This window comes from Moschus berezovskii, chromosome 17 (genome assembly GCF_049115385.1).
Source record: "Moschus berezovskii isolate FMDL1 chromosome 17, NW_MosBer_1.0, whole genome shotgun sequence".
NCBI classification, from domain to species: domain Eukaryota; kingdom Metazoa; phylum Chordata; class Mammalia; order Artiodactyla; family Moschidae; genus Moschus; species Moschus berezovskii.
This window is the reverse complement of record NC_142476.1, coordinates 34820312-35108669: the sequence shown is the minus strand read 5'-3', so window position 1 is coordinate 35108669 and position 288358 is coordinate 34820312. Positions and strand designations below refer to the sequence as shown.

Genomic DNA, 288358 nt, shown 5'->3' with positions numbered 1-288358 from the left:
AATTTAAAAGATTAGAGTGAGACAAAGAATTCATAAGCTGTAGTCACATTAGAAGACAAATTGTTTCCATTAATCTCTGAAGAAGGGAGGGAAAGTGAGAAATGAGAAAATGTACATGAGCGGGAGAAAGGCAGGGGAAGAAAGCAGAGTTGGGGGGGGACAATGAGCCTTCTTTTCTCCCTGTCTCTGGCAGCACTCTCCTAACCCCCCCAAAACAGGCTGAGGCTCTGCTCCAGAGGAGGCTGATTTGCATTGCAGATTTGTTTCAGCTGCTTTTTCCTTCTGTTGCCAACCAGAGATGGTTTAAATAACATGTATTGTTCTGCGTGATTCCTTATGCAAATGTTTCTGGCCTGTTTGTTATTCCTGAATAATTTCCAATGCCTGCTGTCTGGGCAGAAGAAGCAGCTCACTCTCCCAGCTGTGCTAGGAGTCACCTGCTGGCGGCAGGGTTTTAATGGCCCCAGCCCCATTCCAGAAGTCCAGCAATGGTGTTCCAGGGAGCCCAGTAGGCAAGTCCCAGCCCTGGCTTGGAGAATGTCATAGCTGGGAGAACTGCCAAGAATCTGGTCTAACCACAGGATTTTATGAAGAGGACACCGAGGTCCAGAGGAGGGAAGTCACCTCTGTGACTGGACCCACCCTGTCTCTCTCTGAGGAGGAGGCTTGCTGAGTGTTGGTGACATGGAGTTGTCCGCAAACACAGGCTATGAAGATGAGGACCAGCCTCCCATGAACAAGCCAGTGAATAAAATGAATGGCCTTCGGTTCAATGAATGAATTGGGTACCTATTTTTTTTTTCTAAGAATGGAGTTTAGAAAAATAAGAATGTTACTGAATCAATCCTGGGTCCCCTCACCCGATGTGCAGCAAAGCCTTCACATGGGTTGTAGTGAAGCACAGTCCAGGGCACCATGCAAGGAGAATGGGCCACTCATCCTCAAACAACCAGAAATCATCAGTGGCTTTCAGTGCTGAGTTTTCTAGTGTAAGGGAGAGGATTGTAGGGTATAGATCAGCTAGAGCACAATTCTCAGATTGGTTGGTGGAGAGTCCCTTGGACTGCAAGGAAATCGAACCAGTCCATCCTATAGGAAATTAGTCCTGAATACTCATTGGAAGGACTGATGCTGAAGCTGAAGTTCCAATGCTTTGGCCACCTGATGCGAAGAACTGACTCATCGGAAAAGCCCCTGATGCTGGGAAAAATTGAAGGCAGGAGAAGGGGACGACAGAAGATGAGATGGTTGGATGGCATCACCGACTCAATGGACATGAATTTGAGCAGGCTCCAGAAGTTGATGATGGACAGAGAAGCCTGGTGTGCTGCAGTCCATGGATTCACAAAGAGTCAGACACGACTGAGTGACTGAACTGACTGACTGAAGGTAGCAGCTTCACTGATGGCTCAGATGGTCAAGAATCCACCTGCAATGCAGTAGACCTGGGTTCGATTCCTGGGTTGAGAAGATCCCCTGGAGAAGGGCATGGCAATCCACTCCAGTATTCTTGCCTGGAGAATCCCATGGACAGAAGAGCCTGGCAGGCTACTGTCCATGGGATTGTAAAGAGTTGGATACAACTGAGTTAACACTCAAGGTAACATAGTGATATTTGAGAAATCTCAATCATCAACCTCAGTTCCAACCAGCCTAGGTCTACGTGCTGGTGGTCAGCATGCAGTTAACGTCTTTCACCTGGTGAGGGTTTTAGTATCTGTAAAACAACTCAAGGATGTGGCTCCGGATATGATCTAGAACCCCTGAGGAAGAACTGAAGGTCCTTGACTTTGTGTTACGGCTGCTCATTATTATTATTTTCTCTTGCTTGCCTGTTTTCCTTTGTTTCTTCAATTTCTCATTTCTCTGAAAACATTTTCTTTGGAACTAGGGAAGACCTCTACAGAAAAGAGGCAGGGGACATGGGGGCTATCCCTAGAAAGGTCCCATGAGATCTTGTTCAGTTTCAAAAATACAAAGAGATCCTCTCTCAAGAAGCTCCAGGGCCCAGGCTAGAGTTGGTACATGAAGTGACAACACCTTCAAGGTTTATCTCCTTCTTGCTTCTACTGGATCACACTTTCCCAAGGTGGTCCTGGGCTTGTTTGGGAAAGAGAAGACATGGAGGGTCTCAGAATTCTCTTCCAGAACCTGGAGGCTGCGCAGGGACCCAGTCCAGAGGCCAGGTGTCAGTACCAGACACCAGAGATATTTTTCTACTCAAAGAGAGGAAAAATGTTAAAATGCTTAGGGCTGCCTCATCAAGGAACAGGCAGCCCTGAGGGGTAAGGAATCAAGCAGAGTATGGAAGGCTGGACTCTGCAGGATGATGGAGAAGGACTTCCAGAGCTGGCTGGGAAAGTGGACATTGCTCTGCAAAGTTCATTGACCTTATAGTTCCAGAATGTGTAGCACACACAACTTAGAGAAAGAGAAAGGGAGAAAGGAGGAATTTTCCAGGAGAAGGGGCTTCAGACAGGCCCTTGAAGATAGTGGAGTGTGGTCCTCAGAAAGGACAGATTATAGAACATTCTCACCAGGGAAGCTGAAGGACCAATTCCCTTTCTCATGGGTGGTCCTTCCATCCTGGCCTCCTGCTCCTGACTTCCCAGAAGCACCAAGACAGCACATAGAGGTCAGGCACTCAAAACCTCAAGAGGAGCTCCCAGGCCTGGAGAGGGGCAGGCCTCCAGCCACCCACAGTAGCAGCCCTGGCCACTCAGCTGCATATTCAGACTCCAAGGAGTCCGATGTCCCCCCAGGCCTGAGCTGGAGGGCATCATGTGCTTGGGATGGGGACGAGTGGACTGTAGCTCGGTTGAGTGGGGGTCACCTTAACCATCCAATCTCATTACCCACTATTTAGGTGATGCTGTCAGGCAGGAACCGGTCGATCAGGAAGCAGTGAAAACCGGCTCTGCTGGATGTGACTACCGTGCCCACATGCTATTGGAGCCAGGAAATCAATGGATCCTAACTGGGGCAGATGGTCCACAGGTGGGCATCCCGGCTGGGCTTCTTACCATTTGTGGGGACACTGAGCAAGTGACCTCACCTCTCCAAGCCCTAACTTCTTCATCTACCTCCAAAGAGAAAGCAGTATGTCACAGGGCTGCCAGAAGGACCGCAGCAGGTGGAGCAATATGCTTTCTCATGGGACAGAGATGGTGTCCAGCACACAGGGCAAGGAAAGTGGAAGTGTTAGTAACTCAGTCGTGTCCGACCCTTTGCGACCCCGTGGGCTGCAGGTGCCCCTGGTTCCTCTGTCCACGGGATTCTCCAGGCAAGAACACTGGAGTGGGTTGACATTCCCTTCTCCAGGGGATCTTCCCAATACAGGAATCGAACCCCATTCTCCCTCATTGCAGGCAGATTCTTTATCATCTGAGCCACCAGGGAAGTGGGTGCTCAACAAATATCTATCCATTTGTTTTATATCCTCATTTTTCTCAATGATGATGGATGTGGGCTTTTCATATGATACCTGAAAGCGCCCCATCTGGAATAAGAGGAGGATCTGTCACCCCTAGAAGCTGTGCTCCACCAGGCTTAGTTTGTCCCCACTTCAGGACAAAAGATGAGAGAGAAGAGCAGTCACACAACACAGCCTTGAAGCCCACTAGCTTTGGGGATGAGGATTCCGAGAGCACATCTGAAACATGTGGACAAGTGACACTGTGTTCTCCTCCCTTCCTCCCCAGGGCCCTAGGCTGAGTGGGGCGACAGCGTCTTAACTCCACCAATTCAGAGCAATTTCAAGCAGTCCTTAGTCTGAGCCTTAGTTTCTCAATTTGTAAAATGAGTGTCAGAACACCTACTCCACAGAGATGGTGCAACGATCAGATGTCACTGTGCATGCAACACCCAGCACAGTGCTCACAAATGACAACAAAAAATGTGATTTGCTCTCCCCTTTCATCTCCTACTGCTGATTTTAGCCCTGGGCTAGCACCACCATCCTAAGCAAGGCACTCACACCTATCAACACTCAGACTCCCTGACAGCAGACCATCATCGCTGAACGAGACGAGTGGCAGGACCAAACCGAGGGGCAGGGGGAGAAAGGAGAAGCAGCGCTGAGAAAAGTGGTCAGCATTTATTAGAAGATTCTTGGTGGATTTACAAGGAATTAGTGTACCTTGCCTCATACCAGATGCCACACAGCTCTATCTTTAGAAACCTCAGGGCGAGGGAAGGTTCCAGGCCTGTGAGCATCCTGGCTCTCCAAGATTGGGTCTATAAATACCCACTCAGCTGGACTCAACAGCTCTGTTCTCCGATCCGGTAACAGCTCCTCCTCGCAGCAGCCCTGGAAACCAGCAGCCCAGAGTCCAGAGCAGCCCTGGACACGGAGCTTGGCCACCAGGCACCCACCTCCCGCTGTGTCCCCAAGGGCCATGCCACAACCCACAAGCTTTCTCTGGTGCCCAGTGGCCAGGCAGGAAGAAGGTAAAGACAGAAGATAAGACTGCTGACCCTGAGGTTGGGGCAAGAAGGCGAGGGGCACACAGCAGGGAGGGCGGAGGATGCCAAGCGAGGGCTCAAGTTCCTTCTCCCTGAAGCATGTTCTGAGCTTCTGCTCCATCAGGGCAGGGCACCAGGCCAGGAGAAAGGCGGAGAGGACAGACTCAGGCCTCCCTCAGGGAGCTCAGAGTCCACTAAGGGCACAGAACAGGAAGCCAGCCATCACTCAGAACCCTCTGCTTGAGTGAAGAATAGAAACCGAATACTTGAAAGGCTTGGGGAAATGAAGCCTAAGAAGAGAAGGGACTCTACTTAATACTCTGTGAAGGCCGATATGGGAAAAGAATCTAAACAAGAGTGGAGGGATGTCCTTGGTGGTCCAGTGGCCAAGACTCCAAATGCTCCCAATGCGGGGGTCCCAAGGTCAGTCCCTGATCAGAGAACTAGATCCAGTACGCTATAGCTAAGACCCAGTGCAGCCGGATAAATAAAAGTACATAAAAAAATAAAAAGGAGTGGATATATGTATAACTGACTCACTTTGCTATACACCTGAAACTAACACAAGATTGTAAATCAAGTGTATATATATATATTTATATATATATGATATATTAGTCACTCAGTCACATCTGACTCTGCGACCCCATGGACTGTAGTCCGCCAGTCTCCTTTATCCGTGGGATTTCCCAGACAACAAGAATCCTGGAGTGGGTAGCCATCCCCTTCTCCATTGGATCTGGGAAGCAGATTTCTTGCATTGCAGGCAAATTCTTTACCATCTGAGCCATCAGGGAAGCCCCATCAACTATACTCCAATAAAAATTAAAAACTAAAAAAAAAAATTTTTTAAAGAGAGAAGTGGGGAAGAATCCACAGAAAAGCAAAGAAACCAATGTAGTTCCTCAGCTGTCTCCTCCTATAGGTGCCTCCCCCAGTACCTTTGCACACGTGTATATAGATGGAATGTCCATCATTAGAGTGAAGTGGATTATTGAAGTATAGTTGATTTACAATATTAATTTCAGGTGTACAGCAAGGTGATTCAGGTTTTTTTGCAGATCCTTTTCCATTGTAAATTATTAGAAGATACTGAATATAGTTTTCCGTGTTATGCAATAAATCCTTGTTTCTCTTTATATATAGTAGTTTGCATCTGTTACTTCCATTCTCCTAATTTATCCTTCCTCTTCTTCCCCTTTGGTAATCATAAGTTTGTTTTCTAGGTCTGTGAGTTTCTGTTTTGCATATACATCCATTTGTATTGTTTTTGAGATTCCACATAGAAGTAATATCATACAGTATTTGTCTTTGTCTGGCTTATTTAACTAAGCATAAGGTTCTCTAAGTCCATCCATGTTGCCGCAAATGGCAGAATTTCCTTCTTTTTTAAGACTGAGTAATATTCCACTGTGTATATATACATCGTATCTTCTTGATCTAATCGCCTGAGTCTTGTTTTAAATGCACTGGTGGCTCCATATTTAAGGTCACCCACAAGAACTGTGATGGAGCTAACTGAGCCCCCTGGACACACATGCACACAAACGCACTCATAGAGGCATCACACTTTGCCTGCTTCATCAGCCTGAAAGATTCTCGTTGAGTTTCTAGAAGTTGGTCTCCCCAAGCTTGGATGTCTTTGAAAAGGGAACCCCTCTCCTCAGCACATCCCAGGTGACTTCTGCCCCCCGTGTGCTGGCCACGGAGGTGGGTCTTCACACCGTTCTAACTGCTGTCAGGCAGGGGCTGGAGGGGGCAGCAGCCAGGGATGCAGAGGAGACAAGGGGGAAAGGAGAGCGGAGGGGAGAGGGGGTCTGAGACGAGGAGACAAGAATTGGGACCCAAGGGAGGTGGAAGGGGAAGGAGGGGGGTCAGTGGTCCTCACTTCGCTCCCCTTCCATCTGCTTCCTCAGTCCCCTCTCCTCTCTTCCTGCTCTTTACCCCAGAGCCCCACCTCTCTCTCTCTCTCTCTCTCTCACACACACACACACACACACACTCTACTCTCCATCCCCACATCCCAGAACCTGAGCTCCCCAACACAGATGTAAAAACAAAAATTGGGTCATTTGTAGAGATGCGGATGGAGCTAGAGAGTGTCATACAGTGTGAAGTCAAAAAGAGAAAGACAAATATCATATATTAACGCATGTATGGGGAATCTAGAAAAATGGTACAGATGATCCATGTTGCAGAGCAGGAATAGAGCCTCAATGCAGAGAACAGATGTACGGACACGGAGTCAGGGGGGATGAATTGGGAGACTGGGATTGACGTACGTGACTTGCTGTTGTTTAGTCGCTAAAGTCATGTCTGACTCTTTGCGACCCGAGGGACTGTAGCCCGCCAGGCTCCTCTGTCCATGGGATTTCCCAGGCAAGGATACTGGGGTGGGTTGCCATTCCCTTCTACCTGGGATCTTTCCAACCCAGGGATCGATTCCGTGTCTCCTACACTGCAGGCAGATTCTTTACCACTGAGCCACCAGGGAAGCCCTTCATATATACACTACCATGTATAAAACAGAGAGCAAGTGGGAAGCTGCTGTACAGCTCAGGGAGCTCAGCTCAGTGCTCTGTGATGACCTAGAGGGGTGGGATTGGAGAAGGGAGATCTAAGAGGGAGGGGGAATACGTATAAGTACAGCTGATCCACTTTGTTGTACAGCAGAAACTAGCACAATATTGTAAAAGCAACTATACCTTAATTTTTAAAAAAAGTAAAACCAAAAATATAAAAGCACATGGACCAGGCTCTCCAGTGGTCACAGGTGGGGTCTTATATCTCCAGTGAACTAACTCCTAGGACTGGAGTCACAGGTGGATGGAGAACGATGTGCCTTCAGCCTCAGCCTGCCTTTACCTCAGTGTTGGCCTTGTTAGTGGGGCCCACAAGACAGCTCCAGACCACTGTGAGCCTCGGGATTATGCTCTGATGGTACAGGGCGACCGTTTAATAAAGGATGCTAAGCAATTGCACAGAATAACCTTGGAGACACCCTGGGTTTCATTTGCGCCTGGAAACTGGCATGGGGACACAGCTTCCATCACAGACTCATCTTCCCAGGAAAGGCCTTCCAAGTGCCAAGTGCCAGACTGACATGGCCATTATGAAGGTGATTCCTGTAGGGGCTGGGTCGCCCACACACCCATGGCTGATGGCCTTCCTTCTCTAACTGGGTTTATTTTTTGACTGGCACCAGCAGACCTGAGCCACTCTTCGGCAAGGTAGATGGTTTGTTTTGAAACTCCTGTGTCATGCTGAAGCAGTTGCAAGCTTGTTCCTGAGCCATTGCAAGTAGAATTCAATTGTCAGCAAGACTGCAGGGTTAAAAGTCAGGAAAGCAATTTTTTAAAAATCCAACCTCAACTCATTCTGTAATATTTCCTATTTACATTGAAGAAATGTCAATTCTTGGCTGTAGGCCTCACAAGAGACCAAGGATTTAAAAATACCTATGAGACAGATATAAATCTTTGATAAGACAATAACCGCAGAGAGAGATATGCCTGGAAATGTTAAGTGGGTTGGATTCGGTCACTGCTCTTTCCAGGTTCCTCGACTTGACTTACACACATCTGGTGCTCCACTTACTCCTGTTTACTTATCTAGTACAGAGAGTGCGTGTGTAACTCAGACACTTGGTGCCTAGGCCTGTTGTTCACGGAGGGGAGAGCAATTAGAAATGTGCTAATTATCCTTTTATTTGGACTGTGGTCCCCAAAACTTAAATGTACAGCTTGCATCTATCTCGGCCTGATGCAGCTGTGATGGTTCCTGGGTGGGGGTGGGGGGGCCGGTTGTCTACAGCTCCCCTGCCAAGAAGGCCAAGTGCAAAGCAGAACAGGTCACCTGGCAAGCATCTGGGTGGAGTCTAGGAGTCAGGGCAAGAGCCTGGAGCAGGAGCTGGACATCGGGAAGGATTCTGAAGCCCTAACAGGACTCTGTTTCTTTCTTTTTTTAAAAAATATGTCTTAAATAGTGTAAAAGTCACCTAATACAAAACATACTATTTTAACCATATTTAACTGTACAGCTCAGTGGCACTGAGGACATTCACAGGGTTGTGCAACTCACCATCATCCATCTGCCGAATTTTTCACCTTCCGAAACTGAAACTCTGTCCCCATGAAACACGAGCTCCCCATCTGCCCTTCTCATTCCACCCCAACCCCCTGGCCCCTGGCATCCACCAATGTACTTTCTGACTCTAGGAATTTGACTAGTCTAGATATCTCACAGCGGAGAAGGCAATGGCAAGCCACTCCAGTACTCTTGCCTAGAAAATCCCATGGATGGAGGAGCCTGGTAGGCTGCAGTCCGTGGGGTCGCTAAGGGTCGGACACGACTGAGCGACTTCACTTTCACTTTTCACTTTCACACATTGGAGAAGGAAATGGCAGCCCACTCCAGTGTTCTTGCCTGGAGAATCCCAGGGACGGGGGAGCCTGGTGGGCTTCCGTCTATGGGGTCACGCAGAGTCGGACACGACTGAGGTGACTCAGCCGCAGCAGCAGCAGATATCTCACAGAAGTGGAATCAAACAATGTTTGCTGGACTCTTTGTTTCTTGAACCACATGTCAAGTTTCAAGAAATAGCGTGCCCAATATCCCAGAACTGTGATGGGCCGGGCAGGGTGGGAGCCCAGGCTGACCTGCTCCTAAGGGTCATGCTTCCACTTGACTTGACGACCCGGAGGCCTGCCCCGGGCTAGCCTCCTCCACAGCAGCCTGTAACCCTGTGCCTCCCCAGCTCCCTGCCCAGTCTGGCCGCCTCTCCCATACGCAGTTCAGCTGGCGGTCTTGTGAAGGTTGTGCCACTTCATGTTTCGGCTGGATTCCCTTTCATTCTCCACCCAGAAGCCGCTGGGCTTGTCCATCTGGCTTTCCTGGCTCCTGCAGCAGCCACACGCTCACCCCTGAGGTGTTTGGCAGTCCCCGCATCGTCTGTCACCAGGGGCCCCTCCTGCGGCTGCCCCTGACCTCTCAGCCAGGCAGGCAGTGTTGACAGACGCTTGGGAGGTCATCCCGTCCATGGCCCAGCCTCCCACTGGCACAGCACACACATGATTGTAGTCCCTGGCAGGCACCTGGCTAAGGTGAGCCTGAAGGGAGACTGCGATTCATCTCGTTGATGCCACCTGGAAGCCCCCGTCTTCCTCAGGGAGCAGAGACTCCCACACTCACTGTCCAACCCAAGGCTTTCCTGCAAAGGAGGAACCTGGCCATTTTAAAATTCAGCCTGTGAGTCCTTCATTCACAGCGACCTAAGCAGAGGTTCCTCGGGGACATCAGAGCCACTGGGTGTTTTCTCATCCAGGAGCACTGCCTGCAGGCCATGTGGCCCACCTTGCAGAGACCCTACCCGCCCAGAGCAGGCATGAGGCACCTGCTGTCTGACCAAACAATGTACAGGTCCACTCCCTCCTTCTGCCCCAACTCCCAGGAACAAGATGCTCCAAGAACCCTGGGCTCAGCCAGATAAAGGGGAGTCTCCTTCAGTCTCTTTGACTCCAGCTACTAAGGGATAAGAATGAATGGGAGACACCACCAGGGGCTGTAAACAAAGGCCCACAGGAGAAGCCCTTGCAGGGTCAATCATTCCTTCTGCTTCACTGCGGATTAGGAATGACGGGGTCAAGGCTTTCCTCCCTCGGAAGGTCTGGAGGTCATGGCCTGGTGGGTGGGTGGGATGGGGCCTAAGAGGATTCCCTGGCTCAGCCTGAGGTGATCCTGTGTTTGGGAAACAGGAGGATGGGGGGGTGTCAGGAGAAGCTGGGGACCTCTTCTCAGCTGTGCTGTAAAAGCCATCAGGAACCACCACCCACTTCAGTAAAGCAGAGTGGCAGCCAGAATCCTGGGACTTAGCTTGTATCCACCCCTTTGAAAATCTCCTAAACACTAGGGACCATTTGCACAAATGTTTGCCTGCAGTTTTCTGTGATTATGATTTCAGTGTGTCTGCCCTCTGATGCCCCCTCGCAAAACCTACCATCTTATTTGGGTTTCTCTTACCTTGGTTGTGGAAAATCTCTTCACATGTGATGGACAGGGAGGCCTGGCGTGCTGTGATTCATGGGGTCGCAAAGAGTCGGACACGACTGAGCGACTGAACTGAACTGAACTGAACTTGCCTGCAGTTTGGGGGATGTGGTGGAACTTCTGGGCCCCATGGACCTAGATCTGCCTGGTGGGCCTCCCCAGTTCCCTCTGGCTTTGTCACCTTCTCTCTGGATGCACAGTGCAGCCTGGGTGGGCACGGGTCCCCTCCCTCCTTCTGCCCCAACTCCCAGGAACAAGTCGCTCCAAGAACCCTGGGCTCAGCCAGACAAAGGGGAGTTTCCTTCGGTCTCTCTGACTCCGCTACTAAGGGAGAAGAATGGGTGGGAGACATTACTTTTGCGGTTGTTGTTTTCTAGCTTACTGAAAAATCTGCTCTTTTGTGCTGCTGTAGAAGAAAAACAGCGCTGTGACTGGTGCTTCCAGGATTTGCGGCTGAAGTCGTGCACTTTGCAGGTCATGTTTCTCAGAACTGCGCACTCATTCCTTCTCAGCAGGTTGTGGGTGGAGGGGCCCAGCCCTCCCCAGTGTCCAGCTAAATCTCTTGGGGGAGCTCTTGGAGTCTTGCCCAGGAGAGAGAATACAGGATGGGGGCCCCCTCTGGGAAGGCCGGAGGGACCCCGATAATCGATAGCACAGCCCTCATCCATCTCAGATCCTCATCGGTCTGTGGCCTATTAAATGCTCCCAGTCTGTCGATAACCCAGTATTATTGCTCTCTCGCTGAGCCCGCCAAGGCCAGCTTCCACTTGGCCAGAGAAAAATAATGATTGTTTGTTTATTAGTTGGGAAAAAACGTCCAGCCACAAACATGCCTTTGGGCCAAAGCCAGATTCCATCAAGCCCTCCCTGGGCCCAGGCTTTTCCTCTAGGTCTCCTGTGTGGGTGGATCTATGGGCTGGGGTCGTCTGTCATGTGTGGGTGGCCTAGGGACCGCAGGGTTCCCTGTGGAAGTCTCCACACAGCCAAGAATACTAGAGGACCTTGGCTCATTCTTGGCTGCTGCATGGGAAGTGGGGGCCTGGCCGGGGAAGACTCTGATCAAGCCACACAGGCTAATGTGACTCAGGAGTCCAGGCTGCTCCAGCCATGGGTTTGAGCCCCTCCAGGTGAGGGGTCGCACAGAGTCGGACACGACTGAAGTGACTTAGCAGCAGCAGCAGCAGCAGGTGAGCTCTAGGGTTTCTCAGCTGGAGGCTGCTGGCTGAAAGCTCAGACAACCGTTCTGAGCTGGGGCTACCAGGCCCTATGGGGCCTGGGCAGCAGGAACCGTTTCCTCCCGTTCTATCTCTCATCTCACCCTCCTTTAACCACCTTTCTTCAGCAGGATCTTCAGATCATAGTGACCTGGTTTCAAACTCCAGCTCTGCCACTCATGAACTCTGAGATCCTAGCGAATTATTTAACTTCCCTGAGCCTCAAATGACTCCTGTAATTATTGGGAATCTTCTGACTATGTGAAATGAAATACAGTAAGTGGGTGATCCAAGGCCTCTGGGTTCCAGGCCCTCAACACCAGCTCACTGAGATGCTCCTTTCCTCCTGGAGAGCCCACACCTTAGATGCACTTGGTGGCTGGAGCTGGTTGCTTATCCCCCTAATCTGTCTCCCCAGAATTTCCCTTTCCCAGTGGACTGGGGGACCCCAATACCCAGCTCCCACCTTCCTTGTCCTTCAAATCAAATGACTTGCCCTTTTCTTTGGGAAGAATCCGCCTGAAATACAGGAGACCTGGGTTCAATCCCTGGATTGGGAGGATGCCCTGGAGAAGGAAATGGCAACCCACTCCAGTATTCTTGCCTGGAGAATTCGATGGACAGAGAAGACTGGCGGGCTATAGTCCATGGGATCGCAAAGAGTCAGAAACGACTGAGTGACTAATACTTACTGATTCCTTTCTTTGGAAAAGTTTCGCTGTTAATCACTAAAGGGAAACCAGAAAGATGCAACCAGAACGAGACTGATCAGACTCCAGCCCGAGTCCCAGCTCCGATAGCCACTCACACAGTGTGACCTGGGACAAGCCATCCAGCCCCCTAGGTCCTCAGTCTTCTCACCTGTCAAACGAGAACAGTCCTAAACAATCTAAGGTCCCCCCTACCTTAAAAATACTGTTTCCTCTTAGAAACAAGAGAAGTATCTTACAACATCCTCACAAGTGCTTTCTCTTATCTATTTCCTGTGTTTGCTGACCTTACGCCCTCCTACTATATTGCTCCACTGATCCTGGGATGCGGGCATCCCTTCCCACCCTCAGTGCTCTCTGTCTGTCTGTCCCACAGTCTTTGGACACCCTGTTCTGGAAGATCAGTAGGAGTTCAGGTGACGCAATGAGCCATTTACATCCCAGAGGAAGTCCTAGGCACTTCCCTTCCCTCCACGGCTCCCGAGTTTTCTCAAGCAACGTCAGAGCCAGTCAGCCCCCAAGTCATTGCCTCGCCTTCCTCCTCCTCCTCTCCTCATGTAATCATTGCGTTTGAGCCAAGTCCAGCAAAGGTGACAAATGGCCCCAGATCTCAGTGGCTCAAGCTCTTTCCTGTGTACACTCATGTTCCTGGTGGGTCTGCAGAGCTTGGCTCCACACCCGCTCCCTGCCAGGACCAGGGCTGATGCAGAGCAGCCCCACTGGGCTGAAGAAGAAGCACTGATGCCACGCGCAATGGCTCTCCAGGCTTCTGCTTTGACCTGGTCACCGTGACTTCCATGAATATTTCATGGGCTTACAGATGGCTAACAAACACATGAAAAGATGCTCAACACTGCTCGTTATGAGAGAACTGAAAATCAAAGCTACAATGAGATATCGCCTCACGCTGGTCAGAATGGCCATCATCAAATAGTCTTTTATTTATTTATTACATAAATAAATTTATTATTTTATTTATTTATTACAAACAGGAAATTCTGGAGAGGGTGTGGAGAAAAGGGAACCCTCTTGCACTTGGTGGGAATGTAAACTGTCACTGTGGAAGTCCATATAGAGATTTCTTTAAAAATTAGGAATAAAACCACTATACGACCCAGCAATCCCACTCCTAGGCAAATACTCTGAGGAAACCGAAACTGAAAAAGACACATGTACCCCAATGTTCATTGCAGCACTATTTACAATAGCCAGAACATGGAAGCAACCCAGATGTCCACTGACAGATGAATGGATAAGAAGCTGTGGTGCATACACACAATGGAATGCTACTCAGCCATAAAAAGGAACGCATTTGAGTCAGTTCTGATGAGCCTGTTATACAGTGTGAAGTGAGTCAGAAAGAGAAATACCAATATCATATACTGATGCATATATATGGAATCTAGAAAGATGGCACCAATGGACGTATCTGCAGGGCGACAATGGAGAAAAAGAGAGGACAGACTTACGGACACAGGAGAGAGGGGAGGAGAGGGCAAGGTGGATGGAGGGAGTGACACGGAGACTGACAGTGCATACGTAAAACAGAGAGTCACCGGGAATTCTCCGTGTGACTCAGAGAGCTCAGATAGCGGCTGTGTAACAACCTAGAGGGTGGGTTGGGGAGGGAGATGGGAAGGAGGGGACAAGGGTTTCCCTATGGCTGATTCATGTTAATGCTTAACAGAAAACAACAAAATTCTGTAATGAAATTATCCTTCAATTTAAAAATATAATAATAATAAATATATATATATTTCATGGGTTAAAGCAAGTCACATGGTCAAGCCTGCCTCAGCAGGGGAGGAGGTCAGACGGTGAGTGTCATGACAATAGCACAATCCTCATTGTACAGCCTTTCGGGGTCCTCTAGTCCACTCCCCTCATTTTACAGGTGTGGAGAGGAAAGCTCAGAGACATGAGGTGATATACCTGAGGACACACAGCAGGCAGTGGATGAGGACGGGTTAGAGTCCAGCTGTGTTGATGACTTTTCAGTTCAGATGTGGGAGACAGCTTTGAATCAAATCCCACCTCCATATGCCTGGACAAGGTATTTCAGCTCTGAGCCTTGGCTTGCCTCTGTGGACTATGGGGAAAGGCTGTCAGTCTCCGTACAGGGAGGTTGGGAACTCGGGTGAGGTTTAATAAAGCATCACGCTCGGTGTTTGACCCAACGGAGTCTCTAAACACACGTTTGTTCTGGTCCCGTTGTTTCCTGTCATCAGCCCCAAAACTCCTTCATCTCGTTCCGCTCCACTCTTTTTCTTTAATATTTATTTGTTTACTTGGCTGCGTTGGGTATCAGCTGAGGCACATCGGATCTTGTTGCGTCATATGGGATATTGCATTGCAGCGAACACTCTATAGCTGTGGCGCGAGGGCTTAGTTGCCCTGCAGCATGTGGGACCTTTCTTCCCTGAACAGGGATCGAACCTGCATCCCCTGAATTGCAAGGCGGATTCTTAACCGTTGGACCACCAATAAAGTCCCTCATTCCCCTCCACTCTTTTTCCTTACCTGCCTCCAAGCCTTTTTTTTTTTTTGTCAAGGAGTTGAGCCAGAAAAGCCTCTGATTGCAAAACCTCCTGGTGTTGCCTCCAAGTTGAAGAAGCAAAAGATCCTCACAGCAAAGTCCTTCTCAAGGATCTGACAACTCACGGCCCCTTTACACCCACTATTTCTCAAAGCCTCATCTTAGCCTTGGGCATTATTCCCATTACACAGATGAGAAGACTGAGGCCCAAGGAGGTTAGGGAAGAGCTCGCCTGCCCTGCAGGAACCAGGACTTTCAGTCACTGCTCTACATGTCTACACCATTCTACAGCACCTGACATTGGACCCGTCCCCACAATTGCCTCCCCCTCCTCCTCCCCCTCACCCCTAGTAATGAGAAGAATGCCTTTGAGCTTCCAGAAGAGCCATGGTGGCTTTGGGCATGAGAGAAATGTGACTGGTGTTTAAAAAAAAAGAATCTTCAAGAACAATTGTCACCCATTCTGTTTGGCTTTGCCTTATAAAAATTCTGTTTTCAACAGTCATGAAATGAAGGTCCAGGGAAGTCTGTTCAAGCAGAGCCGTTTCCTGAGAGCTCTGACAGTTAACATTTCGGGGATGTGTGTATGTATGTGTATATATATATATATATATTTCCAACATCCCTCCCAAAGATAGCTCTGGAGCCTGTTTGGAGTATGTTTTTATGGTTAGATGAGGGGGGTGTGTGTGTGTGTGTGTGTGTGTAGGTTGTTTGCTGCTGTGTTTGTGTTTCTCTCTCTCCTCTCTCTAAAGAGCTGTTTCCTTTGTTCTGGGAATCTGGCTTTTCTCAGAATGTCTAACAACGGCACAGATGGTCCCAATTTATTGCCACCTAACCTGTCTGGGGAGACATCATGCCCTGTCCCGCCTCCCCACACCTGTCTCCCTGAGCATCCCAGGAGGCCCCTTTTGCAGCCAGCCTCAGCTTCCTCCCCCAGGACACCCTCTCAAGAGCCCTCCCACTCAGACCTGGAGGCTCAGGCCGCCGCTACCCTGGCAGGGGGGATGCCCCTACCCTGGGGCACAGACATCTCCGCTCTGGGCTCCAACTGAACTAGGAAAACCCCATGGTCTCCCAAATCTCCAGCCTCCACCAAGTGTGCAGAGCTGCCCAGTCTGGAGAGAGGCCTGCCTGGCAGGGTTTGCCCAAAGCAACAGGGCTCTTACAGAGAGCAAGACAGAGAGGCTGTTTCACTGATGTCGAACTGACTGTGCTGGAAGGGGGGGATGAGATGGAAGGCTCAGGGATTCAGAAGTAGCAGGCTGGGTCTTCCCTGCAGCAGGCGCCTCCCTCCCAGTGTTGCAGGGCACACTCACCGCCCCCTCACACACACACACTCACACCACCCCCTCGCACACTCACACACACCACACCACCCCCTCCCTGGCCCGGCTGGGGTGGGGGAGGGGCTCAGTCACTCATTCATCCAGCATTTTCGGAGAGCCTACCACATCCAGACACTGTTCTAAAAATCAGGGATATGGCCGGGGGTAAAAAAAAGAAATTCTTAACCAATGTGGGGTGGGGGGAGGAGTTGGATGGACAGGAAAAAACGAAGTTATATAAGGTATGGGAAGTGTCCAGTGTTCTGAGGAAAAGTAAAACAGACGGGGAGGATAGGGAGTCCTGGGACTGGAGTTTGTGTGAAAGTCTAAGTATGACCTGAAGGAGGCAAAAAATCAAGTGGTGCAGGTATCTGGGGACAGAGCAATGCAGAAAGAGTGACCATCAACGTGAAGCCAGAAGTGGGGTGTTTCGGGAGTAGTGGCGAAGAGAGAGTGTCTGAGGGAGGCAGGGCAAGGGGCAGGAGGTGGGGCGGGGAGGTGCTGGGGGTCTGGACTGTAGCCGAGGGCCTGGCCATTATCTGAGTGCAATGGGGGCCATGCGGTCATTCGAGGAGGTTCAGGATCTGACATGTTCTGAACACCCTGACTATGGATGCAAGGAGGCGCGGATAGGAGCCGAGAGCTGAACTGGGAAACTACACCAGGATCCTAGGGAGGACTGCCCAGGCAGCTCAGGCCACGGTGGCGGCAGTGGTTGCTTCTGAGTGTATTTTGAAGGTAGGGGCCGGTAGAATTTGTTAGTGGGTCAGCAAGGGGGTGAGAATTCCGGGGACTTGGCTTCGGCAACTAGAAAGTGGAACAGGTTTGGAGGCGACCCTCGGGGTTTAATTTTGGGTACATTATGTTAAGTTTCATATGCCTGGGACTTCCCTGGTGGTGCAGTGGCTAAAAGTTCATACTGCCAATGCAGGGGACCCGGGTTCAAACCCTGGCCAAGGGAACTAGATCTCACGTGCTGCAATTAAGAGTTTGCATGCCGCAACTAAGATCTGGCACAGCCAAATAAATAAATAAAAATAAATATGTGTTTAAAAGATGCCTGTTAGATATCAAGGCCAGAGAAACACATTTGGGAGTAGACAGTCTGTTCCCATTCACCACGTCCTCTGGTCTTCACCAAAGACTGTAGAGTTGGGGGGACCCAAAGTACAGTCCAGCAAGTTTCCTGAGCTCAAACAGCCAGTCAGAAGGGCTAGAAAAGAACTCATCTTCTTGGAGGTCTTGACTCTTGACCCTGGGCATGTTACTCCCCGAATCCTCAGTGTTCCTCTCCCATGACTGATCAGTCACCACACATCAAGCAATAATATCCGCCATCATTGTCCTCTCAGGATCATAAGAGGCAAGGGGCTCTAAAGAGATGACTCTCCTTTTCTCTCCAGACTCCACTTCCTGGCTTTCTCCAGCACCTGCTTTCCAGTTAAGATGCTTCCTAATCACCCAGGGCCCCCGGGCTGTGTGTTTATTTTGATGACTTTCTTACAGAGACTCATTTAAGATGCTTCAACATCACCCTGACTCTAAGAAACAAGTGGCTGGATTTTTCTCATCTCTTTAACTCATTAACTTCTGGACCAGTGCTTTAGATTTTGTAGATGGCAACCAGACGGACTGGAGAACCAGGAGTGGTTTTTTTTGGACCTGTTTTCCTTGCTTCCTCCCATCCTCCCACTCATTTTTCTCTCCCTATAGGTCAAGGCCAGGCTCCATGCAGTCCTTTAATTCCTGTGCCCTTGCTCAGGGGGCGGAGAGATGGGATAACATCTATAACAGCACACCTTCCCCTCAGCCAGTCAACCCCCCAGGGTCCACAGGGTCTGAGCAGCAGTGTCCAACAAAAATATCCTGTGAGCCACTTACTCACTTTCTAGTAAAAAGATAAATAATGAAAAAAAGTGAAAGCAATTTTAACAATGTATTTTATTTAGCTCTATATAAGCCAGGTGGTGCTAATGGTAAAGAACTTGTCTGCTAATCCAGGAGACGTAGAGACATGGTTCAATCCCTGGGTAAGGGAGATCCCTTGGAGAAAGAAATGGCAACTCACTCCAATATTCTTGTCTGGAGAATCCCGTGGCTACAGGAGTCTGGAGAGCTACAGTCTATAGGGTCGCAAAGAGTCAGACATGACTACAGTGACTTAGTACAGCGCCACAACTTAAATATAATTCATTGCTACATATAATATAAAAGTAATAATGAAATATGGTTCTTTGTTTCATACCAAATCTTTGAAATCTGGTATATATTTTACACTTAAAACATATAATCAATTCTAAAAGCCACATTCCAAGGACTGAGTTAGCTAGAAGCTACATGTAACCACAGGCTACTATGCTGGATCCTGAAGGTGTTGGGGTCTGGTATCTTTCCTAGCTCATCAGCTGTTTCCAGGTCTTAGCTGGTCCTGAGTCCCTGGGCATCTCCCTTGGCCATCCATCTCCTGGGGCAGGAGGGGAGCTCCTCCAGGGCCCCTCCTTCTCCTTTCAAGTCCTCTCCTTCTTTTTAACCCCTTCTTTTCCTCTTCAAGTTCCCATCTGCCCCTGTCCAGCCCCTGGCACATCGTTGCACTTCCTGTCTGCCAGCCTGGTTAGGCTGCACTTGGGGAAGGGAAAACAGGGCATTTCCAATCCTGGGTACCATGGAGGGCAGAGGGGGAAGGAGGTGACACGCTGGTCTGCGTGCTGTGAGGGTGTCTGAAAAGGCCGTAGGTGACCTTCTTACCCATGCAACTCCCATACCTGATCAGGCTACAAAGAATGAGAATGCCCTTCCTGCCGCGAATACTGTGACAGTGGCCCTCCCAGGCCTTGTCTGTAGGAGGATCTGGGATTCAAAAGGGATACGTGTGGAAAAAACCGTCTCTGGCCACCTGTCTCTCATTTCACTCTCCCTGGAACATTGTGACCCAGCTTCAGATTGCCCCTCTCATCCCTGGTCAAGCTTATCTCAAACAAATGCATTGATTTTGGAGTTTGATGAAGCCTGGGACATTCCCCACTGTCCCCCTTTACTACACATACCAGACCTGAAACCTGGAAACTTCTAAGGAGCATTCAGACATCACCCCTCACCCAGTCCCTGATCCCATCCACTGCTCCTTCCAAATATCTCTTCCCTGCCAACAGCCAGACACCCACAGGCACAGAAACACATCCTGCACCGTTATTCCTGCTAGGCCTTCCCTGTGTTCCCCAGAGCACCCCTGCTATGCTCCCTCTGCCCCCTCAACACTGGATGTCTTGTGTAAAATGGAAATAATAACAGAATCCACTTCATAAGCGTTTCCGTGAAGATGAAAGGGGTTGTGTTGGTAAGGCTCTTAGAATACACAGAGCGCTAGTGGGTTTGTTTCAGGATTCCCAAAACAAGAGCATGAGAAAGGCATTTTCAGACCATCACGGAGATGAAGAAACTGAGGCGGAGAGAAGCGAAGTACACCCCCAGGCTTCCAGACAGGAGTGGCCGCACCCGGACCCCAGTCTGGGACTCTTTTCCCCACTTTCAGAGTCCATCACATCACGTTTCACAGTCTCGGTGAGAAGAAAATGAATGGCGCCTGCCCAGAGGAGACGTAACGCAGTCAAGGAGACTGCACGGAAAATTCCTGAGACCGTTTCACAACAGAAAATCCGGAGGGGAGGAGACTGAGGGGCGCAAGGGGCTGTCTAGCTCTCTCAGAAGCTGCTGTCAGGAGTGTCCTGACTCTGTGCCCCCATCGCCCTCTCAGTGAGGATCCCAGCTCATCCCCTCCCACCCCCGCCCCTCAGTGTGGGCCTCCAGCGTCTCCTCCTGCTTTGATTGACTGCCGGGAAATAAACAACCAAAGAGCCCGACTAGATTAGCAAGGCAGCATATGCGCTCATGGGAACTTAAACAATTGCGCTTCTAAATAACAGCTCAACACGGGATAGAAGAGATGTTGCAAGGCAGGATATGATTAATTGCCAAATGAATTATTGAAATTATAATTGCAGAGGAGTTCAGAGGAGCTTGTGATTGCTGTGGGTGGGATGGGTCAGGAGAGGACGGGGCAGAAGGCTGTGTGAGCTGGGCCTGCAGGGGGGTCTGTGATGGGTGGGGCACAGCCCGAGCAGAGGGCATTCCTGACACAGGGCAGGGAGGGGACAGTCTGACTCTGGTGCCCGGAGCTGAACTGCAGACGGGCCTGCCCACCGTGGGCATCCTCTCCCCAGTGACCCCACGCTCACCTTGACCTTCTGCCTGCTCTCTGGGCCTGTGGGGTCTGAGTGCTGGTCTTCAACTCCTCTCTGGTCTATCAGCCTCCTGTGTCCATGCCTCAGCACTTCCATCTGTACAGTGGGTTGAGAGGCATGTCTTTCATACACCGTAAGAGGAAAAACACACTCCTCTAAGCCTGGAAGGGAGAGGTACAAAGTCAGCAAGATCTGCTGCAGCTCTGTTATACTGAGGTTCATTTTCACAAGTGCTCAAATATCCAGTGAGCCAGATCATGTCTCCTGGAACATACTCTGTAGAACAGTGGCAGTGGCATAAACTTAGAAGAAATCGGACCTGCATTTCAAGCCCCACTCTGTTTTGTAATGGCTGTGTGATCTTAGATAACCTTTCTGAGCCCAAATTTTCTCATCTGTAAAGTAGAGCTATGTGTGGCTATCTCATGGTTGTCTTGAGAATTGCCTGCAATAACGTAAACCAGGTGCCCAGCCCCTGGCTGACTCGTGGTAGCCTTGCTCCATGAGCAATGGTGGTTATTGGCAAAGGTAACATAAACAGCTGTTCTTGGGGTTCCCCACGGACAGTGTCATAAAGGCTGTGACACCCTATCGCTGCCCCAAGAGGCAGGGATGAAGTATGGTTAAGAGCACAGGTGCCAGAAGATAGAAGAAGGGACGAGATATAAGGGTCAGTCACATGGAGATGTGATCAGGGAATAAGATAGGAGCGGTGGCCTGCAGGCACCTGCAGCAGGCTGGCTAAGGCGGGGATTTGAACTCAGGCTAAAAGATGCTGATGCTAAAGCTGAAGCTCCAATACTTTGGCCACCTCATGCGAAGAGCTGACTCACTGGAAAAGACTCTGATGCTGGGAGGGATTGGGGGCAGGAGGAGAAGGGGACGACAGAGAATGAGATGGCTGGATGGCATCACCGACTCGATGAACATGAGTCTGAGTGAACTCCAGGAGTTGGTGATGGACAGGGAGGCCTGGCGTGCTGTGATTCATGGGGTCGCAAAGAGTCAGACACGACTGAGCGACTGAACTGAACTGACTGAAAAGATGTTGTGCTGTGTGGTCATTGTAATGATAAATAGGAAGACTCTGCAGAGATGTAAGAAAATGGTACTTTATGAAAACGGCAGAATCATAAAACAGTACACACACAGTGGTTTCAATTAATAAAATATTAAGGTAAAAAAAAGCAATTGTGGAATTACCGAGAGTGAGAGTGAGGCCAGGACTGTTCCGAGTTCATGCAGCAGATGCTGTGTTTGCCTCCTTTAAGCCGTTTTTCAACCTTTTTTTTTTTTTAGGCTTCACTAAAGGTTGATACCAAAGAATTGATGCTTTTGAACTGTGGTGCTGGAGAAGACTCTTGAGAGTCCCTTGGACTGCAGGGAGATCCAACCAGTCCATTCTAAAGGAGATCGATCCTGGGTGTTTATTGGAAGGACTGATGCTAAAACTGAAGCTCTAATACTTTGGCCACCTCATGCGACGAGTTGACTCACTGGAAAAGAGTCTGATGCTGGGAGAGATTGGGGGCGGGAGGAAACGGGGACGACAGAGAATGAGTTGGCTGGATGGCATCACCGACTCAATGGACATGAGTTTGAGTGAACTCCAGGAGTTGGTGATGGACAGGGAGGCCTGGCGTGCTGTGATTCATGGGGTCGCGGAGAGTCGGACACGACTGAGCGTCTGAACTGAACTGAACTGAAAGGTTGATACGTGCTATCGTATGGGGCAATCTTAAGTCAGCAGGATCATTTCCCAGACTTCCATGGTTCTGTTGACATCTTAGGCAACTGATACAGCAGTTGTGATCAATAGGACATTTCATCTAGAAAAAAAGTTTTATTAGCTTTTCAACATAAAAGGGCCTCATCGGAAGGGTGATGTCTATACAGGGATCGCTGCTGCTTCTCTTGACCAGACCCTTTGGAGGGTAAGGCTCCCGTTTGGCTGCAGGTGTATTTTACAGGGATGGAAGGAAATGTGTCCAGTGAACAGACTCCCCCAAGTGGTAGTGTGGGAGTGCCTGAGGGAGGCAGTGACCCGCATTGGTCCTCCCAGGTGATGAGTTGTCTGGGGAAGAGGTGCTACAAGGCTGTGCAGCCTGGCCCACAAAAGTTGGGATCAGGGCTGGGCAAGACATGTGGGGTGTCTAAAGGAGGCCAAGAAGGAACTTTTGAGCATTCAGAACTTCCCATGAAGCAATGGATGGATGACCTGCAGTCAGAGGGCTGGGACTGGGGAGGACTGGAAGGAGCTGGCAGGAGGTAGGCCTGGATCTCTGGCTCATCAGAATCAATAAGGAGTGAGGTTGGAAAACATAGATTCCTGGAGCTCTTCCCCAGGCCCAGTGATTGAGAATCTCCCTCCAGCCTTGTATCAGAATCTGTATGTTCTAAAAAATCCCCTTGGGATTCTCAGGCAGGAAGCGAGGCCAGCCCTGGGAACCGTAGGCTGACATCGCCCCTAGTGGCCTTGAAGACACGGTGCTCAGAGCCCTTCCGGGGAGAAGCAGCATTAGGCCCTGGACTCTGCAGGGTATGTGTTGTAGGCTAAGTTCTGTCTGACCCTACGTGAGCCCATGGACTATAGCCCCCCAGGCTCATCTATCCATGGGATTTTCCAGGCAGGAAAAAACTGGAGTGGGTTGTCATTTCCTCCTCCAGGGGATCTTCCTGACCCAGGGATTGAACCCGTGTCTTCTGTGTCTCCTGCACTGGCTGGTGGATTCTTTACAACTAGAGCCACCTGGGTGCTTGCCTGTGAGCAGCTGCTCCCCTCCCCCTACACCAGCACCACCCCCTTCTCCCCCTTTTCCCACTCAGGATGCTCTGATGGAGAAACCCTCCCAGCAACCCTCTCTGGGGAGGGTGGAAGAAGCAGTCCTGAGGCTCCAGAATTCTCCCTCCTAGCACCTGCCGCACCAGATCAGGCCCAGACCAAGCGGAGTCGAAACCACATATTCGTGACGAATGTACCAAAAGAGTTGGAATTTCAGCTGATGAACAGAATACCACTTTTTTTTTCTTTTCTTAAATAGAGTGACGTTCAAGTCTCCATTTCCTCCAGCTTGAATAAATTTACCCTCAGTCACCATAATAGCTGTTCATCTTGCCCAGGATCATGTACAAGCTGAGGCTTCAAAAAAGACCAAAAAAGCAGAAGAAGCTGCTGTGAGGAGATGGTGAATTAACATCTGTAAGGCACGGAAAACTGGGCCAGGCATAGGGCAGTCAGTAACCATGGCTGTTGTTGCTGAGCTGTCTGTGCTGTTTACTACTGAAACACCCATGTTCCTGCCCTCATGCTCCCTCCAGGCCCACATCACTCTTAGGGCCCAGGAACCTTCAGGAAGAAGCCACAAAGCCCCTCTAAGCTCTTGTTATGTTCCCAGTTTTCTTTAACCAAATAGTCCCCAGCTCCTCATGCTGCCCTGGGCCATTCGAGGGGAACCCCTATCCCTCCCCTCCCCCGGTGCCCTGCATGTATTTTGCATAAGCTCGTGTTTAGTCTTGAATCGGGCGTGCAGCAACTTTGGAGGCTGCCAGGCTGAAATGGGAAACGGGAAGAGAGAGGAAGAGTTAACAGTGAGTGGAGCTGGAGTTTACATCCACAAGGCTGGAGAGTCTGGACTCAAATCTCTGACCCAGAGCCCTGAAAGCCCCTTGGCTAACTACACCCCACAAGGCTCACAGAGCCTGCCAGCGTGGTGCTGGCTGATTGTGGCTTGGTAGGCGTGTGCAGGGCCGCCCTTCAGGGCTGCTCCACTTTGAAGGAGGCTCCTAGAGACAGAAAACTCAGAAGACTGGTCCTCTGGTACAAAGTCTGAAGATCTCCAGGGAAATGTGAGCTGGAAAAGTTGGGGAATACAGCTTTCCATCCTAAGTCACTTCAGTCGAGTCTGACTCTTTGCGACCTATGGCCATAGCCCACCAGGCTCCTCCGTCCATGGAGTTCTCTAGGTAAGAATATTGGAGTGGGTTGCCACTTCCTCCTCCAAGGGATCTTCCCTGGGATTGAAGATCAAAGATTGAAGACCCAGGGGTCAAACCTCCATCTCTTATGCCTCCTGCATTAGCAGGCAGGTTCTTTACCACTAGCACCACCAGGGAAGAGCCTTCCAAGGCCCCCCAAATCACACCCACAAGCCTCAGCCCGCTGCATTGTTTGTTGGTCAGTCAAGGAATCCGTCAGAGCACTGGAGGACACAATGAAGCATCCTGGCCAAGGCCTGAAGCTGTGAGAGGCCATCCTTAGAGACTCCGGGATGGGCCATCAGGTTTTACACTCCTGTCTCTTCCTCCACTTGGGCGTCACCACAGGCCATCAGGTTTAGAGGGCAAGGTCCTGAGAAAACCCTGCCCTCAGTGTTGCTTTTCTAGTACAAATATATCCTGAATATTGCATGGGACAGATGTGTACTAAAAAATTAGTTGCCACTTATCTGAAATTAAAATCTAACTATGTACCCTGCATGTTTACTTGCTCCATCTGGCAGCCCTACCTCCCAGGGGCACCCCTCTCTAATCCACGGCCCCCAGGAAACCACCAGGTTGCACTTTTCAAATCCTGTAAGGAGTGTTCACACATGTGCAGAGAGAATCACAAATGCCCCACATCACAGAGTGGAAAAAGCACAGTCACAGCCAACACTTGCCGCTTTCTAGGTCTTTCTATGGGCTGGGCACTGTTGTCAGTGCAGACCTGTATTAATTACCCCTATTAATTCATTTCATGCTCACACCGAGCTGATATGGGAAATGCTATCGTTACGCGTCCTTCTACAGGTGATGGGGGCCCGAGGCTCAGAGAATTAAGATGACACAGCTAGGAAGAGCAAAGCCAGGCTGATCTGGAGCGTGAAGGTAGCTCTGCAGCCTGTCACACGGACTTTATTTTGGATAAAAAGGGTGCGGAGAAGAAGCTAGCACGAATGCATTTGCTGATGCTGGAGCTGCCAGATGGGCTGAGCCATCAGGCAGGTCCCTTCTCGGGTGTCACATAGAAGTGTCGAGTCGTGTATTTATCATACAAACACAGCTCCATCTACATTCAGAATACTGACGGAGCGTTAACCAGCTACTGGCGCTGTCTGTCCCGGGGAACGTTTGGTGCAGTGCCACCAACTGGCGGCTTCGCAGACACGTGGGGCCGTCACTGCGGGAGCAGGAGCAGGCTGGGCTGCTGCACCGGGACTGCTCCCCTGCCCTCCCCAGGTCTGTGTGAGATCCGCACCACTTGGGCCATTCTACACTTATTCATAATGGCGTGTGTACCGCTTGTCTCTTCCAATAAAAGGCAAGCCCCTAAAGCAGACAGCGGGCCTTCTACTAATCCCTGTACTGAATGCTTTTTGAGCACTTACTGAATGCCAGGAGCAGGGCTAGGGACTGAGATACCAGTCCCAGCGGTGGCAGGGCTGGGTGGACGGAGCAATGACAGAAACTAGTATCACAGACTATGATGTATTCTAGGGGCCGTGCTGGGTACAGGGAGGAGGCCCTGGGGGGTGGGTGGGGGAGGGCAGACAGCTGAGCCAAGTCAGGAAGAGCTTTCCAGAAGGTCAGAGGCTGGGGAGGCAAGCCTGCTAGGGACCTGGTGGATGTGACCACATTGTTCCGCTGTCCATGCTGCCTGTGGCCAGGTTTGCGGGGGGTGGGAGTGTCACACAGGGGACAGGCGACATTTCCTCTGTTCTCTTTTCCCGTGAGGGGAAGGGAACTAGAACAGAGGCTACAAGTGTGTTGATTCTGTTGTTGCTTTGCTTTTCTGAGTGAGAGATATTTAAGGAGAATTAAATACAGAGGGAAAGGATGTTGTGCAGGCGGTAAGGTGGAGGACGGAGGAGGGAAAGTGACCAGGATGGGGGGGGGGGTGCTGCAGGCATAGGGGGAGGGAAGGGGAGGCTCACCCTCACTACTCCGAGGGAATGAGGGATGTGACCCGATGCAGCTAGAGGGTATCAGCCATCCACTTCTGTCTTCCCTGGGATTGAGACAGTAATGTCCCCCCATGAGTGATGACTCAGGCAGAAACTGAGGGCAGAGAGGTTCACGGCCCTGCTTCTAGCTGAGATAATAGTCCAAGATTGGTGCCCGAAAATGTTTGCTGACCTTGACTGCACTGACTCCAGGACCCCTCCCGCCCTCGCCTCCCCAACAGGATTCCCACCGCCTTAGCCCAGGTCTCACTATGGTCTGCAAGGAGCTGCCCACACCCCTCATCTGCAAGGCTTCCCCTGCTCCCAGGCCCGCCGGGGCCCTCTCTCTGTCCCTCCTGCCCTCCCCTGCTGGGGGAAAGCCATCTTATCTGCCCATCATCCGGCTCTGTGCAGTAGCTCCTGCAGGCTCATTCCTGCCCTGGCAAAGCCCTTTCCTCTGCCTGGAAAGCTCTTCCCCTAGGTCTCCCCAAGCCCACTCTTCTTCTCTTTCAGCTCTGGTTCCTCCAGGCATCACTCTCAGAAAAGCCTGGCCTCTTAAGTAGCTGGAGCTTCCCATGCCTATCTACCCAAACATCACCCATGACTGCCTCATAGCACGTATGCCTGAGGGTATTGGCATCTGTCGTTTATTTAGTGTTTCCTCTCTGGAGTTTATGACCTCTATGAGGGTCTAAACCAGTCTGCCTTGCCCCCTGTCTGGCTCCTCGAAAGTACCTAGTGACTGTGGGATGAATGAATGAACCCACAGACCCTACCCCAAGCACTGCGGACCTCAGTTGTCACAGAGAGAGCAGCTGAGGCTCCCAGGAGCCCCTTGGTCCCCCCTCCCTGTCTGTTAATTTCCTACTAAATTGTCTTCTGGGAATTGTGACGAGCTGGGTTAGATAGCATAATCAAGATAAACTGGTTGTTTAAACAAGGCCCCCGTGGATCACCCTATGGCTTTTCTGAAACGCTTTTTCATCAGGCATTTTCTCTTCAAGGGATTAGGGCTTGTGCGGCAGGCCTTTAAAATGTGTTTTGTTTTTTCAAAGCGATTTCCTATCCCTGGCCTGTCAGATGCACACAGCCCACTTTATCCATATTGAGTAGACCACTTCTCAGTCCTGTGGCTCATGGAGATTGTAGAAGGCCCAGCATCTTTCCTCCTCTCCGGAGAAGCTGCTGGGGACCCGTGAGCCCCAGCCCTCAGGCAGAGCGGGGAGGACAACATCCGCTGATAATCCCTGGACCTGGGGCACTGAGAGAGGTTGGCTGAGTGCCCGACACTGCTCTCCACGCATCTCCATGTCACATGGCTCAGGAATGCCACCAGATAGGCATGTCTCGACTTGATAGTGATGATGATGATGATGGCTGAAGCGCAGAGACACTAAGGAACTTGCCCTAAAGTCCACACAGTGAGCGGAGGGGCTAGGACTTGGCTCCAAGGAGTCCAGCACCAAGGCCAGCACCATACCGCCTCTTTCACTTTTCCCAGCCTGTCCTAAGAAGAACTGTGGATAGGATGAACAAGGGAGTGCAGGCGCGGCCCTCTCTACCCCTCCCTCCCTCCCTCCCTCCCAGGCCAACAAACAGGCTGGTGCCCTGCAGAGGGCGGGCGAGCCTGCTGGGAACCAGGAGCCAGCACGATGTGGAGCAGCCCAGTTGTTGGCAGCTGACAACCCGGTCGGATCCCAGCTCCATCTTCTTCTCAATGCTCTCCGTTTCTGGGGATAAACGCCTTGTGCTTCACAAAGATACATTCCGTGTATGGCTTTGGGATTCCTTGGAGATGCTAAAAAGCCAAAAGAGATCAAGTTGGCACACACCCCCATGAAGTAAATCCAGACACTGAAACATCAGAAAGGGCCCTCAGACAGGAGCCAGGCTAAACGCCAGGTTTTAGGGGTAGGAGATAGAGGCCCGCAGTGGGGAGCAGGCTCAGGATGTCAGTGGAGAAGCAGAGCCCACTCCCTCCTCCCCGTCTCTTTTCTCAGCTCCCCTTCCTCTTGGATCTAAGTGGAGGTGTGCTCCGAGCCACACGGAGTATTTCTCTTCCTCTCTCGGAGAAAGGCCAGCCCTGCCTGGCAGCTGGGCCACAGAGAAGAGGGACCTATGGGGGCAGAGATGACAGCCACACTCAGGGGTCACTGTTCCCCTGCCCCTTGAGAGATGAGGGCATGAGAATATGAACCACAATGTGAGGGAATCAGTTATGAGAGGAAAGGAAGGTCTTTCAGAATTTTTGCTGTGGTCTACCTATCTCCCTTCAAGACAGTCAAGAAAAGTTTCAAGTGACACACCGGTTGTTAAATAGGGTGATACTTGGTTCATAAATGGTATGTCTTTGAGCATCAGCTATATTTCAGGACTCAGAATACCAAGGTGTCCTGGAAACCATGACTCAAAGTAGGGATCTGAGTTACTCAGGATCCTGTCCCTTATCCAAGAGGCCTGAAGCTAGAAACTACTCTGGGAATGGCTATTTTCATTCCCTGTAGAATCATGGCTATGGCAGTGGTCCCCCTCCTGCTTTCCAGTGTCTCTGTATATTTGTCAAAGAGCTTTGGCTGAAAATCATGGAAAACACAAGGTAGAGACTGAAATAGGGATTTATTCTTCTCACTTTACAAGAAGTCTGGAGGTAGATAATTGCTGCTGGTGCTAATTAGATGGCTCCATTCAGTCAGGTTTAATGTCTCTAAGGTTCTTTTGATCATTCCCTCATGATTGCAATATGGCTGCTGAAGCACCAACCATCAAATTCTCATTCATAACAGGAAGAATGGAGAAAGGATCAAGAACCTCACAGTAGAGTTCTATCTATGTCTTATTAGCTAGAATTGTGCCTCATGGCTACACCATAGGAAAGGACACTGGTAGGAAATAGGTTGGGAATGGGGTTTGGGTCAGGCAACTTGTGTTATCTGTCATACTCTTCTAGGCTACTTTTATTTCTGCCAAACTCAACAAGAAGTTAGTGTTATATAAAGTGTAAGTTGACAAGAGCTTAACAGCCTGACCGTTTAGGAGGAGACTTCAGTGGTCTAGAACCTTCAAGACACAACGATACAAAGCCACAATAGTATGAAAGCAGGTTGGTGGACAAAGACATTGAATCCAGTCCTGCCTCAAACTGTGCTCAGTGGGACTTCCCTTGTGGTCCAGTGGTTAAGACTCCACGCTTCCACTGCAGGAGGTGTGGGTTTGATTGCTGGTCTGGGAACTAAGATCCTGCATGCCACACGGCACAGCCAAGAAAAAAGAAATTGTGCTCGTGGGTGAGCCCAGCTGTGTGATCCCTTGATGAGGTGTCCAGCAAATGTGCCAGTGAGCGGTGAGTTATAGATGAGAGCATGTCTGCAACTGCCCATTCTCTCAGGTCCCCTCAGTACTTCCAGAGATGAGAAAAATGGAAATCAGATGGGAAAGGGGCTTCTCAGACCATTTTTCCTCCAGTATCAATATAATCACCCAGGAACAGTTAGTTCAGCTCTACTCACAGAGATGTAGGAAGCACATGGTACATGCCAGGTCCTGGGCAAAGACACCTGGGATATTGTCACCCCGTCTTGCCCTTGGGAAGCCCACAGTCTAGATCAGCACTGGATTAATCCACAAAGAAGACAAGACGTGTATCTAGGAAAGCCAGAGCTCCAATCCAGGAAGCTATTTGATTTTTAGCATAGAAATATGTTTCTAATGTTTGTTGTTTTCAGATGTAGCATCATTTAACTTGAATTGTCTATTATGGGAGGTAGGAGATACCTCTCACTACACATCCCCTCAGTGGGGCACTCCCCAAGGGCAGCCACTGTATTTATTCTCTTTTAGTCACTAGCATCTAGCATGTGAGTGTTAGGGCTCAAACATCTTTTTTTTAAAAAACAGATATTTATTAGTTTGTTTAGAAACTACCTAAAGATGGCTGGGGGCTTCCCAGGTACTAGTAGTAAAGAACCCACCTGCCAGTGCAAGAGACGTAAGAGATGCAGGTTCAGTCCCTGGGTCAGGGAGATCCCCTGGAGGAGGGCATGGCAACCCACTCCAGTACTCTTGCCTGCAGAATCTCCTCTGAGCCTGGTGGGCTACAGTCCCTAGGGTCGCAGAGTCGGACATGACTAAAGTGACCTAGCACGCATGCACGTATAGATAGCTGAAGGAATACAGGAAGGAAGGCTATCTTAAAGGCTCAGAGAGTTTTTATTTTTTGTAGTTACACCTCATAACCCGTACCCACTGTAGTGAAAGCACAGATTCTTAACCACTGAACTGACAGGGAAGTCCCAAGGGCTCAAACATCTTAATGCAGCCCTGCAACATCTTGTCTGTCCTCCGGGCACAGAAATCCTTTACATATCTTTCTCAACCAAGTTGTGAGGTGTCAGGTTTGCCTATTGTGTCACAAATGAGCAGCTATGAAAAACGGTTTCAGAACCTATGTTAGCAATGAGGTTTTTAAAATGATGAATTAGTTCAGACATACACATATTGAGACATTAGAGCCCACTCGGGCTGGTCTGTATAATAAGATCACATCCACCCCTCTTGCTCTGATACATTTTTGAGGCCAGACAGAGGGAAGGAGCTCCAGGGCATGTGGGGAGAGGCTGTAAGCTACAGGCTTTGTCCAGGTAAGAGTCTGAGTTCCCTGTGATGCGAGACCATGGACATATGGGGAGGGGTGGATCAAAAGGGTGGTGATTAGAAGTGCTGGGATTACAAGCAGAGGGGCTCCAGGTGAGTCCCCAGGAGCCTGCTCAGGGCTCTGGTTAAAGGTGGGAAGTGGGCAGCTGGGAGCCTTGAGATACAGACAGAAGTGGACCTCTCCCAGCCTGGCTTCTGTGCTCCTATCAAGATCCAGAAACACCAATGGTTCGTCAAGGCAGTCATGCATTCCTGGATGTAATGGCCCTAACGATGGGTCTGTGTCCAAGGCATGTAAATTATGCTGCTCCCAGACACCCTGGGAACTGCAAATTTAGCAAAACCTAAATGAACATTAATCGTCTGAGCCAGGAGTGGTTTGTGCTTTGTTTTGCTTTCAGATGCCTCTTTCTCTGCTTTGACATCCCGAATTCAAGCTCTACTTGCAGAGACCCTGGCCAGGCAGGTGCTCCGAGCCTCTCTCCCTTATTTCTAGGGCAGGAAGGAGGTGGGAGCAGACATGGTAAGGAGTGGGCCTAGGACCCAGAGGGCATGGGCAGGTCTGGGCTGGAATCTGCCTTGTGCCTTTTCTGCAGGAAGAAGGAAAGGAAAGCAAACCAGTCCCCATGGAACAGGTTGCTGGGCAATCATGGCCACTGATGGCTCATCTCCATTCTCATCCTCGCCCCCAACCACAGGTGACTGAAGCGGGGTGGGCAGTTGGCTCAGAGGAGAATCAAACCACAGCTTGGTTGGTGGCCTGAACAAGGACATAGGGTTAGTTTTTAATCAGGTCAGTAATTCTCCCACTTCAAACTTGAACAGAAATTCTCTCTCTACCCACTTTAAAAAAATGCATGCGTGCATGCTCACTTGTTTCAGTTGTGTCTGACTGTACGACCCCATGGACTGTAGCCTGCCGGGCTTCTCTGTCCACGGGATTTCCCAGGCGAGAATATTGGAGGGGTAGCCATTTCCTTCCCTTCTCCAGGGGATCTTCCCAACCCAGGGATCGAACCCATATCTTCTGCATCTCCTGCACTGCAGGTGGATTCTTTACCACTGAGCCACCGGGGAAGCCCAGTGAGCAGGGTAAGATGCAGCCAAAAGGACTGGCTACTGAGAGTGTGGCCAGCTGGGCCCTGAGCACGCTGTCCAACCTCCTTTCTCCCCACCGTCACCATCGCGGAAGTCCTGAGACCTCTAGGTAGATGGAGGGCTGAGGATTGGGAAGAGAGGAGGCCACAGGCTTCTCGCTTCATCCTGCTGGGCTGCCTGAGGAACTGCCCTCAGCAGACGTGAACTACTCCACAGCTCTCTTTCCAGGAAGCTGAGATAGGCCAACGAGGAGTTTCAGGGTGCGGAGGAAGGAGACCCTCCTGGCAGGCAGGTTTTCAACTTCTCCCTCCTCTGCAGCAGCCAGCTGTCATCTGGAGGCAAATGCACATTAACCTGCCCTGGTTTTATCTGCAAAATGGACTAGCTGATCTTGAAGATCTTATTTGACCATCTCAATAAGTGAAAGGTGTTCTGAGAGAATAACTAGGAGAAAAGAGTGTGTGCCTGTGTGTATGTGTTGGGGGGTAAGCGGTTCCTTTGGTGGCTGGTTGAGGGGACCCTCCTGAGAATGCCACATTCGTGCTGCAAACGGGTGAGAGAGGAGAGAGTGGTGAGTCTTTGGGGCTCCATCCGTCTGGCAGGAACACATCTTTCGATGTGTGGATATGAGGAGACTTAGCTTCCAGTCGCAAAGTTATCTTGTGTGCCAAGGACCGCAGTAGGTGCTGGGGCGGAAAACAAAACAAAACTATAAACCCAGTGGCTGCCTGTAGGGGGCGCTCTGCTGACAGTGTGAAATAACGGCAGGAAATCTGGGGGTGTTTCTCAGAGCGGGGGCCTCCCGAACTGTGGTGGAATCAGGCACTGACACCTTCCATCTTTCTCTTTATGGAAACGGGCAGCGCCCCTGACTTCCCAAGGAGGATATGACATAAAGAGGATGATGCTGACAGACCAGGTGGGGACAGCCCCAAACTTAGTTGCATCGCGCGGGCCCCGGTGAGAACAGGACAGGAAAAACCTATCTTGGAAGCATCTATTTCTTCAGCACATTTTACGGAACACTTGCTATTGCTTTGGTCCTGTTCTGAATCCAGAAGGGCTGGGACGTGGTGCCTGGCCAGGTGAGGTGACGTGTCCCCGCGCCCCCCAGATGAACCTCGGGCTCTGCAGAGCCCCCGCAGCCTCATAAGCATCTCAGGTGCCCGAGGCTCAGAGCCAGCGAGCTCGGCACCACCGGGGGAGCTTCTCCACAGCCTCCCTGCTTGTCTGGGACCCTGAAGGGAGGGCTGCCTGGCTGGCTGCCTTGCACCGTGTGGCTCAAGGGAGGGAAGCGTCAGGCTCCTCTGGTCTATAAGCAAGCCCAGCCCGTCAACACATGTGCCTCGGGGCTGTGACGCTGTCATCCCTCATTTCCTTCCGTCTGAAGAATAGCTGCGGCAGGGCCAGAGGAGAGAGGGGTGCGGGGAGGAGATGCCGTGGGACTCTGCTTGTTCCTCTCCTGCAGAGAGCGCAGATTCCGCACTTCAGGGCAAACACGCCCCCATCGCCGGCTACGCACAGGCAGACGAAGAGTTAAGAGGAAATCAGCGGCAGGTGGAGCCCTTGTGACGCTCCCCGTGTGGAGGGGACACGTGTGCCTACCTAAATCACAGATCAGGCCAGCAACACCTCACTCGTGTCACCCATCACAGAGCACTGGGGATGCACGTGGCAGAGGCTGGTTTGCTCGGTGGATGGGATGGGGATGGGGGGTGGCGGGGGCAGGGAGAGGGAGAGGGGACTGGGAAGTCATGGAAGGTTTCCACAGGGAAAGGGCATTCCCGGCAGAGGGCTTAGCTTGTGAGCAGGCGAGTAATGGGAGATTCGAGGGTGGTAAATATGGAGGCTGCTGCTGCTGCTGCTAAGTCACTTCAGTCGTGTCCGACTCTGTGTGACCCCATAGACGGCAGCCCACCAGGCTCCCCCGTCCCTGGGATTCTCCAGGCAAGAACACTGGAGTGGGTTGCCATTTCCTTCTCCAATGTGTGAAAGTGAAGTCGCTCAGTCGTGTCCGACCCTTAGCGACCCCACGGACTGCAGCGTACCAGGCTCCTCCATCCATGGGATTTTCCAGGCAAGAGTACTGGAGTGGGGTGCCATTGCCTTCTCCGAATATGGAGGCTAGCAACCCTTTATTTATTCAACAAATATCTGCATGCCCCTTATGTGTCACTGCTGGGTGCTAGAAGCTTAAATGTCAGGACCAGGGGAGGAAGTTGAATCAGGCAGAAAGGTAGGACTGGCTCATTTTATGAGGACTTTGAAAATCAAGCTGAAAAAGCCAGTAGGAAGTTCCCTGGTGGTCCCGTGGTTAAGACTTCACGCTTTCACTGCTAGGAACACAGGTTCAATCCCTGGTTGGGGAATTAAGATCCTGTGTGCAGTGCAGCCAAAAGGAAAAAAACAAAAACAAAAAACACACCTAAGAAAGCAAGTATCTTTGAAAAAACTGGGAAAGATAGGGCAAAGATCATCAGCGAGGGATGACTAAGGTCATGACCCTTTCTTTCCTGCAGAGCCCTTACCCTGATCCTTTGAAGAAAAGCCCCTAAATGAGGAAAGGAAGTGGACACCCACATACAGAGTTTCACTGCAGTTGGAGCTGTTACAGCTCTATGAAAACCCAACTTAGCGGAAGGCAAAGGACGCTGGGGCTGCGGCAGTGCTCAGAGGAGGCAGAGGGAGCCTGCTGCCTGTCAAGTCTTTGGGGATCTGGTCCTGCTGCAGGAAAGATACATGCCTCACACTTAAGGCTGGTGGGAGGAGCTGGACAAGTCTCTTCTTGTCCAGCTTAACAGAATCTGAACATACAGAGGGAGAAAGAGAATAATGGCAACAGCCCAGCACTCCCTTGCTTTAAAGTCACCTGAAGGCTGGGAGGTGGTGGGGTTGGTGGTTGTTAAAGCCACACCACCATAGGGCTGTTTGGAGTGGAATTCATGCCTTTTCTGCAAGAAAATGTAAGAATATAGTGATACCACCAGTAACGTTTGGTGATGCTTTTGGCGAGTGTTGGAGGAATAGAATTATAACACAATGTAGTGTAATTAAAAACAAGATGCCCTGGATTTCCCTGGTGGTGCAGTGGATAAGAATCCATCTGCCAATGCAGGGGACATGGGTTTGATCCTTAGACTGAGAAGATCCCACCTGCCATGGAGCAACTAAGTCTGTGCTCCACAATTGCTGAGATTGTGTGCCTCAGCTACTGAAGCCCTTGCCTGGAGCCTGTGCTCGGCAATGAGAGCCCACCGCCATGAGAAACCCAAGCACTGCAATGAAGAGTAGCCCCCTCTTGTGGCAACTAGAGAAAGCCTGGGGACGGCAACAGAGACCCAGTGCAACAGGGAAAAAAACCCAAAAAACAGTATGCGTCAACTCAGATATCCTTTCCACAAAGGGAGTAGAGAAAGAAACCTCTGTGATGACTGAACGAGCATGAAGCCAGAATATGGTGTGCATCACAGGCAACCCACTAACAGATTGCAGAGACAGAAAGGAATCTCCCCCTTATCTAGCCAGGCAGACAGAGGCCATTACATGCATGTTCCCAAGTCACTAGTCTTCAAGGGAGAGGGAGAGGACTTGACAACACCTCTATCACACGTGGTTTCTCCTAACTTTATCTTGGTAACTAGGGAGACCCCTTGTGTTGACTTGATCCGGAGGCGAAAGAAACTTCTCATATCATTAGAACAAAAGGTAGTTTTGCAAACTGGAGCATGGTGCCCATGAAAGGCTATTACCCTCCGACACGAAGTGGGAGATGGAGGAGCTGGCTCCCTGGATGTTTGTGTTTCAAAAAATGTCTTCTAGGAAGTCCCAGGTCCAGGAGAAAACATTTCTTAATTGGACACTAGCAAGAGGCTTATTTAGCCATTGCTGCTGCTGCTGCTGCTAAGTCACTTCAGTCGTGTCTGACTCTGTGCGACCCCATAGACGGCAGCCCACCAGGCTCCCCCGTCCCTGGGATTCTCCAGGCAAGAACACTGGAGTGGGTTGCCGTTTTCCTCTCCAATGTGTGAAAGTGAAAAGTGAAGTGAAGTCGCTCAGTCGTGTCCGACTCCTAGCGACCCCATGGACTGCACCCTACCAGAAGATTTAAACACATTTGAAAAGAACAGAAAAGAAGTTCGGAAAGAAAAAGGGAGCTGTCTTTTCCCTTAATTTCAACATGAAGACTTAGGTCTCATTTTAATTTCTGTTTGTCTTTACAATCTCCTCCCTGTGTTACTACAACATAATGACCTTATAATCTAGTTATTTCCTTTGTGGTGTCTACCTTTCTCTGGGCAGCTTACAGTTGTCTAAATATCCAGTAAGTTCATAGTAAAATAGGAACAAAGCAACTACCAGAATTACAATTTAACATAAGGATGAATCTAAATAATCAGTATGACATATACAGAATTACCCAGTGTTAACCTGGTGACATCAGACCAGTCTTTCTGTTTGTCTATTAATTAGATGCTCCTCTTTTCCACATTATCTTTATAAACAAAGCAGTTAGCATTTTTTTGTGTCAAATTTAGAACTTGAGCACCTGGGTACATACTACTCATTTTCACTTTGTTATCATCAAAACCTCTAGTGAAGATGGTCCTAATTGTATTCTGCTAAACTCCAATACTTTGGCCACCTCATGTGAAGAGTTGACTCACTGGAAAAGACTCTGATGCTGGGAGGGATTGGGGGCGGGAGAAGTGGACGACAGAGGATGAGATGGCTGCATGGCATCACCGACTCGATGGATATGAGTTTGAGTGAACTCCGGGAGTTGGTGATGGACAGGGAGGCCTGGCATGCTGTGATTCATGGGGTCACGAAGAGTCGGACACGACTGAGCAACTGAACTGAACCAATGTGTAAAATAACTAATGTATTCAGTTCAGTTCAGTCGCTCAGTCGTGTCTGACTCTTCGCGACCCCATGAATCATAGCACGCCAGGCCTCCCTGTCCATCACCAACTCCCGGAGTTCACTCAAACTCATGTCCACAGAGTCGGTGATGCCATCCAGCCATCTCATCCTCTGTCGTCCCCGTCTTCTCCCACCCCCAATCCTTCCAGCATCAGAGTCTTTTCCAGTGAGTCAACTCGTCACATGAGGTGGCCAAAGTATTGGAGTTTCAGCTTTAGCATCAGTCCTTCCAATGAACACCCAGGATTGATCTCCTTTAGAATGGATTGGATCTCCTTGCAGTCCAAGGGACTCTCAAGAGTCTTCTCCAGCACCACAGTTCAAAAGCATCAATTCTTCGGCGATCAGCTTTCTTCACAGTCTAACTCTCACATCCATACGTGACCACTGGAAAAACCATAGCCTTGACTAGATGGACGTTTTTTGGCAAAGATGGCTCTGCTTTTTAATATACTATCTAGGTTGGTCATAACTTTCCTTCCAAGGAGTAAGCGTCTTTTAAGTTCATGGCTGCAATCAGCATCAGCAGTGATTTTGGAGCCCAAAAAAATTGCACTCATCTCACATGCCAGTAACGTCATGCTCAAAGTTCTCCAAGCCAGGCTTCAGCAATATGTGAACCGTGAATTTCCAGATGTTCAAGCAGGTTTTAGAAAACGTAGAGGAACCAGAGATCAAATTGGCAACATCCGCTGGATCATGGAGAAAGCAAGAGAGTTCCAGAAAAACATCTATTTCTGCTTCATTGACTATGCCAAAGCCTTTGACTGTGTGGATCACAATCAACTGTGGAAAACTCTTCAAGAGATGGGAATCCCAGACCACCTGACCTGCCTCTTGAGAAACCTGATATACATTAGGTGCAGATAAATAATGTTTGATTCTACTCACATGAGGTACTGAGAACAGTCAGAGTCAGAAAATACATTGGTAGTTGCCAGAGGCCCTGGGGCCAGGGCGGGGGGCTTGGTAGGGAGGGGTAATGGAGAGTGAGTATTTAGTGGGGACAGAGTTTCTGTTCAGGAAGGTGAAAGATTTGGGAGACGGATGATGGTGAGAATTGCACAACGATGTGAATGTCCTTAGTGGCACTGAACTGTACAGTTCTGTTCCGTTCAGTTGCTCAGTCGTGTCCGACTCTTTGCGACCCCGTGGACTGTAGCCTACCAGGCTTCTCCGTCCATGGGATTCTCCAGGCAAGAATACTGGAGTGGGTTACCATTTCCTTCTCCAGGGGATCTTCCCGATCCAGAGATCGAACCCGGGTCTCCCGCATTGGAGGCAGACACTTTAACCTCTGAGCCACCAGGGAAGATGAACTGTACAGTTCAGTTCAGTTCAGTTCAGTCGCTCAGTCATGTCTGACTCTCTGCGACCCCATGAATCACAGCACGCCAGGCCTCCCTGTCCATCACCAACTCCCGGAGTTCACCCAAACTCATGTCCATACAGTCGGTGATGCCATCCAGCCATCTCATTCTCTGTCGTCCCCTTCTCCTCCCGCCCCCAACCTTTCACTGGAGGGACTGATGCTAAAGCTGAAACTGTACAGTTAGATATGGTTAAATAGTATGTTTTATATTATGTGACTTTTACCACAATAAAAAGTTTTTTTAAAAAATGAACAAACATTTCTTGTTGTCTTGAAAGTGGAGCTCTGCCATGTTTTGACAGCAGCTTTTGCAGTTCTGTCAGCAAAATGAATTGCTGATATGTGAGCTGGCAGTCGTAAGGCGCTTAACAGATCAGCTTTCAGTTTGACACGAGATTTTTTTCATTCTCATTGAAGTCAACAGTCCTCTATTTTTAAAAAATTTTGCATGACAGACACCAAACACATATTTACTGCAAATATATATTTTTCATTGTAAGTCCAGAACCAAAATTGCAGCTCTAGTAACCATTAACTCTGCAGCTTGTGCCAATTTAATTTTAGATAGAACATAAGCCTCCAAGATTTTATGAGAAGTAATGACAGCATGAAAGTGAAAGTGAAGTCGCTCAGTCGTGTCCGACTCTTTGTGACCCTGTGGACTATAGCCTACCAGGCTCCTCCATCCATGGAATTCTCCAGGCAAGAGTACTAGAGTGGTTGCCATTTCCTTCTCCAAATGACAGCATAGGAAACCTTAAAGTCGGTCATTCTTACTCTGGGTACACGACCCATCAGCAAACATTATCAGATCTGCTTTTTGATCTGAGACATCTGATAAATCACATCAAGGCCTAGTATCTTCTTTTATTACTATTGTATAATAACAATCATCTACTTGATCAGGATCTTAGAAGAGGGTAGCAGTTTAGGAGACCGTACCTCCCAAGCACAGTATTCAGACTGGATACCAATGCCTGCTCATAGTTGGCTTGAAGGCACGCTGACACATGCTGGGCTTATGCACTTGTAAGATTGTTGTCATAGCAGATGGGCATGCACATAAGTCAGATGACCCAAGGTAAGAGACGGGGCCTTTTCAATAACAGTGGCTGTGGCCCCTGCCCCTGCTCTGAGGCACCCAGGCATTATCAGTACTCCAAGATCCAGAAAATCTGAGAAATAAGCTATTGGTCTACGGCCAAGTCCCAGTTTGTGGTTAATACTTTCCTCAGTAGTAGTTCATCATCAAACAAGTGGGAAGGTTGTTTTTTTTTTTTTTTTTTTCAAAATCTGGACTCCCCAAAGCTGAGGGAGAGGCTACAGCCAATTTCAGTACTGCAAAACCTCTTAGAGTCTAAGGAGCAGACGAGGAGGTCTGGAGAGTTACGGAATTGCTGGCAGAGCTTATGCACATTTGGCAAAAGCTGGGGTCCATTACTGATAGCACCTAGTCCCCCGTACTGTCTATGATTTTTCGTAGCAGGCTGCTTTACATGCAAATTTGGCTGACTCTCAGGCTGTGACACTTTTTGGCCTTGGCTAACAGACAACCTTGTGGTTGTTGTTTAGTCACTACGTCGTGCCTGACTTGATCTTGAGTTAAATGAATTCCTTCGGCCCAAAGCGATGCCTCAATTTGTTCTGGGGCGCGTTTCCAGCATGGTGTGAGATTGCCACTCTGCCATCCCCCTTTTCTTCCAGAGGGCACATAGCAAACAATTCAAGTGTTTTTTTTTTTCTATTTTCGGGAGCTCCATGAACACTCCATCCAGGGTACAGAATATAGTGGCCTTCAATTGGTACAGCAGGTCTGTACCAAATAGGTTTACAGGAGAATTAGGGGAAAGTAAAGCACACGTGTGCCTGCCTGCATGGGAATCACAGAGGAAAAGGAACAAGAGGGCTGACCCAGAATACCAACAGCTTGTACTACCTTTTGTCACATGGAAATTAAGAAATTTCTGAGGAAATTGTATGATAAAGTGGCACCCCTCTCTACCAGAAAAGGCAAGAATAAATTAACCTGAATAAAATTTATCAACATATTTGGTTCCCCACATTCCACCTCTGAGAGTCCCTCAATCTGTTTATTCTGAGCCATTTGCCAAATATTTCCTAGCAAAGGTCTTTTTCCTGCTAGACCTTCCTGATTCGCCTGCCTCTGCAACCTCCTCATGTTGCAAGCTCCTCATCTCAACCTCCTCATCTCTCTTCACAGTCCTTCCATGGCTTGGTGTTTTGCAGTGATGATGTATAGTTTTCTCCTCTTCCTTTGCTCTCTTCATAGGTTGGCCAGAGTTGGGATTATTCCCTTTAGTGAAGAGTTCTAAGTAGGCAACACAGCAGTCTTAAATCTCTCCTTTTCTTTGTCCTCTGGATTATCCCCAAACTGAGTAGCAGCTGCTAAGGTTTGAACACTAGTCTGTGCTTGCCATCCTGCCACCTTCTCCTTAACCTGGGTTTGGAGAATTGGCAAGAGAGCCGAGAGAAAGGTTTCTAGGACTGGAGTGTGGATTTGATCTGCCCCTGAGTCCATTCCCATAACGTTAGAGAAAGCCTCAACAAACTGAGCACAGAAATCAACAGTGAACTCCCTGCCTACCGCATACACTGCCCACTTCTCCCAACTCACCTTTATTGGAAAGGCGTCCAGTCCTGCCATCAACAATCCTTCTCCGTCGGTCTTTAAGGCCATCAATTCTTCTGTGGCTGTAGGGAGTGAGGGAGTATCGCCCTCTCTCAGCACAATATCCTCCTGTAGGTGATCATTCTCTGGTCCACAGTGACCTTGCTCCATTAAATACTGGAAATCTGCTGGTCCCCAAAGCAGCATCTAGTGCACACTGGGGGCTGGAAACTGAAAATATGCTGAGAAGCATTGCTGCCAACTTCTGTGGATCTTCCCGAAGTGTGTATGTGTGTTCAGGGGAAGCCTTTAGATGAATGACACTCGCAGGGGAGAAGGGCATGGTCAACTCAGTATTTCCTTTATGCCTGAGGGGCTTGGGTGGCTTTTCAGCTGCACCAGCTTTGCTAGAGATCCGAATAGGAGGGCTGGTTTTCCTCATATTGAAATAGGAAACAGCATTATATGGCACATTGGTTTCTTTTCCTATATTTATATTTATCAGTGTAACTCCTTTCTCGTTCATCTTTCCAAGCATCTAGTCTAAATACTGTCCACCCTGTAGCTTTCATATAAGGACTCAGTTCTCAGTTACCCCAGGATCCTGATGATTTCTCACGTCTGTCTTTCTAGCTATGTGGTGTGTGTATGCAAAGGGACTCTAGGAGGTGGAGTCTGGTCTAGGACATGCAGACGATTCAGGGCTAGTCCAGCAGGCACACGATTCTGCATCCTCCATCAGCAGGTAACGCATTCAGTTCAGTTCAGTTCAGTTGCTCAGTCGTGTCCGACTCTTTGCGACCCCATGAATCACAGCACGCCAGGCCTCCCTGTCAATCACCAACTCCCAGAGTTCACTCAAACTCATGTCCATAGAGTCAGTGATGCCATCCAGCCATCTCATTCTCTGTCGTCCCCGTCTCCCACCCCCAATCCCTCCTAGCATCAGACTTTTCCAGTGAGTGAACTCGTCGCATGAGGTGGCCAAAGTACTGGAGTTTCAGCTTTAGCTTCAGTCCTTCCAATGAACACCCAGGATTGATCTCCTTTAGAATGGACTGGTTGGATCTCCTTGCAGTCCAAGGGACTCTCAAGAGTCTTCTCCAGCACCACAGTTCAAAAGCATCAATTCTTCGGAGATCAGCTTTCTTCATAGTCCAACTCTCACCAGGTAGCAAAGTCTTATCTTTCTCAGGGAAACCCCCTCCTGGAGGGAATCACCGTCTACAGCGACATCATCTACGCATCCCCAGGAGTCAGCGTAAGACAGGCCCGGGAAAGTGAGACAGCAGGAGCAGAGGGGGCGAGATAGCAGGCGAGGGTGGGGCAGAAAGAGAAGGCACCTCTGACTCCCACATTCCTGAGTTGTGAGACTGGGGATTTCCCTGGTGGTCCAATGGTGAAGAATCTGCCTTCTGGTCACTGAGCCCAAGCGCTCTGGAGCCTGCTTACGACTACTAGAGATGACTTTCTGCCGTGATGAAGGCTAAGCACAGCCAAAACAATCAAACAAAAACAAAACAAAAAAGATCACTTCCCTGAGCTGTGAGGCTGGTAAGAGGTTTCTTTAGCCATGATGATTTATTTGTATGTATTTGAAAAGGAAAGAAGTTCTGAAAGAAAAAGGAGAGGAAGTCTTTCCCCCTAACTTCAACAGGAAGAATTAAGCCTCTTCTTTTTAATTCGTAATTGCCCCTGCAGTAGGCAGACAAGTATTCCACCCTGCTTTCCTCGCCCTCTGCGTCAATGAATTAGGATCATATTTTCAGATTTGAAACAGGTCTGAAAGGATGATTCCAAAGGATGATTCCAGACTTCTGCCTTCTGGCTGCTTAATGTCTGAATCATTTAGGACCAATAGTTTTGATCACCTCTGATGACCTCCCAGGATGGATAGGTCACCCACTAATGTTGCTAGAGGCTTTCGGTGTTTGAGCAATCTGATAGGTACAGAGTTTTATTTTGCCTATTTGAAGTCCTTTCTGCTACACATTAGTGATCAGATAAACATCACTAGATGATTAACTTATCATCAAACTAGAAGACTCCTGGCTATCTTGACAGTCGTGTGTACCTGTTCTCATCTTCGAAGATAACTCTCACCCATGTCATTTGGCACCTCTTTGGTCAGCAGAAGTAAACTGGACATAAGACCCAATATTTTTAGAATGTCACTGAAATCCTATATCCTCTATGGTTGGTTTAGTCCCTAAGTCGTATCCGACTCTGTGACCCCATGGACTGTAGCCCACCAGGCTCCTCTGTCCAAAGGATTTTCCAGGCAAGAATACTGGAGTGGGCTGCCATTTCCTTCTCCAGGGGATCTTCCTAACCTGGGGATAGAACCTGGGTCTTCTGCACTGCTGGAAGATTCTTTCCAACTGAGCTACCAGGGAAGCTATATCCTCTATACAACCCATTTTAACACTCTAATCTGCCCTTTTAACCATCTTCCCACTATAATATATGCAGTAAACAATTTAACCCTTCTGAATATGCTTTAAAAATAATGCCGACTTCGCAGGATGACTGTTACATAGAAATTAATTTCACATGTGTGTATCTTATCTGCCGAGGGCTCCACGAAGGGATCATGCCCTGTACTACTGGGTATCTTCCAGCATGTCTGGCAGTAAGATCGAGGCCTAGTGGGGTGGGTAAGGGGTATTCCACTGAGATAGGATTCAGCTCAATCTAGGAAAAAACCCACCTAGCAATTAGAACCATCCAGGCAGGATGTTTCAGGAAACAGCGAGCTCTCTCAAGTGCTAGATGTACTTCAGAAAACACTGTTCCGTTCCGTCGCTCAGTCATGTCCGACTCTTTGCGACCCCATGGACTGTAGCCTACCAGGCTTCTCTGTCCATGGGATTCTCCAGGCAAGAATACTGGAGTGGGTTACCGTTTCCTTCTCCAGGGGATCTTCCCGACCCAGGGATCGAACCCGGGTCTCCCGCATTGGAGGCAGATGCTTTAACCTCTGAGCCACCAGGGAAGCCACACTACAAGACTACTAATCACGGTGCCCTATGAAGAATTCCGACGCTGAGTAGGCTGTTCAGTTCACTGGTTGCTTTGGAGAAAGGACTGGCTTTTTGACCCTGAAAGCAAAAAAGAAGGGATTACTTAATGAAATGTACTGAGATTATACGGTCAGAAGAGCTGGATTTCTGCTCAAATGGGCTTCCCTCCCCATCCCTCAGCTCAGAAAGGTGAAAACTAATGTCAAGGTTCTCTGCAGATTCCCAGATAATGTAGAAACAAGAATAAATAGTTAAAAACACTTGGCATCACTAGACTGCTTACCCTCATACACCAGGGAGAGGGGAGGAGAGGGTGAGACAGAGACATTCCTCTCCCGTTCTAAGATCTGTTATGACCAGAAGGGGTGGGAAGATGCTAGAAAGTAAGAACACGTCCCAGGGAAAGAAACCTTGGGACACATCTTTGGCCTCCACTTCTGGCCTGCGATGCCACGCTTTCCCACGATAACCAATCTCTTCTCTTGCCTATGGTCATAATTCCCCCTCCCTCCTTCCCTCTGGTTGCCTGTGCTGAGCAGCAAGACCCCAGCAAAGGTGTTCTAGGATTGTAGCCTGTAGTCACCCAAATCCTACTCTAAATCTTCTCTAAGGAGAGAATGCACTAGGCAGGTAGTAGGAAAAGGGACATTTCAGAAATTTCACTGTGGGCATTTTCCTAACTTTTCATGGCAGCTATGATGGTGGACTTTTGGCAGGTCATCTCAGTAGATGTCATGTTCAGAGTACAGGGATAAAACCATTATATGGACATACTGAACTGAACTGAATGTATATCAGAATGCATTTTTAAGGTTAACTTAATATATGTCCCGTAAGCAGATTATACCTTCTTTTCTTCCCCTGTGCTATTGGAAGGACTGATGCTAAAGCTGAAACTCCAATACTTTGGCCACCTCATGCGACGAGTTGACTCACTGGAAAAGACTCTGTTGCTGGGAAGGATTGGGGGCGGGAGAAGGGGACGACAGAGAATGAGATGGCTGGATGGCATCACCGACTTGATGGACATGAGTTTGAGTGAACTCCGGGAGTTGGTGATGGACAGGGAGGCCTGGCGTGCTGTGATTCATGGGGTTGCAAAGAGTCGGACACGACTGAGCGACTGAACTGAACGGAACTGAATACATTAGTTATTTATTTTACACATCAGTTCAGTTCAGTCACTCAGTCGTGTCCGACTCTAAACTTTTGCTATTCCATTCTTCTGTGTCTGATGGCAATTTTTATAATTTATACTTCATTATTCTTCATAATGGAAACTGAAAAGTACAACTTTAATATGCGTATGCTAATACTACCCTGTATTCAAGGAATGCTTCTTAATTTCCAAAAGTGCCAGAGGCCTTTCCAGAGAAGATATGTTATTGAAACTGCAAAGCTTTGCAATTCAGAAACATAGGAATACCACATTCCAGTTCTAAGAATATCAGGGTGCCCTTCCCAAGAGAACCACAGAGCTCATGAGAAGTTTCTCCTGGGACTGGTCAAAGAGAATTTGAAAAGAGGAAATGAGGACTCTTTCTTATAGTACAACAGTGGCCAGAGTTTGATTTTTTAAACATGAAAAATATTGAAAAAGTATAAAGTGCTTGCTAACTGGGCTGGCATTTAACAGTGGTTAATTTGCTTAATTTAGGAAAAAAAGTCATTTTGTTGCATTTTTCAAAATTTAACCTTTGAAACTGAATGCTTCTAAGAGACTCAGTCATTCCAAGAAAATATCTGTCAGGTTCCAATTCTCCATGAAAGTGCTATGAGCTGGAAAAGCTTCTTTTATATTCAGGAAAGAAATTTCAATAGCACAGGAATGAAAGCCTCACAAAGGAAAGGAAAGGGGCGGGGGAGCCAGCTTTGCAAAATACCCTTGGCTTTCACACAGAAAACAGGCTGCCTTCTGCAAAAATCTTTCAGAGTATTCAGTGAAAATAATCTCAGCCCAAGGCCTCTCAGCCCTCTCTGTTCAAGGCATAGAGATCTTCATATTCCATTGTAACAGTAAATGTCTAAAGCGTCTGTTTATTGAGCTTTGACAGAAAAGTGTCCCTTGGTTCTGTGCAAATGCAATACCAAGGTGCATCCACACTGCTTGTGTGCACTCCTGTGGAACTGCCATCAATACAGCAACAAAAAAACTTTAGTCATGTTATGTGCCCTCCAAAACGGCGTTCCGGGTTCCTGTGCTAGAGACACACCATTATGGCAAGAGAACCCCATTACTGTAGAAATACTTTTATCCTCTTGAATGCAAGCTCCAGATTGATTGGATTTTTCATGGTTTTCCTTTTTCTCTGTCACTGCTGTTTGGTGAGCACTTTAGAACACAGGTCATCAAATCTGGGCCTGAAAGCCAAACTTAGTTGGTGGAATTTTGGATGGCTCATGAACAACACATGGTTCAGTTCAGTCGCTCAGTCGTGTCCGACCCTTTGTGACCCCATGAATCACAGCACGCCAGGCCTCCCTGTCCATCACCAACTCCCGGAGTTCACTCAAACTCATGTCCATCGAGTCGGTGATGCCATCCAGCCATCTCATTCTCTGTCGTCCCCGTCTCCTCCCGCCCCCAATCACTCTCGGCAACAGTCTTTTCCAGTGAGTCAACTCGTCACATGAGGTGGCCAAAGTATTGGAGTTTCAGCTTTAGCACCAGTCCTTCCAATGAACACCCAGGATTGATCTCCTTTAGCACATGGTTACTACATTTCAAAATGCTTGGAAAATAATTTTGAAAAATATTGTTGATACTTGATGTGAAGTCGCTCAGTCGTGTCCGACTCTTTGTGACCCCATGGACTGCAGCCTACCAGGCTCCTCCCTCCATGGGATTCTCCAGGCAAGAGTACTGGAGTGGGGTGCCATTTCCTTCTCCAGGGGATCTTCCCGACCCAGGGGTCGAACCCGGGTCTCCCGCACTGCAGGCAGACGCTTTACCCTCTGAGACACCAGGGATACTTGATAATTTAATGAAATTCAGGGACTTCCCTGGTGGTCCAATAGCTAAGAGTCCATGCTCCCAATGCAGGGGGCCTGGGTTCGATCCTTGGTCAAAGAACTAGATCCCACATGCCGCAACTAAGTGTATGCACGCTGCAATTAAAGATCCCGCGTGCTGCATCGAAGACATCATGTTCCTCGAGGAAGACAGATCCTGGATGCCACAAACAATACCTACCTGGTGCAGCCAAACAGTCACATCTCAGTGTCCATGCAAGAAGTTTCATTAGAACCCAGGCACACTCATTTGTTTACACTTTGTCTAAGGCTGCCTTCACATGCTACAATGGCAGTGAAGTCATGACAGAGACAATATGGCCCATAAAGCCTAACATATTTATAATCTGACCCTTTACAGAAAAAAATTCTGCTCACCCCTAGCATGGAAGAGACTATCTCATAAAAGCGACTTCAATTTTTGTTGAATGAATAGAGGCACCATATGTAAGTGGCCCTCGGACCTTACTCATCTCTTTTGAGCAATAGTCCATATCCATTATGGGCCACTAGCTGAGGATATCCAACATGGGAGTAAACTGAGTTACTGCATATGTGCTCAGTCTTGTCCGACTCTTTTGTGACTCCAGAGACTTTAAGCTCTCTTTTCATGGAATCTTCCAGGCAAGAATACTGGAGTGGGTTGCCATTTCCTCTTTCAGAGGATTTTGCCCACCCAGGGATTGAACCCATGTTTTCTGCATTGCAGATGGATTCTTTACCACTCAGCCACAAGGGAAGTCCGAACTGAGTTGCTATTAGGTTGTGATTTCACTGAAGCTCACTTACAAAAAGATTCTGGAATAGAATAGATTCTTTCAGGTGTATAAAACTAAAGTTAAATCTTTATACAAGTAATTACTTGTGTTTGCCTTGGTTCCTCCTCTGGAAAATCCTGAAGACTATTTTTGTATGTTTTTCTCCAAAAGGCTCCTAAATCTCTGGTCACAGATTAGTACTGACAGTAGGGCAAAAGCAGTACAGGTAGGAAAATCCATAAAATCACTTTCAGAGAGATTGCAAAATATACTATACAATAATCGATTAACCCAGACTACTACGATCTTCTGGAATTTTAACGTAGAATTCATGAGCATCCATACCCAGTTCCAATGCAAGATCTTCTTCAGAACTTGGGCACTAGGGAGTTTGATTTGAAAACTGGTCAAGGACAAATGACTCACAGAGAAACAGGAAGACATTAAAACCACAAACAAATGGGAAGATTTCTTCATTCTCATATTGAGAAGCTGCAGTGATCTCAGATGAACAGAAGAAACAAATGATTGTAGGCACTCAGATATCTTAGTGACTAAGTCACAAGAATGACAATGGACTTTCTATAGTATAATCTAATTTATTATCAGAGATGAGCATATTACTCTCAGTAAGTAGAATCTAGATAAATATGGAATGTAGAGGTTTACTTTTGCAAAACTCTAGTTTCTTAGTGATGAAGTTGAGACTTCACTTAAATCTCCTCTAAACTCCGTTTGCCACCATTTTTGTTTTCATTAAAGTGGTAGCTGTGACAGATTACGGTGGTTTATCATGTACTCCTCCAGCTTTAAATCACACAACTGTCTTGCACTTCATTTTGAAACTATCCTCATACCTTTTGTTTTTGACAAACTTACCTTTGAACTTTTAGATTTACAGAAAAATTGTGAAGAGTTCTTCATATAGCCTGTATCAATTTCCTTATTATTAACATCTTGTATTAGCATGATACTTTTTTTTACAATTAATGAATTAATATCAACTAAAGTCCATACTTTGTTTAGATTTCCTTAGCTTTTATGTAACATCCTTTTCTGTTTCAGGATCCTGTTTAGGACATCACATTACATTCAGCCACGTCTCCTTAGGCTGTGAGCTTCTCATTTTCCTTGTTTAGGTGACCTTGACAGTTTTGAGGAATACTGATAGTTTAGCAGAATGTCATTGAATAGGGACTCATATATTTTTATCATTCAGACTGGATTTATGAATTTGGAGGAAGATCACAGAGTTAAAGTGTCATTTTTATTATATCATATCCAGGATACATAGTATCAACAAGACATAACTTTTGATGTTGACCAGGATCACTTGGCTAAGGTAGTTATTTGTCAGGTTTCTCCTCTGTAATCTTTTTCTCTCTTTCCACATCGGACTCTTTGGAAGGAAATCACTACACACAGCCCATACTTAAGGAGTAGGGAATTATGTTCCATCTCCTTGAGGGTTGAACAGCTATATAATGTGGAATTCTGCATGGGAAACTTTTCATTTATGCAATTATTTATATAAGCATGAACTCAAAGATACTTAAATTTTGAGTTATAATCTATATTCCAACACTAATTTATTTTGTTGCTCAAATTGTTCCAGCTTTGGCTACTAGAAGCTACTCAAGCCGTTTCCTTCGCTTCCCTTGGTCTTGAATGTTTAGTCTTCAGCTGAGATGAAAAATATTCCTGATATAACCCCTACCTTGATCCTTAATCCCTAAATGTATCTTCCAGTACATCTAAAATTTACAGCTACTAGGGTACTTAGATAGTTTTACTTATCTGTTTCTCCCAGTGGATGACAAACTTTTTGAGGTAGAGATTACATTTTTTTAAAAATTTTACTTACGTATTTATAGCTGTGCTGGGGCTTTGTTGCTGCCCAAAGGCTTTTCTCTAGTTGTGGTGAGTGGGGCCTACTCTCTAGTAGCGGTGCTCTGCCTTCTCACTTTGGTGGCTTCCCCTGTTATGGAGCACAAGCTCGAGAGTGTGCAGGTTTCAGCTGTTGTGGCACACGGGCTCAGTCAGTCCTCAGCATGGGACCAAGGAGAGAACCCATGTCCCCTGCACTAGCAGGTGGGCTCTTTTTCTCGGATTTGTGGCTTCGCGGCTGTGTACAGATCTTCTCCAGTTGTGGTGAGCAGGGGCTACTCCCCATTGAGGGCTGCTCCTTGTGGTGGCTTCTCATGCTTGGGAGCACAGGCTGTAAAGAGGCTGGGCTTCAGTAGTTATGGCACACGGCATAGCTGCTCTGCAGTAAGTGGGATCTTCCTGGACCAGGGACTGAACCGATGCCCCTTGCATTCCAAGGGGGACTCTTAACCACTGGACCAGGGAAGTCTCAGGGATTATATCTTATTTATTTTACACATCTAGTATACAGTATCAATACATAATGCCTCGTTCGTACAAAGAAGGAACTCAACAAATATTTCTAGAATGATCACTATGGTTTTCTCTTTACTCCAAGAATCCAGGGTGCCTAATATGTTAACCAGAAGCCATACAGGAGTTGGTTCTGGTAGGAGCTACAAAGTACTACTATCACAAGTGTCAAAGTCAGTCATGTAACACAATAAGCTCGGGATCTAAGTTAGCACTTCCTCATGTCTCATTTCTAAGTAAGCAGACTTTTCCTGACTATTAATTTCAGTTATACGTGCACAATTATGTTAAGGGTAATGACCAATTACCTTTCTATTTAGAACCAAAGCTAGGCAGCTTCTAGTTCTGCTTAGCTTAGACAAGTGATGTTCCCAAAACAGGACACAGGAATTTCAGTCATGAGGTTCCCAAGAGACTGACTGCTGGTTGAGGACTGCATATGCACTGAAGGGAAAAAATGTGCTGAGCTGCACTTGCTGTCAATACTTATGATAAAATGACTTTAAAATTAATCAAGAATCTTCCAAGATATAGGAATAGATGAACTCTTAAAAGATGAAACAGATTTTTAGGTTGGATCATGCTACCACCCTAGTCCAAGCCACCATTAACTCTTGACTGATCACCTTTCCTAAATTCAGTCTTGTCTCCATCTATCCATTTACCATAAATGAGATCATGTCATTCCATTCAACACAACCACTTAACTGCTTTTATAACAAAATTCAAAATTTTACTCATGCCCTGGAAGGTTCCATACTTTTCGGGCTCCTTTATCTCTTCAAAGACATTCCACACTCACCTCTTCCTTAACTAGCAATGTTCTAGCCACGCTTATCTTTCTAAGGTCATGGTACGGTCCCGTAATTTTTTTATGTCTAGTAGCTCAAGTTCCGGAGAAGGCAATGGCAAGCCACTCCAGTACTCTTGCCTAGAAAATCCCATGGACGGAGGAGCCTGGTAGGCTGCAGTCCGTGGGGTCGCTACGAGTCAGACATGACTGCGCGACTTCACTTTCACACATTGGAGAAGGAAATGGCAGCCCACTCCAGTGTTCTTGCCTGGAGAATCCCAGGGACGGGGGATCCTGGTGGGCTGCCGTCTATGGGGTCACACAGAGTCGGACACGACTGAAGTGACTTAGCAGCAGCAGCAGCAGCTCAAGTTCTTCTTATAAGAACTTTTCAACTTTTTCAATTCTTAATGTTTCTTGTGCATGGGTTGTGTACCTAAGAACAAAGGCAACTTGTCTAAGAAACCCTCACAAACACACTGAAATAAAGACTAGATTAAAACATAAAAACTCATATTCTTCTTGAGTTAAAAGCTTTTCTGGTGTTAAAAATGTACATCATCTGAGCTTTAATTAACTGATGGTATTTTTCTGAGAAATAGTAATATTTGTTTGATTTTGACATCCTGCAGAGACTAATTCAAATTTTAAAATGTTTGCTATTTACAAGAAAGAGTTAAACACAGATTTAAAGAAAACACCACCTTCTTAATAAGTTATTAAAAAATTGAGTCCCTTTGATAACTAACAGTATCCTATTGCAATTTTCCAAATATATGGAAATTAACATAATCTTATAATGCTGACAGCTTGAGATAAAACAACAAAAAATAGACCAAACAAAAATCTTAATAACCTGCTTCTATTTAAATGTATTCAAAGAGGCATTAACTCTCGACTTCCTATGATGATGACTTTCTGGACATATGTACCTATATAAAGTTCTTTAAGTGAAGAATCTACATGTGAATATTCTTTCTCTAATTTTGCAAAAGGTCATTTGTTAATCTCAGAAAAGAATCCCAACCGACATTGTTCTGGTTGATAACAGGTGTAACTTTTGAATGATAAGTGATCCTTCCTCTCAGAATTGCGTCTAAAAATTTATCAGGTTCTTAACTCCCAGATGTTATTAGTTAAGATAAAACTGTCTTGAAGCTTTAAAAACTGAAAAATTTCACTTAGGTTTCAGGCTTACTCATTTGGCAGTAAAAACTGACCTGAACTGATCAAGACTATTTTTAGTCTTTATTAATCTCACATAGAGATCCAACCAGTCCATTCTAAAGGAGATCAATCCTGGGAGTTCACTGGAAGGACTGATGCTAAAGCTGAAACTCCAATACTTTGGCCACCTCATGCAAAGAGTTGACTCACTGGAAAAGACTCTGATGCTGGGAGGGATTGGGGGCAGGAGGAGAAGGGGATGACAGAGAATGAGATGGCTGGATGGCATCACCGACTTGATGGACATGAGTTTGAGTGAACTCCGGGAGTTGGTGATGGACAGGGAGGCCTGGCGTGCTGTGATTCATGGGGTCGCAAAGAGTTAGACACAACTGAGCGACTGAACTGAACTGAACATGAACATTGATACATTTTGCTGCAGAAATATTTATGTGTTTAAAAACCTCCAGACTCTGTCAGAGGGTGTTATACAATACATAGTATATGTACTCTAGGGTTTCTCTAGTGGCTCAGCAGTAATGAATCCACCTAGATGCAGGAGACTCAAGTTCAATCCCTGGGTCAGGAAGATCCTCAGGAGACGGAAATGGCAACCCACTCCAGGATTCTTGCCTAGAGAATTCTGTGGACAGAGGAGCCTGGTGGGCTGCTGTCCATGGGATCGCACAGAGTCGGACATGACTGAAGCGACTTAGCTTAGCTAGCTAGTGACCAAACCACCACCACCATTCTATTGCTTTCCTAAAAGTCAAAAAGTTCTAAATTCCAAAATGCATTTGGCCCAAAGGTTTCAGATAATAAAATGTGGACCTGTAGTAGGTTTCAATAATTTTAAATAGAGGGATACATGGGATAGTCTGATCACCTTTATCAATTATATACTTATTCATACTAAACTTTTCCAGGTGTCTATTTCTACAAAATACATGTGGTATATAATTCTGATTATCTTTATCTAAAACGTGTTCAGACTTCAGTTCAGTTCAGTTCAGTCGCTCAGTCGTGTCCGACTCTCCGTGACCCCATGAATCACAGCACGCCAGGCCTCCCTGTCCATCACCAAATCCCGGAGTTCACTCAAACTCATGTCCACAGAGTTGGTGATGCCATCCAGCCATCTCATTCTCTGTCGTCCCCTTCTCCTCCCGCCCCCAACCTTTCCCAGCATCAGAGTCTTTTCCAGTGAGTCAACTCGTCACATGAGGTGGCCAAAGTATTGGAGCTTCAGCTTTAGCCTCAGTCCTTCAAAGTAGCTCAAATAGAAAGTTTCTGTTTTTTTTTTTACTTTTGCTTAACCTGCTACTCTGGAGAAGGCAATGGCAACCCATTCCAGTGTTCTTGCCTGGAGAATCCCAGGGATGGGGGAGCCTGGTGGGCTGCCGTCTATGGGGTCGCAGAGTCAGACATGACTGAAGCGACTCAGCAGCAGCAGCAGCAACCTGCTACTCTAAATTCTTTCCTTTTGCAAACTGAAATCAATGTGCAAAATTAACCAGACAGTCTAAGAGATTATACGGCTTGAACATTTGGGAAACAGGGCTTCAATTTCTTTTCTTCTAAGTGAGAGGCTGGCAAATGATGGTCTGTGGGCTTCCGCCTATTTCACAGCTATGCCCACTTATTTATATATGATCTGTGGCTGCTTTTCAGCCACAGTGGCAGAGCTGTGTAGCTGGGGCAGAGACCATATGACCTACAAAGCCTAAAATATTTACTGTGTGGCCCTTTATTGAAAAAGGTTTGCTGAGCTTTGATCCAAGTCAATCACCCCCACAAGGGTACTAATACCTATGACTACATTATAGCCATGACTTTATAAAATAAGTTGGTTTGTCTACATTTAGGGCTTATTTAGGGCTTCCTTGGTAGCTCAGCTGGTAAAGAATCTGCCTGCAATGTGGGAGATCCTGGTTCATTTGATTCTTGGGTTGGGAAGATCCGCTGGAGAAGGAATAGGCTCTGGTATTCTTGGGCTTCCCTGGTGGCTCAGCTTGTAAAGAACCTGCCTGCAATGTTGGAGACCTGGGTTCGATCCCTGAGTTGAGAAGATCCGCTGGACAAGGGAACGGCTACCCACTCCAGTATTCTGGCCTGGAGAATTCCATGGACTATTCAGTCCATGGGGTTGCAGAGTCAGACATGACTGAGTGACTTTCACTTTCACTTTAAGGCCTTACGGGTGACATTTCAAAGGCAAAGACAGAGACAGCTGTCACAGACTGATATTCCCTTTCTGTCTGAATGTGGTCTCAACAGTTCAACATGTTATTAGACCCTTGGCCAGATCCAGAGAGACTGAGGAATATACACTTGCTGATGATATAACTCTGGTCAGAGGATGAAGACAGAACTACATAAGGTGAAATTAATAATGTTCCCATAAACATTAAATTCACTGAAAAGAATCCATATGCTTTACATTTATGTTGATATGCGTAATTCCAAAGAGGTAGGGAAATATGGATCTTACAAATTATTCATCAGTATATTGTAATTCAGGTGTGCTATGCTTCTTGAAAAGACAAAATTATCTTTTGCCACATTTGACAAAAAGTTCCCCAGCTCAGCTGTGGCTCAATAAACTTTTATTATTTTTTTGTTATTTATTTTTATTCAAAAGAATTTGTTTCCCTATCACAAAAATTAGATAAGCATACCACCAACAGCAGCAAAGTCCGTAGAGTTACATTGATGGTGGAGAGTTCATTGGGTATTCCCAATGTCCCGAAGGTCAAAAGGAGGAAAAACAGGGAAAGAAAAAAATACTCAAAACAAATCCAAAACCCATGGTGACTTTGGGGAGAGACATTGCAGGATCTGTCTTCTCTTATTGTCGGCTGCAGATATATTTCAGCAGGATCTAGTACAATTTAACTTGAGCAAACCCTTCATACCAGCTCTAGCACCTAATAGGGAGAAAAAACAATCAGTATAATAAAACAGTTTTACAATACAGAAAAAGTTTAATCAGTCTTTATTACATTGTAAATAAAGAACCAAACCAAGTAATCGTTTCACGATTGCTAAAATGCCAAAGAATTTGAAGGGTTTAGACATTAATCCATTCTTACTTTCAATTTGAAAGCTGCATGAACTCTTTCAGGTTAGTTATCTCTACAGTTAGCTAGGGTGCCTTCGATATAAACTACATAAAAAATAAAGATAAATGACTGGTGCACAGCGTGAATATGATGTTTTCGGAATATTATGTTGGTATCTTTCCACAATCATAAGAAAAATTTTAACTATTACTGTTTAGAATTTTAATCTATTTCTTGCATTGACAAGCATCTCATAGTGATCAAGGTATTCAGGACCTAAAACCTAATCTTTCCCTATTGCTTCTTTTATTTTCTAGTCAACTGTCTGGGTGTCAAGATATTTTGTTAGCTATTTGAGGAGTACCTTATCATACCAAAAAAATTGTGATATTGCTAATACTAAAACTAAGAAAAAGCAATGATCAGTTATAAAAAGACTAGAAGAAACGGCTGAGAAAGGACACTGAATGTGAGGACCATTATGAGTACTGTCAAAAAGGATTATGTCAGATGGAGACTGTAATTCTAGGTGGCTAAGAATTAAAGGAGCAACTTACAACCTGCTGTGCTAAGGCTTCAGTTATACCTGTGCTTCCCTAACGCTTTTTGTCTTTACATTTGGCAAGCACGTTACTTTACATAAGAGGCAGGGCTGCTGAACAAAAATCTTAGATTTATCACTGAGATTCTATAAGTATGTATGTAGCTTTGAGCTTTCTGTAGATACATTAGCAATCCCAATTGCCTCAAAGGCCAAACATGTAGAAGAATAAAGTACAGCTTTTTTAATACAGCCTTGTCATGAGAATAAAGAGAAACTGGGAGACTATAGAATCACTTAAAATGGAGAGTCTAAGATCTTCTACCATCTTGTATGAGGCTTCCATAACATAGCACTGGCTTTTGTCCATGACTCTCTAATAATTAGGTTTCCCAAATAAAAGAAACCAGATATATAAAAAGAAGTATACCATGTAAATTAATTTGACCAGCTAATAGTGCTGTTCTGCTTTGCATTTGCTCCCTTCATCTCTGTAGGACAGTGTGTGAGGCTTGGATTTGCTCTCTTGATTACTGGGTCATTCTCCACTCAGGATGAGTGGAAGGAAGCCATGGCAAAATTAATGTTAAGTGGCAGGGAGATGGATACATCTTATTAAAAAAAGTACATTCTGATACTTCTATATCAGCAGAGAATATGTGGAAAGAACTGGTACCCACAGACTAAGTGCTAATCAAACCCATGTAGTAAAAACCCTTCTCCAAGATGATGTTTTGTTTAAAAGCTCACTGCTTAGCTCAGGATTTATTTATCCAATGTACTGTGCCTAAGTGCTGAGCATCCAATGGTGTAACTAGATAAATTTTTTTTATTTCCTTGAACCCCTAACTACCAAGAAAAGTATGTGGAATACTATATCTGAATTTGGGAATGAGACTGTGAGTGAAGAGACTAAATCAAGATTTTCAGATTATACCAATGGCATGATCACATGACCAATCAACTTTCAACAGAAAAGTAGAACTCCTTTTCTTCTCTTAGCAACTGAGGAAAAATCTACTTGTCAAGATAGAAAAGGAGAAAAACACAATACAATACAATAAGAGTTAAACACATTTTAAAATTTGCTAAGTGTCTAAGCATCTGTTGCTGTATCTTGGATCCTGTCCCCTAATAACCCAGCTGGATAGCTGCACTGGCGCAACAGAAGCTGAACAGTGAATGGGCCATGCTGAGTGCCTCACAGTCTTCATCTGGCTGTCATTCTGACCACCTTTCAGAACCTTCAGCATTTGTACAACCTCTAACGAGTACTATCATCTCCTCCAAAGTTGCAAGCTACCTATTCTTTTCCCCTTCAATCAAAGCCATTTCCAAGAAGAGAGAGACTCATGATTTGGCATGCTCTCTAAGGCTTAGTACAACTCTATATTTCCATGTTATAGTTATAGTCTGCTATAGCCTAAAAATGGAGATGTATAAAATAGCTTACCTTAATTGTACCCTGACTGTTAGCAGCAATCAGCACATTGGACTCCTAGAAAAGAACAAGAACTTTTAGAGTACAGAGAAGGATTTCCTGCAGGGCAGCCCAGGAGAATAATTTCCTCTTCATCCTTCTTTCTTTCACTTTACCCTAAGACACCAATACAATCTAAACTGGAGAACCAACTTTACATGTTTTTAACTATGAATTATAAATTCAAAATCTCATATTTTGAGGATTAGATTTAATTTAAAAAGTACAGTTGGAAGCAGCGTAGGAAACTTTCAAATGTAAAGAAAAATAAAAGAGAAACAGACTGCCACTGGGAGGAAAGCCAAGAGAAACAAAGACTGATACAAAGCACAAATAATAACTTGAGAAAAACAAAGTATGATTCTTTCCACAGACAACTTCCCCTTCATTCATTTCACCCCTGAAGAAACCAGTAATTGGCATACATCTCTATGTATAGCTATTTGGTATTAGGAAAACAAAATAAAACAGAAGGTGAATATTCATCTGGAGACAGATGGCTATCTTTCTTTTCAACTATTCTATCACTCGCTGTATGTATTTTAAAAACCTTGGTGATTACTTCAAATAGAATGCATGTGGCAACATATTGTTTAAATATTCTAAGCCTTAAGAAAAAAACTATTTCTCTGGAAAGCAGAAAGGATGGAAAAGGAAATAGACAAGACTGAGTTTACCAGAGAGAATCTCACTGAGGAGGAAGAGCTGGGACATGCCTTCTGTTGTAAAGAGTCTAATAGGCTTTGAGCTTTGGAGTGTATACAGGTCTTTTTGTTTTTCAGAGCAGGCAGTCAGAAGGAAGTAACCAGATTCAAAACTGCCATAGAGGCCATTTGACTGATGTGACGTCCAAGTCCAAATAATAGTTCTCAGAAACAGATAAAGTGGTCAAACTTCAATGAAGGATGGGATCTGCCTGAATATCCCACAGGTTTCATCAGAAAGTGACAAAAAGAAAGTTACTGCAACCAATCTTGAGTTAAACCTTAGTTTCTTTGATGCAAAGCATCTGTGCTCTACAAACATCTATATTTCTATCATTTAACTTTCTCTTGGATTGCAAGTAAAGTTACCTTTGAAAACTGTTCACCTTGTTGCTACTGGTGTAGAAGGAAAAAAATAATCTCTTCCCCTAATCCCAAATTTGGGGGATCAGACTATTTCTTGGATGCAGTCAGTGGTGACAGCATTAATGGTCAGTAGTATCAAGAAGGAATAAAGAGGACTTCCCTTGGATAGGAATCTGCCTGCCAATGCAGGGGATGTGGGTTCAATGCCCAGTCCAGGGAGATTTCACATATCTCGGAGCAACTAAGCCCATGAGCCACAACTACCGAGCCCACATGCTGCAACTACTGAACCCGGTGCACCGAGAGCCTGTGTTCCACAACAAGAGAAGCCACAGCAACGAGAAGCCAATACACGACAACTAGAGAGTAGCCCACTTGCCACAACTAGGGAAAGCCCGAGCAGCAGTGAAGACCCAGCTCAGCCACAAATAAAAAAATAAGACACAGAAAGGAAGGACTAAAGACATGCCTTTTCTGGAAGTGGGCATGGGAATTGCTGATGATAGGGTTTGGAACACAGAACCCCCAAACATGGCACATTGGCATATTGGATATTTCAAGCTAAAGGATTTCAAGAAAATGGCAGAAGCAGGAAGGTTACTCTGCCCTTCCACACCTTCTTCCCTTCTCCCCTAAAACAAAATTCCATGTGGGAAGTGTCCTCCCTATACCAAGTAAAGGAACATCCTTATCTCTAGCAATAAAGTAATGCTAAGAACAATCCGAGTTTCCTGAGGCTTACTACTCCTGAGTACAATTACCTCATACTCCCTAACCTATCACATTGCTTCCTGACCACCCACTCTTCAAAACACAGCAGAGAATACACAGGTCTACTTCCTTGGGTCTTCATTTCCTTATGGAGGCTTTCATGTCATGTAAAACATATTAAATAAATCTATATGCTTTCCTCCTGTTAACTTGTCTGTCAGAATTTACAGACCCAGTCAAGGACCCTAAGAGAGTAATGAAAAACTTTTTCCTTCCCTGTTGTTCTGTTGCTAACTTGTGTCTGACTCTTTATGACCCCATGGACTGCAGCACGCCAGGTTTCCCTGTCCTTCATTATCTCCTGGAGTTTGCTCAAATTCATGTCCATTGAGTCGGTGATGCTATCTAACCATCTCATCCTCTGTCACCCCCTTCTCCTCCTGCCCTCAATCTTTCTTAGCATCAGGGTCTTTTCCAATGAATTGGCTCTTCACATCAAAGGCCAAAGGACTGGAGCTTCAGCTTATTTCCTAGCTGAGCTTTTCCCTTAAATCAGCACACGAGAGTTGTACCATAAAGAAAGCTGAGTGCTGAAGAATTGATGCTTTTGAACTGCGGTGTTGGAGAAGACTCTTGAGAGTCCCTTGGACTGCAAGGAGATCCAACCAGTCAATCCTAAAGGAGATCAGTCCTGGGTGTTCATTGGAAGGACTGATGCTGAAGGTCAAACTCCAATACTTTGGCCACCTGATGCAAGAACTGACTCATTGGAAAAGACCCTGAGGCTGGGAAAGATTGAAGGCAGGAAGAGAAGAGAACAACAGAGGATGAGGTGGTTGCATGGCATCACCAAATTGATGGACATGAGTTTGAGCAAGCTCCAGGAGTTGGTGATGGACAGGGAAGCCTGGAGTGCCGCAGTCCATGGGGTGGCAAAGAGTCAGACATGACTGAGTGACTAAACTGAACAGCACGTATATTCTTAAAAACAGTAACATAGGAAAATAGCATTCACTATCAGAATTAGTTTCAATATCCACTTTGGGGAATTATGGGCTATCACTGGGACTGAATGTGCATAGAGTTAATATATCCATATGGGGGGTGGTTGCGATAGGGGGTATTCCCAAATCCCTCTTATTTATCTACTCTCTTAGTAAACTAAGTTTAGAAATTGGTTGGAGTGAGTTTTAGGCATCTTTAGGGAATACAATAAGTCAGTGTGAGCTTCTCAAGAGGCGGAATTTCTGTATGTGCAGCAGAAAACAACAAAAAAAGGCACTGTAGAATAATATGATTTCTTTCTAGCAAGAACTTTAAACAAGCTGTTTAAAGCTAGATGTGGCAGTCACCAAGAATTGCTCCCTCTGCTATGGGAATACATAACGTCAGGATAATGAAAAATTTATGACCCAAAGTTACCTCTCTTTCTGCCATTTTGGTTCGAGTCATCTTTCAGTACAGAAGAAAGTAGAAAAACCTGGTGGAGATGAAGACTCTTCCTGAGTGGAATCCATCTCCGCCAATTACAGAGATTATTAATTACACAACATAAATTTGTAATCCTTCAAAGGTTGGAAGAACCTCTGAAAAAACATGGTATATTACCATACAGTATGAAATTGTATGCTCAATATAAGAAAGTTAACTTGAAACACTTTGCCCTGTGGAGACAGATGAAATATCTTATTTACAAATAACCTAACACAGAGAGTGATTGCCCAGTTGGAACTGTCTTTCAGGACTAATATATAGGTAACTGAGTCCTAAGAACTTTTAGAAACACTCAAAACTATTAAACATGACAAAAAATAAAAGAAAAATAATAGGTTCACTTCTCAGTATGCCCCTCCCTCCAAAGCAAACCAACGTATTAAAAAGGGATTCAGGATTAAACTGTTTTTCAGAAAGGCAGATATTAGCTTACGATAAATGAATTTTTACATTCAAAAGAAAAATAAAACCAGGTATTTTACTTCAGCATAGAGGTACAGAGGTGATAAGTACAAGGTTATTACTATAGCTTTTGAGTAATTCTTGTTTGCATTTTGAATGACTAGTAATTCTTGGCTGTGCCTGCCAGAGCGCTAATGTAAATAAATAAGTTCTAGCTCAATGTGTTGTTTTTACTCACTAAATAAAATAAAATGCCAGTCAGTAGTTCTCATTATTTTCTTCCTCTTTCTTAGAAACTGGCAGTTTTCCTACAAAGACTTCCTCAAGGTTAAGACAATAATGTTCCTACTATTTTCTTCTTAAGATAAAGAGATTTAAAAAGACAATGGAAAAATCAGTAGCAAGTATTTTACAAAAGTAGAAGACAAATACATAAGCATATATACCAACTTACTGAGAAAGCTGGAGACAGATACCACTGAAACTTATGCTGAAACAAAACTAGCGTCCACTGAAACTGTTTCTTCTTTGCCAGCTTGCCTATAAAAGAGCTACCATAGCTACTGCATTAAAATCCTGAGCAAGTTGAGAATTGACAATTCATTTAGCTTGAAACTGGAGGATAAAGTCCTAGAGATAGTCATAACTGATTTTTACTGTGAAGTTGCTTCACTAGATATATAAATATGTGATTAAGAAACTTCTATTTCTGGCTGGTAACAGAATAAATGGAATGGATTTGCCCTCCTACCTTAAACAGGTAGAAAACTGAACAAAACATAAAAGACAGCACTGGACAACAGGCAGTACAGGACTGTGATTACAAGAGGAGAAACAAAAAAGGTCATCCTACAGTCACCTCAGCTTTCTGCCTGGAGGCCATTTCTGGACCACAGAGCAAGGGAGGGGAATCCAAAGAGAACAGAGAGGAATCTGAGAAGACCATAGCAGAATAAGATGAGGAGACAGAGGTGGAAGCACGGGGTATCTGTGGAACTGCTGGAATTTGTAGGGCCCAGCACCACAGACGAGAAAGCTACTTAAAAGTACAGTTCCAGGAATCTGGATTGGGGTGCCCTTGATTGTACATCAGAATAACACACTGTGTGCTCACATGGTGAAACTACACAAAGCCAGAAAAATAACAATGAAAAGGGAAAGTACAATACTGAGAATATGAAACATCATCAAATGCTAGAATTCACACAGGGTTAGCAGATGTCGGAGTTTAGACAAACTAGAGTGAAGACAACATTCAATGCCCCCATTTAATAGAGTCCTCAGAAGGTCAGGCCTGACCAGTAGGCCTAATCGAGCCTTAAAACAAATGTTCCTCTAGACCAGGGATTAGCAAACTGATCCTATGGACTACATCCAGCCCAAACTACCTGTATTTTAAGCTTCCTTTTAGTAGAACCCAGCCATAGTCATCAGTTTACAGCTGACTCTGGTTCCACATCTGTGGATTTAACCAACAGTGGATCAAAAATATTTTGGGGAAAAAAATCTAGATAGTTCCAAAATGCTAAACCGAATTTGCTATTTGCGGTAACATTTGATTGACAACTATTTACAAAGCATTTACATTGTATTAGATATTATAAATAATACAGAGATGACAAACTATACAGGAGAATGTGCTAGATTACACGTAAATACTATGCCATTTTATACAAAGACTTGAGTGTCTATGGATTTTGGTATCTGCTGGAGGTCATGGAAGCAGTCCCCTGTGAATACCAAGGACTGTAGGTAAATACTGTCTATAGCTGTTCCTGCACTGCTGCTGCTGCTGCTGCTAAGTCACTTCAGTCGTGTCCGACTCTGTGTGACCCCATAGACGACAGCCCACCAGGCTCCCATACCCCTGGGATTCTCCAGGCAAGAACACTAGAGTGGGTTGCCGTTTCCTTCTCCAATGAATGAAAGTGAAAAGTGAAAGTGAAGTCGCTCAGTCGTGTCCGACTCTTCGAGACCCCATGGACTGCAGCCCACCAGGCTCCTCCGTCCATGGGATTCTCCAGGCAAGAGCACTGGTGTGGGGCGCCATCGCCTTCTCCGCACTGCAGCAGCAGAACTGAGGAACTGCAACAGAGACCACATGGCCTGTGAAGGCCAGAACATTTGCGATGCGGCCCTTTAAGAAAGAGTTTTGTAACTGCTACTTTAGTTATCCTTCAGTTCAGTTCAGTCCAGTTCAGTCGCTCAGTCGTGTCCGACTCTCCGCGACCCCATGAACTACAGCACGCCAGGCCTCCCTGTCCATCACCAACTCCCGGAGTACACTCAAACTCATGTCCACAGAGTCGGTGATGCCATCCAGCCATCTCATTCTCTGTCGTCCCCTTCTCCTCCCGCCCCCAACCTTTCCCAGCATCAGAGTCTTTTCCAGTGAGTCATCCTAATCAAGTTTAAAAACCAAGTGTCAAAAGAATCAACTTTGTCTCCAAAAACTCAACTTTCTGTCAAAACAAACTTTAATACTCTTAAAAGAATTAAACAAAATCTAGACATTCAACAATAAAGCATTCACAATGTATAGCATTTCAGAGGCAAAAATAATCAGGAAAAAATTTCAATGAGTAGAACCAGATGTAGAGATGAAAATATAATAGAAGTAACAAATGAAGACTTTAAAGAAAGTAAAATTATATTCAAATATTTAAAGGAAACAATGGTCTTAATGAGAAAAGAAATGGAAGATATAATATAAAAATCAAATGGAATTTCTTCACTTGAAAAGCAATCTAATAAATGTGTAATTGGAATTTCAAACAAAGGAGAAGGGACAGAAAAGTTATATGAAGATATGAAACTAAAATTTTTCCAAATTTGAAAACCCATAATCTAAGAAGCTTAATATTCAAGTAGAAAAAGGTACAACACTAATATATTAAGATACATCATAAACTACTAAAAATGAGTAAGAAAGAGAAAATCTTGAAAACTGCCAGAGGAAAAAAAGGACACGCTGTGTAAAATAAACAGAGTAGAGAGATCAGAAGGGGGAGCATCCACATCCTATCAAGATTCACACAGATCCCTTGGAGCCTCTTCCCCAAATTAAAATGACAACAGCATTCTGACTGGTGTGAGGTGTGATATCTCATTGTAGTTTTGATTTCCTTTTCTCTAATAATGAGCAATGTTAATTAAGCATCTTCTCATGTGTTTGCTAGCTATCTGTATGTCTTCTTTGGAGAAATGTCTGTTTAGGTCTTTTTCCCACTTTTTGATTGGACTGTTTGTTTTTCTGGCATAGAGTTGTATGAGCTGCTTGTATAGTTTGGAAATTAATCCTTTGTCAGTTGTTTCATTTACTATTATTTTCTCCCATTCTGAGGGTTGTCTTTTCACCTTGCTTATAATTTCCTTTGCTGTGTAAAAGCATTTAAGTTTAATCAGGTCAGGTCCCACTTGTTTACTTTGTTTTCTGTTTTTCTAGGAGGTGGGTCATAGAGGATCTTGCTTTGATTTAAGTCATCAAGTGTTCTGGCTATGTTTTCCTCTAAGAGTTTTATAGTTTCTGGTCTTACATTTAGGTCTTAAATCCATTTTGAGTTTATCTTTGTGTATGGTGTTAGGAAGTGTTCTAATTTCATTCTTTTACATGTAGCTGTCCAGTTTTCCCAGCACCATTTACTGAAGAGGCTATCTTTGCTCCATTGTATATTCTTGCCTCCTTTATCAAAAATAAGGTACTCTTAGGTACATGAGTTTATTTCTGGGCTTTCTATCTTGTTCCACTGGTCTATATTTCTGTTTTTGTGCCAGTAACATAATGTCTTGATGACTGTAGCTTTGTAGCAAAATCTGAAGTAGGAAGGTTGATTCTTCCAGCTCCATTCTTCTTTTTCAAGACTGCTTTGGCTATTCAGGGTCTCTTGTGTTTCCATATGAATGGACACTGGTCAGAATGGCCATTAACAAAAAGTTTACAAACAATAAATGCTGGAGACGGTGTGGAGAAAAGGGAACACTCTTGCACTGATGGTAGGAATGTAAATTGATACAGCCACTACGGAAGATGGTATGGCAATTCCTTAAAAAACTAGGAATAAAACCACCGTAAGACCCAGCAATCCTACTCCTAGGCATATACCCTGAGGAAACCAAAATTGAAAAAGACACATGTATCCCACTGTTCACTGCAGCACTATTTACAATAGCTAGAGCATGGAAGCAACCTAGATGTCCATTGACAGATGAATGGATAAAGAAGTTGTGGTACATATACACAATGGAATATTACTTAGCCATAAACAGGAACACATTTGAGTCAGTTCTGATGAGGTGGATGAACCTAGAACCTATTATACTGAGTGAAGTGAGGCAAAGTGAGAAAGGTAAATATTGTATTCTAATGCATATATACAGACTCTAGAAAAATGGTACTGGATAATTTATTTACAGGAGAGCAATGGAGAAACAGACATAGAGAATAAACTTATGGACAAAGAATAGACTTATGGACATTGGGACGGGGGAAAGGGTGGGATATGAAAAGAGTAACATGGAAACTCACATTACCATATGTAAAATAGATAGCCAATGGGAATTTGCTGTATGGCTCAGGAAACTCAAACAGGGGCTCTGTATCAATCCAGAGGGGTGGGATGGGGTGGGAGATGGGAGGGAGGTTCAAAAGGAGTGGACATATGTATACGTATGGCTGATTCATGTTGATGTTTGGTAGAAAACAACAAAATTCTGTAAAGCAATTATCCTTCAGTAAAAAAAAATAAATTAAAAAAAAAAAGATGACAGCAAAGCCACAGGAAGGCACCCTTTTCTTGCCTGGCAAGAGCTCAGCCAATGAGAGACAGGTACAACTCAGCTAAGAAAAAGTCATGGACTCTTTGTCTACTGTAGCTCTCCCAACTTCCTTTCCCCCTCTACAAGAGTTCTCCTCTCCATTTTGCTAGAGACTTGCACATGACTCAACATAGCTGCAGACTCTGAACTGCAATTCTTTGATGATCCTGAAAATCTCATTTTCGCTGCAGAAATGGCTGTTTTATGTTAATAATTACATATAGAAGAACACGGTCACCAACTGTCATCAGAGGTAATTCAAACCAGTAAGACAGCTTTTATAAGAGGATGAAGAAAAAAACCTATCAACCTAGAAATATTATGTAAAAAGAAAGATATTTTGACAACAACTAAAGTCTAAGACAGCAGCATAGATGCACTGTAAGAACTATTTCAGGAAGTTCTTATAAAACATGAAAACTTAAATCTAAACAAAATGATGGAGAGTGTTGGAAATGACCAATATGTGGGTAAACATAAAAAATGTTTGCTTTCTTGTTTTTTAATTTTCTTAACAGATAATCACCAATTAAGGCATAAATAATAACAATATATTCTGCTATTGAAACAGAAGCAACATATATGTCAGCAAAAGTATACAGGATAAAAGGGGTAAAAAATAGAAGTACATTGGAATGGTCTTCCATAATATAAGTGGTATATCTGATGACAGACTGTGATAAGTTAAACATGAATATCGCAAACCTTATAGAAACCACTAGAAAAGGAAAATAGTACAGCTAATAAACTACTAAAGGAGATAAAATGAATTATAAAATATTCAATTAAAAAATGAGAAATATAGGCACAAAGAACAGATGGGCCAAACAGACAACAAATAGCAAGATGGGAGACAATACCTAACTAGACTGACAAGTAAATGTAGATGGTTTAAATACTACAATTAAAAGGCAGAGATGATAAGACTTGATAAAAGAGCAAGTTTAATGTTGCCCACAAGAAACACACTTTAAAGAAAAACAGATATTTCTAAAAAGAGAAAAAAATATACCATGCAAACATTAATCATAAGAAACCTGGAATGGTTCCACTAATATCAGAAGAAGTAGACTTCTGGGAATTTCCTGGTGGTTCAGTGGTTAGAATTCAGTGTTCTCATTGCCACAGCCCAGGTTCAACCCCTGGTCACGGGGTTGAACTAAGATCCTGCAAGTCACAATGCACAGCCAAAAGGAGAAAAAAAAAAAGAAACAAGCAAAAAACCCATAGAAAGTAGACTTCAGGACAACGAATATGACCAGGAATTAGTGAAACATTTTATAATCAAATAAGGGTCCATTAAAAAAAAAATCTTAATGTGAATATATAAATAAAATAGAGCTTCAAGATACATGAAGCAAAAACTGATAGAACTGAATTGAAACAGGTAGCTCCACACTTGAGTGTGCAGATTTCAACACTCATCTGTCAATAATTCAAAGAATAAGTAGATGGAAAATAAAAAAAGATATATAAAAGACTTGAATAATACTATCAGAAACAAATTGAACAAATTAATATTTACATAAAATCTTAAATGGTAAAAATACACATTCTTAAGCTACCTAAAAAGTATATACCAAGACAGACCATGTGCCCAGACTATTAAACATATCTCAGTTCATTTAAAAGAATGAAACCACATAAGTGTGGACTCTGACCAAACAGACCTAAAGTAAAGATCAGTAACAAGAGACACCTAGAATATTTGGAGGTTTTAAACACTCTTATATGACATAGGGCTCAAAAAAGAAATCACAAGGAAATAAGAAGCAATATATTGAAAGATACTGAAAAAATATATATTAAAATTTGTGTAATACACCTAAGGGCTTCCCTGGTGGCCCGGTGGTAAAGAACCTGCCTGCAGTGTAGGAAACAGGTTCAATCCCTGGATCAGGAAGATCCTCTGGAGAAGGAAATAGCAACTTGCTCCAGTATTCTCGGCTTAGCGACCAAACAACAACAAATACACCTAAAACAGTGCTTAGACAGAATTATATCTCTTAATACTTATATTGGTAAAGCAAAAAGTTTAATATAAATGATGTAATAGCTTTCAGCTTAAGAAGCTATGAAAAAAGCAAATTACATACAACAGAAGTATAAATATGGTAATAATAAAAAGCAGAAACCAAATAAAATAAAAGACAAAACTGGGCAAAAATTACTAAAAACAAAAGCTAGTTTTGTAAATAAAACTGAAAAATCTCTACAAAAGGAGAGACAGGGTAAGGTAATAATAACCGGAATGAGGGGAATCACTGGGCATCCCACAGATATTTAAAGAAGAAGACAGTATGAGTAGAAAAAACTTTATGCCAATAAAGTTGACACACAATGAAACAAATGAATGATATGCAAGACAATTCAATTCCAAAATGTGACAGAAGACCAAGTCAGAAAACAGAGGAGGAAGGGACACTTCCAAATTCAGTTTGAGTCAAACAAAGCAAAAGATATTATTAAAAAATTACAGACCAATTATCTTTATAAACAGATGCAAAAACTCTTAAAAAATTCCAGTAAAGAGAATTCAGCCATGTATAAAAAGAATAATAGATCATGCCCAAGTGGTTCTAATCCAGATAGTCTAGTAGGTTTAACTGTTTTTTTTAAGACAATGAATGTAATTAACATTTTTAACAGAAGAGAAAAATCATATAATTACAATAGACATGGAAAATGCATTCAATAGAATTCAATACATATTCATAATAAAAACTCTCAGAAAACTAATAGAAAAGAATTCCTCAAGGTGATAAGAAATACCTATGAAAATCTTCCAGCTAATGTCATACTTAATAGTGAAATGTTGAACTCATTCTCAGACTGGGAGCAAGTGCAGGATGCTTGCTATCACCACTTGTATCTAACCCTGTATCAGAGGTCCTACCCAATGGGCAATAGTCAAAGAAAAGAAAGGAAAAGCATACAGATCAGAAATAAAGAAGTAAAGCTGTCTTTATTTGTAAATGACATGGCTGCCTATGTAGAAAGTCTTTAAAATTCTTTAAAACAGCTGCTAGAACTAATATTTTGACCTAGTAGGGCTATCAGATCCAATGTCGTTATATTAAAATTTATTTCTATAAACCAGCAATGAATACTTAGCAAAGAGATTTTTCTAAAAATATCACTTATAATAACTGCTTAGAGAAAACCAAAATACATGTAAGATCTACATGTTGAAAATTATAAACTAACAGTGAGAGATATTAAGGAACACCTAAGTAAATTGATAGAGATACCATGTTCATGGAGAGATACTCCCATAAAATAAGGATGGATTTATGTGAAAGTCTTGGTACACCGGATGACAAACAATTTCTTTTTAACTCAAAGACATAGGTCCCTATTAAACAAAATCAGAATATATTCCTTTCCTTATTTAGTCTCCAAATGTTAAGCATGTTAAACTGATTTCTCCTTCTCTCAGAATAATAATTTTGCAGAAAAAATAGAAATAGAAGATTTTATATTAACAAATCAAATATTTAAACCAAGTGGAAAAGTTCCTATTAAAACCTGACCAAGAAGAAATAGAAAACATGAATCATCCTGTAATGTAAAACAGGCATTACATTAAAAAAAAAACAAACTGAATGAACTGTCAAAAATTTTTTCTACCTCAGGCCCATATGATTTCACCTACAAGTTCAATCAAATATTCAAGAAAGGAGCAATTCCAATTTTACACAATTCTTCCACAGGAAAGGAACACTCCTTAACTTGTATTCAGTTCAGTTCAGTCGCTCAGTCGTGTCCGACTCTTTGCGACCCCTTGGACTGCAGCACACCAGGCCTCCCTGTCCATCACCAATTCCCAGAGTTCACTCAAACTCACGTCCATCGAGTCGGTGATGCCATCCAGCCATCTCATTCTCTGTTGTTCCCTTCTTCTCCCGCCCACCCCCAATCCTTCCCAGCATTAGAGTCTTTTCCAGGGAATTATGAAGCTAATGTAACTATGAAATCAAAATCTGATAAGGATGATGCAAAAAAGAAAAATTATAAGCCTATGTTATTCATAAAAATAGATGGAAAAATGCTAAACAAAACAGCAGAAGTCAATTTTAACAATATATTGATATAAGGATACTGTATCTTGAACAAGTTGGGCTTATTCCAACAACAAAAGATTGGTTTAACAGTAGGAAAAAAAAATGTTACCTGTTACATCAATATTTCAAAAAGAAATATTACATCAATAGGTACAAAAGAAAGCAATAATATACTTTAGCACTCATTAACGACAAGAAAACTTGACAACTGAAAATGAAACTTCTTAATAAGGGTATCTACAAAAATCCTAAAGTAGAAATCATATATAATAGTGACATAATCAAGTTTTCTCTCAGGCAAGTAACAGGATAAGGATGCCAGATATCAAAACCTCTATTTAATACTCTACTAAAGTACCTGGCCATTGGAATAAGTCTAAATGAACAAAATATACCAAGGTACCAAAATTGGGAAGGTAGATTAAACTCTTTACTTGTGTGGAGCATATTGTTGTATACATAAAAAAATCTGTAACATGCAGAAGTGCATAAATAAAATTGATAAGAGAGTCTAGCAAGTCTGCTGGATTGAGAAATGGGGACAATAATGTGCTATTTAGGCACCGTTCTTTCTCTCTTAAAATAAGAAATTTGTTTACTTGAATAGGTAGAATGTGTGGTAAGAATCCAAACAGTATAGAAGAACAGAGGAAAAGTGAGTGTCTCCCAATTCTCTGTTCTGAGTTCCTGGAGCAATTACTATGATTAGAAATGATTAGATGTGAAATTTTTCCAGATAAATTAGCACCATTACTGTGAAGTTCCATTGTATGGCAAAGTTTTCTCAAGATGTAAGAACATGTGAGTTTTCTATCAGCTCATTCTTTTCTTGTTTGATTTCAGGATATCAAACAACTCTACCCCCAGCTTGGGATCTCACGTTTGTAAACGTGACAAACGGTATTTTATACTCAATTCTAAGTCCCCTGACCACCTCAGAGAGGTCTTTCAGCTTCTCTTACAAAATAAAGCACCTCCACAGAATTCACTTCTGAGTTCTGGGACATGTTAGTAATTGGCCTTCTGAGTGAAATGGACCTAAATCTCTATCTCTAAAATCAAATTAACAAAATATGCAGGCAAATTATGCTATATAGAGTGAAAGTGGCAGAGTGGAATAAACATGGTCATTGTGGTTGGAAACACTTGAATTCAAAGCTCTAACATTTTCAAACTATGTCATCCTGGACAAGTTACCAAATCTCTCTGACTCTCAGTCTCCTCAAATATCAAATAAAACTAAGCTAATGAAAACTGAGCTCACAGAGCTAATGGAAGGAAAAAGCGAAGGGGAGGGGTGGGGTGAGAAGAAAACTGAGTTAAGTGAGTTGTTTTCACGACCAAATGAGACACTTAATGTATCTGGCATATAGTATACATCCTATAAGGAACTGTTTCTAAGTGAGCGAGGTTTTTTTTTCCCAAAAAGAAAAGATAGTCAGAAGTGTCCAAAATCATGAGAAAATGAAGAAATTGTTTAATAATAATATGTTACTAGATTTGCGCATTAGATGGTGTTAGTGAATTCTTGCTTCCCAGGTGGCTCAGTGGTAACGAATCCGCCTGCCAAAGCAGAAGACTTGGGTTTGATCTCTGGGTCAGGAAGATTCTGTGGAGGAGGAAATGGCAACCTACTCCAGTATTCTTGCATGGAAAATCCCATGGACAGGGGAGCCTGGTGGGCTACAGTCCATGGGGCCCAAAGACTGGGAAAGGAGTACAACAAGGCTGTATATTATTACCCTGCTTATTTAACTTATATGCAGAGCACATCATACAAAATGCCATAGTGGATGAATCACAAGCTGGAATCAAGATGGCTGGGAGAAATACCAACAACCTCAGATATGCAGATGATATCACTCTAAAGGCAGAGAGTGAAGAGGAACTAACAGCCTCTTGATGAGGGTGAAAGAGCAGAGTGAAAAAGCTGGCTTGAAGCTTAATATTCAGAAAACTAAGATCATGGCATCAGGTCTCATCATTTCATGGCAAACAGAAATGGAAAAGTGCAAGCAGTAAAAGATTTTATTTTCCTGGGCTTCAAAAATCACTGCAGATGGTGACTGCAGTCATGAAATAAAAAGACACTTGCTCCTTGGAAAGAAAGCTATGACAAACCTAGACAGTGCATTTAAAAGCAGAGACATCCCTTTGCCCACAAAGGTCTGTATAACCAAAGCTATGGTTTTATCAGTTGTCATGTATGGATGCAAGAATTGGACTGCAAAAAAGGCACCAAAGAATTGATGCTTTCAAACTGTGGTGCTGGAGAAGACTCTTGAGAGTCCCTTGGGCTTGAAAGGAGATCAAACCAGTCAATCCTAAAGAAAATCAATCCTGAATATTCACTGGAAGGACTGTTGCTGAAGTTCCAATACTTTGACCACTTGATGTGAAGAGCCGATTCATTGAAACAGGCCCTGAGGCTGGGGAACTCTGAAGGCAAAAGGAGAAGAGGGTAGCAGAGGATGAGATGGTCAGATAGCATCACCCACTTAATGGACACGAAAATGAGCAAATTCACGTCTGTTGAGGTGGTGAGGCCATGCAACCATCTCATCCTTTGTCGCCCCCTTTTCCTCCTGTCCTGGGGTTACACAGAGTTGGACACAACTTAGCTAAGACTGAATAACAACAACGGTACTGGTGACCTCAGAAGCAGCTCTACCTAATGTTCAAAACCTTTGCAAAACTCCCTGGAGCTAACTCAGCTTCTAGAACTTTGTTTTGACAGAAGCTTCTGGAAAAAGTTTTCCCTCATCTCCTAGGTGACAGGGGAACTCACCAAATTGCTTCCACAGAGAGAATAAATGTCCATTATCCCACTTTCAGAATATGATAGTGGCTTCACCATAAAGTTTATTATTTTCATGCCATTTACAGTCATCTATCACTATCCATTTATCATCATTAGGTGGGAGATAATAACTGTATCTTCAAAACAGCTCAAAAGATTTTTTTTGAAGTGAATTATATTGAAATACCTTTAAATAAACAAGCTTATAATATGTGAGGGCAACTTTATCATTTTTAAAAGGAAATTAAATATAGGGAAATACTGATTAAATTATTTATTAACCTAATTGAACTCTCTACCTCTAATCTCCTCTCATTACAATGCATTCTATACACTGCTACAAAAATATTCTCATGGGATAAGCTCATCTTCTGGTACACTGGGCTTTAGGAGCTTATTAAGACGTTGAAGGCAATGGCAACCCAGTCTTGCCTGGAAAATCCCATGGATGGAGGAGCCTGGTGGGCTGCAGTCCATGGGGTCGCTAAGAGTCAGGTACGACTGAGCGACTTCACTTTCATGCATTGGAGAAGGAAATGGCAACCCATTCCAGTATTCTTGCCTGCAGAATCCCAGGGACAGAGGAGCCTGGTGGGCTGCAGTCTATGGGGTCTCACAGAGTTGGACACGACTGAAGCGACTTAGCAACAGCAGCAGCAGCAATCCCTATAGAAGAGAGCCCTAACTTCTTTTCCTATGTGTTATTCTAGACTGTATACTCTGGTACCTCTCTGGCCTCATTCCCCAATAGAGTTTCTAATCCCATAGACAGAGGAGACTGAAGGGGTACATCCATGGAGTCGCAAGAGTCAGGTAAGATTTAGAGACTAAACCACAACCACCACCCCACCTTTTTACGTGTACTACTCTATTAAAAGTAGTACCAATCTATCAAAAGTGTTCCACACTTGAAGTACAGTTTCCCTCATCAACATCTTAGTTCAAACTTTCCTCTAACTACGTGGACGGCAGTGTAGCAGAAAGAATGTGCATTTTGGAGTCAGGTAGACCTGGGTTCAATTTCCAACTCTATAACTCCTTCTTTGGTTGTGTTGTCTTGGGTAAATCAGTTAACCTCTCTGAACCTCAATTTCACTTTAAACAGACATCAGAAAGACCTCAAAGTGTGTAACTTAAAAAGATTTCTAGTGATGATTTTGAATTCAGATAAAACTTATTGTATAATTGCCTGGTTGGTAGTAACCAGATGCTGGTTTACAGTCTTCTGTCCAGGTATGGTCTGTCCATTGTCTTAAGCTTTCTGAAACTCTTTTTAGTATTTATGAAGACCAGCACAGAAGCCAATATCTTAATAAAGTCTTTTAAAATTCTCCCTATTAGAAGTAATCTCTCCCCTCCAGGGCCAGTATTTTCTGGGATAATTCTTTTTTAAGGATTTCTTTCATTCAAGCTTATATCACAGTTATTGATAAATATTTTGTGTTTACTAGGTTAAAAATCACTAAAACGCAGATAATGTTTTGCATGTTGCAAAATTAATATCTGATCAATGAAAAACAAGTAGTTGTCTAGCTATGTCAATTAATGTATACAATATTGAAGATGATAGAATATTTATTATTTATTAACAATTTACCTTGAGTTTCCCACCTATCTCAATACTTTCTATGTATTTTCTAATTTTATGCCTAAATATTATGTAAAAGGTACCACATTCTGTTTTCATAGAAGAAGAAACTGAGGCATAAAAAAATTAGTACCCTCCTCTCCCGCAAAACTTTGGGGCTTCCTTCACAGCTAAAGAATATGGTAAAGAATATGCCTACAATGCAGGAGACCCTGGTTCAATTCCTGGGTTGGGAAGATCCCCTGGAGAAGGAAATGGCAACTCACTCCAGTATTCTTGCCTAGAGAATCCCATGGACAGAGGAGCCTGGCAGACAGTCTATGAGGTCACAAGAGTTGGACACAACTTAGTGACTAAATCAACCAACCAACAAATCTTTGGAGCTAATATTTACAGTCTCAAGGAAGGAAACAAAGCAACCTGATTCCAGTAATCTTAATCACAACACTACTCTAAGACAGAAGTTAGAAATGACACACAATGCCACCCACCCTTTAGATGTTTAAATGAAGAGCACAACCCTGCCAAATTAAGGATCTCAAAAATTTCACATTTTCTCCCCACAAACAACTTTATGGTCTGTGTTGTAAAACTAAGGAAGGAAAGTTCCTCAAAGATCTTTTCTAGGGACAAAAAATGCCCCAGACATAGGATCTTTAAAATTGAGTCTCGATAGAACACTATTAGTGACAGAGCAAATGTGAAGTACAAAACAAGAGCTGCCATTGAGATCACTAGCAAAAATTAATGGAAGTGGTCTGTCTTCAACAGTTTGTCCTACAAGCACTGAATTTTCTTACTGAAGTGTTCACTAAGTTAAAACTGAACATTCATTTAAGTCCTTTAGATAAGCACCTGACATAATGACAAAGATAAATCACTATGTACAACATACAGTACCTGCAAATACAATTCCCTAGGGGACACAGAACAGTGGGGATGATGGCTGAATTTAATAGTCTACCTTAAAGATATATGTATACAAATATATATCTTTTAAGGACAAATATTAAATATACATACGAAAAAATTATATAAAAATTTGAGATAGCTAGGCTTTAAACAGTAACAACTACAAAACAATAAAAATAATCTGTTACATTATAATCTTCATTGTATCTGTCAATTCCTTAATATTCTTTCCACAGAGGCTCCTGTCTTATTTGGTGCTTTCTTTTTTATAAAAAGATATATCTTTTTTCAGTTCAGTTTAGTCACTCAGTCGTGTCTGACTCTTTGCAGCCCCTTGGACTGCAGCACACCAGGCTTCCCTGTCCATCACCAACTCCCAGAGCTTACTCAAACTCATGTCCATCAAGTCAGTGATGCCATCCAACCATCTCATTCTCTGTCATCCCCTTCTCCTGCTGCCTTCAGTCTTTCCCAGCATCAGGGTATTTTCCAATGAGTCAGTTCTTCACATCAGGTGGCCAAAGTACTGGAGCTTCAGCATCAGTCCTTCCAATGAACACCCAGGTCTGATCTCCCTTAGGATGGACTGGTTGGATCTCCTTGCTGTTCAAGGGACTCTCAAGAATTTTCTCCAACACCACAGTTAAAAAGCATCAATTCTCTGGTGCTCAGCTTTCGTTATAGTCCAACTCTTATCCGTGGATGTAAGAGTTGTGGAAAAACCATAGCTTTGACAAGGCGGACCTTTGTTGGCAAAGTAATGTTTTTGCTTTTTATCCTGTTTGCTTGTTGCTCAAAGAGTGTTAACTTCGAGTATGACTGCAGTGTCATGGCAAATAAAAGACCACTCACATTTCAGGCTCTTTTCATACCAAGCTTATAAACACAGAAATAAAAGTTAGGGGCTTTTGCCTCATTTTTTTTCTTTCTTTGACGTGGGGTGAGAGGGTGGTTAACATCTGTATTCAAAATGCATCTTGAAAATTAAAATGGCTTTCCCTGGTCAGGGAACTGAGAACTCACATGCTGTAGGTGCAGCCAAAAAAAAAAAATTAAAATGGCTTTTCTCCTCATGTAGGAGTTCATGAACTCTGTGTGTAGCTGAATTTGATTTTCATTCAGGGTTCTATAGTCCATGTGCAGTATTGATGAATATCTCATGTTAAGGTAAATGATCACTCTGGGCAAAGTGCGAGACTCTTGATGAATCAGATCCAAACAAAAGTGAAATGGATATAACTCTGAGATCCAAAAACAACAGAAACTTGATAAAAGAGAACCTCTATAAGTGGGTTTAATAGAAAAACACTTTCAAATGAACTTGCCCTTTCAGTTTTTCTGTCTAAGCATGACCCAGAGTTGCCTTATGAACACCCCCTTCCTTTCCTGTGAGATGAAATGCAAATAGGATGATATGCAGAGATTCTGAGGAGGCTCTCTTCCATCAATGTTCTGTTAAGTGGCATTATTCAATTCTCCAATTTTTGCACTCTTTTATATTTCCTTCACATCATCCCAAGGCAGTTATATACTTTGCTATGGTAGTCTCTGATTTATATACAAAGAGAGAAAATACTCAAAGTGCTAACATTTCATTGCTTCGTCTTATTGAGCTGTAGTGGATTTCCTGACAGGCACAATCATTCTTCCATTAAAACCCGCTTACAGAGGTTCTCTTTTATCAAGTTTCTATTGTTTTTGGATTTTGGAGTTATACCCATTTCACTTTTATTTGAATCTGATTCATCAAGAGAGTCTCCCAATTTGCCCAGCGTGATCACTTACCTTAATATAGACATTTGTCTATGCTGCATGTGGGTAGCATGTGAGAGTCCACACAAATATCGGCAAACACTGGCTCCAAGATGATCTCCAGTGGTTTTTAAATAAGTGCCATTGGTAAACCAAACAGTTTCTTTTGACCCTGACCTTTCTTTCAGCATGTGGTTTTTCAGAAATGACTTAGTAAAAAATATGTAAATATGTCTAAGAGAGAATGAATACAAAAACACAATCTATCAATAAGAGGTCCTGCTCTTTAAATGAAAATGTTAGCAGTCAGCCTTCCCTGCATTCTATAAAGGATCTAAAATTGACTGTGTTTTCAAGACAGACAATTCATAAAATTTGTTTTCTTAGACTCTAAGGTTATCATTTTACAACTGTCTCACTATCTCATTTTACTATCTTATAGATATTAATAACCTCAGATATGCAGATAACACTACCCTTATGGCGGAAAGTGAAGAGGAACTCAAAAGCCTCTTGATGAAAGTGAAAGAGGAGAGTGAAAAGGTTGGCTTGAAGCTCAACATTCAGAAAACAAAGATCATGGCATCTGGTCCCATCACTTCATGGGAAATAGATGGAAAAACAGTGGAAACAGTGTCAGACTTTATTTTTTTTGGGCTCCAAAATCACTGCAGATGCTGATTGCAGCCATGAAATTAAAAGACGCTTACTCCTTGGAAGGAAAGTTATGACCAACCTTGATAGTGTATTAAAAAGCAGAGACATTACTTTGCCAACAAAGGTCCATCTAGTCAAGGCTGTGGTTTTTCCCGTGGTCGTGTATGGATGTGAGAGTTGGACTGTGAAGAAAGCTGATCGCCGAAGAATTGATGCTTTTGAACTGTGGTGTTGGAGAAGACTCTTGAGAGTCCCTTGGACTGCAAGGAGATCCAACCAGTCCATTCTAAAGGAGATCAATCCTGGGTGTTCATTGGAAGGACTGATGCTAAAGCTGAAACTCCAATACTTTGACCACCTCATGCGATGAGCTGACTCACTGGAAAAGACTCTGATGCTGGGAAAGGTTGGGGGCGGGAGGAGAAGGGGACGACCAAGAATGAGATGGCTGGATGGCATCACCGACTCTGTGGACATGAGTTTGAGTGAACTCCGGGAGTTGGTGATGGACAGGGAGGCCTGGCGTGCTGTGATTCATGGGGTCGCGGAGAGTCGGACACGACTGAGTGACTGAACTGAACTGAGAGACAATGAAAAAAAAATTCTATCATCATCATATAACTAATTGTTGAGAACTACAGGCCAGTTACTGTGTTAAGGACTATGTATTTCACTTAATCCACATACCAATCCACAGAGGAATATAAGAGATAATACTTTTATCCTCAATTTAAAAAGAATAAAACATGGTCTTAAAGACAGTTAATAACTTGTTCAAAGCCATACACACAATTATGAAAAAGCGAAGCCATGAATCAATATGTGGAGACTGATAAAATATGCTAATTTTTGGTTTTAGGCATATTGGTTTGTTAAGTTTATCACATGACTGGCTGTGACTTGAATCTCCTAACTTAGGAGTAGAAAAGGGTCTTAGGTGAGCATTTGATATGTATGGGAGAACCTCAGCTCTCAGACATTATAAAAGGATATTATACCTCAAATCTCATATGCCTAGATTCCTAAAGTGTATAATAATTTTATATATTATTATATATTTATATATATTTTAATAATATACAAAATTTCACGTAAAATACCATGAGAGAAGGACTTGACCACAGAAATAAGGTAGAAGGAAGTATACCATAGTCAGTACATGCAGTGGCTGTGCCAGGCTAATAGCCACCCCGCCAACCCAATTTAAGATCTTGGAGATTAGAGTTTATCTATCATAAAGGAATGCTTTCAAGACTACTAAGTTAAACACAAATCCTCTCTTTCCTCCCCATTGGTATCCTTGTGTAGGATGATACTGGGTCCCTTTTTAACACCAAACTATAAGGACTATTATGAACAGAAAAATATAGTCATAATGTATGATTAACAGAATAAAGGGTTATTGTTTTAATAAAATACATTACCTTTAACACACTTTAACTTTTTTTGATTCATTCAAACAAATACCTACTCTTACAACTAATTTACCTAATAGGAGGAAATGAATTACACTGCTAATTGAAAGAACTTCTACATTGGTTGGCTTATTACATTTTCAAATCTAAAATTCTTAAGCTTTATAAATGAGTTTCCTAAATAAATAATGAAAATATCCATTAATGTTGAAAATTCTTTACTATCTATCATTCTAAGATAAGGTGTACCAGATATTTTTACAGCAAAGAGATGGTATTCTAGGTGCTAGATATCTCCTATATTTCATGATTAGATTTAAGAAAAAGTAGCATTAATCACAGTGAGAGTAGCATCAGACATAAGTGTGTATGAAATTCAAATTTTATCTAACAATAAAAGAGGTGATCATGAATATAAATACAAAATAGTAGCTCACTAAATTTTTACCACTGGAATCTGTCTCTACCAAACAAATATGAAAATTAGCATTCTTTAAACATAATTTGGTATAACCTGCTTCTCTCTCTGGGAATATGGCCATGCACGCATATGTGTATTGGTCTAGTAGTATAATTTCTTTGTAGGACTTCTTTTAAGATGTTTTGCCATTTTGAAAGTCTGACTTAATACAATAAGAAATTATTCAAATTTCAAAGCAGTAAAAAGTCATGTCTCATGCCTGTTTGGAAAAATATGTATGAATAGACAGAAACACACACACACATATACACACCAGGAAGGAATCACCTACCTACCTATACCAGAGTCACCAGATTATCATATTTCCTCCCTACCTTCAACTTACTTGCTTTCTGTTAAGACCTAATCTTTATATTATACAACTCAACACTGAAAAATATACCAAACAACCTGATTAAGAAATGGGCAGCATCTTGAATTTACATTTTTCCAAAGATGGCATAAAAATGGCAAACAGACACATAAAAAGATACAAACACTAGTCATCATGAAACTAAAAAATCACAGTGAAATATCACCTCATACCTATCAGAATAGCTATTATTAAAAAGAAAGCAAATAACAGGACTTCCCTGGTGGTCCAATGGCTAAGACTCTGCTCTTCCAATACAGGGGACTCATGTTCAATCCTGGTCAGGGAACTAGATCCCACATGCCACAAGTAAGACCCAGTGGAGAACAAATAACAATTGTTGGCAAGGATGTGAAGAAATGGGAACCCTCCTACACAGTTGATGGGAGTGTAAATTGGTCCAGCTACTATGGAAAACAGTACAGAGGTTCCTCAAAAAAAAAAAAAATTAACAATTTAATTACCATATGACTTAGCAATTCTAAGTATATTCCTGAAGGACAAAAAAAAACCACATATGAACCCCTCCATGTTCACTGCAGCATTATTTACAACAGTCAAGATATGGAAGCACCCTAAGTGTCCATCAAGGGATGAATGAATAAAGAAGACGTGACATACACACACACACTCACACACATACACAACGGCCTTGGTTGAGATATCCTAGAAAGTAAACAAAGAGTGGTGGGGATACCTCTCAAACATATGTGTAAACACATGTTTAGACAGGTTCAGTCATAAGGCATTCTTTTCCCTTTTGAATTAGATCTGAATAATACTTGTGTTCATGATTCTTGGTTACAGATTATTTTAGTGAAGGGTCTTGAATCTAGATTTGAATTGACCATGCAAAGAAACAGAGCAAAAATAAGTGAGTAAAAAATCATGAAATGGTTCGTTAAACTGTAGACTAAGGGCTTCTAAAGAGCCTAGAAAAATAAGACTACTTATTCAATAACGGTCTGATACAAGAATCAGTCAGAATAACAGATTTGGGATTTCAGAACCACAAACAAGGATTCTCACACAATTAGTTACAAATAAACCCAGCAGTGGCTTGCATAACCTGGTGCTATATATCACACCTCAATGTATTAGAAACACCACCACAGTTCTTTCCCCTGTTCCCATACCCCTCCCCACAACTTACTGTGGAACACACAAAATGAAAAATTTAGTACTAAAAATTGAGATTTCAAATTTAGTACTAAGCTAATACTCAGTAGCAAGCTTTTCCATGAAACAGTCATTCCTGAAATTTAGTTATAGACTTACAAGATTACATAAACTGTATTTTGGAAAAATCACTTTCTTAATGACAAATCAATTCTTAATGATTCTTGGAAGCTAACTCTGAACAGCTTCTTCATATCCAAAATATTGACTGACCTTTACTGATAACCTTGGATTAGTTAAGTGAATGTGGTCCCTCAGAAAAATCACATTTCTGTGTTCACTCTATTTCCTGGTTGTAATTTCCTTAATCAAACAAAAAAGAATCTATTTTAAAAAACTGTAATATATCTCAATCACTGGTTAAGATGGATGCAGAAGTAATCTCACCTGGTAGTCTATTAATAATCTAGTACACTTAATCAGCAGAGATAGTGAACAAAATGGCAAGGAAAGCAGTACTTAGAAGTGCTGGTTTTAAAGGCTGTATGGAGGGGAACGATCAGACTTAGCCAGCTGTCCTAAGCCAGACAGAGACCTCCATGTTAATGTAGGATCACTGCAATTTGCAGACAAAAGGCATTTTTTCATTTGTCCACATGGCTGGTTGCTGCAGGTTCCATTTTTATTGCATTTCATTATTAAGAAGCCTTTTGTTATCCAGTCTTTTCTATACCAACTTCCAACTGCATCAAATCCTCATTTAAATACACTTCAGTACATTCAAATGAGTTATAGAACAACAAACACAACCATGATTCAGAGAACAGAAAAAGAACAATTAAGAAGGTACACTTGGCACACAAGCTCAAAATGACCCTTACTCAGCAAGAAAAGGTTATAAAAAAACATATACAAGGGAGAGACAATTGAGATACACAAAAATATCACATCATTTTCACCACCCTTCCTTCATTCCAAATGATTTCCAAAGTCTTCTCCCTTCTCGCCAAGCAGCTCTTATCAACTTAATTTTCCTTGCCACACTAGACAACTTCTCTCACGTATCAATACCTCTTGACAGCTCTTCTGAATAAAGTCTGAGAACAATGTGCTTACAGTGGCATATCTGACAGGGAAAAATGACTCTTTATTGCTGATTAATATAAAGGAGGGCTTCTGAGCATGGAACTGTTCATTTCTAAGGGTGCTATTGCATAAATTCCTCCAGGGTACTCTGGCAAAGCTGTTCCAAGACTTCTGTATTATTTTAGGGATACCATGTAATGAAGTAGAAACAGCAGTTAATTTAAGACAAGGAGAACTAGAGCTGCATTTTGGTTCTGCCATAGTACTGGTCAATCCTCCTAAAAACTCAATTTCTTCAACTATAAAACAGATAATCTTAAGAATTTCAGATAATTTTTATGACAATTCAAAGAAAACACAGCAACATACGTAACCAAAAAAGAACTTGCATATTTCAGGCACCAAAAGAATAAGTGGTAGTTATTCTCATTGAAACACTATAACTGGGACTTCTCAGGTGGTCCAGTGGTTAAGACTCTGAACTTCAAATGTACAGGCCAAGGGTTCAATCCCTGGTCAGGGAACTAAGATCCCATATGTTGTGTGCAGTATGGCCAAGAAAATAGAAAAAGACACTGTAACCTAAATTTCTTTACAATTAATGGGCAGTTTTCTCAAATATGAGTATACTACTGTATTATTTTCAGCATTAGATTTATGCTCTTATAAAACTGATTAAAAACATAATGTAAGCTTTTCAGATTAAGACTAAATTTTACCTTAACTATAACTTCCCTAGAAAACGAAGTAGCTTTTATCATGGCAGTTGCTGGTGTTGATACATTTTGCTCTCAAACTAGAAGCAAGAAATATAACTAAGGCAACACTAACGAAATACAACCTTGGAGAAAAATATACTTGAAAGGCGGCTGGTACAGTGACACCACCATTATGGCAGAAAGTGAAGAACTAAAGAGCCTCTTGATGAAAGTGAAAGAGGAGAGTGTAAAAGTTGGCTTAAAGCTCAACATTCAGAAAACGAAGATCATGGTATCTGGTCCCATCACTTCATGGCAAATAGATGGGGAAACAGTGGAAACAATGGCTGACTTTATTTTTCTGGGCTCCAAAATCACTGCAGATGGTGACTGCAGCCATGAAATTAAAAGACGCTTACTCCTTTGAAGGAAAGTTATGACCAACCTCGATAGCACATTAAAAAGCAGAGACATTACTTTACCAACAAAGGTCCATCTAGTCAAGGCTATGGTTTTTCCAGTGGTCATGTATGGATGTGAGAGTTGGACTATAAAGAAAGCTGAGTGCTGAAGAATTGATGCTTTTGAACTGTGGTGCTGGAGAAGACTCTTCAGAGTCCCTTGGCCTGCAAGGAGATCCAATCAGTCCATCCTAAAGGAGATCAGTCCTGGGTGTTCATTGGAAGGACTGAAGTTGAAGCTGAAGCTCCAATACTTTGGCCACCTGATGCAAAGGGCTGACTCATTTGAAAAGACCCTGAATCTGGGAAAGATTGAGGGCAGGAGGAGAAGGGGACAACAGAGGATGAGATGGTTGGATGGCATTACCGACTCGATGGACATGGGTTTGGGTAGACTCTGGAAGTTGGTGATGGACAGGGATGCCTGGTGTGCTGCGGTTCATGGGGTCGCAAAGAGTCGGACATGACTGAGCAACTGAACTGAACTGAACAGTGCATTCAATATGGACCATCACAGAAACCAGAAACCAGGGAAATGAAATGGGTAGGAGAGGGATAGAAAAACAGGGGCTGGAGCTGGGCAGGATGAAAGGATTTAGATAAATGGCATAGGCAATATAGAAGACAAGGCAATATAGACACATAAGGAACAACATCAGCACAAGTCTAGAGATAAAAACGGGAATAGTCTGGGACAATGAAGAAACCTTCCCAATAGATGCTTTGTGCAAAAAAAATAAACAAACGAAAACAACAACAGAAATAAGGCTGGACAAACAGAATTATTCTAGATTCTTGAAAACCTTGAACACAAGTAACAGTTTAGATAGGGGGCCTAAGATCAAACACTTGAGGAAACAGGAATTATTGAAGGAGCAGAAAGAGGACTAACAATTAAAAATCATGTCTCCCATTCCTCTGTACTATTTTAAAGGCTGACTTCCTAACTAATTACTACTAAATCTGGATTTGAGCTACCTTTGAATCAGTTCCTCTACTATATTTTTTCTATAATTAGAATCAGATTTTTTTAAAGATCATATTTAATAGTGAGGGTAAAATATAATCTTTAAATTAGATAAAGATATTTGAAGTGAAAAAGATAAAATAATGGACAAGTTCAGATAGTATATTTAACAAAGTTTCCTCTAATTTTTAATGATGGCCAAATATACAAGCTGGAGTTACACACTAATACTGAGTTTGAAAAAAGCTTTTCTGGGTTAATTAAAGGTAACAAGCAATGTTTAACTCCGTCTGGATTCCTCTGTGAAATGATTATAAAGATATAACGGGGTCAGAAGTAAGCTACGGTGGTGGGGGTGGAGGGAGTGAGAAGAAACAGGAATGAGGAGACTATGCATAAATGAATGAGACAAATATATGACTCCGAAAGACAGCTTTCCTTTGATGAATAATTGGAACAAAATGATTAGATACAATTTAATTTGTGAAATTCAACAAATACTTACAAGGAAAATAAACAAAGAGAAAAAAAGCTCAAAACTTGGTATCTCACAGCACTTAGATGCTTGCCCAGAGAGGGTATGGAGGAAGCCCCTTGCCTTGCCACCCCGACCTATACCTTTCCCTATGTCTTTTTCCCATTTGGCTGTTTCTGAGTTGTACCCTTCATAATAAATTGGTAAACACTGAGTCAAACCAGGTTGATTAAACATAAGGATGCCTTTGGGAGTCAGGTCTTTGACTCCTGCTTTAAGACCCTTATTTAACACAAGCAATACAAAAATGTTCTAGCCTTTATTTTTGCAGTGAGATCAACTAGAATCTCAATACCCAATGTTTCCCTCAGAGTTGGTCTTTATAGCTTCTGAAGTAACCAACATCCAAAGGAACCTCAGAAGGCCTCCTAATGTGGCTCTTGGAAGGGTGTGAGATTTACCTACTTACTCCTGGGAGATGAAGAGGTCTCTGGTGGCCATTGTCAGAAACAGTTTAAAAATACTTTTTCCCCGTTTCCCAGATGAGAACACTGTTGGAGCTCTATAAATTTCCACATGTGAGAGCAAGACTGATTAAAAGAGGGAATGAAAAATCTTTCTCCCTATAATTCTAGGTTTTTTAATAAAATGAAAGAGAATTATGCATCCCATAAGAAAAAACAACAACAAGTAATGGAGGTTCCTGGGTCTCTCCCTCAAATTCTGGCTAAGTCTGGGGTTTAGAAATTTGCATGTCAAATACATATACCAGGTTATTAGTAATTCTGAAGTAGATGATCAGTAGACCATACCTTGAAAAACACTAGTACAGATACTGGAAACTGTCTATAAATGTTGAACTCAAGAGAAAGGAAAAATCTGCATCTTTCTACTTTTGGTCAGGGGGCTGGGGAGAGGGAAGTAGAGAGGAAAGATTTACTTGTTTGTTTGTTTTCATTTACAGAGTGCACGGCCAATGTAATATCAAGATAAACAGGACAAGATTTTTTTAACCTATGAAAGCTTTTGAATTCAATAAGAATGATTATACATGTAAAGGTTATTGGTAATATTTTCACCCACATTCTACAAATTTGGTTAAAAGATATTATATTCCATACTGGTATTTGAATTACACTAGTGGCTCACAGAAATTTAGTTAGTTCTAAGTTAACTTCACAAGTGGAAATCTATAAGAATTTAAAATAAGTAAAATGTAATGGGAAACTGAATATGTAAAACACTAGTGTAGTTTACATATACTAGTAATCGCCTTATTCTTCTTTTTTCTTTCAGTCTCCTATTCCCATATTTTAAACTAGTTCATGAAAATGTAAGTAGTACATGAAATCAGCAGTTTTGAACTGTCTACATATTCAAGTAACATTATACCCCCACAGGATTCAAGTAAATTGGAAGTAAAGAGCAAGTTAACACAAAGAAAATTAATACAGAAAATGTTGATCTTTGCTGTAAACAGAGCCACAAGTTCTTGATCATTACACATTTAGAGATATTTACTGTTTATGAGGTGATGGAGAAAAAAAGAGCTGTTCTTTTACCAAGTTTTACCAAAGTCAACTTGGTAAGATTTTGAATTAAGGAAAAATATAATAGACTTCCTTATGAATCACAAGCTCCCTGTCATCAAGTGTTCAAAAAGCCTGAAGGATATTAAATATGACATAAATCATTTCACCAATGGGCAAAACATAAGGCTACGCAGTTATCAATCAAATGGCTGTTATCCACTCAATGAACACTCTACTACTTTTGTGGTTACAAAACCAAGCACTTTAGTGAAAGGACCTCCAGTCTAATGACATTACAATATGGAATAAAAAGAGGTATATGAAAGAATAACTGGGCTCAGTGAACTGCAAGGTCAAAGGCACAAAGGTTAAATGCAGAGAAACAAATGTAAAAACTCATCAGAAGTGTTGGAGGATTTATAAGCAATTCAATGTTGCTGAAGTATAAAATATGCCTATGCAAGTGCTAAGTGACCATACTGGAAAGGTAAGTGGGAAGTCTGAAGAAGAAGGGTGTCACATCAAGCTTAGATTTTATTTTATAACCACTGGGACACTACTGAAGGATTTTAAGCAGCACAGGTACTGCTGAGTAGTAATTGCAGGCAATGATGAAAACCTGAACTAGAGATAAGTGGAAGAGTAGTAGGAGATTAAGATGATGGATTAAGACACATTAAAAAGAAAATGAGATCACATCTGTGCTGAGATTACATACCAAAACTTGATTTTACACTTGTAAGACTCCAGTTTTAATGGTTAAAACTTTGTATGTGAATAAATTTGATTTTAAATTTACAAAATGCCAAAGAATAGAACTGTGCTTAATAAAACTTAAAAAATTAATCCAACCTTTTCTATGATATAGTAAATCATAGCAATAGCCTAAATTATTGGAATTTCTACAGCAATTCATAAGTAGAATGACACATTGGCATGTCTTCATACCTGTCAGCTACATATAAGAAATCTGGCAAAATTTTAGAAAAACTCAATATTTGAGACTAAATAATTAGAAAGTCCCTAAATATTAAGATTAGGTCACGTCACAATTTCTGGATAGCCTAAATAATTTACTCACACATTTATTTTTTTTTTAATTTATTTTATTGGAGGCAAATTACCTTACATTAATATATTGGTTGGTTTTGCCATACATTGACACGAATCCACCCCGGGTGTACATGTGTTCCCTTTCTTGAACCCCCCCTCCCACCTCCCTCTTCCCCATATCCTCCCTCCAGGTCATCCCCGTGTACCAGCCCCAAGCACTCACACTTTTAAATTCTTGCCCTTGGAAAAATTTATGTTGAGACTTTCGTTAGAAAACTAATTTCAAATAGATGATTCCATTGCCACTACCGATTCAGATACTAAATTATCTTTTTTAATTGAGATACTAAAAGTCAGATTGACTTTCTATACAAAATCTAGCCCTAAAGCTTCCTACTTTCACTAGAGTCAAAGATCTTGAAGACAAATACAAACATAACTAACTACCTATTTAACTCTCAACAACATGTACATACTCTGTCATTAAAAACAAATGATTTAGACTTCTTTTCTGCCTCGTCTTCATTTTTGGCTTGGCTATCACAGTTCAAACAAAAAAATATATTTTCATCGAAGCTAATCTTCTTATATACAGTTAAAAAAAAGACTAATATAAACAGGCACAAAATTACATGCCTTCTTTACAGCAATTATAATGAATGACTTTTCTACATAATCAAATTATTCCTATGTTCAGCAGTTAATAATTTTTCTACCATCCTGGGACTAGCCAATGTCAACTTCTAATAGCTTTACTTGGAAGAAATGCTGCATAAAATGGGATTTAAGATATAACAGAGTAAGAGATATGGAAGGCACAAACCTCCACAAGGATCACATCAGTATAGAAGACTGTCATAAGAACAATAGAAATTAATGTGGGACTATGGAAGTAAGATACAAAATCACATTTCTTTTCCTTGGATAGACTGCAGGAAACACTTCTCTCAAACAGTTGCCGTCTTTGGTTAACTCTGCTTTAAGTAAATGCTATATATATTTTTATTCAGTCAGAAAAGAATCATCGTTTTTTTTATATACTGTCTACACTTCAGCATATGAAACCAATTCAAGCAGTATTTGTTAAAAATGTTTAAGTCAAGGAAATGATATCCAACATTCACTCTCTTTCCTTCTACTAGTGTTATAGAAATTTACAGGAAATATCAAGATAAACATTCAGAAACCAGTTAAACTTTTTCCCATCTCAAAATATTTTGAACACTTTAAAAGATGGTGTGGTAATAATGAAAATTATTAACAGGTTAATGGCATCATTAAGAATGCACTCTCAAATTAACATCAATAAATTTCTTTTAAAAAAGCAAAACAAAACCCATAATCAAGTCGCTTAAAAATTTGTGTGATTGTACTCTTCAAAACTAGCGTTATTTTAGAAGGAAAAACACAATTTTTAAAGAAGCATTTACTGAGAAAAAGAAATTATAAGAACCATTCTAATATAGGTCAAATTCCATTACTACATACAAAAAAAAAAATAAAATATTTAAAATGTCACCATACGGACCAACCAAATTATTTTATTGATTTCATTACATTTTCACCATGAAATATCTAACGCAAAAAATGTTTTCATAGAAACTGTCCATACAGTAGTGGACATTAAGGTTAAGGGATATTCACACTTACTGTGATTTAGAGAAGAAATAAACTACAGGTTTGCTCCCGTTTTCCACAACCTTCTGGCCTCCTCTATTTTCTACTTCCCCACCCAAATCTACTCTGGACACTAAGGGATGAGTGGGGCACTTAGGAGAGATGGAAGCCACAGTCTTCCTGGAAGGCAGGGTCCATGCTCAGAATCTCCCTTCCTTTCATGCCCAAGACAGACAAGAGATCATTCAGACTGGCCCTCTTCCAGTCAGGAAAATTTTTTAAAGTGTTATAAACCATCCGGCTACAGGGAAGAAGAAAGGAGAGATAAACGGGAAGAAACAGAAATGAAGAAAGAAAAGAAGAAAGAAAAAAAAAGATCCCAAGTTGTCTTCTCGTAGCAGCATAAGAAGTAGCAAAATCTAACAGACATTCAGTTCAGTCGCTCAGTCGTGTCCGACTCTCTGCGACCCCATGAATCACAGCACGCCAGGCCTCCTTGTCCATCACCAACTCCTGGAGTTCACTCAAACTCATGTCCATCGAGTCAGTGATGCCATCCAGCCATCTCATTCTCTGTTGTCCCCTTCTCCTCCCACTCCCAACCTTTCCCAGCATCAGAGTCTTTTCCAGTGAGTCAACTCGTCGCATGAGGTGGCCAAAGTATTGCAGTTTCAGCTTTAGCATCTATTCCTAATTACAATTATTCCCTCTTTAACAGATGCTTGAGAACCATTAATGCCTTCTGGTTACTATGCATACAAATCTCCAGTAGTAACAAACATCGTCTGTTTCCAAACCTGATTGTTCATATAATTTTCTATAAAGACCTGGGGAACTTTTCAAAATACAAACCTTTACTCTCTTTTGGGGTCTAAGAAGTGAGCTGTTCTGTTATATACATTTTTTGAAAAGATTCCAAGGTGAGTCTGATGATCAGTCAGGTCTGAGAATCACTGTGATAAATTTTATCATAGATGCCTTTTGCATTTTAATGGACGTAGACTGGCTTTTCATACCTGCTTTAGTTTCCCAACTTTAGTGGAATTTGATGCTCTAAACACAGTGTTTACTAAATCAGAGGGGGAATGCCTATCTCTTGGATAAAAACATATATAAACTGAAAATAGATATATTATGTAAGGCTTTTTTAGAGAAGACTGAACTGGGAAACACTACAAATGCAGCCGGCTCCGAACGCGCAGACGCGACGCCGGCTCCGAGCGCGCAGACGCGACTGACCACGTGTAGAAGCGAGGCGGAGAGGAACTACCCCATGTCCGAGGCCAGGGGCAGCGGCCGAGAGGAGCTACCCCTCGCCTGAGGCCAGGGGCGGCGGCCGAGTGGAGCTACCCCATGCCAGAGGTCAGGGCTGGCAGCAGAGAGGAGCAACCCCACGTCCAAGTGGCGCCGGCTGTGCGGGCGTAGGAGGGCCAAGAGAAGCTACTCCACGTTCAAGGTCAGGAGGGACAGCCTTGAGGAGATGCCCCTCATCCAAGGTAAGGTGCAGCGGCTGCGCTCTCCTGGAGCAGTCCTGAGGATACCCCACAACCAAGGTAAGAGAAACCCAAATAGGACGGTAGGTATTGAGAGAGGGCATCATAGGGCAGACAAACTGAAATCATAATCACAGAAAATTAGTCGATCTGATCACTTTGACCACAGCCTTGTCTAACTCAATAAAACCAAGCCATGCTGTGTGGGGCCACCCAAGAGGGGAGGGTCATGGTGGAGCGGTCTGACAAAATGTGGTCCACTGGAGAAGGGAATGGCAAATCATTTCAGTATACTTGCCTTGAGAACCCCATGAACAGTATGCAAAGGCAAAATGATAGGATACTGAATGAAGAATTCCCAGGGTTGATAGGTGCCCAGCACGTCTGCGCGCTCAGAGCTACTGGAGATCAGTGGAGAAAAAACTCCAGGAAGAATGAAGGGATGTGGATGTGACTGGTGATAGAAGCAAGGTCCAATGCTGTAAAGAGCAATATTGCATAGGAACCTGGAATGTTAGGTCCATGAATCAAGGCAAATTGGAGGTGGTCAAACAGGAGATGACAAGAGTGAACTAAAATGGACTGGAATGGGTGAATTTAACTCAGATGACCATTATATCTACTACTGTGGGCAGGAATCCCTTAGAAGAAATGGAGTAGGAATCATGGTCAACAAAAGAGTCTGAAACGCAGTACTTGGACGCAATCTCAAAAACGACAGAATGATCTCTGTTCGTTTCCAAGGCAAACCATTCAATACTATAGTAATCCAAGCCTACGCCCCAATCAGTAATGCTGAAGAAGCCGAAGTTGAACGGTTCTATGAATACCTACAAGACCTTTTAGAACTAACACCCAAAAAAGAGGTCCTTTTCATTATGGGGGACTGGAATGTAAAAGTAGGAAGTCAAGAAACACCTGGAGTAACATGACGAGCTGACTCACTGGAAAAGATCTGATGCTGGGAAGGATTGGGGGCGGGAGGAGAAGGGGACGACAGAGAATGAGATGGCTGCATGGCATCACCAACTCAATGGACATGAGTGAACTCCAGGAGTGAAGTCCGGGAGTTGGTGATGGACAGGGAGGCCTGGCATGCTGTGATTCATGGGGTCACAAAGAGTCAGACATGACTGAGTGACTGAACTGAACTGAACAGGCAAATTTGGCCTTGGAGCACGGAATGAAGCAGGGCAAAGGCTAATAGAGTTTGCCAAGAGAACACACTTGTAATAGCAAACACGCTCTTTCAACACACTCTCTTTCAACAACACAAGAGAAGACTCTACACATGGACATCACCAGATGGTCAACACCAAAATCAGATTGATTATATTCTTTGCAGCCAAAGATGGAGAAGCTTTATACAGTTAGCAAAAACAAGACGGGGAGCTGACTGTGGCTCAGATCATGAACTCCTTATTGCCAAATTCAGACTGAAATTGAAGAAAGTAGGGAAAACCACTAGACCATTCAGATGACCTAAATCAAATCCCTTAAGATTATACAGAGGGAGTGAGAAATAGATTTAAGGGACTAGATTTGATAGAGTGCCTGATGAACTCTGGACGGAGGTTCGTGACATTGTACAGGAGACAGGGACCAAGACCATCCCCATGGAAAAGAAATGCAAAAAAGCAAAATGGCTGTCTGGGGAGGCGTTACAAATAGCTGTGAAGAGAAGCGAAAAGCAAAGGAGAAAAGGAAAGATATAAGCATCTGAATGCAGAGTTCCAAAGAATAGCAAGGAGAGATAAAAAAGCCTTCCTCTGTGATCAATGCAAAGAAATAGAGGAAAACAACAGAATAGGAAACAAGAGATCTCTTCAAGAAAATTAGACATACCAAGGGAACATTTCATGCAAAGATGGGCTCAATAAAGGCTAGAAATGGTATGGACCTAACAGAAGCAGACGATATTAAGAAGAGGAGGCAAGAATACACAGAAGAACTGTACAAAAACGATCTTCATGAACCAAGATAATCACGATGGTGTGATCACTGACCTACAGCCAGACATCTTGCAATGTGAAGTCAAGTGAGCCTTAGAAAGCATCACTACGAACACAGCTAGTGGAGGTGATGGAATTAAAGTTGAGTTATTTCAAATCCTGAAAGATTATGCTGTGAAAGTGCTGCACTCAATATGCCAGCAAATTTGGGAAACTCAGCAGTGGCAACAAGACTGGAAAAGGTCAGTTTTCATTCCAGTCCCAAAGAAAGGCAATGCCAAAAATGCTGAAACTACTGCACAATTGCACTCATCTCACACGCTACTAAACTCTTGCTCAAAATTCTCCAAGCCAGGCTTCAGCAATACGTGAACCGTGAAATTCCAGATGTTCAAGCTGGTTTTAGAAAAGGCAGAGGAACCAAATTGCCAACATCCGCTGGATCATGGAAAAAGCAAGAGAGTTCCAGAAAAACATCTATTTCTGCTTCATTGACTATGCCAAAGCCTTTGACTGTGTGGATCACAATAAACTGTGGAACATTCTGAAAGAGATGAGAATACCAGACCACCTGACCTGCCTCTTAAGAAACCTATATGCAGGTCAGGAAGCAACAGTTAGAACTGGACATGGAACAACAGACTGGTTCCAAATAGGAAAAGTAGTATGTCAAGGTTGTATATTGTCACCCTGCTTATTTAACTTATATGCAGAGTACATCATGAGGAACACTGGGCTGGAAGAAGCACAAGCTGGAATCAAGATTGCTGGGAGAAATATCAATAACCTCAGATATGCAGATGACACCACCCTTATGGCAGAAAGTGAAGAGGAATTCAAAAGCCTCTTGATGAAAGTGAAAGAGGAGAGTGAAAAGGTTGGCTTGAAGCTCAACATTCAGAAAACAAAGATCATGGCATCTGGTCCCATCACTTCATGGGAAATAGATGGGGAAACAGTGTCAGACTTTATTTTTTTGGGCTCCAAAATCACTGCGGATACAGATTGCAGCCATGAAATTAAAAGACACTTACTCCTTGGAAGGAAAGTTATGACCAACCTAGATAGCGTATTAAAAAGCAGAGACATTACTTTGCCAACCATGGTCCATCTAGTCAAGGCTATGGTTTTTCCACTGGTCATGTATGGATGTGAGAGTTGGACTGTGAAGAAGGCTGAGGGCTGAAGAATTGATGCTTTTGAACTGTGGTGTTGGAGAAGACTCTTGAGAGTCCCTTGGACTGCAAGGAGATCCAGCCAGTCCATTCTAAAGGAGATCAATCCTGGGTGTTCATTGGAAGGACTAATGCTAAAGCTGAAACTCCAATACTTTGGCCACCTCATGTGATGAGTTGACTCACTGGAAAAGACTCTGATGCTGGGAAAGGTTGGGGGCGGGAGGAGAAGGGGACGACAGAGAATGAGATGGCTGGATGGCATCACCAACTCGATGGAGGTGAGTTTGAGTGAACTCCAGGAGTTGGTGATGGACAGGGAGGCCTGGCGTGCTGTGACTCATGGGGTCACAAAGAGTTGGACAGGACTGAGTGACTGAACTGACTGACTGACTGACAAATGCAGTGGAGAAAGGAAAGGACAAATAATAAATACCAATTCCTCTATAGCTGCATGTACTCTAATGTTTTTGAAAATGTGCAAAAGCCTGGAGATTATATCCCAAGGACAAAATGGTAACTGCAAAATACTTATATAGGTATCCAAAATGTTAATGTTGAGAAAACTACTTTTTTTAAATTGATATATTCTTCATACTACCATTCAGTTTTAAGTATTAGAAATTCTCTCCCCTTAATTCCAGTATGTCCTTGGTTTCAAAAAACAGTATTTAATTATGCAACAAACAAGTGAAAGGACAAGGCTGAAGAACTGTATCATTCATTACAAAAATTATATATTAATTATACATTATGTGCCACCATCTGTTCAGTGCTAGTGGTTTAAAAAAATATATTTTAATTGGAGGATAGCTGCTTTACAAGGTTGTGTTGGTTTCTGGTATACATCAACATGAATCAGCCATAAGTATACATATATCCTCTTCCTCTTAAGCCTCCCTCTCACTCTGCCCCGCATCCCATCCCTCCCCTCTGGTTATCACAGAACACTCTCAAGCTGAGCTTCGTGTGCTATAGAGCAACTTTCTACTAGCTAGCTATTTCACACATGGTAGTGAATATATGTCAGTGCTACTGTCTCAGTTGGTTCCACCCTTTCCCTCCCCTCCTATGTCCACAAGTCCATTCTCTATTGCAGCCCTATAAATAGGTTAATCAGTACCATTTTTCTAGACTCCATATATGTGGAGTCACTTTTCTGACTCACTTCACTTTGTACAACAGGCTCTAGATTCATCCACCTCACTAGAACTGAATCAGATAAATTCCTTTTTATGGCTAAGTAATATATGACTCTGATGCTGGGAAAGGTTGGGGGCGGGAGGAGAAGGGGACAACCAAGAATGAGATGGCTGGATGGCATCACCGACTCTGTGGACATGAGTTTGAGTGAACTCCGGGAGTTGGTGATGGACAGGGAGGCCTGGCGTGCTGTGATTCATGGGATCGCGGAGAGTCGGACACGACTGAGAGACTGAACTGAACTGACTGAATATTCCATTGTACATATGTACAACAACTTCATCCATTCATTGGTCAATGGACATGCTAGTGATATTTTAGAAAATGAAAGTTTCTACCAAAACACACACATATAATTTGCACTATTTAAATCCTTTATATACATTAACTTATTTTAAATTATAATAACCCTAGTTCAGATAATAACCCTAGTTCAGTCGCTCAGTCATATGCAAATCTTTGCGATCTCATCAACTGCAGCATGCCAGGCCTCCCTGTCCATCACCAACTCCCAGAGTTTACCCAAATTCAAGTCCATTGAGTCGGTGATACCATCCAACCATTTCATCCTCTGTTGCCCCTTCTCCTCCTGCCCTCAATCTTTCCCAGCATCAGGGATTTTTCAAGAGTCTGCTCTTCTCATGAGGTGGCCAGAATATTGGAGTTTCAGCTTTAGCATCAGTCCTTCCAATGAACACCCAGGACTGATCTCCTTTAGAATGGACTGGTTGGATCTCCTTGCAGGCAAAGGGACTCTCAAGAGTCTTCTCCAACACCACAGTTCAAAAGCATCAATTCTTTGGCGCTCAGCTTTCCTCACAGTCCAACTCTCACATCCATACATGACCACTGGTAAAACCATAGCCTTGACTAGATGGACCTTGGTTGGCAAAGTAATGTCTCTGCTTTTTAATATGCTATGTAGGTTGGTCATAACTTTTCTTCCAAGGAGTGTCTTTTAATTTCATGGCTGCAATCACCATCTGCAGTGATTTAGGAGCCCCCCAAAATAAAGTCTGACACTGTTTCCACTGTTTCCCCATCTTTCCCATGAAGTGATGGGACCAGAAGCCATGATCTTAGTTTTCTGAACGTTGAGGTTTAAGACAACTTTTTCACTCTCCTCTTTTACTGTCATCAAGAGGGTTTTTCCCTCTTCACTTTCTGCCATAAGGGTGGTATCATTTGCATATCTGAGGTTATTGATATTTCTCCCGGCAATCTTGATTCCAGCTTGTGCTTCTTCCAGCCCAGTGTTCCTCATGATGTTCCTCATGATGATGCATATAAGTTAAATAAGCAGGTTGACAATATACAACCTTGACATACTCCTTTTCCTATTTGTTGTTCAATGTCCAGTTCTAACTGTTGCTTCCTGACCTGCATATAGGTTTCTCAAGAGGCAGGTCAGGTGGTCTGGTATTCCCAACTCTTTCAGAATTTTCCACAGTTTATTGTGATCCACACAGTGAAAGGCTTTGGCATAGTCAATAAAGCAGAAATAGATGTTTTTCTAGAACTCTCTTGCTTTTTCCATGATCCAGCAGATGTTGGCAATTTGATCTCTGGTTCCTCTGCCTTTTCTAAAACCAGCTTGAACATCTGGAAGTTCATGGTTCACGTATTGGTGAAGCCTGGCTTGGAGAATTTTGAGCATGACTTTACTAGTGTGTGAGATGAGTGCAATTGTGTGGTAGTTTCAGCATTCTTTGGCATTGCCTTTCTTTGGGATTGGAATGAAAACTGACCTTTTCCAGTCCTGTGGCCACTGCTGAGTTTTCCAAATTTGCTGGCATATTGAGTGCAGCACTTTCAGAGCATCATCTTTTAGGATTTGAAATAGCTCGACCAGAATCCTATCACCTCCATTAGCTTTGTTTGTAGTGATGTTTCTTAAGGCCCACTTGACTTCACATTCCAGGATGTCTGGCTTTAGATGAGTGATCATATCATTGTGATTATCTTGGTCATGAAGATCTTTTTTTTGTACAGTTCTTCTGTGTATTCTTGCCACCTCTTCTTAACATCTTCTGCTTCTGTTAGGTCCTTAGCATTTCTGGCCTTTATCGAGCCCATCTTTGCATGAAACGTTCCCTTGGTATCTCTAATTTTCTTGAAGAGATCTTTGGTCTTTCCCATTCTGTTGTTTTCCTCTATTTCTTTGCATTGATCACTGAGGAAGGCTTTCTTATCTCTCCCTTGCTATTCTTTGGAATTATGCATTCAAAATGGGTATATCCTTCCTTTTCTCCTTTGCTTTTGGATTCTCTTCTTTTTACAGCTATTTGTAAGGCCTCCTCAGACAGCCATTTTGCCTTTTTGCATATCTTTTTCTAGGGAATGGTATTGATCCCTGTCTCCCGTACAATGTCATGAACCTCCGTCCATAGTTCATCAGGCACTCTATCAGATCTAGTCCCTTAAATCTATTTCTCATTTCCACTATCTAATCATAAGGGATTTGATGTAGGTCATACCTGAATGGTCTAGTGGTTTTCCCCACTTTCTTCAATTTATGTCTAAAGGTCATTTTTATCATTAGCACTTTAAAGATGAAGAAACTGAAGTACAGTGAAGTTAAGGCACTTGAGCAAGGTCAACGATCTAGTAAGTGGAAAATCTGATTTGAACCTTAGTGGTCTGACTCCATAGTCTTTGCCCTTTGCTATCTATACACTGTGATGTTTGTTTCCAAGGAGATTACAGAGTAGCAGGGGACAGGAGACATGAACACAAATAACAGTATAAAGCAGTGTATTTATTCATTGAGGAAATATTTTTAATTGATAGGAATTATGAGAGACTTAGGTAAAGAAAAGATTTCCATAAGAACACAAATTTTTGGTTAAAAACATTTTATAATAAATGTTTCATTATATAAAGTTTTATTTTTAAAAATATATTTTATTATATGACCAAAAAAAGATGCCCCTGCCTAATACAGTTATAATTTTGCACAGTATGGGTGATTAACAGTGTTAACAAATTTCCATGCCAAGTCTTGCTGGACTTGGTTTCAAGGAAGGAAAATTAGGGATATCATAGTGACATCCTTTACTAATGAGTTATAAAAACTTTCAATATGACTCCTGATGTTTCAAGCCACAAGAGGAAAATCCACCCTTAATAACCTTTACATAACTAACGGAGAAGGCAATGGCACCCCACTCCAGTACTCTTGCCTGGAAAATTCCATGGATGGAGGAGCCTGATGGGCTGCAGTCCATTGGGTCGCTAAGAGTCGGACATGACTAAGCGACTTCACTTTCACTTTTCACTTTCATGCATTGGAGAAGGAAATGGCAACCCACTCCAGTGTCCTTGCCTGGAGAATCCCAGGGATGGGGGAGCCTGGTGGGCTGACGTCTATGGGGTCGCACAGAGTCGGACATGGCTGAAGTGACTTAGCAACAGCATCAACTAACTAAAGCTTTTTCTGAGGATATAGTATATATATATATTTGTCACTTTTTAAGACCCATGAGAGTCTTTAAGTATCCTTTACAAGCTTTGTCTTTCATTAGTAGATATCTATTTATAATTGGTGACTCAAGACTAGATAATTATGTACAACGTACAGCCTCAGCAGGAGTCACCATGGACTCAAGGTCTGCCTTGAGTCAAGGTCTGCCTTGAGTCAAGGTCTGCCAAGGTCAACAAAAAATATAGTGTCCCTTTACACAGATACGATTATTTAACAGAAAATAATTTGCATTCTGTTAAATTACATTCAATATAAATTTGAAACAGTTTATATTTTATACCAGTAGTTTCAGATAAGAGATATGCCACAGAATTGATCCACAGATAAAGAACATACATAGTCTCCTTTTCCTAACTTTGAGTGTCTGAATAAAGCAGTGATGATAAAAAAAGATACAACAGAAATAATAAAAATATCATTCCAAATTTACTTCACTCTGTAGTATTACTTTTAAGGTAGATGTGGGATGTAGAGGATAATGGAATAGATATAAATTACTAACATCAAATTGCCAAAGGAATATAATTATAAAATATCAGTTGCATTGAATTTTCTGTTTAAGCAAGAATTTAAGGAAAAAAAAAAAACTTTTCAGTACATAAACATATGATTTGTAAAAAATCAAAAGTTAATGTTTTAGAAAACTGTTGATGGAAACAACTAATAAAGATTCTTTTACTAACAAGATTATTTTCTGACTGGCAAAGATACTGGCATTACAGTCCATGTTTTATGGGCATGGTGAAACTGAAACACCTGGACTTTCTCTGTGCAAGACCAAATGGAAATAGACAGTACTATAAGGCAATCTACCAATTTTAATCAAAAGCCTGAAAGCTATTCATTTCCTTCAAATGAATAAATCTCTAAAGTTCTCTCGTAAAGAATTAATTAGAAATTTAAAGATTTACTAAAAAATATTCAAGAAGCATTATTCATAGTAGTAAAAAGTAAAGTATCTTTAGCAAAACAATAGTATACCAGTTATGGTAAATCCTTAGACTAGAATAATATGGAACCACTGAAAACTCTCTTTTCAAAATATATTTAGATCTGGGAAATGTTCATGACAAAGGCAAAAGGTAAAGAATACATGATAATATACAAAATATTCACTGCTGTTGGGGGGAAAAGTTCCTATGAATGGGAAAAAAATTACTTGTTAATTATATTAAAATTAGTTATTTCTGGAAAAAGTGATAATAGATATTTTGTTTTTTCTCTTTTTGTTATTCTAAATTCTCTAAAGTATACATGTATTCATGACTAATGGTTTCTTTCAATAATAAGCTTCTATAACTATTTGGGGAAGAAAACAAAAATCAAAACCTATGCAATGTTTCAAGATGATGACAATATTCTCCACAGATGTGCTTGCCAAGGAAATTCACTCCGACTCCACACTCTCCTAATGTACAGCTGCAAAAGAATTTTCTTTGGAACCAACTCTAAATTAGTTTAAGGATAATTACTTAAACTAGTCATATCACTACTGCCTTTTAGGAGGAAGGAAGGGAACGAAGAAATAAATTTTATGTTAGTCCATATGAATACTTACTAGAAATTGTGAGTAAATAGAATATTTTAGAAGAAAGGCTGAAACTACAACTAACATGAACAGATCCAAGTAATGGCTTGTTCAATAAGTATCAGACAGAAAACATGACTACACAGGGACACAGGAGGTTAAAATAAATTACGCGGTACTTTTCAAAGAAGAAGAGTCACAAAATGAATTGAAATTATAGTCCACTAGCCCACCATTGTCTATAATCAAAAGTACATAGCTGACTGCTATACATGGAAATAAAGCAAATCACACTATTTCATAGACTGTGTAATTATTCAAATGGAATGTATTTGGATATTCAATCATAGTATGGATATACTACATTCAAGTACACAGTTTTAGACTTTACAACTGCTTTCTCAAATAAATGGATAGTAATTTTTTTTTATTAGAGCAAGTTAAATATAAGATCAAGCTCACTTCATTTATATTTAAAAACCAACCAATGGGGAAATTACATTTCAAAGTCTAAATAAAAGTAGGGTGGTTAAGTGGTATTCCAAGCAGTTATTTCATACAAATTCCCCCCTTTTTAAAAAAAATCATGACATTAATACCAAAATAGGTAATACAAATAAGATTAACTCTTGGGGGTTAAAATCCTAAGAATCTGGCAATAACAGAATATTCATATGTCAATAATTCTAAATTACTAAAGTTTAATTAAAACATCTTCAAATGAATTAAAATAATAAAGTAAAACCAAAATATAAAATGAAGACTTCTGCTTTCTTCATTAGTACAGAATAAATATTACCATTTCTAAGTATCCTAGAGAGGATCTATGTTGTACAATAAAAAATTCTCCTTCTAAAAAAAAAGAAAAAAGTATTTTTGATACAGTTCAAACTTATCTTAAAACTCTTGAAAATTAAATGTGGTACAAGAGGTTGTAGCACTTTAACAGTAGAAATGCTAAAGCCACTAACAGAAGAACAAAGGACAGAAGATTCCGATGTGCCTTTAGACATAGGGAAGGTATTAGGAAGAAAGAAAAAGAGAAAGGACAAGTACTGTCCCCCAGATTAAAACAAACAATTTTAGACATATTCTGACTTTAAATGGAAGGAATTAAAAGCAAATATTATAAGCCTAGAAGAAAAAGTAGACTTTAATTTAAATGGAAGGAATTAAAAGCAAATATTATAAGCCTAGAAGAAAAAGTAGACTTTAAGAACCTACTTTGGAGGTTATCCTATGAACTATAATATGCACCCTTTCTAATATTAATTAGTTCTTTTGGCCACCGTCCCTGACAAGGCAAGGGCTTGAGACACTTTAATCACATTTATTCTTCCAACTTATTATTGTCAAATACTTAATTCTATGTGTGTATTATGTCCAACAGACATCATTGCTTTATACAGTCAACATGCATTTTGATTTACTGCATATTTACCAATTCTATTGCTTTCCATTCCTTTCTGCAACTCTGACCTTCCATCTTCTGCATTTTTTTTCCTTCTGCCTTAAGAATATCCTTTAAGATTTTCTTTAGTGTAGAAAATTTTCTGCTGGTGGCAAATGCTTCACTCTTATTTATCTAAAAAAGTCTTCATTTACTGGATATGGAATGCTAGATTGGCAGGTATTTTTCCTTCACACACTGAAGATCTGGCTCCACTATCTTTTGATTTCTATTGTTTCATTGAGAAGTTGTCAATCCAATCAATTACCCATTCTTTGAAGACAGTTTTTCTCTGCTTTCTTTTAAGAATCTCCCATTGTATTTTTTTCAGCAGTTTTAATAAGATGTGTCCCACCACCAGCAAGGGTCACAGGATCAGACACAGTAAGTTTTAAATCTAGCACTTCATTAGCTTTATAGAAGGATATAAGATAGGATATTCAGTGTGCACAGCATCTTCAAAACCATGCATAGCTTCTTGGATCTCTCCCCAAACCACAGAAAGTGAGCACAGCTGCCAAGGACAGCTGAGATGCAGCTGGTTCACTTCAACACAGAGAGGTACCTTGGTTTCCTGCCAGTCTTATATTGTTCACACTGCACAGATGTAAGGCCAGTATGTCAACTCACAGTTCTCTCAGTTCAGAAGCAATGTGACAGGTGAGGTTTCACAGTAAAATTAAGAGAAAACTAGCTCCTAACACATAGCATTCCCCATTTGTCTCAATACAGTTTATTTCCACAGCAAAGTGCTATGAGAATGTGGACCCAAGGTCAGATTTTCACGCAGGTCTATGTATGCTCAGGGTCCAGATCTGATATTAAATCTCTACTCACAATGTAGGTTTCAAGTCATTTATTCTCTGGGGTATGAAAGTTTACCGAATCTCTGCCTTAATGTCTTTCATCAATGATGTCAAGCTTTATCAACAATAATCCTTTCTAATATCTGCTTTGGGGCTTCCCACATAGCACAGTGGTGAATAATCCACCTGTCAATGTAGGAGATGCAAGAGATGTGGGTTTGAATCCTGGGTGGGGAAGATCCCTTGGAGGAGGAAATGGCAAGCCACTCCAGTATTCTTGTCTGGAAAGTTCCATGGGCAGGAGCCTAGCGGGCTGCAGTCAACGAGGTCACAGAGTCCGACATGACAGTGTCAACTTTCTTACTTCAACTTCTACCTCCTTTTTTTTCCATCATTTTTTGTCTCTCCATGCTTACTTTTGTATATTTTCTTCTAACTATACTACAAGTTCATTACTTCTCTTTTCAACTGTGTCTCATCTTCCACTCAACCCATCCACTAAGTTCCTAATTTTGGTAATTATATTTCCTTAGTTCTAGAATTTTCATTTTAAAAATACTTTTTATTTCCCAATTGAAATTTTCAACCTTGTCTTTCATTTTGTCAGTATGGTTATTTTCAGGCTATGTCTGATAATACCCAAAGTTGCTGTGATTTTGTTTCTATTGTCTAATACTTACACTAAATTTATTCATGTCATGTTGCCTTTCCTATGTCTGTTTACTTTTTTGGTGCCTAGTTATTATATTTGCAATTTTGAAAAAAATATTCTTAGGTGATCTTCTTTTGAAGGCCTTCTTGTAGAGAGGATTTAATTTTACATCCTGTGAACCCCAGCAATCCATGATAACCTCAATTTATTCAGGATTGATGTGACCTGAAACTGAATTTCAAAATCAGTGGGGGGTTATCTTTGACTAGTTTACTGTAGACTAGAGCCCTTTGGGTACCAAGACCAAAGTGAGTTCACCCATATGGTGGTGAGCACTAGACTGCATTCCCTGTGATCCCATGAAGCTACCATAAGTATTCTCAAACATTCCACCAAAACTGGCAAATGCTCCCAGCGGAGAAAGAATATTCAAAACCCAGGCTCACATTCCTAAACTGCTAATTCTTTTCTGTCTTGTCTATTTTCTAATGACTTAAAACAGGTTTTGGCTTTAAAATACATACATTTGGTCTAACTTTTCTAGTTTTACTTAGAAGAAGGGTTGGTCCAAATCATCTTGTCTGCCACTACCAATACTGATAGCTTGAATACATCTATTTAAACTGTACAAGAAGTCAGAAGTCTTAAAGTACCTATCAAGTAGAATTCTTGTGTCAAAAATAAAACTAAGTAAATACCTAAAAAGTTATTAAAAAAAAGAGACATTAACAGATGACTAACATTTACAAAATCAAGACAATAAAAACAATACTTCTTCATATAACTTAGGAGAAAGCTTGTACTTTAAAATGCATAACTGAATGATAGGTTTGAGGAAACTTTTTTGGACAACCTGGAAATTCAACTTTCTTGTTAAGAAATCAAATGTTTAAATATTCTCATATAAATGTATTTTATACAAGAAATTCTGCCCTGAAATAGTACTTAACTAGTATGCATATAGGTCACTCTCCTTTATCTACATCAGACTTTTTCGTCCTAATACAATACCAGGTTCAGCTGAATGTTTATTTAGCCTATACTGCAAGTGATTAAAAAGGGAAATGAGACACAGTATGTTTCCTGGATAAATTTCCAGTCCTGTAGGAGAGATACAGAGATAATCTGATAATGATATAACAGAGGTATGCATATGATGCTATGGGTACACAGGAGATACATCATGTCAGTATGATGTAACATTTCAATTACTGTCCTTTAGTGACAATTCAGTTACTACTTTCTAAAATGTCTGTTTCCTTTGGTGATGTAATACTAAGCAAAAAAGAAAATATATGCAACAATTTATATTTTAAACTTAAAAGGCTCACCTGTGAATATATAAACACGATGCATCATATGAGACACCAAGGTGGAAAAACTGATACAAAAACTCACCCCATCTGGAAGCGCCCTCCAGCACACAGCACTAACAAATTCATTTGTGTCATCTTCTTTTCGGTCTTTGTCCAGAACACTTTTGACTGTGTCAAACTTAAAAGTTAGCAAAGTCTTAGAAAGTCCTTTATAGTACAGGTAAAGAGAGTTGTTCTCGCTTCCTAAAAAAAAAGAGTTAATAATTATTTTAAAATATCTTTTTTTGTTTAGAATGGGAGAACTTAGTATTAGGACTTCACATTCATAAGTTAACTATTACTCAACATTTAAATTCAGAGACTAATAATCTTTTATGGTAAAATATGAAAGACCAGAGCACAGGACTTCTTGGGAATCATGTGAAAAAAGGATTCCTAGGAAAAAACGTATATTTTCCTAACCTAAAGACATTATCATTGTCAAATGATTTAACAATATTGATATAAAAATCATTTTTAGCAGAGGTCTAGAGAAGAACCAGAAATTTGTTATTACAGTATAATCTTAAAGTGCATTTAAAAAGATTTCTGTCTAGAGGGGGGAAAAAAGTTGCAGGACTTATAAAGGGAGATTTTAATAATCTGCAAAACTTATTTCCCATTTCCTAACAAAAGATGAGTGTTCTACAAACCTTTAGTTTGAACAATCTGTCAAAGTAAGAGATTTGTTTTGACAAGGTTCAGGTTCATATACATGTATAGTATTCTTGCCTGGAGAATCCCAGGGACAGAGGAGCCTGGGATCCTCTGCGATCTATGGGGTCGCACAGAGTCGGACACGACTGAAGCGACTTAGCAGCAGCAGTAGCAGAGATAGTTAATTTTACTGAATAAAGGCCAAGTCATTTAAAAGTACTGATGGAAGTTCATATACTCAGGAATCAAATGTATTAAAGCATTTCAACAGTACCAAATTTGATTTTCATATTTCTAATTTAAATTTGTACAAATTATCAACAATGAGAGTCCCAGAATAACAGATCGAGACTACCCAAACAGACTGCTTATTGAAGGGAACATTACATAGGGGGAAATGAACATCAGACTTAAGAACACAACTGTCTCCAAAATTAAGATATCAGCAGAAATGTCTTCTCATAATACAGTTAACAACCTTACGCTGTTTCACATGGTTGGGGCTTGTGCTCAGTGAAGGAGAGAAGGACTAATGCTTTTTCTAATCCAAACAAAATTCAGCATGCTACCTTCTGAATGTACAGGTCATTTCCTGAGTTGGTATGTCGTCTATTCCACTGAATGCAATTTTGGTGACATACCTATTTAAAAGTTCCAGAGAAAGTAGTTTCACTTACCACAAGCTATATAATCTCCATTGGAAGCAAGGCCTACAAAGTTTTTTTCATTGATATGACCCTTGAAGGAGCGTAGGCAGTATGGTTTCCCTACATTCCACAGCTTTAGCTGGCTGTCTGTTGAACTGAGAGAAACACGAAAAGTTAGAACACCTCTAAGATTTCATGACATGAAACTCATCACTACTGCTAATCAGAGGCAATCCAGTTTGGTGGTAGGGAAAGCAGACTCTGGAGCCAGACTGTCTGAGTCAGAATGCTCAGTATGCTATTATTTGCTTTTGACCTTAGGAAAGTTAATATAAACTCTTTGGCCTCAATTTTTTTCATCAGTTAAATATGAAATATAATGATTCCTATTTTACATGATTAGACAAATCCTAGAAGAGACTGAAAAAAAATTAATTTATTTAAATGTTTTCAACAGTCCCTGGGCACATAGCAAGTATAACCATTAGCCATCAATACCACCATACAACCACCATCAAACAATAAGAAAGCTCTGTTGGGAGTTGTGTTCCCAATTTCAGTTGATTAATTTTTTCAACTGTTCTATTATATTAGTATATTAAATATACACTATTTTCACAGGTGAGTTGCGCATACAGGCAAGGAATACTATGAATGTTTGGTCTATACAGTTTACCTTACTAATATGCAAATGCAGCTGTTATTCAAAAAATAATTGAATACAAAAATCAGTGCTAATCCTATCATGCAAAGACAGTCTGAGGATTTGAATAAAATACTCAATACTTCTGACTTTTTATTATAAAAATTGAATCATACAGCACATTATTTTGCCAAGTGCCTCTTCCTTATCCAACAATTTGTTTCACATTTTATGTGAAATAAACATATTTCTCTATTAATGACTATACAGTAAATCATCTTTTCTCTAACAGTTACAGAATAGGGCACCATGCTAAATGTTTGACATACAATATTTTATTCAAAGATTCACAACGTATAAGTAGTATTCTCAGTTCCATTTCAGAGGTGAGGAAACAAATATCGAAGGTTAAGAATATTTTAAGGTACCACTGCTAGTAAATAGTAGAGCCAAGACTGAAACTCTTATTTCACAGGCCACATTCCAAACTTCCAAAACTCTACTGCTTCTCATTATTTTTCAACATAGCATTTATTCTCAGACATTTATGTTGTTTTTTGGTTTTGGGGTTTTTTTGGCCATGCCACGAGGCTTGCGATAATCTTAGTTCCCCGACCAGTGATCGAACCTGGGCCCTGGCAGTGGAAGCGCAGAGCTATAACCACTGGAGCACCAGGGAATTTCTGACATTTATGTTGTTTAAAAATTTTTTTTTTCTGCTCAACAATGTTACATTGATAATTCCTTTATGTGTGTGTGTGTGTGTGTGTGTATGTGTGCATACAGTCAAAGAATTCAGAGGTTGCAGCAACATGTATGCATAGGATTGTTTTAATATTACTTTTGTCATATTTCCAAATATACTTGTGGGTAAACTCGTCTCACATACTTCTAAACACCAAATATGTTCAAGAGGAAAATCATCATGATTTATAAACACCATAAAGGAGAAAAGACTGGTGAATATATATACCACAAGTCTACATTAAAAAAGGTCGACTAAGATTTCGAATTTATACAGTTAAGCATACATACACTTCAACTTCCTGGCTTCCCTGGTGGCTCAGACAGTAAAGAATCTGCCAATCTGCCTGCAATGCGGAGACCTGGGTTCAATCCCAGGGTAGGGAAGATCCCTTGGAGAAGGAAATGGCTACCCACTCCAGTATTCTCTCTTGCCTGGAAAATCCGATGGACAGAGGAGCCTGGTGGGCTATAGTTCATCGGGTCGCAAAGAGTTGCACATGACTGAGCAACTAACACTTCACTTCTTACTTCAACTAGTTGAAAACAAACTAACTGATTCAACACTTATAAGTCTGAAATTTAAGAAAAAATATTTTTGCCATATAATATATCGTCCATATTTGAACCTGAATAAAGTTTTCATTATTTACTGCCCATTATTACTCCTAAAGAAGAGAGACTTTTCGACTGGTCAACACTTTTAATATACATTTGTGAACTAATTTTCTATGTTAACTCCCCTTAGAAATTCAGCTCTCATTTTCTCTTTTCCCTTTTATCTTTTTTTAAAATAGCAATCAAATTACCTTGTTAAATCAACTCAAATTATCAAGTTCTTATCTAGAGCAACCAGTATGGAGACATGTGGTGGGAGATCCCAAGTATAAGGCCCTGGTGTTAATAATCTCCCAGGATATATTAGAAACTATGCGAAAGAAAGAAAACAGTGTATGATTAAGCTTGAGAAGAAATAATATATATGAAAAGAGGAGACCGAGAATTGGCTTTTACTAGGGTAATACAAAGTAAAGAGAACGATAAAATGCTTAATAGAAAGAAGGGACTGTCCCTGTTAGTAAAAAAGCTTAATCAGCGGTATTTTAGCAACTGGGATGTATTTTTCTGGTTGACACCTTTTTTACCTTCAACAAAATAAAAGATAACTAAAATGCTGTGATTCATGGGGTCACAAAGAGTCGGACACGACTGAGCGACTGAACTGAACTGACCTGATGGCTCTCTAGTTCAGAAGGCTTCTTAAAGAATATTTGTCAGGTATAAGCAGTCATATTTACAAAGTTCTCTTCAAAATATATTTAAAACTCACCATGAAATCATAGGGAGATCAAGGAACAGGGAATCATAAAAGTCAATCAAATATTGCTTTAAACCCAAAATTATACTACTGTATCACAATACAGGTAATATATAAAAACATATTAGTGCTCTTCAGTAAATGAAACACTTCTCATTATTATATTGTATCAGCTGTTGTTTCTCTTTAAGGAGCAGCAGCTGAAATTCAGTCTGAAGTTCAACTGTTTAAGGGGGCAACTTTAAAAAATATAGCATCATCTGGATTTTCTTCACAAATAACATATAAAAGAGAGCAATACAGACTAAAATACCACATGTATTTTAAGTAAACAAGTTATAAAATTCTACTATTTTAAGAAAAAGTGCATATACCACAGTGTTGCTCTTCACAAAACCCATGGTGACATTACAACCAGTAAATGATGACATGTTAAACTCAATTTCTGAAAAGAGTAATACTTACGCAGAGACAATTTCCTCACCACTCACAAACTTTGCATAAGAGACGGCTTTTCGGTGTCCTTTGAATACCATGATTGGCTGTTTAGTGTTACGAAGATCATAGTAGTGAACACAGTGATCTACAAGAAAAACAAACAGAAAAGGAAAAAAAATGCAGTAAACGAAGAAATGGAAAGCAAAGCTAATTTTAACTGGTTTGAGGGTTTTTCATCAAATGTTTCAGAAACAATATCCAACCTATAATACTCAGAAAACTAAGGGTAATGACTCATTTTCAAAGATAAGCAAATACAGGAAGTTTTGTTTTGCAGCTAGGAGAATATGGTTAGCACAAAACAGTGTATACACATATGCCAATGTGAGTCTGAAAGGGAGATCCACTGGTATTTCTTGAGATCCTGGCCCCAGAAATAGTATTGAGAGTTACAAAACACTGGAAAAAATTTAATGTATCCTTATATTCTGATGGCTTTAGAAAAGTAATTAAACATTTTGGGCTTCAAGTTAAACAAAATGCAATACAATTTTGCTTCTCACATTTGCTTTTTAAAATATACTTTCTTGAGACACATTTTCCATATGGTAAAAATATACTCACTGCAAGTATATGATTCAATGATTTTTACTAACTTTACCCAGCGGTGCAAGCATCATCATAAATCAGTTTTAGAACATTTTCTTCATTCCAATAAGACCCCTCACGCATATTTACCACCCACTACCCTAGACAACTGCTATATTTTACCTCTATAAATTTGCCTTTTCTGAAAACTTTTATACAAATGGAATCATACTATATGTAACTTTTATGTATGGATGGTTTCTTTACCTAATGTTTCTACAGTCCATCCACATGTTTAAATGTGTTAGCAGTTCATTCTTTTCTGTTGCTAAATAGTATCCACTGTGTGACTATATCTGGAGAAGGAAATGGCAACCCACTCCAGTGTTCTTGCCTGGAGAATCCCAGGGACGGGGGAGCCTGGTGGGCTTCCGTCTATGGGGTCGCACAGAGTCGGACACGACTGAAGTGACTTAGCAGCAGCAGTGTGACTATATCACAGCTTGTCCACCCACTCACCAGTTTATGGATATCTGTTTCAAATTTTTGGTTATTGTGAATAATGTTGCTATTAAATACTCACATTCACATCTTTGTATGGACATTTATTTAGGTCTTAGGCAAATACCTGAAAAGTGCAAATACTGTATCATGTTACAATCTTGTGTTTAACTCTGAGAAACTGACAAACAGTGCGGGATGTCATTTCACACTCTCACCAACAGTACATGATGGTTCCAATCCCATTATCGAGTTCTTTGAAACTTTTGGATACCCATCAGAAATGTGTTTTGCAAATATTTTCAACAATTCTGTTGTTTATCTTTTTAGATAAGTACAGAAGTTTTTGTACTTTGATAAGTTTTTAACTTTATAAGGTCCAGTTTATCTTTTTTTATAGAACACTCAGTATTCTAAATATAAAAACTGACTAATCCAAGTTCTTAAAGATTTTTCTGTTTTTTTTTCTAAGTTTTATTGTTTAGGTTCTTACATTTAAATCTGTGATCAATTTTAAGTTAATTTCTGTGTATGGTGTGAAGTAAAGGCCTTAGTAAATCTTTTTGCATGTGGATGGATATGAATCCAGTTGTCCCAGTATCATTTGAGACAGACTACTTTTCCCCCAATGAATTGCTTGGCACCTTTACTGAAAATGAATGGACTATAAATAAGGATTTATTTCTGGATTCTTAATGCTTAATCAATTGATCCATACATATCTACTCTTCTGCTAGTACAACAATGTCTTAATAACTAGAGATTTATAATTCTGAAATAGGGAAGAAAAATTCCTCAAACCTTATTCCTTCTCAAAATTGTTTTGGTAGTTTCTGGTCTTTTCCATTTTGAGGTTATCTTACTTTGAGTTCATTGAGCTTCCTGGATGTGTAAAGTGATGTTTATTAAGCAATTGGGAAAGATCTAGGCTATTCTTCCCTAAAATTTTTCCTGGCTCTTTCTCTCACCTTATATTCTGTGAGTCTGCACTGTATGTATTGGTATGCTTGATAGTGTCTCACAGGTTTCTGAAGCTTCATTCATTTTTCTCCCTATTTCTTAGACTGAATAATCACTACTGTTCTGCATCTTGAGTTCACTGATTCTTTTGCCAGCTCAAATTTGCTCATGAGTCCCTCCAGTTATTTTTTCTTTTCAGTTACTACACTTTTCAACTACAGAGTTCTGATTTGCTTTTTATTTCTATTTTTAATACTATTTGAAAAGATATATTTGTCATATTTCCCCTTAACTCCTTAATTATGGTTTAATTCATTGAATATTATCTATAAAAGCTGACTAGTCTCTATCTAGTAAGCCCAACATATGGGATAGTTTTTATTGACTGAATATTTCCTGCTTTTTGGTGTATATCATAAACTTTTTGGTTAAAAACTAGACATTTCAGAGAAATGGATAAAGAAGATGTGGTACAAATATACAATGGAATATTACTCAAGCCATTAAAAAGAATGAAATAACGCCAGGTGCAGCAACATGGATGGACCTAGAGACTGTCATACTGCGTGAAGTCCAAGTCAGACGGAGGAGAGAAATTGTATGACATCCTTTAGATGTGGAATCTAAAAAGAAATGATACAAATGAACTTACTTATAAAACAGACCCACAGACTTTGAGACTTATGATTGCTGGGGGGAATAATGGGGAGATGGGATAGTTAGGGAGTTTGGGATGGACATGTATACACTGCTATATTTAAAATGGGCAATAAGGACCTCCTGAATTGCACAGGGAACTCTGCTCAATGTTATGTGGCAGCCTGGATGGGAGGGGACCTGGGGGGACTATGGCTTCACCGTGAATGATGACTGCAGCCATGAAATTAAAAGGCACTTGCTCATTGGAAGGAAAGCTATGACAAAACTAGACAGTATATTAAAAAGTAGAGACATCACTTTGCCGACAGAGGTCCGCATAGTCAAAGCTATGGTTTTTCCAGTAGTCAGATATGGATGTGAGAGTTAGACCATAAAGAAGGTTGAGCACCAAAGAACTGATGTTTTCTAACTGTGGTGCTGGAGAACACTCTTGAGAAAACCTTCGACTGCAAGGAGATCAAATCAATCAATACTAATGGAAACCAGCCCGGAATATTCATTGGAAGGACTGATGCTGAAGCTCCAATACGTTGGCCACCTGATGTGAAGAGCTGACTCACTGGAAAAGAATCTGAAGCTGGGAAGGACTGAAGGCAAAAGGAGAAGGGTGAGGCAGAGGATGAGATGGTTAGGTAGCGTCACTGACTCAATGGATACGAATTTGAGCAAACTCCAGGAGATAGTGAAGGACAGAGAAGCCTGACGTGCTGTAGTCCATGGGGTCACAAAGAGTTGGACATGACTTAGCAATTGAACAACAACAATGTTGTTGGCTGAGTCCCTTCACTGTTCACTTGACACTATCACAACATTGTTAATCAGCTATACCTCAATACAAAATTAAAAACTAAAAAAACAAAAAAACCCTGGACATTTCAGATAGCAAAATGTGACAATTCCAGAATCAGTTCCTGCTGTCCCTCTCCCAGGGTTATTGTGGCTGGGCTTTTGTGGATGGTGTTATTTATCTGTTCAGTGACTTTTCCAGAACTAAATTGTAGAGAGTCTGTAATTCCTGCTGTATAGAACCACTGAAGTCTCTGATCAGTTCTGCTGTCTTTTTTTTAAACCTAGCAGAGTAAAGGCTGCTACTGGGTCACTTAGAGAAGTCACAAGATTTCCTTGAATGGTTTGGGTCAGTGTCTTCTGCCCTTTGCCTAGGGGATCTCTGTGTGTAGTACGACATGCTTTCAAATCTCAGGCAACTTACATATGTGTCTTACCCTTGACTTCTAGCTTATATAGAGCCTTACGGTCAGCCAGAGGTAAGAGACCAGATCTCTCTGCAGTTTTTCTGAGAGAGGACGCTGGCCTGGACATGCAAAATGCATTCTCATCCCAGGAACATGTGAGAGAGTTTTCAGAGAGTTGTGGCCCTTTGCCCAGATCTTCCTTTCAAATCTTTGACAGGGCTCTTGTTTGTCCCACCTGGTGTCACAGCCTGCAGTGGTTGTGGGACAGTATCTGATTGTTTTCAACAACACCCTGGAGTCCAGGCCTTTTCCCATGGAGACTCTGAATCAGGTCACACAGAAACAACATCTTGCCAATGGAGCTTTCTCTAGTGAGTTTACGTCAGGCCAAATAGTGACAATGACCTGGAAATGAGGATTTTTGAGAAGTTCCAAAACTAGTTTTGGCCCCAGTGTTGACAACAATGTTGCTGGTTTTCAAAGCTTTCATAACCATAATGTTCATTTTTAAAAATTTTCCAGTATTTCTGTTGCTTATATGGAAGAGTATCTCCACATACCACTTTATGTTTATCATTGTAATTAAGTGATCACCTCAAATGACAGCATTCAGCTTATACTATGGAAGTACAAATGTATAGCTGTAGTTTGTTTGGCATGTGCTACAGTAAAAATAGAAGAAAAAAAATTCTGGCTTCATTTGCTGTGTTTATGTTATATTTATTGGTAAAAAAGATTAAACTTTTCTTTTGCAGTAAATAATTCAAAACCGAAAAACATTTTAGTAAAATAAGTCTTTAATATCTTGTTATTTTGAAAAAAAGATACTATAAAACAGCATACTACAGTATAGTGAAATAATACTTCATTCTCAAGCTAATAGGCAAAACAGGGTGTAATATGTAAAGGACATTGGGGTGTAAGTAAAGGTTATGTCATTGTGTACTGCAAAAAGATTTTTCAGTAGTGGGAATGAGAAAAGTAGTGTGGTGACTTGAGTATAAAATGGCAGATGTTTCTGTAGACATGGCAGCCTCAAAAGAAACCCTACACAGTGTGGACAAGTCTGAGAATTAAAAATTCCAGAAGGATACAGTCACAGGAGTTCTCCATAATTTTGTCAGAAGCTCCATCAGGTTGTTCCAGGTAGAGCACAAAGGATTTTTAGAGTAGAGAAGATCCTCAGCACGATACTATCATGATGAAAGGCATGCAAGCATGCCAAGTCACTTCAGTAGTGTCCAACTCTCTGTGACCCCATGGATTATAGCCCACCAGGCTCCCTCGTCCACTGGATCTTCTAGGCAAGAATACTGGAGTGAGTGTCATGTCCTCCTCCAGGGGACCTTCCAGACCAACCCAGGGATTGAACCTATGTCTCATTTAATGTCTCCTGTGCTGGCAGGTGGGTTCTTTAGCACTAGGGCCACCCGAGAAGCCCATTATGATGAATGTATTTGTCCAAATCCATAGAATATTAACACCACAAGTGAACTCGTGATTATGATGCGTCGATATATGTTCATCAGTTGTAACAGACACACCATTCTGGAGAGAGATGTTGATACTGGGAGACTCTACATGAGTAGGGACAGAAGGCACAGGGGAATTCTCTTTATCTCCCTCTCAATATTGCTGTGAACCTAAAACTATACACACACCAAAAAAAGTCTAAAAAGACCCAGAAATCTCAGCATCTGTTATGTGTACTTTCCCAAATTAAAAACAAAAATCTCAGTTAAGAAAAGGTAGCAGAAACATTTATCATAAAGTCTTCCCCAAGCTAACTTGCTTAGAACCCCAGAATATAAAACAGATTGAATTAAGAGCTGCTTTGGCTAGAGCCCAAGGAGGAGCAGGGAGCCCTTTTCCCAACCTCTTCTCTCCCTACATTTGGCTTTCTTCCTACCTGCCAACTCTTGAGAAATCTAAAGGATAGAATTTGAAAAATATCAACTGTATTACTGATTACTGTGAATAAAGTCAGTTATTTTTTTCTAAATTTATCTCTTTCTATGCTAGGGAGAGAGTATATTAATGAATTTTATATGTTAATTCCAAAATTTATGGGCAAATAAAAACTTTTACAAATCATTACTATGACTGAGACTTGGGCCTCAAAATCATTGTGGACGGTGACCGTAACCATGAAATTAAAAGATGCTTGCTCCTTGGAAGGAAAGCTATGACAAACCTAGACAGTGTATTAAAAAAAGAGACATCACTTTGCTGACAAAGGTCTGTATAGTCAAAACTTCAGTTTTTCCAGTACTCATGTACAGATGTGAGAGCTGGACCATAAAGAAGGCTGAGAACCAAAGAATTGATGCTTTCAAATTGTGGTGCTGGGGAAGACTCTTGAGAGTCCCTTGACTGCAAAGAGATACAACCAGTTAATCCTAAAGGAAATCAACCCTGAATATTCATTGGAAGGACTGGTACTGAAGCTGAGGCTCCCAATATTTTGGCCACCTGATGTGAAGAGCTAACTCACTGGAAAAGACCCCAATGCTGGGAAACACTGAGGGCAGGAGAAGTGGGTGACTGAGGAAGAGATGGTTGTATGGCATCACTGACTCAATGGATGTGAGTCTGAGCAAACTCCAGGAGATAGTGAAGGGCAGGACCCTGGCACCCTGGAGTCCATGGGGCTGCAAAGAGTCGGACAGGACTGAGCAACTGAACAGCAACATGATTTGTTGGTTTTAACTGCCTCTGGTGGAAGAAAATGTGTTTTCCCTAAATTCTTTCCCCTGAAAGTGTTTCTCAGACCGGCAACAGGGAAAATAGTGTTTAAATCTTCATACTCACTAATAGGACCCAGTACAATGCTCTATGCATAGATATTAGTGGCTAAATAATGGAAAACAAAAATATTTATATCAGATACAGAAAAGTTTTAAAATTCGTTTCTGTTATTTGAATTCATTTGAAAGTATACAAAACAAATTACTTGTGGAATATAGTTTTATTATTATACTACTATAATAGGGCACAGCACACAATCTAGAATATTCAGTGGCTTATAAGATACTAAATAAACACAAAATGCTAGCAAACTTCCTGCTTTCACAGTTTCCCTGCTTTGGAATCAGTTTCTGTGCAATAAACTGTTAAACTTTTATAAAATTATTCAAACATCATAAATCTAAATTCAGAGACAATGCCCTGCAAATCTTAATGGCTTTAGAAACACAAAATCAGCATTGCCACAACAGAAATAAATGGAGTAGTAATCTATTTCCTAGAGTGCTAAGTTTGCACACAGCCAAATAAACACTTGCAAAAATATGTGTTTAATCTTTGAGAATGAATTTGCTTCAGTCTTCACTGATCTGCTTTACTTCAATCTCTTTTCAAACACTTTTGCTTTAAGGAATCAATGTAAACAAAGCTTAAGTAATAACTAATAAACACTGGGAATAATTCAAACTATTTTCATTACTAGAAAGGCAGTAAAGCCAAAGTAAAAATAAACCATGTGGACATGTAAAAATTGTAAATAAATCTACTGATTTATTTCAAATATCTAGAAAATAGTTGTCTAAATTAGTGATAGTAGGAAAGAACAAAAAAAGCCTAGACGGGGTTCTTATACAGCATTTAGCTGATAATTTTTAAATTTTTAATAAAATAACCCAATCAGGGGATTTGGTTTTTCAAATGGTAAATTCAATCTGTTTCAATTTACAGATTAGTGATCAGATTAGTGATCTGATTAGTCAAATTTTTGGATTAACTCACATCATTATTTAGTTTTTTACTTTTTTTATCCTCGCTTTTTCTGTGGTTCATTTCCTGCCTTGTAGAGTTCTTCTTAATACAAACTGAGTTTTCTCTCATTGTAGGTTTGAAAGTAGAGTTTCTACTTGTATTCTTTAATGATTTAAAATTTGAGAATACAGGCATGTCTTTAAGGACAAAGGTAATTAATATTGTTACACAGATTATATAAAAACCTTACATTGTTTCCATTTCATGAATATGCCTCCAAAACCTGGGTTACATTTTTATTGTCCAAATTTTTATTTCCACCTTTTTAAAACCCCCAAACTAGTCTTGTTTTTCTATTATTGTTGCTGTTGTTTTATATACTCAATACTAGCTAAGACTTACCCACATTTATGAATATCTTTGCTCACAAGATTTCATTCCTTACATTTTATTCAATTCTTCATTTAATTCTCTTTTTTTATTACTCTGTGGTGGGGTAGGAAGACACATGCCATACCATGAAGGCAGTGGTTAGAATTCTCGGGGAGTCAATTCCTCTCCACCACTCAGAGCCCAGGCTAAGACAAAGTTTCTAGAACTGTCACCGTGCAAATAGGCACACTCCAGGTACACACTTCCCAGGTCCACACCATCTGTTCCCTCCCCACTAACTCCTCAATATCCAGGCCAGCGACTTCCCATCACCAGCAGGGACAGAACTTCAGCTCTCATGTTTACTTCTCTAGTTTTTATATTCTGCTTTGTTTGTGACCCTTCACTATTTCAATCCTCTGTAAGCTATGTATCTAAAAGAGTATTTTATATATTTTACCTAAAGTAGTGTTTAAAATATAAATGTTCATTGACAGAGGATTTCAGTTTATCTAGTCTATCACACTGTTAGAAATGAAGCAGGTTTCAAAATAAAAGACTGAGTGTGTAAGGGCTCAGCTCTGTCCTACTCTGTGCCACCCTTTGGACTGTAGTTCCTCTGCCATGTGATTTATTAGGCAAGAATACTGTAGCAGAGCCTTTTCCTCTGCCAGGTGATCTTCCTGACCCACGGACTGAATTCCTGTCTCCTGCCCTGCAGGAGGATTCTTTACCACTGAGCCATTAGAAAGCCCCAAAATGTTATGCATGTCAGGTAACTACTTTTATAGTGTATTTCACATTGTCCCTCCACTTCCAGAGGCACTTTCATCCAACCCAGAGTATTTTTATTAATATAAAGTATATTTCTGTATTAAGTGTCTTTATATATTAGTAATATGGTAAATTCCATGCAAGAAAAAGATGGAAAAATGAATCCAAAATTGAGAATTTAACTACAAAAGATAATGTAGATTTGGAGTTCAATCTATTTAATGACCTTTATGGGGTCGCACAGAGTCGGACACGACTGAAGCGACTTAGCAGCAGCATGCTGTTTTTAAAAAGTCATAATGAATCATATTATCTCAATAATAATAGTTCATAAGAAATAATAACAGTTCATAAGAAAAAACAATTTGGTTTTTCTCTTTTACTAGACAGATTTGGTCCTTACGTTTTGCTAAATGCTGTTAAAACAGAGACAATATTTTAATACAGTGAGGTTGATCGCCGAAGAATCGATGCTTTTGAACTGTGGTGTTGGAGGAGACTCTTGAGAGTCCCTTATACTGCAAGGAGATCCAACCAGTCCATTCTAAAGGAGATCAGTCCTGGATGTTCATTGGAGGGAATGATGCTAAAGCTGAAACTGCAATACTTTGGTCACCTCATGCGACGGGTTAACTCACTGGAAAAGACTCTGATGCTGGGAAGGGTTGGGGGCGGGAAGAAAAGGGGACGACCGAGAATGGGATGGCTGGATGGCATCACCGACTCTGTGGACATGGGTTTGAGTGTACTCCGGGAGTTGGTGATGGACAGGGAGGCCTGGCGTGCTGTGGTTCATGGGGTCGCAGAGAGTCGGACACGACTGAGCGACTGAACTGAACTGAACTGAACTGAGGTTCATCCAACAAAGCTTTCTTACTATGACATATAAAAGGTCTTCATTATTTAGCCTTTATCTGCATTTCCATATTCTTGCTTCACCAGTTCAGGAACCGGTAAATATTTTTAGCAAGAATAGTTATTCCTGTCCCAGGAGAAGTCAGAGGGGTACACATGAAAATGATCTGAGGAGCAGTTTTGAAATGCAAATGCTTGCTCTCCTCTCTTCAGAGTCTAATTCAGGAGGTCTATAATAGGGCCCAGACATGAATAATGCTTCAGCTTCTTAAAAAAGACTGATACATTTCAGATCTTAAAAACACTATTTTAATACTATTTTTTACAACATATTATATGACTTATTTGCTTGTCTACCTGTGATTTCCTGAATTTTAGGATTATTTTTTACTTTAATTTTTTATTTTATAGATGATAACAAAGTTATTTTAAAAAATAAGTGTTCCCCTGCCTTGTGACCTCAGCTCTTTGAGGGGATCAGGAAAAGTTACAATTTTGTTTCCCATACAGTGTTATTTGCTTTTAAGATGAAGGTAACATTTTCCGGTAGCTTTCTATACTCTAAGCCAGAGTGCTATGTTTTGACAATATTTCCTCATCACATCTATAGAGCACACATTCTTGCATACTTGTAAGAAAACTACACTGACTTGGCCTGGTGTAGTGTTCCTTCTCATTCACACCAACCTACCAGAGTAATAGCTCAGTCTTTCCTTATTCACTTTGCAGTAGCATCTATTAAGTATCTTGGCTAGAAAATTTTAATATGTAGAAAAATCTAATATATTGGCAATCTTGGTCTCACAATCGGTTGTCTCTGTGATGTCAATATCACTATATACCCAGTTAGGAATAAAGTCTGATAAAATGACTCATAAAAAGAATAAATATAGGGAAGTCAATTCTAAGCTGATAGAAGACAAATAATTTATTATTATGGCAGAAGAACTGATAACAAGAATTGAAGAATGAACTGGTGGTGATAAAAAGAAATCAGGAAAAGTATATGTAGAACTGTGGGGAAGAGACTCAAGCATGGGCTTGAGAGCCACGGGTAAAGGCAGCCTAACACACAGGGCTAGAGGAAAACAGGAGAAGGAGGAGGAACAGGACGCAGGGAGAAGGAGAAGCGCACTGACGAAGAAAGGAAGTAGGCTGGGAAGGGAGGAGAGAGGAAAGGAGAAACACAAGAGTGAAAGATCAGGGAGGAAGGGCAGGGCAGAAAAGGGAAAGATGGAGGGGCAGAAGAAAGAGGAAGGAGGAAGGAGATAAAAGAGAGGGAGAGAAAAGGAAGGAAAAGAAGGAAGGGGAGCTGAGCGGGAGCACTAGAGAACATGAACACGCAAGAGGCAACACGTTCACAGGCAAGGAAAAATTTTCTCCGATTCTGAACTACAACCACAGACAGTTCTGTAATGGCAGAGTGTTCTTTTCACACTCGTGTGAACTTATGAAGAAATTCACACCTTACTAAAACTCCTTCATTTATATCATAAAAATACATATTTCTTAACAACTACAAATGCTTTTTTTATTTAACGTTGTGTGATAACTCATTTAAAGACTAACTGAACAATTAGCTTCCCTGGTGGCTCAGAGAGGAAAGAATCTGCCTGCAATGCAGGAGACCTGGGTTTGATCCCTGGGTTGGGAAGATCCTTGCCAGGAGAATTCCATGGAGTGAGGAGCCTGGTGGATTACAGTGCACGGGGTTGCAAAGAGTTGGACACAACTGAGTGACTTTCATGTCACTTTTCAATCTAACAATTCTAAAGCATTTAGCACTTGTTTTTAGACAGGTAATAGACTGAAGCGACTTAGCAGCAGCAGCAGCAATGAGTTAATAGCTACTCATAGCTGACTACAACTATCTACGTACATCTGTCCTAAAATTAACTAACCAAGTAGACTTCTGTTTCCTAAATGAATACTGAAAAACTATAGCCTCATAAATTTTAAAATCAATGTCTAAAATTTTTCATCATAAATTTTCAAGAGCTGCCATTTACAACATATTCAAATAACATTTTAAAATATGAATTAAGTATATATAATGAAATCTAAACATCACAATAGCTTGATGTTGGACATCATCCATTAAAAATATACATAAACAAATTATTAATAATGGAAAACTTTATGTAACCTTTTCCTTGAATTTTGTTTCATTTCCCTTGCAAAATAAAATGTATCCAATTGATTTTATACTGTCTTTTTAGACTGTCTTAGCATTCTCTCCTTTGACAAAGAAAAATGTACACAGTACAATACAAACATTAATTTTCTGTGACCAAAATGCTCTAATTGTAAGACATTTTTTCCACTTGAGTTACTATTAAAGTTATCAGTAAACAATTGATAAAAAACAATAAATTTTGATAATTACTAAACAAAAGCAGTATTTTACTAGGGCTTCCCAGGTGGCACAGTGGTAAGAAACCACCTGCTAATGCAGGGAATGCAAGACATGTGGGTTTGATCCCTGGTTTGGAAAGATCCCCAGGAGTAGGAAATGGCAACCTGCTCCTGCTTTCTTTCCTGGAAAATTCCATGGACAGAGAAGCCTCGTGGGCTACAGGCCACGGGTTCACCAAAGAGCTGCACACGACTGAGTGAGTGAGCACACAGCATACAACACTTTATTAGAAACGCATGTCTTCTGTAGCACAGCCTCTCCCTCTTTTTTGTCCTGATAACTACAAATGAGTTTACTTACTCTTAGAATTCCATTCTTATTGTTGGTATTAATTTTATTCCTATAGTTTCATTTATATATTTATACAGATACAGTCATAAAAAATGGAAAATGTCATACATAGTAATGTCATTCAGTTTTTTAAATCCCACGTCTGTGCCCCAAGTCACACAGTCATCTATTATTAAAAATATTTTGAATGATTTGACATCTTGATTGGACTGTGCCTTAAATTTTTATTTAACACAAGGAACTAGAATCCTCTATCATGTTACCTAGTAATTGAGAGTATTTTACAAATCACAGTTTTTGCAAAGTAATAAAATGGTTTTAACAACATCAAACCAATGTACAGAAACACAATACCTTATCCCAAGCACTTGGGACAGATAAGCTTCATAATTCTAAACTTTTCACTTTTTGAAAGGAAATATGAAACACTCCAAATAAGGGTTTTGTCTGCACTCTAATCAAATACATTCATATTTCTACTGGAAAACTTGTGAACAATTACATGTAAAAGATAAGCAGATATCTAATCAAGCCATCAAATGAAATGAGTTTTTGGTATTCAGAACTTTCAAGACTTTCAAATTGCAGATAATGGACCATTGACCAGTATTAATTATATCTGTTTATTATCCAACTGAAGTTAGAAGATCTACATCAATATTTGGTGCTCATGGCTTCTTTGATTTGCTCCCAGAACTTGAAAATAAGGAACAATGTATACACTTTTTGACAAAATTCAAGAAAGAAGTCCTTTAAAGAAAAAATAAAAAAAAACTTCACACACTTTCACTCACACACTTCACACACTCAAGAAATATCTAAATTAAAAGAATTAAAACAAAATACAAAATTACTTTTTCTAACACAATGTTTCACTCTTAACAAATATTTTTAAGACAAAGGATGACAGCAAGTTACTCACTAACAACATTTAGAAGAAAGAGTCCTTTGTTAGATAATCCTGAGGTTTTTACAACCTGGCAAAATGTATCAGCTTAAGACTCATAATAATGAGTATGCCTTTCTTTTGTAAAACAGAAAAAAGCTATTATAAAAGTTGGAGAAGATAAGGAGGCCCTGGCACAGTATATCAGGCTTCACTGCCAGGCATATCAGCTTATATATGAACTTTGAGGATCTACATACATCCTGAATACCTTCTACATAAACCCTGAATACTTCCAGTGTCCCATCGGGGTTTTCTTACTTCAGTTTGCAGACCTTTGCTTCAGATTGCATGTCACATACTTAAGTATGCATTTTTACATGTGAAGATTATAAAGCATACGCACAAAGCTAGTAGAGTATTTTTATGTAAAATTTTCCCTGTGATTTCACACAAGGGGAAGCCAGTGAAGGTATTATAATTAGCTAACGTACATTGACACTCAATAAATAACAATTCTTTCATAAACAGAAGATGATTAGAGTCTTGATAATTATGTAGCCTTTATTCACTCAGTATCATAAAATTTCTGAGAACAGGGCATTAATTAGTCATTACCACAAAACTGCGGTGTAACAAAGTATTCTAAAATTTAGTAGCTTAGAGCCATCATTTATTTTCACAGATCTGAGAGACAGCTTAGTGTTGGCTGATAATTTCAGTAGCACTTCCTTATGCGGCTGCAGGTTAAATGATTTGGCTGGGGCAAATCAGTGCCACTCCAAGTGGCTTTCCTCCTCTCACTGGGACCAGCAGCTGGCTTGATCATGTTCTCTTCCTGGTGATGGCAAAGGGGCAAAAGTAAGCAAGCCCACCTGGGAAAGTGCATTTCAAACTCTTGGTCAATTTTATATCTAACGTAACTGGAGCCAAAGCAAGTCTCATGGCCGAGTTCAAGGTCAGGGTGGGGTTGTTTCTGACAGTGGGAAAAACTGTTTCATATCAAAGCACATAAGTACACAGAGGAGTAAAGAACTAAAACCAATAATGCAATTTAATATAAATATTAAAATCTGAAACAAATCTTCCAGCATTAACAATAGCTTAATATTTAAAGAGGCCAATTAAACTGGCTCTGTTGTTACAGTAAAATTTGTAGAATTTAAAACACAGTTTATACAGCTTAAGAGTAATTCAGAACCACTAGAGGAAGAAATAACACTTGAAATGTTAAGAGGTACAAGCACTACACATTCATATGTTGAATGGTCACAGAAAGATGAAATAATAATCACTAAACAGAAAGCTAGCTTAGTGAAACTTTTGAGCTCATGGCTTGTAATACTGACATGGCAATCTATATATTCTGTTTTAAACTAACATCCCTAGGGGAGAAAAAAAAAATCACATTTTATGTAATTCAATTATGCCCTTTAAGATAATATGTTAACCATGGTCTCTGTCTAATGATACCTGTAACTCAGATACTAGTAACTAAATTTTAGATTTTCTAGAGCAGTCTTTTATAATACAGCCTCTTCTCCAATACTCATCCAAATTTTCCCACTAAAGAAATAATATGTAAATTACACGATTCATCACTCTTGTATTTAGTATATCTAAAAAAACTAACCTTACAAACAAAATGCAAAAACACCAAATGTTCAAATTCAGAAAAATGATTTCAATTTTTAACATAAATATTTCAAAAATATTTAAAGTATTTCATTTGACAGATTTACAATAATCTGCAACAGTAAGCCCTATTCAGAAATAACTTAAAAAAAAAAAAAAGCTTCAGGAAAACACACTTTCTGGAACCCATTAAGTAAATCACAAATAACAGGATGTAAAAATCTTTTCTAATTGAATATTTGAATAAACAATGATACTCATATTTAATCTGGAATTGTTGCTGTTTAGTCACTAAGTTGTGTCTGACCCTTTACAACCCCATGAACTGTAGCCCACCAGGCTCCTTTGTGCATGGGATTTCCCAGGCAAGATTGCTGAAGTGAGTTGCTACTTCCTTCTCCAGGGGATCTGCCCAACCCAGGGATGAAACCTGTGTCTCCTTCTTGGCAGACAGATTGTTTACCATTGAGCCACCTGGGAAGCCCCATTCTTGCATTAAGCTTATTCTAACAATTCCCTTAAACATAAATGATCATGTCTTTGATGGCGGTTTATTCACTAAGTCATGTCTGACTCTTGTGACTCCATGGTTCCTCTATCCATGGGATTCTCCAGGTAAGAATACTGGAGTGGGCTGTCATTCCCTTCTCCAGGGGATTTTTCTGACCCAAGGATTGAACCAGGTCTTTCTAGTCAAGAGATACCTGAAGTAACAGGTAAATTTGGCCTTGAAGTACAAAATGAAGCAGGTCAAAGGCTAACAGAGTTTTACTAAGAGAACGCACTGGTCATAGCAAACATCCTCTTCCAACAACACAAGAGAAGACTCTACACATGGACATCACCAGATGGTCAATACTGAGATCAGTGGAGAAGCTCTATACAGTTAGCAAAAACAAGACCGGGAGCTGACTGTGGCTCAGATCATGAACTCCTTATTGCCAAATTCAGACTTAAATTGAAGAAAGTAGGGAAAATCACTAGACCATTCAGGTATGACCTAAATCCCTTACAATTATAAAGTGGAAGTGACAAATATATTCAAGGCATTAGATCTAATAGAGCGCCTGAAGAACTATAGATGGAGGTTTGTGACACTGTACAGGAGGCAGAGATAAAGACAATTCCCAAGAAAAAGAAATGCAAAAAGGCAAAATGATTATCTCACAAGGCCTTACAAATAGCTGAGAAAAGAGAAGCTAAAGGCAAAGGAGAGAAGGAAAGATACACCTATTTGAATGCAGAGTTCCAAAGAATAGCAAGGAGAGATAAGAACGCCTTCCTACACGATCAATGCAAAGAAATAGATGAAAACAATAGAACACAAAAGACTAGAGAAGAAAATCAGAGATACTAAGGGAACGTTTCATGCAAAGATGGGCACAATTAAGGATAGAAATGGTATGGACCTAACAGAAGCAGAAGATATTAAGAGGTGGCAAGAATACACAGGAGAACCATACAAAAAAGATCTTCATGACCAGGATAATCACAATGGTGTGTGATCACTCACCTAGAGCCAGATATCTCGGAATGTGAAGTCAAGTGGGCCTTACGGAAGCATCACTACCAACAAAGCTAGTGGAGGTGATGTAATTCCAGTTGAGCTATTTCAAATCCTGAAAGATGATGCTGTGAAAGTGCTGCACTCAATATGCCAGCAAATTTGGAAAACTCAACAGTGGCCACAGGACTGGAAAAGGTCAGTTTTCATTCCAATCCCAAAGAATGGCAATGCCAAAGAATGTTTAAGCTAGTGCACTCATCTCACAGGCTAGCAAAGTAATGCTCAAAATTCTCCAAGCCAGGTTTCAACAGTACCTGAACCGTGAACTTCCAGATGTTCAAGCTGGGTTTAGAAAAGGCAGAGGAACCAGAGATCAAATTGCCAACATATCTGGATTTTGGAAAAAGCAAGAGAGTTCCAGAAAAACATCTATTTCTGCTTCATTGACTACGCCAAAGCCTTTGACTGTGTGGATCACAACAAACTATGGAAAATTCTTCAAGAGATGGGAATACCAGACCACCTTACCTGCCTCCTGAGAAATGTGTATGCCAGTCAAGAAGCAACAGTTAGAACCAGACATGGAACAATAAACTGGTTCCAAATCGGGAAAGGAGTATGTCAAGGCTGTATACTGTCACCCTGTTTTATTTAACTTCTATGCAGAGTACTTCCATGGGAAATGCCAGGCTGGATGAAGCACAAGCTGGAATCAAGATTGCTGGGAGAAATATCAATAACCTCAGATATGCAGATGATACCACCCTTATGGCAGAATTAAAGAACCTCTTAATGAAAGTGAAAGAGAAGAGTGAAGAAGTTAGCTTAAAACTCAACATTCAGAAAACTTAAGATCATGACATCTGGTCCCATCACTTCATAGATGGAGAAATAATGGAAACAGAAACTATTTCGGGGGGCTCCAAAATCACTGCAGATGGTGTCTGCAGCCATGAAATTAAAGAGACCCTTGCTCCTTGGAAGAAAAGCTATGACAAACTTAGACAGCATATTAAAAAGCAGAACCATTACTTTGCCAAAAAAAGTCCGTCTAGTCAAAGCTATGGTTTTTCCAGTAGTCATGGATGGATGTGAGAGTTGAATTGTAAAGAAAGCTGAGCGCTGAAGAACTGATGCTTTTCAACTGTGTTGTTGGAGAAGACTCTTGAGAGTCCCTTGGACAGCAAAGAGATCCAACCAATCCATCCTAAAGGAAGTCAGTCCTGAATATTCATTGGAAGGACTGATGCTGAAACTCCAATACTTTGGCCACCTGATGTGAAGAACAGACTCATTTGAAAAGACCCTGATGCTGGGAAAATTTGAAGGCAGGAGGAAAACGGGATAACAGAGGATTTGATGGTTGGAATGGCATCACCGATTCAATGCACGTGAGTTTGAGTAAGCTCTGGGAGTTGATGATGAGCAGGGAAGCCTGGAGTACTGCAGTCCATGGGGTTGCAAAGAGTTGGACACGACTGAGCGACTGAACTGAATCCCCTTTTTTAATGGTCTGCTCACATATTCCTATGGTCAGTGTACATGTTCCTAAACAGTGTAGTCTGTTTTGCATGCTCATAAATAGAATTGCACTGTGTTTTTCTGACACTCTTTCATTCAGCATTTATGCTTGTTATTCATCCACATCATTTCATGGAGATGCAGTTCCTTCATTCTCATGCTGAAAATGTTCGACAGTGTGAATATGCAAACAATACAACTATGTACATTACTTAAATACATGTTTCCCTAGGGTGAGGTTTCTCAAACTTCAGAGTGCGTAGCAATTATATGGGGAGCCTGTTAAAAAAACTGGTTCCTGGGGTCCACCTCCGGAAACTCTGATTCAGTAGGCATTGGTCAGGGTGTTAGAATCTGCATTTCTTTCAAGCTCCTACGTGATGCTAATGTTTATGCTTTGAGGAGCAAAGCTGTTACTATTTCCTTATTTATTTGAAAGAGTTTTTCATGTAATATAGACATGAAGATTTTATCACTTATATGTGTTCTAAATATCTTCTCCCAATTAATAACTTTTTAAGAAATTATGTTTTACGTATTATTTGGTAAACAGAAGTTTTTAATTTTGCTGCAGCCAAATTTATCCACCAAGCATTTCATACTTCTCAGTGTTTGCAGTGATTGCTCAGTTTCAAAAAATGAATGATCATGTGTATTATTAGTAACAGCTGAATAATAATACCTGACTTTTAAATATTTCTGCATTTAATGTGAATATAAAATTTCTTGTGAAGTCTATTTTAAATAAAACCTAGCTAAATGCCACTTACAGGCTGGAAGGCAAGACAAATATAAATAGGTGAAAGGTTTACTAGGTGCCTCAAAGTTGCTCTTAAATTCTAGACTATCAAAGGTAGATTTTATGACAAAATAACAGTTTGTTTCTTGAATATTGGTGTTAATGCATGCCACTTCCATTTGCATTCACAGAAATTACTTAGAAATTTGAAAACAAAATGTCCTTGACATAGTATAAATAACTGAAACACATGTTTACAAATGCTGTGATGCTAATTAAGATTCCTTAAGTAAACATTCAGACAATTTATTTAAATGTGAAGGAAAAGACATTCCCCCTGGCAACTACTGTATAAAATAAAACACAAACTCTTAGTCTTCAAAAGCAAAAAATAATCTTTTTGTTATTTTGTCCAAATCACAAAAATTAGAAAATACTGAAAATGGGGAAACAAACGGTTCATGTTTATATGTATGAAGTGTTTAGTTTGCCGACAGTAACAAATTGTTTATAGCAACCAAAACTGAAAAGTCCGTTGAAAACAGTTTAACTAGAATATTTCAGAATTCCTCCTGTTTGTTCGAGAAACATTACTCCTTCCCAGTGAATATGAGTATAAATATCACTCTTGAATCAGAATAATATGAATTTTACCTCTGACTTACATTAATACCAGTAATTTCTTGGGGTGGGGGACAATACAACTTTAAAGAGTATTACTCAGAAGTACCCAAATTTCCTACCTGTTACCATAATTACAGCTTTAAAATTTGCAAAAAGCTTCAAGTTAGTAGTAAGCAAGCAAGTCTACCACTCTGTTAAAACCAGACTGTTAGGAGTTCTATTTACTTTAGTGTAACAGTGCTCTCTCAAACTGGCTTTAGAGAGAATGAATTGGAGAAAAAATAGTTTTCCTTTTTCTACTCAATAAGAAAACACCATGTAGTAATCTAGTAAAAAGACAACTAATAAATGCCTTTACCCTTATGTCAAAAATTTTTTTCTCTCCTCTGGCAAATGCTTCAGAAAATCTCAGGGCTTAAGAACAGATTTTAAATGGTTTAAAATAAAATCTAAAGCCTTTTTCTCAATATTTAATACAAAAAATATAGTTTAAAACTCTGTAGTCTACTTTTTTCAAGGGGACCATGACCTAGGATTTGATATTTTAAAACAAGTACTTGCAAACATTTAGTCCACCTTGAGAAATTTTTCATGCTTTAAGTTCCAGTTAAAAAAAAAAAAAAGAAAGAAAAAAAATCTAATCAACCAATCAATGCCCCCCCAAACCCATCTTTTTATATTATGTTAAAAGGTGAAAGAGCAAAATAATGAGCACAAAGAGAGAGATGAACTCATTATATCAAATGGAAATATAAGATCTAAAAAGCTTAGAATCAGCATTAGGCATCATTACCCAAGTAGGATCCACAGTGCCCTTTCAACCAAGAGTCAATCCAAAATTGGTGGGGAGTTCACATACTAATTATGTATTATCATAACTCCAAAAGCAATGTTTAAAAATGTACAGCCCATTCCCAACGTCGAATTCATCATCACAAATGATGTTTAATAAGCAACCTCATGGTTATGATTCTGTAACTCTCTCAGTGGCAAAATAAACGGTACAGCTAAAGAGAGACTGATGTTTTATAGTTTAAGGAGCAACATCTAGATAATAGCCTACATTCTAAGAAATATTTCAATTCTAAATGAAGATGATTCAATACCAGTCACTGTCTTCCAGTAATAAAGTTTTTTTTTTTTTTACTATGATTAAAGGCATTGATTCTAACCCCTATTTCAAAGCCAGGAAAAATAAGTGCTTAATTCACATCAACTATTCAGCATTGTGAAGAATAGGGCAGATGACGTTTTGTATCCGTTCCCAGCACCTTATAGAATTTACAGCCAATGGAAGATGTAAAACTATATTGTCCAGGTTTTCATGTGGCTATGCTCTAGATGTGAATCAGATTTCACAATGGGATGCACTTATGTATGATTTGAAAGGTTGGAATTTTGTGGTCATTCTGCGTTGGAAATATCTGTTGCGAGCATCACGTAAAGACGTGGACGGTCTCTGGAACAGATGCAGTACTGTTCCATTGTCCAGTCTGCAGCTCTGTGGCAATTACAGCGAACCTCTGATCCTTTGATTACAGCCATAGCATCACATTCTTGATCTCAACAAATATTGATCACAAAGTTCCAAAGGCCGAGAAAGAAATAACAGCTCTCCTGGCTTACCTATACTGAGAGTGAGTTAAGAGTCATTCCAGAAGGTTCAGTTTACATATCTCCAACTCTTCTAATAATCAAATTTGCATAAGAACAGCGGGAATGTGTGATGTTCTGGCCACAGAAGCACCACCCACCACACACACCCCAACATAAATACACACACATACATGCACTTTGAAGAAGGTGACAAACATTTAGCTAGAACAATGAAGGAAAAAGACAGAAGACAAATGACCAATCAAGAATGAAAGAAGGAATATTACAACTGAAACTACAGAACACTAGGGGAAGAGGAAATTAAAGGAATTAAATCACAAGAGAATGTTATGAAAACTTTATGCCCACTAATTAGAAAAATTAAATTTACAAATTCCTAGAAAGACAATGACTACCAAAAAAGAACTTCAAGAAGAAAATAGGAAATCTGAATAGACTTATAAAAAGTAAAGAAACTGAATTAGGTAATATAAAATTTTTCCACAAAGAAAAGTCCAAGTCCAGATGGTTTCACTGATACACTCTGCCAAATATTTAAAGAAGAAATAATAATAATCCTTTACAAACTCATTCAGTAAGCAAATGAGGAAACAATTCCCAAGCCATTCTATGAGGCCAAAAGTACTTGAGCAAACTAAATCCAGCAACAAGTAAAAAGAATTTCACAACGTGGTCAAGACGGATTTTTCCCAAGAATGGAAAGTTGCTTTAACATTAGAACAATCCCGCCCCCCATGAAACACCTCATATTATTATAATAAATAACATAAATCACAAGATAATATAGGTAGAAAAACTTTAGACAAAATCTAATAATATAATAATACATAGAAAGAAATTTAACCTGATAAAGAGTATCTACAAAACCTCACTGCTAACATCACACTTCATTGTGAATGAATGAATGCTTTCCCCCTAAGATAAGGAAATCCCTTCTGCCAATTTCATTATTATATAAAGCTTTTAATTCATGCAATAAAGCAAAAAAGCATTAACACAGTAAAAGAAATTCACCTTAAAACTATGAGAAAAAAACATGAGTACCAAGATTACAGGATGCAAAATCAATATGCAAAAAATTGATTGTATTTCTGAAGCCTAGCAACAAACAATCCAAAAATAAAATTAAGACAATTCCATTCAGTAATAAAACACTTAGGAATCAATTTAACAAAAGAAGTTCAAGACTTGCATACTGAAAGTTATACAATACAGATGTTAAAAATGGTTAAAAAGGAGACAGAGGATTATAGACCAATTTATGTTTACAGATATTAAAAATATAAGCCAAAAAGTCTAGCAATTTATCAAAAGAATTCCACATTAATGCTAAACCTAAATTCTAGGTTTACTCTAGAAACACAAGTATAGTATCAGAAAATGTATAAGCATATCTCAACAAATTAAACCATATGATTATATAAACTGATGCTGAAAAGGCACCTGATAAAATACTGAATTTGCTCTTAACTAAGAAACAATTAAATAAATGATTTGAATTTAATGAATGCTATTCTTCAGGGAATTCCCTGGCAGTCCAGTGGTTAGGACTCTGCACTTCTACTGTCAAAGGCCTGGGTTCAATTCCTGCTCAGGGAGGTAAGATCCTCCAACGCATGTAGCAAGGCCAAAAAGTTTTTTAAAACCCACAAAACTATTTTTCAAAAGGGGATATCATGAACAGCAAACCACTAAAGCTGATTCAACTAAAGGGAATACATGGGAAAAGTAACTATAATTAGTGTCATAGAACATGCCTTTTAACAAAAGAGAATGTAAAAAATCATTAGAAAAGAAAAAAATACAACCATCACTTCTGGCTACTATCAAATATAAACAGATAGCCCAAAGGACGCTAATAAAAAGTTACCAGATTTAATAAGAATAATGCCTAGATATAATACAAATATTCAAATATCAACAGTTTTTTTTTTTACTCAGCAAACAGTAGTTAAAGAAATGGAAAAAAATAATAACAAAATTATAGCAAACATAGAAATTAACCAGAAAGACCTAAAACCTAAGTGAAAAAAACTAAAACTAAAAATCTCTTTGAAAGATAGAAAATAATCCAAACAAACAAAAAGATACCCCATGTAACTGTAGTAAGATACCCCATGTAACTGTAGTAAGATGAACTATCTCAATATCACTGGTTCCAAAATTAACTAATAAATATACGGTAATTCAGATGAGAATCCCAAAAGAATTTTTCTAGAACTGGAAAAATATAAATCTTAAAGCTTACATGGAAACACAAAAATTAACTAAGAAATCCATGAAAATTTAACACAGTGAGGATAAAACTGCCTGCCAGATAGTTTAGGCATTTTTAAAGTAGTTTTCGCCTTTCTAGGAAGGAGAAATTTTAAAGATGCTCACGTCTGGCATTTGTACCTATTTCATATTGATTATAAATATGATCATCATTTTTCTGTTAAAAATGATGACTAATAGTAAGTGTATTTATAACAAAAAACTCAAACTACTTTATCTAAATGACTGATAACAATTAATGAAAATACCTTAGCAATTAAGTATTAATTAATGAAAATAACTTAGCAATTATTAAGCATCATATTCTAAGAGTTTTATACATAGCATCTTCCTTTCATAATCCTCATAAGAGCCCCAAAAGATGTATCTCTATTTTAAGGATAAGGAACTTGGGGAGAGAATTTAATCAACTTGCCCAAAGTAATATTTCTAGTCAGTGACAAAAAAGGATTTAAATAAGAGAATACTAGCTCCCAATGGAAAAGAGCAGCATACGGGGGGGAAAATGTATCTGCTAATGAAAAGGAATTCTACCCACATATACATGTTCTCTTGGAATTTAACTACGAAAGTATGTTAGAAAATTAAGATTTATCTTTTAAAAAAAGCAATTATTGTGTTCATGATAATGTGCTAGATTATCTTTATTTTTTTAACCGAGATTATCAATAAAAAAAAATGAATCAAGAATCAAGGAGATTTAGCAATGCAAAAGTTAAAATACAAGTGTTTACTGAAGCAGTAAACACTCACGGTAGGAAATCAGATATAGAAGATAAAGGAATTAAGAGTAGAGTGATCACATAATTAACCTTTCAACCCAGAACACTTTTGAGAATGAAAGAAGGGCCTAACAGTTATTATAATGGTAAGACAAATATAAACTAGGACTGCCCTAGGCAAACGCAGACATTCAGTCACCCTAGTTCAGAAAAATAACAAAAAATTCTTTGGTATGACTTTTTTTTAAGTACTTACTATGTTAGCATGTACTCCACAATATAAGATTTAATCTATCTTATTCACTGTCCCTAGATGGTTGCTTTGTACACAGTAGGCACTTGATAACTGTTTACTGCTGCTGCTAAGTCACTTCAGTCGTGTCCGACTCTGTGTGACCCCATAGACGGAAGCCCACCAGGCTCCCCTGTCCCTGGGATTCTCCAGGCAAGAACACTGGAGTGGGTTGCCATTTCCTTCTCCAATGTGTGAAAGTGAAAGTGAAGTTGCTCAGTCGTGTCCGACCCTTAGCGACCCCGCGGACTGCAGCCTACCAGGCTCCTCCATCCATGGGATTTTCTAGGCAATAGTACTGGCGTGGCTTGCCACTGCCTTCTCCGCAATGGTTTAGGTTTCCTTTAATTTAAAAACAAAAGGTTTCCTGTGTCTATACGATACTTAAGCATCATTATGACCTAAATTTGTAAACAAGCATAAATCTATGTATGCAAAGACTTAGAGGAAAAAAAACAAATATAATCAACAAACACATCTTTATGTTTTAAACCTGGAAGATGGAATGCTAAAATTAAAGCACAGCAATTAATGAGTAAAAATGGCAAACTGCATACTCTAATTTAGAGTGCAATAATGAAAACAAAGTTTAAACCAACAAAGAAAGTTATTCTTTTTAAAATGTTTTTTTTACCTTAGTCATGAAAACTGACATCAAAAGAAGACAAATCTTTCATTTCTTACCTGCACAGCCGAAAGCCAAATGGTATCTAGAAGAGGGGCTGAATTTAACACAGCACACATTAGCCTTCGCCTCAATGCTTGCCACTGAATTGTCCAGGTTGGTAGACCATAGCTTGACTAAGAATAAGTAACAATAAAAACGAAAATAATACATTAGCCAATACTTCTACAAACTAGGAAGTCTGCTTCTTGCTACAGCTGTCTTTTCCTGCTAATCTAAGTATTTTGATTTAGTAGGATCAAAAATATTTAAACTGAATGAATGAATAATGTTCAACAGAACAGTATATTTAAATCAACAGAGCTTAGTTTCAAAGTCAAAAACAACATAATCAATATATAATGAGAGAAAATATGATCTCTTAACTAAGGCATACAAGACAGGTTAAAAAAAAAAGCAGTCAGGAAACACATGTGTATTTGTTTTCAGTTCAGTTCAGTTCAGTCGCTCAGTTGTGTCTGACTCTCCGCGACCCCATGAATCACAGCACACCAGACCTCCCTGTCCATCACCAACTCCCGGAGTTCACTCAAACTCATGTCCACAGAGTTGGTGATGCCATCCAGCCATCTCACTCTCTGTTGTCCCCTTCTCCTCCTGCCCCCAACCTTTCCCAGCATCAGAGTCTTTTCCAGTGAGTCAACTCGTCACATGAGGTGGCCAAAGTATTGCAGTTTCAGCTTTAGCATCAGTCCTTCCAATGAACACCCAGGATTCTTTAAATTGTGTTATGTGTATGAGCAGAGAAACTACATGGTTTATCTTCCAACCTATTAAACTTTTGAGAACTTCACATACACACACATTTTCACATGTATGATTTATATATATATATACACACACACAAACGTCACTTAAAGTACCTGGAAGCAGTTCTTATTTTATCTTTCACTTAAGAATTCCGTGATTTTAAAATTTTATGTGGGAAACAGAAAGAGACTCACATACTTACAGAATGAACTTATGGTTGCTCAGAGGAAGGGAAACTTAAGGCGTTTGGGATGGACAAGTACATACTGCTGTATTTGAAATGGATAACCAATAAGGGCCTACAGTATAGCATATGGAACTCTGCTCAATGTTATGTGACAGCCTGAATAGAGAGGAGTTTGGGGAAGAATGGATACATGTACATATGACTGAGTCCCTTTGCTGTCCACCTGAAACTATCACAACATTGTTAACTGGTTATGTATGTGTGCTCAGTTGCTCAGTCATGTCTGACTCTCTACAATCTCATGGACTGTAGCCTGTCAGTCTCCTCTGTCCATGGGATTTTCCAGGCAAGAATACTGGAGTGGGTTGCCATTTCCTCTTCCAGGGAATCTTCCCAACCCAGGGATGGAACCTGTGTCTCCTGCACTGTCTGGTGGATTCTTTACCACTGAGCCATCTGAGAAGCTTTTAAAGTCAATACTATCTCAATCAAAATCCCAGCAGAGTTTTCGATACTAGTAACTTGATCCTAAAATGTTTGTGGAAAAACAGAGAAACTGAGAGCTAAAATAATTCTCAAGAATAAAGATGAAGGGCTCACACTAAATGATTCCAAGACTTAAGCTACAAAGCAAGACAATGTGGTACAGTAAAAGAAGAAATACATAGATCAATGTAGAATCAAAAAAGTGTCACCCCCCGTATCAGAAATGGACAGATCCAGCAAGCAGAAAATCAGTAAGAATGTAGTTGAACTCAATAATAAATCAAACTGGATATAACTGATATCTGCATATTACTTTATCTAACAACAGTAGGATACACATTTTCCCCAAACACACATGGATCATTCATTAAGACAGATCACACTCTCGTTCATAAAAGACCTTAACAAATTTAAAAAAAAAAAGAAAGAAACCATACAATGTATTGCTCAGACTACAACGGATTATATTTGGGGATCAAACAACATACTTCTAAGCAATACATAAGTCAAATAAGAAACCTAAAGCAAAAATTAACAATATTTTGCGCTAAATGAGAATGAAAATATAATTTAAAAAAGGAATCTGTGGGATGCATCACTCAAGAGGAAAATTTATGGCACAGAATGCATATATTAGAAAGAAAGAAGATATAAAATCAATAATCCAAGCTTCCAATTTAGGAAACTAGAAAGAGAAGAGCAAATTAAATCCAAAGTAAGCAGAAGAGAAGTAATAAAAATCTGAAGAAAAATCAGTAAGTTAAAATCAGGAAGTCAGTAGAGAAAATCAATGAAACCAAAAGCTCAAAAGACCAAAAGCTTTAAAAAGACTAAATTGACAAGCCTCAAGGCAATCCTTAACAAAATCTCAATGAAGTTTTTTGCAGAAATAGAATAAAACACATTTTAAAATTTATAAGGAATCTCAGTAGGCCTAAAATAGCCAAAACAATCTTGAAAAAGAAGAAAAAATAATGGAAGACTCACTTCCCAACTTCAACACAAAGCTACAGTAATCAAAACAGTGTGGCAGTGGCATAAAGACAACAATCGAAAAGAAGAGACCAATGAAAAAGGTGCTAAGATCTTTCAGTGGGGAAAGGATAATCTTTTCAACAAGTGGTGTTGGGAAGACTGGATATTCACATGTAAAAAATGAAGTCAGACCATTACTTTACACCTTATACAAAAGTTAACCCAAAATGGATCAAAGCCACAAATGTCAGCGCTAAAACTATAAAACCGTTAGAAGAAAAAGCTTTATTACATTGGATTCAGCAGTGCCTTTTTGAACATGATGTGAAAAGCATAGGCAATAAAAGAAAAAATGGGCAATCTGCATTTCATCAATATGAAAAAGCCGTGTGCATCAAAGCACACTATCAATAATATATCTGATAAGGAATTAATATCTAGGATACAGAGAGTATGCCTGAAACTCAATAGCAGCAAGAAAAAAAATACAATAAAAATGGGCACAGGGCTTCAATAAACTTTTCTCCTCAGAAGATCTACAAATAGCCAATAAGCACATGAAAAAATGTTTGCCATCACTATCATTGAAGAAATGAAAACAAAGCAAAACCACAATAAAATACCACTTCATACCCATTAAAATCATTATTTTAAATAAAAGGGGGGAAGAACAGGTATTGGCAAGGAAAGGAGAAGCATCCAGAAATAGTTGGATGCTATTGGTGGGAATATAAAAGGGTGTAGCCATTTTGGGAAATAGAATGGCAGTTTCTAAAAAAATTAAGTATATATCATATGACCCAGTAATTTCATTTCTGAATATATGCCCAGAAGAACTTAATACAGGGATATGAAGAGATGTTTTGCCATTCATGTTCAGACCGACGTTATTTATAATACCCCCAAAATGGAAGCAACCCAAGATCCATCCACCAATCAACAAATGAAACAAAATATGATATATCTATACAGTAGGTTTATTTTTCAGTCTTATTAAACACGGAAATTCTAACATAAGTTACAACATGGAAAAATCTAGGAGACATTATGCTGAGTGAAATACAGCAGTCACAAAGGACGAATACTCATCTGTGACACTGAGGAGTGCGAGCAAATTTCAGAGGCAGAAAGGAGAAGGGAGGCTGCCAGGGTCTGGTGAAGGGGGACTGAGGAGTTACTGTTTCAATAAAATGTAAAGAGTTTCAGGTTTGCAATATGAAAAAAGTTCTATAGATTGACAATGATGAAGACAAACTGAAGGTAATTAATGCCACTGAATAGTACACTTAAAATGGTTAATTATATGTGTATTTTAAAACAATTTAAAATCAATAAGTAATTTTAAAAAATCTCTTACTAATTAAAATTGTTCTACTTAAATTACCTATATTTTCCTGAGGAAACTAGCCAGTCACCACCTTTGAACAAATGTTAATCTTCAGTACAAAAACACAAGTACTCTCAATAAAGGCTACCCCACTACATTATTTTTAAAAAGTATTTAACATTGATTAGTGAAGCTCTGTATTACAATATTTTTAAAAACCAATTATAACACAATGCTCTATTTTAGAAATTCAAAGATAATTTCTTACAGCAATCATGAAGGAAAATATTACAATCCATATATACTGTGGATAAACAACTTGCTACTTATCTTTGATCCAAAAGTTTTTGCAGAGCAATCCAGTCACGTCATTTCTCTTTTACAGAACAGGACAGCTCTATCATTCAAACTACTGCACAATTGCACTCATTTCACATGCTAGCAAAAGTAATGCTCAAAATTCTCCATGCTAGGCTTCAATAGTACCTGAACTGAGAACTCCTCAATGTTCAAGGTGGATTTAAAAAAGCCAGAGGAACCAGATATCAAATTGCCAGCACCCGTTGGATCATAGAAAAAGCAAGAGAATTGCAGAAAAACATCTACTTCTGCTTCACTGACTATGCTAAAGCCTTTGACTGTAGATCAGAACAAACTGTGGAAAATTCTTAAAGAGATGGGAATACCAGACCGTCTCATCTGCCTTCTGAGAAACCTGTATGCAGGTCAAGAAGCAACAGTTAAAACCGGACATAGAACAAAGGACTGGTTTCAAACTGGGAAAGGAGTACGTCAAGGCTGTATACTGTGACCCTGCTTATTTAACTTACGTGCAGAGTACATCATGAAATGCTGGGTTTGATGAAGCACAAGCTGGAATCAAGATTGCGGGGAGAAATACCAATAACCTCAGATATGCAGATGACACCATCCTTATGGCAGAAAGTGAAGCGGAACTAAAGAGTCTCTTAATGAAGGTGAAACAAAACAGTGAAAAAGCTGACTTAAAACTCAACATTCCTAAAACAAACATCATGGCATCCAGTCAAAGATGGGTAAACAATGGAAACAGTGACAGACTTTTATTTTCTTGGGCCCCAAAATCACTGCAGATGGTGACTGCAGCCATGAAATTAAAAGACCCTTGCTCCCTAGGAGAAAAGCTATGACAAAACTAGACAGCATATTAAAAAGCAGAGATATTACTTTGCCAATAAAGGTCCGTCTAGTCAAAGCTATGGTTTTTCCAGTAGTCATGGATGGATGTGAGAGTTGAACCATAAAGAAAGCAGAGCCAAAGAATTGATGCTTTTGAACTGTGGTGTTGGAGAAGACTCCTGAGAGTCTCTTGGGCTTCAAGAAGATCAAACCAGTCAATCCTAAAGGAAATCAGTCCTGAATAGTCAATGAAGGACTCATGCTGAAGCTCCAATACTTGGGCCACATGATGTGAAGAGCCGATTCATGATATAAGATTCTGATACTGGGAAAGATTGAAGGCAGGAGGAGAAGGGGACAACAGAAAATGAGATGGTTGGATGGCATCACCGAGCCAATGGACATGAGTTTGGGCAAGCTCCAGGAGATGGTGAAGGACAGGGAGGCCTGGCGTGCTGCAGTCCAAGAGGTCACAAAGAGTCGGACACGACTGAGAGACTGAACAACAACAACAATCATTGTGAAATAAAGTTTTCAACGCTAGAGCTACCCTTGCCTGTCTATTCACTAGTCTTCAAGTTACATATTGAAAAGAAGGAAAGGGCCAAGACAAAAGAAATCTGTTAACAGGGCTTTATAAATCTAATCTTGAGAAGAAACAGGCCAAAACAAGACAATAACAGAAAAGAATGAATAGTAAAGACAGATACACACACACATACATACACAAAAATAGATCAATTAAATTGGCAGAAAGAAATATAGAATTTCTGCCTTGAAACATAATAGACTTCATTAAAAGATTTTGGTATACACTCAGAATTTAATACAATTCAGAATATGGCGATGTCTAAACATTTCAACAAAAAAAGTTCATTTCACAGTATATATAAAGGAACTGATTATAAATGCATCACAGTGTGGCATGAATTCAGAAAATAATTATCATAATGAAGATGCAGAATATTCATTTTTTTATCACCCCAAGAAATACAGATTTTTGTGCTTATTAGACTATTTTTAAGAATAATTAGTAATCGCAAAGGATCGCTATGGGTTTCAACAAATATCTGTATTTCTGTTAGGTTTTAAAAGGAATTAAATCAGGGGAGGAGACCCAAATAGTACCTTTTGCATCATCAGAACCTGAAGCCAAGAGTTTAGGATCCATCAAATTAAAGTCAACACTCCAACATCTCTTCTCATGCTCCTAGATGTAGAAGGAAGACAAAGTAGTCTTAGAATATAGATCTTAAATAAAGCAAAACAAATAAAGTTGATACCAATTTATCACTATGGTAGGAGGGAGAAAGAACTGGCTATGAAAATAAATGAGATGCAAAGTAGCTCATAAACTTTTTAAATATACATTTATAAAATTACCACTTTTGGAAATTCATTTGATATAGCCTACAAATGCAAAGAGTCTGAAGAGATGCGTCAGAAAAGCATTACTGGAATTACATAGGTAGATGGCTGGATGGCATCCCTGACTCAATGGACATGAGTTTGAGTAAGCTCTGGGAGTTGGTGATGGACAAGGAAGCCTGGCGTGCTGCAGTCCATGGGGTCGCATAGCATCAGATACGACTGAGCAACTGGACTGAGAAAATGCCAAATAATGATTTTAAATTTGTAATTATAAAACGCATGAAGCTCTATAATTATTAAAAAGTACGAATGTGATTCTTGCAACAAGCGTCAATATTTTGGCCACCTGATGCAAAGAGCCGACTCACTGGAAAAGACCCTGATGCTGGGAAAGATTGAGGGCAAAAGGAGAATGGGATGTCAAAGGATGAGATTGTTGCACGGCATCATCGACTCAATGGACATGAGTTTGAACAAACTCTGGAGATAGTGATGGACAGGGAACCTGGTGTGCTGCAGTCCATGGGATCACAAAGAACTGGACACAACTGAGTGAACAGTAACAACAGGTAACTAGTATTCTTATTCACCTGATAGACCTTTGACCTCTGTCCTGTGAATCCATCCCATAGGATGACGGTGCCTTCATAATCACTGCTGGCTAATAGGTTCTTATGATAACTACTCCAACTGATACAGCTGAAAGAAAGGGATATTAAGTTAAGCCTTATTTTACATAAAAAGAAACAGCAATGGATACAAAGAATTTGGATGTTTCAGAAAGATTAGAACCCTTTCAAAATAGTTTACATGAGTTCACAATAATTATTCTGCCCACAATCCATCAAGGAAGAAGGCATCAAATAATTCCCAGATTTTTCAATTGAAACTACCAAGTTACAAATCGTAACCACTCTTCACTCTCATCACCAGCTAGAAGACAGATATGGTGTGCCTAAAGTTGCTACTGGCCATCCTTGACACATGAGGAAAACATGTCTGTAGGTGGAGATAACAGAGGCCAGGGGGGCACACATATGTCATGGCAGAGTGGCAAAGACCAAATCAGACCCTTCAGGCCCCTCTATCCACTTGTGTCAGATCATATAAACCAGTAAACTAGTCTGAATTGAGTCTCTGTGTTTACAGGCAAATGTTGACTAACATAAGTGTATGACTCAAATTTCAATAAAATGCATTTAACAGAATTAAACTTCTAACGTTTACAGTTTTGGCTATTCTCAAATGTTCCAATATTTAGAATGCAACATCTAAAAATATATGCCTTTGGTTAAACATATATGTGCATCACACATACAGTAAAGCTAATGTATATTAAAGAAAAAAGTCACTTAGAAAGCAAAGCGGTTGACCTAGGTGATTTCCAAGCATTTGAATACAAAGCCTTTATGCTGTCTTCTGGCTGTACTCGTGCTACATTTTAGGGGTTGAAGAGTTTATTTGCAACTTTAGATGTACTTATTAGAATTTCTGGGAGAAATTACATGGAACAGTCAAGAACTTTGGATTCAGTCAGACCTGAGCTTAAATTCCAGATCTGCAACTTACTAGCTGTGGCTCTGGGTAATTCAGTTCACTTTCACAACTGGTGAGCTCCAAATGGGTTTCAGGGAAGCTTACATATTGACCCTTTCAGCCCCAAGTCCATTGTTTCCAGATTTGAACAGTTTCCTTCTCTTTAATCCAAGGTGCATAAAATACTACCATATTGCTTTATATCTGTCAAGACAGACAAGGTAAACCCTCTAATCCATATTTTCATTATGGTAACATTTACTATGAATTCTTGATATGGGTCAAGTATTGTGCTGAGTGAATCATGTGGATTTATTTAAAGTATAATCCTATGAAATAGTTATTACTTTTAGAGCCTCTATTTTACAAATTAGTAGCATGAAATGGTTAAGAGCAAGATTCTGTCTGAATCTTGGCTACTCCAGAGACTAGCTGTACAACCATCAACAAGTTAATGAACCCTTTCTGTGCTTCAGTTTCCTTGTGTATAAAACAGGGTAATGATGGTCTGCTTAAGACACAGAACTTATGATAATGCCTGCCACTGAAGAATTCAATAAAATTATGTCTCACTCATGCTGCATTCTTTTCACTTAGGAATAAAGTATATAAACTAAGTAGATAACCATTACACATTCTCAATGATGAGCACCAGTTAGATCAGTCTACCATTTTTATATGAATTAGGAAACAGAAAAGAAAGTTATACAAATAAAGACTACAGTACTTGCTATATTATTAACATTATTAAAGTGACCACATATATGTGTCATTCATCCAAATAAAAAAGGGATAAGAATGACTGGAAAATGTTCAAAATTTTAAACAAATTTACTATTAGTTTCTTGCTATCACGCCCTTTGAAGCCAGTGCCTATGAAAATAGCTTAGGAAGCTTGTTTTAAACATGAAGATTCTAGCAGTCCTTTTAGATTTTGTGGGGGCAGATCCGAAGCTGGGTCTAGTTTCTGCAGTTTTAACAGTATTCCAGGTTTAAAAAGCACTCATTATAAACTCTAACCCTTAATACATGAAACTTAAACACTATGCCCTCACAAAAAGACACATACCATTCTTGTGAATTCTTAAAATTATAAACAATTTTAATAGAGATATGTGCACGCTAGAGGAAAAATTCCAGACTCTGAGATACTATTCACTGGGCTACAGTAATCCTTAATTTTATACCCCATGAAAGGTCATCTACAATAAAGACATTTATTTGATTAAATGAAAGAAGATTTTCATTTGGCAAATAGAAAAACACTGTTAACCCCTACAGGGAAAAAGCAATCAATATCTATAAAAAAAGATATTCTGATATATCTTCTATGTATAATTAATAACGTTCATCAGGAACAAGTAAGGTGTCACATGACAAGGTAAAACTAACAAACATAATAATCACAGATACTGTTACACACACACTACATTATGCCCAGTAAATAATGTAAATACCTGATTTTGGAATTGCAGGTCATTTCATTTTCAGGGTAATGAATATCCACTGCATCCTGAATGACTGTGCCATATTCATAGACTTTAATCTTCTTTGTAACCCCAGCAATTGCAAAGTAGTCACAATCCCGGTCAAATTCAATACTGAGGAACGAAGTACGTACTTGGGTCAGTAAGACTATTACCTATCCGTGTGATGTTATGACGACAACATTTCAGAATTTGGTTTTTTTCCTCCCCTATTTCTAAAGTGATTCTGTCTACAATGATAATAGATCTACTTGAAATGCCTTCAAATTGTATTAGGCCTTATGGAGACTGTCATTATCAAGACATGTACAATTAAGAGTGGTGGAGAACTGCATAGCTATACAATTCTGAACCACAGATGGTTTTTTGGTTCCTAGAAACTTGACATGATTTTCAATTCATCTTTAGTAACCATATTACAACATACCAAACTGTCAAGGCTAACAAGTTACACTGTAAAAGTTGTGAGGGAAAATTTAATGGTTTGATATATTAAAAATACATCAAAAGAGAATAGTCAGTAAGCCTTTTCCTTAATTTTAGCTTTTTCTCTACCTACCATTCTGTGTAGATGATAGAATTTCACAATATTTAACGTTATTTTAATAAATTAATGAGTACACAAGCTGAATTATGACACAACTAAGGAAGGTATTACAATAAAAGGATAAAATATACATATGAATGGAATCATTAAATTCATTACATTTCCTCCAATTATTTCTCACCTCCCAATCTAATATGATCTCTCTGATTTATGAACCACAAACAAACAGAGGAAAAACTAAGTAAAAATTTTTCCTTCTTTTCAGGTTACTTAAGAGAATTCACCTCTCTCTTACTGATTTTTTATACAAGTTTCAAAATAAGTAACTCCAAAGCACAACACAAGGTTTTATTCACCTTTAAGGACCATAACTTGGAGTCCTAAAAAAGTTGTTACATAATCAACAAGAATGTTAAGTAACCTAATGGAATTAAGAGTAAAATGAATTATCACACACATTATTTCTCCATGAGTTAAATATCCTTTCTAGAAGCTCAGTCATAAAGTTAGAGAATACATAAGAGTTATTGATCTTTAACTAATTACATAATAATACCAATAATAGATAATATTCATTGATCACTCACTCATAACACAAACTAACTCATTAAATTCTTATAATAACCCTATGAGATAGGTATTAATCTATCCACTTTTTATATATGAGAAAACTAAGGACTGGAGTTGAGTAACTTGCCCAAAGCATCTTATAAGTGGTTAAAATGATATGGTAGTGCTCTGCATATTTTAAGCATTCACCAAGTGCATACAAATAACTACATGACATATTTTTCTTAATAGATTAACTGTGACATCTTTTTACCAAAAAGTATATGGTTAATTAATAATACAGTAAGAAGCTTTGCTAAGCTGACAATAAGGAAAATAAGTACACATCAAGAATATTTCCCATAAAAATACATGTTGAGATGCTCACTTTTCATTATAACTTTAAATCCTTCCTCAATTTTATGCAATTTTTAAAGAAATTTCATGAAATGTCATTGACTATTGCAAAATTCAGCAAATGTTCCCTTCAATACTGTATGACTATGTAGCAATGCAATAGACTTACTTGTACAACAATTTCAGCCTAACTGCAATATAACTGTATCAATGGCAACTATTCATCTATCCCAACTTAATTTATACTCACAACCTCATACCACTGGAGAAATATTACTGTGTCTGGTAAAGGACAGAGTTATCAGAACTGAAATTCTATCCTTAACTTAGGAAATTTTGTTATGGCTAAGATGTTAAGGGAAAACCAGTTATATTATCTCTAAATATTTTTTCTTCTCTACAAACACACATGGCTAATAAATCAAAAATATTCCAAAGGTTTTACTAGTAAAAGTTAACACGCTACTTCCAAGCTATTTGTTCTTAATATAAAAAAGTTTAAACACTAACTTATTAAAGACACTACAGGAAGAAAACTGGCATATAAATTAAAATACTGTCAAAAGAATGGATTTGATGATATGAACAAGTAATTAAATCTATTTCTTCTGTTGCTACTCTGTTATTCAACACAGCTCTCTTTTTTCAACAAAGGTTATTATTTAGCTATATCTATCAGATCATTATTAACTCTTATACATTTTGTTTTATATAAAAGTTGTTAACTTTTTGTTAATAAAAGTTTCATCTCATTATTAACTTCTTGTTTTGACTTTACTGCTACTGTTTTCTTACATTCTGGTTATGTTTTCTTCTTAATACATTAGTGTAACAAGGACCTAGACAGTATCCTTATTTTAATATTATAAGATATAGAGGCTCTAGTTTAAACAAGATTTTAATAGGAACACTGATCAAAAAGTATAAAGAATAGCATTATTTCTGATTAAAAGGGAAAGGAAGAAAATCAGCTACCTTAAAAAATGCAAGTACTTCCACATAATTAAGACTCAGAATTTAAGTAGTTCCAAACATGAGTCATTTATTCCCAATTACAAACAAATTTAATCATATCTGTTCCCAAAGACAAACAAAGTCAGACTCTAGAAACCAATCATGGAATAACTCAAAAGAATAATGTAGTTTTCAGACAGAGAGCTTTTCAGAGCTAAATCAAAATAGATGGTCTCTCATTTCACAATACAGTATTTCAGCTGCTTTAATTTCTGCAATCTGATAAACAAAAGTAATAAACAATGACTAGTTAGGCTGACATAAAAACAAAATAAAAGGTAAACAAAACACACTTGATGGTGTGATTCAAAAAAGAACTGTAAGAAGTCTTGTGATACAAAATTCATTTCTGCTATCCACTATCACCAGTAATAAAACAAGTAGTTTATGAAAGTTAATTGCAATAAAACAAATTCAGTTTCACAGAATTTTTTAAATTTAAAAAATAAACGTTGAAAAATTATCTGAATGGGGACTTACATGAAAGTAAACTGCATTTTTCTTTCACACTTCGAATGTTTCAACTGTTTTTAGAAGTGATTTATTTAAGCAGCTGTAAAATGAAACTCAGCTGTTTGAAATTGGCTATATTCTTTGTCAAAAGGGCCATCAGTCAAGTGATTAAGCATTGAGGTGATAGACCACACAGGACACCTGATTAATGCATACATCTAGTACAGAACAGCACAAAGCAATGCAAACATATCAGTATCTCAAGAGGGGAACTTTGTCAGGGTTCCCACTGTCTGTCATATTTTTCTTGTAATTATAAAATGTATTAGTGAACAAGGTGGATTAACATCCCTGAACAACAGAATCCAATTTATCAAAAGAAAATGTAAAGTAAACAAAATTGTTAAAGGTCCAATTCATTACCATGTTAGTGTGCCCCAGGAGACACGGGCTGCTATAATCTCAAGGAAACAAAGAAAGGCTCAGAAATAACCTTTTTTTAAAATGAAAACAAAAGAGTAGAGCTTTACATAATACAAAAAGGATAAGTAAATAATAACTGAGGATACTCAACTGTGACTTTCTTTCAACTCGATCAATAGTATTGGCAAAAACTTCCATAACATATTAAACACTCACTATATGTCAAGCATTGATTTTAAGCACTTTACATTAAATATATTTAATCTTCAAATCTCCACTGCATAAAGAAACTGAGGTATACTAATGTTAAGTAATTTGCTCAAGGTTTACTAGAAAATTCCAAGTCATCAAGTTTCAGAGTCTATGCTCTCAATCACTATGCAAAACTCTTTATTTTAATGAGAACAGAAGGGTTAGTCTATAAGAAACACATATAAAGGCAAAATAATAACATAAAAATGGTATCTACTCATGGCATACATATGATAGTAGTAGTAACAACATCATAATTCATCCTGTACAGCAATTTAAACAGAGAAAAAAGAGAGTACAGTAGCCTGGTAGGGTTTATAATTAGTGGGCAAGGTCATTTATTAATAAAATAAGCAAATGCCAAACAACAGAACAAAACATGACACAGGAATTCAAGAGTCAATGATTACTAAGACTCACTGGAAGAAAATGTATGATGCTTGGATATTCTCATTCATATGAGAATATTCGTATGGGTGTGCCTGCTATCTGCCGAACATTGACCGAACTGATGGAAAACCAGGATGCTGAACCAAAATACATTTGAGAAATGTGCAGAAATATGCATTATTACAAACTTGGGCTAATGCAACAGCCTCCTTACAAGTCTGCCGGTCCTGACTTTCATCTTTTCTAATCCATTTGAAGGATGGATATTAGGGGAAAACTTCCAAAAACACAGCTCTGTCCACGTGATTATCATCACTTTGTTGTTGATGTTGTTGTTCAGTGGCTAAGTCATTTCTGACTCTTTGTGCTGCCGTGATCTGTAGCACGCCAACACTTACTACCATGTAAAATCCAAACTTCAACCATTAAGAAAGGTTTGTCACAACCTGGCTTGAAGCTTTTCTTAAAACTTATTTTCTTTTTTAAAACTACATATATAGGCGATGGTTCAAAAGTGTACAGACAAAAAAAAGCAAGTCTCCGTCCCAATTTTACCAAATAAGCACCTGACCGGCCTCCCTAGAGACAATCAATAGTTACAGTTCGTGCATCCTATTAGACATGAACAAACATATGGGATTCACAGTCTTTTTTTTTTTAAACACATGGGATGATATAATAGTATCTTGACAATTATGCTGTATCAGTACATATTAGGGATACCTCATTTTTTTCCTCAGTGGTTGCACAGAATTCCAAAATATGGGTATATCATAAGTTATTTAATAAGTCTAATAGGAACATTTACTTTCTAGTTTTTTTTACTGTTAACAATAATACTACAATGAAATAAATACCTTTATATGCATGTCATTTTTCACATATGCCAGAATATCCCTAAATATACCTGGATTATGAAGTGCTGTGTCAAAAATCATACCTTGTTAATATAGTTAAATAAAGCTAAACCTCCATCCAGTACTCTTGCCTAGAAAATCCCATGGACGGAGGAGCCTGGTGGGCTGCAGTCCATGGGGTCGCGAAGAGTCGGACACAACTGAGCGACTTCACTTTCACTTTTCACTTTCACACATTGGAGAAGGAAATGGCAGCAGCAGCAGCAGCAAACCTCCATGCAGATCAACACCACTAATAATTTCAATTTTGTCTCCAAATGTGTCATTATCTTCCAAATCTAACTAAAACCCGGCTCTTCCCTGACAGTGCTGACTCCTCTGAGGGCCTCTCGCGCTCCGCATTAAAACACACTGGGGTATAAAAAGTCAGAGTCCTCCTCGCTATGCACAATGTCCCCGTGTACTCTTCCTCCTCCCTAAAACCTCCCAGGTCAGAACATCCTGTTACCTTGCATCACACAATACTGCTTCTTATTACTCCTTCTACCAATCCATGAGTTCTTGGAAATTTTAACTTTTAGCTCAATATCACTCTCTCCAAATCTACCCTTGTCATCAGTTCAGTTCAGTCGCTCAGTCGTGTCCGACTCTGCGACCCCATAAATCACAGCACGCCAGGCCTCCCTGTCCATCACCAACTCCCGGAGTTCACTCAAACTCATGTCCACAGTTTTGGTGATGCCATCCAGCCATCTCATCCTCTGTCGTCCCCTTCTCCTCCCACCCCCATAATTCTTAATAATTTCAACAATCCCACAGATTCTAATATCCTGGTCTAACAGTTGGACTTTCCTTTCTCAAAAGATCTTTTATTCTGCTCACCTCCACCTCACACAACCATGATTAGGCTTTTTCATTACCAATAATGTCATTTCTCCATAATTGCAATTTCACTTTCTGATACTGCTTTCTGACAACCACTTCCATTCGCTCCAGCTAACTCACTATTAGCAACAATCTTTCAGGCCTTCAGGCCCATGAGGAATCTAAAAATTCACTGATCTTATCACTACTGTCCCTCCCCTGCCTTGTATATTCACTTTTCCTTTACCCATCATAGGTTACATAGTGAATAATTAAGATGCCCTCACATATAACTATACTCCTTTAACATTTTTACGTCTCTTTTTCCTTATACCTAACTTTCTTGGCAAAACTAGTTAATCTAACTCTCTACTCACTCTACACTTGAAATGGCATGGCTGAACATGGCTAGAGAAAAAAAAACAAAACATGTTCTAATCATGACCACTATCCTCAAGTGGAGCTCTCACACTGCTCAGGTTTATGATAAATATCCCCGGTCCCATAAAATTTGCTAAAAATTTGTCCCACACTATTTGCTTTTAAAAAAAGGTATATAATTTCTCTATGCTTCTCCAATTTCCCATATCTCTCTCCTCTTAATCACTCTCAGCAGATTATTTTGCTCACTATAGTTTATCACACACACATAGAATAAGCAGGTAACTTACAATGGCTACCACCATCACATCCTCTACTTACCAGCATATACCCACATACTCTGATATACTCTGCCACCTCTCTGGTCACTGAGTGAAGGATCCACACCCCTATGGATCCAGCACGTCTACTTGTGCACTAGATCCCAGCTTTGCTTGCCTATTCTAGGACTGCTTCCTAGATTGACCTCCACTGCTCTCCTGTATCATTCATTTCTTCCATTCTCCTGGATCTTTTCCATGAGCCTTTCAATTTCAATGTTTTCTTCCTTTAGGTGAAACACAAACAAAACAAAACACCTCTTAGAACCGTAATTCTGCTTCAGCTATCATGATATTCCTTTCCATTCTGATCATAGAACTTCACCAAAAAGTGGTCCAAACACATCAATTCCTAATTCTTCTCTTCCCTTTCTCTTTAACCCAGTGGAATCAAGCTTTCACCTTCACCACTGAAAACGCTTTACTACGGTGAACAATGACCTGCTCTCTGCTAAATCTGAGAGTCAAATCTGAAATCTTATCTTTCCCGAATATCAACAAGAGCTGGCTTAAGCTCATATAGCTCAATATCAGCGAAACAAACAACCCAATCAATAAATGGGTGGAAGACCTAAACAAATACTTTTTTCCCAAAGAAGACATATAGATGGCCAACAAACACATGAAAAGATGCTCAACACTGCTTATTATTCAGTTCAGTCGCTCAGTCGTGTCTGACTCTCCGCGACCCCATGAATCACAGCACGCCAGGCCTCTCTGTCCATCACCAACTCCCGGAGTTCACTCAAACTCATGTCCATCGAGTCGGTGATGCCATCCAGCCATCTCACTCTCTGTCATCCCCTTCTCCTCCTACCCCCAATCCCTCCCAGCATCAGTCTTTTCCAGTGAGTCAACTCATCGCATGAGGTGGCCAAAGTATTGGAGTTTCAGCTTTATCATCAGTCCTGAGGTATCACCGTTACACCAGTCAGAATGGACATCATCAAAAAATCTATACAATAAATGCTGGAGAGGACGTGGAGAAAAGGGAACTCTCCTGCGCTGTTGGTGGGACTGTAAACTGATACAGCCTCTATGGAGAACAGTATGGAGATTCCTTAAAAAACTAGGAATAAAAACTACCATATCATGCAGCAATCGCACTACTGGGCATATACTCCAAGAGAACCATAATGCAAAAAGACACATGGACCCCAATGTTCACTGCAGCACCACTGACAATAGTCAGGACATGGAAGTAACCTGGATGTCTATTTATAGATGAATGGATAAAGAAGTTGTGGTACATATATACAATGGAATATTACTCAGACATAAGAAGGAACAAATTAGAGTTGGTTGAACTGAGATAGATAAACCTAGAGCCCACAGTGAACCAAGTCAGAAAGAGAAAAACAAATAGCATATATTAACATGCATATATGGAATCTGGGTTTCCCAGGTCCACTATGCAGCACACTCAAGAGACTTGGGTTTGATCCCTGGGTTCGCAAGATCCCCTGGAGAAGAGAACTGCAACCCAATCCAGTATTCTTGCTGGAAAATTCCATGGACAGAGCAGCATGGTGGGCCACAGTCCATGGGGGTTGCAAAGAATCGGACACAACTGAGTACTTACGTGCATGTGCGTGTACACACACACACACACACACACACACACACCCGGAATCTAGAAAAATGGTACTGATGAACCTATTTCCAGGGAAGGAATAGAGACGCAGACATAGAGAACGGACTTGACACAGTGAGGCAAGGGGCGAGGGTACAAACTGGGAGAACAGCATTGACATATGTATACACTACCATGTGTAAAACAGATAGCTAGCAGGAAACAACTGCATAGCACAGGGAACACAGCTCAGTGCTCTGTGATGCCCTACAGATGTGGGATGGTGGGGTGGGAGGAAGGCTCATGAGGGAAGCTCACAAGGAAGTGGACATATGTATACTTTCAGCTGATTCATGCTGCTGTACAGCAGAAACCAACACAGCATTGTAAAGCAATTATCTTCTGATTTAAAAATAAATTAAAAAAAAAAACAAGAGCTGACTTAAATGATCACTCCCTCCTCCTCAACAGTTTATTTTTCTCCCACCTCACTAGCAGCTCCATCATAGCATGCATTGATGCAATGCATCCCTCCTCCTGTGTCCATTTTCATACTCAAGTATCCCCTAGTTCAGTTCTTGCCCCTCATCTCCTTTGAATCTCCATGGACTTCTTTGGGAATTTCATCTAATCTTTAGGTTTTAATCTGCTGCTGCTGCTGCTAAGTCACTTCAGTCGTGTCCGACTCTGTGCGACCCCATAGATGGTACGGCTCTGCCGTCTCTGGGATTCTCCAGGCAAGAACACTGGAGTGGGCTGCCATTTCCTTCTCCAATGTGTAAAAGTGAAAAGTGAAAGTGAAGTCGCTCAGTCGTATCCGACTCTTTGTGACCCCATGGACTACAGCCTACCAGGCTCCTCCACCCATGGGATTTTCCAGGCAAGAGTACTGGAGTGGGTTACCACTGCCTTCTCCCAATCTATACACTAATGACTACCAAATGTTATCTCACATATCAGACCTCTCTCTGTACTACTGGTTCATGCCTATTTGACAGCTCAATTTTAATCTAACAGGCATCTTAATTCATACTAAACTGAGTTTCCGAATCCCCATCAAACACTTCCCTCATCTTATTCACTAACCTCATTTCTCTTCTAATTAACTTTAACATCAACTCTTTCAGCTCAACCTTCAAAATATATACAGACTGTAACCACTTTTCACTAGCTCACTGCCACCACTCTCATCCAAGCTACCATTATCCCATGTCTGTATTATCAAATAGGCTCCTTACTGACTCCCTGCTTCCATACTTGACCCTTACAGTCTGTTTGCAAACAGGTCAAATCACCATTTCTTTGGTTCAAAATTCTTTAATGGCTTCTGACTTGGTCTCATGAAAAAGGCAAAGTGATTATAAAACAGTGTAAGTGATTTGCCTCTCCCTCGTTTTGGTTACACTGGCCGCATGGTAAAATTAGGTTAAGTCCAAACCTAATCCACTTCAGAGGCAGTGCACCTGATAGCCTCTGATCCTGAAGTAGTCTAATCTTTTTCAAACTGAAGCTTTTTACTCTCTGTCCCCTACTTCCCTGAATTATCTCCCTCTGCTCTTTCTTTCATAGGATTTAAAGAACGTATAGCCTATACTTTCTTCTAATATGTTGCCAGTTTCTTTTCTTTTTTTTATTTAAATATTCATCCCACCTGGAATTTATTTAAAACTATGAGAAGAAATGTAAATTTGTATTTTTCTACATCATTACTGAGGAAACTCGTTTATTTAATAATCTCTTTCCCACATTTATTAGAAGTGCAGAAAATGAAGAGGAACTAAAGAGCCTCTTGATGAAGTCTGTCATGAACTGAGATCTGATCTGATTTAAAGTCTCATACAACTTGTGTTTTTATTTTGTCTTACAGCTAACAAAGGAATTTTCCAATGTATGATGATATTTATAACTACTGAAACTTCTTCATGGACTGAACCCTAATCATTATGAAGTGCCAGGGCAGGAGGAAATATGAAGAGAAAATGAAATTTAATGCTTTCTAGCCTGAATTAAACCTTATTTCAACATTTACAGCTCCAAGTTTTAAGAACTCTTATATACTATACTTCATATTGTGATCTAATGTGAAAATATCTCCCTTTTGATGGGAGTTTTAGCCTATTTACAGTTATTTATCAAGGACACATTTGCTTTCAATTCTCTTTTATGTTGTGATATGTATTTTTAACTGCATTTTTAATTAAAAAAATATTTTTCACTATTTGATTTCTTTCTGCTTTCTATGTGCTAGTTTCATAAATGGGAACTGTAGTATTTCTGTCTAATGGCTATTTTTATGACTTTAAGTTACCATAGAAAGAAAGAAAGGATTAAATGTATCTATTAAGTCTCTAATCTGAGCAAAGAACAAAATTATTTTTGCCTTTCTTCTTCCTAGCCTACTGATTACATTGATTATCTTAAAATTTATACATTGAAAAACCTATAAATAATTACCTGGGCACAGAAATGAATCTCATTATACATATAAAGACAAACTAGCCATGGCATATCTGACTGCTCTACTTATTCATTATAAATAGGTTCAAGTATCTGACTACTCCATTATATTGTCTAATGCAGCCATATCAACTAATTTAAATACTAAAATATACATTACATTTTAAATTATTTTCCTTTTATTTCTCTCATATTACAGCTAGGGCACTATAATTTTTTAAATTTGTATATAGGTTGTAATATGTATTACTTTTACTTCAGAATAGCATCCATGTTCAGTTGAAGTTAATTTGTGGATGTTGAACTTTGAATTTCATATAATTTTCATGTCACAAAATGTTACTCTTTATATTTTTTCAATATTATTTATTTATATTTTTTTTATTTTCATTTTAAAAATATAAAGACTATTCTTAGTTTTTTGCTGTACAAAATTAGACAATGAGTCAGAACTAGCTTGCAGGTCTTAATTTACTGACCTCTGTCTTGAATGAATGGATAAACTTGATTTTATTCCATAGGCACTAAAGTGAAGCCACATTTAAATTCTGTGTGTATATTTGTAAGACTATTTATATTAACTGGCTTTTTTGGGTTTTAATTCCACAAAGCTGTTGCTTTAAAACAACTACTTTAAAAAATATTTTTTTCTGTTCCCTCTGGCTATCACTGAATAGCTAGAACAAACATGTATGCTATCTGACATATATTCTGTAACACTTGTGTGAATGCCAAGTGTTACACACTGTGATAAAATTTCTTTCTGGGCTTCCCAGGTGGCACAGTTTTAGAGAATCTGCCTGCTAATGCAGGAGATGCAAGTTTGATTCCTGGGTCAGGAAGATTCCCTTGAGTAGGAAATGGCAACTCATTCCAGTATTCCTACCTAGAAAATTCCATGGACAGAGGAGATTGGCAGGTTATATTCCATGGGGTCACAAAGAGTCTGACATGAATGAACACAAAAACACCTTTCTATTCAAAGGATTTAAAATTAAAGATATAACCAGAGGCCCTTTAAGATCAATGTACTGATTATCAAATTTTTCTCATTTAAGTCTATAGCAAGTTATAATTTATAGTCACTTAAATTAACTTAGTTGTAGATTCTTCATCTATCTTAAAGCACCTCTCTATGTACCAATATAACAATATCTTATAGATGGTGTTTATAGGAGAACTTTGGAAAACTAAAAATAACTTCTAAAGCAAAAATTAACAGAAAGATAGTATAAAAATATCTACTAGAGGAAAAAAACAAGAGTTAAAAAGAGAAATATTTTTTGTTCCGAAAGTTACTATGACAGTGTCCTCTTTGGAATGCGTCGGTATTGAGGAAAGTGGAGGGAACCATAGGCAAAGAAAAAGTTTCAATTCTTTACTTTTGAAATTGAAGTAGAAGATACATCTATCTAACTGTTTAGTATCCTCAGGTAGCATTTACAAGCAACCAATAAGAATACAATATTAAATCATTAATGTTATTAATGCTGTGATGCTTCATCAGAAAATAACACAAGTATGATACAAAGAAACGATTCAACACTACAGAGGGGTAATCTAAAGTGAAAATGTATAATCTAGGAAAATCTTCATATATAAAATATATGAAAGTATGTTCCCAAAATAAGTTAGCCAGATAGACTTTAATAAATCAGAAATCCACCTCATATTTCTTACAGAAACAAGTGGACAAAAGTACTGAGAAAAATCTAAAAGAGAAAATGTGACTTTTATTAGATTAATCCTTTCAATTAAAGGGGGGGAGTCAGCCTGCCTTTGGACAGATGTTCACCACCCTCCCCCTCAGTTGCCAGCATCTGAAATAAAGCAAACTTTCCTTTCCCCCAAACTGGCCTGCTTATTGGCTTCTGAGCGGCGAGCAGCCAGACCTCCCAAGCGTACCTTTTGGTAACAGATTTAGCACCCAACATGGGGCTGGCTACTGCTGGCTCTCCTGTGTCTTCCAGGGAAGAGCTGTGGCTATGACAGTGTATTAGCCTGCTGCTTATGGCTAGCCAGCCGCAGGCAGGGGATATGGGGGACGTTCCTAGCAGCTGCCAAAACCATTTGTTTTGAGGATGCTTCCTGTTTCTCCCCTGCTCAGCACTGACTGTCAACTTACGCTTTTTCTCGGCGGGATGGAAACTTGCATTTGGGACAAACCGATGAGCTCCAGGACTGGGTAAGTCCACCAGTGTGCATACAGACAACTTTCCCATTTGTGAGTGCCTAGTGCTATTTGGGCATTTTGCCAATTGGTTCTGACTGCCATTGAGGATTGTTTGTGACTGCTCATGCTATTTGGGTGTTCTTGCCAGTTGGTTCTGATGTGTGTCTGATGTTGAGAACTGTTTGGGAAATGGGGTGCTTCCCTTGTGGCTCAGATGGTAAAGAATCTGCCTGCAGTATGGGAGACCTAGGTTCAATCCTTGGGTTGGGACGATCCCCTGGAGAAAGGAATGGCTGCCCACTCCAGTATTCCTGCCTGGAAAATCCCATGGACAGAGGAGTCACAGAATGTTAGTGGGATGGGTGGGGGGGGGGGAGAAAAGAGAAAGAGAGTTCTTGTTCTAAAATTTGTACAGAAATGCAAAGAATTTAGAATAACAAACAACTATGAAAAAGCATATCAAAGTTGTAGGATTTACATTACCTGATTTGAAGGCTTATTATGAAACTACAAAAAAGAGAGTGTAGAACCAGTCAAAGAGCAGACACACAGATTAATGCAACAGAACAGAGTGTCAAGAAGCACACTTGTACGTACTTGCTCAATTGGTTCTAAAGAACCAATGGGAAAAAAAAAAAACAACCAATGAGAAAGGTTCACCTTTTAAACAAATAATGCTTGGAATAAGTGGATATCCATACTGGGGGAAAAACTGATTTTCAACTTTTATTTCAAAATCTAAACAAAAATTAACTTGAAATGGATTATAGGTTTATACATAAAAGCTAAAACTATTAAAATTATAGAAGAAAACGGGGGATAAAAATCTTTATACTTTGGGACAGGCAAACATTTCTAAAGGAAAGAGCATAAATAATTTTTAAAAAACTAGCTGTAATTCATAAAAATTAAATACTTATGTTATTTGAAAGACACCGTTAATTAAAAGGCAAATCACAGACTGGGAGAAAATACTACCAATACATGTTTCTAGTACATAAAAAATTCTCACTACTCAATGATAGTAAAGGCTGATTTTTAAATAACGGGCAAAAAATTTGAATAGGTGCTTCATAAAAGATACACAAAATGGCCAATATGCATATTAAAAAGCATCAGTCACAAGGGAAACACATAATAAAACAAGCAAATATCTATATATCCACAAATAGACTGACAATGCCAAGAGTTATTGAGGGTTTGGAACAAATGGAACTCTCTTACACTGCTGACTGTAATGTTAAAATAACTCAATTACTTTGGAAAACAGTTTGGCAGTTTCTTGAAATGTTAAGGACAAACTAATCATACAACCCAGCAATTTCAATCCCAGGTATTTACCCAAAAGAAATAAATATGAAAATGACAGCCAAATAACTAATATGTGAATATTCATAGGAGCTTTATTCATAATAGTCAAAAATTACAAAGAACTCAAATGTCCATCAACACATGAAGGGTAAACCAACTGTGGAATATTCATTAAATGCAATACTGCTAAACAATTAACTAACTAACTATTGATGCAGAACACATGTATGAATCTCAAAACATGCTGAGCTAAACAAGCTAGACACAAAGGAGTACATTCTGTATGGTTCTATTTATAATAAACTCCAGAATGACTAAACTACTCTATGATGACAGAAAGCAGATAGCCAGAGGCCTGGGACAGAAGTCTGGAGAATTAAAAGCAAAGTGACAGTAAATAAAATTTTTGGAAATGTTCTCTATTTAGACTGTGGTTTATACAATTGCCAGAATTAAACACATTATTGTAAATTGTACTTCAACAAGGGTGATTTTTAAAACTACCCAGTTTGTGATCTTATATTAAACTTAAATTATGGAAATAATAGAACAACAAATTTAGTCCTCTCAAGGATGGATCAAAGAACAATGTTTTATAACTTTAAGTGCTATCAACAAAAATTACCTATGAATGTGGGAGAGGAAAAGGGAAGAGAAAGACAACAACTACCAGCAGTAGGAAAGCAGCCATGTGTAAAGATGAGCATGATATAGCTAGTCAGATAAGCTGTAGTCTAATATTTCAAGGCATGTTCCAGCTCCACTCAATAGATAATTTTTAAAATACACAAACAGGAAACCTTCTGCTGAACAAATCAGAATTGGTTATTACAAGAGTACTAAAAACTGGTCAGGAAGCAACAGTTAGAACTGGACATGGAACAACACACTGGTTCCAAATAGGAAAAGGAGTACATCAAGGCTGTATACTGTCACCCTGCTTATTTAACTTATATGCAGAGTACATCATGAGGAACGCTGGGCTGGAGGAAGCACAAACTGGCATCAAGATTGCCGGGAGAAACATCAGTAACCTCAGATATGCAGATGACACCACCCTTATGGCAGAAAGTGAAGAGGAACTAAAAAGCCTCTTGATGAAAGTGAAAGAGGAGAGTGAAAAGATTGGCTTGAAGCTCAACATTCAGAAAACGAAGATCATGGCATCTGGTCCCATCACTTCATAGGAAATAGATGGGCGAACAGTGGAAACAGTGTCAGACTTTATTTTTTTGGACTCCAAAATCACTGTGGATGCTGACTGCAGCCATGAAATTAAAAGACACTTACTCCTTGGAAGGAAAGTTATGACCAACCTAGACAGCATATTAAAAAGCAGAGACATTACTTTGCCAGCCAAGGTCTGTCTAGTCAAGGCTATGGTTTTTCCAGTGGTCATGTATGGATGTGAGAGTTGGACTGTGAAGAAAGCTGAGCGCCAAAGAATTGACGCTTTTGAACTGTGGTGTTGGAGAAGACTCCTGAGAGTCCCTTGGACTGCAGGGATATCCAACCAATCCATCCTAAAGGAGATCAGTCCTAGGTGTTCATTGGAAGGACTGATGTTGAAGCTGAAGCTCCAATACTTTGGCCATCTGATGTGAAGAGCTGACTCATTTGAAAAGACCCTGATGCTGCGAAAGATTGAGGGCAGGTGGAGAAGGGGAGATGAGATGGTTGGATGGCATCACCGACTTGATGGACGTGAGTTTGGGTAGACTCCGGGAGTTGGGGATGGACAGGGAGGCCTGGCATGCTGCAGTTCATGGGGTCACAAAGAGTCGGACACGACTTAGCGACTGAATTGAACTGAACTGAAAAACTATAGTTATCACTCAACCAGTGAGGGAGTGCTTACAGGCTAAGTGATAGGTCACTTAGGTTGTCATTTAGGTTAAGTAAAGATGAAGCATATAAAATAGTCATCCAGTCACCACTAGATCAGAAAATCTGACACAAACCCCCTTTTCTTTCATAGACACTAAGGCCTCCAAAATATGACGGAGCTTTAATCAAGTGGAGTAGTACATCTTTAGAGCCCTAAGCAAACCCACTAGTTCAAGAGTCAGCAAAACTGTTCTGTAAAAGGGTCAGAGAAGTTGTGTGGGTCTCTCTTCAAACTACTCAACTCTGCCTCTGCAGTTCAAAATCAGCCAGAGACAATACGGAAAGGAATGAGCAAGACTGTGTTCCATAAAACCTACTTATGGACACTGAAATTTAAATGTCATATAATTTTCACATCATTATTCTAAGTCTTGTTACTGTATATCATAACATTATTTTCCTTTTGTTTTTTTCAGCCAATTAAAAATATAAACGCCATGCTTAGTTCCTGGGTCATTCAAAAATAGTTGATGGCCACTGCTATATCTAAAACGGATAACCAACAAGGACCTACCTACAGGACCTTTGCCTTGCTATGGGAAGGAAACTTCCCACTGGAAGTTTCTACAGAAACTCTGAAAGGAAACTCTGCCCAACGTTATGAGGCAGAATGGATGGAAGGGGAGTTTGCGGGAGAATGGATACATATATATATATGGCTGAGTCCCTTTGATGGTCACCTAACACTATCACAGTATTGTTAATCGGCCATTCCCCAATACAAAATAAAAAGTTAAAAATGAAAATAGGTGATGGACCAAATCTGAGTCGCATGGGTCATAGTTTGTTGATTCCTGTACTCAGCATAAAAGTCAGTATTTTTCTTATTCATAACATCTTTTATATAAATAAAATCAACGCAAAGCTTGAAACTAAAATTTTTAAAGCAACTACAAAGAAATATGAAATTTCATATTACACTTATGCCAATGGCAGTATGTATATTTAAAATTATTTTTAAAGGATAACATAATAGTATTATCTGGACATATCAATCTATTGCTCTAAGTCAGAGTATGTGCCCAATAAACATTAAATAAATTTTAGAACCAACTTTTGATCCTTTATGAATACAATCTATCAAATGTAATATATCCTTTACTATCTTTATACGCACACACTGAGCACAGTAAGGTGAACAGCCCTGCTGACATTAGCTACCACATTCTATTACACCTCAATGATCTCTCATGATCTCAATGAATCTATTAAAATATGGCAAACCACTTAACCTCATATTTAATAGAAAACAACCTGCTTTACTTTTTAGCTCCTATTTGCAGTTTCATCGTTTCTTTCCTTTGTCAAGCTAGGTAGCTATCACTTCTTGCTATCACTGAACCTATCTGGAGAAGTTGCAAACCAAGCTTTATTTTCCCCCTAAACTTAAGCAAGAACAATGACAGTCAGACATCAACAACAATTACCACTTCCACCGCAAACTTTTACAAAAGAGAGGATTTTGAACACAGTGAAGAAAATAGAAGTATATTAATGTCACTTCCTACCTTAAAGACTAAGTAGAGAAAGAATAATCTATAGAAATTCAGAAGAAAAAAATTGAAAGAACCACCTCCAATACCTTCAGAAACTTGAAAGCTACAGCCTAAAGTGAACTTCATCTTTAGCATTTTATCAGATTCCTACAAGCATTTATTATTTACTTTTTACTTTGCATTTTAGTTTATTCTACAATTGGGTCAACAAACAGGACAGCCCATTAGATATCAGGCAAACTACCCAGTGTTACGAGCACAGAGATGAAAAATAATTTCCTGCCAAAAATGCAAATAACTCTCACCACAGTCTCCATACCAACACTCCCTTACTTGCTGTCTATCCTCACAGTCCTTTATTCTCAGTCTCCATACAGCTGATTCCACCACTTTTGCCTCTTTCTCAACACCTTGCCCTCAGTGTGCCTTTTAAGTTCCATGGTCCATAAATTTAATCATTTTAATCATCTAATATCTTTTTCTTTTACAGCCAAACATATACGCTAACCACCCTTTCTATGAGTCACTCTGAGATGACATATGGAAAAAACAAACTCTTAAGAACTATTTTTCTCTCCTTGTCACTGAATATACAAGCACGCCTGTCTTTGAACCCGTTCTCTTCTCTCTGCCTACTATTATGGAGGAAGTGTCCCCCTTCCAAAGAAGGCAAAGTCTCTCTGTTTGGATGCGGTCCTGCACGTGACCTAATCCTTCAGATTATCTCACCTTGCTTCATTCAGTGGTTTGCACGGCAGTAAACTCTCCTAGCTTTCGTTTTCACCTAAAAACCTCCTTGATCTGCTTTACTGGTTCCTCTTCGTCTACCTGACCTTTGAATATTGGAGCTCTATGAGTTTACAACCACAAAGTCAATTACCAACCGTACAAATCCCCATATTCACAGATCTCATCTCTGTATAACCGTAGAGCCTAAGCATAAGATCCCATGTGCCCCATTACCTTTAAACCTACCCGTCTTCCAGGATCCCTGTCTCTGCAATGACACCCAAATTTTTCTGCCCAGCTTCTGAAGCCTAAAACTTGGAAGTTATCATCCTCTACTTCAAAGGCAACATCATCCATCAATCCTCAAGTTTTGTCTACCCTAGTGCCCACATATTTTTAAAACACTTCTTCACCCAAGCCTCATTGACCTCACTCACATAACCAAGCATCATGTACTATGCCTGGCCAATTTCAACAACCATCTACATATTAGATCTCCCTACTTCCTACTCTTGCTTCTTTCAAATCCAGTCTCCATACTGTACCCAGTAAAGCTTTCCTAGCATTTACACTTCATTCTATATATTCACTTATAAGTTTGCCACTATGTTGTGTATCACTCTTATCTGTACTCTCAACATTACAGTATTTGTTATAAATATGTACAATTAAAATTAAAACAACAACACCGTAAAAAATACAGATAAATATGTATAACTGATCTAAGGACTGTGGAAAATTTTTCTAGATTAAAAAAACCTAGAGCTTAGTTTTAAAAAAATTAAGAAGAGCAAATCTTCCCTGTATTAATATTAAAATGTGGCTTCCAGTGGGTTACAGCGCACTGGTCGCAAAGAGTCAGACAGGACTGAATGACTAACACTTTTCACTTTTACTTTCTGGCCATTCCTACTTTTGTCCCTTGGTACCAAACAGAATCATTCTAATTCATTATCTACTTTGATTATTTGAAAAGAGTCATTAGTTTAACAAACTGTAGTATTTTCCAGGTAAGTAATTTTATCATAAATAGAAGGTAGCATTCTAAGCCTTTGTTGTTGGCTTTTTGTTCTGATTAGTGACAAAGTTTCACTAGCCTATTAAAATCTCAAATACTAGCCTAATCAATACTTTGTTTAATAAGCATAAAAGGTTTTGAGTTTATTGTTTCACTGTACTACTGACAAGCCTCAGCCTAAGCAAGGGCAAAAGAAAATAAACAGGAAAACCAACAGGAATTGAGAAGAAGAAAAAGTTAGGACAGAGGCTTAAGGGGCTAGGGAGGGTATGTAGCAATTTGTCAAGCTTAAATGTAGACTGTGCCTTATTTCGTCTTTAGATTGTGTCTTGAATTGTCACAGAAGTAGGAAACTCATTAACACTTGCTGACAAGCTTGGATGTCTCTATTTTAAGTTGTTAACATTAACTTATTTTTCTGTCATGTGTCACTGGTGATCTACAGACTTCTTTTTTAGCCTAGGGATACTTTATTCAAAGGAATACTTATCAGCAAGCAAATATGTAAAAGCAGGTGAAGGTTGACAACTGCTAGATCCTTGCCTGCGCTGGGCCCTTCCAGGGCCTGCAGAGTTTTCCATTCATGCATGCATTCATTCAACAACTATTTACTAATGAGCACCTACCATGTGCCAGATACGGAGATGCAGCAGGGAATAAGGCAGATAAGATTCCCTCCCTGATGAAGCTTCTAGCCTAGAACACAATGTTTTAAATTACTGCTTCAAAAAACTGGCCCCAGGCCAAATTCTGAAGGAAAAAAAAAAAAATCCTTTGCTCTGCATTTCCAGTCCTCTCATTTCTCACCAACCCCAGATGGCCCACGAACTCTTAAGACAGTAACAGAAATATGGTCTGAAAAACAGGAATGCATAAGCAGCCCTAAAAATCATACTTCTTCCGCAGAAAACAAGTCACTAATTACCTGAAGACAACCTATTTTTAAGGACAAATTTAAAACTCACAGTATTCTGCAATAAAGAATATATTAAAAGGTAACCTAAATCTGGATCAGCGCTGTCATTAAAAACGGAAGTTAAAGCAATCCTTATAACTGGCTACTACAAAAAAAAAATAAGTATTTACTTTGAATATTTTCAAACTATGGCAAAAGTGACATTGGAGCGTCACATCTACATTAAATTAAAAATAAATTTTCATTATTAAAGCCAAGTTAGACGTAATTGGGATACAAAGTATTAGAAGCTCACAAGAACTACTTCTTTTGGCTGTCTCAAAAATAAAGCACTTTCAGAAACTTTCCCCAAAGTTTCAACAGATCTTGAAGGGACACTACAATAGCAGAACCCAGGGCCCAGAACGTCTTAGTTCAAATCTTAGTTCTATCATTTCGTAGAACTGTGTTGACCTTGGACAAGTTAGAAAATTTCTATCTCAATTCCTCCAGTATAGAATGAGATTAATGACAATGTCTTACTCCAGAGGGCTGATATAAAAAGAATTAGTCAAACACTTACAATGTCATGTAAAATACTTATAATGGTGTCTGAAGAAAAGTAATCAAACACTGCATCACTACACTGCCAGCAGCAAAAAAAATGCCACAATATATAACCATTTTCTTATGAATTTACTAATGCCTGATGTAATTCTATTTCAAGAATTTGAGAAAACTTCACTTCAGTTCAGTTCAGTTCAGTTCAGTCGCTCAGTCGTGTCCGACTCTCCGCGACCCCATGAATCACAGCACACCAGGCCTCCCTGTCCATCACCAACTCCCGGAGTACACTCAAACTCATGTCCACAGAGTCGGTGATGCCATCCAGCCATCTCATTCTCTGTCGTCCCCTTCTCCTCCCGCCCCCAACCTTTCCCAGCATCAGAGTCTTTTCCAGTGAGTCAACTTGTCACATGAGGTGGCCAAACTTATAAGTCACTAATTTCCATACCTTGTCTATTGTCTAATAGTTGAGATATTGTCAAAGTAAACAAATGCTGCCACCTTGTGGATTTATGAACATGGTGTTACTTTAAATAACCCAATGTAATCCATAAGCAAAGGACAACAAATTTGAAAAGCAAAAGTTTCTGGTTCAGCTTTTATTCTCAGTGAGATTCTCACTGCAATAAATGACCAAACACTGGACGCATTTCATGTAATTTTACAGAAAGAATAATTTCATCTATAATGCAATGAATTAATGTATCAAATTAACATGTCTCATCTCTCTTTCCCAAAGAAATTCATTAAATGTCCTAATTAGCAAGGAATTGAAAGCTTTTAAAATGAATCTGTTATCAAAATGAATCTGTTAGCAATGACGTGTTCGAATATGAGAAACTGGAAAAAAACAAAAACCACCAGTGTTGTGAAAGTTTCAAAATCCCTTGAATACTATGGATTGTATGTTTCTTTGTATGGACTGTATGTTTCTTGTATGGATTTTATGTATTGTCTTCATCAGTTCTGCCTTATGCACTTTTAAAATTAGAAATTTTTCCTTCAGAAACATTAATTCAATGTAAATAAGAGAAAAAAATGGACATTTACATGCAAGATGAAACAATTAAAGGTACCTTTAAGCTTTCTGCTTGAAATATTTTGATTGAAATATTCTGATACAACTAATCTCACTTTCAGTAAGTGAGATATTTCCAAACTGAAATCTTAAATTTTCCTATGATGGCAAATGTCTGCCTCAGAAAACACAGCATTCTGATATGTGCCTTTCTATGATCCAGGTTTACTTATTTTTTAAAAAACAGAATTACATTAAATCAAGCTAAACTGGCTTTCAGGAATGATGAAAAAAGAATAGCTCTTATTCTTTTTTGAATACATATGCAGGTTAGATCCCTAGGTCGGGAAGATGCCCAAGATGCCCTGGAGGAAGGCATGGCAACACATTCCAGCATTCTTGCCTGGAGAATCCTGTGGATAGAGAAGCCTGCCGGGCTATATAATCCATAAGGTCACAAAGAGTTGGACACAACCGAAGTGATTTAGCATGCATGCACACAGAAGTGTATAACCAATCCTACATTTTCTAACTAGAAATGCTGCTTTTGTAATATGAAGAAGGAAATTTTTATTTTGCTTTTGGTTTTTTGTTCATTTTTAAATGGAGAATAAAATATAATTCAGGATGAATACATGATGGTCTGGGACACTAATCAATATTACAACAAATTTCTAACCTGAATTACATTTCAGTTGGGTAGAGCCATATAATTATAGGTTAATGTATACACAGCAGGTCAGTGTGATTTACTGTATAAAAGCACTGAGATAAAGCTGAGAGTTCTCCTGAATCCAAGCATCAAAGCTGACCTGTTCATGGCTATATGCCTAGCCTCGCCTACACTAGGTGGTCAATGAATTTTTGTTAAAATAGGTTAATTACTACTTTAATTAGTTAAGCAAAACCCACAAATTTATGCATTTTTAAACTTTAATCATTCCAGGCCATGATTAGGAATGCTTCTATTTTCAACCTATAGAAAAATAAATAAATGCATGATTTTTGTCTTATTTGTTACCAAGTTAAATAAGCTTGAATACAGTAAGATTTAACGTAATGGTCTTTTTAGCTAATGGCCTGAATTTCAAGACGAATATTCATTACATAAATAAAAATCTTAGTCATGTAAATGAAAAAGTACGTGTAGTTTTACTAGTTTCTAAAAAGTTAAAACTTGTCAAATTCCTGAACTGAATCAAAAATATCTTTTTTAAGGCTTCTCTAGTCTATCAAGAAAATTTGAACATACACTAGCAATTTGATGCTTCCAAGTGAATATTGCTAATTGTGTTATATGAGATACAGCCCTGTAGTTATATAATGTCCATATTTTAAGACATAGATATTCTTAGGAATGTATGGTTGAAATGACAAGATACCTGGCATTTGCTTCAAAATACTTAAGCCAAGAGAGTAAGAATAAAGAGTATAAACAAAGCTGCTGCTGCTGCTACTGCTAAGTCACTTCAGTCGTGTCCGACTCTGTGTGACCCCACAGACGGAAGCCCACCAGGCTCCCCCATCCCTGGGATTCTCCAGGCAACAACACTGGAGTGGGTTGCCATTTCCTTCTCCAATGTGTGAAAGTGAAAAGTGAAAGTGAAGTCGCTTAGTCGTGTCCGACCCTTAGCAACCCCACGGACTGCAGCCTACCAGGCTGCTCCATCCATGGGATTTTCTAGGCATGAGTACTGGAGTGGCTTGCCATTGCCTTCTCCGACATAAACAAAGCAAGTATAGCAAAATTTGGATCACTGATGAGTCTGGGAGATGACTGTTATAAAGCATTGCATTCTCTCCCATCTTATGTCTATTAGAAACTTTTGCTAAAAAAAAAAAATTAAAGAATAGTCATCAAGATGATGAAGACATAAATAATATAAATTAATAACAAAAAGATAACTAGAAAAACCCAATATTTGAAAATGAGTAAGTCTCAATAATCCATGAGTCAAAATAAAATCAAGTTTGAAATTTAAATGCCTTTTGAACTGAGTAAAAATAAAAAATATCATATCTTTGATACAATTACAGTGAACAATCTAATAAAAACACCAGCATCAAAAAAAATTTAGCAATTAACAAAGGTGATGACTTGTACAACAGAACTCTGAAAGAAACGAAAAAAGACATAAATGAAAACACATCCCAAGTTCATGGATAGGAAGGTGGAATATCGTTATGATGTCAGTACTACCCAAAGTGATGAACAGATTTAACGCAATTCCTATCAAAATCCCAATAACTTTTTTTACAGATATATAAAAAGCCATCCGAAAATTCACATGGATTTCCAAAGGACCTGAAGTAGCTAGAGAACTCACACTTCCTGATTTCAAAACTTACTGCACGTCTGTAGGAGTCAAAACACACAGATAAGAACAGACATATACACTAGTGGAATAGGAGAGAGAATATAGAAATAAACCTTTGCATATATGATCAAAGGGTTTTTTGACAAGAGTGCCAAGCCCATTCAATAGAGAAAGGACAATTTTTTCAACCTATGATCCTGAGAAAACTAGATATTCACGTGCAAAAGAATGAATTTAGATCCTTCCTTAAAACTATATTAAAAAATTAACTCAAAATGGATCAAAAACTGAAATCTAAAACCATAAAACTCTTTTTACAACTTTAGATTGGCAATGATTTCTTGTATGCCACCAGAGGCACAAGCAACACGAGAGAAAATGTATGACAAATAAGATGGTAAAATTTTTTAAATTATGTGCATCAACAGACAATATCAACAGAGTAAAAAGACAACTCACAGAATGAGAAAAAATATTTACAAATCTGGTAAAGGATTAACATTCAGATTAGACTGATTTGTGCTGCTGTAAGTAGAAACCAATACAACACTGGAAGGCAATTATCCTCTAATTAAATATCATAAATTCCTGAAACTCAACAACAAAAAAACAAATTCAATTCAAAAATGGAAGGACTTGAACAGACATTTCCTGGAAAAAGATATACAAATGACTAGTGAAAGTGAAAAGTGAAGTCGCTCAGTCATGTCCGACTCTTTGCGGCCCCATGGACTGTAGCCTACTAGGCTCCTCTGTCCATGGGATTCTCCAGGCAAGAATACTGGAGTGGGTTGCCATTTCCTTCTCCAGAGGATCATCCCAACCCAAGAATTGAACCAGGGTCTCCAGCATTACAGGCAGATTCTTTACCAACTGAGCTATGAGGGAAGCCCTAAAAAGAAACATATTGCACCATCCCACTTATATGATATACCTGAAGTAATCAAAATCATAGACAAAGAAAACAGAATGGTACTTGCCAGGACTGAGGGCGGGGGCAAGAAAAAACAATGAGTTGTTGTTTAATGGGTACTGAGTTTCAGTTTTACAAGAAGTCCAGTGTTAAGCAGATAGACAGTGATGTAGGTGCACAGTATTATGAATGTATTTAATACCAGTGAACAGTTCACTTGTTAAGATGGTAAATCTTATGTCCTGTGTATTTTCCAAGAATAAAAGAATTTGGGGAAAAAAGAAAAGATACCACATAAAATATTGTGGGATGTACTTAATACAATGCTTGGAGGGAAATTTACAACACAAATATTAGAAAAGAAGAAATGTTTCAACTCAGTCACTTCAGTTTCTACCTTAAGAGACTAGAAAGATAAGAGCAATGTACACATAAAGAAAGAAGAAAATGGGAAATAATAAAGTTAAGAGTAGAAAATCAATGAAACAGAGAACAGAAAAATAGACAGTATCAATAAACCGGGAGCTGGCTCTTTTGAGAAGATAAAAATTGCTAAGCCAGACTATTAAGTTGGGAAAAAAAAAAACAAATTTCTAAAACCAAGGATGAAAAAGGGAAAATCATTACAGAATATAAAGATATTAAAAGGATAACAAAAGAATACTATGAATACCAGTATGCCAATAAATTAAACAACCTAATTTCTTGAAAGGCACAAACTAATGTTCAATCAAAAAGAAATGGATAACTTGATTAGCCTTAAATCTCTTTTAAAAATTAGATTTGTATTTAAAAATCTCCTCTCATAAAAAACTCAAGACCAAGACAGCTTCAATGGAAAACTGCAACAAATATGTAAAGAAGAAATAATGCTAATTCTTTACAAATTTTTCTAAAAAACTGAAAAGGAGAAATATATATATATACATATGTATATCCTTATAAGGATATAAGCTTATATAAGAATTATAAGATAAATTATAATATTATAAGACTATAAGAACTATAAGAATTTAAGAATTCTTATAGTTCTTATAGTCTTATTATAATTTAAGAATTCTTATATTCTTAATTCTTATATCTTAAGAATGTAAGAATTCTTACATAATAATTATAAGCTTATAATATATAAGAATATACCTTGTTATTAAAACCAGACAAAAGAATTATAAGAAAACAAACTGCTGGCCTATGAGGTAGATACTAACAAACATTCCATTTTACAGATAAATCAAGGACTAAAGAGGTTCAGAAACTTGCCGAAGACCACAGAGATAAAAACTGGTAGGCAACCTGGATTTCAGAACACAGGCTCTTAACCATAACACTCAGTTCAGTTCAGTCGCTCAGTCGTGTCCGACTCTCTGCGACCCCATGAATCACACAGCACGCCAGGCCTCCCTGTCTATCACCAACTCCCTTGCTTCTCAAATTCAATTAAATTCTAGATACTTCTGCAAAAGAAAATAGTAAGGAGTGCTGCCCAGTACTTACCTAGAAACTATGCTGGAACCATTATAGAGATCACTAGCATATGACAATGTAGCCAAAGGTCGTACTGAATTATATCGAGTAAACTTGGACAAGCATTCCTGAAATTCATCCAACTGGCTTGCAGTTCGACTGTCATCTATATGAAGAAAACAAAATAAAGTAAACAAATTGAATGGCAACGTAAGTCAGAGAGCAATAACCACAGATTAACAATTATATTCTAAATATAAACAACAACTCTTATTTAGAGAGGACTAATGTACACAAATTAATTAGCTGATCTTTCAGCTTTCATAAAAATTTCTTCAGTTCAGTCGCTCAGTCGTGTCCGACTCTTTGCGACCCCATGAATCACAGCACGCCAGGCCTCCCTGTCCATCACCAACTCCCGGAGTTCACTCAAACTCATGTCCATTGAGTCGGTGATGCCATCCAGCCATCTCATTCTCTGTCGTCCCCTTCTCCTCCTGCCCCCAATCCCTCCCAGCATCAGAGTCTTTTCCAGTGAGTCAGCTCTTCGCATGAGGTGGGCAAGGTATTGGAGTTTCAGCTTTAGCATCAGTCCTTCCAATGAACACCCAGGATTGATCTCCTTTAGAATGGACTGGATGGATCTCCTTGCAGTCCAAGGGACTCTCAAGAGTCTTCTCCAGCAACAAAGTTCAAAAGCATCAATTCTTTGGCGATCAGCTTTCTTCACAGTCCAAGACACTATCTCTTTGAACACCAATAAGACCATACTACCAATTCTCTTTCTTTTTTAAGCAATCATTTCTTGCAAAACAAAGGAAAGAAAGTACCTATGATCAAGAAAAGTTAAAGTGAAAGTGAAGTTGCTCAGTCGTGTCCAACTCTTTGCGACCCCGTGGACTGTAGCCTACCAGGCTTCTCCATCCAGGGCATTCTCCAGGCAAGAATACTGGAGTGGGTTGCCACTGCCTTCTCCAGGGGATCTTCCCGACCCAGGGATCGAACCCGGGTCTCCCACATTGGAGGCAGACCTCTGAGCAACCGGGGGAAGAAAAGTTAGATCATTTATTAAAATAAAATCCCTTATCAATGGAGAAAGTGAGTTTTGTTAAGTTTGAAGGAATATATTTACAGGGATACATTATCATGCTCCTGTTTACTTGTCAAAATACAATTTAGATTAAAAAATGAATTTTTAAATAAAAAACAAATGAAATCATTTGTTGCAAAAATCAACAAAGCCAAAAGCTGGTTCTTTGAGAAGGTGAATAAAATTGACAAACCACTAGCCAGACACATCAAGAAACAAAGGGAGAAGAACCAAATCAATAAAATTAGAAATGAAAATGGAGAGATCACAACTGACAACACAGAAATACAAAGGATTATTAGAGAATACTATCAGCAATTATATGGCAATAAAATGAATAACCTGGAAGAAATGGACAAATTCCTAGAAAAGTACAACTTTCCAAAACTGAACCAGGAAGAAATAGAAAATCTGAACAGACCCATCACAAGCACGGAAATTGAAACTGTAATCAAAAATCTCCCAGCAAACAAAAGCCCAGGTCCAGACGGCTTCACAGCTGAATTCTACCAAAAATTTAGAGAAGAGCTAACACCTATTCTACTCAAACTCTTCCAGAAAATAGCTGAGGAAGGGAAACTTCCAAACTCATTCTATGAGGCCACCATCACCCTAATCCCAAAACCTGGTAAAGACCCCACAAAAAAAGAAAACTATAGGCCAATATCACTGATGAACATAGATGCAAAAATCCTTAACAAAATTCTAGCAATCAGAATCCAACAACACATTAAGAAGATCATACATCATGACCAAGTGGGCTTTATCCCAGGAATGCAAGGATTCTTCAATATCCGCAAATCAATCAACGTAATACACCACATTAACAAACTGAAAAATAAAAATCATATGATTATCTCAATAGATGCAGAGAAAGCCTTCGACAAAATTCAACATCCATTTTTGATAAAAACTCTCCAGAAAGTGGGAATTGAAGGGACATACCTCAACATAATAAAAGCTATATATGACAAACCCACAGCAAACATTATCCTCAATGGTGAAAAACTGAAAGCATTTCCCCTAAAGTCAGGAACAAGACAAGGGTGCCCACTCTCACCACTACTATTCAACATAGTTCTGGAAGTTTTGGCCACAGCAATCAGAGCAGAAAAAGACATAAAAGGAATACAAATTGGAAAAGAAGAAGTAAAGCTTTCACTGTTCGCTGATGACATGATCCTCTACACAGAAAACCCTAAAGACTCTACCAGAAAACTACTAGAGCTAATCAATGATTACAGCAAAGTTGCAGGATATAAAATCAACACACAGAAATCCCTTGCATTCCTATACACTAATAATGAGAAAATAGAAAGAGAAATTAAGGAAACTATTCCATTCACTGTTGCAATGAAAACAATTAAATACTTAGGAATATATCTACCTAAGGAAACAAAAGACTTGTACATAGAAAACTATAAAACACTAGTGAAAGTAATCAAAGAGGACATGAATAGATGGAGAAATATACCGTGTTCGTGGATTGGAAGAATAAATATTGTAAAAATGAGTATACTACCCAAAGTAATTTATGCATTCAATGCAATCCCTATCAAGCTACCAACAATATTTTTCACAGAACTAGAACAAATAATCTCACAATTTGTATGGAAATACAAAAAACCTCGAATAGCCAAAGCAATCTTGAGGAAGAAGAATGGAACTGGGGGAATGAACCTGCCGGACTTCAGGCTCTATTACAAAGCCACAGTCATCAAGACAGTATGGTACTGGCATAAAGACAGAAATATAGATCAATGGAACAAAATAGAAAGCCCAGAGATAAACCCACGCTCCTATGGACACCTTATCTTCGACAAAGGAGGCAAGAATATAAAATGGAGAAAAGACAGTCTCTTTAACAAGTGGTGCTGGGAAAACTGGTCAGCCACTTGTAAAAGAATGAAACTAGAACACTTCCTAACACCATACACCAAAATAAACTCAAAATGGATTAAAGATCTAAATGTAAGACCAGAAACTATAAAACTCCTAGAGGAGAACGTAGGCAAAACACTCTCCGACATAAATCACAGCAGGATCCTCCAAGACCCACCTCCCAGAATATTGGAAATAAAAGCAAAAATAAACAAATGGGACCTAATTAAAATCAAAAGCTTCTGCACAGCAAAGGAAACTCTAAGCAAGGTGAGAAGACAACCTTCAGAATGGGAGACAATAATAGCAAATGAAGCAACTGATAAAGGATTAATCTCCAAATTATACAAGCAGCTCCTGCAGCTTAATTCCAGAAAACTAAGTGACCCAATCAAAAAATGGGCCAAAGAACTAAACAGACATTTCTCCAAAGAAGACATAAAGATGGCTAATAAACACATGAAAAAATGCTCAACATCCCTCATCATCAGAGAAATGCAAATCAAAACCACAATGAGATACCATTTCACACCAGTCAGAATGGCTGCTATCCAAAAGTCTACATGCAGTAAGTGCTGGAGAGGGTGTGGAGAGAAGGGAACCCTCTTACACTGTTGGTGGGAATGCAAACTAGTACAGCCACTATGGAGAACAGTGTGGAGATTCCTCAGAAAACTGGAAATAGAACTGCCATATGATCCAGCGATTGCACTCCTGGGCATACACACCGAGGAAACCAGAATTGAAAGAGACACATGTACTCCAATGTTCATTGCAGCACTGTTTATAATAGCCAGGATATGGAAGCAACCTAGATGTCCATCTGCAGATGAATGGATAAGAAAGCTTTGGTACATATACACAATGGAGTATTTCTCAGCCATCAAAAAGAATGCATTTGAATCAGTTTTAATGAGGTGGATGAAATTGGAGCCAATTATACAGAGTGAAGTAAGCCAGAAAGAAGAACATCAATACCGTATATTAACGCATATATATGGAATTTAGAAAAATGGTAACCTGAACCCTGTATAAGAGACTGCAAAAGAGACATAGGCATTTAGAACAGTCTTTGGGACTCTGTGGGAGAGGGTGAAGGTGGAATGATTGGAGAGAATGGAATTGTAGCATGTATATTATCATAAGTGACCAGTCCAGGTTCGACGCATAAATTTTCCTCTGTTCAAAAAAAAAAAAAGAAATCATTTGTTCACATAATACTTTGAAGTGTTTCAAAACCAATTATGGGATGGGAGTAAAAAACTGCAATGTATTAATCATTAATTTTCAAAGTCAAATTTAAAATAGGTTCATGCAAATATCTCAGTGGAACATGGAAAACAGTAATTCCATTCAACAGAACTCTTTACAAATACTTTGAGTAAAATCCATTTCAGTAAACTATTCGTAATTAAATGATGTAGAATTTAAATCACAAAGTCAGGTTATGAAAGATCTAATCTACTCTTCTAATGAAGAGAGCTAACTTACTCTCCAATGTAGAAACAGGCCTACAAAGAAAAAGCATAAATAAAAAACATTGCTTTCTAAAATGGCTTAAAGTTTGAACTTGCATTTTCCTTCCCAAAGAAAGAAAAGTAAAGCACACAATTACGTTAGTTAGCCTCCTATATTGAAACTTGAAATAAACCTGTTACAACAATGTTTTGTTTCATAACTTCCTCTTTATTCTTAGCTCATATACATACATAAACACACACACAACTTTTTAAAGTTTGTGATTTTCCTTCTCAAATGTTCTCTGAAAATAACAGTAGGCTAAAAGAAATTACACTATAAGAATCATTAAGTCAAAAGAATTATTTTACTTTTATTATACTATGTGATATATAATTAAGAATTTATTTATCTGGAGATTTCCAGTTATCTTAAATTGCTGACATGAAGAAATTTATCTAACAACTATTATAAAGGAAAACAACTGAGGAAACTAAGTAAGTTTCTGTCTGCAATATTTTAAATTTTTTAAAGATTTAAAAGCTAACTTAACACAGTCATCTAATGACCTACATTAAAAGGGTTCAGTTTTGTAGTGTTTCCATTCTGGGAAAAGCAAAAGGAACAAACCTACTCAGCATGCAATATCAAAACGTTATCGGGCTAAAGCTCTTAGTTGACAAAAATTATTCTCAGGAAGTTCAACAAATTATAAATAAAACATAGGTTATTACAGGGAAAAAAAGGCAGGGGGGGAAGTATCAATTGTACTACAAAGTAGTTTGGATACAATAGCTAACTGGTTCTTTTTATAAGTTAAGACAACCCTATTACTGTGAGCTACTTAACAAATACTGAAAAGACAGTTACTTTAGATATCCATTTAAAATTCGGTTTATCCCATGGATGGAGGAGCCTGGTAGGCTGCAGTCCGTGGGGTTGATAAGGGTCGGACACGACTGAGCGACTTCACTTTCACTTTTCACTTTCAGACATTGGAGAAGGAAATGGCAACCCACTCCAGTGTTCTTGCCTGGAGAATCCCAGGGACAGGGGAGCCTGGTGGGCTTCTGTCTATGGGGTCACACAGAGTTGGACACGACTGAAGTGACTTAGCAGCAGCATTCTTTCAATAATTTGACATCAAACTCTAAATACATAAAATTCACAAGCATTCAAAAATGTATACTCTGTAGAAGATTATAATCTTTTTCTAAGGTAGCTGTACTTCTGGCCATCATACCCAATAGTTTAACACCAACTTTCAACAGAAGTTATAAAAAAAAAAAAAAATTTTAAAACAATTATTTCAGTATCTGAAAGCAGAGGCATTAGATTTCACTTATCTGGTTGTGAAAAGGTAGGATTCTTTGCTTGGTTGGTTTTTGATCAACATCCATCCATACCTTCTGGCAAATCACCTCTCCTATTCTAATTACAGATTATTCTGTAAAAGTGTATTTGGTGTCTCTTTTCTGTCTTCTAATGCTTTATAATTTAGCTTCTTTTTCAATCACAATTAAGAATTCAAGACATTAATTTCTTAGTTATCTCTCATTTTCATAGATGAAAACAGAAGCGGGGATGGGGAGTGGGTTCTCAATTGAAAATAGACAAAAGGACAATCAAACTCTTGGGTACCCATTACAAAGAAGTTTCAAGCTCTTCTTTACAGCCAAGAAAACTAGGAGGAACTTCATATTCAGCAAAATGTGTAGGCAGTGTACAAATATGATAAGTTAAATTCGAGATTCCTAAAAACTAAGACAACCATGTGCTGAGTATAATACAACCATATCTGCTAAGTATAAAAATAAATTATTCTTCCTCCTGGTTTTAACTTACTAGCCTATCTTCCTATAAAGCTATATCGCCAAAATAAATTGGTTTGTGATTACCTTTACTATCCCATAGCATGCCTATCGGAAGAGGCAACGGCACCCCACTCCAGTATTCTTGCCTGGAAAATCCCATGGACAGAGGAGCCTGGTAGGCTGCAGTCCATGAGGTCGCGAAGAGTCAGACAGGACTGAGCGACTTCACTTTCACTTTTCACTTTCACACATTGGAGAAGGAAATGGCAACCCACTCCAGTGTTCTTGCCTGGAGAATCCCAGTGACGGTGGAGCCTGGTGGGCTGCCGTCTGTGGGGTCGCACAGAGTTGGACACGACTGAAGTGACTTAGCAGCAGCAGCAGCATGCCCAGGTTATAGTTACTTAAAAATTATGAATCGCTAGCCTTTTCCAATCGCTCTTTACTATCTCTCTCTCTCTTTTTAATGTCTGCCATTTACCTGCGGTTGTATTTCAATATCATACCAACAAACAAAATCTGAAAGGCTTAACATGCACCCTATGCCAGTCAGAATGTACAGAATTTCAAAGCTACAGCTTCATACTATAGTTTATAGATCATTACAGAGGTTTAATAAGGGGCTTAATTCTCAGAAAATACAAAGAAAACTTTCCATCTGAATGAAAACCACTGACTATTAATTTCAAAAACATTTATAAACAAAGCTTGGCTTTCTTCTAGTCTTCACAGGAAAAATGCCATGTGAATCTATATATTTTGCTTTTCTCCACCTCTAAACCTGAGGGAAATGTGTCCATAGGTTCTCTCTCTATAATGTGTAGATTATAATACAACCATGCTTATTCAAGAGAAATTCAAAGCCAAATTTTTAACAACTTAAAAATATCATACATTTCTTTCCTTGGTAATGCACATTTTGAGCAGGTGTATTAAAAATATAATCAACTAATTGAGAATCTTATACAAAGCACTATATTTTATATACATCATCTATAAACCATAAAAAAAAAAAAGACTAAAACCGTGCAGGGTTGGTATAAATGTCCCTTCCTCAAAGGTGAGCAGAGACACCAAGAAAGGCTACAAATCAGAGAACTAACAAAAAGGGCACAGAACTATCCTATAGCAATAAAACTGTTCTATCCTATTGTATACAAATCTTCGCATAAGTTAATTCCTCTACTTTGAATATGTTTTTGTTATCCTTTTTTAGTTAATTAATACGAGCTTTGACTAAATACAACTTCTCTGAAATCCCTACAGGAATCTTTCTCTTACATTTCCCCATTTTCAACTTGGCATGGCTTTTTCACCCCCAGTTATATTAGTCAATATTCTTCTCTATTCCCTTAATGCCCTTGGCATATTTATGTAACATGTAATACCATGCAGCATTATTTACCTCTTGCTTCCCTTCACTAAATTTATAATTCTCCTTGACAGTAAAACAAGTTCTTTCATCTTTTTATTCTTAGCACAGATGATAGTGCTTAGAGCTTAACAAACACTGAAAAATAGAACGCAACTGAGTGGAATTTATTTTTGCTAGCTATATATTCATGGCTGACTTGTTTTTAACTTTATACAGCTCAGTATATACAGATTAAAAATTCCCAAATAGAGGAAGAGAACAAAAATAGTTATAGAAAAGCAAAGTAATCCAAGATGTCTAAGAACCTCCAAAATGCTGTGCTAGACTATGCTGAAAATACACAATTTTACTTTATGAATAGGACTGTTCATAAATCCAGCATAAGAAGCTAGACATGGACATGAAACATGAATTTGAGATATTTTAAGAATTCTTGAATATGTACCTGAGATACGAGACATCCTTGTAGAAAAGTAACATTGCTCTAAGTCTTCAAAATGAGCAGTGAGTCGTTTTCGTCTTGATGCTAATGTGCTGTTATACCAGGGCTGTTTCTTTGTCTAAGGTGATAACAAGAAAAAGACATTTGTAATTCTGAACAAAGCATACTATTTTTTCCACAGAGAATATCCAGATGCTTGAATATTTAATTTCAAAAGTTCACATTAAAATAATTACAAATGGCAAAATCCTGTAGTTCTTAAGACCATATTTTCCAATTCTTATTTTAAAGGGAAAATAGGCCAATTTTATAAGAATAAAATCTTTCAACTCTCCAAATCAAGTGAAGATAGAATCCATTATAAATGCCAAGCTTAGAATTTTAAGAATTTGAATATGCACCAATTGTTAGGAAACAATTACCAAAAGGAAACATTACTTTTCAGCATTATAGTGCAGCCCTATACATCTTGAGTAATAGGAACAGTGCTTAATTGTATAGAATAGGTATTTAAATTAGTACTTATTATTAGATTAAGGGATAGTCAACATGTTTATACTAACTAGTTTGATATATACATTAGAAACCAAAATAAATAAATCATGTATATATATTTAGACAACAAAAGCAAATCTGAAATATACTAGCATATGAACTCTATTTAAGTCTATAATCCTAAATATATATCACCAACACTATGTTAACTAAAAGGGTGTGAAAACTCTTCCACAAATGGTCTCTATCTATTATGCTTGAGGTGTATTAACAGACACAGGAATAAGCTACATAATGAGATCTTTAGATGACACAAGTTAACCAATAAGAATGCAACAACTGCTATGTATTAAGCAATACTAAGCTACTACCATGAACAAAATACTTATCCAGAGTGAACTCCTGCTACAAGTAGATGGTTACTGTCCTCCAACTAAAAATAAATAATTTTTTTAAAGAAGTATATTTTAAAGCAGTGTTTGGATCACAAGAAAAAAAAGACTGTTTACTAAAAGATTAGCAACCAAACAGGAAGCTGAACTCAGAGAAGTAAATGAACAATGTAGAAAAGGGGAAGGAAGAGGACAATCTGAGGACAAATATGAACAAAAGGGCAAGTACTAGATCTGAAAATAAAAAGAGAATTAGAAAACTGGAAGACAAATCTAAAATAATTACCCAAAATGAAGGATGAAAGTCAGGAAGACAGAAAAACATGAAAGAAAAGAAACATGAAAGACAGAAATAATAAGGTTTAAATATGGGCACCCAGAGACCCAGAAAAGAGTAACAGATGGAAGACTACATATTTGAAGAGCTAATGTTGACAATTTTCCAAAACTGAAAACATACATGAATACAGATAAATTATTCCTATCAAGGAAGAATAAAAAGAAATCCACAATTACATATACTAAAGCAAAACTGTTTGTCCAAGAGAGAAAGATTTTAAAATCACACAAACAGAAAAGATAATTCACTTAATGAACAATTAAAGAAGCAAAACTTCTCAAAAGCAATAACAGCAGCTAGAACATCCTAAGCTTTGCTTATACTTAAAAAGTTGAAAGAAAATAACCTCAACCTAAAATTCAGATCCGACAAAACTATCCTACAACTACAGAATGCTGAGCAAAATGCTTTTTCATGTGAATGAAAGAAAGGATTATCACCAACAAGCCATTTCTTTAAAAATTTCTGAAATTTTATAATTGAGAAGTTCAATAAAACAAACTAGAAGACTGGAGACACAGAATGAAAGAGAAGCAAGGATACAGTAACCAAGCAAGTGACTTCAAATGCGGTTTGTACACAGTGGCCATAGTGTCTCTCACTCATGGGGTTTAAGAATAAGACAGAAGAAGTACAGCAAAGCCCAGCATACAACTCTAAAGACAGGGCCTGGATACTTTTATCTGAAAATCCTACCAAATATTCATGGAAGATGTAACATCAATCTTGCACAAACCTTTCAGAAAACACCTCCCCCTTTGTTTCATGAGGCCAGCGTAACTGTGATACCCACACCCAATGAAGATACTGGAGGAAGGGAAGGAAAAAAGAAGGGGAATAAGAACCTTCATGAAAACAAGCATCCACAGAAAAATAACAGCAAATCGATTCCAAAAACATGTAAAAAGAATAACTCATCATGACTACATGGAGTTTAGTCCAAGAATGCAGGATTGTTTCCATATTTGAAAATCAACCAATGCAATTCACCAAATGGGCAAAATAAAGGAAAATAACCATATAATAATTCCAAGAGATGCAGAAAAGACAAAATTCCATACCTATACATGTTACAATTTCTCAAAAAATTAGGAACAGAAGGATACTTCCTCAACTTTATCAAGGGCATCTACCAAAATGTAGAGCTAACATACAAGCTGAAGTACTGGGACACGGAGGGTAAAAAAACAGGAGAGATGGGAAGGAAAGGATAAGAAGGGAGGCGAGGAGGGGAGACGAAGTGAGGGTGGAAAAGAGAAGCGAACACGAAAAGATGAGAAAAGGCAAAAACACTTTTGCTGATCACATGATTTTACTCAGAGTTTCATGAGAATCTACAAAACGACTGGAATTAATAAGTTTAGCAAGGACGCCCCTGGTGGTCCAGTGTTTAAGAATCTACCTGTCAATGCAGGGGACATGAATTTGATCCCTGATCCAGAAGATTCCACATGCCATGAAGCAACTAAGCCTGTGCGCCCTAGAGCGCAAGCATTGCAACAAGAGAAGCCATCACAATAAGAAGCCCGTGCGCCGCAACTAGAGTGGCCCCCACTGCCTCAATGAGAGAAAGCCCAGTGGGAAAGCCCAGAAGACCCAGTGCAGCCAAAAATAAACTAGTGAAAATGTTTCAATAATTTAGCAAGATAATAAGAAATAAGGTTAACATACAAAAATCAATCGTATGTTTATATATTCACAACAAAGTAGAAAATTTTAAAACTGGATCAATAATAGCATCAAAAAAGAATTAGAAATTAATTTAACAGAGGCATGGAAGACCTCTATATTACAAATACAAACACTGCCAAGAGAAATTTTTAAAAGACCAAAATAAATGGAAAGATATTCATGGACTAGAAAGTTCAATATTATTAATGTGTTATCATTAGGGTAACTGGGCAAATGATGCATAGGCTCTCTCTTTGTTTTTGTTTGTTTATGGTTGTTTTGTTCTGACTTTCAGTTCAGTTCAGTCGCTCAGTCGTTTCCGACTCTTTGCGACCCCATGAATCACAGCACGCCAGGCCTCCCTGTCCATCACCAACTCCCAGAGTTCACTCAAACTCATGTCCATCGAGTCGGTGATGCCATCCAGCCATCTCATTCTCTGTCGTCCCCGTCTCCTCCCGCCCCCAATCTCTCCCAGCATCAGAGTCTTTTCCAGTGAGTCAACTCTTAGCATAAGGTGGCCAAAGTATTGGAGTTTCAGCTTCAGCATCAGTCCTTCCAATGAACACCCAGGACTGATCTCCTTTAGAATGGACTGGTTGGATCTCCTTGTAGCTTTTGGGATCTTAGACCAGGAACTGAACCCAAGCCCCCATCAATGCAAGCAGAGTCCTAACCACTGAACCACCAGGGTATTCTCATGGGCTATCTCTGAACTATTTTTTAAAACTGCATGTGAATCTACAATTATCTCGAAATTTAAAAATCTTTACAACTGTAAAAAAAACTTAGGAATAAACTTATACAGAAATAAATAAAACCTAGACTCAACTCAATATCATAAATATCAGTTCTCCATAATGGAATTTATGAGTTAAAGGCAGTTTGAATAGAGATAACAAGAAGCTTTTTTATGCAGCTAGAAAAACTGATACTAAAAGTTCATGTGAAGAAACAAAACAGGAAAGAATTTCTGTAAAACACTGAAAAATGAAAAGCTAGGGGGTTGGGGGAATTAATTTCTATCAGACATTAAAACATAAAGAGGTGACAGATGAAGAGAGAAATATGTCAGTAGACAGAAGAGAAAGACCAGAAATAAATCTATATACACACCAAATTTTTTTATTTTATTTTATTGGAGGCAAATTACCTTACATTAATATATTGGTTGGTTTTGTCATACACTGACACGAATCCGCCCCGGGTGTACATGCACACCGAATTTTTGATACAAGAAAGGCTGCATCTCAAAACACTTGATGAAAGAAAGACTTTTTAAAAGAGGACAGGGGACTTCCGTTGTGGTACAGTGAATAAGAATCTACCTGCCAATGCTGGGGACACAGGTTCAATCTCTTGTCCAGGAAGATTCCACATGCCTGGAGCAACTAACCCTGTGTACCACAACTGTTGAGCCCATGCTCCAGAGCCCGAAAGCCGTAACTACTGAGCCCACATGCCGCAACAAAGTAGCCCCTGGTTGCAAAAACTAGAGAAAGCCCATGAGCAGCAACAGAGACCCAATGCAGCCGAAAATAAAAATAAATAAATAAATAAAAAGTGAGCTGGGACAACGAATTAGACATTTGGATAAAGATAAAATCAGATCCACACCTCAAAACAAATACCAGAATAAACTCCAAAGAGAAGAGGAGTCCAAATGTAATCAATGAAATGAGACAAGAAAACGTGGATAAATTTCTCTACATCCTGGTTAGAGGTAGACATTTAGAACTATGACTCAAAACCCAGAGGGAACAAAAGATTGCGAACTTTAAATGATGATTTAGAAATTTTGAACAGTTTAAAAAAAAAACAACAATATACGCAACATTTATCACAGATAAAGCACTAATTTTCCTATATACCGACTGCCAAGTCTTAAAAATTGAACAAATAAACTTTTCAGAAAAAAATAGGCCAGAAATATGAATACATAATCCACTAATAAGTATATTAATATACGAGCAGTCATATGATATTTGTTCAATCTAACTCATAATTACAGAAACACAAAACTATTCTGATATATATTTCTCTCTTGACAGATAAGCAAAAATTTTAAAGTAAAACTCATTCTATTAGAGAAACTCTGAGAAAGATTCTAGGAGAGCAGACACATTCATATACTGCTGAGTAAAGTGCAAACTGGTACAATCCTTTGGGGGAGGAAGATATTTGGCAATATCAATCTCTGTATCTGTCCATCTATCTATCCATCCACCCATCCATTCATCCACCTTTGACCCAGAAATCCCACATCTAGGAATTTACACTGAAGATACACCATCCAATGATATGAAAATATATATGTACAAATTAATCACTGCAGCACTAGTTTGTAATTACAAAATAATGTAAACTACCTCTCTTTAAGTAATAAATTGATTAAATAATCCTATGTAGCTATAAAAACAATAAGGAAGAATTCTATGCACTTCTATAGATTTGTTTTCATGATAAACTGTTAAATAAAAAAGCAAAGCACAGAAGAGAATCACTAGGAAACCCACCCTTTGTGTAAAAAAGAAGAAATAAGAATATGCAGATGCATCATGAAAACTTGACTAATACAACTGGTTACCAACAAAGGGTAAGAAACAATGTAGTGGGAAAAGATAAAGGATATGGAAATTGCTAGAAAGGCTGGAGGGGTGGTATTTATTGAGTATGACTTTCTGTATAGCTCTGACCTTCAAAATCAGGTTAATATTTCATATTTTCAGAAAAAGTTTGTATGTAATAAAGGTAAGGGTTGGTGATGGAACACAAACAGAAGCAAATGAACTCAACTGTATTTCAAAGAAATACTGTAGCTAATACTGATGAAAAATTAACAATCAAATTCAAGTAATTTTTGAACACACTATATTTTTGTAACTATATTCTCAGACTAAAGATATAAAGGAATTTAAATAAATATTCACCACTAGTTAGTAGATTTGCTTTCTTAGTAATTTCCATACTAGTTTATGTGTGTGTATATATATATACATACACACACTAATAAGACTGTAACAATAAGTAAAATGTGTATTTTGATAATGAGAACTAGGTTTCTGTCAGAATAGGGAATTAAAGATAAGGAAAGGTTCACTAAAGCTACAGTGAACCCTGTGACAGTGAACTGTGATGGAAGGTCATCAGCATGAATCCATAGATTTTATGACAGATACAGAAACACAGATATGTTACATACATAGATGATTATATAAATGATGTTCATCAATTGAATAGTAGAGAGTAACCTCAGCTGGTCTGGGTTGCCCACATGGTTATTTACAGAGCTACTGACTCTTAACCTATACTGCAAAATGTATTAAATAAAGATAAATGATATTCCATAACCATAGGCCTGAGAGTTGTTTGAGAACAGATTGCATTACTCTGTCAATACTGTTTAGTAATAGTTGAATTTATGATTCATCTATTTCAGTGAAGTCTGTAAGTTAATAACTGGTCACATAACTAGAATGCACTGCCTGTGAGACTAGCTTAAAATAAGAGATCTGACTACAAGCCAAATTTGCACTTCCCATTACTAAGGTGCTTGAGAATGTAAGCACGTAGTCATTCTGAACCTGAAGGCAAAGCAGTTCCTCTGTGACTCAGTGGTACAGAACAAAGAAGACTACTTGAAATCTCTACATCCTTTTCAATGAGTACCCTTCTTCTGCTTGGTTGTACTGTATCCATTGCCTATAATCAAGTTCCACAAGTATACACTCCTTGATTCCTGAGTCCTTTCATCAAACACTTAAGGTGATTAACATGCAATTAATAAATATATAATGTTATATATACAGATATGCATGTTTCCTAGCTCTGTCAACCGAGAAGGCCTACAAGCAATGACACTCTATGAGCAATGAGCATACTTAAAACCCAGATCTTTGTTTTGAAGTATCGTTCTCCATTAAAAGAAAACAGGACTTCTTGGATACATGGCTGATTACTGAACTGGGGCAAGGTAAGTACAAGATGATACTGGTACATCTTATTATCTAAGAATGTAAGAAGGTACTTAAAAAAATGACAAGAACTTGAAGATCAGCTTGAAGGAATTCCAACTAGCCAAACAGGGAACAGACTGAGCTTCAAAATGATTAACAGAAAAACTTTTAAATCCATGATTCCATAACCATATAAACAAAGAGATAGAAGGAAAGATCCCCCTTAGAATGGAAATCCTAACTAATAAATGAGGAATTATTACTCAGGCATTAAAAAAAAATGAAATAATGAAATTTGAAGCAACATAGATGGGTCAAGAGATTATATTAAGTGAAGTAAATTAGAGAAAGAAAAATATATGATATCACTTACATATGGAATTTAAAAAACGGTACAAATGAACATATTTACAAAACAGAAACAGACTCCCAGACTAGAAAGCAAACTTATAGTTACCAAAGAGGACAGCATAGATGTGGGGGTGTGGATATATTAGAAGTTCAGGATTAACATATACACATTCAGTTGTATGTAAAGAAGGTAAACAACAAGGACATACCGTATAGCACAAGGAACTGTGCTCAAAATATTCAAAGTAACCTATAAAACATATATATACATTTATATGAATCATTTTGCTATAGACTTGAAACAAAAACATTGTAAATTAACTATACTTTGCCGGGAGCCAGCGAGGGAAATCCTACCCATGGCAAAGGTCAATTGGGGAAGAGGCCTGACGGGCAAAGGCTAATCAGGGCTCGAGGAACCCCCTGGACTTACCTGAGCATCTACCCCAAAGAAAACTGGAGTCTGACTGCTTTACTATCTTACGCCTCTTACCAAGTCCTCTAATACTTACAGGGGCTTCCCCCCAACCACCTTTCTCTGAAAACATTAATTCAGAGCTGTAGTTTAAAAGTACTCCTCGGCTTAATAGGAGTGTTCCAATCCAAGCCCCTCTGATAGCTTTCTAACTTGCATGACAAGTTTGTCCGGGCTCTTACAACTATGAGTGTGACTGTTTATAGCCTCCCAGCCATGCAAGGACAGAAAGCCTAATATTCTAAAATACAGGAATCTGTTGAAGAAGTTAAAATCATTAGAATAGTACTAGAAAAGATTTCATTGTTGAATCAATGCTTGCTGCAGTTTCCTCTATCTATTGTATTCTTGGAAATATATTAATCCTTTGATTTAACCACATCAGATCTTAAGCTAATAAATTCCTTTCTTGCAGCTCACTACACCGGTGCCTTATAGGAATGTAACTTTGTTATGTGTCTACCACCTAACTTTAGGAAAGTCACCTTAAAAGAAAAGTCTTTTACTTGCTAACTAACCTATTGTCAGGAGAGAGGGCCATAAAACTGTTAGCAGGCCCCCTGGCCAGAAGATGATGTAAATCACCTAAAACTTTTATCACACAAAAATAAGCCCTGATCCTGATAAGGGTCAAGACTGCTGACCCCTCGTGATTTTGGTGTGAATCTATACCTCCCTTTCTCTGTTTCTTATGCGCATAACTTAGGGTATAAAAGCAGCACTGGAAAATAAAGTTTTGGGCCTTGCTCACTGAAGCTTGGTCTCCCCGTGTCGTTCTTTCTCTTTTTCCATCCTTTTCTCTATTCTCCTTTTTCTGGTTGAGATCCTTGGAGCACTGGGCCCTCTGAGTTTACTTATCTGCCTGGGCTTCTAAGACCCACTCGAGGGGGTGCCCTGGTGGGGTGCCTCCAGTGATTCGAGAGGGCGCCTGCGGCCTACGTAAACAGAGCAAGCCCCGTGCTGGGGTTTTATTGGTTTCCAGCGTAAACCAAGGAATCATCAGCCCCTGTCTCTCTCTCTCTTTCTCTCTCTCTCTCTGACGCCGATGCCGTTCATCCCGAGGATACCCTGGGTCATATCGGGGCTGGACCCCGATAATACTTCAATAAAAAATTTTAAAATTAATGTAGAAAAGAAATTAAAAATTATTGCTTGGGCAAAAAAAATTATTACTATTTCAAGTAAGATTCATTAATAAATGCTCAAATGGGAGAAAAATGGTAAATTTATAGCAAACAAATCTGGCAGGCACCACCTTAATCAAATGATCAGAGGTAATATCACCAAAATTGAGCAGATAGATACATCATATCCAGATGTGACAAACTAACAAAGGATACCACATTGGTGGCTATAGCATTTGTGATAAAAATGGGTAATCAGAATCCAGTTATAAGGAAATATCAGACAAAATCATTGAGGAATAGTCTACAAAATTAGTTAACTTACACTTCAAAAATGTCAACCTCAGGTACAACTAGGGTAACTCCAATACTTTGGCCACCCCATGCAAAGAGTTGACTCACTGGTAAAGACTGATGCTGGGAGGGATTGGGGGCAGGAGGAGACGGGGACGACAGAGAATGAGATGGCTGGATGGCATCACCGACTCTATAGACATGAGTTTGAGTGAACTCCGGGAGTTGGTGATGGACAGGGAGGCCTGGCGTCCTGACATTCATGGGGTTGCAGAGAGTCAGACACAACTGAGCGACTGAACTGAAAGAAACATGACAACTAAATATAACCAGTGATTCTGGATTCATTCTGGACAAAGAAAATTTTCCTTTTGTTATAAAAGAATATTAGTGGCAAAACCGCTGAAATTTAAATACATTATCTCAGATAATGATATTATATTAACATTAACTTCCTGATTTTACTAATTGTACTAAAGTTATATAAAAACTCTAAGGCAAAAACAGGCAATTATAAAAATTCAGAGGTATAAAATAATTACTTCTGGCTTCATCTACATTATATTAACTTTTTATTAATTCCATTTCAACTATAAACATTATTTTTAAAAGTAGCAAAATAGTATACTCAACAGCTGTACCAGTCTCTGAAGCTATTCTACTATGACTGAGCGTATTTATTTTTCCAGAATTTTTGCTTGTATAAAAAATATTGGTATATAACTTTTAAATCATTTCTTATAAGAAATTTCTATGTTTATCACTACCAAATCACACAGTTGAGTACTATTTTACATGTGAGTGGGCCATTTGGATTATCTTTTTTCCCTATGTTCTTCATCTACTTTTTGCCTATTGGTGCTTTCAACAAAAACATGGAATCGACATAAGAAACTTTTTTTATTTTGAAGCAATTAAACCATTTGCCTATCATATTGATAATACCTTTCCCAGTTTGAGTATAAAATTTTGTTTGTGGTACTTTCTTATACACTGTCCTGTTTCTTAATTTCTACAGTTCTATTATGATCTAAGTCATTATTTAGCTGATCTGAACTCTTACAGTAAGAGATAAAATAGAAAGCCAATTTCCAGCAAATGGTTTCCTGGGTATCGCAACATAATTTACTTAATCTTCCCTTTTACCACTGATCTGCATAACCACCTTCACCATAGGGTAAACTCTTAATTACCTTTCAGTTAGATTTAAAATTTTTACTGTGCCCCATTTGTTAGAGCAGTCTTAAATACAGTAAATTAACCTATTGGGTAAATGCCCTTGTAATATACTTCTGAAGCATTCATTCTACAAATAACCATTTAAAGTCAGTTGGTCACACTCTCTACAAACCCTTAAAAAATATTCTTGAGGTTTTGTTTTTTTTTTAATTGGAATCACATCCAATTATGGTTACTGGTCAATTCAAATTGTTCAATTTACTAAGAGTTCTATTTTTATTAGTATGCACCTGCACAAGTTTTTTAATCTACTCAATACTATAATAGTCAATTTCAATTATATATTGAAACATCTTATATATAATCTTTTTTTAATCTCTCTACATTTACCATCTTAAGTTTTTCCCATTTTCTTGAGTTCAATGCCTGGTTCATTTATTTTTATTCTCATCTAAAAATGAAATCATTTAATGATATAATTTTTAGGATAATTCTAACCAAAATTTCATGAATTTTGATATATAACATTTTCAACACAGGATTTTTTTAAGTTGTTTGTAGTAACACTTGTATACTCTTTCACACAAAGGTATTAAGAGGAGTCTTTGGTTTACTCTCTTCCAGACTGTCAAAGTAGCTGTTTACTCAAGGTTCTGATTCTGAGAATGTAGATGGTACAGTTTATCTTGTTTTAGAATCAATCCAGTTTTTCTCAATGCTCCAAGATTACTAACAATATGTATATCCCTTGATACAAAGTATAAAGTGAGGAAAGTACCCATTAAGCTAAGTTTGACTCATTCAACCAAAGAAAAAAATCCAGAGTCTTTATAATGACTAAGAAAGTGACACACTAAGTGGCCTCTGTTATTTAAGCTTCTTACCTCATTTCTATTTTTCTCCCCCTTGCTCATTCCTCTCCAGTTACAGGAGACACCTGGGCTATGTCAGGCAGGCTTCTAGCACAGGGCTCATGTACTTCCTTTCCTTCACTCAGCTTAGATCTGCCCAGAGATATTCACATAGCTTGCTTCCTTACCTCCTCTTTGTCAAAGATAATCTATCTTTACTACTATTAGTATATCTCCAACCAGATTGAAAGCTGGAGAAGGCGATGGCACCCACTCCAGTACTCTTGCCTGGAAAATCCCGTGGACAGAGGAGCCTGGTAGGCTGCAGTCCGTGGGGTCACTAAGGGTCGGACACAACTGAGTGACTTCACTTTCACTTTTCACTTTCATGCATTGGAGAAGGAAATGGCAACCCACTCCAGTGTTCTTGCCTGGAGAATCCCAGGGACGGGGAGCCTAGTGGGCTGCCGTCTATGGGGTCGTACAGAGTCAGACACGACTGAAGCGACTTAGCAGCAGCAGCAGCAGACTGAAAGCTGGGTTACAGCAGGAATTTCTGTCTGCCTTGTTTTTGTTCAATAACCCGAACCCATCATAGTGTCTGGTAAATAGAAAGTACTGGGGAAAAAAAAAAAACAACCTGTTGGCTTTTTAAGTTAATATTTAAAAGCACAGGTCCTGAAGCCATAATGCCTGGGTTACAATATCTTAACTTCTCCTTAAATTCTTTGCCCTAGTTTCCTCCTTAGTAAAATAGAAAATAATAATAATAATAGTATGTATCTCAGTTCTAAGAATTAAAGTAGTTAATGCTTGTAAAGCACACTGAGCAATGTACATACAATGCATAGTAGGTGGAAAATAAATGTTACCTAAATACTAATATTACTACTTTAATTATTTCTTGAGCTATACAGTAGGCCTTCCATAGCCACAGGTTCTATAAATACAAATTCAATCAAACACAAACAGACAATATCCACCCCCACCAAAGGAAGAAATTCTGGAAAATTCCAAAACGCAAAATAAATTTGCAGCTGCACTGGCAACTATTTACGTAGTATTCACTTTGTATTTAAATTTTTTTACATAGCATTTATGTTATACTAGTTATTATAAGTAATCATAGAGATGACAAAGTATACAGGAGGATGTGCTGCAGAGGCTGTATGCAAATATACCACAATTCATATAAGGAACCTGAGCATCTTTGGACCTTGGCATCTGCCACAGCTCCTGGAACCAATCCCTCATAGACAATGACGGATGAGTATACTTTAAAATCTCCTACCATGTTTAAGTTTTAATCAATTTTTAAAAATTTCTAATAAAATTTTGCTTTATATAAATACCAGTCCTTTATATTATGTCACACAAATTACTACTAGCTTGTGGGATTATACCTTTTATTATGTGAAAACATGTATCTGTCTTCTAATGATTTTTTTCCTTGAGTTCTATTTTGATCTGTACTTTATTTTGCCATTTATCATCTTCCTTACCATTCTTACATTTGCCAGGCTTATCCTCATATAATCCTTTGTTTTCAATTCTTTTTATGTCAATTTAAGTCTGTGTTTTATAGAGTATTCCTAGAAATGAAGGGTAAGGACTTTGGGACAATATGTCATATTAGTTCTGTCCCAGAAGCCCTAGCAGGTTTTCCTCCTCAACAACTTCCCTGTCCTCCAGCAGATGCTAAGGTTGGAGTCTCCTGGAAGACCCAGACGACTTCACCAAAAGTGCTCTTTTACTTTGCACATGGTGACTCACGTTAGGCAGCCTTCTTAAGTATTCTTTTTATCGTCTATAAATTCTTTTTAAGTTTTCCGTATGAGGACAGCTATATGTCAGTGGGATTTCTCGTGGGTAGAGGTTGGAGAGACCACAGGCTTACTGTACTGTCTCAAAATAAGTCTCCTCTACTACATGCAAAGAGTAAAAATAAAAAAAAAAAAAAAAACACAGAAAAATACTATTCTGAACGTTTTTTTTTCCCCACCTAGATTCAGTTTCTATAAATTCTAACTCACGGAATTTGCTAGAAATTCCAAATTAACATCCTATAAATGGCAATAGGAAAAAGGCTTCCCTTGTTCCTCTATGTAGAATTTGTCAAAGCCCTGCAACCAAAAACCAACAGGAATACACCTGTAGCTGAACAAGTTCTATTACTGCTCACTGCAATGAAGAATACAGCATACTACGGGTTAAGGTAGGAAGATGTTACATACGACTTATAGGATACAGGCTCATGTTAAGTGATTTGGGGGAGGGTTCAAGGAAGTAAGGCTTCGCTCTGGATTGGCTACTGTCAAGAAGGGGGATAATCCTGTGACCAGGTATCTTAATGAATCGTACAACTATAGTGAGATTAAAGCCGTAATTAGTAGAGATGCAGCAACTGCTTGTATTAGTCAGGATACAGATGTGTTTGGTATTTTACATATTTTGCACAGTGATTTTTTTAAATGTGCTCAGGTAAGTTTATGAACTGATCTTGATTTTTGTTACATTTCTTCTTAGTCCCAGAGTGACTGTGTCCAATGGGGATGATGAGATTATGTTTGAGAGAACATCAAGGCCCAGCTATGAATGCCAAGCCTGCTTCCAGATTCCGCTTTCCCTCTTTAAGTTCTTAAAGATGTTTCCATTCAATTCTTAAAAATTTCTCCTGAGGGACTTCCCTGGTGGTCCAGTGGTTAAGAATTCTCCTTGCAATGCAGGCGACATGGGTTCAATCCTTGGTTGGGGAACTAAAAGTCCACTGGCCACAGGGCAACTAAGTCTGCGCGCTGCAACTAGAGAAACTTGTGCACCACAGGAGACATGAGTTCCTCCCTGGTCAGGGAACTAAGAACCCACAGGCCAGCTGGCAACTCAGTCTATGTACTGCAGCTAGAAAATCCATGCACCACAACAGAAGACTCCACATAGAAGACCCACCACAGCCAAATAAACAAATATTAAAATAAGAGAGAGAATGAGAAGCCCACAGCCCTGCTCACCACAACGAGAGAAAGCCTGTGTGCAGCAACAAAGACCCACCACAGTCAAAAAGTAAAATAAACTTAAAATTTCTCCTGATATTTCTCATTATGTCCTACAAAAACACCTAGATCTAGTGCGTTTGTGGCTGTTCAGGAAGAGATACAAACAAATCTATGAACTTGCCAAATCCAAGCACGCAATTGAAGATAACACAGCACGGAGGAGCCTGGTAGGCTGCAGTCCATGGGGTCGCTACAAGTCAGACATGACCGAGTGACTTCACTTTCCCTTTTTACTTTCACACAATGGAGAAGGAAATGGCAACCCACTCCAGTGTTCTTGCCTGGAGAATCCCAGGGACGGGGGAGCCTGATGGGCTGCCGTCTATGGGGTCACACAGAGTCGGACACGACTGAAGTGACTTAGCAGTAGCAGCAGTATGCAATCTAATCTTAACAGTCATAGAGGCAGTCATCTAAGCAGTGGGAAAAGAAAAACACAAATAAAAGCTGTATGATATGAAAGATTTTCTTTCCACTTTGATAAAAATAACTGCACTATCACATAAAATGAATATACAAAAAGACATGCCTTACTTAAATGCCTTATTTTTTCCTTTTATGGAAAAAGGGAGGTAAAAGATAATTGTAAGAACAATCTGTAAAATCTGAATAAGATATAAGAATTATATAAAGCATATCAACGTTAACTTCTTGAATTTTAAAATTATCTTGTGATTACACAGGACAATATTTTTGTTTTTAAGGAAAAACAAATTGAAGTACATAGATAAAGGAACATTATGTCTGTACCTTACTTAAACAATCCAAAGAAAAACTTTTATGTGCATATATGTAAAATAGAGACAGAATGAGAATGATAAAGCTAATATGATCAAATGTGAACACCTGGATTATCTGCATATAGAATACAAAGGAATTATTTTTAAAATTCGTGTAACTTTTCTCCAAGTCTGAAGTTATTTCAATGTGAAAAGTTAAAAAAATACAGTTTGGCCTCAAAATTAGGCTTGACAACTATCAGCATCCCCAAGTCAGAGATGAAGAGAGTAAAAATCAAAATAATCATACAATTAATTAAAGAAAAGGAGAAGCCAAAGTCGATTTTAATAAAGCCTGTAGTTTGCCTTCCAGAAAAAAGCTAATGTTTCAACATAATAATAGGCAATTCATCAATAAATTATCACGTTCTTATCTCCAAGAGAAACAATGTCCTGATTACTCATAATCTGCTCTTACAGTATTTCCTTCCTCTCAAGGCCTAATGTTACTAGCATGCTAAAAAAAAAATTTTAACTCAATCAGCAACGAGCAGATATACAGCTGATTATTCACCAGAGCTATTCAAGCCCTAATAAGTGCTACAGCACACGAAACAGCTGTCTCTAGGATAGGACTCATCTGTGATTTTACAACTCAGGTGATTAGATTTATGCCACCACTAGAACAGATTGTTAGATACATCATTTACCTGAGAACTGCCAGAGAAACCTGGAGGTTGGCTGTATTCTGTGGAATCAATAATACTACTGCAAAATGAAGAAAAAAAAATGTGATTTCAATTTTTACATTCTCTTTAGCAACAGAAAAAGTAAAACTAAAATATATCATATATAAATCCAGTATTTATTGTCAATAATTTATAAGTCAAATAAATACATATTCGATAAATTAAAAAATTAGGAAATAAACAATCTACCCCTTCATCCCACCACCTTAAACATACCCATCTTGAAAAAATATCAATAGGGAATAATCACAAGACAGGCATACACAATTGAAGTATTCGCTACAACTTCATTTTCAGATAGTTGTTTTCATTTTCAGTTAAGTTGTTTGAACTCTAAGGAAACGAGTACTTAGAATACTGTAAAAAGAGCACAACTGTGCAATCAAAAACTATGATGAACAGATCCTGTCATGACACCAGAGCTACGTGCCCTTGGACAAACACCTTATAACCACTCAGTTTCCTCATCTGCAGAATGAGTGGGGACTAACAATAACTCACTAGCTCTATCTATAGGCACTTCAAGTTCTAAAATGCTACAACAATCATCTCATGTGAAAGAAAACTATCAAAGGAATGGAATAAAAATGGTAGAATACCAATAATCTTTCTTTTATAACCCAAAATCTATATTCGACTTTCCTCTGCTCTAGTCAAACATAATTTGCTTTCGCTATTGGTCGTTTCTACTTGATTATATTCTCTGTGCATTCTCCTACTTACCTTAATAAACCCTTTTTAAGTACAGACTACCTTTTCTTCCTAAGAGTTCTACCTCACCATATCTGTCTTTTCAGTTCACTCTTCTCCCCCTCCCATCTTTAAATAAATTAGCCTATGAGGACTACTAAAATGGCATTAACATATACATCAACAATGATAGATCAACAGCTACCTACATTTTTAAAAATTCTTACCTATTTCTACTACAGAAATGTCTATATTTGTCCACGTATGAAATTTCAGCAATTGAGTACTAGTTTCAGTGCATCTCTTTACATAAATACACAAAGTTATTACTCACTTTAGTCCAATAATCACAAAGGTTATAAGAGGTACTCTTGAAGAGTACAGAGTACGTATGAATTTCACCTGTTAGCAGCTAAATGACTCTGGGCAGTTATTGATATTATTTGGCCTCTACCTTCTCCATCTATTAAGTGAGCAAGGTATTTCAGAGAGGTGTAAGATTTATTGTGTTAATATTCCTCAGTACAATGCCAAAAAATGGTAGGTATTCAATAAATTTTATTCTATTAATAAAATCTGTCAATAACACACAAACTTGTTTTCAAAAATTTAATAAATCAGAAGGAACTGTTCTCACAGTACTCCAACACATAATAATAGACACTAATTTGTTGTGTTCTTAACCATTCCTATAAGACGACTCACTTATAAGACATCTACACCACAAATTAAAGAAGTAACAGGATCTGGTAATTAATTTCTTCTGATGACAAATAACCAATGCCTACTTTCCTTGAACAGGGTCATGAACTGATATGACAAGATCACATGCTATTTTCAGAATACTCTACACAGGGACTAATACAGCTAAAAATGAGTAGATGCCAGGTATTTAAAACCTGTGCTCCTTCCACTAATGAGACCCAATCCCTGATTTGTATAAACATTAATGAAATTATGAAGCGTCACATTTAGAGGCTGATAGAACTATTTCTAGGTAATATTTTATGGGACTGTCATTCAGATTTCTTTGATTGCAAGCAGGAACAATGATACTGATATCTTAGTGTGTGCGGTGAAATAACACTACATTCCAAATACACGTCTAAAAATAGGGCCGATCAGGGCTTCCCTGGTGTCTCAGAGGTAAAGAATCTGCCTGCCAATGCTGGAGACAAGGGTTCAATCTCTGATCCAGGAGGAAAGAAATAACTAGGTCCATGGGCCACAGCTACTGAGCCTGTGCTCTAGAGCCCAGGACCACGACTGAATCCATGTGCCACAACTACTGAAATCCGCGTGCCCCCAAGCCCACGGTCTGCACCACGAGAAGCCATGCAATGAGAAGCCCACGCACCACAACTAGAGAGGGGCCCCCACTCGCTGCAAGCAGAGGAAAGCCCACACAGCAACGAAGACCTAACACAGCCAAAAATAAATAAAGTTAAAAAAAACATACTGATCAGAAAGCATTGAAATTACAGGTTTTAAGTGATATGCTAGTAACAATCACTACAGAATTTGAAATTTAGTTTATATTAGGTCTTAATCTTATTCACTAAGAAAAATTTATTAATGCATACACAACTGCAACAGAAGCAATCTGAAGAAATAAATTCCTTTAATTTTGCTTTTTAAGTGTATGTGTATATGTGTGTATAAAGTAAACACGATTAGATGACAATATCAGACAACATTGACTGGGCTGGTTCCTCTTGATTCTGGTGCTATTCTACTTCTTATCTCCAAGATAGCCACAATCTACAGATGGTGATAAAAACAACAATATTAATAGCTATAAGCATTCACCATGCTCTAGGCACTGATCTAATAATTTAAACTTCATAACTCAGGTAGATACTATTATCATTCCCATTTCTCAAATGGGGAAACAAAGCCACCAAGAGATTACACATTTGGCCCAAGTTAAAAAGTTAGCAAACAGGAGAGTTAGAATTCAAAACCACGCAGTCAGGTTCTAGAATCTACACTGAATCAGAATGCTATGATTCCTAAGCATATCATAGTCTACAGCTAGAGTGAAGAAATCCTGGACTAGTCCAACCCACTTCACAGACACAAAGAGAAAAGTTAAAAAACAGCAACCTAAAAATATGAAAGTCAGCAATTCAATTAATGTTAAATAATTAATCTGAAACTATTTTGAATAAATTATAAAAATAAATCCATCAGAATAAAATTTCAAAGCAAATATGATCGAATGCCAGAAGGACTATGGACAGAGGTTCATGACATTGTGCAGGAGGAGGTGATCAAAACATCCCCAAGAAAAAGAAATGTAAAAAGGGAAAATGGTTGTCTGGAAAGGTGTGACAAATAGCTGAGAAAAGAAGAGAAGCTAAAGGCAAAGGAGAAAAGGAAAGATATATCCATCTGAATGCAGGGTTCCAAAGAACAGCAAGGAGAGACAAGAAAGCCTTCCTAAGTGATCAACGCAAAAGAGGAAAACAATAGAATGGGAAAGACTAGAGATCTCTTCAAGAAAATTAGAGATACCAAGGGAACATTTCATGCAAAGATGGGCACAATAAAGGACAGAAATGGTAGGGACCTAACAGAAGCAGAAGGTATTAAGAAAAGGTGGCAAGAATACACAGAAGAACTATACAAAAAGGATCTTAATGACCCAGATAACCATGACGGTGTGATCACTCACCTAGAGCCAGGCATCCCGGAGTGTGAAGACAAGTGGGCCTTAGGAAGCATAACTATCAACAAAGCTTTTCTCCTTTGCCTTTTGCTTCTCTTCTTTTCTCAGGTATTTGTAAGACCTCCTCAGACAACCATTTTGCCTTTTTGCATATCTTTCTCTTGGGGATGGTTTTGATCACTGCCTCTGTACAATGTCACGAACTTCCATAAATAGTTCTTCCATCATTCAGCCTATCAGATCTACTTCAAAATTTTCTTCTTGCTCCTGCCATAGTTTGATGGATTTATTTTTATAATTTATTTGAAATAGTTTCAGATTATTTAACTTTTATTGAAGCAATTGTTGACTTTCATATTTTTAGGTTGCTGGTTTTTTTAAATGTTTAACTGTTTTAGTGGAGGTGAAGAAATTCCAGCTGAGTTATTTCAAATCCTAAAAGATGACGCTGTTAAAGTGCTGCACTCAGTATGTCAGCAATATTGGAAGCATCACTGCAGACAAAGCTAGTGGAGGTGATGGAATTCCAGATAAGCTATTTCAAATCCTAAAAGATGATGCAGTGAAAGTGCTGCACTCAATATGCCAGCAAATGTGGAAAACTCAGCAGTGTCCACAGGACTGGAAAAGGTCAGTTTTCATTCCAATCCCAAAGAAAGGCAATTCCTAAGAATGTTCAAACTACCACACAATTGCACTCATCTCACACACTAGCAAAGTAATGCTCAAAATCCTCCAAGCCAGTCTTCAACAGTACGTGAATCGTGAACTTTCAGATGTTCAAGCTGGACTTAGAAAAGGCAGAGGAACCAGAGATCAAATTGCCAACATGTGCTGGATCATAGAAAAAGCAAGAGAGTTCCAGAAAAACATCTACTTCTGTCAACATTTATTGACAACGCCACAGCCTTTGACTGTGTGAATCACAACAAATTGTGGAAAATTCTTAAAAGAGATGGGAATACCAGACCACCTTACCTGCAAAAGCTGTATGCAGATCAAGACAACAGTCAGAACTAGACATGGAACAACAGACTGGTTCCAAATCAGGAAAGGAGTACATCAAGGCTGTACACTGTCACCCTGCTTATTTAACTTATACGCAGAGTACATCACGTGAAACACTGAGCTGGATGAAGCATAAGCTGGAATCAAGGTTTCAGAGAGAGAGACAGCAATAACCTCAGATATGCAGATGACACCACCCTTATGGCAGAAAGTGAAGAGAACTAAAGAGCCTCTTGATGAAAGTGAAAGAGGAGAGTGAAAAAGTTGGCTTAAAGCTCAACATTCGGAAAACTAAGATCACGGCATCTGGTCCCATCACTTCATGGCAAATAGATTGGGAAACAGTGAGAGACTTTATTTTCTTGGGCTACAAAATGACTTCAGATGGTGACTTCAGCCATGAATTTTTTAAAAAGACGCTTGCTCCTTGGAAGAAAAATTATGACCAACCTAGACAGTATAATAAAAAGCAGAGACATTACTTTGCCAACAAAGGTCCGTCAAGTCAAAGCTATGGTTTTTCTAGTAGTCATGTATGGATGTGAAAGTTGGACTATAAAGAAAGCTGAGTGCCAAAGAATCTGCAGTCAATGAGACTGCAGACGTATGAAGAGTATCTTTTACATTAGTACCAAGCAAATTTGCTTTATGTGTTTTCCATTTCTTTGTTCAAGTTGAAAATTCCTTAAGATTCTTCAATGTCCTCCACTGCCGATGGCATCAAGTTCAACTCCTCTGCATGTTACAGGGCCAGAGTTAACACATGCAGTCCTTAGTAATTACAACAATAAACGCCGAGTGTAGCAGAAATTTCTTAAGATATGTTCATAACCATCTAACTTTGGAGATACGGAAAACAGTGTAAGGCTGTGTATGGAGAATTTTCTATATTGCAGAATTCTCCTCCTGGATAAATGGAAATATTACATTAAAAACTCTTTAGATGCAGCTGGAAAAGCTGCCGCCCCCTCATTTGTCACACACCACATGTTCATGGAGAACCTGGTACTAAATCATCCACAGATGACCTGCTTCTGGGTTGGGCTTTCATATATAGTACAGCAGCTCCCCAGCTGTGATCTGTTGAAAGTCAATCCTCAACACAAGGGCTTGTAAAAGAAAAAAAAAATTTTTTTCAAGAAAAAAAGGAAAAATAATAAGAAGAAATGTAAAAAATTAAAACAAAAGAAACCTCTAGGTTTATGTAGAAGATTTGTTTAAAATATATAATAAATTAGTGACCAATCTGTAAGGCACAGAGTTAGACTTGACCATGAAAACATTTTAACTTCTATATTTTAATAAAAAGTTTTCTTGGGGAATTCCCTGGCAGTTTAGTGGTTAGGAATCCATGCATTCCCTGCCAAGGGCCCAGGTTCGAACCTATCTGGGGAACTATTTATATCTCACAAGCTGTGTAGCACAGCCAAAATAAATAAATAAAAATTAAAGTAAATAAAATTTTAAAAAGTTACCATCCCAAGTAAAATAAAGCAGTTGAACCAATAATTGCCAAAAAGTACCAAAAATGTAAGCATTATTATGTGAAGAAGCCACTGATACTACTCTGGTTGTGGGTCATCATCCAGCCAAAAACCCAATATGCAGTAATACAGAAGATGAGATCATTTTCATTCATTACACCAAAGAGCCATTATAACCACCACCCACCCTTTCCCCACCACACACACATTTTTTTTTTTTAACGACCCTGGAGAAGGCAGGGTGTCATTGGGGTAAGCATAACTGCACAGAGTTCTGTGTGTGAGTTAATGAGCAATTTCTTATCCTAGTCCAGGAGCCATTATATAATACCAAATTCCTTGAACTTTTCAGTTTATTCAATCAAATTATAAAATTGACAAATTCACAAGGTACTGACCCACTAATGTGTGTGTCTGTGTATGTGTATATATATACACACACATATAAGAATATTATTAATAATAGTTAAATAATTCTAGCATCCCAAAGTGACCCCTTGCTTTTCCCTTCATTTTGATTTATCTGGATCTTTGTCAAAAATGACAGACAAATGAAAGTTTAAGTCTCAAAAATATCTAATTAGAGTAGTTAAGTAAAAGCAAAAGTATCTTATATAAAAGTCTTACCCATAAATTTTATGTATAAATATCCCTGTTCTATACCACAGAAAACTTAAACAAGCAATTCACAATTTACGAATGTGTCTTTAAAAAATGAATTAAATATGATCAATAGCAAGTCAATTACTGGTAAAAGCATTTGAAAGATCAGAGATTCTAGATGAATCTTACTTACTATTTGTTTTATATTTATTTACTACTTTACCACAAGAAAACAAGAGTTATCCTGCAAATTTAACTCTAGTAACTATCTGGATCATATTAAAGCATATTCACCTCCAAGCAAACAGAGAAGCTTCAACTAATACATTATCTTTAAACCAGATTCTTTGGAGTTCTAAAACCAGAGGTTAGTGAATAATAAATAACAGTTCTGAAATACTTGCTTGATTTAAAGACAAAGAATGAAGCAATTATGAGACAATTATTTCTAAGACAGAAATCACATCAGTGAGATGCATTTTAAAAATTACAAGCAAAACCACTGGTAATAAATGGCTTTGAAGAAGGCTAAAATCTAAACTTTAGGTTTTTTCGGTCTAAGAATATTTTAATTTAAACCAAATTATCACTGTCATTGTTGAGAAGATTTGACTAAAGTGTTTAAAAAAAAGTCATTTGGCAAAAGCTAAAAAGGACTGTGGTTGCCTATCACTCTCTAATTTACTCATAATTTAATACAAAGGGCCATGTAACAAAGAAGTATAAGCTATAGTTTATCCCCGGAATTGTGAAGACTTTCTTCCTCAGAATCTAAAGAAATAAAAATGTCCTAAAAGCAGCAATCTTCAGGTTTGAACTAATTCTAATAAGAAAAATTTGCAACAAATGAAGGCTTAAAAGTTTTACTAAATTTAAACTGATTTTATTAAAGAAGTAATCACATACTCACCTCCAACATCACTCACACCAATGAAGCCTGAGTTTTTTTTTTTTTTAAGATTAATTAGTTTACTTATTAAGTATACTAAAGGTCATGCTTCAATCAAGTTTTTAAAAGCTATGGAAATTAAACTGCATTCGAGGTGACACATACATTTACTCAAAAACCTTAAGTTCTATTATGTATAAATGCTCATATAAAAACGTGGGAGTGTAAGAAAATCCCAGTATTAACAGGATTATAGTACAGCATGGGAAATCTACCCAAACTAGCACACATAGTACAGAACAGGAACAAAGTAAATAGAAAATGGTTTTTAAAACTGGTAGTTAATTCTATCTTGCACTTCCTTCCTCCACTTCATTTTCTAAGTGAACTGGTGTAGCAAAAAAGAATAAAGCTCATCCTTGGCTGGTATTCTTGGGGATGGCTAGAGGGTGGGTAGCTACTTAAGAGAGGAAGAGAGGAGTTTCTAAGCAAAAAATAATATATAAGTTACCCTAATACCCCATGTGGGGAGTTAAATTCAATTCTAAAGTACAAAAACAGTAGGCAGGTTTAGTAAAGGGGATTGTGGAAGGCCATACAAAAGTGATCTAAACCAATTTAAATACAATGGAAAGTCACTGAATGATTTTAAGGAAAGTAATATGATGAGATTCCTCACAATACACTGTAGGAGTATAGTTAAAAGACTATTGCATGACTCTATGAGACACCTGGGGTCTAAACAAGGCAGCAGGAAGAGAATAGACAGGATATGACAATTACAGCCAATTATGGTATACAGAAGACAAATTCCTGGGGAGGGAGTATAATATCAATAGTTATATGTCTTCTGTTTCTCTTTACATTAAGTACATAACCCTCACCATAAACCCAAAATCAATGTAAGGGATTTAATGATCTTATTAGGAAAAAAAACGAATCCACAAAACCCTTTTTTAAAGTAAATCTCTTAAAAGAGAACAAAACATAACAATGAGGAATAAGAACAAAATCTGGCATTTAAATAATGATAATTATGGGGGGGATTGTATTTCAACTATATACTATTTCTTAAAAATAAAACAAACTTCAATATTGATAGCATAACATTCTTTCCATGTTTAATCCCACATCTTAATCTTAAGGGTCAATTTTCCAAGAATATTCAAAGCTACCATCACTTTCCCAAGTGTCTCTTTCAAATCTTAAGTGATGATGTATTTGAAGAAAAAATCAAAACACTCTTTTGAAGAAAATATCATTTTCCATCTTCAACTGTGAACCAGTCTAACTGACCACATCATCTGACAAGAGTGTTCCACACGATTTTAGTAATTCAGAAAAGTTTTCACAGACATCATGAATTCCTACATCTCTCATGAGACTGGCCACTTTAGTTTATAATACAACCACTTCTCTTCCACCAATAAAATCCTATAAAATCCAATCAAAAGTCCACCATTTCTTCCTTACGGATTCTTGCAATATTCCTAACATTACAATTGCAGGGGATTGGGAGAGACGGAGAGACAGAAAGACACAGACACACACACACACACACCCTACCCCACCCCACAAAGGGAAGTTCCATAAAGGGAGGGACTTTCCAGCTACATTCAATACTTAAACAGTGCCCAGTGCATCAGAGGCATTAAATTTTAAAAAGCCACTTAAATGAACATAATATTATATTGTTAATATGTTGTTAAAGTCACCAGTGAGAGACTAACAAAGATCAGTGAGAGATTAACAAAGACCAGGGGCTTCCCTGGTGGCTCAGATGGTAACACACACCTGGCCACAAAAGACAGAAAGAAATGCTGTATTAAAGTGATATGACAGAGAGTGATATGATAATGAGAATTATCAGTTTATTAGAGAAGACGCTGTGATATGACAACTTTTACTTGCCTGGATGCACTCACATAATAAATTTTATTCCATTTACACAGATCCCACGTACGTCAGGAAGTGAGTGCTAAGCTAAAGATAATATCCCACAGACTGAATCATTCCCAAGTGTTTTAAAGAAAATAAAATATGGACAAAAACAAGCTGAATTACACAGGTAAAGTGACCCCAGAATCACTCAGCACTCATGCGGATTCTCTATAAAACGGTTAATGAAATATATCAAACATACCAGGAATGTTATTTTACTAGAATATTCCTTGTGTCCCTTCCCCACATATCATCCCAAACTAGATGTAAAATGGCTTTCCTGATCTGGCACTGGCTGTGAAGTTAGTGTAATCTCCTGTACTGTCACTGGACTGCTTGAAAATCCATGTGTTATCCTAAAACTGTCTAAAAAGCTCCTGTTGGGCCACAATCATGAATGGATTAGCAAGTTAAATACATGTAAAATTTCTCTTGCTCTGAACACAACAAAAAAGTTCAAATTCAAATATTAGGTAGTAGATATTTCATCAATAGAACTTTAAATTTACATAGGGACCATAGATATTCACCATATTTCACAAAAACATACTGAAGGAGGCCAGTCATTACCACTACTTAAAATCTAGGGAAACTGTCATGAGCAAGATACATATAATTCCGGCTCTATAGAGAATATAGAAGGGAAGACTTAATTAAATTAATAATGGGGAGTTATAGAGAAACGAGCAGAGATGTCTAAACAAACAGATCTACCTAATTCAACAGGATAGTGGCAAAGTCAAAGGTATTAGTTTAACTAACTTTTCCCTAATATTATCATTTCATTTTCTCAAATTATAGATTCTTAATGTCATCTGATTTTAATTCACAACATATTCAAAGCTACCATTATTTTGAGAAATCCACCAAACTCTTAATTCATTACTGAATTCACAGTATTATAATATTCTACTAACTGTCCCTGGCATGAAATTTAAAGAATAAAGGAAACAAATGGGCCATCTGAATCTCATTTCTACATCATGACCAAAAGTAATTTCTCAGGTGTTGTGCTCATTACGTGCAAAAGGCTACCAAGGACTAATACCATATCTGCACTTTATAACAAATCCAAAGCAATTACAGGTTTCGAGCTTTGTACCTGTGTGATGGAGAAGGAGCTTCAAATTGAGGCACTGTGCTATCCTCACTGACAGGAGAGTATAAGCCGCTCATTTCCTGGAAGCACAATTATTAGAGTTATAGACACTCCAAAGAGAAGATGTATAAGTCAAAAGGAGCTATTTATTTCTTTCCAATCCCAGGGTTTATCGCTTCCTTTTTGTCTCAACATCCAAATTTCTCAAGGTTTCCTCTCCATAGAGTACAAAAGCAAGGATATCTGAAACTTACGAGACAAGTCTTTTTATGACATACATACTTAAAGAACTAGAAACTCTTTAATAAATATGATTCATTACTAATGAAGCCACCAAATGCATAAAAAGACAAATGTAAATATTTTTAATGAGACATACTGTACATTATGTGAACAGTGAACTGCTGCTGCTGCTGCTAAGTCACTTCAGTCGTGTCCAACTCTGTGCGACCCCACTGATGGCAGCCCAACAGGCTCCCCCGTCCCTGGGATTCTCCAGGCAAGAACACTGGAGTGGGTTGCCATTTCCTTCTCCAGAACAATGAACTAGCTAATCATTTTTAATCTAGGTGAGAACCTACTGATAAATATTCAGACAAGTATGGCAACTGACTAAACAGTTTTGCCAACAGTTCCTTTGTCGGCAAAGGAATGACTCTGCTTTTTAATGCACTGTCTACGTCTGTGTTAGCATTAGTCAATCAGTCGTGTCCAACTCTCTGCAACCCCACAAACTGTAGCCCTCTAAGCAAGAATAGTGAAGGGGATTGCCATTCCCTTCTCCAGAGGATCTTCCCGACCCAGAGATTGAACCGGGGTTAGTCATAGCTTTTCTTCCAGGAGAAAGCATCTTTTAATTTCATGGCTGCAATCACCATCTGCAGTGAGTTTGGAGCCCAAGTAAATAAAATCTGTCACTGTTTCCATTTTTTCTCCATCTATTTGCCATGAAGTATGGAACTAGATAGCATGATCTTTGCTTTTAGAGCTGAGTTTTAAACGAGCTTTTTCACTCTCCTATTTCACCTTCATCAAGAGGTTCTTTTGCCACCATAAAGGTGGTGTCGTCTGCATATCTGAGGTCATTGATATTTCTCCTGGCAATCTTGATTCCAGCTTGTGCTTCATCCAGCCCGGCATTTCGCATATAAGTTAAACAAGCAGGGTGACAATATGCAGCACTGACAATATGCAGCAGGGTGACAATGGAACCAATCCATTGTTCCATGTCCAGTTCTAATTGTTCTGTCTTGACCTAAATAGAGGTTTTGCAGGAGGCAGGTAAGGTGGTCTGGTATTCCCATCTCGAAGAATGTTCCACAGTTTTTTGTGATCCACACAAAGGCTTTAGAGGAGTCAATGAAACAGAAGGAGATGTTTTTCTAGAATTCTCTTGCTTTATCTATGATCCAACGCATGCTGGCAATTTGATCTCTGGTTCTTCTGCCTTTTCTAAATCCATTGTGAACATCTGGAAGTTCGTGGTTCATGTACTATTGTAGCCTAGTTTGGAGAATTTTGAGCATTCCTTTGCTAGCATGTGAAATGAGGGCAACTGTGTAGTAGTTTGAACATTCATTGGCATTGCTCTTCCTGGGGACTGGAATGAAAACTGAACTTTTCCAGTCCTGTGGCCACTGCTGAGTTTTCCAAATTTGCTGGCATATTGAGTGTAGCACTTTCACAGCATCATCTTTGAGGATTTGAAATAGCTCAGCTGGAATTCCATCACCTCCACTAGCTTTGCTTGTAGTGATACTTCCTAAGGTCCACTTGACTTTGCACTCCGAGATGTCTGGGGCTAGGTGAGTGATTCATCATGGTTATCTGGGTCATTAAGATCCTTTGTGTATAGTTCTGTGTATTCTTGCTACCTCTTCTTAACAGCTTATGCTCCTGTTAGGGCCATACTGTTTCTGTCCTTTATTGAGCCCATCTTTGCTTTGCATGAAATATTCCCTCGGTGTCTCTAATTTTCTTGAAGAGATCTCTAGTCTTTCCCATTCTATTGCTTCCCTCTATTTCTTTGCATTGATCACTTAGGAAGGGTTTCTTATCTCTCCATGCAATTCTTTGGAACTCCGCAGGCAGATGGATGTATCTTTCCTTTTTCCCCTTGACTTTCACTTCTTTTCTTTTCTCAGCTATTTGTAAGGCCTCGCCAGACAACCATTTTGCCTTTCTGCATTTCTTTTTCTTGGGGATGCTTTTGATCACCACCTCATGTACAATATTATGAAACTCCATCCACAGTTCTTCAGGTACTCTATCAGATCTAATCCATTGAATCCATTCATTACTTCCACTGTATAATCGTAAGGGATTTGATTTAGGTCATACCTGAATGGTCTAGTGGTTTTCCCTGCTTTTTTCAGTTTAAATATGAATTTTGCAATAAGGAGTTTGTGATCTGAGCCACAGTCAGTACCCAGTCTTGTTTTTGCTGACTGTATAGAGCTTCTCCATCTTTGGCTGCAAAGAATATAATCAATCTGATTTCAGTATTGACCATCTGGTGATGTCCATGTGTACAGTATTCTCTTGTGTTGTTGGCAGAGGGTGTTTGCTATGACAAGTGCATTCTTTTGGCAAAACTCTGTTAGCCTTTGCCCTGCTTCATTTTGTACTACAAGGTGAAACTTGCCTGTTACTCCAGATATCTTTTGATTTCCTACTTTTCATTCCAGTCCCCTATGATGAAAAGGACATCTTTTTTTTGGTTCTATAAAGTCTTGTAGGTCTTCACAGAATTGTTCTACTTCACCTTATTTGGCATTAGTCAAAGTTACAGTTTTTCTAGCAGTCATGTACTAATGTGAGAGTTGAACCATAAAGAAGGCTAAGCACTGAAGAATTGATGCTTTTGAACTGTGGTGTTGGAGAAGACTCTTGAGAGTCCCTTGGACTGCAAGAGTAGCAAACCACTCAATCCTAAGGAAATCAATCTTGAATACTCACTGGAGAGACTGATGCTGACGCTGAAACTCCAATACTTTACCCACCTGATACAAAGAGCCGATTCACTGGAAAAGACTCTGATGCTGGGAAAGATTGAAAGCAGGAGGAAAAGCAGAAGACAGAGGACGAGATGGTTGGATGGCATCATCGACTCAATAGATATTCGTCTGGGCAAGCTTTGGGAGCTGGTGAAAGACAGGGAAGCCTGGTGTGCTGCAGTCCATGGGGCCACAAAGAGCTGGACACGACTAAGCAACTGAATGACAACTGGATCATTACTGTTCAACTCACCAAAGTACAGAAAAACAGGATATATCAGTCTCTACTTTGAAAATATTCTTTGCAAACATTAAGAAAAGTAACATCCCTCTTGATGCAAATATTAGCTTTGTTTACTAACTGCTTAAACTCTAACTTTTGATCATTAACTCAGAGGAAAAGGGCTCCTAATAAATTATTGCAGAAATTAGGCCTGTTACTTTCTATATAATGGAGACTAACCCCATAAATTTAATGCAGCAATATAAAGGAAAAGCACAATTTTCATGAAATTGAAAAGCTACTCAAGATGTAAGAAATTCTTGATCTTACTTCCACTCTTTTGATATCCTCTTCCAAAACACTTAACTCCTTCTGAATCTGCTCCAGTTGCTGTAGATTAGAGAGGGGGGAAAAAAAAAAAGCCTAAACCAAACCACACTAGCACGACCACAATCATAAAGTAATTTTACATTTGGAATATGATTTCTAGGAAATTGTGCCCTAATGGTAAATTGTAGGGGTGAAAAACTGCAGATAAAAAGCACTGAAAGTTCCTATGTTACGAAGTAAATGTAAAGACTTAATATTTAAGAAAATAGTACTTTCTTTAATACAATAATTGACTTTATAACAAAAATATTAAAGATGAACAATAACAATATGATTTAATAAAAACAGAAGATATCCAAAGAACTTTCAAATCACCTCATTTAACTGTCAGCAATTAATGTCAGCATGTCAGTTGTTAATCTCATTTTAAAAATAAGTCTCGAAGATTAAATTCTACCACCCAAAAACAATCACGTTACCCTCTTATGCATTTTTTAAAACATATTTAAGATAATGCCTCATCTTTGACATTCTGCCTATTGCACCGTAACTTTTACCCATGCCTTTAAAATGCAAAAATTTTAATTGTTATATCATATGTAATGATATATTTGACATTCATAAGTAATTCTGAACCATAAGAGTCTGCATTTTAGATTATATGAGTCTGCATTCCAAATTTTATTGATTATTAAAATGAAATTATTTGATCAAGAGAAACAGAAACTCTTCACTACATGAAACAAAACCACTTTCCAGAAACACTATCAAATTTAAATTTCTATAATTATTATATATAAGTGGCTGTCTTAATCTAAGCCAAATATATTGAAGCCAATTTTATTTTTTGGCCATGTCGTGCAGCATGCAGGATCTCAGTTCCCCAAACAGGAATCGAACCCATGTCCCCTGTGTTGGGAGCTCTGAGTCTTAACTACTGAACTTTCAGGGAAAACCCCTGAGCCAGTTTTTAGAATATAAAATAACAATAATGAATATATTTATATAATACTTATTGCCAGATGTGCAATAGGAAGTATTACACAGGAAAATAAATCACAGAAAGATTAAGTGACTTGCACAAGATCGCGGTAAGTACACAGCAGAACTGGAGTTGAAATCAAGGCAGCTCCAAAATTCATGCTGTTAACTACTATGTTATAATACTACTACTTGAAAACAGTACCTTATTATTTAACTTTATTTTACCTAATAACTAGTAGGGATAAACAGATTTTTAAGCATGTTTTCTTCTGAGGCAATATTTAGACAGTTGATAACATATTAACTCAAATATTAACCAATCTTAAACATTTTGCTAAGTTCTGTGAAGAACGGGATTTAGAAAACTCTAGCCCTTGGCCTCATGGAATTCAGTCTAGGGAAGAGCTTCCGGGTTGGTGAACATGTAGGTTGGTGAGTACATGAAGATGCTGGGAGAATGGCACACCTGGAGAGGGTACGGAAGCTCCATGCCCCTTCCCACATATCTCAGTTCTATCCTTTTATAATAAACTGATAATCCAGTGAGTAAACTATTTTCCTGTTACATGATCCATTTTAGCAAATTATCATATCCTTGGAGGGGGACATGGGAGCCACCAATTTATAGCCAGTAGGTTAAATATACAAGTGACTTCTTGGACATGCAATTATGATCTAAAGGGGCAGCTCAGTCTTGTGGGACTGAGTTCTCAACCAGTGGAATCTGAGGCCAACTCCAAATAGACAGTGTTAGATAGAACTGGCCTGAATTGAGTTCCAGGACACTCTGCTTGTATCTACAGAGAACTGGAGAACAAGCTGGTGTAAGAAATCACCTACGTAGTTGGTGGCCAGAAATATGGAGAGAGGGAATGAATAAAGGAAAAAGTGTTCTCCTTTCAGGCATCAATATAAGACATTATACTATGAGGAAATAGAAGAAAGACAAAGGATAACTGTTTTAAAAAGCAAAAAGAACAACTAGGCTAAGTTCACTCTGCAAATGTGTTTCATAAACCAGAGAGGCAGAATCTAGAATAAAAGCATAAAGCAGAGACCAAGAATGATTTGGAAACATATGAAGAAAAAGTTCATAAAGCTGAACTGTCATTATCTAAATGAAAACAGACCACAAATGGGAATGAAAATTGACAAATTTCTGGATCAAATCTGCCTTAACACTATCGTGAGTTTTGGGGATACTAAAATATTAATAATAATAAACACATAAGATGGAGAAATGCTACTTGAGAGGATAGTCCAAAGTCATCAATAGCCAGCACTCTCAACACAGTATACTGTATTACAACCCAAAGAAATTATTTAAAAATTTGAAAAATGAAGAACAGAAGTCTCTGAATCCCTTAAGACTAAAACATAAAAGAATTCAAAAATAGAACCCCCTTTAATTGACATTAGCTTTGGTGCAGTTAGGTATCATTGGAACTCATTTATTTGACCTTCACTATGATTGAATAAAAATATGCTGAAGTATTAAATTCAGTATCTTAATTTTGTTTTTTAGAGCTAATATAATCAGAATAAATTACAATTGCCAAGACCACATCAATTATCTGAAATAGTCACAACTGAACAAAAGAATACTGATAAACTTTCAGGAAAAAAAAACTGGTTAAAAAAAAAGTAGCAAAATTAATAATACTATATAAACAAAAAAAGCACTAAAAATAAATTTTTTTAAAAAAAGCACTGTATACTGATTAGAATATCCAACATCCAAAACACTGACAACACCAAAAGCTGAAAAAGATGTGTAGCAACAAGAACTCTCATTTATTCTTGGTAGGAATGAAAAATTGTACAGTCACTCTGAAAGGCAGTTTGGCAGTTTCTTTAAAAATTATACATATTCTTATCATATAGGCCAGTAATCACACTCCTTGGTATTTACCCAAGTGAGCCAAAAACTTTACAATTCCAAAAAAACACACTGATAACAGCTTTAGTCATAATTAACAATATTTGAAGCAACCAAGATGTCCTTCGGATGTGGTTCATAAAGACAATGGAATAATATTCAGTGCTAAGAAGAAATAAGCTTTCAAGTCATAAAAAAAATGAGGAAATTTAAATGTGTATTACTATGGAATATATGGAAAATCTCTGTACTATCTTCTTAATTCTTCTGTGAACTTAAAACTGCTCTAAAAAAGTCTTTAAAAAAATATAAATACAGTGAAGTAACTCTTAAAGAAAAAACACGAGAACAAAAAATCAAAAGAGAAAAGAAACAAAAACATAATAAAATGGCAGGCTTAAACTCTTTTACATTAAATGTAAATGGTTTAAATACAAAATTATAAGACTGAGTCTGGCAGAGTGAATGAAAAACCTCTGCTATATATAAGAAATTCACCTCAAATAAGTTAGTGATACAACAAAGAATCAAAGATTCAGCAGGATGCAAAACATTCTTACCACACTGTGCAACTGCAGGAAACACATTCTTTACAAGCACGAATATTTCAAAATTTAATGAACTAACATGTGACAGTGCAAATATCATACTCTAAAAACCAAATTATTTTCTGATAACAATGCAAATATAACAGAAATCCATAATTTTTTTTAAAAAAGGTCTCCATTGGTAGTACAGTAGATAAGAATCCACCTGCAAATGCAGGGGACGTGGGTTTGATCCCTGGTCCAGGAAGATTCCACATGCCACGGGGCAATTAAGTCCATGTTCCACAACTACTGAGCCTGCTCTCTAGAGCCCATGAGTAACAATTACTGAAGCCTGTGTGCCTAGAACCTGTGCTCGGCAACAAGAGAAGCCACCACAATGAGAAGCCTGTGCACAGCAACGAAGAGTAGCCCCCACTTGACACAACTAGAGAAAGTCCACAGGCAGCAACGAAGACCCAACACAACCAAAAACAAGTAACTTCTTTTTAAATGAAGGAATCCCAATATCCCAGTAATAAGTTTATCTATAAATAACCCACATGCCTGAGAAAAAGTATAATGAAAATTAGAAAATGCCATGACTCACTGGAAAAGACTATGATGCTGGGAAGGACTGGGGGCGGGAGGAGAAGGGGACGACAGAGAATGAGATGGCTGGATGGCATCACCGACTTGATGGACATGAGTTTGAGTGAACTCCAGGAGTTGGTGATGGACAGGGAGGCCTGGCGTGCTGTGATGCATGGGGTCGCAAAGAGTCAGACACAACTAAGCGACTGAACTTTTAGATGCAAGTAAAAGAACTATGGCCTGAAATGTGTATATTATTAAAAATAAAGTCTGCCTACTAATATGTATATCCAAGTTAACAAATTAGAAGAGAAACAACGAAATAAAACCAAAAAAAGTAGAAGGATGGACAACGTAATCATAAGGAGGGTAATTAAGAAAATGGAAAACAAAAATAAAATAGAGAACATAAACAAAGCCAAAAAGCTGGTTCCTGGATAAAACTCATAAAATTGATACATCCCTGAATCCCTGACATGACCTGATCAAAACAAACAAACAAACAAACAGAAAAATGTACAGCACCAATAAGCAGAGTCAGGAGTGAAAGACATCACTGAAAATTCTAGAGGAATTAAAAACTTAGTATTAAGACCAATCTAATATTAAAAAATTTGAAAAATTAGAAGAAATAGACAACTCTTTGAAAAAAATATAACATGTCAAAAATGGTATCTAAAACAAAAATCTGAACAAGCAGTAAATGAATCAACAAAGTTTCTGCAAACAACAGGTCCACACAGCTTTTCCAGCAAAATCCTTAAACATTCAGCAAGATATTCATCCCAGATTATACAGATTCTTCCAGAAAACAGAAAAAGAGGGTACATTCTCCAACCAATTTGATAAAATCAACTTTATAACAAAACCGGACAAGATCAGTGTATAAAAAGTTAAAGAACAATCTTATTAATACAGATACAATAAGGGAACCAAGGAGGGCAAACAACTGTCCTACTTATCTAGAATACAGAACATTCAGTGATAAAACTAGAACACTCCTGGGCAAATCAGGACAGTTGGTCACCCTAGGTGCAAAGCTGATTGAGTTTTTAATGTTAAACAAATAATGATCCATTTTAATATAATGAAAAAAAATTATATCATCTTAACTGCACAAAAATTTTGGAGAATACTCAACCCCCACTTACAATTAAAAAAATAAATTATCTTAGGAAACTGGGAATAGAAACTTAGCTCCTTGAATGATTAAAAAAAATACCTACCAAAAACCTACAGAAAACATCATACCTAATGGTGACACGTTGAAAGCTTTCACTTTGAGATCAGCACCAAGACTAGGATGCCCCGCTATCACCACTTCTATTCATCATTGTACCGGATATCCTAGCCAGCAGAGTAAGACAAGAAAAATAAATAAAGGATATAAGGATCATAAAGGAAGAAACTAAACTGTTATTATTTGCAGATGATGATGTGTGCAAAGAAAATACAAAATAATCTACAAATAAATTATCAGAATTAATGATTTTAACAAAGTTGCTGGATATTAAAAAAAAAAAGTATGTGCCAAAATCAACTGCATTTCTATATGCCAGCAATAAATACCAAGAAACTGAAATTAAAGACACAGACATCACTTAGAATAGCATAAAAATGATTGAAGACCTAAGGACAACTGTAAAATAGAGATATGTAAGAATAATATCCTGAAAAATATCAAAATTTTGGAGGCCATTTTTTGGAGGCCATTTTTAAGGACCTATATATACAGAGAGAAATACCATGTTCAACGGCTAGAGGACTCAATACTGTAAAGAGAGCCTCCCAAATTGATCTATGGAGTCAAAGTAATCCCAATAAAAATCACAGCAAGTATACCATGGAAACGTATCAGCTGGTTTTAAAATTTATAGAGAAATACAAAGAGCCATGAATAGCTGTGAATTTCCTAAAAAAGAATAGTAACTTACTTCAAAATTCTAGTATTTAATACAATGTGGTATTGCCAGAAAGACAAACAGAGAAGTGGAATAAAAGAGAGCCTGGAAACAGACCCATGTATGCATGGACACATGCTGTATAACAGATATGGTATTTCAAAGCAATGGGAAAAGGATGAACTTTTTAATTAAGGATGTTTGGACATCTGGATATTCATATGAAAAATTCCCAAGTAGATTATAGATGTATGTATGGGGAAAAAAAGAATAAAAGATTCAAGTAGATAATATAGCAAAATGTCTTCATGATTTCAGGTGGAGAATTCTTTACCTAATAGAAAAGGCACTAGTTATAACAGGCAAGACTAATAAATTTGACTCCACTATAGACAGAAACTTCTCTTCATCAAATAACATCATTAAGACAATGAAAAAAGCAGCCCAATTAGAGGGGAGAAAGATCTGCTATAGATAAGTAGGTAGACAGACAGACAGAACAAAGAATTTTTATTTAGAATATATAAGCAAACCAGAAGGAAAATCAATGAAATAGAAAAGATGCACAAAGCTTAAACCAAGTACTTCATACATACACAAAAATCCAAACGGCCAATTTATAGTACTGACTACTCAACCTCATTATCCATCAGGGAAATGCAACTTAAAACCACAAAGAGATACCAATATATATCCCAATATGAGCTAAACTGAAAAAAGTCTACTGATCTTAAGTACTGTCAAGAATATAGTACAATAGGAGCATTCCTACAATTCCTGTAGGAAGAGTAACCAATTCAACTACTCAGGCATTGTTTGGCATTATCTACTAAATTTGAAGATGTACATATCCTATGACTTAATAATTCCATTTCTACATAGGAAGCATTGAGAGATATATTCTAATATATACCTTGATAAGACAGATATATATATAAGATAGTAACATTGTTTGCAATAACAAAAATGGTGTGCATTCAATTAACAGAATACTATACAACAACAAAAGTGAATCGATTATAGCCATATACAACACTAGGGATGAATCTTAACACTGAGCCAAAGAGAAGAACAAAACATTACATAATGCAGAAGTGCATTTATATTAATTTAAAAGAAGAGACTTATAAATTAAAAATACTTAGACTTTAAAACAATGAAAAACAGAGAGGTCAGAATACTGACTACCTAAAGGCAAGGGAAAAGACTATAATCTGGAAAGGGTAGGCAGAGAGCTTTACGAGTCCTAGCAAAAATCTATCATTGGATCAGGATGGTGGTTACTTGGGATGACTGCACTATGAATCTTTAAACTGTAATTTGTTTTACAAACTTTTCTGTGCTTTACTTTGTATAAAAATATTAAAATGCAATATATTTATATTCAAAATAAAACTTCAAACAAAACCAAAAGGAAACCAAGGTTCCTCAAAACTGTCCTATTACAAGGAATTAAAAAGGTACCACAAACGACCAAAAGTATATTTTAAAATTAAACTGAATAAAATGTAAGGCAAATTGTTCAAATACTAGTACAAATGTGCACCAAGGAGACTGGCTTTTACATAGAACCTGGAGCCCTCTTGTTCAATCTAACTTTGAAGAAAAGAATAGTGCATGTTCATTTAAAAACATATATTTGTTAAGTGCTGTGGTAGGCCGGCTCTAAGACAGCCTCCAAAGAGTCCCACCTCAGAATCCATAATCTGTGTAATTCCCTCTTTGTGTAGGCTGGACCCAAAAATTTGCTTCTAATAGAAAAAACAAAACATTTGTTGAGATGTAATTTTCAAGATTAAGCTACAGAAAGCATGTGACTGCCATCTATAAAACCCTCTCATTTTCTTACTTTCTCACTCTGAGGAAGTCAGCTGCCGTGGAGTTAAGTTATCCTATGGAGCAGCCCATGTGGTAAGAATTTGGTATCTCTTCCCAACAGCCAATGAATTAATTTGGATGCATTCCTATCCCTGTAGAACCCTGGCCAACACCTGGATTGCTTAGCTTGGCGAGAAACCCTGAGCCAAGGCACTCAGTTATTCTACACCAGGATTCCTGACACTAGATAGTAAATGTTTGCTGTTTTTAAGCCATTCAATTTGATGGTAACTTGTTACACAGAAATAAACAATTAATGAAAATGCCTACTCTGTGCCTTGAACACAATACTCTCTTAATACTCAAAAGAGAGTCAATAGAAAAAAATAAATAAATTACAATTCTAAAAGCAAGATGTGACACTTGAACAAGTAAGTATGTTAACTCTGAAGAGCAGACTCAACTGCCCAATTGGAAGTTCTGCATAAAATCACAAAGCTAATTTCCAGAGTCTGAAAGCTAATCTTGATGAAAAAAAATCAAAAGCAGTAACTGACCTCCTGGTCAACCTGTATTATTTTATAGTTATATGATATATCCTTCTTGCCTGAAACGATTTCAAATCTAAATATGTTGCAAGCATTAAGACACTCTAGAGAAGTGTGAAAAATCTCAGAGAGAAAAGAAAACCTTAATAATTCAGATCACAGGTAATAATTAGCCATTTCATTTACTCCCCAGTTACCCTTATATTTGGATTGTTCACTTAATTGATTCATTATCAAGTAATTTCCTACGTATTAATTTCATTCAATGAGTTCGAAGTCTAATATAAAAAGAACCACATAAAACTACTGCAAACCAATTTGATGTTGTTTTAGGAGGGGAGAAAGCATGTATGAAATAGAAAAGACTATCACTTTTCCAAAGAATTTGCTATAGCAATGATGGATGGGTACTGAATTAATAATTTTGTTTCCATATGTCATAAAATGTTCAGCTTTATTACTTAAACTATGGTTCAAGGACCAAGAGCAGCAGCATCTGGAGCTTGCCAGAAATGCAGATTATTAGGCTCCAACACACACCCTCTTCATCAGAACTTGGATTCTAAGAAGATCCTCAGGTGATTCTTAAACAAATTGAAGTTGAAGATAAAGTACCCACCAAAAAAATAAAAGTCATTTAAGTAAATATAAATCTTCAATTCATAATGAAAATAATTTTAATAGATATTAAAACATATTAAAATCACAACTGCTACCTCAGCAAAAGTTAAAGGAAAATACAATCATAAACCATGTGAACAACATTTAGCTATAAACAGAAGCATAACATGGAAAAATCCAATCTGAACAAAGTAAAAAAAAAGCTAAAAATAGACATCATGAATAGTCAAAAAAAAGTGGAAATATAAAAAGTGCAAAGATAATATAAAGTTCTGGCAATGCACAGTTATCAAAATAAGTTCTCATCTTTTTATTTTCAAAAAATAATAAAGACTGCCTGAAGCCTAAAATACATGGTTATATTTTTTTGAGTGAAAACCTAATTAGACAACTGAAATTAAAAATTTAAGATTTGAGTCAGTCAGTAATTTAAATATAAAACAGTTTTCAAAGTTATTTTAGCATGCTACTGAGAATATAGGATTTTGTCTTTGGTTTTCCCGTATTTTATACTAGTGTGAAATGACTTTGACATATTAAAATACTTAGTTAGCACACTATGCTTATAAAATTGCTAATAAAAAGTTATTTTTTAGTTATCCTGCATGACTTACACTTTCCAAGTTCTAAATACGTAGCTATATTTTTACTTGTTTTTCCTCTCCAGCATGCATTTTAATCATAGGAAAACTGTAACTCGTATGTTTTCTTTTCAGGGTGAAAGTTTGAGCCTGTCATTTGAGCCTAACTTTCATTCTTTGAGGCTATTCTTTATAGCGCTGAGGTAATGTCATTATTTTCAAATCTACAGAAAACTTTTTAGCTCATCTCTAAAAATGGATTTTTAACATATCAAGTTGCAAAGGTAAAAGAAGTTAAATAACAAAGCTTAAAAAAAAAACAAACACAACTCCTGAAAACTTAAATGCTTTCAAATATTTAAATAAAATTTTAAGACTGAAGTGATTTCACAAAAATGGGGACAAAAATGTCAAGAATCAACAACAGTAAAGAAACATTATGTAAAACACACAAAATAATATACCTCTCTCTTATTTCTTCTTGCAACCTTGAGGAATTCCATAAGGATCTGTAGTTGGGCTGCATGTGATTCCTATAATAGAAAATTATAATTGTTCTTTTAAATACAACTTTGAGTTCAAAGTCTTCTTTAACACCACAGTAGAATCAGTATGAAGCAACTTTATTCATCCATTTAAGTTAGTCTCATTTCTATTTTGTCAGTTTCCTACTTGCTAATTGGCATTTTTAAAAGCTAGCCATTATGGGCTTCCCCAGTCGCTCAGTGATCAAGAATCCGCCTGCCAATGCAAAAGACGCGAGTTCAGTCCCTGGTCCAGGAAGATCCCACATGCCAGGGAGCCACTAAGCCTGAGCATCACAGCTACTGAGCCTGTGCTTAGAGCCCGGGAGGCACAACTGCTGAGCCCACACACCACAGAGCCCATCTCCGTGACAAGAGAAGTCACTGTGATGAGACGCCCTCAGACCACAACTAGAGAGTAGCCCTTATTAGCCAGTTAAAATTTGAAGCGTCACTGAGGTATTGTACATACTACAAAAAAGCATGGCCACTTTGGCTTGCAGGATCTTAGTGCCAGCACCTTGGCAGTGAGAGCAGAGTCCTAACCACTGGACAGCCAGGAACTCCCCACTTCACTTTCAATGAACTGAAACTAGCTCAAGGAACAAGTGAGCTCCAACTCAGCTAAATTCCTGATCAACCCAAACATGTCAACTTCTTATCCTTGCTTCCTGACAAATAAAAAGACAAGACCATTCAGGAAGAAAGTATTAACCACTTTAGTCTAGCTATACTGCTTTTGAATATAGAACATCTAAGACATAATTAGGAGATCCAACCAGTCCATTCTAAAGGAGATCAATCCTGGGTGTTCACTGGAAGGACTGATGCTAAAGCTGAAACTCCAATATTTTGGCCACCTCATGCGACGAGTTGACTCCCTGGAAAAGACTCTGATTCTGGGAAGGATGTGGGGTGGGAGGAGAAGGGGTCGACAGAGAATGAGATGGCTGGATGGCATCACCGACTCGATGGACATGAGTTTGAGTGAACTCCGGGAGTTGGTGATGGACAGGGAGGCCTGGTGTGCTGTGATTCATGGGGTCACAAAGAGTTGGACACGACTGAGCGACTGAACTGAAGACATAATTTTAAAATTACAAGACATGAAAAGAAGTAGGAAAGTCAAGAGAAAAAAAACAGGGTAAAAGAACAAAATTCACGAATGACTCACCTGCTTGGATAAGCAAAAAAGAAAAGACTTTTAAAATATTTCCATATATTACTAAAGAATTGAAAAAATGGACATGAGTGAAAAAACAGAAAATTAGAAAAGAACTGAAAAATCAAAGTGCAAATCCTAGAAATGAAGAATACAGTCTGAAATAAAAACAAAATAACTTCAGATAAAGTTAGGAACAGATGGACAGAGCAGAGGAAAGAAAGAACAAATTCAAAGACAGTTAAAAAAAAAAAGAAGCACCAGAAAAATGTGGGATAATATGAAAAATAAAACATATGATTGGAACCCTAAGGAAAAGTAGAGAGCACAGGGCTGAATACTGTTCACATGTTCAACAAACAGATCCTCCTGTTCTGTGAAACACAACCAGAATAAATATTTTTAAAATGAAACCTAGGAATACCATAGTCAAACTACTGAAAACCAATGTCAAAAAGAATATCTTAAGAGCAGCTAAAAAGGATACAATATTTTAAGGGGAAGAACAGTAAGAATGACTGGAAACTTCATCAGAATCAAAGAAGCAAACAGAAAATGAAAATATATCAACAAGGTGCTAAAAGAAAACCAAAAAACTAGACTTCTATGAAGATCAAACCTATCAGCTCTACAAGAAACAGAAAAGAAATCATACAGACAAAAGGGAAATGACTCAGATGGAACCTCAGGTCTACAAGAGAAAATATAGACATCTCAAAGGGTAAATATATTGGTTCAAAAGGGTCCTTTTCTATCCTTTTTTGCAACATATCTTCAATAGACTAGTGACTTTTCAAAGCAAACATAGGTGGAGTTTATAACATTTATAATTTGAATCACAAAAGGTAGGAGCTTGGTAAATTGAAATACTATAAGATCTTACATTTTCCAGAAAATGGTATATAGTTGACCCTTAAACAACACAGGTTAGAATTGCACAGGTCCACTTATACACAGCATTTTTTCAATAAATACAAACTATAGTACTACATGATTAACAGTTGGCTGAATACATAGATAGTGAACTGTGGATGTGGAGGGCAGATTATCAAGTGAGATTCAGATTTTCAAATTCACAGGGGTCAGCATGTCTACTTACTGCATTGCTTAAAGATCAACTGTATATTTAATGTTGATTTGAATAACAATGTCCTGGAACTGTTACACTATAAACTCAAGGTTGATTGTGAAAAGTAAAAGAGGAATTCTGTAATCTTTAGAGAAACCAATAGAAATATAATAATTATAAGCAACATGCAAAAAATAGAGACGATAATATGCTAAAATGAAATCCTGGAACAACAATGCTCTCTAAAGAAAGCAAGAAAGAAGAAACAGGAAATAAGGAATACATGGAAAACTAGAAAACAAATACAAATGTGGTGACCTCAAACCCAGCCACAGCAATGATCATATTTAAATGGACTTAAACACTTGAATTAATGAGCTTATTAGATATCATTAAAAATTCAACTACATACATTTAAGAGACACACTTTTATTTTTTTTTACTATACAAAAAGCTTTTTTAATATAAATTTATTTATTTTAATTGGAGGCTAATTACTTTATAATATTGTATTGGTTTTGACATACATTGACATGAATCTGCCCAGGGTGTACATGTGTTCCCCATTCTGAACCCCACACCCACCTCCCTCCCCATCTTCCCACCCCTCTGGGTCATCCCAGTGCACCAGCCCCCAGCACCCTGTATCATGAATTGAATCTGGACTGGAGATTCATTTCACATATGATAATATACATGTTTCAATGCCTTTCTCCCAAATCATCCCACCCTCGCCCTCTACCAGAGTCCAAAAGACTGTTCTATACATCTGAAAAGACACACTTCTAAAATATAAAGGCAACAATAAAACGGAAGTACAAACATACAGAAGAATATACCATAGAAATGCTGCTGCTGCTGCTAAGTCGCTCCAGTCGTGTCCGACTCTATGCAACCCCATAGACGGCAGCCCACCAGGCTCCCCCGTCCCTGGGATTCTCCAGGCAAGAACACTGGAGTGGGTTGCCATTTCCTTCTCCAATAGAAAGGCTAGTCATAACTAAACTACTTAAGCTATATTATCAATAACATAAGAAAATATAAAAACAGACTTCAGAACAAGGTATATTTCCAGCATTAAATACAGACAATCCATAGTGACAAAGGGAATGATTTATCCAGAAAACATCACAATCCTAAACATGTATGTACCTCATAAAGAGCTTCAAAATACATGATGCAAGAATCATAGAAACCAATGAAAAATAAATAATTAAAAATATTTTTAACAAATCCCTGGCAACCCACTCCAGTATTATTGTCTGGAGAATCCCACTGACAGAGGAGCCTAGTGGGCTACAGTCCACAGGGTTGCAGAGTTGGACACGACTGAAATGACTTAGCACACATCAATAACCGACGCAGCAAGGAAAAAATAAATACCCGAATAAGAGTTCCAAAGAATAGCAAGGAGAGATAAGAAAGTCTTCTTCAGCAATCAATGCAAAGAAATAGAGGAAAACAATAGAACGGGAAAGACTAGAGATCTCTTCAAGAAAATTAGAGATACCAAGGGAACATTTCATGCAAAGATGGACACAATAAAGGACAGAAATGACAGGGACCTAACAGAAGCAGAAGGTATTAAGAAGAGGTGGGAAGAATACACAGATGAACTGTACAAAAAAGATCTTCACGACGCACATAATCACGATGGTGTGTTCACTCACCTAGAGCCAGACATCATGGAATGCGAAGTCAAGTGGGCCTTAGGAAGTACCACTACAAACAAAGCTAATGGAGGTGACGGAATTCCAGTTGAACTATTTCAAATCCTAAAAGATGATGCTGTGAAAGTGCTGCACTCAGTATGCCAGCAAATTTGGAAAACTCAGCAGTGGCCACAGGACTGGAAAAGGTCAGTTTTCATTCCAGCCCCAAAGAAAGGCAATGCCAAAGAATGCTCAAACTACCGCACAATTGCACTCATCTCACACGCTAGTAAAAAAGTCATGCTCAAAATTCTCCAAGCCAGGCATCAGCAGTACATGAACCGTGAACTCCCAGATGTTCAAGCTGGTTTTAGAAAAGGCAGAGGATACAAACGACTATGTATCAAATAGATAAGCAACAAGGATATATTGTATAGCAGTATTATATAGGGAATTATAGCCATAATCTTATAATAACTTTTAACCTGTAAAATACTGAGTCACTATGCTGTGTACCTGATACTAATATCATATTGTTAATCAACTATACTTCAATAAAAAAGTATATACTGTTTATGAAAAAAAAAAAAAAAAAAAGAAAAGGCAGAGGAACCAGAGATCGAATTGCCAACACTTGCTGGATCATCAAAAAAGCAACAGAGCTCCAGAAAAACATCTATTTCTGCTTTATTGACAATGCCAAAGCCTTCGACTGTGTGGATCACAATAAACTGGAAAATTATGAAAGAGATGGGAATACCAGACCACCTGACCTGCCTCTTGAGAAACCTGTATGCAGGTCAGGAAGCAATAGTTAGAACTGGACATGGAACAACAGATTGGCTCCAAATAGGAAAACGAGTATGTCAAGCCTGTATATTGTCACCCTGTTTATTTAACTTATATGCAGAGTACATCATGAGAAACGCTGGGCTGGATGAAGCACAAGCTGGAATCAAGACTGCAGGGAGAAATATCAATAACCTCAGAAGTGCAGATGACACCACCCTCATAGCAGAAAGTGAAGAAGAACTAAAGAGCCTCTTGGTGAAAGTGAAAGAGGAGAGTGAAAAAGTTGGTTTAAAGCTCAACATTCAGAAAACTAAGATCATGACATCTGGTCCCATCACTTCATGGATGGGAAATAGATGGGGAAACAGTAGATACAGTGTCACACTTTATTTTTGGGGGCTCCAAAATCACTGCAGATGGTGACTGCAGCAATGAAATTAAAAGACCCTTACTCCTTGGAAGGAAAGTTATGACCAACCTAGACAGCATATTAAAAAGCAGAGACATTATTTTGTCAACAAAGGTCCATTTAGTCCAGGTTATGGTTTTTCCAGTGGTCATGTATGGATGTGAGAGTTGGACTATAAAGAAAGCTGAGTGCAGAAGAATTGATGCTTTTGAACTGTGGTGTTGGAGAAGACTCTTGAGAGTGCCTTGGACTGCAAGGAGTTCCAACCAGTCCATCCTAAAGGAAATCAGTCCTGGGTATTTGCTGGAAGGACTGACGTTGAAGTTGAAACTCCAATATTTTGGCAACCTGATGCGAAGAGTTGACTCATCTCAAAAGACTCTGATGCTGGGAAACACTGAAGGCAGGAGGAGAAGGGGACGAAAGAGGATGAGATGGTTAGACAGTATCACCAACTCAATGGACATGAGTTTGGGTAAACTCCAGGAGTTGGTGATGGACAGGAAGGCCTGGCGTGCTGCAGTTCATGGGGTCGCAGTGAGTCGGACATGACTGAGTGACTGAACTGAACTGAATATTAACAAATGCTACATTCACAAAGCACAAGAAGTAACACACTGTTTTTAAATGAAGGTGAACATTTAACACAACATAGACTTTATACTGAGCTATAATAAAAATCACAATAAATTTCAATGGACCAAAAGCAAACAAATTGAACTTACAGGCTAAAATGCAGTGAGGAAGATAAGAATTCCTATTTCAAACAACAAAACAGCAGGCTAGGTATATGAATGGATGCATTTCAGACAAAGGACCAGAAATAATACATTATCCCAGAAGCTAGGTGGGAAAAAACTCGAAAAACACAGGCATCAGGAGGAATACTCTCAAAAAGACTGCCTCAGCAGTGAGGGAAAATTAGCTAGACAAAAATCTATTCTAGTTCTCCCTAATAGAACTTAAAACACAAGCTTCAAGAGAATCAAGCTATTTTGAAAATACTTAACTAGAACAAAGCATAGGAATGTGTAAAGAATACAAAATTAACAATATTAAATATGGTAAAATATACAATTTCTGGCATCCAATCACAAAATTAGTAAGCACACAAATAAGGAAATGCTGCCCAAAACAAGCGGGGAAATCCATCACTTAAAACAGAAACAACAATGACACAAATAGTAGAATAAGGAAGCACAGTCATAAAAAAGTCCTACAAGTTAGTACAAAGCATAAGCAGAGACGATGGAATATAGAAAAAAGCAGTGAACTTACACAGAAAGAGAAACTATACAAGATGAACTAGTTGGGGTAAAAGATAAAACATAAGTAAGCACAGCTCTTTATCCATGAGCTGTGATACAACTTCAGTCAGCCTAAGAAATGTATAATGAGAGTTCCCAAAGTAGAAAAGGTGACAGAAAAATATTTGAAGAAATAACAACTGAAATTTTTCCAAATTTGGTGGAAACTATAATATCACCATCCAAGAATCTCAAAGAACCTCAAGAAGAAGAAACATGAGGGGGGAGGGGGAACTATACCAAGGTATATCAAAGTCAAAATACAACCATAAAAAGAGCATACACTGAGAGAAATACAGTTCATTTCGAGGATCAAGACTTTATCTCAAACAATGCAAGACACTGGATGATGGAGCAACATCCTAAAAATACTGAAAGAAAAATATTAAATCTATAATTCTATACTTATTTGGAAGTCCCTTTCAGATACAAAGGATAAATAAAGACATTCTCAGATATAAATGGTGAAAGAATTTATCACCAGCAGAAATAATAAAGGCTGTCTTTCAGGCTGAAGGAAAGTTACTGACGGAATTCAAAAGAACGAATGAAAGAGTGAAGTGAATGGAAAACAAAAGAATGAAGTACACCAGAAATGATAAGTCTATGGGCATACACAGAACTTTTAAAATATATCCACAGAGTATAATTCACTATTCAAAATTAATCATTTATTAGGGAGTTATGACATACACAGAAGTAAAACAACTGACAAAAACAGTACAAAGGCTGAGCGGGAAGTATACTGGTGTAAGTTCTCATACTACCAATGAAGCAGGATAATGTTACTTAAAGGAACAATGTAATGTAATGTAACAGAATATATATAATTATATTAAAAACGCAAAAGCAATCACTAAGAAACCAAACGAAACGTTATCTCTGACAAAACTCAACAAGACAAAATAAAATCATAGCAAATACTCAATCTAAAATCATATAAATCATTGTCTTCAGTTCAGTTCAGTTCAGTCGCTCAGTCGTGTCCAACTCTTTGCGACCCCATGAATCACAGCACACCAGGCCTCCCTGTCCATCACCAGCTCCCGGAGTTCACTCAAACTCATGTCCATCGAGTCGGTGATGCCATCCAGCCATCTCACTCTCTGTCGTCCCCTTCTCCTCCCACCCCCAATCCCTCCCAGCATCAGAGTCTTTTCCAATGAGTCAACTCGTCCCATGAGGTGGCCAAAGTATTGGAGTTTCAGCTTTAGCATCAGTCCGTCCAATGAACACCCAGGACTGATCTCCTTTAGAATGGACTGGTTGGATCTCCTTGCAGTCCAAGGGACTCTCAAGAGTCTTCTCTAGCACCACAGTTCAAAAGCATCAATTCTTCGGCGATCAGCTTTCTTCACCATGATACAATTCAACTGGAATTCAATTATCAAAATACCATTTGACAAAGTAGCAATATCCAAAACACACACACACATTTCTTACAAATCAATAAAAAAAAACAATCTATTAGGAAAACTGGTATAGGCTATGAATAAGCAATTCAAATAAGAAACCAAGATAGCCAAACAAATGAAGAAATTGTCCTCACTAGTTACTAAAGAAATATAAAAAATACAAAACAACAGAACATACACAAACAAGCATTTGGCAACTATCAAACCAACAGAAACTAAAAAATACCAAAGGTTGATATGGTACAAACTCACAGAAGAGCAATTCGGCAATATTTAATACGGTTAAAATGTACATATAAGCCCTATGAATAACAATTACACTTCTTAAATCACTTAAGTATTTACATATGAGCACAAGAAGACATGAATAACAACACTGAATGCATTGCTGACAATCATGAATACAGAATAACTTAAATGTCCATCAACAGGAGAATAGAAATGTTCATGCAATGGATAACTATAGAGAAGTTAAACAAACTAGATCTATATTCATTAGTGGAAACCTCATAAAGTAAACAAAAAAGGCATATGTCAAAGGATAAACACAGTTTGAAACTTCTAAATCATACAAACAACACTATATATGATTGTAGATACAAGTATATATTTTATTAAAAAAAGGGTTATACACACTTCAGAAGGATCCTTGCAAACTTCAAATGGTGATTACTCTGGGAGAATGGAATGAGATGAGACGGTGTTAAGTATAAAAAAATATATAATTTTCAAAAGGCAGATCTAAGAAAAAGTGTTACTATTTATTAAAACTGAACCTCATGCGACGAGTTGACTCACTGGAAAAGACTCTGACGCTGGGAAAGGTTGGGGGCGGGAGGAGAAGAGGACGACAGAGAATGAGATGGCTGGATGGCATCACCGACTCTGTGGACACGAGTTTGAGTGAACTCCGGGAGTTGCTGATGGACAGGGAGACCTGGCGTGCTGTGATTCATGGGGTCGCGGAGAGTCGGATACGACTGAGTGACTGAACTGAACTGAACTGAAAGAGGGTAAGTCAAAAGTTGCCTTATTTACTGTATTTTTCTGTATGCTGGAAACATTCATCAAGTTTCAGTTCAGTTGCTCAGTTGTGTCCGATTCTTTGCAACCCATAGACTACAGCACGCCAGGCTTTCCTGCCCATCACCAACTCACGGAGCTTGCTTAAACTCATATCCATTGAGTCGGTGATGCCATCCAACCATCTCATCCTCTGTTGTCTCCTTCTTCTCCTGCCTTCAATCTTTCCCAGCAACAGAGTCTTTCCTAAGGAGGCACTTCTTCTCATCAGGTGGCCAAAGTATGGGAAATTTAGTATCAGCATCAGTCCTTCCAATGAATATTCAGGATTGATTTCCTTTAGGATTGATTGGTTTGATCTCCTTGCTGTCCAGTTCAGTTCAGTTCAGTTCAGTCGCTCAGTCGTGTCCGACTCTCCGCGACCCCATGAATCACAGCACGCCAGGCCTCCCTGTCCATCACCAACTCCCGGAGTTCACTCAAACTCATGTCCACAGAGTCGGTGATGCCATCCAGCCATCTCATTCTCCGTCGTCCCCTTCTCCTCCCGCCCCCAACCTTTCCCAGCATCAGAGTCTTTTCCAGTGAGTCAACTCATTGCATGAGGTGGCCAAAGTACTGCAGTTTCAGCTTTAGCATCAGTCCCTCCAATGAACATCCAGGATTGATCTCCTCTAGAATGGACTGGTTGGATCTCCTTGCTGTCCAAGGAACTCTCAAAAGTCTTCTCCAACACCACAATCCAAAAGCATCAATCCTTTGGCACTCAGCTTTCTTTATGGTCCAACTCTCACATTCATACATGACTACTGGAAAAACCATAGCTTTGACTACAGACCTTAGTTGACAAAGCAATGGCTATGCTTTTTAATATGCTGTCAAGGCTGGTCATAGCTTTTCTTCTGTCTTAAATGAGCAAACGTCTTTTAACTTCATACCTGCAGACACCGTTTGCAGTGATTTTGGAGCCTAAGAAATTAAAATCTCACTGTTTTCATTATTTCCCCATCTATCTACCAGGAAATGATGGGACTGGATGCCATGATCTTAGTTCTCTGAATGCTGAGTGTTAAGCCTGCTTTTTCACTCTCCTCTTTCACTTTTATCAAGAGACTCTTCAGTTCCTCTTCACTTTCTACAGTAACAGTGGTATAATCTGCATATCTGAGGTTATTGATATTTCTCCCAGCAATCTTGATTCCAGATTGTGCTTCATCCAGCCCGGCATTTTGCATGATGTACTCTGCATGTAAGTTAAATAAGCAGGGTGACGAAATACAGCCTTATTTGGAACCAGTGTGTTGTTGTTCCATGTCCGGTTCTACTGTTGCTTCTGGACCTGAATACAGATTTCTCAGGAGGTAGGTAAGGTGGTCTGGTATTCCCATCTCTTTAAGAATGCTCCACAGATTGTCATGATCCACATAGTCAAAGGCTATGGCGTAGTCGTTCAAGAAGTAGATGTTTTTCTGGAATTCTCTTGCTTTTCTATGATCCAATGTATGTTGGCAATTTTATCTCTGGTTTCTCTGTCTTTTCTAAATCCAGCTTGAACATCTGGAAGTTCTCGGTTCAGTACTGTTGAAGCCCAGCTTGGAGAATTTTGAGCATTAATTTGATGGCATGTGAGATGAGTGCAGCTGTGCAGTAGTTTGAACATTCTTTGGCACTGCCTTGGGACTGGAATGAAAACTGACCTTTTCCAGTCCTGGGGCCACTGCTGAGCTTTTCAAATTTGCTGGCATACTGAGTGCAGCACTTTCACAGCATCATCTTTTAGGATCTGAAGTAGCTCAAGTGGAATTCCACCACCTCCACTAGCTTTGTTCGCAGTGATGCTTCCTAAGGCCCACTTGACTTCACACTCCAGGATGTCTGGCTCTAGGTGAGTGATCATACCATCACAGTTATATGGGTCATTAAGATCCTTTTTGTGTTACAGCACACGAGCACGGCAGCTGCGTTTGTACAGTTCTTCTGTATATTCTTGCCACCTCTGCTTAATATCTTCTGCTTCTGTTAGGTCCATCCCATTTCTGTCCTTTATTGTGCCCATCTTTGCAAGAAATTTTCCCTTGGTATCTTTAATATTCCTGAAGAGATCTCTAGTCTTTCCCATTCTATTGTTTTCCTCTATTTCTTTGCATTGATCACTGAGGAAGGCTTTATCTCTCCATGCAATTCTTTGGAACTCTGTATTCAGATGAGTATGGCTTTCCTTTTCTCCTTTGCCTTTTGCTTCTCTTCTTTTCTCAGCTATTTGTAAGGCCTCCTCAGACAAGTCTGCCTTTTTGCGTTTATTTTTCTTGGGGATGGTTTTGTTTTGATCACCACCTCCTGTACAATGTCACAAAACTCCATCCATAGTTCTTCAGGCACTCCATCAGATCTAATCCCTTGAATCTATTCGCCATTTCCACTGTATAATCATAAGGGATCTAATTTAGGTCAGACCTGAATGGCCTAGTGGTTTTCCCACTTTCTTCAATTTAAGTGTGAGCTGGCAACAAGGAGTTCACGATCTGAACCACAGTCACCTCCTAGCCTTGTTTTTGCTGACTGTATAGAGCTTCTCCAATTTTGGCTGCAAAGAATATAATCAATCTGATTTTGGTATTGACCATCTGGTGATGTCTGTGTGTAGAGTCGTCTCTTGTGTTATTGGAAAAGGGTGTTTGCTATGACCAGTGCATTCTCTTGGCAAAACTCTATTAGCCTTTGCCCTGCTTCATCTTGTACACAAAGGCCAAACTTGCCTGGTACTCTTAGAATCTGTTGACTTCCTACTTTTGCATTCCAGTCCCCTATAATGAAAAGGACATGGTTTTTTTGGTGTTAGTTCTAGAAGGTCATGTAGGTTTTCATAAACCATTCAACTTCAGCTTCTTCAGCATTAGTGGTTGGGGCAAAGACTTGGTTATTGTGCTATTGAATAGTTTGCCTTGGAAACAAACAGAGATCATTCTATCATTTTTGAGATTGCACCCAAGTACTACATTTTGGACTCTCTTGTTGACTATGAGGGCTACTCCATTTTTTCTACTTGCCCACGGTAGGAGATATAAACATCATCTGAATTAAATTCACCCATTCCAGTCCATTTTAGTGCACAGATTTCTAAAACGTCGATGTTCACTCTTGCCATTTCCTGTTTGACCACTTTTGTTTTACCTTGATTCATGGACCTAACATTCCAGGTTCCTACGCAATATTGTTCTTTATAGCACTGGACTTTACTTCTATGACTAGTCACATCTACACCTGGGAGTTGTTTTTGCTTTGGCTTCGTCTCGTCATTCCTTCTGGAGCTATTTCTCCACTCTTCTCCAGTAGCATATTGAGCACCTACCAACCTGGGAAGTTCATCTTTCAGTATCACATCTTTTCGCCATTTCCTACTGTTCATGGGGTTCTCAAGGCAAGAATACTGAAGTGGTTTGTCATTCCCTTCTCCAGGGGACCACATTTTGTCAGAACTCTCCACCACGACCTGTCCATCTTGGATGGCCCTACACAGCAGGGCTCATAGTTTCACTGAGTTAGACAAGGCTGTGATCCATGTGATCAGTTTGGTTAGATTCCTGTGATTGTTAGAATTCAAAGTAAAGCAAGAAAACAATAAAGGAAAAATGCTATAATACCTATGATACTTTTGTTCTGAACTACCTCCCTCTTCAAAAAGATCTGAGTTCTAGAACTAAGATACCTGTATTTCTTGAATTCTAAGAGACACAAAGATTAATACTGACAAGTCAAATCGGGAATAAGGTTAACAGCTCTCACATTCAGAATGTTAACTTGTCTATCTTCAGTACAGAAGCCCCCACACACCCTTAAATGAGCCTGTAATGTGATAGTCCAGAAAGTCTCTCTTTTACCACCACCAGGGCAAAGACTTCTAGTGTTCTCTTAAGGTCAATGGTTATAGTTGTACATGAAGGGATCAGAGATTCCAATTGCTTCTTAGTCAGATTCTGAACAAATTATCCTGTTTTCACAACCTTTACTCTATGAGGAATCTCATGCTCCCAAATCCAAGGAAGGCCTTTTTTCCATAATCTAAATAGGGTTGGTTCCCACCAATTCCCTATTGCCGGCTCAATTTTCTTAGATCTATCACTTTTCATCCATCTACTTTATAGCTTAAAAAAGTATATTGTCTCTTCTCCCATTCTTTTACCTTTTAAAAATCACTTTACTGTCATTTTAATGACATTAAGAGAGCAAGATAACTATATATGTTCAGTCTATCATTAAAAAGTATTTTTATATCATTTACCACTATGTGAAAATATTTATTAGTTTATTTAGTTTATCTCCTCAGCTATTGTACCCTGTTCCCCTCAACACAACACACAGAGCAGAATTCTGTCTTTTCCACTACCTTTAACACAGCATCCAGCACACAGTAGATGCTAATAGAAAACTATGTTAAAGAGCACAGAAGAGTTTTGGCAACAATTTCTGGGATAAGACACCTAAAGCAAAAGCAACAAAATAAAAAACAAGTACAACTATATCAAATTTACAAGCTTCTCCAAACCAAAGACATGATCAACAAAATGAAAAGGCAACCAAAAGAATGGGTGAAAATACTTACAGATCATATATCTGATAAGAGGTTAACATATAAAATACTGTATATAAAGAATTAATATAATTCATAGTAATTAAAAAAAAACAAATAATGCAATTTTAAAATAGGCAAGGGATTTTCCAAAGAAGATATTCAAATAATCAACAGGTATATGAAAAGGTGTTCAACATCACAAATCATTAGGGAAATACAAATCAAAACCACAAGAAGATGTCACCTCACACTAGTCAGAATGGTCACAGTCAAAAGGACAAGAAAGAACACATGCTGGTGAGGATGTGGAGAAAAAGACACCCTTGTGCCCTGCTGGTAGGAAAGTAAACCGGTATAGCCACTATGGAAAACAGAATGGAGATTCCTCAAAAAAAGTACGAATAAAACTATCATGTGATCCAACAATCCCACTTCTGGTATATATCCAAAGGAAATTAAACCACGATGTCAGAGAAACACCTGCACTGTCACGTCCGATGCAGCATTACTTATAACTGCCAAGATATGCTGATAACCTAACTGTCCCTCAGTGCATGACTGGATAAAGATGTGGTGTGAAAGTGAGTCACTCAGTCGTGTCGGACTCTCTGAGACCCCATGAACTATACAGTCCATGGAATTCTCCAGGCCAGAATACTGGAGTGGGTAGCCTTTCCCTTTTCCAGGGGATCTTCCCAACCCAGGGATCGAAACCAGATCCCCTGTGTTGCAGGCAGATTCTTTATCAGCTGAGCCACAAGGGTGGTATATATACATATAATGAAATGCTATTCAGCCACAAAAAGGAAGGAAATTCTGCCATTTGTGACAACACGGATGGACCTCACGAGCAGTATAATGAAATAAGTCAGAGAGACAAGCACCATACGATCTCACGTACATATGAATCTTAAAAGAATACACAAAAACTCCAAGCTTAGAGAAAAAGATCAGATTTGTGGTTACCAAAAGCAGGGAACAGGGGAAATGGAATAAAGGTCAAAAAGTACAATTTCCACAACCTAAATGTCCACTAACAGAGCAATGGATAAAGAAGAGGTGATAAATACAAGCAAAGGAATATTACCCAGCCATAAAAGGAACAAAACGGAGTCATTTGTAGAGACATGGATGGACCTAGAACATCATACAAAGTAAAGTTTAAGTCAGAAAGAGAAAAGCAAATATCGAATATTAAAACATACACATGGAATCTGGAAAAATGGTACAGATGGTCTTAGCTGCAAAGCAGAAATAAAGACACAGATGCAGGGAACAAATATATGGACACCAAGGGTGAAGGGAGAGGGGGAGAAACTGGGAGACCGGAACTGACACGTATACACTATTGATACGATGTTTAAAATAGATAACCAGAACTTCCCTGCCGGCTTAGAGATAAGGATCCACCTACCAATGCAGAAGACATGGGTTTGACCCCTGATCCAGGAGGATCCCACATGCTCCAGAGCAACTAGGCCACAACTAATGAGCCTGTGTTCTGGGGTCCAGGAACCGTGACTTCTACAGTCCGTGCTCCACGAGAGAAGCCACCACAATGAGAAGCCCTCTCACTGCAACTGGAGAGCAGGCCCACTCACCACAACTAGAGAAAAGCCTGTGCAGCAATGAGGAGACAGCACAGCCAAAAGTAGATAAAGGAAATTATATTAAAAATGTTTAAATAAATAAAACAGATACCTGTGAGAAATACTGTATAGTACAGGCAGCTCTACTTAATGCACTATGGTGAGCGGAATGGGAATGAAGTCCAAAAGGGAGGAGGTATATGAATATGTATAGCTGATTCATTTTGCTGTACAGCAGAAACGAACACAACATTATAAAGCAACTACACTCCAATAAAAATAATTTTAAGAAAATAAAAAGCGAAAAACAAACAAAAAGTACAAACTTCCAATTTTAAGATATTTTGAGGATACAATGTGTAACAAGATAACTACAGTTAACACTAGTGGATGGTACATCTGAAAGCTGCTAAGCAAGTAAATCCTAAAAAAGCTCTCATCATGAAAAAAAAAACAAAAAAACTTTTCTTTTTTCTTTTATCTATATGAGATGATGTTAACTAAATTTATTGTGATAATCATTTTACAGTATATGTGTGTCAAGTCATGATGCTATACACCTTAAACTTATGCAGTGCTATACATCAATTTTGGCTTCCCAGGTGGCACCAGTGGTAAAGAATCCTCCTGCCAATGCATGAGACATAAGAGACATGGGTTCAACCTCTGGGTAGGGAAGATCCCCTGAAGAAGGGAATGGCAACCCACTCTGGTATTTCTCACCTATAAAATCCCATGGACAAAGGAGCCTGACAGGCTACAGTCCATGGGGTCCCAAAGAATCAGACACGACTGAACAACTAAGCAATGATATATCAGTTACATCTCAACAAATCTGAAAGGAAGAAAAGCAAATGAAATATACAGCTATCCCACTACCTCCCCCCCACACACAAAAAAAAACCACAGGAGAAATTCCCACCATGAAAAAAGACACAACAGGGAGCCATGTTTTAGTCAGCTCAACCTCAACTACTCCTTTCTTCCACTAAAAGATTCCCATTCCACTCAGTTTCATCCAGATCTAAGCTATGTTAATCAGAATCAATCCACAGAAATTCTTAAAAATCAAGTTGAGAGGCTCTTTTTCTTCTTTTATCAAAAAACATAAATTCACAAGTACAGGTGACCACATTATCTGCCATGGGATAAAAATCCAATAAAAGAAAATCAAACCTGTCCCAAAGAAACAGTCATGAGAAGTAAAACAGAAACCCTCCTGACAACATTCAAATGTCTGATTTAATTTCCTTATAGTCACCAAAAAAGTGATGGCTCCAATGTTCCTAACACTTGCTTGTTAATCTCTTCCTTTTTATGTGTGTGAGCTTCTCACTCCCTTATTCTGTCAATTTATATCCCCTTTTAGTTCAAGGTAGTTCAGGGTGAGTATCTGCTTACATTAACGTATACAGTCTTTATTCGAATGGAGCATACTCCATTCCTAATACATGCAAATTCTCATTTTATATGACACGACTGAGCGACTGAATTGAACCTGAAATAAATGTAACTTTTTACTTATTTAGATTCCATTACATGAAAACAGAACATAATTTTGTTCCAGTTCCCATCTTTCTAAATGCTCTTAGTTAAGCCATCAACTGCTGCTACTGCTAACCGACACCTGCTGGAAGGATTTTATGTAAATAAAAATAATCTCTATTTTCTCCTCCAAATCCCACATGTGAAGAGGTAAAGATTCATTAGAAGAAAAAAGATCAATAATAATTGTTCCCTATTAAAATGAAGCTGTACTTTCTCATGATCTGAACACTCAGCTTTTGTTAATAAACGCTGGACGCTGCAAGTAAGTTGTATTATAAAGAATTTGTTTTTTCTTTGAATTGAAAAAGGGAAAACTTATACGTGGTAGCTTGCAGATGACTCTTGGTGAGTAAAACTGGATTGACTGAATAACACTACCCTATTATTTTTAAATATTTCTATATCTTTTTAAAATAAAAATTTTTAAAGTTCAGGGGCCACTTACTGCTTCCAGTTGTTTCTTCTTCTGCACTAGTAACTCCAGCATGAGGTTGACATTGGCCAAATCAAGGTTATCTTGGTCAGTTCCCAACAAATCCTGAAATATTTGCCACCTGTGGCCATTCTAAAAACAAAGAAGAAACCCAACTTAACAAAACTGTTTTAGAGAGACAAAAACAAATGCTTGCTATTTTCTACATGTTTATTACATATCAAAAATAAACTATAATGTTCCAACCTATTCCTTCCCAGCCAGTGGCTCCCCAATGCCTTCTAGTCATAATTTAATCACTATTTCTCCTTTAAATAAATTTAAATGATATGAAAGGCACATTCAAGATATGTCAAGTCAGCGTCTCTAAAGGTGTAATTCCCTTCAAAACAAGTGCCCAGATTTTAATTACCTGTCTAACCATATTTTCCACTTTGTATTCGGTAAGGTAATAATTTAAGTTCACTTGCTTCAGTGATTTGGGGTTAATCCTCTTAAATTGAGTCTTTTAAGTTTTTTTTTCCTCAAATGACCACCCATAGTTTCATCCTGCCATATAATTCTTTAAATGCAAACAAGCCAACTGACTCAGTATTACCCCACCAGACTTTTCAATAAAAAATTTTAGACAATTCAGATAAAAGAAAGCTGTTAATTGAATAGAATAATCCTAGATCTCCTTTAAGAAAAATCAGTAATATGCTAAGCTTGAATACCCAATTAATATCAAACCAATGAACACAGCAAAATGAAATTTATTAAAAATAGTAATAAAAGAGTTGAAACATACGGTGCTACTCACTGAATGGTCCAATTTGAACCTCTTTTCCTCAAATCTTTGCTTCTGTTTGAGAATGAGCTCATTCACTGAAAACAAAAACAAAACAAAAAGCACATATAATCTGTATTTTTATTAAATGATCTAACTGTTCTATTTATATGGATTCTATTTAGCTTTAAAAAGTCTAAAATCTCAGAAAAAAAAATGCTAAGCAAATATGCTTTTTTTTCAAATTAGAAACAGTTTTGCCACAGCTACTACTACAGATGCCACTATTACTACCATTATTGCGGAAGGAAAATTCTTCAGAATATGCACTTCCTCTTACATGTGTCAGTGATGACACTATCAGCAATGGGAAACAGTTCTTGACTGTAAGAGACCATTCCACACTCTACAGGGTAACTGGCAGAGTCTATGAGGGAGGCACTAAAGGTTTTCATTTGTTGTTCTTTTTGCTTGTGACTTTTCTATAAATATCATGGCAAACACAGTCGGTTACCTATCCACAAGTCATTTTAACCCTTTAAAAAAAATAAGAACATGAGGGGCTTCCCTGGCCCTCCAGTGGTTAAAACTCCGCACTTCCACTGCAGGGGGCGCCAGCTTGATCCCCAGTCGGGGAACTAAGATTCCACATAGCGCTCGGTGTGCTCAAAAAATTTAAAAAAATAAAGAAAAGTAAGAAAGAAAGAAAAATAAGAATATTATTTTTTCCCAAATGTCAGAGTGCAACTGTCATATACTTTCAGAGAGGCTAGATCCCTCCCTGGCCCTACAGAATGATGCTTGACTTAACCTCAATCCATCTAGTCATATCCTCTTGACAGTGACTGACAAAATGTTAAATACTGAGACCTCGTTTTGCCCAATAAAGGGTATGCTGTCTTTCAGAAGAGAAGGCTTGAACGAGTTCTTCGTCTGCCTTCATTTAGGGATGGTACCTGGAATCACTTAGAGCCACCCTGCATCTCTCTTGAGGGGAGCAAGCCAAAGGACCAATGCATCTGCTGGGGGAGGAAAGCCAGAAAGACGGAAAGAACTTGATCATATCACTGAGATATCAAATTAACTCAATCTAGAAATTCTTTCTGTGTAAATCAATACGTTTCCCTTAATGTTCCAGCCACTTTTAATAGATTTTTCATCTTTAACACCCAACTGATTAAAGAAAAAAAAAACTGATAAAAGAAAAGAGAAACAGCACTAAGCTAGCTTAACGCACTAGTCTTTAATTTATCTTTATGTTATCCCATGGGCTATTCTTTGCAGTTTAGAGATGAGGAGATACTAGAAAGAGCACAAGTTACTCATGGTGACATAAAATACACGACAAAACCAGGATATAAACCTATCTAATGCTTCTCACCAGACCACAATTTACCACAGTATTTTCTAAAATATCAGAGAGATACCAGGGCCACGCTAGAAACCAAGGTATAAAGATAAGACTCAACCTAAGTAAGACTTAAAGACTCAAGTAACTAGGAGTAAGCAGACAAACACATACAATGCATCAGTTATAATATGATAATCAGGACCATCACTGATATGGATTTAAAAAGAACACAGGACAAGGAACTATTAAAATGTTAAAGAGTAACTTCACACAGAAGGTGACATTAGGACTGGGCCATAATAAGCACACAGAGACTCACTAAACAGGAAAAGAAGTGGAAAAGAATTCAAATAAGGGTGTGTGAGAAACTCCCTGGTGAGTCAGTGGTTAGGACCCACTGCCGTGGGTCTGCACTCAATCCCTAGTCAGGGAGCCAACGTCCAACAAGCCACATGATGTGCCCCCAAAACGGGGTGGGGTGGGGGTAGTGTGGGGTGGGGTGGTGTGCCCCCAAAACGGGGTGGGAGGGAGTAGAGGGGGTAAAATCTCAAGAACCCTCACTTAGCACTGGCCATGAATGTTCCAAACCCTTAATTGCAATTCTCTGGATCCTTATAATAACCACAGTACTAAGAACAAAGAATGCCTTTCTCAGACGTCCCTGGTGGTCCAGTAGTTAAAGAGTCCACTGTGCAATTCAGGGGACACAGGTTTGATCCTTGGTCGGGGAGCTAAGTTCCCACATGCCATGGGGCAATTGAGCCCACATGCCACAATCAGGGAAGACTACATGTTGCAATGAAGAGCCCACATTCCATCACAAGGACAGCACAGCCAAAAAAACAAACAAAATGCCTTTCTACTGCTAAAGATTTCATTCCAGCAACTGTCATTTTAGATGCAAGACAGCAAAGTAAAAGCACATACTCAAGTCAGGACCAAATCCCATACTTAGGACCAAATCCCAATCCCACCATTTACTGGGGCTGTTGAACTTTACACAAGTTACTTGCCTTCTCTGTGCCTTAGTTCCCCCACGGGAGGAATGCAGATGACAACAACTACCTATGTCACAGGACTGAGAATGTATAAGGTGCCTGGAAAAGTACTTGGCAGTAGTAAAGACACTGTATGTGTTGGTGACTTTTTTTAAAGCAGAGATTTTAAATTTTGCATGCATGCTGTCTTTAACATTAAAGAGTAAGAAGGTCATTCATAACGGAGGTAAGACCATTCAATTTACAAATTTTATCCACAGAGAACATTAGAAAACAGACTGCTGGGTGTGGGGGGCGGTTGGTAGGGGCAGGGGGCTAGCTGGAGGTAGATCATGCATCATGGAAGGACAGGGAGAGCTAGAGTAAGCCCTCGAAGGAATGCAGGAGAGCAACTGCAGAGGAAGAACTGTGGAGGAGACATACCCCCTTGCCCTGCATGAGCCTTCCAGCAACAAGAGAGAAAGGGAGCCCAGTTTCCACAATCCCCAGACTCACTTGCCCACAGCCCCGCTCTGTAATTTCACGTTCTCAGTCACAAGCTGCAACACTGCTTCCCAGTCCTCACTGGTGGCCTGGAACAGCTTCAGGCTAAACAGGGGACCTAACAGGTCCCCATTCCTGAACACACTGGGACAAAAAGCAGCCTGGTAAGGGGAAAGGTCCCCAGAACTCCCTACATGTGAGAGGAAGAAGCCTCTTGATGAAAGTTAAAGAGGAGAGTGATAAAGCTGGCTTAAAACTCAACATTCAAAAAACGAAGACCACAGCATCTAGCCCCATCACCTCATGACAAATAGATGGGGAAATAATGGAAACAGTGACAGATGTTATTTTCTTGGGCTCCAAAGTCACTGCAGATGGTGACCGCAGCCATGATATTAAAAGACACTTGCTCCTTGGAAGAAAAGCTATGACAAACCTAGACAGAATATTAAAAAGCAGAGATATTACTTTGCCAACAAAGGTCCATCTAGTCAAAGCTATGATTTTTCCAATAGTCATGGATGAATGTGAGAGCTGGACCATAAAGAAGGCCAAAGAATTGATGCTTTTGAACTGTGGTGTTGGAGAAGACTCTTGAGAGTCCCTTGGACTGCAAGGAGATCAAACCAGTCCATCCTACAGGAAATTGGTCCTGAATATTCATTAGAAGAACTAATGCTGAAGCTCCAATACTTTGGTCACCTGATGCGAAGAACTGACTCACTGGAAAAGCCCCGATGCTGGGAAAGACTGAAGGCAGGAGAAGGGGATGACAGAGGATGAGATGGTTGGATGGCATCACCGACTCGATGGACATGAGTTTGAGCAAACTCTAGGAGCTGGTGACGGACAGGGAGGCCTGGCGTGCTGCAGTCCATGGGGTCACAAAGAGCCAGGACACAATTGAGCGACTGAAGAGCAAAGAGGACAGAAAGGCAAAAAGTGAGAGTTGTGCCCCTTTTGGGGAGAAGGGGGAAGGAGAGAAGAAAGGTAGAGGAAGAAGAAAAAGCAGGAACTGTAGTGTAGGGCTCAGGGCATGAAAGGAAAAAATCAAAATACGTGTCTTGACAAAAAAACGCATGAGTCTAAAGACCAGAAAACCAAATCCGCTTGTGTTTGGTGTGTATGACTTCCAATTCTTTGCTCTCATCAAAACTGAAGAAAGAAGTGGATTTGTTTATGATAATAGCAGTAAAAAAAAAAAAAAAATTTCTTTACTAAATAACTGCTTATTTTTTGAAGCATGTAATTCAGAAGGAGATTAAAGAAATAAGTGACACTGCTGGAACAAAGTTCCTCCAAACCCCATCATAGTATTTATGTAAGCAGAGTTTCTTATGACTTACCCTTTTCAAAATAAAAAGGAAAAGTTTTAAACTTACACAGTGCTGTATGTCAATTATATCTCAATTTTTTTTAAAACTATGATGATCCTAAATAAATTTAAAAATATAAATGAAACTGAATCCCTGTCCTAGTAATAACTATCAGTGGCAATGGAACTACTGAGAAAAACACCATTACACAGTAAGCAGCCATTTTCAATACATTTTTATGTCTAATACTTTATAAAATTTGTACATATTTATTTGATCAAATGCATGTCAAATAACTACAAATCAGAAAAAACACATTCAAAAGTTCAAAAGAAACTTCAAAGTCTGTAATTTCTGTTTTCTGTTACAGAAAAGTATGACAGATAAATCAGTAAGAATTTTAAGCGTGTGTGTGTGTGTGTGTGTGTGTGAAAAGTATGACAGATAAATCAGTAAGAATTTTAAGCATGTGTGTGTTTGTGTGTATGTGTGTGTGTATATATATATATATATATATATATATATTTTTTTTTTTTTTGGCCACACTATGCAGCATGTGGGATCCTAATTTCCCAACCAATGATTGAACCTGTGCCCCCTGCATTGGAAGCATGGAGTCTTAATCAGGGAACTGCCAGGGAAGTCCCAAAAATACATAATGACAAAATTATGTGGGCAATTTGCAATTGAAGCATAAGTTCAAAGGGACAAAACACAAAGTTTCTCATTGTTAATGAAAAGTCTTTATTTTTGAAACAATGTTAAGTATCAAATCACTATACTATTCAGTTTCCATTAGATACATTTTAAAAAGAGATAAAAGCTTATTTTTAAATAACCATATTTATAATACGTTTTAAACTATATTCTTTACAAGCACTAAAACTTACAAAGAAAAATTTGGAAGATAATTTAAATATGGCATCAATGTGGGAAGTACATCATTTTTCAGAATTTTTATGTGTCATCCAAGCAAAAAGGTTTGAAGATCTTTTTGAAAATGTGTAGCCCAGCCCTCTAGCCATGACTCAAGTAAATGTAAAGCATTAAAAGTGAAGGATCCTAATCTATCAATAAAAATATTAGAATACTTCAGAATCATATAACTTACACTTATTTTACGATGCTCAAGAGGAAATCTGATATTATTTTAGAAGCCTCAATATTTTTCCAGTCCAGCGAAGAACTACAGGCATTATACAAATCATGTAATCTCAAACTAAATCAATGGGAATAAATTGCTTTTTTTTTTTCAGTACAGAAAAAAACAAGTGATATACCACTTTCAGAAACAGACCTCAGTAGCTTCCTGAGTGCACAGGAACCTAAGGATCTGACTATTACTGTACAAAGGTAAAGACTGGAAAGGGTGACAGGCAGTGAAACAGAATAAATATATCAGGATAAAATGTTATTTCTATGGCTGACATAAATACTCATACTGGAAGCTATATTATAACTAAGTCTTCAAATCTGGGCATAAAATACTTAACACTTAAATTACCTAAAGCCAAAATTCTTTACCCATATAAAGAGATTAAAAACTAGATCATAATGAAGATAATGTCTAGCTAAGGAAATCAGTAATTATGACTTCACTATTCACTGAATGTATACATTTGAGAATATATAAACTATGAAATTACATCTTAGTGTTAATATTTTCACACTCCTTCCGTATGGTCTTCTCATTCTATTTAGAAATTTACATAACAAAAATTTTTAACTGATGGTCTCATTAAGGAATACTGCCTGAAATTTTTGGTAAATAACAAAATCTTAAGACCACTGATTTCCTTGCTGTATTTAACCATTCCAAAAGGAGTAGTTTTCTAAAGTTATAAGAACTCAAAGAAAAGTGATTCTAAAACCCATAAAGTAGCATCAACCCATGTTTATGAATTCAAGAACAAAGGCTTCTACTTTGCAGGACTTCGGTTTCCCTAACTCAGCTCATCAAGTCCAGTCCCATGGAGCATCATATCAATCAGTATTTCTTCTTTTCCTAAGTTCATTCTCCTAGTTTGTCATAAGACTTTATCTACCTAGAAGAACTTGGTATTTCAACAGAAAATTATCAAAATAATTTCTTCAGGGTTCCTTTCTGCTATGCAATCATCCAATGATTTATTTTCCTTTATGAAAAGATATTGGAGTGCAGTGAAGAATGAAAGAGAAGAAAGAATTGAAGTCAATGGAATTTTAGAACAGAGATAAAAAAAGGAAAGCCATGGCTAACGAGGCTCCATGTCATGATTTAATATTGTAAAACACTAAACAAATCAAACTGCAACTGAAACACAGGGAGGTCAGAATCTACATCCTTACCTCCAAGTATGTTACACTTTAGAAAGAATTATCCTTTCTGATATACATAACCAACAGTGCCCTACTTTCTGCCTATCCACACCTGAAAATTAATCTTCATTCACAAAAATTCAAACTGAAGACTTTCCACACTACCTAAGGCTTTTCAACATGTAGAATTTATAGATTTTTCATAACTGGTCTCTGATTAGGTATTATTCCCAACTACTTACCATTTACCTTAAGGGTTCCCTATTTGTATCTGTCTTCTCCAGTCACCATTGCTCCCTCAAATGTTCCATATTCATGTCTTCCTTTCCCCAGTTTTACTTTTCAGTTGCCTCCCCAGGTCAGAGACTCTTGTTCCCTCATCCAGGAGTCCTCATACCCAACGTTTCCCCGCTTCCCATTCTCCATTAACTTTTCCCTCCGCTGCTTCTGCCCCAAAATAGAAACAAGAACGTACAACAAGATACAGAGACAGGGATCTGGAACTCTGGTATTATCCTACAGCTTCACATTCTACCTAGTATCAATGTAAGAAACTAAGAATTGTACCAATTTTTTTTAATGAAACAAATATAATATGATATATGGTACATATAGTACAGAATCAATGTCACAACCCAAGGAAGACAGGGGAAACCACTCTGGTGACTAGGACAGAGAAATATGTTTACCTCTAAGTTATGTTTTCTAAATAAATTAGTGCTAGCACAATCTTCTGGGGACTGAATATTTTTAAAAATTAAAAATTATTCCAAAGACTCACCCAAGAAATTAGGATACAGATGGTCAATATTATCCACAACATAGTTACACTTGGGACATCTATTATTATCCTCCAAACTCTGATGAATACACTTGTAGCTATTAACAAAGAAAAAATAAAATAGGCTTCATTAAATCAGTGACTAATTAGTAAACTGGTCACAAAATAATGCCTATTAGTTTTCTATTCCTTATTTTCAACATAAGTAATCTAGCAGTTATCAAGTTTATTTCAGCTTATACTTTTACATCATAAAAAAGTATATAGGACATTTATTAGATAATAGTATATGAAAATTATTTAAAAATAAACTCAAGTAACAAGCCTACAGGATATAAAATTTAAAAGGTAACTTTATGCAATTTAAACAGTACATAACAAGAGCAAGAAAAACAAAAGCCTATAATTTAGTTAAGCAAACAGACTATGTTCTTGGACTGCTGATATCCTTAATACAAGAAGAGCTCATTCAAATAAAAAGAAAATAAGAGAAGAACAGAAAAATCAACAAACCAAAAAGTAGTCAATAAGCATGAGAAACACCACCTTCACTAGGATGATAAAGTGATTTAAAATTATATACTTCCTTTTACCAATCAGAATAGAAAAATAAACAAAAGGCTATCAGAGTTAGGAGTACATGTACAAATGAATAATTTCACATGCTGTTGCAGGAAACTTAACTACCATAACTTTCTACAAGACAAACTGTATGGAAAATTCTTAAGGCTGTGAAACCTCTTTGATGCAGTGATATTACTTCCTGGAATTTATCTTTAGGAAATAAGCAAATACATATAAGTAGAAAAATGTTCAATTCAAAATTATTTGTAAACAGCAAAATAAATTAAAGCAACCAAAACATTAGGAAATTGACTACATAAATTTGTAAACATCAATCCAATGTATAGAGCCAATAAAAATCATATAATAATATGTAACTATAAGCCATGAAAAATAATAACTATTACAGGCCTAGCTAGAGAAGTAAGATTATGATAAATTTTTCCCTTCTCAGATTATTTATTTCTGCAATGTTTGGCTTTTTACAATTGTATATTGCCTTATAATGAAAACTTCGAAAATGTCATTCAACTAAATAGAAAAGAAATATCAAATTGACATTATGAAATTAATCATTACATTACTAGAGATACCCTGATAGCTCAGTTGGTAAACAATCCACCTTCAATGAAGGAGACTCCAGATCGACCCCTGCGTCAGGAAGATCTACTGGAAAAGGGTAGGCTACTCACTTCAGTCGGAGAAGGCAATGGCAAGCCACTCCAGTACTATTGCCTAGAAAATCCCATGGATGGAGGAGCCTGGTAGGCTGCAGTCCGTGGGGTCGCTAAGGGTCGGACGCGACTGGGCGACTTCACTTTCACTTTTCACTTTCACACATTGGAGAAGGAAATGGCAACCCACTCCAGTGTTCTTGCCTGGAGAATCCCAGGGACGGGGGAGCCTGGTGGGCTTCCGTCTATGGGGTCACACAGAGTCGGACACGACTGAAGTGACTTAGCAGCAGCAGCAGCAGCACTCACTTCAGTATTCTTGGGCTTCCCTTGTGGCTCAGCTGGTAAAGAAACTGCCTGCAATGCGGAAGACCTGGGTTTGATTCCTGGGTTGGAAAGATACCCTGGAGAAGGGAAAGCTACCCACTCCAGTATTCTAGCCTGGAGAATTCTATATAGTCCATGGGGTCGCAAAGGGTCAAACACTACTGAGCGACTTTCACTATGTTACTGAATAAAAATAATCTTTAACACAGTGGATACAATTCCATTTCTGTTTTAAAAAATTGTGTATGTGTACATTTCTTTAGATTTTTTAATTTCATTAAATTGTAGTTGACTTACAATATTTTGTTAGTTTCACAAGAGCAGTTTCAGATTCTTTTCCATTACAGGTTATTACAAGGTACTGAATATAGTTCTGTGAACTAAACAATGGTAAATCCTTGTTGTTTATTTTATATACAATGCTGTGTATCTATTAATCCCACACTCAATTTATCCCTCCCATCCCTTTTCCCATTTGGTAACCATAAGTTGTTTTCTAGGTCTGTCGGTCTGTTTCTGTCTTATAAGTTGAGGAGTGTTATTTTTCTAGATTCCACTTGTAAGTGGTATTTGTCTTTTTCTGCCTGACTTACTTCACTTAGTATGATGATCTCTAGGTGCACCCATGTTGTGAAAATGCCAATGTTTTACTTTTAATGGCTGAGTAATATTCCACTGAATATATACCACATCTTCTTTATCCACTTATCATTGGATGATGGATATTTTGGGTGCTTCCCTGTCTTAAATTAGTGCTGCTATGCACATTTGAGTGTATGTATCTTTTTGAAGTAGCATTTTCTCAGGATATGTGCCTATAAGTATGATCGTAGGATCATAAGGTAACTCTTGTTTTTAGTGTTTTCGGCAATTTCCAGACTGTTTTCCACAAGGGCTACACCCATTTACCTTTCTATCAATAGTGTAGGAGGGTTCCTTTTTCTCCACACCCTCTCCAGCAATTACTTATTTGTAGACTTTTTGATGATGGCCATTCTGACCAATGTGAGATGATACTGATACTTCACTGTAGTTCTGATTTGCATTTCTCTACTAATTAGCAGTGTGGAGCATTTTATCACCCAATTGATGGCCCTCTATATGTCTTCTTTGGAGAAATGTTTATTCAGGTATTCTGCACATTTTTTAATTGGGCTGTTTTGGATGTTTTTTTGACACTGAAATTCATGACTTGCCTGTTTATTTTGGAAGTTAAGCCCTTGCTAGTCACATAATTTGCAAATATTTTCTCCCAGTCTGTATGTTGTTTTTTCATTTTGTTTATGGTTTCCTTTGCTGTGCAAGAGCATATAAGTTTGATTAAGTCCCATCTATTTATGTTTGCTTTTATCTTTTGCCTTGGTAGACTGAACTAAGATAATTAGTGTAACTTATGTCAAAGAATGTTTGCCTACGCTCTCCTCCACAACTTTTATGGTATCTCAAGTCTTATATTTAAGCCTGTAAGTCATTTTGAGTTTATTTTTGTGTATGGTATAAGGGAGTGTTCTAATTTAATAGATTTATATGCAGCTGTCCAGCTTTCCCAACACCACCTGCTGAAGAGACTGTCTTTTCTCCATTGTATATTCTTGCTTCTTTTGTTGGGATTAATTGACCATATGCATGCAGGTTTATTTCTGGGCTCTCTATGCTGTTCCATTGATCCATACATCTGTTTTTGTGCCAACACCATGCTGTTTTGATTACTGTAACTTTGCAGTACTGTCCAAAGCCTGGGAGGATTATGCTTCCAGCTTTGCTATTTTTCCTCAGAATTGCTTTGGCAAGTCTAAATCTTTTGTGGTTCCATATAAATTTTAGGATTATTTATCCTAGCTCTGTGAAAAATGCCATGGATAATTTGATAGGGATCACATTAAATACGTAGACTGCTTTGGGCAGTGTGGCCATTTTAACAGTATTAATTCTTCCAGTCCAAAGGCAGGGAATGTCTTTCCACTTCTCTGTACCATCTCTCCTTTATCAATGCTTTATCATTCTCAGCAGACAGGTCTTTCATTATCCTTAGTCACTCAGTCGCGTCTGACTCTTTATGACCCCATGGACTGCAGTTTGGTTAAGTTCATTCCTAGGTATTTTAATTTCTTTAATGCAATTTTAAATGGGATTGTCTTGTTTTTACGTTCTCTTTCTGACATTTCATTGTTAGTGTAAAGAAACACAACAGATTCCTGCATACTGATCTTCTACCCTGCTACTTTGCTGAATTCATTCATTAGTTCTAGTAGTTTTCGTCATAGCAATCAGACAAGAAAAAGAAATAAAGGTTAAAAGTAAAGGAAGAGGTAAAACTGTCATTGTACGCAGATGACATGATACTCTGTAAAAAAATATCCTAAAGACTCCACACCAAAACTGTGTGCATTAAAATGTGTACCTTTAAAATAAATCAAAAAAGACATTCACCATAATGTTAATAGTATGTGCCTCTGGGTCATATAATTGTGGGAAACTTTTTCTTTGGCAGTGTCTACGAGCTTCTATAGTAAATATGTCCTGCTCCTAATAATCAGAAAAAAATGTTACTTCTAAAATTTTATTAGAGTGATTTATGTATAAAGATGATTTCTAAAAAACAACAATATCTCTTTTTTTAACATTTTATTTTATGTTGGAGTACAGTTGATTAACACTGTTGTGTTAGTTTCAGGTGAACAACAAAGTAATTCAATTACACATATATATTTATCTACTCTTTTTCAAATTCTTTTCCCATTTAGGTTGTTATACAATATTGAGCAGAGTTCCCTCTGCTATATGGTAGGTCCCTGTTGGTTATTCACTGGCAGCACCCGTTTTATTCTGGGTCCAAATTGCTATAAATTTACTTCACCTTCATGAACTGAAGGAGATTTTTGTATCTGCCTACTTTCTTCCACCTTTTCAAAACAAAATCCTACAACGATCAGGTTGCCCTATTCTCGTTCTTATCTACTTTCTCCTCTCACATTTGTTACTGGAAGACAAGCAGAAGAGGAGGACGTGACAGAGAATCACTGTAACGGTGGTCTCTGGCACAGCACAGGGACCTAGAGATTAAACACCGGCATGCAATAGGAGAAGGAAACGGTAACCCATGCCAGTATTCTTGCCTGGAGAATCCCGTGGACGGAGAAGCCTGGTGGGCTACAGTCCACGGGGTCGCAAAGAGTCGGACACGACTGAGCGACGGAACGGAACGGAATGGATGCAATAGGTACTCACACACTGAACCAACGACGTACACAGTGTTCCAGAAACAATATCATCACCCCCTGCAACCACGACCAGGCTAGGAATACCATATTACCAAAAAATAGATTCCATATAGGAGAAAAAGTTTCCTACATGGAAATTTCAATGAAAGAAATAGTATTTTTTTATTTTAATGTTAAATTGTTTTTATTTTTATTGCAAGGGAAAAATATAAAGAAGATATGCAAATACAAAAGATTAAAAGTTCCAACATGGAAACATTTATAGTCTGCTTAGGGGAAAAGGAAATGAATTAATATTACCAGAATACTTGCCCACATGACAAGACTTAATCCTTATAAGAAAAAATAACAAAACTGCAGGGAATTCCCTGGAGGTCCAGTGATAAAAACTCTGCACTTTACTGCTGTGTCCCAGGTTAGATCCCTGGTTGGGGAACTAAGATCCCACAGGCCACTCTGTGTGACCATGAGGAAATGAAAGACACCTGCATGTTCAATTAAAGCAAGTCATGAACGAGAGAATCTGAGAAGGTTATTAAAGGTGGGAGACAGGGGCTAACAGATAAGCAGAAGAAGGACATTTGGGGTTATAGCAAATAACTTTTCAAAAGAAATGCTAGTTGGAAAATGAGCAAATAAAATAATGAGAATAAACTAAATTGTTAAGACAGAGTTTGTCAATATACAAATTATTCCTGAATCCAGCAGAACATTCCCCTCTCCTTTCTTCAACCTTCAAATCATATCTCTTGTCATTAAGCTTATTACCATACCATCCTCTCCCAGAAGGAAAAAAAGATGTCTGGGACACAACCAGAAACACAAGCTCAAGTGACTTTTCTGTACTGTACTTGATAATGTCCATCTATACTGTAAAATTTAAATGTATCAAATTACATCCCACTATACAAAAGTGCAGTGATAACAAGATGCATCAAATTTATTTTATAACATCTACTACCTCACTACCACCTCAGTTAGACCCTCTCTAGTTTGAGAAATAGTAACTGTCTTATTCTGTACTTAATCTGAGTATATGTCTCAGAGCAGCTCTTCTATTTGCTAATTAAAAGCAGAAATTTGTTTCATCTCTCTGCCCTCAATAACTAGCCAGGTCATATAAAATACTCCAAGAAAGTTTCAGTATTTCTTATTACAAGAATGCAGCTAAGTCGCTTCAGTCGTGTTCGACTCTTTGCAACCCTATGGACTGTAGGTGCTGGGCGGATGCTCCAGTCAAGAATGCTGGAGTGGGTAGCCATGCCCTCCTCCTGGGAATCTTCCCAACCCAGAGACTGAACCTGAGACTGATATCTACTGACTGGCAGGCAGGTTCTTTACCACTAGCGTTGCCTGAGAAGCCCTATCACAGGAACTCTAATTCATTCTCATTCATCTACCTACCTGACCATCACAAATCCAAATGCAATGTTGTGGATTCCAAAGGAAGAGAAAATACCTAAATTAGCAGTCAAAATAGGTGAGCATAAAGAGCTAAGAATGATATATATATTTGGGGTCCACCTGAGAAGTTTTCAATAGCTACTCACACTGCAACTCTTAAAAAATGTTAGTACCACAGTGTGCTGACATAAATGGGTACCTGTGTTCTCTAATAAAGTGTAGAATGATCACAAAGAATGACTATTTCTCCACAGATGTATATATTGTTCTGTTTCTCCTATTAAGTGCTTACCTACCTACAAAATAGAATAGATTTTTCTGTCTGAGTCAACAGGGATGAATAGATAAAGAAAACTGAGTAATTAGAAAATTCTCAAAAAAGAAGGGGGTACAGAAAGAACAGATTAATACCAGTGGTTATATCTAACAACCTGGTACTAGTAAAGTACAAGATGGTGGATTAGTCAAAAGTCCCAACAGACAAACTGACCCTCAGGCTTGATCACAGGTATGCTGTGATGACAACATTGAGGGACCTTATTAATTATAACTAATTTGTACTAAAGCAAAATAGTAAATCAGCGACTGATACACATGAGGTCAGAGAAGCAGGGGACAGAGGACAACCTGGAGACCACAAGGGGGAAAGAGAAAGAACAAGCCTTATCTCTATAGGATACAGAAGCCAGTTTTTTTAAATGATATCACTGAGTTTAACTTAGACCATTGCTAATATTAATAGCAGATTCACTCTGAAGTGGGAATGGATAAAGAGAAAGAACTTCCTGCTTTATGGTCTCCAACATATTACCAGGAAACACTTATCATTTATAAGTGGGACCAGGGATAAACAGTTAATGTGACTCAATTTGATTTAGTGTTAATAATCTGGATTGAGCTTTCAAGTGGCATACAGCTTGACTCCAGGTTACCAGCCCCAGGGTTCAAGTTAGCAAAGATTGATACAATAGGCTACTGTTGATGACTAAAGTTCCATAGGCCTCACATAATAGATAAGGTAAATAATTATGAGCTTTTGCTTTAAACAAAAGTACAAAATATTTAGGGGCTTCCCTTGTAGCTCAGTTGGTAAAGAATCTGCCTACAATGCAGGATACCCAGATTCAATTCCTGGGTTGGGAAGATCCCCTGGAGAAGAAAATGGCAACCCACTCTAGTATTCTTGCCGGGAAAATCCCGTGGACTGTAGCTTGCTAGGCTCCTCTGTCCATGGGGTTGCAAGAGGTGGGCATGACTTAGCAACTAAACCACCACCACCACAAAATATATCATAGTTTATCAAGTCTGGGACTGGAACTATCAGACTCCAGGTTTACTGGTTCCTGCCAATGTTATTATCTCTATCCTACCAAAAACTGCTCTCTGGTAGGTATTTTTAAACATAATCACATCAGAGTGTAACACAGTAATTTGAACTGTAACAAGGATCTAAACTTTATTTTTATTTGAAAGAAAAAAAGGGTATTTAAGATACCAATGGGGCTTACAACAATGACCTAAAGACATACCATAAAGATTACAAGACTCACTGAAAAGGCTAGGACTGTCTAGTTATAAAGTCCATCAGTAATCTATTATAATTTCACAACTTAGTGAAACAAGATCTCTGAACTGATTTAGCAGACTCTCAAGCTTTTTTTAAAAGCCACAGTAAATTGTAAGTTAGAGGAGGGCAGTTAGGAAAAATGAAAACCTCACTTTACAACCTGTTTTCACACTTCACTTTCAAATCTGTGAAAGAAGAGGTGACGAGACATGAAGACAGTGGGGGTTGAGGGTTGGAGAGCAGCAGCAGAAGACAGACTGAATGACTTGACAAAGGTAAATTTTACACCCAGAACCCAGAACTAGATTCCTGGTCCATCAACTTCAAGACCTTGCTCTTTCAGCTTTACATCAGCATGCTCAACTAAGGGCAATTTTGTCTCCTAAGGGATATCTGGCAATGGCTCGAGACATTTTTGCTTGCTACAACTGGGGGCAAAACGGTTGCTACTGGGTTGTTAAAGAAGCAGGTATACCTGTTGGGTATATTAGAACACAAAGAAATATTAAATAAACAGTGTAAATAATTTAGGGAGATGATTGCAAGTAGAATATATCACCTCGAATCAAACAGGTAAATAAATAAACTAAAGGAATTAAACATACAGAAATTACATACTCATTAGGATGACCACTATTTAAAAAAAAAAAGAACCAAACCAGAAAATAACAAGTACTGGAGAGGATGAGGACAAACTGGAACCCTCGTACACTGCTGAGGGGAATGTAAAACTGTACTGCAGGTAGGAAAAACAGTACGGCGGTCCTACAGAAGATTAAACACAGATTTACCACATGATCCAGCAATTCTACTTCCAGGTAAACCCCTGAAAGAACTGAAAGCAGGATTTCAAAAAGCTATTTATAAATCAGTGTTCAAAGCAGCATTATTAACCACAGTTCCAACAGATGAAAGCAACACCAGTGTCCACAGAGAGATGAACGCACGAAGTATGATATATGCAGTCATCCCTCAGTATCCACAGGGAATTGCTTCCAGGACCTCCATGGATCCAAAACCCAAGGATGCTCAAGTCCCTTATACAAAATAGCACAGTATTAGCATATAGCTTACTACACATCCTCCTGTATACTTTAAATCATCTCTAGATCACTTATAATATCTAACATGATGTAAACACTATGGAAATAGTTGCCAGTGAGCTGTAAATTCAAGTTTCTCTTTTTAGAATTTTCTGGAATTTTTTTTTTTCCAAATGCTTCTGAACCCTAGTTGGTTGAACCCACAGATGCTGAACCTGCAGATTTGTAGGGCCAACTGTACATGCAGTTAAATGTCATTCAGCCTCAAAAAGGAAGGAAACTGTGACACATGCTACAACACGGATGAAACCGGGGCACACTATGCTGAGTGAAATGAGCCAGTCACAAAAAACAGATACCGGTTGATTTCACTTATATGAGGTATCCAGAGTAGTCAAAAATCACAGAAAGTAGAATGGTGACTGGCGGAGGTTGGGGGAAGAGGGATATGGGGACTTGTTTAATAAGGATAGTTTCTGTTTTGCAAGATGAAAACATTCTGGAGACTGCACAACAATGTTAACAATTCAACGTTACTTAAAAATGATTGAGACGGTAAATTTTGTGATGTGTGTATCTCATCACAACTGAAACTTTCAAGATACACAAATTTATGTGACACATAACCTAAAGACAGCACTGAGCACAGTGTTAAAAGACCAGAAATTTTTAATCCTCTAATATCCTTTTTCAGTGACCTGCTAGCCTGCTTTAATGACCCTCACATCTGACCCCCATGAGTGAGTTAAAGGTGTTTCATGCTTCATTCTGATATCCAGCACCCAGTTTCCTAAAACAGCAGTCAAAGCTCTTTAAACAATTAATAAACCCAGAAGTTTATTAATTAAAATTTCATATTTGATTTCATGGTAAATCAAAGTATTTCACAGAAACTACACCATTAACCACGTTTGCCTTGAGACGTCAAACCTATAAAGGCATATCAGTCAAGGAAATATGATTCAAAATAACCAACAGTAACTATAAAAATGCAACTTCTCACTGGCTACATTTACACACAAGTTAAAAACTGCCAGAAGACAATTTCACCAAATAAAATCATCTTACCAAAAGCTGTGACCACACTTTGTCATGTATGCTTCCTCGATCATATCAAAGCAGATGGGGCTAAAAGCAAATAGAAAAATAATTAATACATTTTTTAAGTAGAGTAATTACAAATTGGAAAAAGTCATAACAGTATCAACAAAATCATATTTCAGTACAGAGGTAAGTCTTCAAACTTTTTACTGATGAGAGATGAAATTTCTATTGGGCTGAATGAATTTCAGTGGATTGCTGGTAAAATAATAATTAGTGGGCCATCAAGTTCTAAGATGAATGAAATGAATAATTTAATTGACCTCAATATTTTAACTTGCCCATAACTTTTCACAGTGTGGTGCAATCACAAAAGTAATTAAGTTCCACCATCTTTTCGATCATCCCTGGTACCAGACACTGCTGCTGCTGCTAAGTCGCTTCAGTCATGTCCGACTCTGTGCGACCTCAGAGACGGCAGTCCACCAGGCTCCCCTGTCCCTGGGATTCTCCAGGCAAGAACACTGGAGTGGGTTGCCATTTCCTTCTCCAATGCATGAAAGTGAAAAGTGAAAGTGAAGTCGCTCAGTCGTGTCCAACTCTTCGTGACCCCATGGACTGCAGCCTACCAGGCTCCTCCATCCATAGGATTTTTCAGGCAAGAGTACTGGAGTGGGGTGCCATCGCCTTCTCCGGTACCAGACACAAGACTTACTAATCTAAATGCTCTTTTATTTTCTATCTCAAAGAAAACAAATTTCCTGAGCGATAAATTTACAGTTACAATTTCAATAACTCTTCCAGACAGTGAAGATGCTAATGATAACTAATACTTAACACAGCTATGTATGTCCACTTAAATGATGGTGTATATTAACTCAATCTTTTATAGATAAGGAAATCGACACAAGGGATGTTAAAAGTCACAGAGCTAGGAAGTAACACGGCCAAACTTTCAAACTCAGGTGCACGTTCTCAACCACTATTCTATACTACTTTCACATACAATAAGTTAAATAGCAAGTCACACCAACTATGTCACATGTTCTGGCCAAGGAAAGGTGGTTATCAATCTCTTGAGAGAATACAGTCTACCAAAAATATGCAATGACTTACAAAATGCAATTTCCCTTCTTCCTTCCAAAAACTCCATGAAGTTTCCAGAGATACAACAGCCATCTTGTAATCATAAAGACAACAACCATAGGCTAAGAAGACAGGATATGAGTTCCTTGGTAACATTCTTCAGCAGTTGCATCAGCCATGAATTGTCTCTCTCTGGACTTCACATTACACGAGAAAAGAAAATCCTCACTTGCTTAAGCCAATATTTATTGAGTTTTCTGTCACTGGTATACAAATCCAGTCCTTATTGTTGATACATGACAATTTAACTGCAAATGAAAATTTATCCACTCCCTTCAAGAAAAGTTTCCTGGGCATAAGTACCACCTTAAAATGTGAGGTTTTAAGGAAGTTATAAAGTCTCAATGTTGCACAAGCTCGGCATTTCATCACCTATAGTATCCCGGCATAGACTGCACTGGATTTGTCAAGTCTTTACTGTTTCAGACTCAGAAGGAGGAGAAATCTCTTAAATGTGGGGATTCGGTAGTTCTTCTTTTGGAACGAAGTCCATCTTGCTCCATCTGATGAAGGAAGAGGGGTGGGAGTCCCTCCTGAGGACACATGGATGAGTTGCCCAGGGTGTTTTGTGATCCCCGTCTGTGACTAAAGGATGCTGAAGAGCAGATCTGAGATAGACAAATTTTATTTTACACTGGTACAGCTGGTCACTGGGTGCTCAAGCAGGCATCTTAAGGCCAATTTTTCTTTTTTTTTTACAGATAGGAATATTTACTCAATTATATATGAACAGTATATAGCTTTCAAAATTTTAACACTTTTAATTAATCAATTAATTTGGGTCTTCATGGCTGCACATAGACTTCTCATTGTGGTAGCTTCTCTTCTTGCAGAGCACAAGCTCTGGAGTGCGAGCTCGGTAGCTGTGGCAGGCAGGCCCACTAGCTCCACAGTATGTGGAATCTTCCTGGACTAGGGATCAAACCCATGTCTCCTGCATTGGTAGGCTGACTTTTATCCACTGTACCACCAGGAAAGTCCTAAAATTTTAACATTTTGAATACTTCAAACCTCACGATTATTAAGATTACCTAACTATTATGATGGAGAAGGCACTGGCAAGCCACTCCAGTACTCTTGCCTAGAAAATCCCATGGACGGAGGAGCCTGGTAGGCTGCAGTCCATGGGGTCACTATGAGTCAGACATGACTGAGCGACTTCACTTTCACACATTGGAGAAGGAAATGGCAACCCACTCCAGTGTTCTTGCCTGGAGAATCCCAGGGACGGGGGAGCCTGGTGGGCTGCCGTCTATGGGGTCACACAGAGTCGGACACGACTGAAGTGACTTAGCAGCAGGAGCAGCAGCAACTATTATGAATCATATTCTACTTTTTAATCTTCCAGTTTTCTAAGTCCATCTCTTAGCATTCAAAAAGAGTGAAAATTATCTTTCTTGAATGGACTATATATATAGTTTTATTAGTAAGAAAAAGGAAGAGTTGTGAGTAATTCTCCTAATCTGAGAAAAGGCTGAGTCAAAGAATTACAGAATGACTTTGAAGAACAGATCTTCCTTTTGTTTATAAAGATCTCTTCAGGTCTACTTCAGCCCCTAAGCCTGGAATCTTCAAATCACTTGTGCTCTACCCTTTTTCACAATTACCACTTACTCCTTGATTTCTCTGGTCACTAAGTCATACCTTTTCTTTTCTTCTTTTCTCTTTGATTTTTCTTTTCCCCCTTTTTTTTTTCTTTTCTTTTCTCTTAGTCATTCTACGCAGCAAGCGGGATCTTAGTTCCCTGACTAGAGAGCAAACCTGTGGCTCCTGCAATGGAAGCAAAGAGTCCTAACCACTGGACTGCCAGGAAATTCCCAACTCTCAGCTCTTCACAATTTCAATGGGCAAAAACATACTCAGGGTAGATTTTGGGGAAAACCGTAAACAAACAGCTCAGAACTACTTCTACTTTGCCTATCAACAGCACTCAAAGACAACGGGCTAGAAGACCTAAGCATAAGTACAAACATAGCAAGAATATGAACTGGTAGACAAGCTAAACATTATACTGATATCTGAAATTTTAGGCAGCCCCCAAATCTTTATATGGACACCCCAAAATGTTTAGGGACCCTCTCAAACTTTTTATGGACATCTGACACAGTGGCAACATCAAAAACAAGGAAGAAATCACAAATGGATTAAAGCCCCTCCTGTGACCATTCATGCCTCCTGTACCATCATAAAACAGCAATTCTTGTAAATCAACACGGAAGACAGAAATTCCAACAGAAAAAATGGGAAAAGATATCAATTCCTAATTCACAGGAAGGGAAGACACACTACTTTTCAAGTATATAGAAAGATGTTCTGACTCAGTAGTAATCAAAATATGCAAATTAAGATGATAAAATAACATGTTACCTCCATTAAATCATTAGAAAATTAGAATTAGAATATTAGGGAGGATATGGAAAAACAAGAATTTTCATGAAGAGACATCTAGCAAAGCAGCCTACACTGAATTTTCATATACTTGTTACCCAGAAATCCCACTCCTGTACATAGGTACACAACATAAAAATACACACATTCAGCATGTGTGCACATATATATAAATACATATATACATGTGTTTACACTGGTGTGTGTGTGTGTGTGAATATGTGTGTACAAAGCTAAGAGAAAAACACCCACATCTGTCAACAGGAATACCTTTGAGGATACTTGCAACAAACTGGATACTTGTTACAGTAGGGAATTAGAGGCAGCCTTAACAATCAAAATTACTAGAATGGAGAAATAAAAATATGCTTCGATATATACTAGAAAACATCATGAAACAGTCAAAAGGAACAAATCAAGGGTACAGGGAGCACAACGATTGGATATTTTGTCAAGTGAAAACAGAAATGGAAATAAGATCTGTGACACAATATGATTCACATAAAATTAAAACACAAAAAATACGCTTCACAGGAATACATATATTCAAAAACATATATAAATCACAACAGAAAACCAAGAGAAGAGTTAGGAAAACAAGAAACTAGGTAGGGAGAGGAATATAATACCTTATTCAACAGAATCTAAAAATGACATCAATAGTAAGACATACCCTTATATGCAACTAAAAAAGAAACAACTCTGCTAATTAAACACTTCTTTACCAGTTAGGAATTTTACCCTTTTCTAAAAAGCTCTTTTAGATTTAAGTTTTATCATACATCACTCTTGTGGAAAACACACACACACTTACAATTAGGTTTTCCAACAAATTCTCATTCTTCAGGGTTTAACTTTTCTGAATCACTTTTTTGACTAAGTCATTGATATCCAGATTTTTCCACATAATACTTTCCATTTCTGTGGTGAAGTATCATTTACTAGGAGAATTCATAATGGAACTAAAAGCTGTTGTTCCTGTGACTGTAAGCCAAGTTTACATTCAGTCAGATCACCAACATCTGACTCCAGCTTTAGGAATGTTGCTAAACATGTCTAATTCACCAAATTCTAATCTGTTGAGGCAGGCATTTTCTCTGTTGACATATCCGTGTAAAATGACAGCTACCTCCAAGAATTTATTTTTTAATTCCATCATCTACAACACATAACCCAATTTTCATATACACCAAAGAATAAATGAAGGAAAAACTAGAATCAAAGAATATGACAAAGTAAAACAAAACAAAAGAGGAGCCTTGGGCCTGTTAATGAACCAGGTGAAATAGGATAAGTTCACGCTGGACTTGAAGTCAAAATTTAAATGAAGCAGACTTGCCCTCTTACTATACACACTTAGAAACTGGCTGGCGGCCGGGGGTTGTGGGGGGAGGGGAATGGGCAGCAGGGAGAATAAATAAACCAACTGCTTTTCGACACTGGACACTAAGCAACACAGTACTGAGATCTCTGAGGAAAGCAGAGAAATGAAACGAACACTATCACAGATTCTTTGTTGCCTTAAAGAAAAAGTTTCCCAGGCCCAAGGAGGGAGAACACAAGCAGAGAACCACAATCCTGCTGGAAGGAGAAAGAGGAAAGAATTTACAGGGCAGGACACCCAAGAAGGAGCTACAAGAAGAAAATCTGAAAAAAGTCTGCAAAGCATTCTCATCAGATTCACTGTTGAATACTAGTCACATGTGCCCAAGGTGAAAACTCCACAAGATCACAACATTAGAGACAAAGGATAATTTCCATAGACTGATTAATACATGAAATACAAGTTGAGAAAAGAAGCAACAAATCAGATGTCAACAGATATTAAATTACCCAAGCTAAAACACAAAGAGAAAAAGAAAACACAGCATCTATGGGCTGTGGATCAGCATCAAATGAATCAAAATAAATATATGAAGATACTAGCTGAAGTTTATTTTAAAATAACAACAAAAAACAAAACAACAAAAAAAGACACCACACCAAGAAGTTCAGAAAACTCCAAGTAGAATTTAAAAAAAAACAAAAAAACACCCTGATACATAACACTGCATTTAAATCGATAAAAGCAAAAATGAGAAAATCTTGAAGGCAGTCATAGAAAAAAGACACATCACATATAGAGGAACAAAACTAAGCGTACAGCAGAGTTCTCATCAGAAACTATACCAGCCAAGAGAGCTTGGAGAGCTTCTGGACTGGTGACGACCTGGGGAGAATGGCACACTTGGAGAGGGCACAGAAGCTCTGCACCCTTTCCCTATACCTTGTTCTATGCATCTTTTCCATCTGGTTGTTTCTGAGTTATATCCTTTAACATTAAACCAATAATATGGTCATTACTGCAACTTTTAGAGGTGATGGATCATCTACATAGTGGGAACTGGTTGGCTGCTGCAGTACTACATACAGGAAGCATCTGTTCAAGTCTTTTGCCCATTTAAAAAACTGGGTTGGGGAAAACGGCCACGATGGTGGAGTAGAAAGGTACTGAGCTCACCTCACCGCACGTGCGCACCAAAATCACAACAATATGCAGAACAATCATCACTGAAAATGAGTGAAGTCTACCAGGGAAAAAAAAAATCTACAACTAAAGACATAAGGAAGTAACCATAGCGAGACATGAGGGACAGACTTGCAACATAATCAAATCCCACACCTCCCAGGCGGGCAAGCCACAAACTGGAGACTAATTAATTATATAACAGACGTTCTCCCACAGAAGGAGTGAGAGTTCTGAGCCCCATGTCAGCCCCTGCAGCTCAGGGGTCCAGCACCAGGAAAAACAATCCCCACAGGATTTGGCTTTGAAGGTCAGCAGGGCTTGACTGCAGGAGTTCCACAAGACTGGGGAAAATAGAGACATCACCCTTAAAGTGAAGTGTAGTGAAGTTGCTCAGTCGTGTCTGACTCTTTGCCATCCCATGGACTGTAGCCTGCAAGGCTCCTCTGTCCACGGGATTTTCCAGGCAAGAATACTGGAGTAGGTTGCCATTTCCTTCTCCAGGGGGAACTCTTAGAGCGTACACAAAATCATACACCCAACAGGACAAGGGTAAAAGCAATAATCTGACAGGAGCCTGGGCCAGACCAACCTGCTGAACTCAGACGGTCTTCGGGAGAAGCAGGGGGTCGCGGCAGCCCAGCCGGGGGCATACACACTGTTGGCATTTATATCAGGGAGGACTCATTTCTGAGAGTTCTCCGAGAGGCGCTGGAGACATTCTAGCACCAAGACCTTGCCCTGCTTAAGGCAGGGTAGGCTCCAGTGCTGGGATTCCTCAGGCCAAACAGCAAACTGGGTAGGGACACAGGCCCACCAATCAGCAGACAAGCTGCATAAGACTTCCTGCCGCTAGACATACCCCTAGACACTGCACTGCTAACAGAGGGCCAAGTCCCAGTTCTATCCATGAGAGGTCAGGCATTGGACCCTCCTGCCATAATGAGGCACAAGCCTTTAGACCAGCCTCACCCTTCAGAGGACAGACACCATAAACAAGAAAACTATAGTTCCACAGACCAAGTCTGCAAAGGCAGGTCAGATACTACCTGGGACCCAGTGACAAGAAGGGAGGGCACAAGACATTTCCTACAAAGAGCCACTTCTCCAAGATGGAGAATACGGTTAAAATGACCATACTACTCAAGATAATCTATAGATTCAATGCAAACCCCTATTAAATTATCAATGACATTTTTCATAGAAAAAAATTTACATTTGTATGGAAACACAAAAGACCCTAAATAGCCAAAACAATCTTGAGAAAGGAGAATGGAGCTGGAGGACTCATGCTCTCTGACTTCAGGCTATACTATATAGCTACAGTAATTAAAACAGTATGGTACTGGCACTAAAACAGACATACAGATCAATGAAACAGGACAGAAGGCCCAGAAATAAACCCACGACCTGAGGATCATTCAATCCATGACAAAGGAGGTAAGAACATACAATGGAAAAAATAGTCTCTTCAATAACTGTTGCTAGGAAAATTGTACATGTGGAAGAATGAAAGCTGAACATTCTCTAACATGATAAACAAATAAACTCAAAATGGATTAAAGACCTAAATGTGAGACCGAATACTAAAAAACTCTTAAAGGAAAACACTCTTTAAGCAAAACACTCTTTGACATAAAGTGTAGCAAGATTTTTTTGGATCTGTCTCGGAGAAAAACTGAAAATCAAAACAAGAATAAAGAAATGGGACTTAAGTCAAACTTATATGGTTTTGCACAGCAAAGAAAACCATACAAAACGAAAAGACAACCTACAGACTGGAAGAAAATATTCGCAAAGGATGCTATTGACAGGAGATTAATTTCCAGAACAGACAACTCATGCAATTCAGTATTTTTTTAAAAATTTAAAAATGGGCAGAAGACCTAAATAGACATTTCCCCAAAGAAGACATACAGGTGGCCAAGAGACACATGAAAAGATGAAAAGATGCTCAATACTGCTAATTATTAAGAGAAATGCAAATCAGAACTACTATGAGGTATCACACCAGTCAGAATGGCCATCATTAAACAGTCCACAAATAATAAATGCTTCAGAGAAAAAGAAACCCTCCTACACTGTAGGTGGGAATGTAAATTTTGCAGCCACTATGGTAAACAGTCTGAAAGTTCCTTAAAAACTAAAAATAGTTACCACATGATCCTGCAATCCCACTCCTGGGCATATATTCAGATAAAACTCTAACTCAAAAAGATATATACACCCCAATTTTTACAGTAGTACTATTTACAATAGCCAAGTCATGGAAACAACCCAAATGTCCATCAATAGATCAATGGATAAAGAAGATGTGGTATGTGTGTGTGTGTGTGTGTGTGTGTGTGTGTGTGTGTATATATATATATATATATATATATATATATAAAATGGAATATTACTCAGCCATAAAAAAGAATGAATAATGCCATTTGCAACAACATAGACTTACCCAATTATCCTATGATAACACTTACATGTGGAATCTAAAAAAAATGCTACAAATAAACTTATTTACTAAGCATAAAACAGACTCACAGACATAGAAAATGAACATACAATTATTAAAAGGGATAGCAGGGAAGGGGCCGGAGCGAACCAGGGTGAGATAAACTAGGAGTCTGGAATTAGCAGATACAAACTACTATAAATAAAAGGTAAACAAAAGGAACACTCAGTATAGCACAGGGAACTATAATCCATATCTTATAATAACCTAATATGGGAAAGAATCTGAAAAAGGATACATACATGTATAAGTGAATCACTTTGCTATACACCTGATACTAAAACATTATAAATTAACTATATTTCAACTTTTTAATGGTTTAAAAGAAAACTATATAGCAAAAGACAATGGACTGATATCTTCAAACTACTAAAAGAAAAAAAAAATTTTAGACTTAGAATTAAAAAAAAAAAAATTCAAATATAAAGACAAAACAAGTAATTTCCAAAATAAACAAATAACTTAGAGAATTCATTGCATACAGCTTCACTACCTGATATATTCACGTAAGTTCTATGAGGCACAAGCTGGAATCCAGATTGCCAAGAGAAATATCGATAACCTCAGATAGGCAGATGACACCACACTGATGGCAGAAAGCAAAGAGGAACTAAAGAGACTCCTGATGAAAGTGAAAGAGGAGAGAGAAAAAGCTGGCTTAAAACACAACATTCAAAAAACTAAAATCATGGTTTCCAGTCCCATTGCTTCATGGCAAATAGATGGGGAAACAATGGAAACAGTGACAGACTTTATTTTCCTGTGCTCAAAAATCACTGCAGATAGTGACTGCAGCCATGAAATTAAAAGATGCTTGCTCCTTGGAAGAAAAGCTATAACAAACCTAGACAGCATATTAAAAAGCAGAGACATTACTTTGTCGACAAAGGTCTATATAGTCAAAGCCGCGGCGTTTTCAGTCGTCATGTATGGATATGAGAGTGGGACCATAAAGATAGCTGAGCACTGAAGAAATGATGCTTTTGAACTGTGCTGTTGGAGAAGATTCTTGAGAGTCTACAAGGAGATCAAATCAATCAATCCTAAAGGAAATCAGTCCTGAATATTCACTGGAAGGACTGATGCTGAAGATGAAGCTCCAATACTTTGGCCACCTTATGTGAAGAACTGACTCACTGGAAAATAGCCTGATGCTGGGAAAGATTGAAGGCAGGAGGAGAAGGGGATGACAGAGGGATGAAAGATTGGATGGCATCACCAACTTGATGGACATGAGTTTGAGCAAGCTCCAGGAGCTGGTGACGGACAGGGAAGCCTGGCGTGCTGCAGTCCATGGGGTCGCAAAAAGTCCGACACAACTAAGCAACTGAACTGAAATGGAACAAGGAATACAAAGACAGCAAATATACACAAAGACAGAAGGAGCTCCAAAAGTGTAACAGTGAACATAAATATGAAACGTATTTTATGTTTAATCACTCCAAAACATAAGCAGCAGGAAGAGTTCACAACTGAATACAGAGCATAATACCACCCCCAGAAACAATGCAAGCGCAAGAGGAAAACAGTATGACAAATGGAAATTATAACCTAATATTTTAAGATGGACTAAAAGAAATAAAGAAAATTACAAAGCATTGAAAGATAAAGAATATTCTCAATTAGGCAACCTCAGAAATCAATTACTAGGAAGAAAAACTTATTTTAAAAGAAGTTAAAGAACTCAGGAAAACTTAGAAAGAAAGAAAAAGACATAAGAGCAAATAAGCATAATGGATACTGATTTAAGAGAAAACCAGATGGCCATTTTAGGTATCTGATTTTGCAACCTTACTACAAAACTTTTGACAGACCATGGAGTGAACCACACTAGTAGTGATTATCTGATCTTTTCATCTTACCATTGTTTATTAAAACAATGATCTTCAGGTGAATCTTGTGAAGAAGATAAATTCATAGCAGCTGCCAAAACCAAAGGTAGATATTATACTGCACAATCCTTAAGCTTGCCAAAAGGTTATGTGCGTCATTTAACTACATTAAGAACCAACAGAGCAGAACAGATACAGAAAATTATTTTTTAGTTCACTATTTTGTATTTATAGTGCACATCATCTCAGTTAAGCAAGGGTTTCATAATAACTGGCTTGACACTCAAGTTAAATTTTCAATCAGTGCCTTATTTATACTCTTCCTTTTATATGTATTATCTGCTTCAAACCCAGCATCCAAACTTACCAAATGATAATAAATGGTACAATAATAAGGCCATTGCTCAATCCATACATATTTTGATACCAACACTAATTCTATTATGCTTCCACAAAATGTATCAACTGATTCTAGTAGCACAGATTAAACTAACCAAGCATTCTATTTTTCAAATGTTAAGTATTATACAAAAAAAATTATCAAGATAATCAGAACCAGGCACAATTAAGAGTCATTTAGGAAAATAAGGAGTGGTTACATCTTATCTTACCTAACAGGATCAAAGAATCACTTTCATATTTTGGTACCAAATGTGAAATCCTGGCAAACACCACCTGATTCCTTTTGGTGATTTTATAAGTTACAGTGTCTTCATACATGTATTACATAATCTAAACCTCACAATCCTATAATGGGATACCATTACATCTCAATTTATAAATGAAAATTAAAAAACATACTCAAACATTCATTTGTCCAAAGTTAAATCTCAGGGCTTTTAATTCCAAGTCCAGTGCCCTTTGCATCAGATGATAAAGAAAACAAACACATGTATCACTGTGACCATGAAATTTCAAATCACTATTAGTATTTAGAAAACCTTGGGAAAAATTATTTTGAATATGTTGAAATTTATATACATCCTTCAAGAGTGAAAGACACCCAACAAAAGTCAGCCACAGAAATGTTTCTTCCTTCCCTTCAAAATGTCCAAAATTTGACACTTCCCTAGCTTCCTCCTTCCCCTTAAACCAGCTGCTTTGTGACCATCCCCAAGCCACCCTTCATTCTCAACTGGCCCTAAGTGGATTCAGGACTGAAAGACAAGGAAATACATGAAAAGGAAAATAATAATAACCTCAAATCATTTTTTAACACCTATACAGAAAACTCTTGAGAGTCCCTTGGACTGCAAGGAGATCCAACCAGTCCATTCTAAAGGAGATCAGTCCTGGATGTTCATTGGAAGGACTAAAGCTGAAACTCCAATACTTTGGCCACCTCATGCGAAGAGTTGACTCACTGGAAAAGACTCTGATGCTGGGAGGGACTGGGGGCAGGAGAAGGGGACGACAGAGAATGAGATGGCTGGATGGCATCACCGACTCGATGGACATGAGTTTGAGTGAACTCCGGGAGTTGGTGATGGACAGGGAGGCCTGGCGTGCTGTGATTCATGGGGTCGCAAAGAGTCGGACATGACTGAGCAACTGAAATGAACTGATAGAGATAACACTAGATCCCAAGCACCAATCTTCACAGAGAGCAGTTAAGATCCAGCCTCTGTCCATTCATCTCACTCCTTCCTAACTTCATTTGATATGATAAAAGCCCTAGAAAACTTAAACGTCCCTTTTAATAGAAATTAAATTTATCCGGTATTTTATAAAAAGAGATTCCTTTCCTATCTCCACATTTAACTTTGTCTTATATCACAGGATTTTCTGAATAAGGACAGGGAAGGTAAAGAAGAAAAGAAAGACAAGGCAAAATTTTTAGACTCTGTAGTTTAGCAATGAAATCTTAAAAAAAAAAAATATAGAGGGTAGGCCATTCAAAATAGCTACGGCAGAGTCTTGGGAGCAGAGTTTTTGGTTTTTTTTTTTTTGCTTTTTTTAAAAAAAACGAGACCATGTAGGCTAGAGAAAAAAGGACACCGTGATAAACACAACAAGTGATAGGCATGAAAAGATAAGCAAGGGAGCCAAGCTCTGGTGTTCCATCCACCGCAATCCCGTGAAAAAAGTAGACGGATCAGGATAGCAAATATGGCCAGAGACTGTCACTATAGATTCCTCCCAGTACGAAATCACTCCAATACTCTCTCAATTTCCTCCTGGAGCTTATTTTATTCACACACTCCCAAGATTCCACTACTCAGAGTAGCAGTTCTAACCATGAAAGGCTTACAGTTAGAGAAGAATTTCAATTAGGCCTGTGAGTTATAATTGGAACAATTAAGAGAACTGTCTCATAGCAAACAGCATCACCAGAGCTCACAGGATCTGGTGTTAGATTCAAGGTGGATCTAGGGACTTCAGTGCACTTACATGGAATACAGATCTTCACCAGAATTCTGCTATTAATGTGACTAGTGTTTCTTTTTCTGCATCTCAAGGATATCTCAGCTTGCAATATACAACTGACCCTTGAACAACACAGGTTTGAATTATGTGGGTTCACTTACACATAGATTTTTTTCAATAATAAATACTACAGTACAACACAATCTCCATTTGGTTGAATGACAGATGTGGAGGGACTATGGATATGAAGGGTTGACTTAAGTTAAAGTGGATTTTCAACTGGGCAGAGGGTGGGCATCCCAACTCCCGTGCTATTCAAGTGTCAACCGTATAGCCCTTCAAGCATCAGCACTACTTTAAGAACTTCAATATTTTTTTTTAAATAGGCCAATTCAAGTGTTTTTCTTTTTAAATTTCAAATTCCTGAGACAGAAAATATGACTGATACAAAATAAATACTGTTTCATGCCAATACCAACAAGATGCAACTGTTATATTTTAGTCATTAATTCAGAAAAGCAACCAGGCCAATGAGCTAGGAAAGATAGCAAGTTCACACATTAGAAAAACACGGATGCATATGCAGGAGGGGCTACAAAAGTATGGACGGGGAGATACCATACCTGATAAGTTTCATTAGATAATGAAAGAAAGTGAAAATGATGCAGTCCTGTCCCACTCTTTGCAACCCCAGGGACTATATAATCCATGGAATTCTCCAGGCCAGAATACTGGAGTGGGTAGCCTTTCCCTTCTCCAAGGGATTTTCCCAACCCAGGGACTGAACCCACATCTCCTGTATCACAGGCAGATTCTATACCTACCAGCTGAGCCACCAGAAAAGCCCCCGATACGGTCAGTCCCATCATCAGGAGAAACAAACAGCCATCCACGTGGAAGATGTGTTCTTTATAGCCATGAGGAAGATGTGCTCCTTATATTTCCACCTGGAGTTTTTAAAGTAATTTTTGAAAAAATATTGTTTTGGGGACTTCCATGGTGGTCCAGTGGTTGAAAATCTGCCTTCCAATGCAGGGAACGCAGGTCTGACCTCTGGTCAGGGAACTAAAATCCCACATGCTGCAGGGCAACTACTACTAGTGATGGCTGCACAACACTGTGAATGTACTGAATTGTACACTTTAAATGGTGACTCTTACGTGGTATGCATTTTACCTCAATTTTTTTGTTTTTTTTAGAAAAAGAAACAGAACTTATGACTTCCCAGGTGGTGCAGTGGTAAAGAATCCGCCTGCCAATGCAGGAGACACAAGAGATGAGGGTTCGACCCCTGGGTCGGGAAGATGCCCTGGGGGAGGAAATGGCAACCCACTCCAATATTCTTGCCTGAAAAAATTCCACAGAGGAGTTTAGTGGGCTACAGTCCATGGAATCGCAAAGAGTCGGACACAACTGAGCACACGCACACACACACACATACAGAACTTACACTTCTGGCCATGAGGGAGTAACTGAAATGGATCCGACAGAATGGAGGCATACTATTATAAAATTCTTACACTGTTTATGAAGTGACATAACATTATTTGAGGGCAGACTATAAAAAATTTAAAATGAGTATTACAAACCCTAGGGCAAGCACTTCCCCGCAAACACACACACACACACACACACATATCCCATACAAGTATTACTAATAAGTCAACAGTAGAAACAAAAGAGAAATCTTAAAAATACACAATTAATCCAAAAGAAGACATGGAAAGAAGGTGGAAAAAGAGAAAAAAGAAATAGAAGAATAGAAAGGACAAATAGAAAACAAAGAGCAAGCAAGATGCATACATAAAACCAAGCATATAATTATGTTAAAATGTAAAAAGTCTAACCAAGCCAATTAAAAGGCAAATTGTCACAGTAAGTAAAAAAGACTCAACCATAAGCTATCTACAAGAAGCCTACTTTGAAACAGACACAGAAGTAGTGAAGGACAAAAACACATACCATGTAAACTTTTAAGAAAATAAAGTTAGAGAGGCAATGTTAACAGACTAAATGGATTTCAAACCAACAGATATTCCCAGTAATAAGCAAGGACATTTCAAAATGATAAGGGGATCAACCTACCAACTCTAAATGTGTGTGCCCTACTACTAAAGTTTCAAAATACATGAAACAAAAATGGACAGAATTGCAAGGAAACATAGTAAACCCCACAATTACACCTGGTGTGGTTAAAGATTTTAAAACCTCTTTCAGTAACTGACAGAACAAGCATACAGAAAATCAGTATGGGTGTACAGAGCTTAACACATCAACAAACTTGACATTTATAGAATATACCAGTCTACACACAGGAGAATACTCATTTTTTTCAAATGCATATGGAACATTAACCAAGATAAAGCCTATGGTAGAAAACGAAAGAAGTCAGTAAATTTAAAAGAACTGAATTCATACAAATCCTATTCTCTGAACAAAGCTACATTGTATTAGGAGTTAATAACAGAATGATATCCAAAGAATTCTCATTTAGAAATTAAAATACGTCTAAGTAACCCATTCTTCCAATCAGAATGGAAAGGATAAAAAAAGTATATGGAACTGAATGAAAATTAGTGCAGGATTAGTAAGGGAAACTACTAGAATTAAATTTTCCTCAGAAAAAAATGTAAGCTTCAGTATTCAAAGCTAGAAAAAGAAGATAAAATTCAAAGTAGAATTAAAATAACAAAGCCAAATATCAATGAAATAGAGTCATTTGAAAAGATTAATAAAACTGACAATCCTCTGGCTAAACTGTTCAAGGCAAAAAAATAAAAAAGAGAGAGAGAAAACACAAATTATCAGCATCAGGAATGAAAGAAAGAAGGGACATCTTTCCAACTCCTACAAACATTTAAAGCATAAAGAAGTGCTAATATTTATGAACTTTATGCCAACAAACTCAATAGCTTGGGTGAAATGGAGAAATCCCTTAGCAGACAAATTACCAAAACTCAGTTGCTCACTTAAATAAAAAACCTGAACAGTCCTTTATCAGTTAAAGAAACTGGTAGTAAATAAAACCTTTCCACAAAAACTATGGCTTCGCTGATGAATTCTACCAGACACTTAAGAAGAAATATACCAATTTCATAAACTCTTTCAGAAAACAGGTAACGTTTCTCATCCCCTTTTAGAAATCCAGCATTATTCTATGTGATGGGCTGGACTGTGTCCTTTCCCAAATCCATACATTGAAATCCTAACCCTCAGTACCTCAGATTGGACATTAAAGAGGTAATCACGGTAAAGTAAGGTCATATATGCCCAGAGAAGGCAATGGCAAGCCACTCCAGTACTCTTGCCTAGAAAATCCCATGGACGGAGGAGCCTTGTAGGCTGCAGTCCATGGGGTCGCTACAAGTCAGACATGACTGAGCGACTTCACTTTCACACATTGGAGAAGGAAATGGCAACCCACTCCAGTGTTCTTGCCTGGAGAATCCCGGGGACGGGGGAGCCTGGTGGGCTGCCGTCTATGGGGTCACACAGAGTCGGACACGACTGAAGTGACTTAGCAGCAGCAAGGTCGTATATGCAGGACCTAAACCCAATATGACTGGTGTTCTTACATGAGATTAGGATACAGACAACACACAGACCAAAGCACAACTATGTGAAGACACAACAAGAGGTGGCCATCAGCAAGTCAAGGAGGGAAGAAACCAAATCTGACAACACCTTGATCTTGAACTTCTAGCCTCTGAAACTGTGAGAAAATAACTTTCTGCTTTTTAAGCTCCCCAGTCTGTAATTATGTTTCAACAGCCCTAGAAACAAATAACCCTGATACCAAAACATATATATAAATACATAAAGTAAATAAATATATATGTGCATTATATGAAAATAGATCAATGTCACTCATAAATAAAAATGGAAAATATAGCTTTAAAAAATTAGTGTATGAAAGTTGCTCAGTCATGTCCAACTCTTTGCAAGGCCATGGACTGCCAGGTTCCTCTGTCCATGGAACTCTCCAGGCTAGAACATTGGAGTGGGTGGGTAGACGTTCCCTTCTCCAGGGGATCTTCCCAAGCCAGAGATCAAACTAAGGTCTCCCACATTGCAGGTGGATTCTTTACTGTCTGAGCTACCAGGGAAGCCAAAGAACACTGCAGTGGGCAGCCTAACCCTTCTCCAGCAGAACTTCCCAACCCAAGAATCAAACCAGGGTCTCCGGAATTGTGGGTGGATTTTTCACCCTCTGAGCCACCAGGGAAGATCCCAAAATAAGACATAAAATTCAAAAAGAAAGAAGTAAAACTATATAGATTTTCAGATGACATGACTGTCATCTTAGAAAATTATATGGTTCTACCAAAAAACTGTTACAAGTAATAAGTGAACTTAACCACTTAAAAGAACAAAGTCATTATACAAAAATAATTTGTATTTCTACATATTAGCAACATTAGGAAACTGAAATTAACACAACAGCATCAAAAACATGAACCACTTAGGAGTAAGTTTAACAAAATATGTGCAAGATCCAAACACAGAGAACTATAAAACTCTGCTAAGAGAAGTTCAAGACCTAAATAACTGGAGAAATATGTTTATGGCTCAAAGACTCAATATTGTTAAGATGTCAAATCTCCCCAAATTGAGTCAAAGATTCAAAGTAACACAAGTTAAAATCCTAGAAAAATCTTTTAAGAATTGATAAACTAAAATATATGTGGAAATGCAAACTTCCTAAATAACTAAAAATAGGGGAACAAAACTACACTACCTGATTTCAACGTTTACAACAACGATACAGAAACTAAGACTATGGTACAGGCATAAGGATAAACACTTAGATCAATGGAACAGAATAAAGATTTCAGAAATAAACTTAAACATATTAATTTTTGAGAAATACTCCAAGAAAATTTAATGAAAAAAGATGGTCTTTTCAACAATGGGTGCTTCAATAACTGGACATCTACAATGGAGGGGAAAAATCTTCAAATCTTACCACAAACAGTATATAAAAACTAACATGAAATGATTGTACCTAAGTACAAAAAAGCTATTAAGTTTCTAGAATATACAAGATTTAGACAACAATTTCGATAGAACATAAAAGTCACAGACCATAAAAGAAAAAAGTTCAATAAACTGGACTTAAATTTTAAACCTCTGCACTTCAAAAGACTGCTCAGAAAACTAAAAAGTAAACGACAGACTGGGAGAAAACATCACAATATCTAGATTGACAAAAGACTTGCAGCCATAAGCCTTACAACTTAACACAAACAGGAGAAATATACGTGAGAGATTAGAAGACACACTTTATAAAAGATATGCAAGTGGAAATAAGCACACGGAAGTATGCTCAACATCATCATTCATTAAGAAAATGCAAATTATGACAATAAGATACTACTAAACGTACCACTAGAATGACTGAAATTTGAAAGACTGAAAGCAAGCGTTGGCAAGAATGTAGAACTGAAACTCAAACACTGCTGGTAGAAATGCAAAATGATAGTCACTTTAGAAAACCATTCTGCAGTTTCTTATAATGTTAAACACACAGTTGGCCACACAACCGAAGAATACACTCCTACGTATTTACCCAAGAGACATGAAGATGAACCTGAATGTGAATGTTTACAACAGCTTTCTTTACAACCACTGAAAACTTCAGAAACAAAGAAATTCAGTATCATCTAACTGATGAATATATAAAGAAGTCATGTTATATCCCTGGTGGCTCAGACGGTAAAGTGTCTGCCTGTAAAGTGCGGGAGACCAGGGTTCGATCCGTGGGTTGGGAAGATCCCCTGAAGAAGAAAATGGCAACCCAATCCAGTACTCTTGCCTGGAAAATTCCATGGACTGAGGAGCCTGGTAGGCTACAGTCCATGGGGTCGCAAAGAGTCGGAGACGACTGAGCAACTTCACTTTCACTTTCATGTTATATCCATGTAATGGAATACTACTCATAAGTTAAAGGAAGAAAATTAGTGAAACATTCACCATTATTAAGGGCTTCCCTGGTAGCTCAGCTGGTAAAAGAAATCTGCCTGCAATGCAGGAGACCCCAGTTCGATCCCCGCATTAGTAAGATCCCCTGGAGAAGGACATGGCAACAACTCACTCCAGTATTCTTACCTGTAGAATCCCAACGGTCATAGAAGCCTGGTGGGCTACAGTCCACAGGGTCGCAAAGAGTAGGACACGACTGAGTGACTAAGCACACACAGCATGCACTTACCGTTACTGAATCTCAAAAACATGACTCCAAGTGAGAGAAGCCAGGCACAAAAGACTACATACTGAACGACTCCATGTATATAAAATCCTAGAAAAGGCAAAACTATACTGAAGGAAAACAGAATGCCAGGTTATCGGAGGGTGACAGAAGACCGAGTGCAAAGCTGTGGCACAGTAAACTTATGAGCGTGATGGAAATGCTCTGTACCTTAATTAGGGTGGTAACATAGATACATTCATTTGTCAGGCTCACTTAACTATACACTTAAAACTGGTGACTTCTACTGTATGCAAATTATATCTTAATAAGGCTGACTGTAAACAAAATCACTGGTCTCTGAAAGGCAAGGTAATATAATGGTTAAGAATGTGAGCTTTGAGCCAAAACATCTGGATATAAACACTGTTACCACCATTATTAACTATATGAACTGAGACAAGCTACATAACCTCTCTGACCTTCACTTCCTCATCTATAAAACGGGAATTAGGGACTTTCTGCTGGTACAATGGATAAGAATCCACCTGCCAATGCAGGGGACATGGGTTCAGTTTCTGGTCTGAAGATTCTACATGCAGTGGAGAAACTAAAGCCCGTGTACTACAACCACTGAGCCTGTATGCTACAACTACTGAAGCCTGTGCACCCAGCGCCTATGCTCTAAAACAAGCAAACTGCAATTAACTGTTGTCAATGGGAATTATCTGCATCAAATAGTTGTTGGAAAGATTCAGTTCAGTTCAGTTGATCAGTCGTGACCGACTCTTTGCGACCCCATGAATCACAACAGGCCAGGCCTCCCTGTCCATCACCAACTCCCAGAGTTCACTCAAACTCATGTCCATCGAGTCGGTGATGCCATCCAGCCATCTCATTCTCTGTCGTCCCCTTCTCCTCCCGCCCCCAACCATGTCAAACCCTTAGAACAGTGCCTGGCAAATAATAATAGTTTATATTGCAACTCAGTCAGTAAAGAATCTGCCTGTAGTGCAAGAGACCCAGGTTCGATCCCTGGGTTGGGAAGGTCCCCTAGAGAAGGAAATGGCAACCCACTCCAGTATCCTTGCCTGGAAAATCTCATGGACAGAAGAGCCTGGTGGGCTACAGTCCATGGGATCGGGCATGACTGAGCGACTAACACTTATTTACTTATATTGGAACACATATTATATGGGCATCCCTGATAGGTCAGTTGGTAAAGAATCCACCTGCAAAGCAGGAGACTCCAGTTTGATTCCTGGGTCAGGAAGATCTGCTGGAGTAGGGATAGGCTACCCACTCCAGTATTCCTGGGCTTCCCTTGTGGCTCAGCTAGTAAACAATCAGCCTGCAATGTGGGAAACCTGAGTTGGGAAGACCCCCTGGAGAAGGGAACAGCTACCCACTCTGGTATTCTGGCCTGGAGAATACCATGGAGTATATAATCCATGGGGTTGCAAAGAGTGGGACACGACTGAGCGACTTTCACATTATTATGTATACCAAACCAGCTGTTAGTACTTTTCAGTGAACTTGGCATTTATGAACTTTGTGTTTCAAGCATCTACATGAGCCTCCAACATAGTTATCTGAAATTTTCACTAAACCCACTTTGCTTCATTATCTCTATCTGAGCCAAAAGTCCATCCTTAAACTAAACTGAGGTCTCATACTCAGTAAGACATGGGCAACAGGTCTCATCTTTAGCACTAAATATGATTAATAGGTACTGGCTGCCTAGACTGCTATGTTGAGGACTGTGAGACAACATTTGAATTTCAAAAGAGTACTTAACATCTGCCATGACACTAAGAGAAGCAGTGATGCCAGGATGTGATATTGTAATTATGTGATTAAAAGTTTTTCTTCACATAAATCATGAACTCCTTCAGGACACTCTGTTATTAACAGTTTGACACAAGAGGCTGTCTGTCACATTTATTAAACGGTAGATGGCCTTCACATAGACTCTACCTACATTTGATCAGGCAGAGTAAATCTTCCCAAAAGGGCTTCCTATCGACTTAAAAATACTTATTTCTGCCACAACTTAGAGAATATCTGGGACTTAAAGAGGCAGAAAAGGTCATTTTGGGGAGCTGGAAAGGCAAACACAGAGACAGTCATAATGCGACAGTGTAAAAAAAAGATACTATCTTCCAAACACAGGACAGACTCATAATTTAACAGACCATGTGAGAAACTTTTGAAAAGTAAGGCAACAAAGACTTCCTCTGAATGTCAGAGACTTATCCAACTTCAAGCTACATATACCTCTCTCTACTGGACTACATGCTCTTCATCTATACAAGTCAGAATTTACAACTTGATGGTACTTTCAATCCTTTGAAAGAAATACTAAAGTCAAAACTATAAATCCCTAAAACGACCATCAATTCTACAATAAGATATAAACTTACTTTCAAATATAAGGAGAGACCAACACGTGTTACTGACAATTCAGCATTTGACTTTAAATCAACTGTTCTCAAACAGGGTGAAAGGACAAGTTATTATCACCAAGGGAGCTTTTGCAAACTACACTGCCCACTCCAGCCCCCAATTCTGTGAAGTCCTCTTAGGATGTGGGCAGACAGACAGGCAAGGGGAGGGAGTAAGAATAAAAACACGTGTCTCCTGAACTTTCCTGGTGGTCCAGTGGTTAAGACTCTGAACTTCCACTGCAGAGGCCTCAGGTTGGATTCCTGGTCAGAGAAATTCCGCATGTCACAGGGTGAGGTCAAAAAAAAAAAAAAAGTTATCTCCTCTGATTGTGAAACAGCTGTTTTCCTCCAATCCACCACATTTAAGAACCATGAGGCTAAATGCATATATTTGATCTTATAGATCCGAAATTTTTAAATTCCATAAAAGAAAGCACTAAACTGAGAATCAGGAGATGTGAGTTGTAATTTTGTTTCTGAACAGTCCAATCTGAAACAAAGTTACTTAACTTCTCTCTACCTCTACTAGAATACAATTATATTAGTATTACATTAAAAGTGGAAGCAGCAGAAGGCAATAGCACCCCACTCCAGTACTCTTGCCTGGAAAACCCCATGGACAGAGGAGCCTGGTGGGCTACAGTCCACCGGGTCGCTAAGAGTCGGACACAACTGAGCGACTTCACTTTCACTTTTCACTTTGATGCATTGGAGAAGGCAATGGCAACCCACTCCAGTGTTCTTGCCTGGAGAATCCCAGGGACGGGGAAGCCTGGTGGGCTGCCATCTATGGGGTCACACAGTCAGACACGACTAAAGCGACTTAGCAGCATACAACTTAACAGAGTTGCTCTAGGATAAAATGAAACATGAAGCATAAACATCTTTAAAATGTGAATGGAATTATTATCATTATTCAAACTGAAGCCTCATTAAGATGTAAAAGCTTAGAATAATCTGGACTGGTTCACAGTTTAACCTTGAAGCAGACAAGACCAACCACCCAGGGCCTATTAGAAATGAAAAGGATTCCTCGGGTTTTGCCTAGTCCTTTATCTTCCTACCCTAAACACTTGGCCAAATCAAATCTATCTTGAGAATCAGGAAAATTGATTCCCATTAATGAATTCTTCTGAAAAGTCACCCTCACCAGCAAAAAAGACCAAGGACTATGACATTCTTAGAAAGTGAAATATTCAGAATTTTTAACTAAAGACTCTCACTTGGAATATAAAAGAAAACAAACAAAAAAATCTAAGCAACATGGTTAAGATTCAGAGACTGGATTTAAAATTTCTTTTAAGTTAGGTGACAGACTAACAAAAATTTTAATAATTTTACCCCTAAAAAATAAAAATTTGTGCCAGCGGCTTATACTCCCCTATCCCTCTCCAATTCTCTATCAAATGGCTTACAGTAAGTATAATAAGTAAGTATAAGTACATATGGTGCCTGGCAGACAATGAGTGTCAAATAAATACCTGTTGGATGAATGATTAATTCCCTTCCTTCACCTTGTATTTTAGTGCACCTACATGGATGCTAGCATGTTTGCTTCCTTTAATTTACTTATAAGTGAAATGGAAATGGTGGCCAAAAAGGCAAATTCTAAAAATCCTCACTTTGTTTCATTAGTTTCTACTTTTATCGCATGGTATTCTGTACCAGGTACAAACACAAACACTTAGACCTAAACATAAGGTGCTTAAGTTATTTGTTAAAAAAAAATTACAATTCTAGTCCAGCTTCAGTGAAAAATGAATCAATTCTTAATCCAGAATAATTTATGACAAAAGCAAAAATATAAAGCCATTTTCACTGCAAGAACTAGAAACTGTAAGTCTAATCAATAACTTTCTTATACTCCCAACTTCTAGCCCTATTGTATTTAATGACAACGTATCATCTGCAACCCTGAAGTGAATCAACTTCCCCTCTAATGATAGTGCAAGCCAACTTCTCGTATCACTAATACACTAAGTCTATCAACAATTTCCTCCAGAAGAAAAGCACAAGATCCTACCAGTTCTCACTCAGCTAACAGCAATTCCTTTCTCCTAATCTTACCATCTGAATTGGACAAAACCCAGTGAAAACTCAAAACACCCTCAAGCAAGACAGTCAACTCCATCTTTCACTTAATATGAATAAGCCCCCTATGCCAAATGTCATAACTGAGTACTACTGTATACTATCCACGATGACAACACGTCTAACTCCAAGCGTTTCTCAAATCAGAAGTTCTAAAAAACTCTGATGTGTTAACACAAGTGCCAAGTGCAGTGCAATTGCATCTGACCCACGGATGGTATTTTAAAATGTGGCCCCCCCTTTCAAGAAATTCTATTGAGAGGTGCAATTTTTTTGTGAACAGACTTTCTTTACAGAAGCCTCAACAGCAGATTTAAAAGTAAACGACCTAGCCTTTGAAGGAGGAGGCGATATTTACATGTACATACAACAGATATTTACATCAACACACACACGACGGATATTGACAGCAAATACTACTTCTCCTTAAAACAGCCATGCCCATGTTTAGAGTACCATCTACCACACTTTCAATAAACAAACTGTGGCCAACAACTGTCTCCCTCAGCATACCAGGAAGCTTAATTCTCTCCCTTTACAAGCTTAATTCACCTCCACGAGCAATCCGGACTGACACGGTACCTAATTCACCAGACGGTCAGAAAATTCAAGGCCCAACCTCCGTGCCCACCTTTTTCCTTTTATGCACAGCCACTTATTTGACCTTCCATGTCTCCCTCTTATTTATTATTGCCTAAACTCCCTTCACGTCTCCTCCCAACCCTGCCCTCTCTACTACCCTCACCCTGCGTCGGGATGCCAACATTTCCCCATCCCACTCCACCAACCCCTGAAAACGTTCGAATCCCTCTGCAGACACCGCTACAGCGCCCCACAGACCGCCCTCACCCCGGACCCCAGCAGCCCCAACAGCAGAAACTCCTAATGCAGAGATGGGGGCGGGGGGGTGCTGGCGGCTGCTCGTCCAACCCACCAGACGAAGTCGTTGCTTTTGTCCTCGTAGGAGTTGATGAGCCCGTTGCACAGTGGGGCGAGCAGAGGTCGCTTCCTGCTGCCGCTGCTCAGGCTGGAGCTGCTCCCTCCTACGCCGGCGCTGGGCCTGGCCGCGCAGCTGACCCGGGACAGGCCCGTGGACACCGCCCCGCCGCCGCTCCCGCCGCCGCTGCCGGACACCGCGGCCGCCACCAGCACAGGCCGCGCCGGGCCCCCGAGACCGCCGGAGCCCGCGGCCTGGGCCGCCCCGCCGGACCCCAGCGCCGCCGCCGAAGCCGCCACGGAAGGGGGCGACGGGGAAGAGGATAAGGACGAGGAGGCGGAAGTCACCGAGGAGGCCGCCGAGGAGCCCGGGCTGGTGCCGGCGGAGCCCGATCCGGCCTGGCGGCTCCCAGACATCGTGACTCCCTCCCCTCCGGCTGGGAGCTCGGAGGAGAGGGACCGCGACCCGCCGCCGCCGCCGCCGCCGCCGCCCCTCCGCCTTCAGTGCATCCTGAGGACGCGCGCCGCGTCGGGAGGCGGGGCTGAGGAACAATAAAGTTGATTTTCGTGAAGGCAAAGCCACACAGCAGCGTCCGACGGGAGGGGCGGAGGGAACTCCTAAAGCCGAGCAGGAACCACCGCCGCTCTCGGGACCGCCGCCGCCGCGACCGCCGCCGCAGCCAACCCGAGCGCGCCGTGGGCCGGCCGTGCGCGCGCGCGAGCGGCGGAAGGGGCGGGAGCGGCGGGGAGGCCACTTCAGACGCGGCGCGGGCGGCGGCGGCGGCGGCCTAGCAACGGCCGCCGCCCTGGCGGAGCGCCGGTTTCCCTTCGGAAAGAGCCCGAGGGTAGGGCCGTCTGAGGAAACGAAAGGGCAGCGGAGAGAGAAATGGAGGGTTGGGGTGGCGGGGGGGCTGGGGGTAGGGGGACGGGGGAAGAAAAGTGCTCCGAAAGCAAGTGCGCACGCGCGCCCGGGGCGCAGACCCTCCGGCTTTACCCAGGCTCCCGACTCCCGGCGGAGCGGAGCGGCGCCGGCGCGGGGGCTGCCGCACGGCGCATGCGTGCGGGTGAGCAGCATTCCTGAACGCGAACTGGGAGCGGCGGCTTGTGGTTTGCGAGGCAGGCAGTTTGACCCGGTGGAGAGGATACGACTTCGATTCGGGTATTGAAGGCTCGGACACAGGAAAAGAACCTGGAAGCCCCGAGCCGCTGAGAAGAGTTCTGGACTGACAGGACTCCCGGCGCTGCTGCTTTTAGCCATTCCACAGTACTGAAGTCAATGAACAGTGCTTTGTACAGTGCAAGCATGGTAGCAGGTGTTTCCAGTTGTACGTGCTCGACCGTGATCTCACTCGTTTGAAAAGTTATTTACCAAGTTAAGCATCATAATAATGAGAAAACAAGTTATATTTAATTGGAACATAGCTCAGTTAAAACCTCCGTCTGATGTGTGTCTGATACGATTTTTAGCACAAAACAAGGAAAATCTGGCAGTTAATGCTACCAGAAGTTGCAGTTTCTGGTAGGCTTTTTGAAATACTGAAATTTGTTTACAGATTTTCATTTGCCATTTTGAGACACACACACACCCCTCCCCCCCAGATTCTGGGTGATGTAAATTAGAAACAACTAATTCTGATTGTCAGTATACTTTCCAACACTCTTACTATGATTCTTAGAGGGAAGGATCTCAGTTAATTCTCTTAGGGGCAGTTAGAGGGCCTTTCCCTAGGAATATCTGTCCATGCTGAGGGGACAGGGCCAGGCGAGGGCCTCGATGCAGTCCCAGCAGCAATACCTAGCCATTCACCTGGCCGTGAACCACCTATCCATCTTAAGGCCGCCATCCAACTGAAGTCTGCCTTAGCTGCTCACCTTCATATTCCCAGCTCAGGTTTCTGCTCAGAATAATGATACAGGGATGGGCATATCAGATTTCTAACAACCCTCTTCTTTTCCTGATTATTCTGTTATACAACCCTTTGTTTACATTTATTTTCCAGACCCAATTAAAATATCAAGCCTTACTGACTTCTCAGCAGAAAGAGTTGCACCCTCATTTGTGTCCCTAGAATATTTGGTTTGCACTTACAACATTGTATTTTATACTTTATAATTCTCCTCCATTAACCTATCAGCTTCAGCTTTATATTCCCAGCCAATTCATGTAACCCAATACCTGGCCTATGATCAGTGCTTATTAAGTATTTCTGGGCAAACAAAGCAATTGATCTCATTTGTATTTTAATTATTTGCTTAAAGTCTGTCTTTCCAACTAAAATTTAAGCTCCATGAAAGAAAGGACCATATGAGTCATAAGTGGGCATTCAAATACATTTTTATGAAGGAATCCATAAGTCAGTTCAGTTCATTTCAGTTCAGTCGCTCAGTCGTGTCCGACTGTCCGCGACCCCATGAATCACAGCATGCCAGGCCTCCCTGTCCATCACCAACTCCCGGAGTTCACTCAAACTCATGTCCATCGAGTCGGTGATGCCATCCAGCCATCTCATTCTCTGTCGTCCCCTTCTCCTCCCGCCCCCAACCTTTCCCAGCATCAGAGTCTTTTCCAGTGAGTCAACTTGTCGCCTGAGGTGGCCAAAGCACTGCAGTTTCAGCTTTAGCATCAGTCCTTCCAATGAACACCCAGGATTGATCTCCTTTAGAAGTAAATGGATGTAAATAATGCGATGAATATTTCCCCCCTTTTTTTAAATTGCTTGACAATATTATGTTGGTTTCTGCCACACATCAGCATGAATCAACCATAGGTATAGGTATGTCCCCTCCCTCTCAAACCTCCCTCCCACCCCCCTCACCATCCCACCTCTCTAGGTTGTCACAGAGCCCCAGTTTGAGTTCCGAGTCATACAGCAAATTCCCACTGGCTATCTATTTTACACACGGCAGTGTGTGTGTTTCCATGCTACTCTCCACTCATCCCACCCTCTCCTTCCCACTCTACCATCCCGTCCATAAGTCTGTTCTCTATGTCTGCATCTCCATTGTTGTTCAGTCTCCCAGTTGCGTCTGACTCTTTGATTCGATGGACTGCAGCATGCTGTGCCTCCCTGCCCCTCACCATCTGCCAGAGTTTGCCCAAGTTCATGTCCATTGCAATCAATGCTGCCCTATAAATAGGATCATCAGTACCACCTTTCTAGATTCCATATATATGTGTTAATATATGACATTTGTTTTTCTGACTTACTTCATTCTGTATAATAGGCTCTAGGTTCATCCACCTCGTTAGCACTGACTCAAATGTATTGCTTTTTATGGCTAAGTAATATTCCATTGTATATATGTACCACAGCTTTATCCATTCAGTTAGCAAGGGACATCTAGGATACTTCCATTTCCTAGCTAAAGTGAATAGTGCTGCAATGAACATTGAAGTACATGTGTGTTTTTGAATTATGGTTTTCTCAGGGTATATGCCCAGTAGTGGGCTTTTTGGGTCATATGGTAGTTTTATTCCTAGTTTTTTTAAGGAATCGCCATACTGTCTTCTATAGTGGCTGTATCAATTTACATTCCCACCAACAGTGCAAGAGGATTTGCTTTTCTCCACATCCTCTCTAGCATTTATTATTTGTAGATTTTTTTTGATGATGGCCATTCGGAGAAGGCAATGGCAAGCCACTCCAGTAATTTTGCCTAGAAAATCCCATGGATGGAGGAGCCTGGTAGAATGCAGTCTGTGGAGTCGCTAAGGGTCGGACACGACTGAGCAACTTCACTTTCACTTTTCACTTTCACACATTGGAGAAGGAAATGGCAACCCACTCCAGTGTTCTTGCCTGGAGAATCCCAGGGACAGGAGAGCCTGGTGGGCTTCCGTCTATGGGGTCACACAGAGTCGGACACAACTGAAGTGACTTAGCAGCAGCATTCTGACTCATGTGAAGTGATATCTCATTGTAGTTTTGAGTTGCAGTTCTCTAATAATGAGTGATGTAGAGCATCTTTTCATGTGTTTATTAGCCAAGGAATCTGATTAATATTTATTGAACATTTATTACACATAGCCCTGGACTAGGCAAGGAAGAGATAAATATATGTTCATGGAATAATTGAAGAGTGAGAAAAATAAGTAAAGATAAGTAATGTTACCAAGGTGTACATTCAGTTCGGTTCAGTCACACAGTCATGTCCAGGTCTTTGCGACCCCATGGACTGCAGCACGCCAGGCCTCCCTATCCATCACCAACTCCCGAAGCTTACTCAAACTCATGTCCATTGAGTTGGTGATGCCATCCAACCATCTCATCCTCTGTCGTCCCCTTCTCTTCCTGCCTTCAATCTTTCCCAGCACAAGGGTCTTTTCCAATGAGTCAGTTCTTCGCATCAGGTGGCCAAGGTGTTGGAGCTTCAGCATCAGTCCTTCCAATGAAAATTCAGGACCGATTTCCTTTAGGATGGACTGGTTGGATCTCCTTGCAGGCCAAGGCACTCTCAAGAGCCTTCTCCAACACCACAGTTCAAAAGCATCAATTCTTCAATGCTCAGCTTTCTTTATAGTCCAACTCTCACATCCATACATGACTACTAACGTACATGCTAAATGCTTAATCAGTAAAGCAGAGAATCAACATAGGAACTGAAGCAGGAGCAAGTGCTTAGGGCCAGCCATGCTGATGGTGGTGGGGGCGGAGGTGGGGGGCAGGGGTAGGGAGTTGTTAGGCCAGAAGAGAACAGTATGGCTTAGTCAGTTAAAGAATAATTAAAGTCATGAGCCCAGAAAATAAATAAGTAAAAATGCTTACATCAAGTTCAAGTATCCATTTGGTAGAGTTCATTTGACAAAAATTCATTTGGGGGCCAAATTGGAAAGAGCCTTGATTCTACTTTGAAAAATAGGTTACAAGCAGTTGAAATTAATGAGATTAAGTAGGGGTAAAAATATGTTTGAAATGTTTTGAACGTTACATTTTCAGCAGATTAATCTTTGAGGAGAGGTGGGAGATTAGGAGCAAAGAGACTAATTGGAAAAACATTAGAGCAGTCCAAGCTTAAGTGATGAGATTCTAGGTGTGTGTGTGTGTGCCCGCTCAGTCGTATCTGACTCTTTGTGACCCTGTGGACCAGGCACCAGGCTACTCTGTCCATGGGATTCTCCAGGCAAGAATACTGGAGTGGGTTGCTGTTTCCTAGTCCAGGGGATCTTCCTGAATGAGGGATCAAACCTGCGTCTCCTGCATTGGCAGGCAGATTCTTTATCACGTAGCCACCAGGGTAGCCCTCTAGGTTAGTATACTGATAAGGAAAGTAAACGGGTATTCTGAAACCCACACACACATACAAGAATCTACAGGATTAAGTTACTCTCTGTAAAAGAATCTTCATTGGACTTCTCTGGTGGCACAGTGGATCAGAATCTGCCTTGTAACACAAGGGGCACGGGTGTGATCCCTGATCTGGGAAGATTCCCCATGCTGCAGAGCAGCTAAGCCCGTGTACCACAACTGTGGAGCCAGAGCTCTTGAGCCACAACTACCGAAGCTGGCTCACCTAGAGCCCATGCTCCACAGCAAGAGAAGCCCCCACAGTGAGAAGCCCCCATCACGGCAACTGGAGAATGCGCACTTGCAGCAACAAAGACTCGGCACAACCAAAGAATAGAATCTTCAAGATCCTTGAGGACATGACCCATGTCTTTCTTAAGGTCATCACTGTCTTTCCTGGTGCATGGCACAAAGGCTAATTAGATGATCAAGTAAAACTTAGGAGACACAAGGATGAAGGACTCTAATGATGACTTCAGGTATAGTTCATTCTATACCAGAATTAAATAGACAGTGAATGATTTGATTGTGGATATGTTAAGTGTTCATAAGATGAAAATACATTCAAGTAAGCATATCTAGCCAGTGACTGAAAATTCAGGCAAGACACAGGAGAAGATTCAGCACATAACGAAAATAAAACTGCTGATTTCCTGAGCTCTCTCTCCAGAGATTCTGAACGTATGGTTCTGGGCTAGGACCTATGAATATGCATTCTTATCCTCACCCAACTGAACTTGATGCAGGTAACCCGTTAAGAACTACTGTGATTAATATTATAGGCAATTCAGGAGAAATATGTAAAACAGTCTCTTCCTTTCAGGTATCTTATTCAGAAAACAGAAAGTGATATGACCCTGGCTGAAAAATCTCCTGGGTGGGGTGGGGAATCAGCTGTTAGTATTATCTCTTTGAAACCTATCTTCAGTATAATCTGAACTCACAAAAGGAAGCTGAGGCGATGTGATGCAGTAGAATTTCCCTTTAATTCCAGATAAATGTATAAAGACTATTCTGAAAGTACACAGTCCTTTCTAAATTCTGGTGGCAAGATCTTCTGGGAAAGCAGAAGAGAAAAGAGGAAGAATGGCAATCACACACACAGGATGTCAGCCAATTCAGTTCAGTTCAGTTCAGTCGCTCAGTCATGTCCGACTCTCCGCGAGCCCATGAATCACAGCACGCCAGGCCTCCCTGTCCATCACCAACTCCCGGAGTTCACTCAAACTCATGTCCACAGAGTCGGTCATGCCATCCAGCCATCTCATTCTCTGTCGTCCCCGTCTCCTCCTGCCCCCAATCCCTCCCAGCATCAGAGTCTTTTCCAGTGAGTCAACTCGTCGCATGAGGTGGCCAAAGTATTGCAGTTTCAGCTTTAGCATCAGTCCTTCCAATGAACACCCAGGATTGATCTCCTTTAGAATGGACTGGTTGGATCTCCTTGCAGTCCAGGGGACTCTCAAAAGTCTTCTCCAACACCACAGTTCAAAAGCATCAATTCTTCGGCGATCAGCTTTCTTCACAGTCCAACTCTCACTTCCATACATGACCACGGGAAAAACCATAGCCTTGACCAGACGGACATTTGTTGGCAAAGTAATGTCTCTGTTTTTTAATATACTATCTAGGTTGGTCATAACTTCCCTTCCAAGGAGTAAGCGCCTTTTAATTTCGAGGCTGAAATCAGCATCTGCAGTGATTTTGGAGCCCATAAAAATAAAGTCTGACACTGTTTCCACTGTTTTGCCATCTATTTCCCATGAAGTGATGGGACCAGATGCCATGATCTTTGTTTTCTGAATGTTGAGCTTCAAGCCAACCTTTTCACTCTCCTCTTTCACTTTCATCAAGAGGCTTTTGAGTTCCTCTTCACTTTCTGCCATAAGGGTAGTGTCATCTGCATATCTATTGATATTATTGATATTTCTCCCAGCAATCTTGATTCCAGCTTGTGCTTCTTCCAGCCCAGTGTTCCTCATGATGTACTCTGCATATAAGTTAAATAAGCAAGGTGACAATGTACAGCCTTGACGTACTCCTCTTCCTATTTGGAACCAGTCTGTTGTTCCATGTCCAGTTCTGACTGTTGCTTCCTGACCTGCATACAGGTTTCTCAAGAGGCAGGTCAGGTGGTCTGGTATTCCCATCTCTTTCAGAATGTTCCACAGTTTATTGTGATCCACACAGTCAAAGGCTTTGGCATAGTCAATGAAGCAGAAATAGATATTTTTCTGGAACTCTCTTGCTTTCTCCATGATCCAGCGGATGTTGGCAATTTGATCTCTGGTGCCTCTGCCTTTTCTAAAACCTGCTTGAACATCTGGGAGTTCACGGTTCACATATTGCTGAAGCCTGGCTTGGAGAATTTTGAGCATGAATTTACTAGCGTGTGAGATGAGTGCATTTGTGCAGTAGTTTGAGCATTCTTTGGCATTGCCTTTCTTTGGGATTGGAATGAAGACTGACCTTTTCCAGTCCTGTGGCCACTGCTGATTTTCCAAATTTGTTGGCATATTGAGTGCAGCACTTTCACAGCATCATCTTTCAAGATTTGAAATAGCTCAACTGGAATTCCATCACCTCTACCTGCTTTGTTCGTAGTGATGCTTTCTAAGGCCCACTTGACTTCACATTCCAAGATGTCTGGCTGAAGTAGCTAATAGGAAAAGAGAACAGTAATGAAAAATAAAAGTAAACATGAAATAAAAATAAATCCCCAGTAATTAAAAATAATTTTATCATGTTTGAAAATATTAGTCCTGACACAAATGGATGACAGAAGTGAGAAAACGAAATCCAAAGTCTTCTACAAAATCACTTCTGAAGTAAAATCTCATGTGCATGCACATGCTAAGTCAGTCATGTCTGACTGCGACCCCATGAACTATAGCACTCCAAGGCTCCTCTGTCCGTTGGATTCTCCAGGCAAGAAGACTGGAATGGGTTGCCATGCTCTCCTCTAGGGGCTCTTCCTCCAGGGGATCTTCCTGATCCAAGGGTCTAACCTGTGTCTTTTGTGGTCCTGCATTGCAGGCACTCTTTACTGTTGACTCACTGCTGCTGCTAAGTCACTTCAGTCGTGTCCGACTCTGTGCGACCCCATAGACGGCAGCCCACCAGGCTCCCCTGTCCCTGGGATTCTCCAGGCAAGAACACTGGAGTGGGTTGACTCACTAGGGAAGCCCAAAATCTCATGTAATTAAAATGGAATGGAATTGTCAACAGGACTGAACTTCCCAAATATGTTTCTAAGGTGTCTTAGCTAAATATGACATTTTAGGGAAATAAGGCCAGCTGTTTCCATCTTCCACTAACGCTGCCCTTTGGTAACCAATCTCCCCAAAAGATCCTCCCTGAAAACTCTTCTGCCTGACTCACCTGGAGGGTTTGCTTCCCTTTAGCCCTGTCTACTGTCTCAATCAAACCTGTGAGTGAATGCCCGTTTTCTGTTAATTTTTTTCTTTTTAATGTGGTTGCCCTGTTATAACAACATAAGGAATGTGAAATAAACACACTACTGAAAAGCTAAATTAAGAAGGAAAAGGAGTCAAATATTTTCTGTCTGAGTGAATGGACAGGAAAAAGTAGAAAAATTTTTGAAACTCAATAGCATTGTAATACATCTGCTGCTGCTGCTGCTGCTAAGTCACTTCAGTTGTGTCCGACTCTGTGTGACCCCATAGACGGAAGCCCACTAGGCTCCCCAGTCCCTGGGATTCTCCAGGCAAGAACACTGGAGTGGGTTGCCATTTCCTTCTCCAATGTGTGAAAGTGAAAAGTGAAAGTGAAGTCGCTCAGTCGTGTCTGACCCTTAGCGACCCCAGGGACTGCAGCCTACCAGGCTCCTCCACCCATGGGATTTGCTAGGCAAGAGTACTGGAGTGGCTTGCCATTGCCTTCTCCGTGTAATACATCTAGCAGAAAATAATCCATAATCTACTTGGTAAAATTAAAAGCTTCAATTTATATGTTAAAACCAGAGGTAGTTGCCTGTGGAGCACTGTAATTTCTTATAATTTGAGGGTGCAACTCTTTTCTGAAAATGTCTACCACGCTGTTTTCATTGCTAGAATTGCATCATTAGCTTTTATTCCCTTCTAGTCTTTCTATATGAAATTAATAATTTTTTAGAGAAGGTAAACTAATAGTATTAATACCTTCATAAGTCACTCATCCTATTAAGAGGAGTTAATTTCCTTTTCAACCTACTGCTAGCAATTTTAGTCAAAGTCCTTTGACTTTAAAATACCACCCAAGCCAATAGAAGCATTGTTAACAATGAAGAATTATAGGGTTGGCTGTATGAATGTGAATGCAAGTTACTGAATAGGGTTAGTCAGCTTAATGAAAAGAAACCCAAGTACTTCCCTGGTGGTTCAGTGGTTAAGAATTTGCTTTGCAATACAGGGAACACCGACTTGACCCCTGGTTCCGGAAGATCCCACATGCCTTGGAGCAACTAAACCCATATGTCACAATTACTGAGCCCAGGCTCTAGGGCCCACAAGCTGCACCTACTGAAACCAGCATGCTCTAGAGCCTGTTCTCTGCATCAGGAGAAGCCACCACAGTGAGAAACCCACACACCACAACTAGAGAGTAGCCCTGACTCGCTGCAACTAGAGAAAGCTCAGGCTCAGCAATGAAAACCCAGCACAGTCAAAAATAAATAAAATGTAAAAGATCCAATGCAGACAAACAAATATTTAAAAAAAAAGAAAAGAAACCAAACATTAGGAAAAGCTGATGTTGAGTAGAGAAACATATACTTGTTTTATATGTGGTGAATGTATACAGGTTTTGTAAATATATGGGTAGATTTAGATCTACTTAAAGACCATAAACCAAAATAAGGTATAATGCATTCTACAAAAACAACAATTTAAGTCATCAAGAGAGAGAGACCAGGTAATATTAAAGATCCAGCGAAAATTACTTCACCCTGAAATGGAAGCAGGTAACACTGCAAGTCATTTGCCCCTTGGAATATGATTAGCCATGCATGTGGCGTTGCATACCTAAGTGATCTGGGAAAGTGTGTACAGCTAGAATCAAGAAACGTTTAAAACAGTACATTGTCTTTTGTAATTTGCATCAAGTCTTTTCCTAGATCATGAATGATATTTCTTTCTGCCTGGTACCCTGAGTGTACTAGGATGTAATTGCTGACAAATCATGCTACCATATTGTCTCCAATACCTATTCCTGTCATCCATTGATTTCTGTAAGAATCTTACAGAATTCTGGGACTGCTAAAGTAGCACTAAATTATGAATTTCTGTAACAACCTAGAATGAAGGAGGAAGAGCATTTGGATATAATCATTATAATTAGACTTACATCAGGTTGGAAGAGAAGTTATTTTGAGAGCCTATTCTTAACATTTGAAGAGGATGTCAAGTAAAACAAATATTCCATCTGCCAATATGTTTCCTCTTTTTCCTGAGTTTATATGGTAATTCTTATGTTCTAAATGTGAATGCTCTGCTCAGATAGAGCAGGTTTTTCCTTTCTCACCCCACACTGAGTCCTCCCACACAGAGCCCTGTGCATCTCCCATTAAAACCAGTTCATCAACTGCATTTGCACTTATCAGTTTATTGTAAAATAGTAGAAACTGGTACTATTTCACCTTCTGTTTAGAAAAACTAGGTCAAAGCAATCAAGCTGCTTTCCAAAATCTCAGGACTTCACCCTATGTTCAACAGTTAAGATTTGCTAAATCTGGATTATCTCTTCCTGACAATAGTTCACCTGATACAAGAGCATATAATGGTTTTGAGTTAGTTAAATCCAAGTCATAAATTAAAATTAAGTATCATGCGCTATTCTTCATTCTTCCTTTGCTGTCTACTAATACTTAACTTTATTTTTTTGGGCTCCAAAATCACTGCGGATGCTGATTGCAGCCATGAAATTAAAAGACGCTTGCTCCTTGGAAGGGAAGTTATGACCAACCTAGATAGTATATTAAAAAGCAGAGACATTACTTTGCCAACAAAGGTCCGTCTAGTCAAGGTTATGGTTTATCCAGTGGTCATGTATGGATGTGAGAGTTGGACTGTGAAGAAAGCTGATCGCCGAAGAATTGATGTTTTTAAACTGTGGTGTTGGAGAAGACTCTTGAGAGTCCCCTGGACTGCAAGGAGATCCAACCAGTCCATTCTAAAGGAGATCAATCCTGGGTGTTCATTGGAAGGACTGATGCTAAAGCTGAAACTGCAATACTTTGGCCACCTCATGCGACGAGTTGACTCACTGGAAAAGACTCTGATGCTAGGAAAGGTTGGGGGCGGGAGGAGAAGGGGACGACAGAGAATGAGATGGCTGGATGGCATGACCGACTCTGTGGACATGAGTTTGAGTGAACTCCGGGAGTTGGTGATGGACAGGGAGGCCTGGCGTGCTGTGATTCATGGGGTCGCAAAGAGTCGGACACAACTGAGCGACTGAACTGAACTGAATACTTAACTCTAAAACTCTTGGTTGGTACCAAAATGAACCAGTATTAATAATTTGTTGTTCACTTGCTCAGTTGTGTCCGATTCTTTGTGACCCCCATGGACTGCAGCAAGCCAGGCTTCCCTTTTCTCCTCCTGCCCTCAGTCTTTCCCAGCATCAGGGTTTTTCCAGTGAGTCAGTTCTTCACATCAAGTGGTCAAAGTTATTGACTGCTTCAGCTTCAGTAGCAGTCCTTCTAATGAATATTCAGTGTTGATTTCCTTTAGGATTGACTGGCTTGATCTCCTCGCTGTCCAAGAGACTCTCAAGAGTCTTCAGCAACACCACAGTTCGAAAGCATCAAGTCTTCAGTGCTCATCCTTCTTTATGGTCCAACTCTCACATCTGTACATGACTACTGGAAAAAGCATAGCTTTGACTAGACGAACCTTTGTCAGCAAAGCGATGTCTCTGTGTTTTAATACACTGTCTAGGTTTGTGGTAGTTTTTCTTCCAAGGGGCAATCATCTTTTAGTATGGAGTAACATGAAGCAAGTTTGTCCTTCCACATGAAACAACTGCAAAAATGGGCACACTAAGTGAAACTACACTTTTAGATATTGGATGTCAGGTAGCACAGAACAGTGATCCCTGAGAAAGGGGAAGGAAATGAGGCAAGCCCTACAGCTGCGCCAGCTTGATGCCTGAAGAATATCTGCAAGCCACACTACAGGGAGGAGGACCTAGGTCTCAGATAAGGAAACATATGTGGGAGGCTGAGAAGTGGCTGAGAATCCAGTGGCTAGAGTTGCAGAGAGGAAAGAGGTCTACAAAGAGAGAGCTCCATAGATCTCAAGAGCTTTTTCCTCAAGTCCTCAGCTCAGTACTGAATAGGGCATGATGAGTGTGAAGAAACTGCCTGAGGATAGTCTGCCTGTGATGCAGGAGACTGAGTTCGATTCCTGGGCCAGAAAGATCCCCTGGAGAAGGAAATGGCAACCCACTCCAGTATCCTTGCCTGGAGAATTCCATGGA

The 288358-nt window shown here is 39.3% G+C and overlaps 1 protein-coding gene and 1 non-coding gene across 6 annotated transcripts; both read right to left on the bottom strand.

The window, feature by feature from the left end:
* Positions 1 to 54870: 54870 nt before the first annotated feature.
* COP1 (COP1 E3 ubiquitin ligase) lies at positions 54871 to 276168 on the bottom strand. Of its 5 annotated transcripts, none has more exons than XM_055419200.2 (20): positions 275596 to 276168; positions 251216 to 251275; positions 241348 to 241445; positions 234142 to 234218; positions 233364 to 233483; positions 216323 to 216391; positions 206406 to 206465; positions 202860 to 202936; positions 192433 to 192490; positions 176826 to 176940; positions 168793 to 168928; positions 142507 to 142650; positions 140104 to 140212; positions 139271 to 139352; positions 133259 to 133375; positions 108458 to 108575; positions 105318 to 105442; positions 104027 to 104187; positions 57338 to 57382; positions 54871 to 55208 (listed from the first exon to the last, which is right to left on the bottom strand). In XM_055419200.2, the coding sequence occupies exons 1-20, from the start codon at positions 276012 to 276014 to the stop codon at positions 55191 to 55193; spliced, it is 2208 nt and encodes a 735-aa protein (XP_055275175.1). In that variant the 5' UTR covers positions 276015 to 276168; the 3' UTR covers positions 54871 to 55190. The 5 variants fall into 5 exon arrangements, with proteins under 5 accessions (XP_055275175.1, XP_055275176.1, XP_055275177.1 ...); XM_055419201.2 differs by having other exon boundaries at positions 234154 to 234218; XM_055419202.2 differs by lacking the exon at positions 216323 to 216391.
* On the bottom strand, positions 81537 to 81677 carry LOC129551817 (small Cajal body-specific RNA 3). The gene has a single exon (XR_008685135.1).
* Positions 276169 to 288358: the final 12190 nt, after the last annotated feature.

Bases quoted from the DNA above. Each gene is read 5' to 3' on its own strand.
- COP1 (XM_088845315.1), bottom strand. From the start codon at position 276,014: ATGTCTGGGAGCCGCCAGGCCGGATCGGGCTCCGCCGGCACCAGCCCG. The intron at 192,491-202,859 runs GTACAAAGCTCG...TTCATTTTGCAG, and splicing joins GCTCCTTCTCCATCACACAG to TAGTATTATTGATTCCACAG. The intron at 104,188-105,317 runs GTAAGTGAAACT...CTTTTTTTTTAG, and splicing joins TGGAGATTATATAGCTTGTG to GAAGCGAGAACAACTCTCTT.